General features: G+C 46.9%; 1 protein-coding gene across 1 annotated transcript; it reads right to left on the reverse strand.

The window, feature by feature from the left end:
• Positions 1-241,695: 241,695 nt before the first annotated feature.
• Positions 241,696-245,454, reverse strand: LOC140389084 (probable G-protein coupled receptor 139). Its single transcript, XM_072473243.1, has 2 exons — positions 245,391-245,454; positions 241,696-242,606 (listed from the first exon to the last, which is right to left on the reverse strand). Exons 1-2 carry the CDS (start codon positions 245,452-245,454, stop codon positions 241,696-241,698), a joined length of 975 nt encoding a protein of 324 aa, XP_072329344.1.
• Between the last annotated feature and the right edge of the window lie 42,904 nt (positions 245,455-288,358).

Here is a 288,358-nt window from a genome sequence, read left to right on the forward strand (position 1 = left end):
GACGAGGATGCAGAAACATTTCTTCACTCAGGGGGTGGTATACCTATGGAAAATGCTACCACAGAAGGCTGTGGGGGCCATGTTGGGTGGAACAGTGGTACTGCTGCCTCACGACGCTGAGGACCCAGGTGTGATCACGACCCCGGGGACTGTCTGTGTGGTGTTTCCACATTCTCCATGTGTCTGTATGGGACTCACCTCCACAACCCAACGAGGTTCTGGATTGACTGGATTGGCCACGCAAAATTGCCTCTTAATTGGAATTGTTTGGGGGGCAGGAACTACTCAGTTAAAGGCAGGGAGTTGGGGACAGTTATATAACAAAGAGATCTGGGAATGCAGGTTCATAGCACCTTGAAGGTGGAATCGCAGGTGGCAGGGTGGTGAAAAAGGCATTCGGCATGCTCGGTTTCATTGGTCAGAACATTGAATACAGAAGTTGGAGTGTCTTGTTGAAGTTGTACAAGACATTGGTAAGACAACATTTGGAATACTGTGGACATTTCTAATCACCCTATTATAGAAAGGATATTATGAAACTAGAAAGAGTGCAGGAAATATTTACTAGAATGCTATCGGGACTTGATGGTTTGTGTTATAAGGAGAGGCTGGATAGTCTGGGGCTTTTCCCCCTGGAGATTAGGAAGCTTAGATATCATGTTATGGAATTCTATAATATATTGAGGAGCATAGATTTTCTTTTTAATTCACAGTACCTAATTATATTTTTTCCAATTAAGGGGCAATTTAGCATGGCCAATCGACCTAGCAGGGACATCTTTGGGTTGTGGAGCTGAAACCCACGCAGAGATGGGGAGAATGTACAAACTCTATACGGACAGTGACCCAGGGCTGGGTTCGAACCTGTGACCTCGGTGCCGTGAGGCAGTAGTGCAAACCACAGCACCACCGTGCTGCCCTAGAGGTAACAGGTTTAAGGTGAGAGGAGAGATACAAACGGTCTAGAGGATCAATTCTTTTGCACACAGAGGTGAGTGTCTGCAACGTGCTGCCAGAGACCGTAGTAGAGGCGGGTATAATTATGTCTCTTAAAAAGCATTTCGGCAGTTCTATGGATAAGGTGGGTAAAGAGGCATATGGGCCAAATGTGGGAACTTAGGACCAGCTTAGTGGTAAAAACTGGACAGAATGGACAGGTTGGGCCAAAGGGCCTGTTTACATGCTGTAAACATCTATGACTATGTCTCTAAGTCGCAAAATGCATTCAACAAAGAGAGAGAAATTTTGTTTGAATTTTAATTACGACAATGAGTATGGGGAGAATGTGGGATTATAGAACTGGGATCGAGTATATGCCACGGTCATATTGAATGGCAGAGTAGGCTCGAATGGCCTGCTGCTGCTCATAATTTCTACGTGTCGTTTGGTGGAATGGTAACATAGTGGTTAGCACAGTTGCTTCACAGCGCCAGGGTCCCAGGTTCGATTCCCCGCTTGGTCACTTTCTGTACGGAGTCTGCACATTCTACCCGTGTCTGCCTAGATTTCCTCGGGGTGCTCCTGATTCCTACCACAAGTCCCGAAAGACATGCTGTGATGTAATTTGGACATTCTGAATTCTCCCTCTGTGTACCCGAACAGGTGCCTGAATGTGGCGACTAGGGACTTTACACTGTAACTACATTGCTGTGTTAATGTAAGCCTACTTGTGACAATAAAGATTATTATTATCAATGCCTATTTTTGGCACCCGAGTGATCGGTGACACTCCTTTCAATTGCTCGGCTGGTGATCAATGAATTGACCAAAAGGTATGTTCTATCCAGTAACAGGGGCTAATTATGTTCCTCTCGAGTGGGGTGATTTTCAGAGAACCAAGGGATGGGCAGTTGGGTCCCAGACGAACAGAGGAACGACACTGCTCTCACTCTCGTGTGCCTTCTGTAGAAAATCTGCATAGTTGTGCAGAGAATCTGAATGAATCTGGAGGTGTAGATGGAGTCAATGGATGGGAGGCAGGTTCGTGTGATGGACTGGGCTGTGTTCACGACACACTGAAGTTTCTTGCAGTCTTGGGCTGAGCACTTCCCATACCAGGCTGTGATGAAACCAGATAAGATGCTATGGTGCATCTGTAAAAGTTGGTAAGAGTTCATGTGGACATGCCAAATTTCTTTCGTTTCCTGAGCAAGCGGAGTGCCGAGAGTAAATCAAGAGTGAATCTAGTGTAAACACCGTTACAGATTCCCAGGTATTGCAGTCACAAGAAAAGAATTTGAAACATTGGAAGGTGAGCACTCATTCCGGTAGTATGTGTGCGAATGACCTTTCCAGGCTTTCTGAGGCTTGAACTTTGAAACTGACTCATTGAAATCCCACCTGAGGGAGAAAGAGCTTCAACAAGATTTTATGACGTATCGTGGTCACTGACGTCTGGATGGATTGTTGAGGAACCGTCGCATTTTCCTCATTGCAACAGCCTTTGATTCTGCAATGTGATGTCTTCGACCACAGTTTCACAGTTTGCCAGTTAATTCCTAATGTTTTAGTTCAGAATGTTTATGTATAAGGTACATATTGCAAATTGCTTTATGTTTCAGGCTATCTTGTTGCTCTGTTGTCTTGTTAGGTTACCACATTTGTTAGGTTACCAGGGACGTGATAGATTGATTGATTGATTGATATTTATTGTCACATGCACGTGTCTGATGCCTCCTTCATCGTCTATTCTCTTCCATATTTTTTGTAATCAACCTCGAGAACCCCTCTATCCCTATTTATCTCTGGTGTTTCATCCGCCTCCCTAAGTTAATCAATTTCTCCAACTACCATGCCCCTTCCTATCTATGTAACGTCCTCCAGGACCTGCACACCGTTGCACACCTATGGGCCTCTTTCAGTTTTTTTTTAGTTAATTGAATAATCGTTGCAGCCGGATATTTCACTGTGTTCTTGAGCTGCTCCCTGAAATTGGACTGAGTCACCCCATAAATAAATGCATTTGTGCAGCAATTTAAACTCACCAGCATACGTGCAACTTCGGAAAATATATAAAAAGCACCATTGTAATTTTCGGGGTGAATTCCTATTATATTGTAAAAGGTGAACTCTATAACATATGCAAGCCACAAAACAATGAATGTTCCCGAGATGGTGAAGAGCAAAAGCATAGACTTCCTTCTGCTGTCCATCTCTGGGTCAGTGCGATTGCCCCCCTTGCTCTGACCCCTCAGCCCCTTCCTGACTTGACTGGTCACTAAAATATATCTGACTGTCAAAGTGTTGAGCAACAGAACTAGTGCATATGGCAGCAGTGGGGTTAAAACTTTATCAAACCAGTCAAATCCCACCCATGCAGGATCAGTATAATAGATCGGTCTTTCATTACAGAACCAAGGGACATTGTTTCTTACCTCTGCAGGTTCAAATGTAAAGTAGAAGGGTATGTTCTTGAAACAAATCAAAATACCTGTTGTTACCAGAACCACAGCCGCAGTGGTTTCGGTGCAATATTTAATTCTAAGCTTCTGCCAACAAATGGCCACAAATCGATCAAAGGAGAAAATGACGGTGAACCAAACAGACCAGTCCGTTGCTGCATAACACAGAACAATGATAATACTACAAACAGGGGTGATATCCAAGAAAGAGACTGGGAAATAATATGAATTGATGGGCCACAATATTACCCCAAAGATAATGAGCATTAGATCTGCTGTTGCCATTGCCAACAGGTAAAGCGTGGTGCATTTGGAGAGGCCGCATTTTCCTTGTGAAAGGATCACAATCGCCACGAGATTGACTGTTAGGAGAAAATGGAAAAAATGGCTTGACATTTTTGTTCAAGCATGTCATCTGTCAAGACACAGGATAAACTTCAAAGCTCACATCACCAAATAAAACAATCCAAAATGTGACCACTTTCTTGGTTCAACCATTGATAGTGTGTAATTCTTTAAAACTTCATTATGAGAGCCAGGAAGAATAGCTTATTTCCTCTGAGCGTCCAGCGCCTATTTGTTTGTTCATTTACGGTGTTTGGGCGGCGCTAGTTAGGCCAACAAATATTTCCCATCCCTTGATTGTCTTCTGAAGCGGTGGTGAGTTGCCTTCTTGAAGTGCTGCAGTCCCTGAGGTGTAAGTACACCCAGTGGTGTTAGGCAGGGAGTTTCAGAATTTTGACCCAGAGACAGTGAAGGAGCTGCAATATATTTCCAAGTCAGGGTGGTGAGTGACTTGGAGGGGAACCTCCAGGTGGTGAGGTTCTCAGGTATCTGCTGCTCTTGCCCTTCCAAATGGGAGTGGTTGTGGGATTGGAGAGTGGAAGATGCCCAAGGATCCTTGACGAGTTCTCACGGTGCATTTTGTAATAGCACACATGGCTGCCAATCTTCTTCGGTGGTGGAGAGATTAAGGGCGGGATTGTCCCATCCCGGGCAGAGAGTCCACGCCGTCGTAAACACCATCGCATTTTATGACGGCATGAATGCGCAGCAGCCAGGAGTAATTCTGGCCACCACAGGGGGCGAGTGGGATCCTTGCATGCGCAGTGGCACCGACGCAAACTTGCGCATGCGCAGTGCGCGCATTCAACGCGCCGGCCCCGAAGCACATGGCGCTGGGCTACAGGGGCCGGCATGTAGGAAAGGTGGCCCCCAGCCAGACAGGGCAGCCCGTTGATCGGTGGGCCGCAATGGCGGGCCAGGCCACATTGGAGGTCCCCCCTGGGGTCAGACCCCCCTTTCCCCCACAGGCCGTCACCCGACCCTTCAACGTCGAGGTCCCGCCAGCTCAGAGCAGGTTAGAAAGACGCCGGCGGGACTCAATTTTTTCTAATGGCCGCTCGGCCAATTCGGACCGGAGAATCAGCGGGTGGCGGCATAGAGCGGTCCGAGACCAGTGCCGTGTCAACCACAACGGCGCCAATTGCGCCGATTCTCCACTCTGCAGAGAATCGCCTGCCGCGGGGCAGTGTGGCATGGTCGCGGGGATTCTCCGGCCTGACCCAGGGCTGGGAGAATCCCGCCCTAAATGTTTGTGGCGGGGGTAGCAATGCACCTCGCTGCTTTATCCTTGATGGTGTCGAGCTTGTTGAGTTTTGTTGGAGCTGCACTCATCCAGGAAAGCGGAGAGCATTCCATTAAATCCTGATTTGTTTGTTGTAGATAGTGGACAGGGTTTGGGGTTCAGTCAGTGAGTTACTCGCCATCGGACTCCAAGCATTTGACTTGCTCTGATAGCCACAGTATCAATATGGCTAGTCCAGTTCAGTTTTTTAACAATGGTAGAGATGTTGATTGTGGGACTTTCAGCGATGGTAATTGAACGTCGAGGGGGCAATGGTTGGATGCTCCCTTATCGGAGATGTTCATTTCCTGTCACTTGTGTGGTGCAAATGAAATACTGACTTTATAAACAAAAGCCTAAAAGTTGTGGGACACCTGGTGGAGCGTGAGGCAATGGAAAGTAATTTAGAGCTGAAAAAGTAAGATACGAAAGGGAGCAGAAAGGGTTCTCAGAGAGAAGATAGAGCTGGTGACATACTGAAGAGAAGGAGCAGAGAAAGCAAATAGACAAAGATAGAGACAAGTGATCAGAATGGATGGCAGAAGAAACTGAAACAGAGGAAGAAAGCAGAAACATGAGAAGTAGTGTGCACATTACGACACAGACAAGAGATCAGGTAAAACATAAAAATCCAGTGAGAGATGAAAGGAGCAAGTGGGAGGGAGGAAAGTAGTGAGAGATAAAGGGAGTGATAGAGAAAGAGAGAGGGGGACAGAGATAGAGAAGAGAGAGAGACAGAGAGGGAGAGAGAGATAAAGAGAGAGAGAGAATACATTAATCAAACATTCCAGGAAATCGAATGTGGGTGATACTTGGGAAAGTACTGGAACTTGCACCAGGGTTCCAGGTACACAGATTGAAAAACAATATAAAGTCACAATGTAATTTAACAAGGTAATAAAAATTCAAGCAAGAAACAGGTTCAATTCAAAATGAAAGCATTAGAAAATCAGAGGAGTTTATTAAACATATGTAGAAAGATAATTGCAATGTGCGGCTTATTATTCCCATGTTAGAAAGCACAGATTTCCACAAATATAAAACGATGTGGAACCTTTTACTGGGACCAGAGAATTCTGTCGGCAGATATATTAGAGGCCTTTTAAATTGTGAATGACTTTTAAATGTTATATTAAACGGATATAGTAATCAGTTTTCTCTTAATTAATGCATTGTGCACATTTCTGGTTCCGATGTTACACATAATATTTTACCTGGATCAATTTCAGGGCAGAAAAATTCTAACCAAATGGATAGAGAAACTGGTTGAGATCTTTTCATGAGAAAAGGGATGGCTGAGGGCAGAACTACGGAAGGCTGTAGAGTAATGAGCGGGATTGATAGGATCGACATAGAGAAGATATTTCCAGCTGGTTCAGACTCCAACATTAGGGATTATCAGTAGAGAATCGTCATTAATAAATCCAAGAAGGCATTCAGGATAAATTTCTTCAATCAGAAAATTCGAAAGGACAACTTCAAGGAAATGGCACATACTTCATGAAGAGGAAGGTCGGTAAAGACATGAAGCAGAAAGTATAAGAACTTTGTTGTGATCAGATTTCATTAAAAACGATGGAAGCCGGCTTGTGTGTAGAAGAATTGCAGGCACAAACCGAATAGATTGTTTCTGTCGTTCAGATTCACTGCTGTTCTTTGGGTGTTGAATATTCATAATTCACCAATTAACAATAAATTATTTTTTAGAAAACTGCATATATTCATGTGTATTATTAGATTGAAGGAGTGCAGTCTTCGCTTCATTGATGAACAGTTTGATAAGGTTAGTAGACTGATCTCTGTTTTATGAAAACAGATATCTATGTTCTTCATTAATAAGTGTCTTCCATCAATGTGATTCACCTCACCGAGCTAACAGAGATTAATGTTAGTTGCAGAACTCGAGACTCTGAATCCTATATATTTCCTAATCTGTCAAATATTGATCACTTCTGGAAGTAGGGGTGGCGGCACGGTGGCTCAGTGCTGTTGGGGCACACGGTTGTCAGCACTACTTCCTCACAGCGCCACAGACCCGAGTTAAAATTTTGGGTGATTGTCCGCGTGGAGTTTGCACATTCTCCCGGTATTTTGCTTTTATCCGGGTGCTCCGGTTTCCTTTCACAGTCCAAAGATGTGCATGTGAGATGGACTGTCCGTACTAAATTGCCCCTTCGTATCCAAAAGATTAGATGAGTTTACTGGATTACCGGTGCAGACTAAGTGGGCCGAAGGGCTTCCACTGTTGCGATACTATGATTCCGTGATTGTTTAACATTGGTTCAACATCCAGCCCCAATAACAGATAGATCGGAAAAAAGACAAATTTCACCAAAAGCTTGTCAGGATGGTGCTGAGGGAAGGGAGAATTGGTGGTTAAAATGTTTACAAAAACTACACTAAGAGTAAGGCAGTAGCCAAAGAATTTGAATACAGTAAGAGTGCTGTTCAGCTGTTCATCTGTCAGGAGATAACGTTGTCGCTGTTTAATGGGAAAAGGAGCAATATTAATCATTTATTGCCTCGGCCACGAACGCAAATTGCACCAGTGCGATGCGCTATCCACAAGATGCACCGCAGCAACTCAACAATGCTCTTTCAATAGCATCATCAAAACCCCTGACCTCAGGTTGACACATATTTAATGGCCACAGTCACTTACCAGGAACACCGATGACTGCAAGAACTGTGTAATATATTTTCTGGACATTCAGAAAAGATTCCATACTTTTCTGCGCAAAGTGTTCTGTCTCTTTGTGCTGCAGATAACCGCTCCCAATTAAACGCTGAGGTGACACAGAACCTTTAATTTATACACTGTGGGATGTCAATGGGGACATTGAGGTTACAACATCGTTCAACTCTGTTTCTTTAGTTTAAGTATAGAATAAACATACAGATGACGTCATCAGAATTAACTCCCTGTTGTGACGTTTAGTCCCGAGATTACATTGGAAAGGAATTAACACTGAACAATTTTGCTCATATGAACGAACTAATGAAAATTGGGAGTTGCGTGTGTTGACCATTTAATCAACATGGGGTCCACCTCTATATCTCACGCTGTTTTAGTGAGTTCACTTTGCTGTGTCCATTCAGCAATTACATTCCAGTTTTGATCAGTTTCCTTAGGGCTGCTCCATTGCACTTTGGGATGTGTCTGCCCTCTTAAACTCTGGGAGTTCAGTTAAATAATTCAAGTGGTGATCACGGGAGGACTCCCTCAGCCGCCGGACTCCGTTGCTCATCGAGAGCGAGCAGGCTGGGTTAAGCAATGGTTGCAATTAGGGTAACAGTGTCAGGAGGCGATTTAATGTTATTCGGGTCTTTCAAAAATCGGCGATGGATAGGTTCGCGATCTCCTTGTCGGCAGAGAAAGATTTTGGCCCGGTGGAATCCTTTATCGAAATACTTTGAAGAGGATTGGTTTGGCATGGGGATGATGCAAATGGTTACAGCTGCGTCATCAACGTTCGCTGCCGGCAATGGATGTGAGTGGCTGTAGGTCTGAGCATTATGATTTGTATTGAGGGATTAGACATGGTGCCTGTTATCCGCATTATTATTTGCAATAGCCATTGAATCCCTGGCAGAGACAATCAGACCCTTTGGCTTTGGGCTTCCAGAGTTGAGGGAAGCAGCATACGGCCCTGCTGTACCCGGACGATGCGTTGCAGTCGTGTTTGACCCAGATGTTTCTGTCCCCACTTTTATTGACTTGGTGTATTGATTCAGCCTTTTCTCGGGCTACAAAACGTATTTTACAAAGCAACTGGGTGGACTCAAAGGGACACTTCATTGCTTACCTAATTTTCCATTCAAGGAGTCCCTTTCAGCTTTTACATATATGGGTAAAGTGGTGGCAGCCTCCTTTGAACATATGTGTAGGGGGGGCTTATTTTCGTTAACTGCACATATTAGGTGCGACCTGCTCCTTCGGTCACCCTGACCGACTTTGTGGCGAAGCAACGTCGCATTGATTCAGATGAATGTGTTGTCTAATGTATTGTATCATTTCCAGATGCGGCCCATCTTGTTTTCTGCGATGGTCCTGAAGGAAATTATCTTAGTTCTTTTATATGGAAAAAGAGAAAACCTCGTTTAAAGCGAGCCAAACTGAAGCTTCCCACTTCAAATGTGGGATTAGGGCTTCCGAATATTAAAATCTGTTCATTCGCCTCGAGTTTTAGATTCATCAGGGATGTGATCAGAGAGGGCCTCTCTTTCATTTGACTCGAAATTGAAGCAGGCCAGTCTCTCTACTCCTTGCAATCTGTTGTTTTACAGGGATTTCAAAGGTGCGTCTGTCACATGTGAGAATCCTACAATTATTAGCACTCTTCGAGTGTGGAGGATGGCCCGCCAGCTGGAAAGGGGATCAAAATTAACTTCTGCTCGCTGTCCTACTCAGGACAACCTGGATTCCCCGTCAGGTCTTATGGGCCATGGATTCGATATCTGGAGAGATAGAGAAAGCTGTAGACTTGGAGAATCGAAGAGGGCTCCTTCCTTCTCATCTTATGAGCAGCTAAGCCAACAGATTGAAATCCGAGGCACTCCTTTATTGAAAAACATCTGCAGCTTAGAGACTTTATTCTGGATAAGACAACTATGCATCTTGATGCGTTACTCTCCACAGTGGAAATTGACATCTTGATGTGTGCGGAACCGAAGCTGTTGAGCATCATGTTTTATGCGACATTGTTTTCTCGTGCCTGTGTGAGTATAACTGAAACATTGCAGTTTTGGGGAGAAAGAACGTTGCAGTCGCTGTTGATGAGGAGACCGGGGGTAATATACGGATAGATACCAATACATTTAATTCTGTAATAAAACGAAGGAGACTCAGTTCACAATATTACACCGTCTGCACATCACACCGGGTCTGAGACACATGTATGTTCCTGCTATGTCCTGGATGTGCCTCATGTGCCAAGGAGTAGAGGGTGGCTGCATAGACTGAATATGTGGTCCTGGATCAACATTGGATCCTGCTCGTCCGATGTACGTAAAGAACATGAGACGAGATTCTGTATGGTCTTAGAATTTGATTATTTATTCATAATTTTGGAGCTTCCAGGTAGAATTACTGACATGAATGAAAAAAGGCTGTTTGTTATCCTAACCTTTACGGAACGGAATGCCCTTTGCTCCTGTATTGGCGATAAGTAGCAAATAATTCAAATTCAGTATAAAATTGTTATGCAATGTATCCCTATGGGTTTCCTAACTTGCATAATCCGTTCTACATGTCACGAATTCCGAAAAATAAGCGACCCCCCTTCTGAAATTTGCATGTTCCGCTTCGTCTGACTTGCTTCGGCAATGTTGCCATAAGTTGTGCAGCACCATTTTTTTTCCAATTAAGGGACAAGTTAGCGAGGCCAAACCGCCCACCGTACACATTGTGTTGTGGGGGTGAGAGCCACGCAGAGAATGTACAAACTCCACGTGGACAGTGACGCAGGGCCGGGATGGAACCCGGGTCGTCTGCACGGCGAGGCAGCGGTGCGAACCACTACGCCACCGTGCCGTCCTACGTAGTATCGTTTTGACTTAGCTGGTGCGCATCACATTACCATGTTTACACGACCTTATCCTCTTCTCCTGTCTTCTCCAGTTTATTTGTTATTTTATAATATGGTTAGAGGTACTAAGTTTAAGTACAAACTGTGTTGGTGTTGGACTATCTTTTACCGTATCCATGTATGCAGAAGATTTATACTGCGCCAGTTTTGAAGGTTTGTTGCGTTACTTCCAAAAATGAAAAAAAAACCTCTCATGAAGAAAAATGCAAACAAAAACACGTGAGTGTCGCAGTTGTTGATAAAGAAATGATTATAGCTATGTAATGTTAGAGAGCGCATCAAGCAACATCTTGTGGCTTGAACTGAAGAATAGGAAATGTGAGACTCACACTGCTAGGAGAGAACGTTCAGAGTCCCTGAGGCAGATAGAAGCGCAAATCTGTCCGTAATTGTGAGAATTGCAAAAGCAAAGGGACATTCACTGTGATGGGTTCTGGGACCCTAATACTAGCTGGGATGGAGCTACAGTGCACATCGTATAATTGACACAATCGTTGAAATGTACGGAGGAGAATAATTTTCAGCTTGTACCGAACAAGCGCAACAGGAGATGGAAACTGTTCTCAGCTCAGTCTTCGTGAACAAAGCTGGGCATTTGCTGGGCTGACATTGGTGAGCGGATGGAATCCACGGCAAGTGGTCTCAAAATATGCGGAGGGGCAGAATGTAAAGTTTGATTGTCTTGGGTTGTTTATTGGACAGGAAACTGTTTCTCGTGGTTTTTCCACGGGGCTCAGTACTGCATCCATTGCTTTTGGTGATAATTTTTATTATTTCCTGGGATATGGAAGTCGGTGACCAGTTGAGCATTTATTTCCCATCCTTAATTCCCCTTCTGAGGTTCGTATTGAGCTGGTTTCCTGACCCGCTGCAGCCTGTGTGATGTACATACACCCACAATGCTGTTGTGCGGAGTGGGGGGGGGGGGGGGTGGGGGGAAGGGGAGAGGGGGTGTTCCAGGATTTTGACCCAGATGCAGCGAAGGAACCATGATATATGTCCAAGTCAGGATGGCGAGTGACTTGGTAGGGAACTTGCAGGTGGTAGTGTTCGCATTCGACTGCAGTCCTGCTTCCAGCTATGATGTGGAGATGCCGGTGTTGGTCTGGGGAGAGCACAGTAAGACGTCTTACAACACCAGGTTAAAGTCCACCAGGTTTATTTCAAATCACTAGCTTACGGAGCACTGGTCCTTCCTCAGGTGAAACTGCTTCACCCGAGGAAGGAGCAGTGCTCCGACCGCTAGTAATTTGAATCAAACCTGTTGGAGTTTAATCTGGCGTTGTAAGACTACTTACACTGCTTCTCGCTGTTAGAGGTCACGGGTTTGGAATATGCTGTCGGAGGAACCTTGGTGAGTTGCTAAAATGCATTTTGTGGATGTTGTTGAGCTTCAGTGGTGTGGGAGCGATATTCATCCAGACTGGTGGTGAGTATTCCATCACAATCGTGATATATGCCTTTTCGATAGGTTATGTCGAGTGAGGAGGGGAGTTAGTCTCTGCAGAATTCCTTGATTCGAACCTGGTCTTGTAGCCACAGCAATTTTGTGATTGCTCCTGTTCAGGTTTTGATCAATGCCAATCCCTAGAATTTTAATAATGAGGGTTTCAGCCATAGTAATCTAATTGAATGTCAAGGAACGATGATTAGAATCTTTCTTGTTGGAGATGGTCATTGCCTGGCACTTGTGTGATGTACATATTAATTGCCACTTAGCAGCACAAATCGGAATGTTGACTAAGTCTTGCCTCACACGGGGGCAGACTGTTCCAATCATATATCAGTGAAAAGGCCATGAGTTTGAGGTTTGTGGTCACAAAATGTGAAGATGATTCTCAAATTGGGCGGGTGAGTGACAGAGAAAAAGAGATATTTAGACTGCAGGTAGATAGCAATAGACTTGTCATGTGGATGGGACAGTGGTAAAGGGACTTAAATAGGCTTGTTCTTGTGCTGTACTTCTTTGTTCTTTGTAATATGTAAATTGATGAGGTGATCAATTTGGGGAGAGCTAAAACAAGCAATACAAGGTTAGATGATGTGTGCAATTTTGCTCATCCAAATATAGGACGGATATACCTGCCACGTGACGGTCGAAGAGAGATTGAAGAAGCTCTCCCTGGAGTGGATGGTTTTAGTTCGGAGGAACGATTAAATAGGCTAGTCTTGTTTTTTTTGTCAACACAGTAGAATGAGTTAAGACACAATTGAAGTACACAAAATTAGTAGTTGAAAGTGCCTCAAAATTAGCGAGCATAGTTGTCGGGTAAAACGAGAGTTGTGGGCTAAATATATTTGCAGCGAGTGCGGGATATTTGGACCCCACTGCCGGAAAACGTTGTCGAGGCAGAGACCCTCGTCACATTTCAAAATGTACTTGAATATGCACTTGAAGTCCCATAGGCTAAAAGGATATGGACGATGATCTGGGAAATGGGATTAGGTTGGATAGCTTTTCGAGAGATAGACCACAAGACATCAAGAACAGAAGAAATAGGAATGGGAGTAATCCGTTCGGCCCCTGAAGCCTGCTCTGCCATGGAATCATGGCTGAATCGACATTCCTCATGTCCAATTTCCTGTCCTTTCCCCCTCACGCTTAATTCCCTTGACTGATCAAAAATCAATATCAGCTTTAGATATACACCAGAGTTCTGCCCCCACTGTTCTCTGTGTCAAGGAGTACCAAAGGCTCACAGCCCTCTCAGAGAAGAAAATCCTCCTCATCTCATTCTTACATTGGCACCCCTTTATTCTGCGACTATGCCATCTGGTCCCAGTCACTCCCAAAGGGGCAACATCCTCTCAGTATTTATCCTGTCAAGCCGCTTAAGAATCCTGTAATTTTCAATGAGATCACCTCTCATTCTTCTAAATGCGATTAAGTCCAGTCCCAACATGTTTAACGATTGCTTCTAAAATAATGCCGCCACACCGGGGATCATCCTTGTGAACCTTCTCTGAACGGCCTCTTGTGAAATGATATCTTTCCTTAAACAAGGGGATCGATACTTCTCACAATACTCCAGATAGTGTTCTCACCAGTACCTTGCACAGTTGCAGCAAAACCTCCAGACGATTATACCCTCTTGAAATAACAGCCGACATTCCATTAGATTTCCTGATTAGATGCTGCACTTGTGTGCTAACTTTCTGTGTTTCGCACAGAAATATCCTCCCAATCCCTTTCTGTTGCAGATTTCTACATTTTTCTCTGTTTAAATATCGCCTGTTCTTTTGTTCTCCCATCCAAATTAACAACATCGCATTTTTTCACATTCATTCCATTTGCCAACGTTTATCCCACTTACAAAAACTATCAATATATTTTTGGAAACTATTTGTATCCCTGTCCCAACTTGCCTTTCCACCCATCGTTGTGTAATCTACATGTTTGCCAGCAGTACATTCGCTTCCTTCCTTCAAGGCAGTAATATTGTAAGTAGTTGTGGTCCCAACTCTGATCCCTGTGGAACTCCACTTGTTACGCAAAGAACAGAGTACAGTACACAGAAACAGGCTCTTCCGCTCGGAAAGTCTGCGCCGACCATGATGCCCGTCTAAGCTAAAACCTTCTGCACTTCCAGGGTCTGTATCCCTGTATTCCCCTTCTATTCATGTATTTGACAAGATGCCTCTTAAATGTGGCTCTCGTGTCTGCTTCCACCACCTCCCCTGGCAGCGCATTCCAGGCACTCACCAACCATAGTGTAAATAACATACATCGCATATCCCCTCTAAACTTGCTCCCGCACCTTAAACCAAGTCCCCTCGTAATTGTATTTTCCACTCTGGGAAAACGCATCTGACCTTCCACTATGACCCTGCCACTCATAATGTTGTAAAACTCTCTCAGGTCGCTCCTCAACCCCTGTCGTTCCTGTGCAAACAATCCGGGTTTATCTAACCTCTCCTCACAGCTAAAACGTAGCCAATGGCGGGGGGGGGGGGGGGGGGGGGAGGTTAAAGGCCTTTTCCCCAGAATTCTGAAAATTAATATTTCGCTTCTTTAATCACTCAAAGGTCTATTCGTGAATATTTTAACCTACAATATGGCGCTGTGAGCAGGGTGTCATGGAACTGAGCAGTCGTTCGAGCCAGTGATCAAACTTTGACCACCCAGAAATTAGAGACACTCGGCAAGATGAATTATCAGGGACGTGGCACCGGAAGAATCACAATAATAGACAGACTGCGTGAGCAAGATAAGTGATCTAACTGATTTACCTTTAATGTGATACTGCCGCGTTAAGAATTAACGAATGCGATTGTTTACAGGTGCGAGAGGTGATTGATGGAGGTATGTTAAAGAACGATGTTATGAGGCCCTGATCAGGGAAACAGGCATCGGAGCGAAAAGGGGCATTTGTAGAACCCGTCCGCGGAGGCAAGAGTTACACGTCCCGACCTTCTCGGGAACGGAGGAGGGCGCTGCCGGAACTCTGAGAAACTGGCCCTGAGTACGTGAGTACTGTAAGAAGTCCGTGTATTCTCGGTGGGAAAGAATAGGGGGACTGTCCAGATATAAACATTCTCCAATCACACAGGAACGGTAGGTAAATTAATGGCGGCGAAAGAAGTTAAAAGGGCTCCCCGATAAACGCTTGTATGACAGACCGACAGTCGTTAATTAAAAAGATGCAGGAGGACGGCTGGGACGTATCACATACTTTGCAACTCCAGAGAGATTGGCTGAAAAAACAAATTAAAGACAAGATCAAGAAAACAGGGGTACTTTGGGTACGTCAATTGGCGGGACTAATAGAACAAGTAAATGGAGTAACACAAAAGAAGACAGAACTAGAAACGAGAGTGAAATATCAAACAAACATACTCATGGAATTAGAGTATAAATTGCATGAGGGGGGAAGAATGGGGCCGTGTCCGGACACGACCTCCCTGCCCCATTATGATAGGATAGAAACAACTGCCCCTCTTAGTGAGGAGACTGAGGAGACGGTCCATGTGGCACCCGTCAGCCGAGGGGGTACCTTGGCAAACTCGACCGCCAGTGACAAACCATTCACCCCGGGGGAAAGACAACAGATAAGACCGGCCTGGGAAACCTTCAGCCCCGAAGCCATGATGTAAGCTTTTAGACGGAACTCAATGCCGTCTGGGTGGCCACCAACTGCACTTAAGAGTCATTCACCAACTAGTCAGGGCAGCAAGGTGGAGAAACCATGTAGCTATGTAATAAAAGGGGCCATCTGGAAGCTGCCTGTTTCAGCAAACATGGCACGCCGCCTAGTGGCCAAAATACTTTATCCGCTGCAGAGTATAAGGAATGGACAGAATGGAAGGAAAGCCAGAGCTGATGCCCTGTGGCTCCCATTAAAAACAAAAGAAAAGGGTGGATTTATGTGTCCGCACTAATGGGGGGGTGGGGGGGGGGCGACATTGTGAAATGCTGGTGGACACAGGAGCATCGGTCTCCGTTACAAACCTCGCCCTCCCTATCACCAATAAATCAGTATTTTTACAGGGAATTGAAGGCACCAGCATGGCCACTTACTTGAGTACCACGCAGGTTGGAGAAATTGACAACATTTGCAAACCTATGACATTTTATGTGTGTAGAAATAACGAAGGCACGATTTTGGGGGGCATCGATATCATGAGGGAGGATGAAACTATAATTGATTGTAAGAGAGGAAAATTGACCTGGCCAAAGCCGGATGGTAGTAATGGAAGGTATTGACAGACGGCCAATAACAGTGGCACTGTCGGATTGTCCACCATCTCCACCAGGGAATGGAGCAAAGAACTGGGCGGATACGAGGCCGTTTGCGGGTCAGTAAGCAATGTTTGGGCAAAAAAACAAATTAGACACCGGAAAAGCCAGCATTGACCTTATTAAGATTCCCGGGCCAGAACATAAACCACACCGCCAATACCCGATCAAGACAGAAGCTAAAAAGGCGGTTGTGGATAGAGTAGAAGGATTAGTAGAAAGGGTTATCCTGAGGGAAACCACCAGCACTACTAGATAAGGCTGCTCTAGAACCAGTGGAGTGGGGCCCAGAACAGGAGGAAGCGTAAACCCAATTAAAGTGTGAGTTAATGTCGGCCCCAGGATTGGGTTTACCAGACATGAGTAAAGACTTCCACATACACTGCAACAATGAGGATTGGTTCTATACAGCAGTGGTCACACAGGACCATGGAGATAGGAGAAGGCCCGTCGCCTATTACCCACTGGTAGTCACTGGACTCCACGCGGTGCATCACTGCACTGGATTGTACTGCCAGGGCTGTGAGAGTTAGTGAACCAATAGTTATGACAGGAAACATTATACTACACACGAAACATACCCTGGTAGAAATGTTGAACACCGGAAAGCTGAGATCCGTCTTGAATATGAGGCGGGCCAAGTGGGAGGCAGTCCTCATCCCTCCAAGTAAGTCAGTAACCAGTGTTAGGGACACGGGGCAGAACCCAGCCGAGGGAATATTAGGAACAGGGGAACCCCACAATTGTGGGGATGTAGACATGAGTTTAAAGGAAGACAGAATTAAGGATACTTCTCTGGACACAGCGGAAGAAACGTTCTATGTAGATGGGTCACGTAAGTATGTCAATGGGCGGCCCCGAACGGGGTGGGCGATAGTGAATGGAGCATTGGAGACAGTGGAATCAGGACGAATTGATGGAGGCCTGTCGGCCCAAGTGGCAGAACTAGTGGCGCTCACCAAAGCGCTAGAGTTATCAGAGACCAAGACAGTGAACATTTATACAGACAGTAGGTACGCTTTTGGAGTCGTACATGGCTATATGACTGCTTGGGGTAGGAGGGGATTTATTACAACAGGAGGTAATCCTTTAAAACATCTGTTGAGAATAGAAACCCTCTTAGATGCTAGTAACAAACCCCAACAGGTAGCAGTGATTAGAATTAAGGCATATCAGAGGGAACCGGACCAGAACTGCTTGGACTGGATAAATCACCAGGGGAATCAAGCCGCAGACCTAGCGGCGCAAAAGGTGTTAGAAAGAATGAGGTTGAGGAAGCACCGATAGCCCGTGTGGACCACATGGCGAAAGAGATCAGTACTAAAGAACACCATGAGGGCACCCCAATGGAGAAAGAGGTATGTGGGAAAAGCAAGGCGCGAAGAAGGGTAGTGGTGGAGTTTGGCGAAAGGGTAATCGGGTAATGGCCCCCAAATGTATTCAACATACATTATTGGAGCTCCACCACGGGCTTGTCACTCAGGCAGGGAAGCCATGATAAGGAGCCTGGGAAAGGTGTGGTGGTGGAAAGGAATGGGGCGAGATGTTGCACAATACTGTCATCGGTGCGTCACCTGTGCCCAACATAATCCGGGAAGACCCATAAAAGTCAGAATGGGACACCAACCCAGACCACGCGGACCGTGGGAACACTTGCAGATAGATTTTACAGGTTCCATGCCACCATCACACGGCAAAGCACACTGCCTAGTGATTATCGCTCAATTCACCCGATGGGTGGAGGCTTTCCCTCCGCAGAATTGTACCAACTTGAGAGTCTCCAGAGTCTTAGCTGAATAAGTAATTCCCCGATGGGGAGTGCCTTTTCAAATAGACTCAGACCAGGGTACCCATTTTACTGGAAGTGTTATACGAATGGTGTGTCGATTAATGGGAATAAAGCAGAAATTCTACATTCCCTTCCATACCCAAAGCTCGGGAATGGTGGAGCGGATGACTCGAACTCTTAAAAATGCGCTATCAATGGCACTACAGACGTCAGGAAAAACGTGGACCGAAGTATTGCCTATTATCTTAATGAAACTACGGGCCACAGGAAAGCGAACCACAGGCTTAACCCCTTATGAACTAATGACAGGAAGAGCAATGCAATTAACAGAAGACATCATAACAGCGGGGCCGATATGGGCCCCCTAAAATGGGCAACACGGTAGCATTGTGGATAGCACAATTGCTTCACAGCTCCAGGGTCCCAGGTTCGATTCCGGCTTGGGTCGCTGTCTGTGCGGAGTTTCCACATCCTCCCCGTGTGTGCGTGGGTTTCCTCCGGGTGCTCCGGTTTCCTCCCACAGTCCAAAGATGTGCAGGTTAGGTGGGTTGGCCATGATAAATTGCCCTTAATATCCAAAATTACCTTTAGTGTTGGGGTTACTGGGTTATGGGGACAGGGTGGAGGTGTTGGCCTTGGGTAGGGTGCTCTTTCCAAGAGCCGGTGCAGACTCGATGGGCCGAATGGCCATTTTCTGCACTGTAAATTCTATGAAAAGACAGGTTAAAACGGGACTGGGGGCATTCTGGCTATGTTTGCCGATGATACAAAGATAGGTGGAGGGGCAGGTAGTATGGAGGAGGTGGGGAGGCTGCAGAAAGATTTAGACAGTTTAGGAGAGTGGTCCAAGAAATTGCTGATGAAATTCAACGTGGGCAAGTGCGAGGTCTTGCACTTTGGAAAAAAGAATAGAGGCATGGACTATTTTCTAAACGGTGACAAAATTCATAATGCTGAAGTGCAAAGGGACTTGGGAGTCCTAGTCCAGGATTCTCTAAAGGTAAACTTGCAGGTTGAGTCTGTAACTAAGAAAGCAAATGCAATGTTGTCATTCATCTCAAGAGGCTTGGAATATAAAAGCAGGGATGTACTTCTGAAGCTTTATAAAGCATTAGTTTGGCCCCATTTAGAATACTGTTAGGCCCCACACCTCAGGAAGGACATACTGGCACTGGAGCGGGTCCAGCGGAGATTCACACGGATGATCCCAGGAATGGTAGGCCTAACATACGATGAACGACTGAGGATCCTGGGATTATATTCATTGGAGTTTAGGAGGTTGATGGGAGATCTAATAGAAACTTACAAGATAATGAATGGCTTAGATAGGGTGGATGTAGGGAAGTTGTGTCCATTAGCAGGGGAGACTAGTACCCGGGGCACAGCCTTAGAATAAAAGGGAGTCACTTTAGAACAGAGATGAGGAGAAATTTCTTCAGCCAGAGAGTGGTGGGTCTGTGGAATTCATTGCCACAGAGGGCGGTGGAGGCCAGGACGTTGAGTGTCTTTAAGACAGAAGTTGATAAATTCTTGATTTATCGAGGAATTAAGGGCTATGGAGAGAGAGCGGGTAAATGGAGTTGAAATCAGCCATGATTGAATGGTGGAGTGGACTCGATGGGCCGAATGGCCTTACTTCCGGTCCCATGTCTCATGGTCTTGTGGTACGTTCTGGACATGAGTACACAACTCAAAACGATGCGACAGAACGTTGGTGACAATCAGGAAAATGAGGACTGGGCCCAAGAGCTTGCAATGGCGGCTTATTCGCGTTAATATGTATTGTCACGGGTGCAAGGGTGATGGGATTGGAAGACAATCTTTTTGATAAAACTAATATATGATTTTAAGGAAAGCAGTCTGTGTGTTACTCGTTGGCCAAGTCTGTACAGGCCTTGTTTGTGGCCACCCCGAGTTGGATCCCCCTCCAACTAAACACTGCAGTCACGAGAGATAGACTCTGCGTGGGACAGACAGGCAGCTATAGTAGGAGCATACAAGGAAGATGTGTGGAACTAATAAATTCAACGCATCCCACTTGCCGGGGAATACAGGGCATTGGAGGGACAAGATGTTCAGAGAAGACGGAGTATCCCCTATGTTTTACGGGGCAGGGATGGGGAACATGGATAATGCATCACTAATAATATTTGCTGTTATGCGTTTGGTTTTTGCTGTCTTATAATAATAGTAAAGCTATGTTGTGCTAAGCTAATGGGAGAGACTCTACCCGTCACACCCGAGCAGAACAGAACAGAACAGAACGGAGCGGAACGCAGTGACGCAACTAAGTAGGCACCGGAGAAAAGCACTGGGAAGGCTGATGTGGTAAAACAGGACAAGACAGTGGGGTTTATTAAAGTCGTAAAGGAAAGCCCAAGGGAAGCGAAGGAGGTGCTAACGATTGAACAACCTGTTCAAGAAGTAATTGCTAAGAAGGTGCCAGATGTCTTTAAAGAATTTACTTGTGTGGTAAAGTTTACTCATGTGCATCAGGAGGAGCAGGTAAAGAAGTCACAATTTTAGGAGATACATGGGCTAGTCAATCTTTAATGGTAAGAGATGAGGAATTATGTAGTTTGGGAAGAATGGTGCCAGAAAAGCTGGTGATATGTGGATTTCAGGATGAGAGGAGTAGCGTTCCATTATATAAGGTAAGGTTGGAAAATCCAGCGAAGAGTGGTGAAGTGGTAGTAGGAGTAATAGATAAACTGTATTCTTGGACAAGATAGTTTATCTTGGGTAATGATACAGCAGGTGGGTGTGATGCCTATTGTGGTTGATAAGCGAGTGGAAAATCAGTCAACTGAATTGTTGAAGGACGAATATCCTGGGATGTTTCCGGATTGTGTAGTCACAAGATCGCAAAGTCACAGGTTAAGGCAAGACGAGAACTCAAAGAATGAAGATGAAGTTGAAGTGCAATTATCAGAATCGATTTTTAATCAGATGGTTGAAAAAGTACACGAACAGGTGGAGGATGAGGCAGATATTTTTAGTTCAGGAAAATTGGCGGAGTTACAGTAGAAAAATGTAGAAATAAAATGGATGTATCAGAAAGCATATACGGAAGAGCAATCTGAGAGTATACCAGAGTGTTATTACTGTAAAAGCGATGTCTTGATGAGAAAATGGAGACCTGTACATATGCAGGCGGATGAAAAGTGGTCAGAAGTTCATCAAGTCGTATTGCCGGTAGGGTACAGAAAGGAGGTGTTGCGAGTTGCACATGAGGTACCAGTGGGAGGTCATTTGGGAATAAGGAAAACTAAAATCCAAATACATTTTTATTGGCCTGGACCTAAATAAAGATGTAGTTAAATTTTGTCAAGCTTGTCACACATGCCAAGTGATAGGGAAACCTCAAGCAGTGATAAATCCAGCGCCTTTAATTCCCATTCCAGCATTTTTAAAACAATATATATATTTTATTCAAATTTTTTGGCCAAACAAAACAATACAAAGGTTTTTCTTTTTACAACAGTAAAACAGTATCAATAACAGTGGCCGTTTTTAACAAATAAATAAATAATATATAAACTAAATGGCAACTGCCATATCAAAAATAATAACTCTCCAAAAATAAAATTCAACAATCCAATATGCATAGCCTATTACAAATATCTATAGAAAAACACCCCTGAGGACCCACCCGGACCCTCCCCCCTCCCCCCCCCCCTGGGTTGCTGCTATTACCTTCCCATTTCATTTATCGTTCTGCGATGTCGTCAATGAACGGTTGCCACCACCTGGTGAACCCTTGAGCCGAACCCCTTAGTGCGAACTTTAACCGTTCTAGTTTTATAAATCCTGCCATGTCATTTATCCAGGTCTCCACGCACGGGGGTTTGGCTTCCTTCCACATAAGCAATATCCTTCGCCGGGCTACTAGGGACGCAAAGGCCAAGACATCAGCCTCTTTCGCCTCCTGCACTCCTGGCTCTTCTGCAACCCCGAATATGGCCAACCCCCAGCCTGGCTCGACCCGGACCCCCACCACCTTCGAAAGCACATTTGCCACCCCCACCCTGAACCCCTGCAGTGCCGGGCATGACCAAAACATGTGGGTGTGGTTCGCTGGGCTTCTCTAGCATCTCCCACACCTATTCTCTACCCTGAAAAATTTACTGAGCCGTGCTCCGGTCATATGCGCCCTGTGTAAAACCTTGAATTGTATCAGGCTTAGCCTGGCGCACGAGGACGATGGGTTTACCCTATGTAGGGCATCAGCCCACAGCCCCTCCTCAATCTCTTCCCCCAGCTCTTCTTCCCATTTCCCCTTCAGCTCATCCACCATGATATCCCCCTCGTCTCTCATTTCCCTGGAGAGATCCGACACCCTACCATCCCCCACCCATGTCCCTGAGATCACTCTATCCTGAACCTCCTGCGTCGGGAGCTGCGGGAATTCCCTCACCTGTTGCCTCGCAAAAGCCCTCAGTTGCATGTACCGAAATGCATTCCCTTGGGGCAACCCATATTTTTCCGTCAGTGCTCCCAGACTCGCAAACGTCCCGTCTACGAACAGATCTCTCAGTTGCACAATCCCAGCTCTCTGCCATGCTCCAAATCCCCCATCTATTTTCCCCGGGACAAACCTATGGTTATTTCTTCTCGGGGACCGCACCGAGGCTCCCGTCCTTCCCCTATGTCGCCTCCACTGCCCCCAAATTTTTAGTGTTGCCACCACCACTGGACTTGTGGTGTATTTCTTCGGGGAGAACGGCAACGGCGCCGTCACCATTGCTTGTAGGCTGGTTCCCTTGCAGGACGCCATCTCCAATCTCTTCCACGCCGCTCCCACCCCTTCTCCCATCCACTTACACACCATTGAGATATTGGCGGCCCAGTCGTATTCACTTCGGCTCGGTAGTGCCAGCCCTCCCTATCCCTGCTACGCTGCAAGAACCCCCTCCTCACTCTCGGGGTCTTCCCGGCCCACACAAAACTCATGACACTTTTCTCAATTCTCTTGACAAAAGCCTTCGTAACCATCACTAGAAGGCACTGAAACACAAAGAGGAATCTCGGGAGGACTACCATTTTGACCGCCTGCACCCTACCCACCAGTGACAGGGGCACCATGTCCCATCTCTTAAAATCCTCCTCCATCTGTTCCACCAATCTTGTTAAATTAAGCCGGTGTAAAGTTCCCCAACTCCTGGCTATCTGAATCCCTAAGTACCGGAAATCTCTTGTTACCTTCCTCAGTGGTAAATCATCTACTCCCCTGCTCTTCTTACCCGGATGCACCACAAACAACTCACTCTTACCCATATTCAATTTGAACCCCGAAAATTCCCCAAACCCCCTGAGTGTCTGCATTATCTCAGGCATCCCCTCCACTGGGTCCGCAACATACAGCAATAAATCATCTGCATACAAGGATACCCGTTGTTCTTCTCCTCCCCTGAGCTCTCCCCTCCACTTCCTGGGGCCCCTCAGTGCTATGGCCAGGGGCTCAATCGCCAATGCAAACAGTAACGGAGACAGGGGCCAATCCTGCCTCGTCCCTCTATGAAGACGGATGTAATCAGACCTCTGTCTGTTCGTGACCACGCTCGCCACCGGGACCCAATACAGCCCCTGTACCCATCCGATATACCCTTCTCCAAAATCAAATCTCCTCAGCACCTCCCACAGATAATCCCACTCCACTCTGTCGAATGCTTTCTCGGCGTCCATCACCACCTCTATCTCCGCTTCCCCCTCTGGTGGGGGCATCATCATTACCCCTAGCAACCTACGTATGTTCGTGTTCAGCTGTCTCCCCTGAACAAAACCAGTTTGATCCTTGTGGACCACCCCCGGGACACAGTCCTCTATCCTCGTCGCCATCACCTTGGCCAGGAGCTTAGCATCTACATTTAAAAGGGAAATGGGCCTGGAGGACCCACACTGCAGCGGGTCTTTTTCCTTCTTCAAAAGGAGCGATATCGTTGCCTCCAACATAGTCGGGGACAGCTGCCCCCTTTCCTTAGCCTCATTAAAGGTTCTCGTCAAAAGCGGTGCTAGTAAGTCCATATATATCCTATAAAATTCCACCGGGAATCTGTCCGGTCCCGGGGCCTTCCCTGCCTGCATGCTCCGAATCCCTTTTACCAACTCCTCCATCTCAATCTGTGCTCCCAGTCCCGCCCTCTCCTGCTCCTCCACCTGAGGGAATTCCAGCTGATCCAGGAAACACATCATTCCCTCCTTCCCTTCCGGGGGCTGAGCCTTATATAACCTCTCATAAAATGCCTTGAACACCCCGTTCACTCTCTCCGCTCCCTGTTCCATCTCTCCCTCCTCATCTATCACCCCACCTATCTCCCTCGCCGCTCCCCTCTTCCTCAATTGGTGGGCCAGTAGCCGACTCGCCTTCTCTCCATACTCATACTGTACACCCTGTGCCCTCCTCCACTGTGCCGCTGCCTTACCCGTGGTCAGTAGGTCAAATTCTACATGTAGCCTTTGTCTTTCCCTGTACATTCCCTCCTCCGGTGCCTCCGCATATTGCCTGTCCACCCTCAAAAGTTCTTTCAGCAATCGCTCCCTTTCTTTACCCTCTTGCTTCCCTTTATGTGCCCTTATGGATATCAGTTCCCCTCTAAGCACCGCCTTCAACCCCTCCCAGACCACTCCCACCTGAACCTCTCCATTGTCATTGAGCTCCAAGTACCTTTCGATGCACCCCCTCACCCTTAAACATACCCCCTCATCCGCCAATAGGCCCATATCCATTCTCCAGAGTGGGTGCTGTTCTTTTTCCTCTCCAGCCTCCAGGTCTACCCAATGTGGAGCGTGGTCCGAAATAGCTATGGCCGTATATTCCGTCCCTGTCACCTTCGGGATCAGCGCCCTTCCCAAGACAAAAAAGTCCATCCGTGAGTATACTTTGTGGACATGGGAGAAAAATGAGAACTCCTTACTCCTAGGCCTACTAAATCTCCAGGGATCTACCCCTCCCATCTGCTCCATGAAGTCCTTGAGCACCCTGACCGCTGCCGGCCTCCTCCCGGTCCTGGACCTCGATCTGTCCAGCCCTGGATCAAGCACCGTATTGAATTCTCCCCCCATTACCAACTTTCCTGCCTCCAGGTCCGGGATACGTCCCAACATACGCCTCATAAAACTTGCATCATCCCAGTTCGGGGTATATACGTCCACCAGAACCATCGCCTCCCCTTGCAATCTGCCACTCACCATCACATATCTACCCCCACTATCCGCCACTATGGTCTTTGCCTCAAACAGTACCCGTTTCCCCACTAAGATAGCCACCCCCCTGTTTTTCGCATCCAAACCCGAATGAAACACCTGCCCCACCCATCCTTTACGTAGTCTGACCTGGTCTATCAGTTTCAGATGCGTCTCCTGCAACATAACCACATCTACCTTTACTTTCTTTAGGTCTGCGAGTACCCGTGCCCTTTTAATCAGCCCGTTCAGCCCTCTCACGTTCCACGTGATCAGCTGGGTTGGGGGTGCACTTTACCCCCCGCTTGTCGACTAGCCATCCCTTTTTTTAACCCAGCTCCTCACCCCGTTCCCATGTACCCGTGTATCTCCCCGACGGCGCCCTACCGCCTCGACCACCCCACCCCGTAACAGCTCCCCCTTCTCCTTAGCAGCAGCAACCCAGTTAACCCCCCCTCCCCCTCCTCCGCTAGATCCCTTTCTAGCGTAGGTGCACCCATGTTGCTCCCAGAAGTCAGCGAACTCTGGCTGACCTCGGCTTCCCCCTTGTCCTCGGCCCCCACTGTGCGAGACCCCCTCCTTCCTGCGTCCCTGTTCCCACCAGAATTACCATAGCGCGGGAACAAAGCCCGCGTTTCCCACTCCGCCCCACCCCTAATGACCTGCGCCCACAGTTCCTCATACTCCCCCCCCCCCCCAACATGGGGAAGAGAGAAAAGTTACACGATCGCAGGATTAACAAATTGAAAAATCATCCCCCCCCCCCCCTTTTTTTCCTCACCCCACATAATCACCCCACCACTTTGTCCCAAAAGTTCTTTCTCTCGCCAGACTATTCCAGCTTCTCGTCCACAATGAATGCCCACGCCTCTTCTGCCGTCTCAAAGTAGTGGCGCTTCCCTTGGTGTGTGACCCACAATCCCGCCGGTTGTAACATTCCAAACTGGATCTTCTTTTTGTGAAGCACCGCCTTCGCCCGATTAAAACTTGCCCTCCTTCTCGCCACCTCCGCACTCCAATCCTGGTATACGCGGATCACCGCGTTCTCCCACCTACAGCTCTGAGTTTTCTTCGCCCATCTGAGGACCGTCTCTCTGTCATTATAGCGGAGAAACATCACCACTATAGCTCGAGGTATTTCTCCAGCCCTCGGTCTTCGCGCCAAAACTCGATAAGCTCCCTCCACCTCCAAAGGGCCCGTCGGGGCCTCCGATCCCATTAGCGAGTGAAGCATCGTGCTCACATATGTCCCGACGCCTGCCCCTTCTGCGCCTTCAGGAAGACCCAGAACCCTTAAATTCTTCCTCCTCGAATTATTAGAACATAGAACAATACAGCACAGTACAGGCCCTTCGGCCCACGATGTTGCACCGAAACAAAAGCCATCTAACCTACACTATACCATTATCATCCATATGTTTATCCAATAAACTTTTAAATGCCCTCAATATTCTCCAGTACTTCCAGCCTTTCCACACACCTTTTGTGCTGTGCCTCGTGCATCTGTCTTCAACACCAGGCCCTGTATTTCGTCTTCATTTTCAGCAGCCTTTGCCTTCGCGACCCGAAGCGCCTGCTCTTGGATCTTCTGCTCCTCCTTTAGCCCTTCAATCGCCTGTGCTATCGGGGCCAATAGCTCCCTCTTCAACTCCTTTTTCAGTTCTTCCACACAGCGCCGCAGGAAACCTTGTTGGTCCGGGCCCCATAACAAACGGCCACCTTCCGACGCCATCTTCCTTTGAGCTTGCCTTCCTTGCCGCTGCTCCAGAGGATCCTCTGCAATCCGGCCGCTCTCCTCTCCCTTCTCCATGCGTGTCCGGGGGGGATTCCCTTCTGGATTACCTAGTAGGACCGCTTCCTAAAACCAAAAGTCGTAATCAATATCTTTTGACTATAATGGATGTGTCCACTAGGTTTCCAGAGGCCATTCCAGTGTGTAATATTACAGCTAAAAAGTGCTGTTCCGGTGGGTTTAAAGTAGAATGGCGGGGGTGAGAATGTAATCAGGGCGACAGAGAAAGGTGAAGAAAAGAGTAGAAACGAAAGATAGAAAGGTAAGAAACAAAAGTGGAAGGCAGAACAAACAAGGGTGACAAACAATTGGGGACTCCATGCAAAATAAATCTAAGATGACCAACAAGGTTAGAAAGTCAAGTCTTTGCGTCTTAATGTGCCGAGAATAAACAGTAAAGTCGAGGAATTAACCGCACAAATAGATGGAAAGGACTATAATATAATTGCGATTACACAGACATGGCTGGAAGATTCTCAATGATAGGAACTGAACATTCTTCATTTAGGAAAGGCAGACAACTAGGGTAAGGAAGTGGAGTAGCATTATTAATTAAGGTGCAATATCAATGCAATGGTGAGGAAGGATTTCAGCTCGGAAAGTTGTGATGAGAAATCTGTATGGGTTTAGATAAGTAAGATCAATTGGCGGAAAACATTGCTGTGTGTCAATAGACCCCGCACAGGTGGAGATATAAGGGGGACTGTTACACATGACAGCAGAGATGCATGCAATAACGGTGCATCTGTAATCATGGGTGACTTTAATTTCCATATAGGTAGGATAGACCAAACTAATGATGCGATGGTGGCGGTGGTCTTTTTGAAACGAGCATGTGATTTCTTTTCGACCAATATGTGGATGCACCAACCCAGCAGCAGAGTATTCTAGACTGGGTACTGTGCAATAAGACATTGCTAATTAACATTCTTGTTACGCGGGGTCCCGTGGGAAAGAGCAACCTTACATCATAGAAATCTTCATTACGATGGTGTTACGATACCTGGGGCTAGTACACGGTTAATTCCAGCCCCCCTCGTCCTGGAGTGACAATAAAAGTGAATTAAACAATAATTCTTAAAAAGTACTCGAAGTCTTTGGCCCTTGCCTGCCCAATAATTGCAGTCACCAGGTTTGTAAGTTTAAAACAGAATGGCTGTTTATTTACAGGAATATGATGAAATACACAGCAGATACAATTGGTTAAATATTAGTAAGCACCTCACTCCTACTTGCCTCCCCAACCTCCACACACATAGACTCACACACCAGACAACACATCACAGTGGGGTGATAAGGTCGGGGAGGAAGAGAAGTAGAGAAGAGTCTATGCTTCAGATGATTATTCCTAGCTTGCATTCTTCACAGTAAGATTGTAAATTGCAGTCATTGTGTTGCAGCCCATACTAATTTTCAAGCAGTTTATTTTTTAACGCACTGTACTGACAACTTTCCTGCAGAGGCAGGGACTTTGTTTCATCAGACTTTACTTTCAGTTCCTGATTTGACTTTAGGCCTCAGTAGAGTAGAAAGGATAGTACTCCCAGGCAGCAGCCTTCTGGAGAAAAATAGTCCATTCACATCAGCTATTCTGAGCTGAGTTAGCAGATTCTGCACTTTGCCTGCATATGTTTCTTCTGTAAACAGATTCATCCAGGCTTTCTGCCACCTCAGAACCACAGACCTTCTGGAGAAAAACTGAGAGATGATCGTGTGGATTTTCTCTCTAAGCCCCTAGGAGTCAAACTGAAACCAGATTGAAAATCTATGACTGTAAAAACATTCCAGTGGGATCAGATCCAATCACCACATGCTACAGGGCAGAGCACAGCCTTTTGGGCCAATTCATTGGGTATCAGTCAATTAAATGAATCCGAAACCCAGCAGTCTCTGCATTTGGTGCCAGTCTGTCTACAAAACTAATCCAAAGTAGCACAGGTTTCTGCTTGAATTAAAGCACAGACCACTGTTTTCTGCTGCTTGAACTAAAGATACAAGATGAAAGATACTAGCTGCGTTAAAGACACATGTGCATAAATTATTCATGGATCAAAAATGTACCGGCAAACATGAAAGGAAGAAGAAATAAGGGAATAAACAAAGAATAAAAAGGAAGGACCCTTACATTGGAGAACGAAGTAGCTGCATCCGAAACTCGGGTCGTGAATCTGAATCAAGGGAACTAGGAAGGTAGAAGGTGTGAATTGGCAAGGATAGACTGGGCATCCTTAGTAACGGGACGGACGTGGGTAGGTATTGGTTCATATTTAAAGAAAGTGTGCATGAAGCCTTCAGGTTTTATAGATTGCACAGAATCTCTACACTGCACAAAGAGGCCATTTGTCCCTTCGTGTCTGCAGCAACCCTCTGAAAGTCCAACTTGTCTAGGCTTACTACTCCACGCTATCTCTGCAGCCCCTATCCCCACCTATCCTGCACATCTTTAGGCTCCAAGGAGCAATTGAGTATGACCAATCCACCTAACGTGCACATATTTGGACCACGGGAGGGAACCGGAGCACCTGGAGGTAACCGATGCAGACACAGGGAACACACACCGAACAGACTATCAGTGAAAGCATGAATCGAACTAGGTTCCCTGGTGCTGTGAGGCAGAAGTGGTAACCACATGTGCCACTTTTACACAAGTTAAGGGAGCAAGAAAACGTATCGAATATGCAGTCCAATGTGACTAAATGTGAAGTTATCCACTTCGGAGTGAAAAACTGGAGGTAAAATTATTATTTAAACGATTATTTAAATGAAAGATGTGCAGGTTAGGTGGATTGGCCATGATAAATTGCCCTTTGTGTCCAAAATTGCCCTTAGTGTTGGGTGGGGTTACTGGGTTATGGGGATAGGGTGGAGGTGGTAACCTTGGGTGGGGTGCTCTTTCCAAGAGCCGGTACAGACTCGATGGGCCGACTGGCCTCTTTCTGCACTGAAAAGTCTATGATCTATGATATGTTGAATGTGGACGTACAAAGGCATCTGGCAGTCCTTGTATATCTGCCAATGAAAGTGTAGATGCAGGTGCAGCACCAAATTAGGAAAGTTAATAGCATGTTGGCCTTCATTGCAAGAGGATTTGAGTTCAGAATTAGGATGACTTACCAAAGATATGTAGGGCCTTGGTGTGAAACACCTGGAGTATTGCATCCAATTTTGATTTCCTTCCTAAGAAAGGATATACTTGCAATAGAGGGAGTACAGCGAAGGATCTCTCGGCTCCTACCGGGACTATTCTAAGAGAAACGATTGGAACAACTGGACCTGTATTTATTAGAATTTAGATGGGTGAAATGAGATCTGATTCAAATGTATCATTTTTTAAATCAGTCCCAGACAGACTAAATGCAAGGAGAATGTTTTGTCTGGTTGGGAAATCGAGAACCAGGAGACAAAGTCTCAGGTTACAGGGTAGACCATTCAGAACGAGGATGCTGAAACATTTCTTCACTCAGGGGGTGGTATACCTATGGAAAATGCTACCACAGAAGGCTGTGGGGGCAATGTTGGGTTTAACAGTGGCACTGCTGCCTCACGACGCTGAGGACCCAGGTATGATCACGACCCCCGGGTCTGTCTGTGTGGAGTTTCCACATTCTCCATGTGTCTGCATGGGACTCGCCTCCACAACCCAACGATGTTCTGGATTGACTGGATTGGCCACGCAAAAATGTCTGTTAATTGGAATTTTGGGGGGCAGAACCTACTCAGTTAAAGGTAGGGAGTTGGGGAGAGTTATATAACAAAGGGATCTGGGAATGCAGGTTCATAGCACCTTGAAGGTGGAATCGCAGGTGGCAGGCTGGTGAAAAAGGCATTCGGCATGCTAGGTTTCATTGGTCAGAACATTGAATACAGAAGTTGGAGTGTCTTGTTGAAGTTGTACAAGACATTGGTAAGACAACATTTGGAATTCTGTGTACATTTCTAATCACCCTATTATAGAAAGGATATTATTAAACTAGAAAGAGTGCAGGAAATATTTACTAGGATGCTATCGGGACTTGATGGTTTGTGTTATAAGGAGAGGCTGGATAGACTGGGGCTTTTCCCCTGGAGCTTAGGAAGCATAGAATTCTATAATATATTGAGGAGCATAGATTTTCTTTTTAATTCACAGTACCTAATTATATTTTTTCCAATTAAGGAGCAATTTAGCATGGGCAATCCACCTAACCTGCCCATCTTTGGATTGTGGAGCTGAAACCCACGCAGACATAGGGAGAATGTACAAACTCCACACGGACAGTGACCCAGGGCTGGGTTTGAACCTGTGAACTCAGTGCCGTGAGGCAGTAGTGCAAACCACAGCGCCACCGTACTGCCCTAGAGGTAATAGATTTAAGGTGAGAGGAGAGATACAAAAGGGTCTAGAGGATCAATTATTTTGCACACAGAGGTGAGTGTCTGCAACGAGCTGCCAGAGACTGTAGTAGAGGCGGGTATAATTCTGTCTCTTAAAAAGCATTTCGGCAGTTCTATGGATAAGGTGGGTAAAGGGGCATATGGGCCAAATGTGGAAAATTGAGACCAGCTTAGTGGTAAAAACTGGGCAGAATGGACAGGTTGGGTCAAAGGGCCTGTTTACATGCTGTAAACCGCTATGACTATGACTCTAAGTCGCTAAATGCATTCAATAAAGAGAGAGAAATTTTGTTTACATTTTAATTACGACAATGAGTATGGGGAGAATGAGGGATTATAGAACCGAGATCGATGATCCGCCACGGTCATATTGAATGGCGGAGGTGGCTCGAATGGCCTGCTCCTGCTCCTAATTGCTACATCTCATTTGGCGGATAGTAACATAGTGGTTAGCACAGTTGCTTCACAGCGCCAGGGTCCCAGGTTCGATTCCCAGCTTGGTCACTTTCTGTACGGAGTCTGCACATTCTCCCCGTGAATGCCTGGATTTCCTCCGGGTGCTCCTGATTCCTACCACAAGTCCCGAAAGACATGCTGTGATGTAATTTGGACATTCTCAATTCTCCCTCTGTGTACCCGAACAGACGCCGGAATGTGGCGACTAGGGACTTTACACAGTAACTACATTGCTGTGTTAATGTAAGCCTACTTGTGACAATAAACATTATTATTATCAATGCCAATTTTTGGCACCCGAGTGATCGGTGGCACTCCTTTCAATTGCTCGGCTGGTGATCAATGAATTGGCCAAAAGGTATGTTCTACCCAGTAACAGGGGCTAATTATGTTCTTCTCGAGTGGGGTGATTTTCAGAGAATCAAGGGATGGGCAGTTGGCTCCCAGACGAACAGAGGAAAGAAACTGCTCTCACTCTCGTGTGCCTTCTGTAGAAAATCTGCATAGTTGTGCAGAGAATCTGAATGAATCTGGAGGTGGAGATGGAGTCAATGGATGGGAGGCAGGTTCGTGTGATCAACTGGGCTGTGTTCACGACTCACTGAAGTTTCTTGCAGTCTTGGGCTGAGCACTTCCCATACCAGGCTGTGATGAAACCAGATAAGATGCTATGGTGCATCTGTAAAAGTTGGTAAGAGTTAATGTGGACATGCCAAATTTAGTTTCCTGAGCAAGTGGAGTGCCTAGAGTGAATCGAGAGTGAACAATGTAACAGAAACCCAGGTATTGCAGTCACAAGAAAAGAAGTTGAAACATTGGAAGGTGAGCACTCATTCAGGTAGTCTGTGTGCGAATGCCCTTTCCAGACTTTGGGAGACTTGAACTTTGAAACTGACTCATTGAAATCCCACCTGAGGGAGAAAGAGCTTCAACAAGATTTTATGACGTGCCGTAACCACTGACGTCTGGATGGATTGTTGAGGAACCGTCGCATTTTCTTCACCGCAACAGCCTTTGATTCTGCAACGTGATGTCTTCGAACACAGTTTCACAGTTTGCCAGTTAATTCCAAATGTTTTAGTTCAGAATGTTTATGTTTCAGGTACATATTGCAAATTGCTTTATGTTTCAGACTATGTGTGGTCAAGTTTATTTTGTTTCTTTTAAGCACAGTATCTTGTTGCTCTGTTGTCTTGTTAGGTTACCACATTTGTTAGGTTACCAGGGACGTGATAGATTGATTGATTGATATTTATTGTCACATGCACGTGTCTGATGCCTCCTCCATCGTCTATTCTCTTCCATATTTGTTGTAATCAACCTCGAGAACCCATCTATCCCTTTTTATCTCTGGTGTTTCATCCGCCTCCCTAAGTTAATCAATTTATCCAACTACCATGCCCCTTCTTATCTATGTAACGTCCTCCAGGACCTGCACACCGTTGCCCACATCTGGGCCTCTTTCAGTTTTTTTTTTAGTTAATTGAATAATGGTTGCATCGGATATTTCACTGCGTTCTTGAGCTGCTCCCTGAAATTGGACTGAGTCACCCCATAAATAAATGCATTTGTGCAGCAATTTAAACTCACCAGCATAAGTGCAACTTCGGAAAATATATAAAGAGCATCATTGTAATGTTCGGGGTGAATTCCTATTACATTGTAAAATATGAAGTTTATAACATATGCAAGCCACAAAACAATGAATGTTCCCGAGATGGCGAAGAGCAAAATCATAGACTTCCTTCTGCTGTCCATCTCTGGGTCAATGCGATTGCTCCTCTTGCTCTGACCCCTCAGTCCCTTCCTGACTTGACTGGTCACTAAAATATATCTCACTGTCAAAGTGTTGAGCAACAGAATGAGTGCATATGGCAGCAGTGGGGTTAAAACTTTATCAAACCAGTCAAATCCCACCCATGCAGGATCAGTATAATAGGTCGGTCTTTCATTACAGAACCAAGGGACATTGTTTCTTACCTCTGCAGGTTCAAATGTAAAGTAGAAGGGTATGTCCTTTAAACAAATCAAAATACCTGTTGTTACCAGAGCCACAGCCGCAGTGGTTTCGGTGCAATATTTAATTTTAAACTTCTGCCAACAAATGGCCACAAATCGATCAAAGGAGAAAATGACGGTGAACCAAACAGACCATTCCGTTGTTGCATAACACAGAATATTGATAACACTACAAACAGGGGTGATATCCAAGAAAGAGCCTTGGAAATAATATGATTTGATGCGCCACAATATTACCCCAAAGATAATGAACATTAGATCTGCTGTTGCCATTGCCAACAGGTAAAGCGTGGTGCATTTGGAGAGGCCGCATTTTCCTTGTGAAAGGATCACAATCGCCACGAGATTGACTGTTAGGAGAAAATGGAAAAAATGGCTTGAAATTTTTGTTCAAGCATGTCATCTGTCATCTGACAAGACACAGGATAAACTTCAAATCTCACATCACCAAATAAAACAATCCCAAAGGTGACCACATTCTTGGTTCCACCATTGATAGTGTGTAATTCTTTAAAACTTTATTATGAGAGACAGGAAGAGTAACTTATTTCCTCTGAGCGTCCAGCGCCTATTTGTTTGTTCATTTACGGGATATGGGCGGTGCTAGTTAGGCCAACAAATATTTCCCATCCCTTGATTCACTCCTGAAGCGGTGGTGAGTTGCCTCTTTGAAGTGCTGCAGTCCCTGAGGTGTAAGTACACCCTGTGGTGTTAAGCAGGGAGTTTCAGAATTTTGACCCAGTGACAGTGAAGGAGCTGCAATTATTTCCAAGTCAGGGTGGTGAATGACTTGGAGGGGAACCTCCAGGTGGTGAGGTTCTCAGGTATCTGCTGCTCTTGCCCTTCCAAATGGGAGTGGTCGTGGGATTGGAGAGTGGAAGGTGCCCAAGGCTCCTTGACGAGTTAAACGGTGCATTTTGTAACAGCACACATGGCTGCCAATCTTCTTCGGCGGTGGAGAGATTAAGCGCTGGATTGTCCCATCCTGGGCAGAGTGTCCACGCCGTCGTAAACGCCATCGCATTTTCCGACAGCATGAATGCGCAGCAGCCAGGAGTAATTCTGGCCACTACAGGAAGCTAGTGGGATCCTCGCATGTACAGTGGCACCGACGCAAACATGCGCATGCGCAGTGCCCGCATTCAACGCGCCGGCCCCGAAGCAACATGGCGCTGGGCTACAGTGGCCAGCACGTAGGAAAGGTGGCCCCCAGCCAGACAGGGTGGCCCGTTGATCGGTGGGCCCCAATGGCGGGCCAGGCCACATCAGAGGTCCCCCCTGGGGTCAGACCCCCCTTTCCCCCACAGGCAGCCACCCGACCCTTCAACGCCGAGGTCCCGCCAGCTCAGAGCAGGTTAGAAAGACGCCGGTGGGACTCAATTTTTTCTAATGGCCGCTCGGCCAATACGGACCGGAGAATCAGCGGGTGGCGGCATAGAGCGGTCCGAGACCGGCGCCGTGTCAACCACATCGGCGCCAATTGCGCCGATTCTCCACTCTGCAGAGAATCACCTGCCGGCATCGGGGCGGCGTGGCATGGTCGCGGGGATTCTCCGGACTGACCCAGGGCTGGGAGAATTCCGCCCTAAATGTTTCTGGCGGGGGTAGCAATGCACCTCGCTGCTTTATCCTGGACGGTGTCGAGCTTGTTGAGTGCTGTTGGAGCTGCACTCATCCAGGAAAGCGGAGAGCATTCCATTAAATCCTGATTTGTTTGTTGTAGATAGTGGACAGGGTTTGGGGTTCATTCAGTGAGTTACTCGCCGTCGGACTCCAAGCATTTGACTTCCTCTGATAGCCACAGTATTAATATGGCTAGTCCAGTTCAGTTTTTTAACAATGGTAGAGATGTTGATTGTGGGACTTTCAGCGATGGTAATGCCGTTGAACGTCGAGGGGGCAATGGTTGGATGCTCCCTTATCGGAGATGTTCATTTCCTGTCACTTGTGTGGTGCAAATGAAATACTGACTTTATAAACAAAAGCCTAAAAGATGTGGGACACCTGGTGGAGCGTGAGGCAATGGAAAGTAATTTAGAGCTGAAAAAGTAAGATACGAAAGGGAGCAGAAAGGGTTCTCAGAGAGAAGATAGAGCTGGTGACATACTGAAGAGAAGGAGCAGAGAAAGCAAATAGACAAAGGTAGAGACAAGTGATCAGAATGGACGGCAGAAGAAACTGAAACAGAGGAAGAAAGCAGAAACATGAGAAGTAGTGTGGACATTACGGCACAGACAAGACATCAAGGTAAAACATAAAAAACCAGTGAGAAATGAAAGGAGCAGATGAAAGGAGCAAGTGGGAGGGAGGAAAGTAGTGAGAGATAAAGGGAGTGTTAGAGAAAGAGAGAGGGGGGGGGGGGGCAGAGATAGAGAAGAGAGGGAGACAGAGAGAGAGATAAAGAGAGAGAGAGAATACATTAATCAAACATTCCAGGAAATCGAATGTGGGTGATACTTGGGAAAGTACTGGAACTTGCACCAGGGTTCCAGGTACTCAGATTGACAAACAATATAAAGTCACAATGTAATTTAACAAGGTAATAAAAATTCAAGCAAGAAACAGATTCAATTCAAAATGAAAGCATTAGAAAATCAGAGGAGTTTATTAAACATATGTAGAAAGATAATTGCAATGTGCGGCTTATTATTCTCATGTTAGAAAGCACAGATTTCCACAAATATAAGATGATGTGGAACTTTTTACAGGGACCAGAGAATTCTCTGGGCAGATATAATAGAGGCCTTTCAAATTGTGAATGAGTTTTAAATGTTATATTAAACGGATATAGTAATCAGTTTTATCTTAATTAATGCATTGTGCACATTTCTGGTCCCGATGTTACACATAATATTTTACCTGGATCAATTTCAGGGCAGAAAAATTCTAACCAAATGGATAGAGAAACTGGTTGAGATCTTTTCATGAGAAAAGGGATGGCTGAGGGCAGAACTACAGAAGGCTGTAGAGAAATGAGCGGGATTGATAGGATCGACATAGAGAAGATATTTCCAGCTGGTTCAGACTCCAACATTAGGGATTATCAGTTGAGAATCGTCATTAATAAATCCAAGAAGGCATTCAGGATAAATGCCTTCAATCAGAAAATTCGAAAGGACAACTTCAAGGAAATGGCACATACTTCATGAAGAGGAAGTTCGGTAAAGACATGAAGCAGAAAGTATAATAACGTTATTGTGATCAGATTTCATTAAAAACGATGGAAGCCGGCTTGTGTGTAGCAGAATTGCAGGCACAAACCGAATAGATTGTTTCTGTCCTTCAGATTCACTGCTGTTCTTTGGGTGTTGAATATTAATAATTCACCAATTAACAACAAATTATTTTTTAGAAAACTGCATATACTCATGTGCATTATTAGATTGAAGGAATGCAGTCTTCACTTCATTGATGAACAGTTTGATAAGGTTAGTAGACTGATCTCTGTTTTATGAAAACAGATATCTATGTTCTTCATTAATATGTGTCTTCCCTCAATGTGATTCACCTCACCGAGCTAACAGAGATTAATGTTAGTTGCAGAACTCGAGACTCTGAATCCGATATAATTCCGAATCTGTCAAATATTGATCACTTCTGGAAGCTGGGGTGGCGTCACGGTGGCTCAGTGTTGTTGCGGCACACGGTTGTCAGCACTACTGCCTCACAGCGCCACAGACCCGAGTTAAAATCCGGCCTTGGGTGATTGTCCGCGTGGAGTTTGCACATTCTCCCGGTATTTTGCTTTTATCCGGGTGCTCCGGTTTCCTTTCACAGTCCAAAGATGTGCATGTGAGATGGACTGTCCGTACTAAATTGCCCCTTTGTATCCAAAAGATTAGATGAGGTTACTGGATTACCGGTGCAGACTAAGTGGGCCGAAGGGCTTCCACTGTTGCGATACTATGGTTCCGTGATTGTATAACATTGGTTCAACATCCAGCCCCAATAACAGATAGATCGCAAAAAAGACAAATTTCACCAAAAGCTTGTCAGGATGGTGCTGAGGGAAGGGAGAATTGGTGGTTAAAATGTTTACAAAAACTACACTAAGAGTAAGGCAGTAGCCAAAGAATTTGAATACAGTAAGAGTGCTGTTCAGCTGTTCATCTATCAGGAGATAACGTTGTCGCTGTTCAATGGGAAAAGGAGCAATATTAATCATTTCTTGCCTCGGCCACGAACGCAAATTGCAGCAGTGCGATGCGCTATCCACAAGATGCACCGCAGCAACTCAACAATGCTCTTTCAATAGCATCATCAAAACCCCTGACCTCAGGTTGACACATATTTAATGGCCACAGTCACTTACCAGGAATACCGATGACTGCAAGAACTGTGTAATATATTTTCTGGACACTCCGAAAAGATTCCATACTTTTCTGCGCAAAGTGTTCTGTCTCTTTGTGCTGCAGATAACCGCTCCCAATTAAACGCTTAGGTGACACAGAACCTTTAATTTATACACTGTGGGATGTCAATGGGGACATTGAGGTTACAACATCGTTCAACTCTGTTTCTTTAGTTTAAGTATAGAATAAACATACAGATGACGTCATCAGAATTAACTCCCTGTTGTGACGTTTAGTCCCGAGATTACATTGGAAAGGAATTAACACTGAACAATTTTGCTCATATGATCGAACTAATGAAAATTGGGAGTTGCGTGTGTTGATCATTTAATCACCATGGGGTCCACCTCTATATCTCACGCTGTTTTAGTGAGTTCACTTTGCTGTGTCCATTCAGCAATTACATTCCAGTTTTGATCAGTTTCCTTAGGGCTGCTCCATTGCACTTTGGGATGTGTCTGCCCTCTTAAACTCTGGGAGTTCAGTTAAATAATTCAAGTGGTGATCACGGGAGGACTCCCTCAGCCGCCGGACTCCGTTGCTCATCGAGAGCGAGCAGGCTGGGTTAAACAAGGGTTGCAATTAGGGTAACAGTGTCAGGAGGCGAATTAATGTTATTCGAGTCTTTCAAAAATCGGCGATGGATAGGTTCGTGATCTCCTTGTATGCAGAGAAAGATTTTGGCCCGGTGGAATTCTTTATCGAAATACTTTGAAGAGGATTGGTTTGGCATGGGGATGATGCAAATGGTTACAGCTGCGTCATCAACGTTCGCTGCCGGCAATGGTTGTGAGTGGCTGTAGGTCTGAGCATTATGATTTGTATTCAGGGATTAGACATGGTGCCTGTTATCCGCATTATTATTTGCAATAGCCATTGAATCCCTGGCAGAGGCAATCAGACCCTTTGGCTTTTGGCTTCCAGAGTTGAGGGAAGCCGCATACGGCCCTGCTGTACCCGGACGATGCGTTGCAGTCGTGTTTGACCCAGATGTTTCTGTCCCCACTGTTATTGACTTGGTGTATTGATTCAGCCTTTTCTCGGGCTACAAAACGTATTTTACAAAGCCACTGGGTGGACTCAAAGGGACACTTCATTGCTTACCTAATTTTCCATTCAAGGAGTCCCTTTCAGCTTTTACATATATGGGTAAAGTGGTGGCAGCCTCCATTGAACATATGTGTAGGGGGGCCTTATTTTCGTTAATTGCACATATTAGGTGCGACCTGCTCCTTCGGTCACCCTGACCGACTTTGTGGCGAAGCAACGTCGCATTGATTCAGATGAATGTGTTGTCTAATGTATTGTATCATTTACAGATGCGGCCCATCTTGTTTTCTGCGATGGTCCTGAAGGAAATTATCTTAGTTCTTTTATATGGAAAAAGAGAAAACCTCGTTTAAAGCTAGCCAAACTGCAGCTTCCCACTTCAAATGTGGGATTAGGGCTTCCGAATATTAAAATCTATTCATTCGCCTCGAGTTTTAGATTTATCAGGGATGTGATCAGAGAGGGCCTCTCTTTCATTTGACTCGAAATTGAAGCAGAGCAGTCTCTCTACTCCTTGCAATCTGTTGTTTTGCAGGGATTTCAAAGGTGCGTCTGTCACATGTGAGAATCCTACAATTATTAACACTCTTCGAGTGTGGAGGATGGCCCGCCAGCTAGAAAGGGGATCAAAATTAACTTCTGCTCGCTGTCCTACTCAGGACAACCTGGATTCCCCGTCAGGTCTTATGGGTCATGGATTCGATATCTGGAGAGATAGAGAAAGCTGTAGACTTGGAGAATCGAAGAGGGCTCCTTCCTTCTCATCTTATGAGCAGCTAAGCCAACAGATTGAAATCCGAGGCACTCCTTTCTTGAAAAACATCTGTAGCTTAGAGACTTTATTCTGGATAAGACAACTATGCATCTTGATGCGTTACTCTCCACAGTGGAAATTGACATCTTGATGTGTGCGGAACCGAAGCTGTTGAGCATCATGTTTTATGCGACATTGTTTTCTCGTGCCTGTGTGAGTATAACTGAAACATTGCAGTTTTGGGGAGAAAGAACGTTGCAGTCGCTGTTGATGAGGAGACCCGGGGTAATATACGGATAGATACCAATACATTTCATTCTGTAATAAAACGAAGGAGACTCAGTTCACAATATTACACCGTCTGCACATCACACCGGGTCTGAGACACATGTATGTTCCTGCTATGTCCTGGATGTGCCTAATGTGCCAAGGAGTAGAGGGTGGCTGCATAGACTGTATATGTGGTCCTGGGTCAACATTGGATCCTGCTCGTCGGATGTACGTAAAGAACATGAGACGAGATTCTGTATGGTCTTAGAATTTGATTATTTATTCCTAATTTTGGAGCTTCCAGGTAGAATTACTGACATGAATGAAAAAAGGCTGTTCGTTATCCTAACCTTTACGGAACGGAATGCCCTTTGCTCCTGTATTGGCGATAAGTAGCAAATAATTCAAATTCAGTATAAAATTGTTATGCAATGTATCCCTATGGGTTTCCTAACTTGCATAATCCGTTCTAAATGTCACGAATTCCGAAAAATAAGCGACCCCCCTTCTGAAATTTGCATGTTCCGCTTCGTCTGACTTGCTTCGGCAAGGTTGCCATAAGTTGTGCAGCATCGCTTTTTTTCCAATTAAGGGACAAGTTAGCGAGGCCAAACCGCCCACCGTACACATTGTGTTGTGGGGGTGAGAGCCACGCAGAGAATGTACAAACTCCACGTAGACAGTGACGCAGGGCCGGGATGGAACCCGGGTCGTCAGCACGGCGAGGCAGCGGTGCTAACCACTACGCCACCGTGCCGTCCTACGTAGTATCGTTTTGACTTAGCTGGTGCGCATCACATTACCATGTTTACACGACCTTATCCTCTTTTCGTGTCTTCTCCAGTTTATTTGTTATTTTATAATATGGTTAGAGGTACTAAGTTTCAGTACAAACTGTGTTGGTGTTGGACTATCTTTTACTGTATCCATGTATGCAGAAGATTTATACTGTGCCAGTTTTGAAGGTTTGTTGCGTTACTTCCAAAAATGAATAAAAAACCTCTCATAAAAAAAAAGTGCAAACAAAAACACGTGAGTGTCGCAGTTGTTGATAAAGAAATGATCATAGCTATGTAATGTTAGAGAGCGCATCAAGCAACATCTTGTGGCTTGAACTGAAGAATAGGAAATGTGAGACTCACACTGCTAGGAGAGAACGTTCAGAGTCCCTGAGGCAGATAGAAGCGCAAATGTGTACGTAATTGTGAGAATTGCAAAAGCAAAGGGACACTCACTGTGGTGGGTTCTGGGACCCTAATACTAGCTGGGATGGAGCTGCAGTGCACATCGTATAATTGACACAATCGTTGAAATGTACGGAGGATAATAATTTTCAGCTTGTACCGAACAAGCGCAACAGGAGATGGAAACTGTTCTGAGCTCAGTTTTCGTGAACAAAGCTGGGCATTTGCTGGGCTGACATTGGTGAGCGGATGGAATCCACGGCAAGTGGTCTCAAAATATGCGGAGGGGCAGAATGTAAAGTTTGATTGTCTTGGGTTGTTTATTGGACAGGAAACTGTTTCTCGTGGTTTGTCCACGGGGCTCAGTACTGCATCCATTGCTTTTGGTGATAATTTTTATTATTTCATGGGATATGGTAGTCGGTGACCAGTTGAGCATTCATTTCCCATCCTTAATTCCCCTTCTGAGGTTCGTATTGAGCTGATTTCCTGACCCGCTGCAGCCTGTGTGATGTACATACACCCACAATGCTGTTGTGCGGAGTGGGTGGGGGGGGGGGAAGAGGGTGTTCCAGGATTTTGACCCAGATGCAGCGGAGGAACCATGATATATGTCCAAGTCAGGATGGCGAGTGACTTGGAAGGGAACTTGCAGGTGGTAGTGTTCGCATTCGACTGCAGTCCTGCTACCAGCTATGATGTGGAGATGCGTGCGTTGGTCTGGGGAGAGCACAGTAAGAAGTCTTACAACACCAGGTTAAAGTCCACCAGGTTTATTTCAAATCACTAGCTTTCGGAGCACTGGCCCTTCCTCAGGTGAAACTGCTTCACCCGAGGAAGGAGCAGTGCTCCGAACGCCAGTAATTTGAATCAAACCTTTTGGTCTTTAGTCTGGTGTTGTAAGACTACTTACACTGCTTCTCGCTGTTAGAGGTCACGGGTTTGGAATATGCTGTCGGAGGAACCTTGGTGAGTTGCTAAAATGCATTTTGTGGATGTTGTTGAGCTTCAGTGGTGTGGGAGCGATATTCATCCAGACTGGTGGTGAGTATTCCATCAGAATCATGATTTATGCATTGTCGATAGGTTATGTCGAATCAGGAGGGGAGTTAGTCTCTGCAGAATTCCCAGATTCGAACCTGCTCTTGTAGCCACAGCAATTTTGTGATTGCTCCTGTTCAGTTTTTGATCAATGCCAATCCCTAGAGTTTTAATAATGAGGGTTTCAGCCATAGTAATCTAATTGAATGTCAAGGAACGATGATTAGAACCTTTCTTGTTGGAGATGGTCATTGCCTGGCACTTGTGTGATGTACATATTAATTGCCACTTAGCAGCACAAATCGGAATGTTGACTAAGTCTTGCCTCACACGGGGGCAGACTGTTCCAATCATATATCAATGAAAAGGACATGAGTTTGAGGTTTGTGGTCACAAAATGTGAAGATGATTCTCAAATTGGGCGGGTGAGTGACAGAGAAAAAGAGATATTTAGACTGCAGGTAGATAGCAGTAGACTTGTCATGTGGATGGGACAGTGGTAAAGGGACTTAAATAGGCTTGTTCTTGTGCTGTACTTCTTTGTTCTTTGTAATATGTAAATTGATGAGGTGATCAATTTGGGGAGAGCTAAAACAAGCAATACATGGTATTGCTCGGAAGGTCTGCGCCGACCATGATGCCCGTCTAAGCTAAAACCTTCTGCACTTCCAGGGACTGTATCCCTGTATTCCCCTATTCCCCTTCTATTCATGTATTTGACAAGATGCCTCTTAAATGTGGCTCTCGTGTCTGCTTCCACCACCTTCCCTGGCAGCGCATTCCAGGCACTCACCAACCATAGTGTAAAAAACATACATCGCATATCCCCTCTAAACTTGCTCCCGCACCTTAAACCAGGTCCCCTCGTAATTGTATTTTCCACTCTGGGAAAACGCATCTGACCTTCCACTATGACCCTGCCACTCATAATGTTGTAAAACTCTCTCAGGTCGCTCCTCAACCTCTGCCGTTCCTGTGCAAACTATCCGGGTTTATCTAACCTCTCATCACAGCTAAAACGGAGCCAATGGGGGGGGGGGGGGGGGGGGGGTTAAAGGCCTTTTCCCCAGAATTCTGAAAATTAATATTTCGCTTCTTTACTCACTCAAAGGTCTATTCGTGAATATTTTAACCTACAATATGGCGCTGTGAGAAGGGTGTCAGGGAACTGAGCAGTCGTTCGAGCCAGTGAACGGGGTGAGTTGTCAAACTTTGACCACCCAGAAATTAGAGACACTCGGCACGATGAATTATCAGGGACGTGGCACCGGAAGAATCACAATAATAGACAGACTGCGTGAGCAAGATAAGTGATCTAACTGGTTTACCTTTAATGTGATACTGCCGCGTTAAGAATTAACGAATGAGATTGTTCACAGGTGCGAGAGGTGATTGACCGACAGTCGTTAATTAAAAAGATGCAGGAGGACGGCTGGGACGTATCACATACTTTGCAACTCCAGAGAGATTGGCTGACAAAACAAATTAAAGACAAGATCAAGAAAACAGGGGTACTTTGGGTACGTCAATTGGCGGGACTAATAGAACAAGTAAATGGAGTAACAAAAGAAGAGTGAAATATCAAACAAAAATCATCAAGGAATTAGAGTATAAATTGCAGGAGTAGGGAAGAATGGGGCCGTGTCCGGACACGACCTCCCTGCCCCATTCTGATAGGATAGAAACAACTGCCCCTCTTAGTGAGGAGACTGAGGAGACGGTCCATGTGGCACCCGTGAGCCGAGGGGGTACCTTGGCAAACCCGACCGCCAGTGACAAACCATTCACCCCTGGGAAACCTTCATCCCCGAAGCCATGATGTAAGCTTTTGGACGGAACTCAATGCTGTCTGGGTGGCCACCAACTGCACTTAAGAGACATTCACCAACTAGTCAGGGCAACAAGGTGGAGAAACCATGCAGCTATGTAATAAAAGGGGCCATCTGGAAGCTGCCTGTTTCAGCAAACATGGCACGCCGCCTAGTGGCAAAAATACCTTATCCGCTGCAGAGTAAAAGGAATGGACAGAATGGAAGGAAAGCCAGAGCTGATGCCCTGTGGCTCCCATTAAAAACAAAAGAAAAAGGAGGATTTATGTGTCTGCAATAATGGGGGGGCCAACAATGTGAAATGCTGGTGGACACAGGAGCACCGGTCTCCGTTACAAACCTCGCCCTCCCTATCACCAATAAATCAATATTTTTACAGGGAATTGAAGGCACAAGCATGGCCACTTACTTGAGTACCACGCAGGTTGTAGAAATTGACAACATTTGCATAACTATGACATTTTATGTGTGTAGAAATAACGAAGGCACGATTTTGGGGGGCATCGATATCATGAGGGAGGATGAAACTGTAATTGATTGTAAGAGAGGAAAATTGACCTGGCCAAAGCCGGATGGTAGTAAGGGAATGTATTGACAGACGGCCAATAACACTGGCACTGTCGGGTAGTCCACCATCACCACCAGGGAATGGAGCAAAGAACTGGGCGGATACGGGGCCGTTTGCGGGTCAGTTAGCAATGTTTGGGCAAAAAAACAAATTAGACACCGGAAAAGCCAGCATTGACCCTATTAAGATTACCGGGCCAGAACATAAACCACACCGCCAATACCCGATCAAGACAGAAGCTAAAAAGGCGTTTGTGGATAGAGTAGAAGGATTAGTGGAAAGGGTTATCCTGAGGGAAACCACCAGTACTACTAGATAAGGCTGCTCTAGAACCAGTGGAGTGGGGCCCAGAACAGGAGGAAGCGTAAACCCAATTAAAGTGTGAGTTAATGTCGGCCCCAGGATTGGGTTTACCAGACATGAGTAAAGACTTCCACATACACTGCAACAATGAGGATTGGTCCTATACAGCAGTGGTCAGACAGGACCATGGAGATAGGAGAAGGCCCGTCGCCTATTACCCACTGGTAGTCACTGGACTCCATGCGGTGCATTGCTGCACTGGATTGCACGGCCTGGGCTGTGAGAGTTAGTGAACCAATAGTTATGACAGGAAACATTATACTACACACGAAACATACCCTGGTAGAAATGTTGAACACCGGAAAGCTGAGATCCGTCTCGAATATGAGGCGGGCCAAGTGGGAGGCGGTCCTCACCCCTCCAAGTAAGTCAGTAACCAGTGTTAGGGACACGGGGGAGAACCCAGCCGAGGGAATATTAGGAACAGGGGAACCCCACAATTGTGGGGATGTAGACATGAGTTTAGAGGAAGACAGAATTAAGGATACTTCTCTGGCAACAGCGGAAGAAACGTTCTATGTAGATGGGTCACGTAAGTCTGTCAATGGGCGGCCCCGAACGGGGTGGGCGATAGTGAATGGAGCATTGGAGACAGTGGAATCAGGACGAATTGATGGAGGCCTGTCGGCCCAAGTGGCAGAACTAGTGGCGCTCACCAAAGTGCTAGAGTTATCAGAGACCAAGACAGTGAACATTTATACAGACAGTAGGTACGCTTTTGGAGTCGTACATGGCTACATGCCTGCTTGGGGTAGGAGGGGATTTATTACAACAGGAGGTAATCCTTTAAAACATCTGTTGAGAATAGAATGCCTCTTAGATGCTAGTAACAAACCCCAACAGGTAGCAGTGATTAGAATTAAGGCATATCAGAGGGAACCGGACCAGAACTGCTTGGACTGGATAAATCACCAGGGGAATCAAGCCGCAGACCTAGCGGCGCAAAAGGTGTTAGAAAGAATGAGGTTGAGGAAGCACCGATAGCCCGTGTGGACCACACTGAGAAAAAGATCAGTACTAAAGAACACCATGAGGGCACCCCAACGGAGAAAGAGGTTTGTGGGAAAAGCAAGGCGCGAAGAAGGGTAATGATGGAGTTTGGCGAAAGGGTAATCGGGTAATGGCCCCCAAATGTATTCAACATACATTATTGGAGCTCCACCACGGGCTTGGACACTCAGGCAGGGAAGCCATGATAAGGAGCCTGGGAACGGTGTGGTGGTGGAAAGGAATGGGGCGAGATGTTGCACAATACTGTCATCGGTGCGTCACTTGTGCCCAACATAATCCGGGAAGACCCATTAAAGTCAGAATGGGACACCAACCCAGACCACGCGGACCGTGGGAACATTGCAGATAGATTTTACAGGTCCCATGCCACCATCACACGGCAAAGCGCACTGCCTCGTGATTATCGCTCAATTCACCCGATGGGCGGAGGCTTTCCCTCCGCAGAATTGTACTGCCTTGAGAGTCTCCAGAGTCTTAGCTGAATAAGTAATTCCCCGATGGGGAGTGCCTATTCAAATAGACTCAGACCAGGGTACCCATTTTACTGGAAGTGTTATACGAATGGTGTGTCGATTAATGGGAAAAAGAATAGAGGCATGGACTATTTTCTAAACGGTGACAAAATTCAAAATGCTGAAGTGCAAAGGGACTTGGGAGTCCGAGTCCAGGATTCCCTAAAGGTAAACTTGCAGGTTGAGTCTGTAATTAAGAAAGCAAATGCAATGTTGTCATTCATCTCAAGAGGCTTGGAATATAAAAGCAGGGATGTACTTCTGAAGCTTTATAAAGCATTAGTGAGGCCCCATTTAGAATACTGTGAGCAATTTTGGGCCCCACACCTCAGGAAGGACCTACTGGCACTGGAGCGGGTCCAGCGGAGATTCACACGGATGATCCCAGGAATGGTAGGACTAACATACGATGAACGTTTGAGGATCCTGGGATTATATTCATTGGTGTTTAGGAGGTTGAGGGGAGATCTAATAGAAACTTACAAGATAATGAATGGCTCGATAGGGTGGATGAAGGGAAGTTGTTTCCATTAGCAGGGGAGACTAGGACCCGGGGGCACAGCCTTAGAATAAAAGGGAGTCACTTTAGAACAGAGATGAGGAGAAATTTCTTCAGCCAGAGAGTGGTGGGTCTGTGGAATTCATTGCCACAGAGGGCGGTGGAGGCCAGGACGTTGAGTGTCTTTAAGACAGAAGTTGATAAATTCTTGATTTCTCGAGGAATTAAGGGCTATGGAGAGAGAGCGGGTAAATGGAGTTTAAATCAGCCATGATTGAATGGTGGAGTGGACTCGATGGGCCGAATGGCCTTACTTCCTCTCCTATGTCTTGTGGTCTTATGGTACGTTCTGGACATGAATACACAACTCAAAACGATGCGACAGAACGTTCGTGACAATCAGGAAAATGAGGACTGGGCCCAAGAGCTTGCAATGGCGGCTTATTCACGTTAATATGTATTGTCACGGGTGCAAGGGTGATGGGATTGGAAGACAATCTTTTTGATAAAACTCATATTTGATTGTAAGGAAAGCAGTCTGTGTGTTACCCGTTGGCCAAGTCTGTACAGGCCTTGTTTGTGGCCACCCCGAGTTGGATATAGAGGCAGCTATAGTAGGAGCATACAAGGAAGATGTGTGGAACTAATAAATTCAACGCATCCCACTTGCCGGGGAATACAGGGCATTGGAGGGACAAGATGTTCAGAGAAGACGGAGTATCCCCTATGTTTTACGGGGCAGGGATGGAGAACATGGATCATGCATCACTAATAATAGTTGTTGTTATGCGTTTGGTTTTTGCTGTCTTATAATAATAGTAAAACTATGTTGTGCTAAGCTAATGGGAGAGACTCTACCCGTCACACCCGAGCAGAACAAGGACTTTGACGATGAATTACCACAGCAAAGAGACCCCTCCGAAGTGCCTGACCCCCGTATCAACGACCATGATGTGCCAGACCGGGAAATATCGAGATGGATGTGAAGAGCCCAACTGGAGATATGGTCAGCTTGGGACATCGGGATGTCCAAGGGCGAGCAGGGGGGTCAGAAGAGGTAGAATTTCGAATGGACTACAGAAGATACAACATGGATGCCGCCTGAACTCTGTCAATGTTCTTGACCCTATGTTATTATCAGTGTCTGCTGCTGAAGTAAAGCTTTGTGCAAAACAAGTGATCCACAAGCTGCACCCGGAGAGACAATTAGCCGTTGGTAACCTTGCCCAATGTCGGTATCAAATAGCGACTGCTAACTGACAAAGGGCCCCAAATTAAGGAACTAGCAAGGAATGAGGAAGGACTTGTTCAAAGTGGCTGTATGTAACCGTTATCTATGTAATGAATCCATTGGGTAAGGCAAACTGCCAATTAGAGGGAAATAACTTGTAGCCATTTATGGCATTGAAGATCCATGTTATGAATTTGTGACGAGAACAGAATTGATTGAGTATATGTAAATGTGAATTTGAACGAATTCCGCTCTCCTTCTGTATATTAACATAGTGCGACCTCAGCTCAGGCGAGAAAGGGTGCTGCAGACCATGGGGGTCAAAGGCCATTCTCCCAGAATCCTGGAAACGTAATAAATCGCTTCCATACTCACTCAAAGGTCTATCGTGAATATTTTCACCTACAGTGGCCCCGTTTAGTACTGCGGACCCTGCCTCCACATGTCCCCTCCCCACTCCCCCATATCAGCTCCCTGGCCCCATCGGTGCCCTGGCGCCTGTCCCTGCTGCCAAGGATACCATCAGCTGGCACTGCCCATGCAGCAGTATGCTCCAAAAACCCCGTTTGGCATCCCACTGTGGGGGCTGCTGTGTGCGATTGGGTGGGCCACGTGCCGGCACGTGGCACTGGTTGGGATGGGAGAGGTTATGGTGGAGGCTGGGTTGCGGGGGTGGTGAGGTGTGGGCACCCATATGACCAGTGGCACTCTGCATAATCAGGGGCCAGGGGTCAGTAGGGTGCGCAGCAAGATATCTGCATTGCAGGCCGTGACAATGGCGATCTGTGCTTGGACACCATTGCAAGTCCCCTGGGGGAGTCACTCCGACCACATGGCTTGTCTCCCCGTCACTCCTCCCCCCCCCCCCCCCCCCCCCCGCCGGCGCTCACAGAGGGCCACTCCCCCACCAGCCAGCCCGGCCAATGTCGGGACCGGCAACCCCTGGTCGCACCTCTGCATGTCCTACCTCCTCTCTCTTCCTCATCCGCCAAGGCATCAATGTATCGATTTTTAATAGCGCAAGTGAACATTACCGTTGGGAATTCCTCCCAGGGGAGGTGAGAAATCGAAGAGGCTCCGGAGAGTACCGGGTCAGGTTCGCTGGTGATATTCTAACGGCGTTTACAGTATGTGCGGAGCGGTACGCAGTGACGCAACTAACTAGGCACCGGAGAAAAGCACTGGGAAGGCTGATGTGGGAAAACAGGACAAGACAGTGGGGTTTATTAAAGTCGTAAAGGAAATCCCAAGGGAAGCGAAGGAGGTGCTAACGATTGAACAGCCTGTTCAAGAAGTAATTGCTAAGAAGGTGCCAGATGTCTTTAAAGAATTTACTTGTGTGGTAAAGTTTACTCATGTGTATCAGGAGGAGCAGGTAAAGAAGTCACAATTTTAAGAGATACATGGGCTAGTCAATCTTTAATGGTAAGAGATGAGGAATTATGTAGTTTGGGAAGAATGGTGCCAGAAAAGCTGGTGATATGTGGATTTCAGGATGAGAGGAGTAGCGTTCCATTATATAAGGTAAGGTTGGAAAATCCACTGAAGAGTGGTGAAGTGGTAGTAGGAGTAATAGATAAACTGTATTCTTGGACAAGATAGTTTATCTTGGATAATGATACAGCTGGATCGCAGGTGGGTGTGATGCCTATTGTGGTTGATAAGCGAGTGGAAAATCAGTCAACTGAATTGTTGAAGGACGAATATCCTGGGATGTTTCCGGATTGTGTAGTCACAAGATCGGAAAGTCACAGGTTAAGGCAAGACGAGAACTCAAAGAGTGAAGATGAAGTTGAAGTGCAATTATCAGAAACGATTTTTGATCAGATGGTTGAAAAAGAACACGAACAGATGGAGGATGAGGCAGATATTTTTAGTTCAGGAAAATTGGCGGAGTTACAATAGAAAAATGTAGAAATAAAATGGATATATCAGAAAGCATATACGGAAGAGCAATCTGAGAGTATACCAGACTGTTATTACTGTAAAAGTGATGCCTTGATGAGATAATGGAGACCTGTACATATGCAGGCGGATGAAAAGTGGTCAGAAGTTCAGCAAGTCGTATTGCCGGTAGGGTACAGAAAGGAGGTGTTGCGAGTTCCACATGAGGTACCAGTGGGAGGTCATTTGGGAATAAGGAAAACTCATGCTAAAATCCAGAAACATTTTTATTGGCCTGGACTTAAATAAAGATGTAGTCAAATTTTGTCAATCATGTCACACATGCCAAGTGATAGGGAAACCTCAAGCAGTGATAAATCCAGCGCCTTTAATACCCATTCCAGCATTTAAAAAAATATATATATATATTATTCAAATTTTTTGGCCAAACAAAACAATACAAAGGTTTTTCTTTTTACAACAGTAAAACAGTATAAATAACAGTGGCCGTTTTTAACAAATAAATAAATAAAATATAAACTAAATGGCAACTGCCATATCAAAAATAATAACTCTCCAAAAGTAAAATTCAACAATCCAATATGCATAGCCTATTACAAATATCTATACAAAAACACCCCTGAGGACCCACCCGGACCCTCCCCCCCCTCCCCCCTGGGTTGCTGCTGTTACCTTCCCATTTCCTTTATCGTTCTGCGAGGTAGTCAATGAACGGTTGCCACCACCTGGTGAACCCTTGAGCCGAACCCCTTAGTGCGAACTTTAACCGTTCTACTTTTATAAACCCTGCCATGTCATTTATCCAGGTCTCCACGCCCGGGGGTTGGGCTTCCTTCCACATAAGCAATATCCTTCGCCGGGCTACTAGGGACGCAAAGGCCAAGACATCAGCCTCTTTCGCCTCCTGCACTCCCGGCTCTTCTGCAACCCCGAATATAGCCAACCCCCAGCCTGGCTCGACCCAGACCCCCACCACCTTCAAAAGCACCTTTGCCACCCCCACCCAGAACCCCTGCAGTGCTGGGCATGACCAAAACATGTGGGTGCGGTTCGCTGGGCTTCTCGAGCATCTCCCACACCTATCCTCTACCCTGAAAAATTTACTGAGCCGTGCTCCGGTCATATGCGCCCTGTGTCAAACCTTGAATTGTATCAGCCTTAGCCTGGCGCACGAGGATGACGGGTTTACCCTATGTAGGGCATCAGCCCACAGTCCCTGCTCAATCTCTTCCCCCAGCTCTTCTTCCCATTTCCCCTTCAGCTCATCCACCATGATCTCCCCCTCGTCCCTCATTTCCCTGTATATATCCGACACCCTACCATCCCCCACCCATGTCCCTGAGATCACTCTATCCTGAACCTCCTGCGTCGGGAGCTGCGGGAATTCCCTCACCTGTTGCCTCGCAAAAGCCCTCAGTTGCATGTACCGAAATGCATTCCCTTGGGGCAACCCATATTTTTCCGTCAGCGCTCCCAGACTCGCAAACGTCCCGTCTACGAACAGATCTCTCAGTTGCACAATCCCAGCTCTCTGCCATGCTCCAAATCCCCCATCTATTTTCCCCGGGACAAACCTATGGTTATTTCTTATTGGGGACCGCACCGAGGCTCCCGTCCTTCCCCTATGTCGTCTCCACTGCCCCCAAATTTTTAGTGTTGCCACCACCACTGGACTTGTGGTGTATTTCTTCGGTGAGAACGGCAACGGCGCCGTCACCATTGCTTGTAGGCTGGTTCCCTTGCAGGACGCCATCTCCAATCTCTTCCACGCCGCTCCCACCCCTTCTCCCATCCACTTACACACCATTGAAATATTGGCGGCCCAGTAGTATTCACTTAGGCTCGGTAGTGCCAGCCCTCCCTATCCCTGCTACGCTGCAAGAACCACCTCCTCACTCTCGGGGTCTTCCCGGCCCACACAAAACTCATGACACTTTTCTCAATTCTCTTGACAAAAGCCTTCGTAACCATCACCGGAAGGCACTGAAACACAAAGAGGAATCTCGGGAGGACTACCATTTTGACCGCCTGCACCCTATCCACCAGTGACAGGGGCACCATGTCCCATCTCTTAAAATCCTCCTCCATCTGTTCCACCAATCTTGTTAAATTACGCCGGTGTAAAGTTCCCCAACTCCTGGCTATCTGAATCCCTAAGTACCGGAAATCTCTTGTTACCTTCCTCAGTGGTAAATCATCTACTCCCCTGCTCTGCTCACCCGGATGCACCACAAACAACTCACTCTTACCCATATTCAATTTGTACTCCGAAAATTCCCCAAACCCCCTGAGAATCTGCATTATCTCAGGCATCCCCTCCACTGGGTCCGCAACATACAGCAATAAATCATCTGCATACAAGGATACCCGGTGTTCTTCTCCTCCCCTGAGCTCTCCCCTCCACTTCCTGGAGCCCCTCAGTGCTATGGCCAGGGGCTCAATCGCCAATGCAAACAGTAACGGGGACAGGGGACACCCCTGCCTCGTCCCTCTATGAAGACGGAAGTAATCAGTCCTCTGTCTGTTCGTGACCACGCTCGCCACCGGGGCCCAATACAGCAGCTGTACCCATCCGATATACCCTTCTCCAAAACCAAATCTCCTCAGCACCTCACACAGATAATCCCACTCCACTCTGTCGAATGCTTTCTCGGCGTCCATCACCACCACTATCTCTGCCTCCCCCTCTGGTGGGGGCATCATCATTACCCCTAGTAACTTCCGTATGTTCGTGTTCAGCTGTCTCCCCTTAACAAACCCAGCTTGATCCTCGTGGACCACCCCCGGGACACAGTCCTCTATCCTCGTCGCCATCACCTTGGCCAGGAGCTTAACATCTACATTTAAAAGGGAAATGGGCATGTAGGACCCACACTGCAGCGGGTCTTTTTCCTTCTTCAAAAGGAGCGATATCGTTGCCTCCGACATAGTCGGGGGCAGCTGCCCCCTTTCCCTAGCCTCATTAAAGGTTCTCGTCAAAAGCGGGGCCAGTAAGTCCATATACTTCCTATAGAATTCCACCGGGAATCCGTCCGGTACCGGGGCCTTCCCTGCCTGCATGCTCCCAATCCCTTTTACCAACTCCTCCATCTCAATCTATGCTCCCAGTCCCGCCCTCTGCTGCTCCTCCACCTTAGGGAATTCCAGCTGATCCAGGAAACACATCATTCCCTCCTTCCCTTCCGGGTGCTGAGCCTTATATAACCTCTCATAAAATGCCTTGAACACCCCATTCACTCTCTCCGCTCCCCGTTCCATCTCTCCCTCCTCATCTATCACCCCACCTATCTCCCTCGCCGCTCCCCTCTTCCTCAATTGGTGGGCCAGTAGCCGACTCTCCTTCTCTCCATACTCATACTGTACACCCTGTGCCCTCCTCCACTGTGCCGCTGCCTTACCCATGGTCAGTAGGTCAAATTCTACATGTAGCCTTTGTCTTTCCCTGTACAGTCCCTCCTCCGGTGCCTCCGCATATTGCCTGTCCACCCTCAAAAGTTCTTTAAGCAATCGCTCCCTTTCTTTACCCTCTTGCTTCCCTTTATGTGCCCTTATGGATATCAGTTCCCCTCTAAGCACCGCCTTCAACCCCTCCCAGACCACTCCCACCTGAACCTCTCCATTGTCATTGAGCTCCAAGTACCTTTCGATGCACCCCCTCACTCTTCGACATACCCCCTCATCCGCCAATAGGCCCATATCCATTCTCCAGAGTGGGGGCTGTTCTTTTTCCTCTCCTGCCTCCAGGTCTACCCAATGTGGAGCATGGTCCGAAATACCTATGGCCGTATATTCCGTCCCTGTCACCTTCGGGATCAGCGCCCTTCCCAAGACAAAAAAGTCCATCCTGAGTATACTTTGTGGACATGGGAGAAAAATGAGAACTCCTTACTCCTAGGTCTACTAAATCTCCAGGGATCTACCCCTCCCATCTGCTCCATGAAGTCCTTGAGCACCCTGGCCGCTGCCGGCCTCCTCCCGGTCCTGGACCTCGATCTGTCCAGCCCTGGATCAAGCACCGTATTGAATTCTCCCCCCATTACCAACTTTCCTGCCTCCAGGTCCGGGATACGTCCCAACATACGCCTCATAAAATTTGCATCATCCCAGTTCGGGGTATATACGTTCACCAGAACCACCGCCTCCCCTTGCAATCTGCCACTCACCATCACATGTCTACCCCCACTATCCGCCACTATGGTCTTTGTCTCAAACCGTACCCGTTTCCCCACTAAGATAGCCACCCCCTGTTTTCGCATCCAAACCCGAATGAAACACCTGCCCCACCCATCCTTTACGTAGTCTGACCTGGTCCATCAGTTTCAGATGCGTCTCCTGCAACATAACCACATCTGCCTTTAGTTTCTTTAGGTGTGCGAGTACCCATGCCCTTTTAATCAGCCCGTTCAGCCCTCTCACGTTCCACGTGATCAGCTGGGTTGGGGGCTATTTACCCTCCCCCCCCTTGTCGACTAGCCATCCCCTTTTTTAACCCAGCTCCTCACCCAGTTCCCACGTACCCGTGTATCTCCCCGACGGCGCCCTCCCGCCTCGACCACCCCACCCCGTAACAGATCCCCCTTCTCCTTAGCAGCAGCAACCCAGTTAACCCCCCCTCCCCCTCCTCCGCTAGATCCCTTTCTAGCGTAGGTGCACCCCCCATGTTGCTCCCAGAAGTCAGCGAACTCTGGCTGACCTCGGCTTCCCCCTTGTCCTCGGCCCCCCACTGTCCGAGACCCCCTCCTTCTTACGTCCCTGTTCCCGCCAGAATTACCATAGCGCGGGAACAAAGCCCGCGTTTCCCACTCGGCCCCACCCCTAATGACCGGCGCCCACAGTTCCTCATACTCCCCCCCGCAACATGGGGAAGAGAGAAAAGTTACAAGATCGCAAGATTAACAAATTGAAAAATCATACCCCCCCCCCTTTTTCCTCACCCCACCACTTTGTCCCAAAAGTTATTTCTCTCGCCAGACTATTCCAGCTTCTCGTCCACAATGAATGTCCATGCCTCTTCTGCCGTCTCATAGTAGTGGTGCTTCCCTTGGTGTGTGACCCACAATCTCTTGTAACATTCCAAACTGTATCTTCTTTTTGTGAAGCACCGCCTTAGCCCGATTAAAACTTGCCCTCCTTCTCGCCACCTCCGCACTCCAATCCTGGTATACGCGGATCACCGCGTTCTCCCACCTACAGCTCCGAGTTTTCTTCGCCCATCTGAGGACCGTCTCTCTGTCATTATAGCGGAGAAACCTCACCACTATAGCTCGAGGTATTTCTCCAGCCCTCGGTCTTCGCGGCAAAACTCGATCAGCTCCCTCCACCTCCAAAGGGCCCATCGGGGCCTCCGATCCCATTAGCGAGTGACACATCGTGCTCACATATGCCCCGACGCCTGCCCTTTCTGCGCCTTCGGGAAGACCCAGAACCATTAAATTCTTCCTCCTCGAATTATTCTCCAGTACTTCCAGCCTTTCCACACACCTTTTGTGCTGTGCCTCGTGCATCTCTGTCTTCACCACCAGGCCCTGTATTTCGTCTTCATTTTCAGCAGCCTTTGCCTTCACGACCCGAAGCTCCTGCTCTTGGGTCTTCTGCTCCTCCTTTAGCCCTTCAATCGCCTGTAATATCGGGGCCAATAGCTCCCTCTTCAACTCCTTTTTCAGTTCTTACACACAGCGCCGCAGGAAACCTTGTTGGTCCAGGCCCCATAACAACCGGCCACCTTCCGACGCCATCTTGCTTTGAGCTTGCCTTCCTTGCCGCTGCTCCAGAGGATCCTCTGCAATCCGGCCGCTCTCCTCTCCCTTCTCCATGCGTGTCCGGGGGGGGGGGGGCGGGGATTACCTTCTGGATTACTGCACAGTGTTTTTGGCCGTTTAAATTGCCGTTGGGGCTCCTATTAAGAGCCCAAAAGTCAGTTCCACTGGGAGCTGCTGAAACGTGCGACTTAGCTGGTCATCGCCGCACCCGGATGTCCCCCATTCCAGCATTTGAGGAAACTTTTACTCGGGTCCTAATTGGACCGAGTAGGACCGCTTCCTAAAACCAAAAGTGGTAATCAATATCTTTTGACTATAATGGATGTGTCCACTAGGTTTCCAGAGGCCATTCCAGTGTGTGATATTACAGCTAAAAAGTGCTGTTCCGGTGGGTTTAAAGTAGAATGGCGGGGGTGAGAATGTAATCAGGGCGACAGAGAAGGGTGAAGAAAAGAGTAGAAACGAAAGATAGAAAGGTAAGAAACAAAAGTGGAAGGCAGAACAAACAAGGGTGACAAACAATTGGGCACTCAATGCAAAATAAATCTAAGATGACCAACAAGGTTAGAAAGTCAAGTCTTTGCGTCTGAATGTGCCGAGAATAAACAGTAAAGTCGAGGAATTAACAGCACAAATAGATGGAAACGACTATAATATAATTGCGATTACACAGACATGGCTGGAAGGTTCTCAATGATAGGAACTGAACATTCTTCATTTAGGAAAGGCAGACAACTAGGGTAAGGAAGTGGAGTAGCATTATTAATTAAGGTGCAATATCAATGCAATGGTGAGGAAGGATTTCAGCTCGGAAAGTTGTGATGAGAAATCCGTATGGGTGTAGATAAGTAAGATCAATTGGTGGAAAACATTGCTGTGTGTCAATAGGCCCCGCACAGGTGGAGATATAAGGGGGACTGTTACACATGACAGCAGAGATGCATGCAATAACGGTGCATCTGTAATCATGGGTGACTTTAATTTCCATATAGGTTGGATAGACCAAACTAGTGATGCGATGGTGGCGGTGGTCTTTTTGAAACGAGCATGTGATTTCTTTCGGACCAATATGTGGATGCACCAACCCAGCAGCAGAGTATTCTAGACTGGGTACTGTGCAATAAGACATTGCTAATTAACATTCTTGTTACGCGGGGTCCCGTGGGAAAGAGCAACCATTACATCATAGAAATCTTCATTAAGATGGTGTTACGATACCTGGGGCTAGTACACGGTTAATTCCAGCCCCCCTCGTCCTGGAGTGACAATAAAAGTGAATTAAACAATAATTCTTTAAAAAGTACTCGAAGTCTTTGGCCCTTGCCTGCCCAATAATTGCAGTCACCAGGTTTGTAAGTTTAAAACAGAATGGCTGTTTATTTACAGGAATATGATGAAATACACAGCAGATACACTTGGTTAAATATTAGTAAGCACCTCACTCCTACTTGCCTCCCCAACCTCCACACACATAGACTCACACACCAGACAACACATCACATTGGGGTGATAAGGTCGGTGGAGGAAGAGAAGTAGAGAAGTCTATGCTTCAGATGATTATTCCTAGCTTGCATTCTTCACAGTAAGATTTTAAATTGCAGTCAGTGTGTTGCAGCCCATACTAATTTTCAAGCAGTTTATTTTTTAACGCACTGTACTGACAACTTTCCTGCAGAGGCAGGGACTTTGTTTCATCAGACCTTACTTTCAGTTCCTGATTTGACTTTAGGCCTCAGTAGAGTAGAAAGGATAGTACTCCCAGGCAGCAGCCTTCTGGAGAAAAATAGTCCATTCACATCAGCTATTCTGAGCAGAGTTAGCAGATTCTGCACTTTGCCTGCACATGTTTCTTCTGTAAACAGATTCATCCAGGCTTTCTGCCACCTCAGAACCACAGACCTTCTGGAGAAAAACTGAGAGATGATAGTGTGCATTTTCTCTCTAAGCTCCTAGGAGTCAAAGTGAAACCAGATTGAAAATCGATGACTGTAAAAACATTCCAGTGGGATCAGATCCAATCACCACAAGCTACTGGGCAGAGCACAGCCCTTTGGGCCAATTCATTGGGCATCAGTCAAATAAATGAAACCGAGACCCACCAGTCTCTGTAATTGGTGCCAGTCTGTCTGCAAAACGAATCTAAAGTAGCACAGGTTTCTGCTTGAATTAAAGCACAGACCACTGTTTTCTGCTGCTTGAACTAAAGATACAAGCTGCGTTAAAGACACATGTGCAGAAATTATTCATGGCTCAAAAATGTACCGGCAAAGATGAAAGGAAGAAGAAATAAGGGAATAAACAGGGAATAAAGATGAAGGACCCTTACATTGGAGAACGAAGTAGCTGCATCCGAAACTCGGGTCGTGAATCTGAATCAAGGGAACTAGAACGGTAAAAGGTGTGAATTGGCAAGGATAGACTGGGGATCCTTACTAACGGGACGGACGGGGTAGGTATTGCTTCATATTTAAAGAAAATGTGCATAAAGCCTTCAGGTTTTATCGATTGCAAAGAATCCCTACACTGCACAAAGAGGCCATTTGGCCCTTCGTGTCTGGAGCAACCCTCTGAAAGTCCACCTTATCTATGCTTTCTACTCCACGCTATCTCTGCAGCCCATATCGCCACCTATCCTACACATCTTTAGGCTCCAAGGAGCAATTGAGTATGACCAATCCACCTAACCTGCACATATTTGGACTGCGGGAGGAAACTGGAGCACCTGGGGGTAACCCACGCAGACACAGGGAACACACACCGAACAGACTATCAGTGAAAGCATGAATCGAACTCGGTTCCCTGGTGCTGTGAGGCAGAAGTGGTAACCACTGTGCCACTTTTAGACAAGTTAAGGGAGCAAGAAAACGTATCGAATATGCAGTCCAATGTGACTAAATGTGAAGTTATCCACTTCGGAGTGAAAAACTGGAAGTAAGATTATTATTTAAACGATGATATGTTGAATGTTGATGTACAAAGGCATCTGGCAGTCCTTGTACACCTGCCAATGAAAGTGTAGATGCAGGTGCAGCACCCAATTAGGAAGGTTAATAGTATGTTGGCCTTCATTGCAAGAGGATTTGAGTTCAGAATTAGGATGACTTCCCAAAGATATGTAGGGCCTTGGTGTGAAACACCTGGAGTATTGCATGCAATTTTGATTTCCTTCCTAAGAAAGGATATACTTGCCATAGAGGGAGTACAGCGAAGGATCTCTAGGCTGATACCGGGACTACTCTAAGAGGAGCGATTGGAACAACTGGACCTGTATTTATTAGAGTTTAGTTGGGTAAAATGAGATCTGATTGAAACGTATAAATTTTTTATCAGTGTTAGACAGACTAAATGCAAGGAGGATGTTTTGTCTGGTTGGGGAATCTAGAACCAGGAGACAAAGTCTCAGGTTACAGGGTAGGCCATTCAGGACGAGGATGCAGAAACATTTCTTCACTCAGGGGGTGGTATACCTATGGAAAATGCTACCACAGAAGGCTGTGGGGGCCATGTTGGATAGAACAGTGGTACTGCTGCCTCACGTCGCTGAGGACCCAGGTGTGATCATGACCCCGGGGACTGCCTGTGTGGTGTTTCCACATTCTCCATGTGTCTGTATGGGACTCACCTCCACAACCCAACGAGGTTCTGGATTGACTGGATTGGCCACGCAAAATTGCCTCTTAATTGGAATTGTTTGGGGGGCAGGAACTACTCAGTTAAAGGTAGGGAGTTGGGGACAGTTATATAACAAAGAGATCTGGGAATGCAGGTTCAAAGCCCCTTGAAGGTGGAATCGCAGGTGGCAGGGTGGTGAAAAAGGCATTCGGCATGCTCGGTTTCATTGGTCAGAACATTGAATACAGAAGTTGGAGTGTCTTGTTGAAGTTGGAGAAGACATTGGTAAGACAACATTTGGAATACTGTGGACATTTCTAATCACCCTATTATAGAAAGGATATTATGAAACTAGAAAGAGTGCTGGAAATATTTACTAGAATGCAATCGGGACTTGATGGTTTGTGTTATAAGGAGAGGCTGGATAGTCTGGGGCTTTCCCCCCTGGAGATTAGGAAGCTTAGATATCATGTTATGGAATTCTATAATATATTGAGGAGCATAGATTTTCTTTTTAATTCACAGTATCTAAATATATTTTTTCCAATTAAGGGGCAATTTAGCATGGCCAATCCACCTAGCAGGCACATCTTTGGGTTGTGGAGCTGAAACCCACGCAGACATGGGGAGAATGTACAAACGCTATACGGACAGTGACCCAGGGCTGGGTTCGAACCTGTGACCTCGGTGCCGTGAGGCAGTAGTGCACACCACAGCACCACCGTGCTGCCCTAGAGGTAATAGGTTTAAGGTGAGAGGAGAGATACAAACGGTCTAGAGGATCAATTCTTTTGCACACAGAGGTGAGTGTCTGCAACGTGCTGCCAGAGACCGTAGTAGAGGCGGGTATAATTATGTCTCTTAAAAAGCATTTCGGCAGTTCTATGGATAAGGTGGGTAAATGGATGGGAGGCAGGTTCGTGTGATGGACTGGGCTGTGTTCACGACACACTGAAGTTTCTTGCAGTCTTGGACTGAGCACTTCCCATACCAGGCTGTGATGAAACCAGATAAGACGCTATGGTGCATCTGTAAAAGTTGGTAAGAGTTCATGTGGACATGCCAAATTTCTTTAGTTTCCTGTGCAAGCGGAGTGCCGAGAGTGAATCAAGAGTGAATCTAGTGTAAACACCGTTACAGATTCCCAGGTATTGCAGTCACAAGGAAAGAATTTGAAACATTGGAAGGTGAGCACTCATTCCGGTAGTATGTGTGCGAATGACCTTTCCAGGCTTTCTGAGGCTTGAACTTTGAAACTGACTCATTGAAATCCCACCTGAGGGAGAAAGAGCTTCAACAAGATTTTATGATGTGTCGTGGTCACTGACGTCTGGAATGGATTGTTGAGGAACCGTCGCATTTTCTTCATCGCAACAGCCTTTGATTCTGCAATGTGATGTCTTCGCCCACAGTTTCACAGATTGCCAGTTAATTCCTAATGTTTCAGTTCAGAATGTTTATGCATAAGGTACATATTGCAAATTGCTTTATGTTTCAGACTATCTTGTTGTTCTGTTGTCTTGTTAGGTTACCACATTTGTTTGGTTACCAGGGACGTGATAGATTGATTGATTGATTGATATTTATTGTCACATGCACGTGTCTGATGCCTCCTTCATCGTCTATTCTCTTCCATATTTTTTGTAATCAACCTCGAGAACCCCTCTATCCCTTTTTATCTCTGGTGTTTCAACCGCCTCCCTAAGTTAATCAATTTCTCCAACTACCATGCCCCTTCCTATCTATGTAACGTCCTCCAGGACCTGCACACCATTGCCCACCTATGGGCCTCTTTCAGTTTTTTTTTAGTTAATTGAATAATCGTTGCAGCCGGAAATTTCACTGTGTTCTTGAGCTGCTCCCTGAAATTGGACTGAGTCACCCCATAAATAAATGCATTTGTGCAGCAATTTAAACTCACCAGCATACGTGCAACTTCGGAAAATATATAAAAAGCATCATTATAATGTTCGGGGTGAATTCCTATTATATTGTAAAAGGTGAACTCTATAACATATGCAAGCCACAAAACAATGAATGTTCCCGAGATGGTGAAGAGCAAAATCATAGACTTCCTTCTGCTGTCCATCTCTGGGTCAGTGCGATTGCCCCCCTTGCTCTGACCCCTCAGTCCCTTCCTGACTTGACTGGTCACTAAAATATATCTGACTGTCAAAGTGTTGAGCAACAGAACTAGTGCATATGGCAGCAGTGGGGTTAAAACTTTATCAAACCAGTCAAATCCCACCCATGCAGGATTAGTATAATAGATCGGTCTTTCATTACAGAACCAAGGGACATTGTTTCTTACCTCTGCAGGTTCAAATGTAAAGTAGAAGGGTATGTTCTTTAAACAAATCAAAATACCTGTTGTTACCAGAACCACAGCCGCAGTGGTTTCGGTGCAATATTTAATTCTAAGCTTCTGCCAACAAATGGCCACAAATCGATCAAAGGAGAAAATGACGGTGAACCAAACAGACCAGTCCGTTGCTGCATAACACAGAAAAATGATAACACTACAAACAGGGGTGATATCCAAGAAAGAGCCTGGGAAATAATATGAATTGATGGGCCACAATATTACCCCAAAGATAATGAGCATTAGATCTGCTGTTGCCATTGCCAACAGGTAAAGCGTGGTGCATTTGGAGAGGCCGCATTTTCCTTGTGAAAGGATCACAATCGCCACGAGATTGACTGCTAGGAGAAAATGGAAAAAATGGCTTGACATTTTTGTTCAAGCATGTCATCTGTCAAGACACAGGATAAGCTTCAAATCTCACATCACCAAATAAAACAATCCCAAATGTGACCACTTTCTTGGTTCAACCATTGATAGTGTGTAATTCTTTAAAACTTCATTATGAGAGACAGGAAGAGTAGCTTATTTCCTCTGAGCGTCCAGCGCCTATTTGTTTGTTCATTTACGGATATGGGCGGCGCTAGTCAGGCCGACAAATATTTCCCATCCCTTGATTCTCTTCTGAAGCGGTGGTGAGTTGCCTTCTTGAAGTGCTGCAGTCCCTGAGGTGTAAGTACACCCAGTGGTGTTAGCAGGGAGTTTCAGAATTTTGACCCAGTGACAGTGAAGGAGCTGCAATATATTTCCAAGTCAGAGTGGTGAGTGACTTGGAGGGGAACCTCCAGGTGGTGAGGTTCTCAGGTATCTGCTGCTCTTGCCCTTCCAAATGGGAGTGGTTGTGGGATTGGAGAGTGGAAGATGCCCAAGGATCCTTGACGAGTTCCCACGGTGCATTTTGTAACAGCACACATGGCTGCCAATCTTCTTCGGTGGTGGAGAGATTAAGGGCGGGATTGTCCCACCCCGGGCAGAGTGTCCACGCCGTCGTAAACACCATCGCATTTTATGACGGCATGAATGCGCAGCAGCCAGGAGTAATTCTGGCCACCACAGGGGGCGAGTGGGATCCTCGCATGCGCAGTGGCACCGACGCAAACATGCGCATGCGCAGTGCCCGCATTCAACGCGCCGGCCCCGAAGCACATGGCGCTGGGCTACAGGGGCCGGCATGTAGGAAAGGTGGCCCCCAGCCAGACAGGGCAGCCCGTTGATCGGTGGGCCCCAATGCGGGCCAGGCCACATTGGAGGTCCCCCCTGGGGTCAGACCCCCCTTTCCCCCACAGGCCGTCACCCGACCCTTCAACGCCGAGGTCCCGCCAGCTCAGAGCAGGTTAGAAAGACGCCGGTGGGACTCAATTTTTTCTAATGGCCGCTCGGCCAATTCGGACCGGAGAATCAGCAGATGGCGGCATAGAGCGCTCCGAGACCGGCGCCGTGTCAATCACATTGGCGCTAATTGCGCCGATTCTCCACTCTGCAGAGAATCGCCGGCCGGCATCGGGGCGGCGTGGCATGGTCGCGGGGATTCTCCGGCCTGACCCAGGGCTGGGAGAATCCCGCCATAAATGTTTGCGGCGGGGGTAGCAATGCACCTTGTTGCTTTATCCTGGAGTGTGTCGAGCTTGTTGAGTTTTGTTGGAGCTGCACTCATCCAGGAAAGCGGAGAGCATTCCATTAAATCCTGATTTGTTTGTTGTAGATAGTGGACAGGGTTTGGGGTTCAGTCAGTGAGTTACTCGCCGTCGGACTCCAAGCATTTGACTTGCTCTGATAGCCACAGTATCAATATGGCTAGTGCAGTTCAGTTTTTTAACAATGGTAGAGATGTTGATTGTGGGACTTTCAGCGATGGTAATGCCATTGAACGTCGAGGGGGCAATGGTTGGATGCTCGCTTATCAGAGATGTTCATTTCCTGTCACTTGTGTGGTGCAAATGAAATACTGACTTTATAAACAAAAGCCTAAAAGTTGTGGGACACCTGGTGGAGCGTGAGGCAATCGAAAGTAATTTAGAGCTGAAAAAGTAAGATACGAAAGGGAGCAGAAAGGGTTCTCAGAGAGAAGGTAGAGCTGGTGCACACTGAAGAGAAGGAGCAGAGAAAGCAAATAGACAAAGATAGAGACAAGTGATCAGAATGGATGGCAGAAGAAACTGAAACAGAGGAAGAAAGCAGAAACATGAGAAGTAGTGTGGACATTACGACACAGACAAGAGATCAGGTAAAACATAAAAATCCAGTGAGAGATGAATGGAGCAAGAGGGAGAGAGGAAAGTAGTGAGAGATAAAGGGAGTGATAGAGAAAGAGAGAGGGGGACAGTGATAGAGAAGAGAGAGAGACAGAGAGGGAGAGAGAGATAAAGAGACAGAGAGAATACATTAATCAAACATTCCAGGAAATCGAATGTGGGTGATACTTGGGAAAGTACTAGAACTTGCACCAGGGTTCCAGGTACACAGATTGAAAAACAATATAAAGTCACAATGTAATTTAACAAGGTAATAAAAATTCAAGCAAGAAACAGGTTCAATTCAAAATGAAAGCATTAGAAAATCAGAGGAGTTTATTAAACATATGTAGAAAGATAATTGCAATGTGCGGCTTATTCTTCCCATGTTAGAAAGCACAGATTTCCACAAATATAAAACGATGTGGAACCTTTTACAGGGACCAGAGAATTCTGTGGGCAGATATAATAGAGGCCTTTCAAATTGTGAATGAGTTTTAAATGTTATATTAAACGGATATAGTAATCAGTTTTATCTTAATTAATGCATTGTGCACATTTCTGGTTCCGATGTTACACATAATATTTTACCTGGATCAATTTCAGGGCAGAAAAATTCTAACCAAATGGATAGAAGAAACTGGTTGAGATCTATTCATGAGAAAAGGGATGGCTGAGGGCAGAACTACGGAAGGCTGTAGAGTAATGAGCGGGATTGATAGGATCGACATAGAGAAGATATTTCCAGCTGGTTCAGACTCCAACATTAGGGATCATCAGTAGAGAATCGTCATTAATAAATCCAAGAAGGCATTCAGGATAAATGTCTTCAATCAGAAAATTCGAAAGGACAACTTCAAGGAAATGGCACATACTTCATGAAGAGGAAGGTCGGTAAAGACATGAAGCAGAAAGTATAATTACTTTATTGTGATCAGATTTCATTAAAAAGAATGGAAGCCGGCTTGTGTGTAGCAGAATTGCAGGCACAAACCGAATAGATTGTTTCTGTCGTTCAGATTCACTGCTGTTCTTTGGGTGTTGAATATTAATAATTCACCAATTAAGAATAAATTATTTTTTAGAAAACTGCATATATTCATGTGTATTATTAGATTGAAGGAGTGCAGTCATCGCTTCATTGATGAACAGTTTGATAAGGTTAGTAGACTGATCTCTGTTTAATGAAAACAGACATCTATGTTCTTCATTAGTATGTGTCTTCCCTCAGTGTGATTCTCCTCATCGAGCTAACAGAGATTAATGTTAGTTGCAGAATTCGAGACTCTGAATCCGATATAATTCCAAATCTGTCAAATATTTATCACTTCTGGAAGGAGGGGTGGCGGCACGGTGGCTCAGTGCTGTTGGGGCACACGGTTGTCAGCACTACTTCCTCACAGCGCCACAGACCCGAGTAAAAATCCGGCCTTGGGTGATTGTCCGCGTGGAGTTTGCACATTCTCACGCTATTTTGCTTTTATCCGGGTGCTCCGGTATCCTTTCACAGTCCAAAGATGTGCATGTGAGATGGACTGTCCATACTAAATTGCCCCTTCGTATCCAAAAGATTAGATGAGGTTACTGGATTACCGGTGCAGACTAAGTGGGCCGAAGGGCTTCCAATGTTGCGATACTATGATTCCGTGATTGTATAACATTGGTTCAACATCCAGCCCCAATAACAGATAGATCGCAAAAAAGACAAATTTCACCAAAAGCTTGTCAGGATGGTGCTGAGGGAAGGGAGAATTGGTGGTTAAAATGTTTACAAAAACTACACTAAGAGTAAGGCAGTAGCCAAAGAATTTGAATACAGTAAGAGTGCTGTTCAGCTGTTCATCTATGAGGAGATAACGTTGTCGCTGTTCAATGGGAAAAGGAGCAATATTCATCATTTATTGCCTCGGCCACGAACGCAAATTGCACCAGTGCGATGCGCTATCCACAAGATGCACCGCAGCAACTCAACAATGCTCTTTCAATAGCATCATCAAAACCCCTGACCTCAGGTTGACACATATTTAATGGCCACAGTCACTTACCAGGAACACCGATGACTGCAAGAACTGTGTAATATATTTTCTGGACACTCCGAAACGATTCCATACTTTTCTGCGCAAAGTGTTCTGTCTCTTTATGCTGCAGATAACCGCTCCCAATTAAACGCTGAGGTGACACAGAACCTTTAATTTATACACTGTGGGATGTCAATGGGGACATTGAGGTTACAACATCGTTCAACTCTGTTTCTTTAGTTTAAGTATAGAATAAACATACAGATAACGTCATCAGAATTAACTGCCTGTTGTGACGTTTTGTCCCGAGATTACATTGGAAAGGAATTAACACTGAACAATTCTGCTCATATGAAAGAACGAATGAAAATTGGGAGTTGCGTGTGTTGATCATTTAATCACCATGGGGTCCACCTCTATATCTCACGCTGTTTTAGTGAGTTCACTTTGCTGTGTCCATTCAGCAATTACATTCCAGTTTTGATCAGTTTCCTTAGGGCTGCTCCATTGCACTTTGGGATGTGTCTGCCCTCTTGAACTCTGGGAGTTCAGTTAAATAATTCAAGTGGTGATCACGGGAGGACTCCCTCAGCCGCCGGACTCCGTTGCTCATCGAGAGCGAGCAGGCTGGGTTAAGCAAGGGTTGCAATTGGGGTAACAGTGTCAGGAGGCGATTGAATGTTATTCGGGTCTTTCAAAAATCGGCGATGGAGAGGTTCGTGATCTCCTTGTATGCAGAGAAAGATTTTGGCCCGGTGGAATTCTTTATCGAAATACTTTGAAGAGGATTGGTTTGGCATGGGGATGATGCAAATGGTTACAGCTGCGTCATCAACGTTCGCTGCCGGCAATGGTTGTGAGTGGCTGTAGGTCTGAGCATTATGATTTTTATTGAGGGATTAGACATGGTGCCTGTTATCCGCATTATTATTTGCAATAGCCATTGAATCCCTGGCAGAGGCAATCAGACCCTTTGGCTTTGGGCTTCCAGAGTTGAGGGAAGCAGCATACGGCCCTGCTGTACCCGGACGATGCGTTGCAGTCGTGTTTGACCCAGATGTTTCTGTCCCCACTGTTATTGACTTGGTGTATTGATTCAGCCTTTTCTCGGGCTACAAAACGTATTTTACAAAGCCACTGGGTGGACTCAAAGGGACACTTCATTGCTTACCTAATTTTCCATTCAAGGAGTCCCTTTCAGCTTTTACATTTATGGGTAAAGTGGTGGTCGCCTCCTTTGAACATTTGTGTAGGGGGGCCTTATTTTCGTTAATTGCACATATTAGGTGCGACCTGCTCCTTCGGTCACCCTGACCGACTTTGTGGCGAAGCAACGTCGCATTGATTCAGACGAATGTGTCGTCTAATGTATTGTATCATTTACAGATGCGGCCCATCTTGTTTTCTGCGATGGTCCTGAAGGAAATTATCTTAGTTCTTTTATATGGAAAAAGAGAAAACCTCGTTTAAAGCTAGCCAAACTGCAGCTTCCCACTTCAAATGTGGGATTAGGGCTTCCGAATATTAAAATCTATTCATTCGCCTCGAGTTTTAGATTCATCAGGGATGTGATCAGAGAGGGCCTCTCTTTCATTTGACTCGAAATTGAAGCAGACCAGTCTCTCTACTCCTTGCAATCTGTTGTTTTACAGGGATTTCAAAGGTGCGTCTGTCACATGTGAGAATCCTCCAATTATTAACACTCTTCGAGTGTGGAGGATGGCCCGCCAGCTGGAAAGGGGATCAAAATTAACTTCTTCTCGCTGTCCTACTCAGGACAACCTGGATTCCCCGTCAGGTCTTATGGGTCATGGATTCGATATCTGGAGAGATAGTGAAAGCTGTAGACTTGGAGAATCGAAGAGGGCTCCTTCCTTCTCATCTTATGAGCAGCTGAGCCAACAGATTGAAATCCGAGGCACTCCTTTATTGAAAAACATCTGCAGCTTAGAGACTTTATTCTGGATAAGACAACTATGCATCTTGATGCGTTACTCTCCACAGTGGAAATTGACATCTTGATGTGTGTGGAACCGAAGCTGTTGAGCATCATGTTTTATGCGACATTGTTTTCTCGTGCCTGTGTGAGTATAACTGAAACATTGCAGTTTTGGGGAGAAAGAACGTTGCAGTCGCTGTTGATGAGGAGACCGGGGGTAATATACGGATAGATACCAATACATTTCATTCTGTAATAAAACGAAGGAGACTCAGTTCACAATATTACACCGTCTGCACATCACACCGGGTCTGAGACACATGTATGTTCCTGCTATGTCCTGGATGTGCCTAATGTGCCAAGGAGTAGAGGGTGGCTGCATAGACTGTATATGTGGTCCTGGGTCAACATTGGATCCTGCTCGTCGGATGTACGTAAAGAACATGAGACGAGATTCTGCATGGTCTTAGAATTTGATTATTTATTCCTAATTTTGGAGCTTCCAGGTAGAATTACTGACATGAATGAAAAAAGGCTGTTCGTTATCCTAACCTTTACGGAACGGAATGCCCTTTGCTCCTGTATTGGCGATAAGTAGCAAATAATTCAAATTCAGTAAAAAATTATTCTGCAATGTATCCCTATGGAGTTCCTAACTTGCATAATCCGTTCTACATGTCACGAATTCCGAAAAATAAGCGACCCCCCTTCTGAAATTTGCATGTTCCGCTTCGTCTGACTTGCTTCGGCAAGGTTGCCATAAGTTGTGCAGCACCGTTTTTTTTTCCTATTAAGGGACAAGTTAGCGAGGCCAAACCGCCCACCGTACACATTGTGTTGTGGGGGTGAGAGCCACGCAGAGAATGTACAAACTCCACGTGGACAGTGACGCAGGGCCGGGATGGAACCCGGGTCGTCAGCACGGCGAGGCAGCGGTGCTAACCACTACGCCACCGTGCCGTCCTACGTAGTATCGTTTTGACTTAGCTGGTGCGCATCACATTACCATGTTTACACGACCTTATCCTCTTCTCCTGTCTTCTCCAGTTTATTTGTTATTTTATAATATGGTTAGAGGTACTAAGTTTAAGTACAAACTGTGTTGGTGTTGGACTATCTTTTACTGTATCCATGTATGCAGAAGATTTATACTGCGCCAGTTTTGAAGGTTTGTTGCGTTACTTCCAACAATGAAAAAAATCCTCTCATAAAAAAAAATGCAAACAAAAACACGTGAGTGTCGCAGTTGTTGATAAAGAAATGATTATAGCTATGTAATGTTAGAGAGCGCATCAAGCAACATTTTGTGGCTTGAACTGAAGAATAGGAAATGTGAGACTCATACTGCTAGGAGAGAATGTTCAGAGTCCCTGAGGCAGATAGAAGCGCAAATCTGTACGTAATTGTGAGAATTGCAAAAGCAAAGGGACATTCACTGTGGTGGGTTCTGGGACACTAATACTAGCTGGGATGGAGCTACAGTGCACATCGTATAATTGACACAATCGTTGAAATGTACGGAGGAGAATAATTTTCAGCTTGTACCGAACAAGCGCAACAGGAGATGGAAACTGTTCTGAGCTCAGTTTTCGTGAACAAAGCTGGGCATTTGCTGGGCTGACATTGGTGAGCGGATGGAATCCACGGCAAGTGGTCTCAAAATATGCGGAGGGGCAGAATGTAAAGTTTGATTTTCTTGGGTTGTTTATTGGACAGGAAACTGTTTCTCGTGGTTTTTCCACGGGGCTCAGTACTGCATCCATTGCTTTTGGTGATAATTTTTATTATTTCCTGGGATATGGAAGTCGGTGACCAGTTGAGCATTTATTTCCCATCCTTAATTCCCCTTCTGAGGTTCGTATTGAGCTGATTTCCTGACCCGCTGCAGCCTGTGTGATGTAGATACACCCACAATGCTGTTGTGCGGTGTGGGGGTGGGGGGGGGGGGGGAGGGGAGGGTGTTCCAGGATTTTGACCCAGATGCAGCGAAGGAACCATGATATATGTCCAAGTCAGGAAGGCGAGTGACTTGGAAGGGAACTTGCAGGTGGTAGTGTTCGCATTCGACTGCAGTCCTGCTACCAGCTATGATGTGGAGATGCCTGCGTTGGTCTGGGGAGAGTACAGTAAGAAGTCTTACAACACCAGGTTAAAGTCCACCAGGTTTGTTTCAAATCACTAGCTTTCGGAGCACTGGTCCTTCCTCAGGTGAAACTGCTTCACCCGAGGAAGGAGCAGTGCTCCGAACGCCAGTAATTTGAATCAAACCTGTTGGACTTTAATCTGGTGTTGTAAGACTACTTACACTGCTTCTCGCTGTTAGAGGTCACGGGTTTGGAATATGCTGTCGGAGGAACCTTGGTGAGTTGCTAAAATGCATTTTGTGGATGTTGTTGAGCTTCAGTGGTGTGGGAGCGATATTCATCCAGACTGGTGGTGAGTATTCCATCAGAATCATGATTTATGCATTGTCGATAGGTTATGTCGAATCAGGAGGGGAGTTAGTCTCTGCAGAATTCCCAGATTCGAACCTGCTCTTGTAGCCACAGCAATTGTGTGATTGCTCCTGTTCAGTTTTTGATCAATGCCAATCCCTAGAATTTTAATAATGAGGGTTTCAGCCATAGTAATCTAATTGAATGTCAAGGAACGATGATTAGAACCTTTCTTGTTGGAGATGGTCATTGCCTGGCACTTGTCTGATGTACATATTAATTGCCACTTAGCAGCACAAATCGGAATGTTGACTAAGTCTTGCCTCACACGGGGGCAGACTGTTCCAATCATATATCAATGAAAAGGACATGAGTTTGAGGTTTGTGGTCACAAAATGTGAAGATGATTCTCAAATTGGGCGGGTGAGTGACAGAGAAAAAGAGATATTTAGACTGCAGGTAGATAGCAATAGACTTGTCATGTGGATGGGACAGTGGTAAAGGGACTTAAATAGGCTTGTTCTTGTGCTATACTTCTTTGTTCTTTGTAATATGTAAATTGATGAGGTGATCAATTTGGGGAGAGCTAAAACAAGCAATACATGGTTAGATGCTGTGTGCAATTTTGCTCATCCAAATATAGGACGGATATACCTGCCCCGTGACGGTCGAAGAGAGATTGAAGAAGCTCTCCCTGGAGTGGATGGTTTTAGTTCGGAGGAAAGATTAAATAGGCTAGTGATATTTTTTTTGTCAACACAGTAGAATGAATTGAGACACAATTGAAGTACACAAAATTAGTAGTTGAAAGGTCCTCAAAATTAGCGAGCATAGTTGTCGGGTAAAACGAGAGCTGTGGGCTAAATATATTCACAGAGCGTGGGGGATATTTGCACCCCACTGCCGGAAAGCGTCGTAGAGGCAGAGACCCTCGTCACATTTCAAAATGTACTTGAATATGCACTTGAAGTCCCATAGGCTAAAAGGATATGGACGATGATCTGGAAAATGGGATTAGGTTGGATAGCTTTTAGAGAGATAGACCATAAGACATCAAGAACAGAAGAAATAGGAAAGGGAGTAATCCGTTCGGCCCCTTAAGCCTGCTCTGCCATGGAATCATGGCTGAATGGACATTCCTCATGTCCAATTTCCTGTCCTTTCCCCCTCACGCTTAATTCCCTTTACTGATCAATAATCAATATCAGCTTTATATATAGCAGAGTTCTGCCCCCACTATTCTCTGTGTCAAGGAGTACCAAAGGCTCACAACCCTCTCAGAGAAGAAACTCCTCCTCATCTCAATCTTACATTGGCACCCTTTATTCTGCGACTATGCCATCTGGTCCCAGTCACTGCCATAGGGGTAACATCCTCTCAGTATTTATCCTGTCAAGCCGCTTAAGAATCCTGTAATTTTCAATGAGATCACCTCTCATTCTTCTAAATGCGATTAAGTCAAGTCCCAACATGTTTTACGTTTGCTTCTAAAATAATGCCGCCACACCGGGGATCATCCTTGTGAACCTTCTCTGAACGGCCTCTTGTGAAATGATATCTTTCCTTAAACAAGGGGATCGATACTACTCACAATACTCCAGATAGTGTTCTCACCAATACCTTGCACAGTTGCAGCAAAACCTCCAGACGATTATACCCTCTTGAAATAAAGGCCGACATTCCATTAGATTTCCTGATTAGATGCTGCACTTGTGTGCTAACTTTCTGTGTTTCGCACAGAAATATCCTCCCAATCCCTTTCTGTTGCAGATTTCTACATTTTTTCTGTTTAAATATCGCCCGTTCTTTTGTTCTCCCATTCAAATTAACAACATCGCATTTTTTCACATTCATTCCATTTGCCAACGTTTTTCCCACTTACAAAAACTATCAATATATTTTTGGAAACTATTTGTATCCCTGTCCCAACTTGCCTTTCCACCCATCGTTGTGTAATCTACATGTTTGCCAGCAGTACATTCGCTTCCTTCCTCCAAGGCAGTAATATTGTAAGTAGTTGTGGTCCCAACTCTGAACCCTGTGGAACTCCACTTGTTACGCAAAGAACAGAGTACAGTACACAGAAACAGGCACTTCCGCTCGGAAGGTCTGCGCCGACCATGATGCCCGTCTAAGCTAAAACCTTCTGCAATTCCAGGGTCTGTATCCCTGTATTCCCCTTCTATTCATGTATTTGACAAGATGCCTCTTAAATGTGGCTCTCGTGTCTGCTTCCACCACCTCCCCTGGCAGCGCATTCCAGGCACTCACCAACCATAGTGTAAATAACATACATCGCATATCCCCTCTAAACTTGCTCCCGCACCTTAAACCAAGTCCCCTCGTAATTGTATTTTCCACTCTGGGAAAACTCATCTGACCTTCCACTATGACCCTGCCACTCATAATGTTGTAAAACTCTCTCAGGTCGCTCCTCAACCTCTGCCGTTCCTGTGCAAACAATCCGGGTTTATCTAACCTCTCCTCACAGCTAAAACGTAGCCAATGGGGGGTTAAAGGCCTTTTCCCCAGAATTCTGAAAATTAATATTTCGCTTCATTACTCGCTCAAAGGTCTATTCGTGAATATTTTAACCTACAGTATGGCGCTGTGAGCAGGGTGTCAGGGAACTGAGCAGTCGTTCGAGCCAGTGAACGGGGTGAGTTGTCAAACTTTGACCACCCAGAAATTAGAGACACTCGGCAAGATGAATTACCAGGGACGTGGCACCGCAAGAATCACAATAATAGACAAACTGCGTGAGCAAGATAAGTGATCTAACTGGTTTACCTTTAATGTGATACTGCCGCGTTAAGAATTAACGAATGAGATTGTTTACAGGTGCGAGAGGGGATTGATGGAGGTATGTTAAAGAACGATGTTATGAGGCCCTGATCAGGTAAACAGGCATCGGAGCGAAAAGGGGCATTTGTGGAACCCGTCCGCGGAGGCAAGAGCGACACGTCTCGACCTTCTCGGGAACGGAGGAGGGCGCTGCCGGACCTCTGAGAAACTGGCCCTGAGTACGTGACTACCGTAAGAAGTCCGTGTATTCTCGGTGGGAAAGAATAGGGGGACTGTCCAGATATAAACATTCTCCAATCACACAGGGACGGTAGGTAAATTAATGGCACCGAAAGAAGTTATTAGGGGGTCCCCGTGCTCCCCGATAAACTCTTGTATGACAGACCGACAGTCGTTAATTAAAAAGATGCAGGAGGACGGCTGGGACGTATCACATACTTTGCAACTCCAGAGAGATTGGCTGACAAAACAAATTAAAGACAAGATCAAGAAAACAGGGGTACTTTGGGTACGTCAATTGGCGGGACTAATAGAACAAGTAAATGGAGTAACACAAAATTAGACAGAACTAGAAACAAGAGTGAAATATCAAACAAAAATCATCAAGGAATTAGAGTATAAATTGCATGAGTAGGGAAGAATGGAGCCGTGTCCGGACACGACCTCCCTGCCCCATTATGATAGGATAGAAACAACTGCCCCTCTTAGTGAGGAGACTGAGGAGACGGTCCATGTGGCACCCGTGAGCCGAGGGGGTACCTTGGCAAACCCGACCGCCAGTGACAAACCATTCACCCCGGGGGAAAGACAACAGATCAGACCTTCAGCCCCGAAGCCATGATGTAAGCTTTTGGACGGAACTCAATGCCGTCTGGGTGGCCACCAACTGCACTTAAGAGACATTCACCAACTAGTCAGGGCAACAAGGTGGAGAAAACATGTAGCTATGTAATAAAAGGGGCCATCTGGAAGCTGCCTGTTTCAGCAAACATGGCACGCCGCCTAGTGGCCAAAATACTTTATCCGCTGCAGAGTAAAAGGAATGGACAGAATGGAAGAAAAGCCAGAGCTGATGCCCTGTGGCTCCCATTAAAAACAAAAGAAAAGGGAGGATTTATGTGTCTGCAATAATGGGGGGGCCGACAATGTGAAATGATGGTGGACACAGGAGCACCGGTCTCCGTTACAAACCTCGCCCTCCCTATCACCAATAAATCAATATTTTTACAGGGAATTGAAGGCACCAGCATGGCCACTTACTTGAGTACCACGCAGGTTGTTGAAATTGACAACATTTGCATACCTATGACATTTTATGTGTGTAGAAATAACAAAGGCACGATTTTGGGGGTCATCGATATCATGAGGGAGGATGAAACTGTAATTGATTGTAAGAGAGGAAAATTGACCTGGCCAAAGCCGGATGGTAGTAAGGGAAGGTATTGACAGACGGCCAATAACACTGGCACTGTCGGGTAGTCCACCATCACCACCAGGGAATGGAGCAAAGAACTGGGCGGATACGGGGCCGTTTGCGGGTCAGTAAGCAATGTTTGGTCAAAAAAACAAATTAGACACCGGAAAAGCCAGCATTGACCCTATTAAGATTCCCGGGCCAGAACATAAACCACACCGCCAATACCCGATCAAGACAGAAGCTAAAAAGGCGGTTGTGGATAGAGTAGAAGGATTAGTAGAAAGGGTTATCCTGAGGGAAACCTCCAGCACTACTAGATAAGGCTGCTCTAGAACCAGTGGAGTGGGGCCCAGAACAGGAGGAAGCGTAAACCCAATTAAAGTGTGAGTTAATGTCGGCCCCAGGATTGGGTTTACCAGACATGAGTAAAGACTTCCACATACACTGCAACAATGAGGATTGGTCCTATACAGCAGTGGTCACACAGGGCCATGGAGATAGGAGAAGGCCCGTCGCCTATTACCCACTGGTAGTTACTGGACTCCACGCGGTGCATTGCTGCACTGGATTGCACGGCCTGGGCTGTGAGAGTTAGTGAACCAATAGTTATGACAGGAAACATTATACTACACACGAAACATACCCTGGTAGAAATGTTGAACACCGGAAAGCTGAGATCCGTCTCGAATATGAGGCGGGCCAAGTGGGAGGCGGTCCTCATCCCTCCAAGTAAGTCAGTAACCAGTGTTTGGGACACGGGGGAGAACCCAGCCGAGGGAATATTAGGAACAGGGGAACCCCACAATTGTGGGGATGTAGACATGAGTTTAGAGGAAGACAGAATTAAGGATACTTCTCTGGCAACAGCGGAAGAAACGTTCTATGTAGATGGGTCACGTAAGTATGTCAATGGGCGGCCCCGAACGGGGTGGGCGATAGTGAATGGAGCATTGGAGACAGTGGAATCAGGACGAATTGATGGAGGCCTGTCGGCCCAAGTGGCAGAACTAGTGGCGCTCACTAAAGTGCTAGAGTTATCAGAGACCAAGACAGTGAACATTTATACAGACAGTAGGTACGCTTTTGGAGTCGTACATGGCTACATGACTGCTTGGGGTAGGAGGGGATTTATTACAACAGGAGGTAATCCTTTAAAACACCTGTTGAGAATAGAATCCCTCTTAGATGCTAGTAACAAACCCCAACAGGTAGCAGTGATTAGAATTAAGGCATATCAGAGGGAACCGGACCAGAACTGCTTGGACTGGATAAATCACCAGGGGAATCAAGCCGCAGACCTAGCGGCGCAAAAGGTGTTAGAACGAATGATGTTGAGGAAGCACCGATAGCCCGTGTGGACCACACTGAGAAAGAGATCAGTACTAAAGAACACCATGAGGGCACCCCAACGGAGAAAGATGAATGTGGGAAAAGCAAGGCACGAAGAAGGATAATGATGGAGTTTGGCGAAAGGGTAATCGGGTAATGGCCCCCAAATGTATTCAACATACATTATTTGGGCTCCACCACGGGCTTGGACACTCAGGCAGGGAAGCCATAATAAGGAGCCTGGGAACGGTGTGGTGGTGGAAAGGAATGGGGCGAGATGTTGCACAATACTGTCATCGGTGCGTCACCTGTGCCCAACATAATCCGGGAAGACCCATTAAAGTCAGAATGGGACACCAACCCAGACCACGTGGACCGTGGGAACACTTGCAGATAGATTTTACAGGTCCCATGCCACCATCACACGGCAAAGCACACTGCCTAGTGATTATCGCTCAATTCACCCGATGGGTGGAGGCTTTCCCTCCGCAGAATTGTACTGCCTTGAGAGTCTCCAGAGTCTTAGCTGAATAAGTAATTCCCCGATGGGAGTGCCTATTCAAATAGACTCAGACCAGGGTACCCATTTTACTGGAAGTGTTACACGAATGGTGTGTCGATTAATGGGAATAAAGCAGACATTCTACATTCCCTTCCATACCCAAAGCTCGGGAATGGTGGAGGGGATGAATTGAACTCTTAAAAATGCGCTATCAAAGGCACTACAGACGTCAGGAAAAACGTGGACCGAAGTATTGCCTATTATCTTAATGAAACTACGGGCCACAGGAAACCGAACCACAGGCTTAACCCCTTATGAACTAATGACAGGAAGAGCAATGCAATTAACAGAAGACATCATAACAGCGGGGCCTGTATGGGCCCCCTAAAATGGGCAACACGGTAGCATTGTGGCTAGCACAATTGTTCCACAGCTCCAGGGTCCCAGATTCGATTCTGGCTTGGGTCACTGTCTATGCGGAGTTTCCACATCCTCCCCGTGTGTGCGTGGTTTTCCTCCGGGTGCTCCGGTTTCCTCCCACAGTCCAAAGATGTGCAGGTTAGGTGGGTTGGCCATGATAAATTGCCCTTAATGTCCAAAATTGCCCTTAGTGTTGGGTTATGGGGACAGGGTGGAGGTGTTGACCTTGGGTAGGGTGCTCTTTCCAAGAGCCGGTGCCATTTTCTGCACTGTAAATTCTATGATTCTATGAAAAGACAGGTTAAAACGGGACTGGGGGCATTCTGGCTAAGTATGCCGATGATACAAAGATAGGTGGAGGGGCAGGTAGTATGGAGGAGGTGGGGAGGCTGCAGAAAGATTTAGACAGTTTAGAAGAGTGGTCCAAGGAATGGCTGATGAAATTCAACGTGGGCAAGTGCGAGGTCTTGCATTTTGGAAAAAAGAATAGAGGCATGGACTATTTTCTAAACGGTGACAAAATTCATAATGCTGAAGTGCAAAGGGACTTGGAAGTCCTAGTCCAGGATTCTCTACAGGTAAATTTGCAGGTTGAGTCCGTAATTAAGAAAGCAAATGCAATGTTGTCATTCATCTCAAGAGGCTTGCAATATAAAAGCAGGGATGTACTTCTGAAGCTTTATAAAGCATTAATTAGGCCCCATTTAGAATACTGTGAGCAATTCTGGGCCCCACACCTCAGGAAGGACATACTGGCACTGGAGCGGGTCCAGCGGAGATTCACACGGATGATCCCAGGAATAGTAGACCTAACATACGATGAACCTCTGAGGATCCTGGGATTATATTCATTGGAGTTTAGGAGGTTGAGGGGAGATCTAATAGAAACTTACAAGATAATGAATGGCTTAGGTAGGGTGGATGTAGGGAAGTTGTTTCCATTAGCTGGGGAGACTAGGACCCGGGGGCACAGCCTTAGAATAAAAGGGAGTCACTTTAGAACAGAGATGAGGAGAAATTTCTTCAGCCAGAGAGTGGTGGGTCTGTGGAATTCATTGCCACAGAGGGCGGTGGAGGCCAGGACGTTGAGTGTCTTTAAGACAGAAGTTGATAAATTCTTGATTTCTCGAGGAATTAAGGGCTATGGAGAGAGAGCGGGTAAATGGAGTTGAAATCAGCCATGATTGAATGGTGGAGTGGACTCGATGGGCCGAATGGCCTTACTTCCGCTCCTATGTCTTATGGTCTTATGGTCTTATGGTACGTTCTGGAAATGAGTACACAACTCAAAACGATGCGACACAACGTTCGTGACAATCAGGAAAATGAGGACTGGGCACAAGAGCTTGCAATGGCGGCTTATTCGCGTTAATATGTATTGTCACGGGTGCAAGGGTGATGGGATTGGAAGACAATCTTTTTGATAAAACTCAGATATGATTGTAAGGAAAGCAGTCTGTGTGTTACCCGTTGGCCAAGTCTGTACAGGCCTTGTTTGTGGCCACCCCGAGTTGGATCCCCCTCCAACTAAACACTGCAGTCACGAGAGATAGACTCTGCGTGGGACAGGCAGGCAGCTATAGTAGGAGCATACAAGGAAGATGTGCGGAACTAATAAACTCAACGCATCCCACTTGCCGGGGAATGCAGGACATTGGAGGGACAAGATGTTCAGAGAAGACGGAGTATCCCCTATGTTTTACGGGGCAGGGATGGAGAACATGGATCATGCATTCACTGATAATATTTACTGTTATGTATTTGCTTTTTGCTGTCTTATAAGCAGAGTAAAGCTATGTTGTGCTGAGCTAATGGGACAGGCACGACCCGTCGAGCACGTGCAGAACAACGACTTCTCCGTCAAAGAGACCCCTCCGACGTGACTGTCCTCCGTATCAACGACCATGATTTGCCGGACGGGGAAATATCGAGATGGATGTGAAGAGCCCAACTATGGTCAGCTTGGGACTTCGGGATGTCCAATGGCGAGCAGGGGGGTCAGAAGAGGTAGAATTTCGAATGGACTACAGAAGCTGCCGCCTGATATAAAATGGACTCTGTCAATGTTCTTGACCCTATGTTACTATCTGTGTCTGCTGCTGAAGTAACGTTTTGTGCAAAACAAGTGATCCACAAGCTGCATCCGGAGAGACAATTAGCTGTTGGTAACGTTTCCCAATGTCGGTATCCATAGCTACTTCTAACTGACAAAGGGCCCCAAATTAAGGAACTATCAAGGAATAAGGATGGACTTGTTCAACGTGGCTGTATGTAACCGTTATCTATGTAATGAATCCATTGGGTAATTCAAACTGCCAATTAGAGGCTATAGGAGTTAACTGGTAGCCATTTATGGCATTGCAGATGTATCATAGAATCATAGAATTTACAGTGCAGAAGGAGGCCATTCGGCCCATCGAGTCTGCACCGGCTCTTGGAAAGAGCACCCTACCCAAGGTCCACACCTCCACCCTATCCCCATAATCCAGTAACCCCACCTTACACTAAGGGCAATTTTGGACACTATGGGCAATTTAGCATAGCCAATCCACCTAACCCGCACATCTTTGGACTGTGGGAGGAAACCGGAGCACCCGGAGGAAACCCACGCACACACGGGGAGGATGTGCAGACTCCGCACAGACAGTGACCCAAGCCGGAATTGAACCTGGGACCCTGGAGCTGTGAAGCATTTGTGCTATCCACAACGCTACCGTGCTGCCCCTATGTATGTTATGAATTTGTGACGAGAACAGAATTGATTGAGTATATGTAAATGTGAATGCAAACTAATTCCGCTCTCCTTCTGTATATTAACATAGTGCGACCTCAGCTCAGGCGAGAAAGGGTGCTGCAGACCATGGGGGTCAAAGGCCATTCTCCCAGAATTCTGGAAAATTAATAAATTGCTTCCTTACTCACTCAAAGGCCTATCGTGAATATTTTCACCTACAGTGGCCCCGTTTGGTACTGCGGACCCTGCCTCCACATGTCCCCTCCCCCTCCCCCCCCCCATATCAGCTCCCCTGGCCCCATCGGTGCCCTGGCGCCTGTCCCTGCTGCAAGGATACCATCAACTGGCACTGCCCATGCAGCAGTATGCTCCTCAGCTCCGTTTGGCATCCCACTGTGGGGGCTGCTGTGGGAGATTGGGTGGGCCAAGTGCCGGCACGTGGCACCGGTTGGGATGGGAGGGGTTATGGGGGAGGGTGGGTTGCGGGGGTGGTGAGGTGTGGGCATCCATATGACCAGTGGCACTCTTCATAACCAGGGGCCACGGGTCAGTAGGGTGGCAGCAAGATATCTGCATTGCAGGCCGTGACAATGGCGATCTGTGCTTGGACCCCATACCAGTTCCCTGGGGGAGTCACTCCGACCCTATGGCCTGTCTCCCCGTCACCCCTCCCCCCGGCCCTCACAGATGGTCCGTCTCCCACCCACCAGCCCGGGCAAAGTCGGGACCGGCAGCCCCTGGTCACACCTTTGCATGTCCTACCTCCTCTCTCTCCTTCATCCGCCAAGGCATCAATGTATCGATTTTTAATAGCACAGGCGAACCTTGCCGTTAGGAATTCCTCCCAGGGGAGGTGGGAAATCGTGGAGGCCTCGGAGACTACCGGGTCAGGTTCGCTAGTGATATACTCACGTCGTTTACGGTATGTACGGAGTGGAACGCAGTGACGCAACTACCGAGGCACAGGAGAATTGTGATTTGGCGTGGACTTGACGTCTGCCATGATTTTGGCGTCAAAACCGATTCTCCACCCACTCATCTTTCCTGATTTCGGTATCGGCTGACGGAGAATTTTTCCAAGGGGTTTGCCTTTTGAACAGAGTTTGAGCAATCCAGGCCAATACTCTCGTGCGTAGAAGAATTAAAGGACATCAAATTGAGGGATATGGTGAATGGCATATTGACAAAGTAGGCGTAGAAATAAATGAAATGAAAGGAAAATCGCTTATTGTCACAAGTAGGCTTCAAATGAAGCTACTGTGAAAAGCCACTAGTCGCTACATTCCGGCGCCTGTTCGGGGAGTCTGGTACGGGAATTGAACTGTGCTGCTGACCTGCCTTGGTCTACGTAGAGTGGATGTTTCCCCTTGTTCCCCTTGGACATTCCATAACAAGAGGTCATAGTTTCAGGATAAGGGCTCGCAGATTTGCAGACCAAGGCAGGCCAGTAGCACGGTTCGATTCCTGTACCAGCCTCCCTGAACAGGTGCCGGAATGGGGCGATTAGGGGCTTTTCACAGTAACTTCATTTGAAGCCTACTTGTGACAATAAGCGATTTTCATTTTCATTGCATTTAAGACAGTATTGAGAAGAAATTACTTCTCTCAGCGGGCCATGAATGTGTGGAATTCTCTGCTGCACAGTGGATGCCAGGACTCTAAGTAAATTTCAGGAATTTAAGAAACAGAGCAACATATTTTTTATTAATAATGGGTTGGAGTTTCATGGAGAAAGGGCAGGAAAGTGGAATTGAAGCCGGGGGAGAACCAGCATGATCATATTGAATGGTGCAGCAGGCTCGAGGGGCGGAATTTTCTACTATTGCTCCTTGTTCTTATACTATTGTGGACACAGCCATCTTTCTGCATCGCCCTGTTTTATGTTCTGGCAGTGCCAGGGCCTGAAGGGCTGCGGAGTGTTGTGGGGTGCTGCAGTGTGGTAGCTTCCATGGTGTGCGAGTGTGTGGCTGGAATAATCAGGGAAGAGAGGGTGTCAGATGGCGTGAGCACTCCCAGAGCCACCAGGGTGAGAAACTTGGGCCATACACCAGCCTCTACCCCTTCCTCTGGGTGATCCAGGGCTCCTGGCTTACTCCGTGGGATAGAGGGGCAGCTGGAGTGAGGTGCAGAGACCCTGCCGTTCTCTGGGCCTGGCACTTATTTTCCAGTGCCTGCACCATGGAGTTCACACTCTCCAACAAGGAGCTCATCCGTGCCCAAGCCAGGCCAGACATCCTGCACCAACGTCTCCACTACTGCCGCCACCCTCGCAGTGTTGACCTGACTGCTTTAGAGTTTCATCACAATCGCCTCAGACAGAAGTTGGAATTCGTCCAGATAGCCTTACAATCATTGGAGTGATGCAGAAGTCCTTTCTGATGTTCCCTAATCTACATTTGGACCTTGGTGGCACGGTAGCACAGTGGTTAGCACAGTTGCTTCACAGCACCAGGGAACCGGGTTCGATTCTCGGCTTGGCTCACTGTCGGTGCGGAGTCTGCACGTTCTCCTCATGTCTTGCTGCATTTCCTCTGGATGCACCAGTTTCCTCCCACAAGTCCCGAAAGACTTGCTGTTAGGTAATTGGGACATTCTGAATTCTCCCTCAGCGTACCCGAACAGGTGCCGGAATGTGGCGAATGGGAGCTTTTCACTGTAGCTTCATTGCAGTGTTAATGTAAGCCTACTTATGACAATAATAACAATTATTATTGTTATTATTATCTCCAACACCATTGGGATGGTGGAGCCGAGAGGCAGGTTAGCTACTGGGGTTCATCATAATCCGAGCGTCCGGCAATCATCCGAGTGGCAGATCCATGGGCGATCCCTGCCTCCTCTTGTGGATCAGAAAAAGTGGCGTGCTCACCAGTTTCTGGTCCGAAAGCCTCTCTATCGCTACATGCCACTATTGTACACGTCTGTGTGGGTAGAGGGTGCAGCCAAAAGATGTGACGAACCATCCAGATGCACATCTAAGAATTCCTCTGAGCTGCTATCTGGACAGATCTCTCACACCCCGCCTGAAGGTCATCGGGTTTCTCCCTTGCTGTGCCTGCAAGAGACAAGAGATGGCATTAGTGTTTGCAAGCAGCACAAGGCTATAAGAAATAGGTCCTTCCGTTAGGCGACGTGTACGATGGAGTTGGGCATCTTCACTTTAATGTTTACCATCCACATGCCCCTCAGCTCAGAAGTGGTCCTGTCCCTCCCCAGTAACAGGACAGCTCAAGTTCTGTTAGCAGTTTTGTTCTGTCTCAGCCATTCGTCCACCCGTCAGTACTCCCTCCCAGGCAGTTGTGAGGCAGTTTTTCCTGCAAGGGAATAGATCGGGATAGTGCCAGCAGGCCTTGGGGCAGGAGTTGGCTGCCACCGCCGCCCAAGCTGTGTGGTGACTTTGTTAGAGGCCCCCCCCCTCCACCCGAGGGTAAGGGATCCAGACTCTCATTTCGACCGCATCCAGCGTTCTGGTCAGGGTCCCGGTCTCATGGCCTTCCTGACAGCCATCCTCTGCTTTTGGAGGTGGAATGTGAGCTGGGGAGTTGTTTAAGTGGAGCTCCCGATAATTGTGGAATTTTGCCTCATGGAAGGCTTGGCGAATCAGAAGTCGAGATGGGGTTAAACCCAAGAAAATCTTTTTCCAGTCTAAGTGGCTCATGATTCAACGGGAAAAATGCCTCTGCCGCCTGTCTCGACCCTTGGCCAAAATATCCGAAGGTTCTGCCCAAGATTTCACCCTGCTCTGGAATTAATTAATCAGCCACCTCATATGGCAGAAGGCAGTACCCAAAAAGGGTAGAAGAGGAATTGGCTAAAGTGTCATGTGAGGGTACCTTTAAGAAATGGATGTTTAAGCAATGTACCTTTAAGAAATGCAGTGATGTCAGGGTGTGGTTGGAGCTGGACTTTAGATCAGCCATTTTGCAGTTTTTTAGTTTCAGTTTGAAAAGAGCTTGGTGTGTCTGTGTTTGCAGTGAGCTGGATCTGCTGTGATCTCTGCCATGAAAGACTATCTCTGGATCATTTGGGTGATGTAAACTCATAAAAGTAAAGCCCTTAACCTAATGTGTTTCGGTTCAAAGATGTTAAGTCTCTGGGATGTTGAAAGGAATAACTGAAGGATTATTTAGTGCTGTAATATTTTCGGGGTTATCTTTGAAGTAAGGGGTGTTAAGAGATCCAATGTTTATTTAAGAGGTTAAGTTGAGTTCATGGAATACACATTGATTTGTATTTAAAAACCCACGTGTCCACAATTATAATCCCACACCTAGGGAACAGGCTGTGTGCTCGGAAAAGCATTAAAGGGAGAGGTTGGTTGAACTCCATGATACATTTTGATTTTCTGAAAACACCTCTCCCATAACAATTGGGGGCTCGTCCGGGATAAAAATCTATCTATTGGATTGGCATTTGTGAACTTAAAGACAGTGAAGGAGTTCCTTTTCCGGTGTGGTATTTTAGTTTACGTGGGGAGAGTATTGTGAACAATGGCTCTTTCAGAGGCTCAGAAGTTTTTGGGCGTGAAGAATGTCACACGCATTACCTTACGAACAGAGATTAAACGCAGACTGTTGGGTCTGGCAAACACATTGCAGTTAACATAACCTGACAAAATGCGAAAAGATGAGGTAACTATGGCAGTGTTAAGCATTTAAAGTTGCCTGAGATAGAGGTTGACTCATTGGAAATGGCAAAAATTCAGTTGCAAATTAAACAAATGGAACATGAAAAAGAATTAAAGCGGCTTGAATACGGGAGTGAGAGAGAGGAAAAAGAGAGAGAGAGGAAAAAGAAAAGGAGAGAGAAGAAAGGAGAAATGAAAGAATAGCCCGAGCAGAACAAAAAGAAAACGAAAGGGAGATACAGATCAGGGAAAAAAATAAGGAGAGGGAGTTTGAACTTCAGAAAATGGCCATGAAACTTGAAAGTCAGTTAAAATTGGCAGACGTAAAGGGAAACGTACAGTTGGATGAGATTGCTGAGGATAGTGAGAAAGAGCGTCATAGTTGAAGACGTGGTGAGGATCTATTTAAATATGTCCAAGCATTGCCAAGGTTTGACGAGAAGGAAGTGGAAGCCTTTTTCATTTCATTTGAGAAGGTAGCTAAACAAATGAAATGGCCACAGGACATGTGGTTATTACTGATTCAAACAAAGCTGGTAGGTAGGGCTAGTGAAGTGTTTGCAAAACTACCGGAGGAGGTATCTCGGACATACGAGGAGGTGAAAAATCTATCTTAGGTGCTTATGAACTAGTGCCTGAAGCCTACAGACAAAGGTTTAGAAATTTAAGGAAAGGATTTCGTCAAACATACATGGAATTTGAACGGATCACACAGAGTAATTTTGATAGGTGGATAAGGACTTTGAAAATAGACCAAACGTATGGAGCTTTGAGAGAAATTATACTTTTGGAGGAGTTTAAAAATTCAATTCCTGATGCAGTGAGAAGTCATATGGAAGAACAGAGGGTTAATACTGCGAGATTAGCAGCAGAAATGGCAGGTGATTATGAATTAGTTCATAAATCAAAGATTGGTTTCCGACATCAGTTTCAGCCGGTGAGGGATAGAAACTGGAGACATGAGAAATACTCAAGTGGTAAAGGTAAAGGTGATCTGATGGGGGACAATTACGAGAGTGTACCTCAGATAAAAAAAGAAATCCAGGAGGGTGGAAAAGAAATGAAAAGTTTCAAATGTTTTCACTGTAATAAACTAGGCCATGTAAAGTCACAGTGTTGGTGGTTGAAGAAAAGCACTGGGAAGGCTGACGTGGTAAAACAGGATAAAACAGTGGGGTTTATTCAGTCGTAAAGGAAAACCCAAGGGAAGCGAAGGAGGTGCTAACGATTGAACAGCCTGTTCAAGAAGTAATTGTTCAGAAGGTGCCAGATGTCTTTAAAGAATTTACTTGTGTGGTAAAGTTTACTCATGTGTATCAGGAGGAGCAGGTAAGGAAGTCACAATTTTAAGAGATGCATGGGCTAGTAAATCTTTAATGGTAAGAGATGAGGAATTATGTAGTTTGGGAAGAATGTTGCCAGAAAAGCTGGTGATATGTGGATTTCAGGGTGAGAGGAGTAGCGTTCCTTTATATAAGGTAAGGTTGGAAAATCCATTGAAGAGTGGTGAAGTGGTAGTAGGAGTAATAGATAAACTATCTTGTCCAAGAATACAGTTTATCTTGAGTAATGATATAGCTGAATCGCAGGTGGGAGTGATGCCTACTCTGGTTGATAAGCCAGTGGAAAATCAGTCAACTGAATTGTTGAAGGCCGAATATCCTGGGATGTTTCCGGATTGTGTAGTCACAAGATCGCAAAGTCACAGATAAAGACAAAAGGAGAACTCAAAGAGTGAAGAAGAAGTTGAAGTGCAATTATCAGAAACGAATTGTTATCAGATGGTTGAAAAAGAACAAGAACAGGTGGAGGATGAGGCGTATATTTCTAGTTCAGGAAAATTAGCGGAGTTACAACAGAAAGATGTAGAAATAAAACGGATATATCAGAAAGCATATACGGAAGAGGAATCTGAGAGTATACCAGAGTGTTATTACTGTAAAAGTGATGTCTTGTACGTATGCAGGCGGATGAAAAGTGGTCAGAAGTTCATCAAGTAGTATTGCCGGTAGGGTATAGAAAGGAGGTGTTGCGAGTTTCACATGAGGTACCAGAGGGAGGTCATTTGTGAATAATGAAAACGCAAGCTAAAATCCAGAAACATTTTTATTGGCCTGGACTACATAAAGATGCAGTTACATTTTGTCAATCATGTCACACATGTCAAGTGATACGGAAACCTCAAGCAGTGATAAAACCAGCGCCCTTAATACCCATTCCAGCATTTGAGGAACCTTTTATGAGGGTCCTAATTGATTGCGGAGAACCGCTTCCTAAAACCAAAAGTGGGAATCAATATCTTTTGACTATAATGGATGTGTCTACTAGGTTTCCAGAGGCCATTCCAGTACGAAATATTACAGCTAAAACGATTGTGGAGGAGTTACTTAAATTCTTTACTAGATATGGACTACCCACAGAAATTCAATCGGATCAAGGATCAAATTTTACTTCAAAGTTATTCAAATAGGTTATGGATAGCTTAGGAATAAAGCAATTTAAATCAACTGCATACCATCCAGAATCGCAGGGAGCGTTAGAAAGGTGGCATCAGGCATTAGAGACAATGTTGAGGGCGTATTGTCAAGATTATCCAGAGGATTGGGATAAAGGAATTCCATTCGTATTGTTTGCAATTAGGGATGCACCTAATGAGTCTACCAAATCTAGTTATTTTGAACTAATTTTTGGTCATGAGGTAAGAGGACCACTTAAATTGATTAAGGAAAAATTGGGGGATGTGAAATCGGAAATTACACTATTGGATTACGTGTCACATTTTAGCGAACGATTAAATAGAGCAGGTGAATTGGCTAGACAACGTTTGAAAGTTGCACAAAATGTGATAAAACGGGTAGCGGACAACAAATCCAAAGTTCGTAGTTTTACCAGTGGGGATGAAGTTTTCGTGTTGTTACCAGTGGTAGGGGAGCCTTTAAAACTAGGTTTTGTGGATCGTATCAGATTGAAAGGAAGTTAAGTGAGTGAAATTATGTGGTTAAAAACACCAGATAGAAGGAAGCCTCACCGAGTGTGTCATGTGAATATGCTTAAAAGGTACTTTGAAATGGAAGGAGAGAAAAAGGGGGTTTTAATGATTCTAACTCAAAGTGACGAACCAAATCCAGATGACTGTGAATTTGACATACCTCAAATTAAATTGGAAAATGAGGATGTTCTTAAAAATTGGGAAGAATTGTTAAGTTGCCTTCCAGAGGAAAAACGAACTGACCTGAAAGACTTATTGATATCACATGGGCAAGTTTGTACATATAAATTGTGAAGTACTAAAATGGCTGTACATTATGTAGATATGGGAAATGCTGTTCCTATCAAACAACTTCCAAATAGACTTAATCCTTTTAAATTGGCACAGGTTAGCAGGGAGATTGAGAGCATGCTGAAGAATGGCATGATTGAAGAGGGTTGCAGCCACTGGAGCTCAGCCATAGTGATGGTATCTAAACCAGACGGTACCCAACTGTTGTGTGTGGACTATCAAAATGTGAATGCAGTTACGAGAACGGACTCTTAGCCTATCCCACGTTTGCAGGATTGCAATGAGAAAGTGGGACAATCTGCTTTTATTTCCAACTTCCAGACATGGAAAGACCATTTAAAACATCGTATGGAGGTCTTCGATCGAGCTCATGCGGCGCGTTTGGTGATGAACCTAGCCGAAAGTGAATTTGGAGAAGCCCGAATCACTTTCCTTGCGGAGTTTCTGATACCCTCAAGACGAAGGGAGACAATGCGATCTCTTAACATGAATGAATTTGATCGAACCTTTGTGCAAAAGGTTTGTGGCGTGATTACTCCACTGATGGACTTGCTAAAGTAACGTAAACAATTTCAATGGACAGCGGATTTTCAACAGCCATTTGACTGCCTGAAAGCTTGTGGTAACCAATGTTCCTGTATCGGAGAATTGAAAGGGACTCTGTGGTCAGATTGAACTAAAGTATTTGATTCTAAAGAGAAATGCCGAGGAGTAGAGGAATGGACGGATCGTGCAGAGACTTTGTTCAAAGAGACTGTCAATCGAGAGGGATTTTGGTTGGAGGAAGAAGAACAAATAAAAATGGACTATATTATTATACCTGTTTGAGTGTGTGGTTTTCTTTAAATGAAAGTGTACATTTACTGTGTGCATTTCTTAGTGGATGGTGCAAAAGTGAAAAATGAAACCATCTTGAAGTTGATGGTTTACTTTTTTTTTCTTGGGGGGAGGTGTCCTGTGAGGGTACCTTTAAGAAATGGATGTTTAAGCAATATACCTTTAAGACATGCAGTGATGTCAGTGTGGGTGGAGCTGGGCTTTAGATTAGCCATTTTGCAGTTTTTTAGTTTCAGTTTGAAAAGAGCTTTGTGTGTCTCTGTTTGCAGTGAGCTGGATCTGCTGTGATCTCTACCATGAAAGAGTATCTCCTGACCATTTGGGTGATTTAAACTCATAAAAGTAAGGCCATTAACCTGATGTGTTTCTGTTTAAAGGTGTTAAGTCTCTGGGATGTTGAAAGGAATAACTGAAGGATTATTTAGTGTTGTAATATTTTCGGGGTTATCTTTGAAGTAAGGGGTGTTAAGAAATCCAATGTTTATTTAAGAGGTTATGTTGAGTTATGGAATAAACATTGTTTAGTGTTTAAAAACCCACGTGTCCATAATTGTAATCCCACAGTTAGGGAACAAGCCGTGTGCTCGGCAAAGCAACAATAGCATTAAAGGGAGAGGTTGGTTGAACTCCATGATAATTTTTGGGTTCTGAAAACACCTCTCCCATAACAAAAGATACTTAGTTTGCACTCCATCAATCAGAAGACAAAACGTTATTCAGCGCTACGGAAACAGGGCTTCTGTGGTCCGGTGATCAAGATCTGAACAAGCACCTCGTATTACTTGGATTTGGATTTTATTTATTGTCACGTGTACCAAGGTACAGTGAAAAGTATTTTTTTGTGAGCAGTTCAAAGATCATTAAGTACATGAAAATAAAATAAACTAAAATTCATATAATTTACAGTGCAGAAGGAGGCCATTCGGCCCATCGAGTCTGCACCGGCTCTTTGAAAGAGCACCCTACCCAAGGTCAACACCTCCACCCTATCGCCATAACCCAGTAACTCCACCCAACACTAAAGGCAATTTTGGACACTAAGGGCAATTTAGCATAGCCAATCCACCTAACTGGCACATCTTTGGACTGTGGGAGGAATCCGGAGCACCCGGAGGAAACCCACGCACACACGGGGAGAACGTGCATACTCCTCACAGACAGTGACCCAAGCCGGAATCGAACCTGGGACCCTGGAGCTGTGAAGCAATTGTGCTATCCACAATGCCACCGAGTCTGGCTTGGCTTTGTTTACCTTAAAATGTTTCGATTGTTCCCGGGGATCGCTTATTACTATGTAGATGGCTGCTACATTACAATGCAGATGGCTGCTTGGATCAATGCTGTCTGGAAGGTTTATTGCGATTTCTTCTAGGGCGCGTCACTGCGCGTCCTCAACATAAATGCCGCATCCTGTTATGCGCTTCCCTTCTAACATTGTGGAAGGTCCATCCACATATATTCTTCTGGGTTCGCACGTGTCTGTGTGCTTGGGGCTCTGGGTCGGACTACCTATCTTTCTGGGGGGTGTTTTTACAATAAAGGGGCCTGTGTTGTGGTGCGCTGAGATGATTTCACATTCGTGGGGGTGCCTGGGTACTGTCGGTTATCTGCTAAGAAAGTGTGGGTCTTGGCCCTTTTAACAGTGATGTCCCGTCCCTGCAAAAGAAGGGTCCATCTGGCTGCTCTTATTTGACTGACTGTACCGTCCTTAAGTCGTCCGTCCAGTAAAAGTTGGCTGGGGGTGTGTTCCGTCAGGATTGTGACGGGGTTTAGTTCAGTTATGTATGAAAAATACTGAACTGCCCAAAAAACTGCGAGCAGATGCCTTTCACAAGCTGAAAATCCCTGCTCCACAGCATCTAAGACTCTGGAGGCGTAAGCCACGGGCCTTAACTGTTCCTGCCGTTCCTGGAGTAGCACGGCTGAAAGGGTGCGGTCTGTGCTTGACATCTCTATCACATAGGGGGAAAGCAGGTCTGGAACATATAGTTCCAGACCTGCTATGATTGCTCATTTCAAAGAGTCCACAGCATCCGTCTGCTGCGGAAGCCATTCCCAGGGGGCTCCTTTCTTTAGGAGTTCCGAGAGGGGCGCTGTCTTGCTGGCGAAACTATCAATGTGGTTTCGGCAATAACCAACCAGTCCTAAAAACGACCGGAGGGCTGAAACGTTCTGGGGAAGGGGCAATTTGGCAATCGAGTCAATGCTTTTATGCTCGATCTCGCGTTTACCATGTTGAGTTATTGATCATTACTTGAACTTGAACCTCGTCGCGCTATCATAAATATACCTGGCGACTCTAGAGCAAAGGTTATAAACAGAGCCAATTGAACCAACCAAAAGTTAGCAACATCTGCCACCTCAGAAACACAGTCCTTCTGGAGAAAAACTGAGAGATGATAGTGTGGATTTTCTCTCTCAGCTCCTCGGAGTCAAACGGAAACCAGATTGAAAATCTATGACTGTGAAAACATTCCAGTGGAATCAGGTCCAATCACCACATGTTACTGGGCAGAACACACAACCTTTTGGGCCAATTGATTGGGCATCAGTCAAATAAATGAAACCGAGACCCACCAGTCTCTGTAATTGGTGCCAGTCAGTTGACAAAACGAATCCAAAGTAGTACAGGTATCTGCTTGAATTAAAGGACAGGCCACTGTTTTCTGCTGCTTGAACTAAAGATACAAGCTGCCTGAAAGGCACATGGCCATAAATTATTCATGGATCAAAAATGTACCGGCAAAGATGAATGGAAGAAGAAACAAGGGAATAAACAGGGAATAAAGAGGAAGGACCCTTACATTGGAGAACGAAGTAGCTGCATCCGAAACGCGGGTCGTGAATCTGAGTCAAGGGAACTAGGAAGATAGAAGATGTGAACTGGCAAGGACAGATCGTAGATCCTTACTAACGGGATGGACAGGGGATAAGTATTGGTTCATACTTAAAGAAAGTGTGCATGAATCCTTAAGGTTTTATACATTGCATAGAATCCCTACACTGCACAAAGAGGCCATTTGGCCCTTCGCATCTGCAGCAACCCTCGGAAGAGCACCTTATCTAGGCTTACTACTCCACGCTATCTCTGTAGCCCCATATCCCCATTTTTCCTGCACATCTTTCGGCTCCAAGGGGCAATTGAGTATGACCAATCCACCTAACCTGCACATATTTGGACCGCGGGAGGAAACCGGAGCACCTGGGGGCAACCCACGCAGACACAGGGAACACACACCGAACAGACTATCAGTGAAAGCTGTTAAGTATTGGGTTAACAGACATTGCATTTAGTTGTCTCATTTATGTTAAGTATCCATTAATTGACACTGATATGTAAAGGGGCTTCACGTGGACTCTGCCGGGTGATGGATGGTTAGAGTTTTGAGCAAAGACTGTTGGAATGAAATAAATATGTGTTTGTGAAAAAGGAACAGAACTTTAGACTCTTCATATCACAGCAACTAAAACGTCTAACACAAGCATGAATCGAACTCGGTTCCCTGGTGCTGTAAGGCAGAAGTGGTAACCATTGTGCCACTTTTAGACAAGTTAAGGGAGCACGAAAACGTATCGAATATGCAGTACAATGTGACTAAATGTGAAGTTATCCACTTCGGATTGAAAAACTGGAAGTAAGATTATTATTTAAACGATGATATGTTGAATGTGGATGTACAAAGGCATCTGGCAGTACCTGTACACCAGCCAATGAAAGTGTAGATGCAGGTGCAGCACCGAATTAGGAAGGCTAATAGCATGTTGGCCTTCATTGCAAGAGGGTTTGAGTTCAGAATTAAGATGACTTACCAAAGATATGTAGGGCCTTGGTGTGAAACACCTGGAGTATTGCATGCAATTTTGATTTCCTTCCCAAGAAAGGATATACATGCCATAGGGGAGGGGAGGAGGGTGGGGGGGGGGGGTGGTGGTGGTACAGCGCAGGATCTCTAGGCTGATACCGGAGCTGATGGGACTACCCTAAGAGCAGCGATTGGAACATCTGGACCTGTATTCACTAGAGTTTAGATGGGTGAAATGCGATCTGATTGAAACGTATAAATGTTTTATCAGTGCCAGACAGACTAAATGCAAGGAGAGTGTTTTGTCTGGTTGGGGAATCTAGAACCAGGAGACAAAGTCTCAGGTTACAGGGTAGACCATTCAGGACGAGGTTGCAGAAACATTTCTTCACTCAGTGGGTGGTATGCCGATGGAACCTGCTACCATAGAAGGCTGTGGGGGCTAAGTTGGGCAGCACAGTGGCACTGCTGCCTCACAAAGCTGAGGATCCAGGTATGATCACGACCGCGGGGGACTGTCCGTGTGGAGTTTCCGCATTCTGCCCGTGTCTGCATGGGTCTCACCTCCACAACCCAAAGAGATTCTGGATAGACTGGATTGGCCATGCAAAATTGCCTCTTAATTGGACTTTTTTGAGGGCAGGAATTAATTAGTTAAAGGTAGCGAGTTCGGGATGGTTATATAACAAAGAGATCTGGGAATGCAGATTCATAGCTTCTTGAATGTGGAATTGCAGGTGGCAGGGTGGTGAAAAAGGCATTCGACATGCTAGGTTTCATTAGGTCAGAACATTGAATACAGAAGTTGGAGCGTCTTGTTGAAGTTGTACAAGACACTGGTAAGACACCATTTGGAATACTGTGTACAGTTCTGATCACCCTATTAGAGAAAGGATATTATTAAACTAGAAAGAGTGCAGGAAATATTTACTGGGGTGCTATCGGGACTTGATGGTTTGAATTTTAAGGAGAGGCTGGATAGACTGGGGCTTTTTTCCCTGGAGCTTCGGCAGCTTAGATATGATGATTTAGAAGTCTATAAAATCTGGAGGAGCATAGATTTTCTTCTTAATTTACAGTACCCAATTTTTTTTTCCAATTAAGGGGCAATTTAGCGTGGCTAATCCACCTAACCTGCTCATCTTTGGGTTTTGGGGATGAAACCCACGCAGACATGGGGAAAACGTGCAAACTCCACACGGAGGGCTGGGTTCGAACCTGTGACCTCGGTGCCGTGAGGCAGTTGTGCTAACCACAGCACCACCATGCTGCCCTACAGGGAATAGGATTAAGGTGAGAAGAGAGATACAAAAGGATCTAGAGGATCAATTCTTTTTCACACAGAGGGTGTTGAGTGTCTGCAACGAACTGCCAGAGACAGTAGTATAGGCGGGTATAATTTTGTCTTTTAAAAAGCATTTAGACAGTTATATGGATAAGGTGGGTCTAGAGGGATATGGGCCAAATGTGGGAAATTGGGACCAGCTTAGTGATAAAAACTGGGCAGAATGGACAAGTTGGGTCAAAGGGCCTGTTTACATGCTGTAAACCTCTATGACTCTCAGTCGCAAAATGCATTCAATACTGAGAGAGAAAGTTTGCTTAAATTTTAATTACAGCAATGAGTATGGGGAGAATGTGGGATTATAGAACTGAGATTGCGGATCCGCCACGGGCATACTGAATGGCGGAGCAGGCTCTAATGCCCTGCTCCTGCTCCTAATTTCTACGTCTCATTTAGCGGAATGGTAACATCGTGGTTAGCACAGTTGCTTCACAGCGCTAGGGTCCCAGGTTCGATTCCCAGCTTGGTCACTTTCTATACGGAGCCTGCACATACTCCCGTTTCTGCCTGGGTTTCCTCCGGGTGCTCCTGATTCCTACCACAAGTCCCGAAAGACATGCTGTGATGTAATTTGGACATTCTGAATTCTCCCTCTGTGTACCCGAACAGGCGCTGGAATGTGGCGACTATGGACTTTACACAGTAACTACATTGCTGTGTTAATGTAAGCCTACTTGTGACAATAAAGATTAATATTATATTATTACCAATGCCTATTTTTGGCACCCGAGTGATCGGTCGCACCCCTTTCAATTGCTTGGCTGGTGATCAATAAATTGGCCAAAAGGCATGTTCTGCCTAGTAACAGGGTCTAATTATGTTCTTCTCGAGTGCGATGATTTTCAGAGAACCAAGGGATGGGCAGTTGGGTCCTAGACGAACAGAGCATAGAAGCTCCTCTCTCTCGTGTGCCTTCTTCAGAAAATCTGCATGGCTGTGCAGAGAATCTGAATGAATCTGGATTGGATTGGGTTTCGTTTATTGTCACGTGTACCAAGGTACAGTAAAAGTATTTTTCTGCGAGCAACTCAACAGATCATTAAGTACATGAAAAGAAAAGGACATAAATGAAAATATATAATAGGGCAACTATATAACACTGGCATCAGGTGAAGCAGACAGGTGTGTTGTGTTAATGAGGTCAGTCCATAAGAGGGTCGTTTATGAATCTGGTAACAGCGGAAAAGAACCTGTTTTTGATGCTGTTCGTGCGTGTTCTCAGACTTTTGTATCTCCTGCCCGATGGAAGAAGTTGGAGGAGTGAGTAAGGCGGGTGGGAGGGTTCTTTGATTATGCTGCCGCTTTCCCCAGGCAGCGGGAGGTGTAGATGGAGTCAATGGATGGTAGACAGGTTCATGTGATGGACTGGGCTGTGTTCAGGACTCACTGAAATTTCTTGCAGTCTTGGGCCGAGCAGTTGCCATGCCAGGCTGTGATGCAGTCAGATATAATGCTTTCTATGGTGCATCTGTAAAAGTTGATAAGAGTTAATGTGGTAATGCCAAATTTCTTTAGTTTCCTGAGCAAGTAGAGTGCCTAATGTGAACCTAGAGTGAATCTAGAGTAAACACTGTTGCCGAATCCCAGATATTGCAGTCACAAGAAGTTGAACCATTGGGAAGTGAGCACTCATTGAGGTAGCCTGTGTGCGAATGACCTTTCTCGGCTTTCTGAGGCTTGATCTTTGAAACTGACTCACGGAAATCCCACCTGAGGGAGAAAGAGCTTCAACAAGATTTTGTGACTCGTCGTGATCACTGAGGTCTGGATGGATTGTTGAGGATTCATCGCATTTTCTTCATCACAACAGCCTTTGATTATGCAATGTGATGTCCTCGACCACAGTTTGCCATAATATTTTAGTTCTGAATGTTTATGGACAAGGTACATATTGCAAATTGCTTTAAGTTTCAGACTTTGTGTGGTCAAGTTTATTTTGTTTGTTTTAAGCCCAGTATCTTGTTGCTCTGTTGTCTTGTTTGGTTACCAGGGACTTGATTGATTGATATTTATTGGCACATGTACCGATGTACAGTTAAAAGTATTTTTCTGCAGCCGAAGGAACACACACAGTACGTACATAGTAGACAAAAGAATTATCGACAGAGTACAGTGACAAATATTACATCAACAAATAAAGATTGGTGACAGTGCGGAACAAGGGTCAAACAAAGCAATACATGAGCAAGACCAGCATCGGGCGCCATGTACTTCAAACAAACAAAATGCCAATGGTTCAGAACCAGATCATAACATAAACAGGTGGGAGTGCAGAATTTCAAATTCAGGCAAATAACATTGCTGGTACTTGCTGAGGTTAAGGCTGAGAGGATTTTCATAGTGGAAATTACCACACTTATTGAAAATCAGATTTGCTTTCCAGTTACCATTACTTTGCCAGGTAGTAAAGATTAATTGATGATTGGGAGTAACAATTAAGCAAGTTTAGGTTGATTGCAGTATCTGAAAACTTGTAGTTAGAGTTAAAAGCAGTCCAAAAGAGCAGGCATATTTTACACAGCATTCTGAGTTGGTAGGATATAAATTTGAATCTCTTATAACATAGTTTGAGTTTGCTAGAATTCAGCTGCAGTTGAAGCTGCTGGAGATAGAAACATACAGAACAAAACTAACAATTGAACGTGAAAAAGAAAATAAGGATAAATGTGAAAGCTGGAACCTGGACTTCAGGGATAAAAAGAAGTCAGCAAGAGAAAGCAGCAATAAGCTTCAAAGGGAAGGTTGAATAAGGCAGCATGAACTGGTAAAAATGGGTAGCGGGAATGTGACTTAAGACTGCAGATTATTGCTGTATCCAAGTTTCCAACGGAGCACTTTGTCGTGACCTGCCGCTTCAGACGGGAAGGTGACAATAAGGGCTGGTTTAGCACACTGGGCTAATCAGCTGGCTTGTAATACAGAACAAGGCAGCAGCGGGAGTTCAATTCCCGTTCCAGCCTCCCTGAACAGGCGCCGGAAGGTGGCGACGAGGGGCTTTTCACAGAAACTTCATTGAAGCCTACTTGTGACAATAAGCGATTATTATATTATTTGGGTGGTGTTTATTAACCGTTTCTAATTTCCCTTGACATGCAGCAGTCGGTGTGACAGAATTACACCCACACTGCTGTTTTCGTGGGGAGTAACTGTGAATAAGTCTCAACGGTGAACTAATGGTCGAAACAGACGACAGATATTTGCTAAGGATTGTCCACAGACACTGGTGAGTCATGATTGTCTCTCTCCATTAACATGTTCCGAAAGCCCTCATATCTCTGTTGCCTCCTCCATCGTCTATTCTCTTTCTTATTTTTAAAAATAAACTTCGAGAACGCCTCTATCCCTTTTTATCTCTGTTGTTTAATGCAGCTCCTATCCGCCTTCCTAAGTTAATCAATTCCTCCAACTACCATACCCCTTCTTATCTATGTAACGTCCTCCAGGATCTCCAAATCGTTGCCACCCTCTGGGCTTCTATCCGTCGTTTTTTTTTTAGTTAATTGAATAATCGTTGCAGCCGGATATTTCACTGCGGTCTTGAGCTGCTCCCTGAACTTGGACTGAGTCACCCCATAAATAAATGCATTTGTGCAGCAATTTAAACTCAGCAGCATAAGTGCAACTTCGGAAAATATATAAAAAGCATCATTGTATTGTTCAGGGTGAATTCCTATTATATTGTAAAAGATGAAGTCTATAACATATGCAAGCCACAAAACAATGAATGTTCCCGAGATGGTGAAGAGCAAAATCTTAGACTTCCTTCTGCTGTCCACCTCTGGGTCAGTGCGATTGTCCCCTTTGCTCTGACCCCTCAGTCCCTTCCGCACTTTACTGGTCACTAAAATATATCTCACTGTCAAAGTGTTGAGCAACAGAATTAGTGCATATGGCAGCAGTGGGGTTAAAACTTTATCAAACCAGTCAAATCCCACCCATGCAGGATCAGTATAATAGATCGGTCTTTCATTACAGAACCACGGGACTTTGTTTCTTATCTCTGCAGGTTCAAATGTAAAGTAGAAGGGAATGTCCTTTAAACAAATCAAAATACCTGTTGTTACCAGAACCACAGCCGCAGTGGTTTCGGTGCAATATTTACTTCTAAGCTTCTGCCAACAAATGGCCACAAATCGATCAAAGGAGAAAATGACGGTGAACCAAACAGACCATTCCGTTGCTGCATAAAACAGAACAATGATAACACTACAAACAGGGGTGATACTCAAGAAAGATCCTGGGAAATAATATGAATTGATGCGCCACAATATTACCCCAGAGATAATGACCATTAGATCTGCTGTTGCCATTGCCACCAGGTAAAGCGTGGTGCATTTGGAGAGGCCGCATTTTCCTTGTGAAATGATCACAATCGCCACTAGATTGACTGTTAGGAGAAAATGGAAAAAATGGTTTAAAAGTTTTGTTCACACATGTCATCTGTCAAGACACAGGATAAACTACGAATCGCGCATCACGAAATAATACAATCCCAAAGGTGACCACATTCTTGGTTCAAACATTGTGTGTAACATAGAGTGTAAGCTTTTTAAAATTCATTATGAGAGGGAGAGCAGCTTATTTCCTCTGAGCGTCCAGCGCCTATTTGGTTGTTCAGTTCCGAGAAATGGGCGGCGCTCGTTAGGCAAACAAATTTTGCCCATCCCTTGATTCTCTTCTGAAGCGGTGGTGAGTTGCCTTCTTGAAGTGCTGCAGTCCCTGAGGTGTAAGTACACCCAGTGGTGTTAGACAGGGAGTTTCAGAATTTTGACCCAGTGACAGAGAAGGAACTGCAATATATTTCCAAGTTAGGGCGGTGAGTGACTTGGAGGGGAACCTCCAGGTGGTGAGGTTTTCAGGTATCTGCTGCTCTTGTCCTTCTAGATGGGAGTGGTCGGGGGTTTGGAGAGTTGAAGGTGCCCAAAGATCCTTGACGAGTACCTACAGTGAATTTTGTAACAGCACAGATGGCTGCCACCCTTCTTCGGCGGTGGAGAGATTAAGGGCGGGTTTCTCCCATTCTGCCGCAGTGTCCACGCCGTCGCAAATGTTGTTGTGTTTTACGAATGGGCCCCTGCAAGGAGTAATTGTGGCCGCTACAGGGGACCAGCACGGCACTGGGGCCGTTCACGCCGCTGCAGCTGCCGATCGCGGCGTGAACTGTGCACCCCGGGATCATCGCATGTGCAGCGGCGTCGACGCCAACGCGCGCATGCGCAGTGGCCTCCTTCAACGCGCCGACCTCGACGCAACAAGGCGCAGTGCTACAGGGGCCGGCAGGCAGAAAAAGAGGCCCCTAGCCAGAGAGGCCGACCCGCCGATCGGCGGGCCCCGACCGCTGGCCTGGTCACATCGGAGGTCTTCCCCAGGGTCTGACCCCCCTCGCACCCCCCACTCCCGCAGAGGCCGCCAGCCGACCCTTCAGCGCCGAGGTCCCGTCGACTCAGAGCAGGTTAGAACGGCGCCAGCGGAACTCGGCTTTTTTCTTACGGCCCATTTGGACAGGAGATTCGGCGGGGGGGATGGGGGGGGGGGGGGGTGGTGTTGTGGGGTGCAAAGAGCGGCCCGCGACCGACGCCGCGCTAACCACATCGGCGCCAATTGCGGTGATTCTGCACTCTGCAGAGAATCGCCTGCCAGTGTCGGGGTGGCATGGCCTGGTTGCGGGGATTCTCTGGCCCGGTCCAAGGCTGGGAGAATCCCGCCCTAAATGTTTGAGGAAGGGGTAGCAAAGCACCTTGCTGCTTTGTCCTGGATGGTGTCGAGCTTCTTGAGAGTTGTTGGAGTTGCACTCATCCAGGAATGCGGAGAGCATTCCATTAAATCCTGACTTGTTCGTTGTAGATAGTGGACAGGCTTCGGGGCTCAGTAGGTGAGTTACGCGCCGTCGGACTCCAAGCATTTGACTTGCTCTGGTAGCCACAGTATCAATATGGCTAATCCAGTTCAGTTTCTTAACAATGGTAAACCACCAGGATGTTGACTGTGGGACTTTCAGCGATGGTAATACCATTGAACGTCGAGGAGGTGATGGTTGGATGCTCCCTTATCGGAGATGCTCATTTCTTGTCACTTGTGTGGCGCGAATGAAATACTGACTTCATAAACAAAACCCTAAACATTGTGGGACACCTGGTGGACCCTGGCGCAATGGAAAGTAATTTAGAGCTGAAAAAGTAAGAAACGAAAGGGAGCAGAAAGGGTTCTCAGATAGAAGACCGAGGAGGCGACATACTGAAGAGAAGGAGCAGAGAAATCAAGTAGATAAAGGTAGAGACAAGTGATCAGGATGGATGGCAGAAGAAACTGAAACAGAGGAAGAAAGCAGAAACATGAGAAGTAGTGTGGACATTACGACACAGGCAAGAGATTAAGGTAAAACATAAAAATCCAGTGAGAGCTGAAAGGAGCAAGTGGGAGTGAGGAAAGTAGTGAGAGATAAAGGGAGTGATAGAGAAAGAGAGAGAGGGACAGAGATAGAGAAGAGAGGGAGACAGAGAGGGAGAGAGAGATAAAGAGAGGGCGAGAGAGTGAATACATTAATCAAATATTCCAGGAAATCGAATGTGGGTGATACTTGGGAACGTACTGGAACTTGCTCAGGGTTCCAGGCACACAGATTGACAAACAATATAAAGTCACAATGTAATTTAACAAGGTCATAAAAATTCAAGCAAAAAAAAGGTTCAATTTAAAATGAAAGCATGAGCAAATCAGAGGTGTTTATTAACCATATGTAGAAAGATAATTGCAATGTGCGGCTTATCATTCCCATGTTAGAAAAAAAAGATTTCCACAAATATAAGATGTGGAACATTTTGCAGGGACGAGAGAATGCTGCAGCAGATATAATAGAGGCCTTTCAAATTGCGAATGAGTATTAAATGTTATATTGAACGAATATAGTAATCAGTTTTATCTTAATTAATGCATTGTGCACGTTTCTGGTCCGATGTTACACATAATATTTTACCTGGATCAACTTCAGGGCAGAAAAATTCTAACCAAATGGATAGAGGAAACTGGTTGAGATCGTTCCATGAGAAAAGGGATGGCTGAGGGCAGGTCTACTGAAGGCTGTAGAGTAATGAGCGGGATTGATAGGATCGACATCGAGAAGATATTTCCAGCTGGTTCAGACTCCAACATTAGGGATTATCAGTAGAGAATCGTCGTTAATAAATCCAGTAAGGCATTCCGGATAAATGTCTTCAATCAGAAAATTCGAAAGGACAACTTCAAGAAAATGGCGCATATTTCATGACGAGGAAGGTCGATAAAGACATGAAGCAGAAAGTATAATAACTTTATTGTGATCAGATTTCATTCAAAAGGATGGAAGCCGGCTTGTGTGTAGCAGAATTGCAGGCACAAACCGAATAGATTGTTTCTGTCGTTCAGATTCACTGCTGTTCTTTGGGTGTTGAATATTAATAATTCATCAACAAAAAAATTATTTTTTAAAACACTGCATATGTTCATGTGTATTATTAGATTGGAGGAGCGCAGCCTTCACTTCATTGATGAACAGTTTGATAAGGTTAGTAGACTGATCTCTGTTTTATGAAAACAGATATCTCTGTTCTTCATTAAAATGTGTCTTCCCTCAATGTGATTCACCTCACCGAGCTAACAAAGATCAGTGTTAGTTGCAGAACTCGAGACTCTGAATCCTATATAATTCCTAATCTGTCAAATATTGATCCCTTCTGGAAGTAGGGGTGGCGGCATGGTGGCTCAGTGCTGTTGGGGCACACGGTTGTCAGCACGACTGCCTTACAGCGCCACAGACCCGAGTTAAAATCCGACCTTGGGTGATTGTCCGCGTGGAGCTTGCTTTTATCTGGGTGCTCCAGTTTCCTTTCACAGTCCAAAGATGTGCATGTGAGATGGACTGTCCGTGTTAAATTGCCCATTTGTATCCAAATGATTAGATGATGTTACTGGATTACCGGTGCAGACTAAGTGGGCCGAAGGACTGCCACTGTTGCGATACTATGATTCTATGATTGAATAACAATGGTTCAACATCCAGCCCCAATAACAGATAGATCACAAAAAAGACACATTTCGAGACTTCCGGTTGCGGCGATGCACTGCTAAGCCGCACATTTCGGCCCCTCCCATTCCAACGGACATTTGGACTCTTATCGGGAGCCCCAACAGAATTTTTTTTCGACCCAACCCAGTGTGAGGTGACGAAGGAAGGAGTCCCCCCCCCCCCCCCCCACCCCCCCGGGTGTGGATGGAAAGGAGCAGCGGTAGTGGCCAGATTACGGAGGATCCTTTGGAGCAGCGGCAGAGAAGAGAAGGGAGAAGCAAGATGGTGGCCGACGGAGCCCAGATGGTATGGGGCCCGGATCAGCAGGAGTTTCTCCGACGATGTGTGGAGGAGCTCAAGAAGGAGGTGCTGGCGCCGATGTTACTGGCAATCGAGGGACTGAAGGAAACACAAAAGGTCCAGGCGATGGAGCTCCGTGGAGTGAAGGCAAAGGCAGCCGAGAATGAAGATGAGATACAGGGCCTGGTGGTAAAAACGGAGACGCACGAGGCACTAAATAAGAGGTGCATAGAAAGGCTGGAAGCCCTGGAGAACAGCTGGAGGAGGAAAAACCTACGGATTTTAGGTCTCCCCGAAGGAACGGAGAGAGCGGATGCTCGTGCGCATGTGAGCACCATGCTCCATACACGAACGGGAGCTGAGGCCCCAACGGGCCGCCTGGAAGTGGAGGGAGCATACCGGGTCCTCGTGAGAAGACCAAAGGCAGGGGAAACACCAAGAGCAATAGTGAAGTTCCATCGCTATAGGGACAGAGAGATGGTCCTGAGCTGGGCCAAGAAGGCACGGAGTAGCAAATGGGAGAATGCGGTGATACGTGTGTATCAAGACTGGAGAGCGGAGGTGGCGACAAGGAGGGCGAGTTTCAACCGGGCCAAGGCGGTGCCCCATAGGAAGAAGGTTAAATTTGGGATGCTGCAGCTGGCGCGACTGTGGGTCACGCATCAGGGCAAACACCACTACTTCGAGACGGCGGAGGAGGCATGGACATTCATCCAAGAAGAGAAACTGGACTAGATTTGAGAATTTGATGTTCGGAGTGAAGCAGCGAGGTGGTGGTACAGAAATGTAAAGTGGGGAAAGGGGAGGGCTACTGTATAACAATGTTGGACGGGGAATCTTTCTGCCCCCGATGGGGGGGACACAAAGAAATGTGGGCGCCGGTGGTAAAAAGGGACAGGGAAGGGGAATGAGGGAGCTGCGCCATAAGGGGCGGGGCCGAGGGGAAAGCGCGGGCATTTTCCCACGCTATGGAAATTATAGCGGAAAAGGGGTTCAGGAAGGAAGGGAACCTCACACGTGGGGGTGGGGGGGTGGGGGGGGATCAAACAGTGAACGGGGGAAGCCGAGGTCAGCCAGAGTTAGCTGACTTCCGGAAGCAATATGGGGGGAGTAATCAAGCTAGAGGGGGTCGAGCGGGGAAGGTGGGATGGGAGGGGGTGATTAACTGGGTTGCTGCTGCTGAGTGCAAGGGGGAGCTGGTACGAGACGAGGTGGTCGCGGCGGGAGGGCGCTGCCTGGGGGACAGACAGGTGTGTGCGACCTGGATGAGGAGATGGCCTGAAAAAGGGGATGGCTGGTCGACGAGGGGGGGGGGGGTGAATGGCCCCCCAATCCGTCTGATCACGTGGAATGTGAGAGGTTTAAATGGGCCGCCTAAGAGGTCACGGGTGTTTACGCACTTAAAGAGACTGAAGGCGGACGTAGTCATGCTCCAGAAGACGCACCTGAAGTTGGCGGATCAGGTTAGACTCAGGAAAGGATGGGTGGGACAGGTATTCCACTCAGGGTTGGACGTGAAAAACAGAGGGGTGGCAATATTGGTGGGGAAACGTGTATCATTCGAGGCTAAGAACATAGTGGTGGATAGTGGGGGCAGATATGTGATGGAGAGTGGCAGACTGCAGGGCGAGGCGGTTGTGCTGGTGAATGTACATGCCCCGAATTGGGATGATGCGGGATTCATGAAACGAATGCTGGGGCGTATCCCGGACCTGGAGGTGGGAAAGTTGATAATGGGGTGGTGGGGGTGGGGGGGGGGGGGGGCGGTGGGGGGGGGGGGGGGTGGTGGGGGTGGTGGTGGACTTTAACACAGTGCTGGATCCAGGGCTAGACTGGTCCAGATCCAGGACCGGGAGAAGGCCGGCAGCGGCGAAGGTGCTTAAGGGATTTATGGAACAAATGGGGGGAGTGGATCCGTGGAGATTTGCCAGACCGATGGGTAAAGAGTTCTCCTTTTTCTCCCACGTCCACAAGGTATACTCCCGGATAGACTTTTCCGTTTTGGGAAGGGCGCTGATCCCAAAGGTGGCAGGAACGGAGTACTCGGCCATAGCCGTTTCAGATCATGCCCTGCATTGGGTGCATCTGGAACTAGGAGAGGAAAGGGAGCAGCGCCCACTCTGGCGATTAGATATGGGACTACTGGCAGACGAGGGGGTATGCGGAAGGGTGAGGGGATGTATCGCGCGATACCTGGAGGTCAATGACGATGGGGAGGTTCAGGTGGGGGTAGTATGGGAAGCCCTGAAGGCGGTGGTTAGAGGAGAGCTGACCTCCATCAGAGCCCACAAGGGGAAACAAGACGGCAAAGAAAGAGAGATTAGTGGGGCAAATTTTGAGGGTGGATAAGAAATATGCGGAGGCCCCACACGAAGGGCTATACAGGGAAAGACAAAGACTACAGACGGAGTTTGACCTGCTGACCACGGGAAAGGCAGAGGCACAGTGGAGGAAGGCACAGGGGATACAATACGAGTGTGGGGAAAAGGCGAACCGACTGCTGGCCCATCAACTTCGGAAGAGGGGGGCGGCGAGAGAGATCGGGGGAGTTAGGGACGAAATGGGAAATATGGAGCAGAGAGCAGGGAAAGTAAACGAGGTGTTCAAGACCTTCTAGGATAGGCTGTACAAGTCCCAACCCCTGGGGGGGGGGGGAAGAAGGAATGCTGCACGTTCTGGACCAGCTCAGGTTCCCGAGGGTAGAGGGGCAGGAGGTGGCAGGTCTGGGGCGCAAATCGAGGTGGATGAAGTGATTAAAGGACTAGGGAACATGCAGGCAGGGAAGGCCCCGGGACCAGATGGGTTTCCGGTGGAATTTTACAGGAAATATATGGGCTTGTTGGCCCCGCTTTTGGCGAGAACCTTTAATGAAGCTAAGGAAAGGGGGATGTTACCCCAGACAATGTTGGAGGCGATGATATCGCTAATCCTGAAATGAGATAAAGACCCGCTGCAGTGAGAGTCATACAGGCCCATCTCACTCCTAAATGTAGACGCCAAACTGCTGGCCAAAGTGATGGCAACAATGATAGAGGATAGTGTCCCAGGGGTGGTGCATGACGATCAGACAGGGTTTGTAAAGGGGAGACAATTGGATGCTAATGTACGAAGGTTGCTGGGGGTAATGATGGCGCCCCCACCGGAGGGGGAGGCAGAGATAGTGGTGGCGACGGATGCAGAGAAGGCATTTGATAGGGTGGAGTGGGACTATCTGTGGGAGGTGCTGAAGAGCTTTGGCTTCGGTGAGGGGTTTATTAGATGGGTCAGACTCTTATATGGCAAGCGTCATTACAAACAGGCAAAGATCGGGGTACATTCTGAGTACATAGGGGTACAAGACAAGGGTGCCCCCTGTCCCCGTTACTGTTCGCATTGGCAATTGAACCATTGGCCATAGCGCTGAGGGATTCTAAGAAGTGGAGGGGGGTGCTTAGAGGGGGAGAGGAACACCGAGTGTTGCTATACGCAGATGATCTACTGCTATATGTAGCAGACCCAATAGAGGGGATGCCAGAGGCAATGCAGATACTTAGGGAGTTTGGAGAGTTCTCGGGATACAAACTAAATATGGGGAAGAGTGAGCTTTTTGTGATGCACCCCGGGGAACAGTGCAGGGGGATAGATGCTCTGCCGCTAAGGAGAGTGGTAAGGAATTTTCGATACCTAGGGATTCAGGTGGCCAGGAACTGGGGAACCCTGCATAGACTTAACCTGATGTGACTGGTAGAGCAGATGGAGGAGGACTTTAAGAGGTGGGATATGGCGCCGCTGTCATTGGCGGGCAGAGTGCAGGCGGTTAAAATGGTGGTCCTCCCGAGGTTTCTTTTCGTGTTTCAGTGCCTCCCCATCATGATCACAAAGGCCTTTTTCAAAAAAATAGACAGGAGTATTATGAGCTTTGTGTGGGCGGGAAAGACCCCGAGGGTATAGAGGGGGTTCCTGCAGCGCTGTAGGGACAGAGGAGGACTGGCACTGCCGAGTCTGAGCGACTACTATTGGGCTGCCAATGTGTCGATGGTCTGTAAGTGGATGAGGGATGAAGAGGGTGCAGCGTGGAAAAAGCTAGAGATGGCGTCCTGTAAGGGAACGAGCCTAAAAGCGCTGGTGACGGCGCCACTGCCATTCTCCCCGAAAAGGTACACCACAAACCCAGTGGTGGTGGCTACCTTGAAGACCTGGGGGCAGTGGAGGCGGCACAGGGGAGTGACGGGTGCCTCGGTGTGGTCCCCGATAAGGAATAACCACAGGTTCGTCCTGGGGAGGATAGATGGGGAATTCCAGAGTTGGCAGCGAGCAGGAATTAGGAAGCTGAGGGATCTGTTTATAGACGGGACGTTTGCAAGTCTGGGAGCACTAGAAGAAAAATATAAGTTGCCACCAGGGAATGCCTTCCGATACATGCAAGTGAGGGTATTTACGAGGCAACAGGTGAGGGAATTTCCACAGCTCCCGACACAAGGGATCCAAGATCGAGTGATTTCGGGGGCATGGGTTGGAGAAGGCAAAGTGTCCGAAATCTACCGGGAGATGAGGGACGAGGGGGAGGCGATGGTAGAGGAGCTGAAGGGAAAATGGGAAGAAGAGCTGGGGGAAGAGATCGAGGAGGGGCTATGGGCAGATGCCCTAAGTAGTGTAAATTCCTCGTCCTCATGTGCCAGGCTCAGCCTGATTCAATTTAAGGTTCTACATCGTGCGCATATGACGGGAGCAAGACTGAACAGGTTTTCAGGGCGGAGGATAGATGTGGGAGGTGCTCGGGAAGCTCGGCAAACCAGACACACATGTTCTGGTCGTGTCTGGCACTGCACGAGTTCTGGGAGGGTGTGGCAAGAGTGATTTCAAAGGTGGTGGCGGTCCGGGTCAACCTAGGCTGGGGGTTAGCTATATTTGGGGTTGCAGAAGAACCGGGAGTGCAGGAGGCGAAAGAGGCCGACATTTTGGCCTTTGCGTCCCCAGTAGCCCAGCAAAGGATTCTACTTATGTGGAAGGAAGTGAAGCCCCCGGGCGTGGAGGCCTGGATAAACGACATGGCAGGGTTCATAAGGTTGGAACGAATAAAATTTGCATTGAGAGGATCGGCTCAGGGGTTCACCAGGCGGTGGCAACCATTCCTTGACTATCTCGCGGAACGCTAATGAAAAGATACAAAGGACAGCAGCAGCAACCCAGGGGGGGGGGGAGGGGGGGAGCACTATTTCTGTTTTTGCTATTTGTTGATATTTTGCTTTCTGTTTTTTGTTTTCTAGTTTGTTGTTAGCTCACTATATTATTTAAATAATGTTTAATGTATATTCCTTTGTTGAGTTGTAAAAACGGAAAATTTTTTGTTTGAAAAATTTCAATAAAATATATATTTTTTAAAAAGACACATTTCACCAAAAGTATGTCAGGATGGTGCTAAGGGAAGGGAGAATCGGTGGTTAAAATGTTTACAAAACCTACACAAAGAGTAAGGCAGTAACCAAAGAATTTGAATACAGTAAGAGTGCTGTTCAGCTGTTCATCTGTCAGGAGATAACGTTGTCGCTGTTCAATGGGAAAAGGAGCAATATTAATCATTTATTGCCTCGGCCACGAACGCAAATTGCAGCAGTGCGGTGCGCTATCCACAAGATGCACCGCAGCAACTCAACAATGTTCTTTCAATAGCATCATCAAAACCCCTGACCTCAGGTTGACACATATTTAATGGCCACAGTCACTTACCAGGAACACCGATGACTGCAAGAACTGTGTAATATATTTTCTCGACACTCCGAAAAGATTCCATACTTTTCTGCGCAAAGTGTTCTGTCTCTTTGTGCTGCAGATAACCGCTCCCAATTAAACGCTGAGGTGACACAGAACCTTTAATTTATACACTGTGGGATGTCAATGGGGACATTGAGGTTACAACATCGTACAACTCTGTTTCTTTAGTTTAAACATAGAATAAGCATACAGATCACGTCATCAGAATTAACTCCCTGTTGTGACGTTTAGTCCCCAGATTACATTGGAAAGGAATTAACACTGAACAATTTTGCTCATATGAACGAATTAATGAAAACTGGGAGTTGTGTGTGTTGATGGTTTAATCACCATGGGATCCACCTCTTTATCTCACGCTGTTTTAGTGACCAGTTCACTTTGCTGTGTCCATTCAGCAATTACATTCGAGAGTGGTCCTCGGGTGAATGTGCTAAATTGGGGGAAGGCGAATTATAACACCATTAGGTGGGAACTGAAGAACCTAGATTGGGGGCGGATGTTTGAGGGCAAATCAACATCTGACATGTGGGAGGCTTTCAAGTGTCAGTTGAAAGGAATTCAGGACCGGCATGTCCCTGTGAGGAAGAAGGATAAATACGGCAATTTTCGGGAACCTTGGATAACGAGAGATATTGTAGGCCTCGTCAAAAAGAAAAAGGAGGCATTTGTCAGGGCTAAAAGGCTGGGAACAGACGTAGCTTGTGTGGAATACAAGGAATGTAGGAAGGAACTTAAGCAAGGAGTCAGGCGGGCTAGAAGGGGTCACGAAAAGTCATTGGCAAATAGGGTTAAGGAAAACCCCAAGGCTTTTTACACGTACATAAAAAGCAAGAGGGTAGTCAGGGAAAGGGTTGGCCCACTGAAGGATAGGCAAGGGAATCTATGTGTGGAGCCAGAGGAAATGGGCGAGGTACTAAATGAATACTTTGCATCAGTATTCACCAAAGAGAAGGAATTGTCGATGTTGAGTCTGGAGAAGGGTATGTGGATAGCTTGGGTCACATTGAGATCCAAAAAGACGAGGTGTCGGGCGTCTTAAAAAATATTAAGGTAGATAAGTCCCCAGGGCCTGATGGGATCTACCCCAGAATACTGAAGGAGGCTGAAGAAGAAATTGCTGAGGCCTTGACAGAAATCTTTGGATCCTCACTGTCTTCAGGTGATGTCCCGGAGGACTGGAGAATAGCCACTGTTGTTCCTCTGTTTAAGAAGGGTAGCAAGGATAATCCTGGGAACTACAGGCCGGTGAGCCTTCCTTCAGTGGTAGGGAAATTACTGGAGAGAATTCTTCGCGACAGGATCTACTCCCATTTGGAAGCAAATGGACGTATTAGTGAGAGGCAGCACGGTTTTGTGAAGGGGAGGTCGTGTCTCACTAACTTAATATAATTTTTCGAGGAGTTCACAAAGATGATTGATGCAGGTAGGGCAGTGGATGTTGTCTATATGGACTTCTGTAAGGCCTTTGACAAGGTCCCTCATGGTAGACTAGTACAAAAGGTGAAGTCACACGCGATCAGGGGTGAGCTGGCGAGGTGGATACAGAACTGGCTAGGTCATAGAAGGCAGAGAGTAGCAATGGAAGGATGAGTTTCTAATTGGAGGGCTGTGACCAGTGGTGCTCCACAGGGGTCAGTGCTGGGACCTTTGCTGTTTGTAGTATATATAAATGATTTGGAGGAAAATGTAACAGGTCTGATTATTAAGTTTGCAGACGGCACAAAGGTTAGTGGAATTGTGGGTAGCGATGAGGACTGTCATAGGATACAGCAGGATTTAGATTGTTTGGAGAATTGGGCGGAGAGATGGCAGGTGAATTGTAATCCGGACAACTGTGAGGTAATGCATTTTGGAAGGTCTAATGCAGGTAGGGAATATGCAGTGAATGGTAGAAGCCTCAAGAGTATTGAAAGTCAGAGAGATCTAGGTGTACAGATCCACAGGTCACTGAAAGGGGCAACACAGGTGGAGAAGGTAGTCAAGAAGGCATATGGCATGCTTGCCTTCATTGGCCGGGGCATTGAGTATAAGAATTGGCAAGTCATGTTGCAGCTGTATAGAACCTTAGTTAGGCCACACTTGGAGTATAGTGTTCAATTCTGGTCGCCACACTACCAGAAGGATGTGGAGGCTTGAGAGAGGGTGCAGAAGAGATTTACCAGAATGTTGCCTTCTATGGAGGGCAGTAGCTATGAGGAGCGGTTGAATAAATTCGGTTTGTTCTCACTGGAACGAGGGAGGTTGAGGGGCGACCTGATAGTGGTCTACAAAATTATGAGGGGCATAGACAGAGTGGATAGTCAGAGGCTTTCTCCCAGGGTAGAGGGGTCAATTACTAGGGGACATAGGTTTAAGGTCAGAGGGGCAAGGTTTAGAGTAGATGTACGAGGCATGTTTTTTACACAGAGGGTAGTGTGTGCCTGGAACTCGCTACCGGATGAGGTGATGGAAGCTGGGACGATAGTGACATTTAAGGGGCATCTTGACAAATACATGAATTGGATAGGAATAGAGGGATACGGACCCAGGAAGTGTAGAAGATTGTAGTTTAGTCGGGCAGCATGGTCGGCACGGGCTTGGAGTGCCGTAGTGCCTGTTCCTGTGCTGTACATTTCTTTATTCTTTGTTCTTTGTTCTTTTGATCAGTTTCCTTAGGGCTGCTCCATTGCACTGTGGGATTTGGTACCCTCTTGAACTCTGGGAGTTCAGTTAAATAATTCAAGTGGTGATCACGGGAGGACTCCCTCAGCCGCCGGACTCCCGTTGATCATCGAGAGCGAGCAGGCTGGGTTAAGCAAGGGTTGCAATTAGGGTAACAGAGTCAGGAGGCGATTTAATGTTATTCGGGTCTTTCACAAATGGGCGATGGATAGGTTAGTGATCTCCTTGTATGCAGAGAAAGATTTTGGCCCGGTGCAATTCTTTATCTAAATACTTTGAAGAGGATTGGTTTGGCATGGGGATGATGCAAACGGTTACAGCTGCGTCATCAACGTCCGCTGCCGGCAATGGTTGTGAGTGGCTGTAGGTCTGAGCATTATGATTTGTATTGAGGGATTAGACATGGTGCCTGTTATCCGCATTATTATTTGCAATAGCCATTTTATCCCTGGCAGAGGCAATCAGACCCTTTGGCTTTGGGCTTTCAGAGTTGAGGGAAGCAACATACGACCCTTCTGTACCCGGACGATGCGTTGCAGTTCGTGTCTGACCCAGATGTTTCTGTCCCCACTGTTATTGACTTGTTGCATTGATTCAGCCTTTTCTCGGGCTACAAAACGTATTTTACAAAGCCGGAGGCAATGCCACTAGGTGGACTCAAAGGAAGACTTCATTGCTTACCTAATTTTCCATTCAAGGAGTCCCGTTTAGCTTTTACATATCTGGGTAAAGTGGTGGCAGCCTCCTTTGAACATTTGTGTCGGGGGGCCTTATTTCCGTTAATTGCACATATTAGGTGCGCCCTGCTCCTTCGGTCACCCTGACCGACTTTGTGGCGAAGCAACGTCGCATTGATTCAGATGAATGTGTTGTCTAATTTATTGTATCTTTTACAGATGCGGCCCATCTTGTTTTCTGCGATGGTCCTGAAGGAAATTATCTTAGTTCTTTTATATGGAAAAAGAGAAAACCTCGTTTAAAGCTAGCCAAACTGCAGCTTCCCGCTTCAAATGTGGGATTAAGGCTTCCGAATATTAAAATCTATCCATTCGCCTCGAATTTTAGGTTTATTAGGGATGGGATCAGAGAGGGCCCCTCTTTCATTTGACTCGAAATTGAAGCAGGCCAGTCTCTCTACTCCTTGCAATCTGTTGTTTTACAGGGATTTCAAAGGTGCGTCTGTCACCTGTGAGAATCCTACAATTATTAACACTCTTAGAGTGTGGAGGATGGCCCGCCAGCTGGAAAGGGGATCAAAATTAACTTCTGCTCGCTGTCCTACTCAGGACAACCTAGATTTCCCGTCAGGTCTTATGCGACCTGGATTCCATCTGTAGACTTGGAGAAAGGAAGAGGGCTCCTTGCTTCTAATCTTTTGAGCAGCTAAACAAGCAGATTGATATCGCAGGCACGCCTTTATTTCAAACATCTGCAGCTTAGAGACTTTATTCTGGATAAGACAACTACGCATCTTGATGCGTTCGTCTCCCCAGTGGAATTGACATCTTGATTTGTGCGGAACCGAAGCTGTTGAGCATCATGTTTTATGCGACATTGTTTTCTCGTGCCTGTGTGAGTATAACTGAAACATTGCACTTTTGGGGAGAAATTACGTTGCAGTCGCTATTGATGAGGAGACCGTGGGTAATATACGGATAGATACCAATACATTTCATAGATACCAATACATTTCATTCTGTAATAAAACGAAGAGACTCAGTTCACAATATTACACCGTCTGCACATCACACTCCGTCTGAGACACATGTATGTTCCTGCTACATCCTGGATGTTCCTAATCTGCCAAGTAGTAGAGTGCGGCTGCATATACTGTATCTGTGGTCCTGGGTCAACATTGGATCCTGCTCGTCGGATGTACGTAAAGAACATGCGACGAGATTCTCTATGGCCTGAGAATTTGATTATTTACTCCTAATTTTGAAGCTTCCAGTTAGAATTACTGACATGAATGAAAAAATGCTGCACGTTATCCTAACCTTTACGGAACAGAATGTCATTTGCTCCTGTATTAGCGATAAGTATCAAACTTCAGTGTAACATTATTCTGCAATGTATCCCTATGGAGTTCCTAACTTGCATAATCCCTTCTACATGTCACAAATTCCGAAAAATACTTTTTGAAATTTTTAAGTTCCGCTTCGTCTGACTTGCTTCAACTTGGGACAATTTAGCGAGGCCAAACCACCTACCCTACACATTGGCTTGTAGGGATGAAAGCCACGCAGAGAATTTACAAACTCCGCATGGACAGTGACCCAGTGCCGGAATGGATCGGGTCGTCAGCACGGCGAGGCAGCGGTGCTAGCCACTACGCCACCGTGCCGTCCTATGTAGTATTGTTTTAACTTAGCTGGTGTGCATCACACTACCATGTTTACACGACCTTATCCTCTTCTCCTGTATTCTCCAGTTTATTTGTTATTTTATAATATGGTTAGAGGTACTAAGTTTAAGTACAAACTGTGTTGGTGTTGGACTATCTTTTACTGTATCCATGTATGCAGAAGATTTATACTGCGCCAGTTTTGAAGGTTTGTTGCGTTACTTCCAAAAATGAAAAAAAAACTCTCATAAAAAATATATGCAAACAAAAACACGTGAGTGTCGCAGTTGTTGAAAAAGAAATGATTATAACTATGTCATGTTAGAGGGTGCATCAAGCAACATCTTGTGGCTTGAACTGAAGAATAGAAAATGTGAGACTCACACTGCTAGGAAAGAATGTTCAGAGTCCCTGAGACAGATTGAAGCACACATCTGTACGTAATTGTGAAAATTGCAAAAGCAAAGGGACACTCACTGTGGTGGGTTCTGGAACCCTAATACTAATTGGGATGGAGCGACAGTGCACATCGTATAATTGCCACAATCGTTGAAATATACAGAGGAGAATAATTTTCAGCTTGTACCGATCAAGCGCAACAGGACATGGAAATTGTTCTGAGCTCAGTTTTCGTGAACAAAGCTGGGCATTTGCTGGGCTGACATTGGTGAGCGGATGGAATCCATGGCAAGTTGTCTCAAAATATGCGGAGGGGCAGAAAGTAAAGTTTGATTTTCTTGGGTTGTTTATTGGACAGGAAACGTTCTCGTGGATTTTCACGGGGCTCAGAACTGCACCCATTGATTTTGGTGATGATTTTTATTATTTCATGGGATATGGAAGTCGGTGACCAGTTGAGAATTTATTTCCCATCCTTAATTCCCCTTCTGAAGTTCGTATTGAGCTGGTTTCCTGATCCGCTGCAGCCTGCGTGATGTACATACACCCACAATGCTGTTGCGCGAGGGGAGGGGTGGGGTGTCCTAGGATTTTGACCCTGATACAGCGAAGGAACCATGATATATGTACAAGTCAGGATGGTGAGTGACTTGGAAGGGAACTTGCAGGTGGTAGTGTTCGCATTCGACTGCAGTCCTGCCTCCAGCTATGATGTGGAGATGCCTGCGTTGGACTGCAGTGAGCACAGTAAGAAGTCTTACAGCACCAGGTTGAAGTCCACCAGGTTTGTTTCAAATAACTAGCGTTCGGAGCACTGGTCCTTCTTCCGATGAAACTGCTTCACCCGAGGAAGGAGCAGTGCTCCGACCGCTAGTGATTTGAATCAAATCTGTTGGACGTTAAGCTGGGGTTGTAAGACTACTTACTCTGCTTCTGGTTGTTAGAGTTCACGGGTTTGGAATGTGCTGTCGGAGGAACCTTGGTGAGTTGCTACAATGCATTTTGTTGATGGTGTACACTGTTATCAAGGTGCATTGGCGGTGGGGAAAAGGGTGTTGTAGGTGGTGGACGATGAGTCAGTCAACCGCATTGCCTTGACCTGGATGTTGTTGAGCTTCAGTGGTGTGGGAGCGATATTCATCGAGACTGGTGCTGAATATTCCATCACAATCGTGATTTATGCCTTTTCGATAGGTTATGTCGAGTGAGGAGGGGAGTTAGTCTCTGCAGAATTCCCAAATTCGACCCTGCTCTTGTCGCCACAGCGATTTTGTGATTGCTCCTGTTCAGTTTTTGATCAATGCCAAACCCTAGAATTTTAATAATGAGGGTTTCAGCCACAGTAATCTAATTGAATGTCAAGGAACGATGATTAGAACCTTTCTTGTTGGAGATGGTCATTGCCTGGCACTTGTGTGATGTACATATTAATTGCCACCTAGCAGCACAAATCGGAATGTTGACTAACTCTTGCCTCAAATGGGGGCAGACTGTTCCAATCATATATCAATGAAAAGGACATGAGTTTGAGGTTTCTGGTCACAAAATGTGAAGATGATTCTCAAATTGGGCGGGTGATTGACAGAGAAATAGAGATATTTAGACTGCAGGTAGATAGCAATAGACTTGTCATGTGGATGGGACAGTGGTAAAGGGACTTCAATAGGCTTGTTCTTGTGCTTTACTTTTTTGTTCTTTGTTCTTTATAATACGTAAATTGATGAGGTGATCAATTTGGGGAGAGCTAAAACAAGCAATACATGGTTAGATGCTGTGTGCAATTTTGCTCATCCAAATTTAGGACGGATATACCTGCCCCCATGACAGTCGAAGAGAGATTAAATAAGATCTCCCTGAAGTGGATGGTTTTAGTTCGGAGGAAAGATTAAATAGGCTAGTGATATTTTTTTTTTGTCAACACAGTAGGATGAGTTGAGACACAATTGAAGTACACAAAACTAGTAGTTGAAAGTGCCTCAAAATTAGCGAGCATAGATGTCGGGTAAAATGAGAGCTGTGGGCTAATATATATTCACAAAGAGTGGGGGATGTTTGGACCCCACTCCCGGAAAGCGTCGGAGAGGTAGAGACCCTCGTCACATTTCTAAATGGACTTGAATATGCACTTGAAGTCCCATAGGCTAAAAGGATATGGACGATGATCTGGAAAATGGGATTAGGTTGGGTAGCTTTTAGGGAGCAAGACCACAAGACATCAAGACCAGAAGAAATAGGAAAGGGAGTAATCCGTTCGGCCCCTTAAGCCTGCTCTGCCGTTCAATGGAATCATGGCTGAATCGACATTCCTCATGTCGAATTTCCTGTCCTTTCCCCCTCACGCTTAATTCCCTTTACTGATCAATAATCAATATCAGCTTTAGATATACACCAGAGTTCTGCCCCCACTGTTCTCTGTGTCAAGGAGTTCCAACGGCTCACAGCCCTCTGAGAGAAGAAACTCTTCCTTAACTCAATCTTACATTGGCAACCCTTTATTCTGCGACTATGCCATCTGTTCCCAGTCACTCCCATAGGGGTAACATCCTCTCAGTATTTATCCTGTCAAGCCGCTTAAGAATCCTGTAATTTTCAATGAGATCACCTCTCATTCTTCTAAATGCGATTCAGTAGCGTCCCAACATGTTCAATGTTTGCTTCTAAAATAATCCCGCTACACCAGGGATCATCCTTGTGAACCTTCTCTAAACGGCATCTTGTGAAATGATATGTTTCTTTAAACAAGGGGATCGGAACTACTCATAACACTCCAGATATGGTCTCACCAGTACCTTGCACAGTTGCAGCAAAACCTCCAGACGATTATACCCTCTTGAAATAAAGGCCGACATTCCATTAGATCCCTGTTTAGAGGCTGCACTTGTGTGCTAACTTTCTGTGTTTCGCACAGAAATATCCTCCCAATCCCTTTCTGTTGCAGATTTCTACTTTTTTTCTCTGTTTTAATATCGCCTGTTCTTTTGTTCTCCCATCCAAATTAACAACATCGCATTTTTTCATATTCTATTCCATTTGCCAACTTTTTCCCCACTTTCAAAAACTATCAATATCTTTTTCGAAACTATTTGTATCCCTGACCCAGCTTGCCTTTTCACCCATTGTTGTGTAATCTACATGTTTGCCAACAGTACATTCGCTTCCTTCCTCCAAGGCAGTAATATTGTAAGTAGTTGTGGTCCCAACTCTGATCCCTGTGGAACCCCACTTGTTACGCAAAGAACAGAGAACAGTACACAGAAACAGGCACTTCCGCTCGGAAAGTCTGCGCCGACCACGATGCCCGTCTAAGCTAAAACCTTCTGCACTTCCAGGGTCTGTATCCCTGATGCCTCTTAAATGTGGCTCTCGTGTCTGCATCCACCACGTCCCCTGGCAGCACATTCCAGGCACTCACGAACCGTTGTGTAAATAGTATGCCTCGCTTCTCCCCTCTAAACTTGCTCCCGCATCTTCAACCAAGTCCCCTCGTAATTGTATTTTCCACCCTGGGAAAACGCATCTGACCTTCCACTATGCCCCTACTTCTCATAATGTTGTAAAACTATCTCAGGTCGCCGCTCAACCTCTGTCGTTCCTGTGAAAACAATCCGGGTTCATCAAACCTCTCCTCATGGCTAAAACTTAGCCAATAGAAAAATAACCCCTTATCCCCAGTCACATTTCCTTGCCCAATACCCAATCCTCTATCCATGCCAATACAATCTCCCACACCATGGCCTTTTACCTTATGATTTCACTTTTGTGAGCTATGTTGTTGAATAACTTCTGGAAATCGGAAATACAGCATATCTACCGCTTCCTCTCCATCCACTCTGATTGAGACATACTCGAAATGCTCTAACAAATTAGTCAGCCATGATTCTCTTCATTGAAAGGTATGCTGACTTTGTTTCATTAGATGATTATATTTCAAATGTGTTGCTGTTACATTCATAAGAATTGATTCCAGACAACCAAGGCCGAAAGTGAACCAGGGTCCCTCCCACTTTGAGGCAGCAGGTAATCAAGGGCGAGAGGCAAATAGGGCCAGAGTACGAAAAACATTTTGCCAACAATAGTTGGACACCGAATCTGCCTGTAGTTACCCACTTTTTGGCTGCCTCTGTTTTTGAATAGGAATGTCACATATTCAATTTTCCGTTTTTACTCCAGAATCTAAGGCTTTTTGGAAAATTACAACCAATGCTTCCATAACCCTGTAGCTACTTCTTTTAGAATTCTAGGATGGAAGCTATCAGGGCCAGGGGCTCATGTTCCCTGTGACCTCTCTCTTCGATTTTTGTGTATTTACAAGAGCTATTATCAACTTTGATGTTCCTCGCTGGTTTGCCCTCGCAGTTTATTTCTCGGTTTAATATGTTTTTAGTCATCCTTTGCTGCATTTTAAATTTATCCCAGTAATGCGAGTTGTCACTGATTTTTGCCTCATTATCTTTTTTTTCTTTTAGCTTAATACTCTCTTTAACTTTTTTCCGTTTGTCATGGTTGTCTTATCCCCCTCTTCGACTCCTTCCTCTTTACTGGGATTCCCCCCTCCCACTGAGAGTCATGAATTGCCTTCTTAAACTTCTGCCACTGCTTGTTTACTCTCTTTCATGCTAATCTATCCATCCAATCCATTTAGCTAACTTCGTCCTCATTTCATTGTAATTTATTTTATTCAAGTTAAAACAGTTGTTGCTGACCCAGATTTCTCACTCTCAAACTCAATATTAAGTGTTATTAAGTTATGATCACTACTTCCCAGGGGAACATTTACTCTGAGGTCAGCTATTACACTTACCAGATCCCCCATTATCAATTCAGGATCGTCTGTTCCCTGGTTTGAAACTTGTTACCATGTTTCCGTAATGGCTAGGGCAGCCTATCCATTGACCTCTATTTGCAATGTCAGTTCATCTACCTTATTCGTGGGTTCAGAAACAATGCCATTAGGGTTGAACCTTTGCCATTTTCAATCATCCTAACTGTATTTCATGCTGTGGCCCTATTTGCCGCTCGCCCTTGATTACTTGCTGCCTCACATTGGTGGGGCCCTGATTCGATTTCGCTGGGTGACTGTGTATGCATGGGTTTCCTACAGGTGCTCCTGTGTCCTCTCACAGTCCAATGATTTGCAGATTACTTTGGGTAATGGGGATATGGCAGGGGGACGGACCTAGGTAGGGTGCTTTTTTGGAGGGTCGGTGCAAATTCCTTCTGCACTGGAGGGATTCTATGGAAACATGGTCTACCGTTTTTTCATTTTACTATTCCTTCATTAATTACGGTCCTTGTTTCTTTTTCCATTTTCACCCTGATTAGCTTCTCAGCCCTTCCATTGTAGCTTGAATCCTCCCAAACCACGGTAGAAAATAGGAGCCTGGCGACATCTTTCCCGGTTCTGCGTAGGTGCAGCACATTCAGTTTATACTGCTCCCCCTCTCACACACAGGTCCTATTGCCTCATGCGTCTGAATCCCTCCCACTTGCAGGATCCTTCCTAGTACAGCCACAAGCACAAAGCGATGAAAACGATTATGATATAGTTGAATTACAGGGATATGGTTGCAGGGTTATCAAGAATGAGAACTCAACATCAGGAGTAGTCATCATTTACGGAGGGCAGATATCTAGGGAAATTAGTTGGGTAGCATTGTTAATAAAAGTGTAAATTAATGCAATAGTGGGGAAAGATGTCAGCTCGGAAAATTGTGATGAGCAATCTGTATGGGCGGAGAAAATAAAAATCCAGGGGCATAAGACGTTGCTGTGGGCGTCATACGCCCCACACTAGTGGAAATGGAAGGAGAGGTGTAACGGATGAAATCAGAGATACATGCAATAAAGGTGCAAATGTAATCATGGATGAGATTAGCTACTTACAGATTGGATAGTCCAAAATAGCGATGACATAGTGAAGGAGAACCTCTGAAATGTATACATGACTTGTTTTAGAACAATATATTGAGGAACAGGCTATTCTAGACTGGGCACGGTGCAAAAGACATCATAAATTAACAATCTTGGGAAAAAGCAATCCTTATTTGATAGAAATATTCATTAAGATGGTGTTACAACTCCCTGGGAAAGCACGGAACAATTCCAGCCCCACTCGTCCCGGAGTCACAACACACGTGAATTAACCAATAATCCTTCGAAAAATACCCTTTGCTACCAATAATTACAGTCACAAGGTTTGTAAGCTGAAACACAATTACTGTTCATGTCTAACAAGAATAGTGCTGAAATATGCAACACGTACAGATGATTAGCTATTTATAAGTGCGGAACTTCTACTTTAACTAGCCCCCTACCCTAAATAAACACAGCAGCGAAACAAACTCAGAGGGTTGGAAAAGGGGGAAACATGTAACTGTGGGAAAGATTAGTCTTTGCTTCAGATGATGGTTCCGAGCATGCTTTCTTCCCAGAAAGATTGTAGATTACAGTATTTGTGTTGTCGTCCGCACTGGTTTCCGTGCAATTTGTTTAAAGCACCGTACTCACTCCCTTCTTGGAGAGCGAGACCCCTTGTCTCCACAAACCTTGCTTTCCGTTCGTGGTTTATCTTCAGGCCTTTGTAGTTGAGAAAAATGTACAACTCCCGGGCAGCAACCTTCTGGAGAAAGATATCGATTCACACCGTCTTATCTGTGGAGAGTCAGTGGATTCTGAACTTTGCCTGCGCAGCCTGTGATGGTCCTCCTGTAAGCAGATTAATCTGGATTTCTGCCAGTTCATATAGCTGCCTATATGGAGAAAAATGGAGAGAAGCAGCAGTGGTGCATAATGTCAGGATATGGGATAGACCATTCAGAACTGATAAGTGGAAATATTCCATCACTCTAGAGGGCAGTGAATGTGTTGAATTTACTACCACAGAAGGCTTTGGAGGCCAAACCACGGAGTATGCCTATTTTCCAATGAAGACTGGGCTACTTCGATGAGGGAAGCGAGCAATAAATTGCCAGAGAAAAAATAGTAATGGCTCAGATCGTCCGGTTCTCCACAGCCTGCAAATTAAACTACAGTTTCCACGTTTTGAGATCTTGCAGCCCTGACTTCCAGTGTGGGAGTGATGAGCCAGGAATCTACACAGGGACTCATCTGGCGGAGTGAAGAGGAGACGGGACAGCGAGAAGGATCGCGAAAGGATGTTCTCTTGTTTCAATGTATTTATGGGTTTTTTTGAGCGCGTTTTAATAGTTCCAGTTTGGGATCGTGCGGCTTGAAGCACGACAAGATATCCTGGGATCTCTGAGCAGGCTGCAGGAAATCATGATTGAGGATGCGTCCAAGGGAGCTGAGGTGTTTTCAGAATGACCCTGGTCCCATGCTGGCGATGGTTGGAGCTCAGGTAAAGCCCTGGGAAGCATTATAGTTCGGTGCAGCCGGGGGACCGGAGTGAGGCCCAGAGTCCGGGCCAGTTTAGTGAATGCAATACTCTGCGACTGAGCTGGACATGCCGCGGTGATCACAGGCAGGTGTAAGGACCCTTCATGGTGCTTCCATTATTTCCTATTTTGTTTATTGTGTAGTTATCAATTTCAGCTATGCACGATTAATAGACACATCTCTTTAAGTCGAGCAGAGGAAATGAGGAACACAGATGTACCAAAGTGTACACTGTGCTCACCTTTTGAACAGCACAGCGCAGACATCTTGGCACCCGAGTGATCCGTGGGACTCGGTTCGATTGATTGGTTGGTGGCCAATGAACTGGCCAAATGGTACAGGCAGCGATTGGATCCGACCCGAATAGGATGCTTTTCAGAGAACCAAGTGCTGAATGCTCATTTCATATTCTGCCAGAGTCACTCAGCTTCTGACCTCCTCACAGCCTTGGGTTATGCCCAACAGAGCTGAATGTCAGCGGTGAGGAGAGAGTGACTGCTTTTTACATGAAGGCAGCATTCATCCAAGTACGGCATCAAGGAGCCCTAGCTAAACTGTAGTCAATGGGAATCAGTGGGAAAACTCTCTGCTGGTTGGAGTCACACCTGGCTCAAAAGAAGATATTTCTGGTAGCTGGAGGGCAATCATCTTAGCTGGGACATCACTGCAGGAGTTCCTTAGGGCAGTGTCGAATGCCCAATGATCTTCAGCTGCCTCACCAATGACCTTCCTTCCATTATTAGATTAAATGTGGGGATGTTTACAGGTAAGTGCACAATGAACAGCACTATTCGCGACTCCTCAGTTAATGAAGCAGTCCATGCCCAAATGCAGCAAGACCTGGACAATGTCCAGGCTTGGACTGACAAGTAGAAAGTTACATTCGTGCCATAAAAGTGCAGACAATGGCCATCTCCTACATGAGATGATCGAACCAATATTCTTGATATTCAATTGCATTACCATCGTTGAATTCTCCACAATCAACATCCTGGGGCCATCATTGATAAGAAATGAACTCGCCTCGCGATATGAATAATGTGGCTACCAGAACATTGCAAAAGCTTGGAGTCCTAAGGTGAGTGACTCACCTCCTGACCCCCAAAGCCTGTCCACCATGTACAACAAACAAGTCAGGAGTTAAATGGAATGCTCTCCTCTTGCCTAGATTTCTGCAGCTCGACCCATACTCAAGAAGCTCGACACCACCCAGCACAAAGCAACCGATGGATTTCTACCCCTTCCACAAACATTTAATCCCGCGACCGCCGTGTGTACCATCTACAAAATACACTGCAAGAACTCGTCAAAGTTCCTTCGGCAGCACCTTCCAAGCCCAAGACCACTGTCAGAAGAGCAAGATACCTGGGAACCCCACCACCTGGAGGTTCCCCTCCAAGTCACTCAGCGTCGTGACTTGGAAATATATCAGCTGTTCCTTCACCGTCGCTGGTCAAAATCCTGGGACTCCCTCCCTAGCAGTACAGTGCGTTGTCTTACAACTCAGTGCCTGAAGCAGTTCGAGAAGTAAATTCGCCACCACCAGGGATGGGCATTAATTGCTGGCCTGACCAGCAACTCCCATATCCCGTAAATTAATAAAAGAAAGTCGGGTGCTGGAAGCTCAGAGGAAAGAAGCTGCTCTCTCTCTCTCTCTCTCTCCCTCCCTCTCTCTCTCATGTCTTCTCCAGAAAAACTGCATAGCTGTGGAGAGAATCTGAATGAACCTAAAGTGAAAAGCGTTATCGACTGAAAGCAGACACCTCGAACTGAAAGGCTGGATTGAAGGAAGATGTGCTCGAAGACAACCACCTGAAACAAATAAAGTTATCCTTTTTACTATGTTATCCTTTTTACTGAAGGCAGCACGGTATCATAGTGGTTAGCACAGTTGCTTCTCAGCTCCAGGGTCCCAGGTTTGATTCCCGGCAGGGTCACTGTCTGCGCTGAGTCTGCACGCTCTCCCCGGGTCTGCGTGGGTTTCCTCCGAATGCTCTGGTTTCCTCCCACAGTCCAAAGATGTGCAGGTTAGGTTGATTGGTCATGCTAAATTGCCCTTAGTGTCGAAAAAATGTTAAGTGAAGGTTACTGGGTTACGGAGATAGGGTAGAAAAGTGGGTTTCAGTTGGAATAATCACTTAGAAGAATAATCACTTATTGTCGCAAGTAGGTTCAATGAAGTTACTGTGAAAAGCCCCTAGTCGCCACATTACGGCGCCTGTTCGGGGAGGTTGGAACAGGAATTGAACCCGCGCTGCTGGTCTTGTTCGGCATTACAAGCCAGCTGTCTTAGCCCACTGTGCAAAACCAGTTCAGTAGGGTGCTCTTTGTCAGGGCCGGTGCAGACTCGATGGGCTGAACGGCCTCCTTCTGCACTGTAAATTCTATGATAATATGATACTGTTGTTTTCCACCTGTCCTCCTCCCACCCCCCCTCTGTGATTGTTTGTCGTATTGTGTGTGTGTAGACGGCCGGCGGAAAGTTAAAGTGGGGTTTCTGAATTAGATAATAGTTAAACTGTTGTATTTGTGCATACATAATTATAGTTATTGTTCTTAATAACGTTTATTATGCTTAAATTTATTAACCTGGTGATTGTAGTTTGTGGCCGCCAAGGGCGGAATTCAAGTGTTTTTCTAAGAATTTCTTATTAATTTACATTGTGTTGCGGCTCCTGGTCGAGTGGCGCTGGAATTGACCACGCACCAGCCAGGGAGTGGCAACACAGGAGTGCAGCTTCTCGAATCCCGGGTATTGCAGTTACAATAAAAGAGAATGAACCATTGGACGGTGAGCATTCCTTCAGTTAGTCCATGTCTGAATTACCTTAAAGGACTTTCAGAGGCTCGAAACTGACTCATTGAAATCCCTCCTGAGGGAATAAGAGCTTCAATAATATTTTGTGACTCGCAGTGGGCTGACATCTGGATGGAATCATAGAATCATAGAATTTAAAGTGCAGTGGGAGGCCATTCAGCCAACCAAGTCTGCACCTACCCTTAGAAAGAGTACTCTACTTAAGCCCACGCCTCCACCCTATCCCGCAAACCCAGTAACCCCACCTAAACTTTTGGACACTAAAAGACAATTTAGCATAGCCAATCCGCCTAACCCGCACATCTTTGAACTGTTGGAAGAAACTGGAGCACCCGGAGGAAACCCACACAGACACAGGGAGAAAGTGCAAACTCCATACAGTCACCCGAGGCTGGAATTGAACCCGGGACCCTGGAGATATGAGGCAGCAGTGCTAACCACGGTGCCATGGTGCCACCCTTAATGTTGCAGTGGGGGCTGGTTCAGCACAGGGCTAAATAGCTGGCTTTTAAAGCAGACCAAGGCAGGCCAGCAGCGTGGGTTCAATTCCCGTACCAGCCTCCCCGAAAAGGTGCCGAAATGTGGCGACTAGGGGCTTTTCACAGTAACTTCATTTGAATTCTACTTGTGACAATAAGCGATTTTCATTTCATTTCAGAATCATGGTATCTTTTTCATCGTAACTGCCTTTTTTCTGCAATGTGGTGTCTTAGACCAGTTTCCCAGTTAATGCATAATGTTTTAGTTCAGAATGTTCCTGCATAAGATGTATACAGTAAATTGTTTTATGTTTTGAACTTTGTACGGTGGAGTTAATTTTATTTATTTTAAAGCATGCTATTTTATAGCTTTGTTGACCTGGTGGCTAAACACAAATTTCAAACTTTATTTACTTTATACAAAAAAATGCTACTGGTTCTGAGCCAGATGGTAAATAAACAGGTGGCACTTGCAGGATTTCAAATCCAGCCAAATACGTGTGCTGGTACTTGCTGAGGTTCAGGTTGATAAGATTTCGGGGGACTTACGGTGGCAGCATGTAAAGGGGAATAGCATGCTGGATGGCTCCTGTGTGGTTTTTTTTCGGAGTTTAAAGTCCGGTCCTGGGGGCAATTTGCGAATGATTGAATGAAGGAAAATATAAGGAAGGCAAATGATGTCAAAGGGGTTAAGGAAACCAGCCGTGAAGAAGGGAGGGAGTGAGTGTTCATCTTCGAGTGAGGGGGCCAGCCATGGAGCTAGCAATATGGCAGTGGCTGGTCTGCCGGGTAGTGCCGCACTGTTAACAGCAGAGAGGATGACTGAGGTGATGTCTTTGGAGCTGCAGACACAGTTTGCGAAGCACTTATAGGTGTTGAAGAAGGAGATGGTGGTGGCTTTGAAGACGTTGGTAGAGGAGGCAATTGCCCGGTGAGAGGAGCTGTGACGAAGTCATCAGCTGAGGTGAGGAAACGGGGCGAAAAGATGAAGGGAGTGGAGGAGGCCATGCTGTAGCGCAGTGATCGGGTGCGGAGGGTGGTTGAGGCCAATAAGGGGCTTCGAGTAAAGCTGGAGGACTTGGAGAACCGCTTGACGCAGCAGAATTTGAGGATTGTGGGCTGGCCTGAGGGGTGGATGGCTCGAGGCCAATGGAGTGCTTAGCCAAGATTTTGGTGGAACTGATGGTGAAGGTTGAGGAGCCCTCTCGCTATCAACTGGACCAAACCCACCTGTCTCTGAGGTCTAAGCCAAAGTTAAATGAGCCGCCAAGGGCAGTGATCATCTGATTCAACAAGTACCACATGAAGCAGAGGGTCTTGAACTGGGCGAAACAGAAGCGGGAGGTGCACTGGGCTGATGCTGGTGTGCACATATACCAGGACTTGACAGTTTAGCAGGCAAAGAGGCGTGCAGCTTTCGGCCAAGTGAAGATGGCATTATACAACAGTAAGATGCAATTTGGTGTGGTGTACCAGCGAATCTGAGGGTGATGCCAGAGCTTTCTACTTCAAGATGGTGGAGGCGGCGGAGGCGTTCGTGAAGGCAGAAGGCTTGGGACAGAAGTGAAGACTGGAACTGAAGAGGAGTTGGACTGTGAATGGGGAGTTGGGAACGTGTATCAATGTTGTTTTTTGACCTATATTGTTATTTATTTACTTCACGCTGTTAGAGAGCTTAAGATTTTTAAAAATTACTTCATCGGAATTACAAAGCCAGAGCTCAGAGTGTGGACAGGGGCAAACCCGTAATCCAGCTCCTTGCCTGCTCCAAAAACCAATTAAAATTGAATCCAATTCATGGTCCCCACAAGAGAGACATACCAGATCCAGGCATTACACTTGGCCTCACGCTCATCTTAGCCAAAGGCCGAGAAGGGATGAGGTTGTTTTTTGATTGTCATTCTTTGTTGCGACAGTTTAATTTTATTTTATTAAGGTGTTTGTGTTAAACTGTTTTCCTCGGACAGAGTGGCGGGGAGGGAAGGGAAAGCCTTGGGTGGGGGCTCCCGCGCTAGCTAACTTAAGTCAGCTAGTGAACGAAGGTGAGGTAGGCAGATGGGCTGCGGACATTGGAGCCTGGCGAACAGCTTTCGATGGACCTAAGAGGTGTGAAAAGGACGGGCGAGGGGATCGATAGTGGGTGAGGGTTTTTTGAAAGGAAGTGCAGGGCGAGATTCTGGGAGGGCGAGGGGGTTCGATGTTAATAATGGATAGGGGAGGGTCAGACTCATGGGTAGGGCCCGGTGGTATGCTGATGGTGGATAACAAGGGAGGTGGGGTGAGACACCCCGGGTAGGCTAGTTATGTGGAGGGGGTTGAGAGGCCCAGTAAGGAGATCAAGGGTGCTGGCGCATCTGAAAGGCTTGAAGGCCGATGTGGCGATGCTGCAGGAGACTCACTTGAGAGTGAAGGATAAGGTGAATCTTAGGAAGGGCTGGGTCAGCCATGTGTTTCAGTCAGGATTTGATGACAGGGCTCGAGGAGTAGCGGTATTGGTTAGCAAAAGAATATGGTTCCAGATGGAGAAAGTGGTTGCGGAGCAGGGAGGTAAGTATGTGATATTGGTAGGGGCATTGGAGGAGAGGCTTGTGGCACAGGTAAGCATGTAAGAGTGTATGGTCCCAACTGGGTTGATGTAGAATTTGTGAAGGCGTGTGGGGTCATCCCCGACTTGGATTCACACGAATTGATAGTGCGTGGAGACTGGAACTTGGTGCAGGAGCCGAGATTGGACAGGTCATGGCCGAGTTCGCTTGTCCCATCAGGGCGTGGGGGGAGGGGTTGGCTGCACTAATGTTGGAAATGGAAGGTGTGGACACTTGGAGGTTTCTGCTCCCAGGGGAGCGGGAATACTCTTTTTTTCTCCTTGGTCCAAAAGGTTTACTCAAGGATTGTGTTTTTTTGTATGGTGAAGGAGCAGTTGGCTGGGGTTAATGGGTCAGAATATTTAGCAATTGTGATATCGAATCACGCGCCGCATTGGGCGGATATGGTGTTGGAGAGGGAGGCAGTGCAGAGGCCACTTTAGAGAGTAGATGTGTGGCTGTTTGGGGATGGAGGGTGCTGTGATAAAATTGGGAAAGTAATTGAGGAATATATGGGGTTTAATTGTACGGGGGTGGATTCTCAGGCGGTGGTTTGGGGATCTCTAAAGGTGGTGGTGAGGGAGAAGGTGATCTTGTTTAAAGCAAAGGTGGATAAGGAGGAGAGGATGGAGCGTCAAAGGTTAATAGATGCGATGTTGGAGGTGGGCAAGAGGTATGTGGAAGGTGGGATCCAGCAATGTTGGAAAAGAGGGAGGTGTTGCAGGCGAGTTTGGACCAGCTGTCCACAAGGAAGTACGCCAACTGAGGCAGGCAAGGGGAGCGGCATGTTGGCAGGCCAGTTTTGGAGGGAGGCACCAGTGAGGGAAATTGTTCATGTGCAGGATAGGGCAGGGAAGTTGATGGTGGCCCCAGATCAGATTAATTGGGCGTCTGAGGGGTTTTACATAGAATTTTCATAGAATTTACAGTGCAGAAGGAGGCCATTCGGCCCATCGAGTCTGCACCGGCTCCTGGAAAGAGCACCATACCCAAGGTCAACACTTCCACCCTGTCCCCATAACCCAGTAACCCCACCCAACACTAAGGGCAATTTTGAACACTAAGGGCAATTTATCATGGCCAATCCACCTAACCTGCACATCTTTGGACTGTGGGAGGAAACCGGAGCACCCGGAGGAAACCCACGCACACACGGGGAGGATGTGCAGACTCCGCACAGACAGTGACCCAAGCCGGAATCGAACCTGGGACCCTGGAGCTGTGAAGCAATTGTGCTATCCACAAGGCTACCGTGCTGCCCTTACGAGAGATTACATAGATCGGAACCACCTGGGGGTGATCAGGAGATGCAGGAATTCCAGAATGGTTTGGAATACTCGAGTTTGGGGGAGGAGGACAGGGCATTATTGGAGGGGGCGATAGTGGAGCAGGCAATAAAATATGCGATTGGGAGGATGCAATCGGGTTAGGTAGCAGGGCCGGATGGGTTTCTGGTGGAATATTACAAGAAATGTAATGATAAGTTGGTGCCGCTGATGGTGGGGATGTTTGACGAGACGATAGGGAAGGGGGTGTTGTCACAGACTTTGGGGCAGGCATCTATCTCCCTATTGCTCAAGAAGGATAAGGATCCTACAGACTGTGGGTCCTATAGGCCCACATCACTTTTGAATGTGGAATTGAGAGTGTTGGCGAAGGTAGTGGCTGGTAGGTTGGAGGAGTGGCTCCCAAAGGTGATAGGGGAAGATCAAACGTGAAGGGGAGGCAGCTCTTTTTCGAATATTAAGAGAGTATTGAACGTGGTTATGGCACCGGCGGAGCGGAGGGAGACAGAGTTGGTTGTGGCTTTGTCGCCGAGAAGGCGTTTGACAGAATAGATTTGATGGTGGTTTTGGAGCACTTTGGGTTTGGGCCATGATATGTAGATTGGTATAAGGAGCTGAGGGCGAGTGTCCGCAAGAATAACATGAACTCGGGGTATTTTGCCCTGCACCGGGGGACCATAAGACATAGGAGCAGAATTAGGCCACTCGGCCCATCGAGCCTGCTCCGCCATTCGATCATGGCTGATATTTTCTCATCCCCATTCTCCTGCCGTCTCCCCATAACCCCTGATACTCTTATTAATCAAGAACCTATCTATCTCTGTCTTAAAGACGCTCAGTAATTTGGGCCCACAGCCTTCTGCGGCAAAGAGTTCGATTGATTCACCACCCTCCGGCTGAAAAAATTCCTCCTCATCTCTGTTTTAAAGGATCGTGCCTTTAGTCTGAGATGGTGTCCTCTAGTTCTAGTTTTTCCTACAAGTGGAAACATCCTCGCCACGTGCACTCTATCCAGGCCTCGCAGTATCTTGTAAGTTTCAATAAGATTCCCTCTGATCCTTCTAAACGCTAAGGAGTACAGACCCAGAGTCCTCAAACTCTCCTCATACGCCAAGTTCTTCATTCCATGGTTCATTCTTGTGAATCTCCTCTGGACCCTGTCCAAGGCCAGTACCTCCTTCCTTAGATACGGGGCCCAAAACTGCTCACAATACTCCAAATGTGGTCTGACCAGAGCCTTATACAGCCTCAGAAGTACATTCCTGGTCTTGTATTCTAGCCCTCTCAACATGAATGCTAACATTACATTTGCCTTCCTAACTGCCGTCTGAACCTTAAGGGAATCGTGAACAAGGACTCCCAAGTCCCTTTGTGCTTCTGATTTCGGAAGCATTTCCCCATTTAGAAAATAGTCTGTGCCTACATTCCTCGCCTTCAGTACCTTCTTCGATATCATTAATGTATATTGTAAAAGTTGTGGTCCCAGCACAGACCCCTGAGGCACACCACTAGTCACCGGCTGCCATCCTGAAAAATACCCCTTTATATCCACTCTCTGCCTTCTGCCAGTCAGCCAATCCTCTAACGATGCCAGGATCTTACCCTAAACACCAGGGGCTTTTAACTTATTGAATAGTCTCGTATCCGGCACCTTGTCAAAGGCCTTCTGGAAATCTAAATAAATCACGTCCACTGGTTCTCCATTGTCCAACTTCCTTGTTACCACCTCAAAGAACTCTAACAGATTTGTCAGACACGACCTCCCTTTGACAAAGCCGTGCTGACTCAGTCCTATTCTACCATGCACTTCCAAGTGATCTCATCTTTAGTAACAGACTCTAAAATCTTACCACTGCCGAAGTCAGGCTAATCAGCCTATAATTTCCCGTCTCCTGCCTCCCTCCCTTCTTAAACTGTGGTGTTACATGAGCCACTTTCCAGTCCTCTGGGACCCTTCCTGCCTCAAGTGATTCCTGAAAGATCATCACTAATGCCTCCTCAATTTACACAGCTATCTCTTTTAGGCCCCTGGGGTGTAGTCCATCTGGTCCAGGTGACGTATCCACCTTCAGACCTTTCAGTTCCCCCAGAACCTTCCCCTTAGTAATGGTCACTGCACTCACCTCTGCCCCCTGGTTCTCCTGGAGCTCTGGAAACCCACTGGTGTCTTCCACCGTGACGACTGATGCAAAGTAACTATTCAGTTCGTCTGCTATTTCTTTGTTTCCTATTATTACTTCTCCAGCCACAGTTTCCAGTGGTCCAATGTCTATGTTTTCCTCTCTCTTAACTCTTATATATTGTAAAATTTCTTCGTATCTTCCTTTATATTAATGTGGAGATGCCAGCATTGGACTGGGGTGAGCACAGTAAGAAGTCTTACAACACCAGGTTAAAGTCCAACAGGGTTGTTCCGAATCACTAGCTTTCGGAGCACTGCTCCGTCCTCAGGTGAATGGAAGGAGCAGTGCTCCGAAAGCTAGTGATTCGAAACCTGGTGTTGTGAGGCTCCTTTATATAATTAGCTAGCTTGCAGTCATACGTCATCTTCTCCCCCCTCATTGCTTTTTTACTTGTTCTCTGCTCGCTTTTGAAGGCTTCCCAATCCTCTGGTTCCCCACTAATCCTCACCACTTTGTATGCTATATCTTGAGCCTTTATGCTGTCCTTGACATCCCTCGTCAGCCGTGGATGCCTTGTCCTCCCCTCAGCATGTTTCCTCCTCGTTGGGATGAATTTCTGTTGTGCCTCCCGAATAACCCCCCAAAACTCCTGCCATTGCTGTTCCACTGTCTTCCCTTTTCCAATCAACTCTGGCCAGCTCCTCCCTCATGTCTTTGTTGTTGCCCTTATTTAATTGTAATACTGTTACATCTGATTGCAGCTTATCCCTTTCAAACTGCAGGGTAAATGCTCTCGTACTGTGGTCACTGCTCCCTAAGGGTTCCTTCACCTTAAGTTCCCTAATAAAGTCTGCCTCATTACATATCACGAAATCCAGAATTGCTGGTTCCCTAGTGGGCTCTGTCACAAGCTGCTCCAAAAAAATGTCTTAGACATTCCACAAATTCCTTTTCTTGGGATCCACTACCAACCTGAATTTCCCAGTCATCCTGCATATTGAAGTACCCCATGATTATTGTACTGTTGCCTTTTTTACATGCCTTTTCTATCTCCTGATTTATTTTCTGCCCACATCCTGATTACTGCTAGGGGGCCTGTACATACTCCCATCAGGGTCTTTTTACCTTTGCGATTCCTCAACTCTGCTCACAGAGATTCTATGCCTCTTTTGTCCATCTGCATATACCTTGGATATTTAGATCCCAGCTCTAATCCCCTTACAGCCACATCTCTGATGCCCACGACATCGTATGGGCCAATTTCAATGTGCGCAACAAGTTTATTTACCTTGTTCCGTATACTGCACGCATTTAGGTACAACACCCTCAATCCTGCATTGACCACCGCCCTTTTCGCACTCTCCTCAGTCACTGTACCCTGTACTGTGGGCCTATTTGATTTTTAACTGTGACTTCTCTGCCTTACACTTTCCCCCTTAACGTTTTTTGTTTGTGGCCCCGTTTTACTTCCCTCCAACTTCCTGCATCGGGACCAGGCAGGGATATCCTTTCCCCCCCTGTTGTACGTGCTTGTGATTGAGCCGTTGGCCATCACATTGAGGAGTTCAGAAGTGTGGAGAGGGACAGTGTGGTGCGGGTGTGTGGGGGTGGGAGTGTAGAGCATAGGGCGTCTTTGTCTGCGGACGACTTGTTGTTGGCGATTGGTGGCATATTGGAGCTGCTTTGGATCTTTTTCGGGATATAAATTAAACTTAGATGAAAGTGAATATATTGTCTCGGCCAGTGGTGGGGGCAGGGGTTAAGGGGGGGGGGGGCACCATTCCGTAGAGTGGAGACTTACTTTCGATATTTGAGGGTGCGGGTGGGACAGGATTTGTGGGGGTATTGTTAAGGGCCAGGGTTTAGAGAACCCCAAAGTGTATCATGGTGTTCACCTGACCCACAACTTTTAATAGATTGTGGTATGGGAAGCACACGGCCCACTCTACAGGTGTGGTACAGCAGAAATAGAAAAGTATTTTTAAAAGTGAACAATGTTTATTCCATGAACTCAAGTTAATCTTTTTAAAACATACAGTGGACATCTCAGCAACCATCAATTCAAATACAACCCCTAAAGAATACAACACTAAGTAATCCTTTAAGCTTCCGTTTAACATCCATACGACTTAAAACACCTTTTACGAGAAGCACATCAGGTTAAAGTCACTACTGTTATTAGTTTCAAAATAACCAGGATGGATTTACAGTCTTTAGATTACAGAGAGATTCATACACCTTCTGGCTGACTGCAGCTATCCAGCTCTGAAAACGAAACTAAAACACACCCTGCAGCTTGCTCAAAAAAGAAAGTAAGAAGCTGACAGACAGCCGAGCTCCACCCACACTCTGACATCACTGCAGCAGTAAACACCCATTTCTTAAAGGTACTCTCACTACAGATATTTATATTCACACCCATTTATAAACACCCATTTCTTAAAGGTACTCTCACATGACACCTGCCCCCAAGATACAAAAATAAACAATCAAATTCAAGATGGTTTCATCTTTCACCTTTTCACTATCCTTTAAGAAATGCACACAGTGAATGTACTTTCTGTTTCAAAAAAACAACAACACACGCAAACAGGTATAATGATATAGTCCATTTTGTTCTTCTTCCTCCACCTGAAATCCTTCTCGATTGACAGTCTCTTTGAACAAGAAGGTCTCTGCACGATCCATCCATTTCTTTCCGCCTCGGCATTTCTCTTTAAAGTCAGATACTTTTAGTTCAATCTGATCACAGAGTCCCTTGTAAATCTCCAACACAGGAGCATTGGTTATCACAACTTTCAGGCAGTCAAATGCCTGTTGACACTCCGCTGTCCAGTGGAATTTGTTATGTTTCTTCAGCAAGTCCATCAGTGGAGCAATCATGCTACAAAACGTTTGCACAAATATCCGATCAAATCCACTCATGCCAAGAACTCGCATTATTTCCCTTCGTCTTGAGGGTATCAGAACCTCCTCAATAACTGTTGGTTTCACATCCCGTGTGACCATTTGACCCTGTTCAATTATATGGCCAAGGAAAGTGACTTGGGCTTTTCCAAATTCACTTTTGGCTAGGTTTTTCACCAAACCCGCCTCCTAAAGTCGATCGAATAATTTCATCAGATGTTTCAAATGTTCTGTCGATGTCTGGCTGAATATTACCAGATCGTTGATATATACCGCACAATTGGGTAATCCTGAAACAACTTGGTTCGTTAACCGTTGAAATGTGGCTGGGGCGTTTTTCAAGCAAAATGGCATAACTTTGAATTGGTATACACCGTCTGGCGTCTCAAAAGCTGAAATCTCCTTCACCCTGTCTGATAAAGGTACCTGCCAGTAACCTTTAAGTAAATCCAGTTTGGAAATAGAAGCTGATTGGCCCACTTTCTCAATGCAATCCTCCAAACGTGGAATAGGATAAGAGTCCGTTTTTGTAACTGCATTAACCTTTCTATAGTCCACACACAACCGTTGGGTACTGTCTGGTTTTGGTATCATCACTATGGGTGAGCTCCATTGGCTGCAACCCACTTCAATTATGCCATTTTAAAGGACACTCTAAATCTCTTTGTTAACCGGTGCCAATTTCAAAGGGTTAAATTTGCATGGATGTTGTTTGATTGGAACAGCATTTCCCACATCTACATCATGTATAACCATTAATGCTCCCAATTTGTCTCCACAAATATGCCCATGAGATTCCGGCTTGGGTCACTGTCTGTGCGGAGTCTGCACATCCTCCCCGTGTGTGCGTGGGTTTCCTCCCACAGTCCAAAGATGTGCAGGTTAGGTGGATTGGCCATGATAAATTGCTCTTAGTGTCCAAAATTGCCCTTAGTGTTGGGTGGGGTTACTGGGTTATGGGGATAGGGGGGAGGGGTTAACCTTGGATAGGGTGCTCTTTCCAAGAGCCGGTGCAGACTCGATGGGCCGAATGGCCTCCTTCTGCACTGTAAATTCTATGATATCTATGATATCAATAACTCTTCCAGGTCAGTCCGTTTTTCTTCTCGAAGGTAACTCAACAATTTATCCCAATTATTAAGAACATCCTCGTTTTCCAATTTAATTTGAGGGATGTCTAATTCACAGTCATCTGGATTTGGTTCGTCACTTTGAGTTAGTATCATTAAAACTTCCTCTTTTTTCTCTCCTTCCCTTTCAAAGTGCCTTCTAAGCATATTCACATGACACACTCGGTGAGACTTCCTTCTATCTGGTGTTTTTACCACAGAATGCACCTCACTTAGTTTCCTTTCAATCTGATAAGGTCCACAAAACCTAACTTTTAAAGGTTCACCTATCACTGGTCACAACACTAAAACTTTATCTCCACTGGCGAAACTACGAAGTTTGGATTTCTTGTCTGCTACCCGTTTCATCCCATTTTGTGCAACTTTTAAATGTTATCTAGCCAATTCATCCGCTCTATTTAATCGCCCCCTAAGATTTGACACGGAGTGCAATAATGTAATTTCCGATTTCTCCCTCACCAATTTTTCCTGAATCAATTTATATGGTCCTCTTACCTCCTGACCAAAGATTTGTTCAGAAGGTCTAAATTTGGTTGACTCATTCGGTGCCTCCCTGATTGCAAACAGTACGAATGAAATTCCTTCATCCCAATCCTCTGGATAACCGTGACAATAAGTCCTCAACATTGTCCTTAATGTCTGATGCTACCTTTCTCATGCTCACTTTTATAACCTTGAGGTAAAATTTGATCCTTGATCCGATTGCATTTCTGTGTGTAATCCATATCTAGTAAAGAATTTAAGTAACTGCTCCAAAATCTTTTTAGCTGTAATATTATGTACTGGAATGACCTCTGGTAACCTAGTAGTCACATCCATTATTGTCAACAGATATTGATTCCCACATTCTGTTATAGGAAGCAGTCCTACGCAATCAATTAGGACCCTTGTAAAAGGTTCGTCAAATGCTGGAATGGGTATTAAGGGCACTGGTTTCATCACTGCTTGAGGTTTCCCTATCACTTGGCATGTGTGACATGATTGACAACATTTAACTACATCTTTATGTAGTCCAGTCCAATAAAATGCTTTTGGATTTTAGCTTGAGTTTTCCTTATTCCCAAATGACCTCCCACTGGTACCTGATGTGCAACTCGCAACACCTCCTTTCTATACCCTACCGGCAATACTACTTGATGAACTTCTGCCCACTTTCCATCCACCTGCATGTGTTAAGGTCTCCAATTTCTCATCAAGGCATCACTTTTACGGTAATAACACTGGTATAGACTCAGATACCTCTTCCATGTATGCTTTCTGATACATCTGTTATATTTCTATATCTTTTTGTTGTAACTCCGCCAATTTTCCTGAACTAAAAATATCCACCTCATCCTCCACCTGTTCTTGCCCTTTTTCAACTATCTGATCAAAAACCGTTTCTGATAATTACACTTCAACGTCATCTTCACTCTTTGATTTCTCCTCTTGTCTTATGCTGTGACTTTGCGACCTTGTTATTACACATTCCGGAATAATCCAAGGATATTCGCCCTTCAACACTTCAGTTGTGTGATTTCCCACTGGCTTATCAACCACAGTAGGCATCACTCCCACCTGCGATCCAGCTATATCATTACCCAAGATAAACCGTATTCCTGGACAAGATAGTTTCTCTATTACTCCTACTACCACTTCACCACTCTTCGCTGGACTTTCCAACCTTACTTTATATAATTGAACACTACTCCTCTCACCCTGAATTCCACATATTATCATCTTTTCTGGCAACATTCTTCCCAAACTACGTAAGACCTCAACTCTTACCATTAAAGATTGACTAGCTCCCGTATCTCTTAAAATTGTGACTTCTTTCCCTGCTCCTCCTGATAATCATGAGTAAACTTTACCCACTCAAGTAAATTCTTTAAAGACATCTGGCACCATCTTATCAATCACCTCTTGATCAGGCTGTACAATCTTTTGCACCTGCTTCCCTTCAAGAACAAAGAACAAAGAAATGTACAGCACAGGAACAGGCTCTTCGGCCCTCCAAGCCCGTGCCGACCATGCTGCCCGACTAAACTACAATCTTCTACACTTCCTGGGTCCGTATCCCTCTATTGCCATTCATGTATTTGTCAAGATGCCCCTTAAATGTCACTATCGTCCCTGCTTCGACCACCTCGTCCGGTAGCGAGTTCCTGGCACCCACTACCCTCTGCGTAAAAAACTTGCCTCGTACATCTACGCTAAACCTATCCCCTCTCACCTTAAACCTATGCCCCCTAGTAATTGACCCCTCTACCCCGGGGAAAAGCCTCTGACTATCCACTCTGTCTATCCCCCTCATAATTTTGTAGACCTCTATCAGGTCGCCCCTCAACCTCCTTCGTTCCAGTGAGAACAAACCGAGTTTATTCAACCGCTCCTCATAGCTAATGCCCTCCATACCAGGCAACATTCTGGTAAATCTCTTCTGCACTCTCTCTAAAGCCTCCACATCCTTCTGGTAGTGTGGCGACCAGAGTTGAACACAATAATCCAAGTGTGGCCTAACTAAGGTTCTATACAGCTGCAACATGACTTGCCAATCCTTATACCCAATGCCCCTGCCAATGAAGGCAAGCATGCCGTATGCCTCTTGACTACCTTCTCCACCTGTGTTGCCCCTTTCAGTGATTGGTGAACCTGTGCTCCTAGTTCTCTTTGACTTTCAACACTCTTGAGGGTTCTACCATTCGCTGCATATTCCGTACCTGCATTAGACCTTCCGAGATGCATTCCCTCACATTTGTCCGGATTAAATTCCATCTGCCATCTCTCCGCCCAAGTCTCCAAACAATCTAAATCCTGCTGTATCCTCTGACAGTGCTCATCGCTATCCGCAATTCCACCAAACCTTTGAGTCGTCTGCAAACTTACTAATCAGACCAGTTACATTTTCCTCCAAATCATTTATATATACTACAAACAGCAAAGGACCCAGCACTGATCCCTGTGGAACACCACTGGTCACAGCCCTCCAATTAGAAAAACATCCTTCCATTGCTACTCTCTGCCTTCCATGACATAGCCAGTTCTGTATCCACCTTGCCAGCTCACCCCTGATCCCGTGTGACTTCACCTTTTGTACTAGTCTACCATGAGGGACCTTGTCAGAGGCCTTACTCAAGTCCATATAGACAACATCCACTGCCCTACCTGCATCAATCATCTTTGTGACATCCTCGAAAAACTCTATCAAGTTAGTGAGACACGACCTCCCCTTCACAAAACCATGCTGCCTCTTACTAATACGTCCATTTGCTTCCAAATGGGAGTAGATCCTGTCTCGAAGAATTCTCTCCAGTAATTTCCCTACCACTGAAGTAAGGCTCACCGGCCTGTAGTTCCCTGGATTATCCTTGCTACCCTCCTTAAACAGAGGAACAACATTAGCTATTCTCCAGTCCTGCGAGACATCGCCTGAAGACAGTGAGGATCCAAATATTTCTGTCAAGGCCTCAGCAATCTCCTCTCCAGCCTCCTTCAGTATTCTGGGGTAGATCCCATCAGGCCCTGGGGACTTATCTACCTTAATATTTTTTAAGACACCTCGTCTTTTTGGATCTCAATGTGACGCAGGCTATCTACACATCCTTCTCCAGACTTAACATCTACCAATTTCTTCTCTTTGGTGAATACTGATGCAAAGTATTGATTTAGTACCTCGCCCATTTCCCCTGGCTCCACACATAGATTCCCTTGCCTATCCTTCAGTGGACCAACCCTTTCCCTGGCTACCCTCTTGCTTTTTATGTACGTGTAAAAAGCCTTGGGATTTTCCTTAACCCTATTTGCCAATGACTTTTCGTGACCCCCTTCTCGCCCTCCTGACTCATGGCTTAAGTTCCTTCCTACTTTCTTTATATTCCACACAGGCTTCGTCTGTTCCCAGCCTTTTAGCCCTGACAAATGCCTCCTTTTTCTTTTTGACGAGGCCTACAGTAGCTCTCGTTGTCCAAGGTTCCCGAAAATTGCCGTATTTATCCTTCTTCCTCACAGGAACATGCCGGTCCTGAATTCCTTTCAACTGACACTTGAAAGCCTCCCACATGTCAGATGTTGATTTGCCCTCAAACATCTGCCCCCAATCTATGTTCTTCAGTTCCCGCCTAATATTGTTATAATTAGCCCTCCCCCAATTTAGCACATTCATCCTAGGACCACTCTTATCCTTGTCCACCAGCACTTTAAAACTTACTGAATTGTGGTCACTGTTCCCGAAATACTCCCCTACTGAAACATCTACCACCTGGCCGGGCTCATTCCCCAATGCCAGGTCCAGTACCGCCCCTTCCCTCGTTGGAGTGTCTACATATTGTTTTAAGAAGCTCTCCTGGATGCTCCTGACATTCTCCGCCCTGTCTAAGCCCCTGGCACCAAGTGAGTCCCAGTCAATATTGGAGAAGTTGAAGTCTCCCATTACCACAACCCTGGTATTTTTACTCTTTTCTAAAATCTGTCTACCTATCTGCTCCTCTATCTCCCGCTGGCTGTTGGGAGGCCTGTAGTAAACCCCCAACATTGTGACTGCACCCTTCTTATTCCTGATCTCTACCCACATAGCCTCACTGCCCTCTGAGGTGTCCTCCCGCAGTCCAGCTGTGATATTCTCCCTAACCAGTAGCGCAACTCCTCGACCCCTTTTACACCCCCCTCTATCCCGCCTGAAACATCTAAATCCTGGAACGTTTAGCTGCCAATCTTGCCCTTCCCGCAACCAGGTCTCTGTAATGGCAACAACATCATAGTTCCAAGTACTAATCCAAGCTCTAAGTTCATCTGCCTTACCCGTAATACTTCTTGCATTAAAACATATGCACTTCAGGCCACCAGACCCGCTGTGTTCAGCAACTTCTCCCTGTCTGCTCTGCCTCAGAGCCCCACTGTCCCTATACCCTAGTTCTCCCTCAATGCTCTCACCTTCTGACCTATTGCTCCCGTGCCCACCCCCCTGCCATACTAGTTTAAACCCTCCTGTGTGACACTAGCAAACCTCGCGGCCAGGATATTTATGCCTCTCCAGTTTAGATGCAACCCGTCCTTCTTATATAGGTCACGTGGGCTTTCCTTTACCACTTTAACAAACCCCACTGTCTCATCCTGTTTTACCACATCAGCCATCTCAGTACTTTTCTTCAATCACCAACACTGTGACTTTACATGGCCTAGTTTATTGCAGTGAAAACATTTGATATTTTTAATTTCTTTTCCACCCTCCTGGATATATTTTTTAATCTGAATTACACTCTCCTTATTATCTTCCATCAGATCATCTTTACCTTTATCACTTGAGCATTTCTCAGTCCCCAGTTTCTATCATTCACAGGCTGAATCTGACGTCGGAAACCAAACTTTGATTTATGAACTAATTCATAATCATCTGCCATTTCTGCTGCTAACCTCGCAGTTTTAACCCTCTGCTCTTCCACATGAATTCTCACTACATCAGGATTTGAATATGTAAACTCCTCCAAAAGTATAATTTATCTGAGAGTTTCATACGTTTTGTCTATTTTCAAAGGCCTTATCCACCTATCAAAATTACTCTGTTTGATCCGTTCCAACTCCATGTATGTTTGACCAAATCCTTTCCTTAAATTTCTAAACCTTTGTCTGTAGGCTTCAGGCAGTAGTTCATATGCACCTAAGATAGATTTTTCACCTCCTCGTGTGTCGCAGATACCTCCTCCGGTAGTTTTGCAAACACTTCACTAGCCCTACCTACCAGCTTTGTTTGAATCAGTAATAACCACATGTCCTGTGGCCATTTCATTTGTCTAGCTACCTTCTCAAATGAAATGAAAAAGGCGTCCACCTCCTTCTCGTCAAACCTTGGCAATGCTTGGGCATATTTAAATAGATTCCCACCAAGCCTTCGACTTTGACGCTCTTTCTCACTATCCTCATCACTATCATCCAACTGTACGTTTCTCTTTCCGTCTGCCAATTTTAACTGACTGTCATGTTTCATGGCTATTTTCTGAAGTTTAAACTCTCTCTCTTTATCTTTTTCCCTGACTGGTATCTCCCTTTCTCTTTCTTTTTGTTCTGCTCGGGCTATTCTTTCTTTTCTCCTTTCTTCTCTCTCCTTTTCTTTTTCCTCTCTCTCTCTTTCTCTTTCCGCTCTATCTCTTTCTCTTTCTTTTTCCGTCAGTCTCTCTTTCTTTTACCTCTCTTTCGTATTCAAGCTGCTTTAATTCTTTCTCAAATACCATTTGTTTAATTTGCAACTGAATTTTTGCCATTTCCAATGAGTCAAACTGTATCTCAGGCAATTTCAAATGCTTAGCCACCGCCATAACTACCTCAGCTTTTCGCATTTTGTCAGGTAGTGTTAACTGCAATGTTTTTGCCAAATCAAAAGTCTGCTTTCACTCTCTGTCCGTAAGGCACTGTGTGTGACCGTCTGCACCCCGAAAAACTTCTGAGCATCTGAAAGAGCTATTGTCCACAACACACTCCCTACTTAAACTAAAATACCACAATATGCTCACCTCTCACTGTCTTTATGTTCACAACGCCAATCCAATAGATAGACTTTTATCCCGGACAAGCCCACAGTTTGTAATGAGCCAGGGTTTAGATAACCCCAAAGTGTATCATGGAGTTCACCTGACCCACAACTTTTCAGAGACTGTGGCATGGGGAGCACAAGGCCCACTCTACAGGAGTGGTTCAGCAGAAATGGAAAAGTATTTTTTAAAGCAAAACAATGTTTATTCTATGAACTCAAGTCAACCTATTTCAAACATACAGTGAACATCTCAGCAACCATCAATCCAAATACTCCCCGAAAGAATACAACACTAATTAATCCTTTAAGCTCTCATTTTTAACATCATATGGCTTATAACACCTATTACTAGAAGCACATCAGGTTAAAGTTACTACTGTTATTAGTTTTAAATCACCATGATCGATTTACAGTCTTTAGATTACAGAGAGAGATTCATACACCTTCTGGCTGTAACTGCAGCTATCCAGCTCTGAAAACGAAGCTAAAACATACCCTGAAGCCTGCTCAAAAATGAAAGTAAAAAGCTGACAGACATCCCAGCTCCACGCACACTCTGAGGGGGCATCACGGTAGCATAGTGGTTAGCACAACTGCCTTACAGCTCTAAGGTCCCAGGTTCGATTCTCCGCTGGGCCACTGTCTGTGCAGAGTCTGCAAGTTCTCCCTGTGCGTGCGTGGGTTTCGTCAGGATGCTCCGGTTTCCTACCACAGTCCAAAGATGTGCGGGTTAGGTGGATTGGCCATGCTAAATTGCCGTTAGTGTCCAAAAGGGTAATGTTGGGGTTGCGTGGACAGGGTAGATTCGTGGGCTTTAGTGGGTTGCTCTTTGTAAGGGCCACTGCAGACTCGATGGGCCGAATGGCCTCGTTCTTCACTGTAAATTCTATGATTCTATGATCACTGCAATAGTAAACACCCATTTCTTAAAGGTACTCTCACTACAGATATTTATATACACACCCATTTATAACCACCCATTTCTTAAAGCTACACTCACATGACAGTATAATATTCCTAGATTGGTGGGGAGGGTGAAAGTGGCTCTGACAAGGTGGGATGGTCTTCCCCTATCGCTGGCAGGTCGGGTACAAGCAATACAAATTAACGTGTTGCCTCGATTTCTGTTTATTTTTCAGTGCCTGCCGATCTTCCTGCCAAAGTCATTTTTCAAGGAGGTTGAAAAGATGATTACGTCTATTATATTACGGGGTGGGGGTGGGGGGTGGGAGAGGTGACTAGAATTAGGAAGGTGCTGTTGCAGAGAGGACGGCAGTCAGGGTGTTTCGGTCTTCCGAATTCACTATATTATTACTGGATGGCGAATGCTGAGAAGGTGAGGTGCTGGTTAGAGGTGGGGCTCCCAGCACGTTAGAATGGAGGACAGTCTGTGTAGGGGGAACGGGGCTGAGGGCGTCGGCAATAACGCCGCTCCGGCTGGCCCCGGTGAAATACTAAGGGAGTCCGGTGGCAGTTGAAAATCTAGAGGCACTTGCACCAGCACTTTAGTCTGGGAGTGGGGTCAAGGGAAATGCCAATTCGGGGGAATCATAGATTTAAGCCAGGGAAGTGGGATGGGAGTTTTCGTAGATGGGAGTTTAGGGCACGAATGGACATGGTTTTGGGTGCCGGTTTGCAAGACTGGAGGAGCTTGGGGCGAAATATCGGTTAGATCAGGGGGAAATATTTTGGTGTATATTGGTCGGAGATTTCACTAAAAACGAGATACAGAGCTTTCTTCTGACGCCGGCTCCCACACTGTTGGAGGAGCTCCTGACGACAGGGGGCATGGAGAAGCGGGTGGTGCCGGCGATTTATGGGGCGATTCTGGGAGAGGATAAGATATCTCTGGAAAGGATTAAAACAGAGTGGGAGGAAGAGTTCGGAGAGGGCATGGAGGAGGGGTTCTGGTGTGAGGTGCTCCGGAGGCTGAATACTTCAACTTTGCGTGCCAGGTTGGGCTGATACAGATGAAGGTGTTCTTTAGGGCGCAACTCACAAAGGCGAGAATGAGCCTCCTCTTGGTGGGGGTAGAGGATGTTTCCGAATGCTGTGTGTGTTTGTGTTTGTGGGGGGGGGGGGGGGCGTAGCCCACAAATCACCTTCATATGTTTTGGTCCTGTCCAAAGCTTGTAGGATATTGGCGGGAGATTTTCAGGGTAATTTTGAAGGTGGTACATATGAAGCTTTAGCCGGGTCCCCTCGAAGCCATATTCGGGGTATCGGAGCGCCAGAGGTTGGAAGCAGGTGAGCAGGCAGATGTTTTAGCCTTCGCCTTGCTGATCGCCCGAAGGTGGGTCCTGTTGTGGTGGAGGTCAGGGGCTAAACTCTCCGTTATCGGCGCAAAATCCGCCGATCGGCGCAAGAAACGGCGCAAATCCGACTTGCGTCACGTCGGAAAAATGGTTCGAAAGTCTCCCGCCCGAAATGGGCTAGCAGCGACGTGACGGGATCCGCGCTTGCGCACGTGGTTCACGCCGTGCAGCGACATACGCACCGCACGGCGTGACGGCTCATTAGGCCGCGCTGCTCCCCCCCACCCGACCAGAACACCCCTCCCCCCCCCCCATATCCCCCATAACCCCTATATCCCCACTCCCCATATCCCCCCTTCCCCCATATCCCCCCTCCCCATATCCCCATCTCCCATATCCCCCATATCCCCCCTCCCCATATCCCACCCTCCCCCGTATCCCCCCTCCACATATCCCGCCTCCACCATATCCCCCCTCCCCATATCCCCCCTCCCCATATCCCCACTCCCCATATCCCCCTCCCCCATATCCCCCCTCCCCCATATCCCCCCTCCCCATATCCCCCTCCGCCATATCCGCCCTCCCCAAATCACCCCTCCCCATATCCCCCCTCCCCCATATCGCCCCCCATATCCCCCTCCCCATATCCCCCCTCCCCATATCCCCCCTCCCCCATATCCCCCCCACATCTCCTCCCCCATATCCCCCCTCCACCATATCCCACCCTCCCCCATATCCCCCTCCCCATATCCCCCCTCCACGTATCCCCCTCCCCATATCCCCCATATCCCTCCTCCCCCATATCCACCCACCCGATATCACCCCTCCCCATATCCCCCCTCCCCCATATCTCCCCTCCCCCATATCCCCGCTCCCCCATATTCCCCTCCCCATATCCCCCCTCCCCAATAGCCCCCTTCCTCCATGTCCCCCTCCCCCATATCCCCCCTCCCCATATCCCCCCTCCCCATATCCCCATATCCCCCCTCCCCCATGTTCCCCCTCCCCGTAACCCCCATATCCGCCCTCCCCCATATCCCCCCTCCGCCATATCCCCCTCCCCCATATCCCCCCTTCCCCATATTCCCCCTCCCCATAACACCCTCCCATATCCCCCCTCCCCATATCCCCCCTCCCCCATATTCCCCTCCCCATATCCCCCCTCCCCATATCCCCCTCCCCCATAATCCCCCCTACCCCATACCCCCCTCCCCCATATCCCCCCTCCCCCATATCCCCCATATCCCCCTCCCCATATCCCCCCTCCCCCATATCCCCCATAATTACCCTCCCCCATATCCCCAAGTGAATCAAGCCCTAACCTTAAACTCTGCAATGCACGCGCAACCGATGGCGTGCATTCATATACCTGCCTAACACTGTTGCCTTTTACCCCTGCCACCACCCCCACCCTCCCTCCCGCCACAGGAGAAGCGCGCACACAGCAATAGGGAGCATGCGAGGACTGGAGGAGGCCCCGCTGATGAGATGCCACTGACCGAACACGAGGCAAGGGCCCTGGAACTGGCTGGCGGACCTGACGACCGGGAGGTTGCTGATGCTGAGGTCGGGGGCAAGTGAGCCATCGATAGCCCGTCCCCATATTCCACCCTCCCCTATATCCCCCCTCCCCATATCCCCCCTCCCCATATTCCCCCTCCCCCATATCCCTCCTCCCCCATATCCCCCTCCCCATATCCCCCCTCCCCATATTCCCCTCCCCCATATCCCCCCTCCCCCATATCCCCCTCCCCCATATCCACCCTCCCCATATCATCCCTCCCCATATACCCCCTCCCCCATATCCCCCCTCCCCCATATCCTCCATCCCCCATATCCCCCCTCCCATATCCCCCTTCCTCCATATCCCCCATATCCCCCCTCCCCCTTATCCCCCTCCCCCAAATACCCCCTCCCCCATATCACCCCTCCCCCATATCCCCCTCCCTATATCCCCCCTCCCCCATATACCCCATATCCCCCCTCCCCCATGTCCCCCGTCCCCCATAACCCCAATATCCCCCCTCCCCATATCCCCCCTCCCCCATATTCCCCTCCTCCATATCCCCCCTCCCCCATATTCCCCCTCCCCATAACACCCTCCCATATCCCCCTCCCCATATCACCCCTCCCCCATATCCCCCCTCCCCATATCCCTCCTCCCCATATCCCCCCTCCCCCATATCCACCTACCCCATATCCCCTACCCCATATCCCCCTCCCCCATATCCCCCCTTCCCCCATATCCCCCTCCCCCATATCCCCCCTCCCCCATATCCCCCATAACCACCCTCCCCCATATCCCCCATATCCCCAAGTGAATCAAGCCCTAACCTTAAACTCTGCAATGCACGCGCATCCGATGGCGTGCATTCATATACCTGCCTAACACTGTTGCCTTTTACACCTGCCACCACCCCCACCCACCCTCCCGCCACAGGAGAAGCGCGCACACAGCAATAGGGAGCATGTGAGGACTGGAGGAGGCCCCGCTGATGAGAGGTCACTGACCGAACACGAGGCAGGGGCCCTGGAACTGGTTGGCGGACATGACGACCGGGAGGTTGCTGATGCAGAGGTCGGGGGCAAGTGAGCCACCGACAGCCCGTCCCCATATCCCCCCTGCCCCATATCCCCCCTCCCCCATATCACCTGATCACTGCCTGCGTGTCTAACCATGCATGCTTCATTGTGTATCGCAGGAGCAAACGTCGAGGCACCCATCCCCGCAGATGCAGACCGCCCGCAGGATGCCCCTTGGAGGCCACGGGAGACGGAGAGACCCGGACCCTCCGGCATGCGACGCCCGCAGGATGCCCCTCGGAGGCCACGGGAGACGGAGAGACCCGGACCCTCCGGCATGCGATGCCCGCAGGATGCCCCTTGCACACCACGGGAGACGGAGAGACCTGGAGCAACAGGGAGACGACACCCCCGTCACGTGCGGGAGCGACGAGGCAGGCGTGTGCCACCCAGCGACGAGGGGGACAGCCACAGGCCCCCGCCACATCCGAGCCAGGACACCACTACCCAGGGCACCACTACCCAGGACACCACTACCCAGGACACCACTACCCAGGAAACCCCTACCCGGGACAGCACTGCCCAGGACACCCCTACCCGGGACAGCACTACCCAGGAAGACAAAATACCGGACAGTGACTCAGAGTGGGTGGGTGGAGAGGAACCCCCACCCCAAAGTTGCTTGGACTCAGAGTGGGACGAAGAGCACGACACAACGCCACTGCTGTCACCAACACCCTCCACCATCGCAGAAACACTCACCTCGGTTGGGCACTTTAGTGATGAAGCGTCTGGTACACTCACTGGTGCGCACAACACAGCCGTCCCGGTACAGCAGGTGGGGGTAGGAGCAGCAGAGGGGCCGGGCGGTCGGTGGGCAGCCCAGCCCAAGCGAAAATCTGCCGCCCAGATGGATCCCGGTTTCCTGGAGTTACCACACCCACCCATAGATCCGATGCAACGACTGACCCGGAGACGAGCGAAGAGGGTGACGGCCGGCTTGCGGCGGCTGCAGTCGCAGGTGGAGGAGTCCACCCACGTCCAGGAGCTGGAAGTGATGCCGGTCATGCGTGCCACCCAGGCCGACACCGCACGGGTGGCGTCCGCGGTGGAGGCAATGGGTGCGACGGTGTCAGACATGGGGAACGGTTTGCGAGGCCTGGGGCTTTCCATGCAGGCGGCGTCTGTGGCCCAGGGCATGGCTGCCCTCTCACAGGAGGCCATGAGCCAGTGCCAGCGCCAGATGGCAGAGGCACTCAACGCCATGGCCCAGTCTCAGCAGTCCATAGCCCAGTCTCTGCAGGCCATGGCCCAGTCTCAGCAGGCCATGGCCCAGTCTCTGCAGGCCATCACTGAGGGCATCGACGCCAGTGGCCATGTGCGAGCCGGCGTCGCACTGTCACAAACAGGGTTTGCCAACCCCCTGGACTCCATGGCTGCAAACCTGCAGACCCCTGTCGATACCAGCACGGGCCTCCAGGACTGGCAGCGCCAGATGTCGGGGGGGGCGTCGGATAGCCAGTCCGTTCGAATCCCGCACCCATGTAGAGGCCTGGGGGCCATCGGGCACCCCGAGGGAGGAGGAGGTGGTGTGGTCTGTCCCGGCTGGCCCTGTAAGGGAGGTCCCGGAACACCTCGACACCTCGGACTCCCCCCCTTCCGTCCCAGGTGCATCGGGTGGGCAACGGGCATGACAGGCTGGCAGCTCGCCAGGGCCGCACCCTGGCCCATCTAGGCCAGGACGCCCCAGGAAACGGCCTTCAAAGGGATCCAGTGTCAGAGGGCAGGAATCACAGGAGTCCACCTCCAGTTCTGCTGTACCGTCTGGGGAACCACGTAGACGTACTCAAAGGGCCCGTAAGGACAAACAATTAGACACTGAGTAAGTTGGCACGGGTGCAGGGCACAGATAAGTTTTAGGGGCTAGCGCACGTGCATGAACTCGTTTGGTTATTAAAGTCAATGTTACACCGACAGAAGCTGCCTTTGTGCTCTCTCCAAAGCGTGCGGGGGTGTCATGTACGTTGAGCGCAAGTGTGTGTGTGTGAGGGGTGGTCTTACCTCAGCCCCAGGTGAGTCTGTCCCCTTCCCCCTGGGCCGCCATCAACATCCCCCCGGGCAGAGGACGGGACCGTGCGCTGCAGTGTCACAGCCGCATGCAGGGATGGTCCGGGTGGATGGTGGTACTGTGGCCTTGGGTCAGACATAGTCCAACGATGTGGAGCCAGGAGCTCACCGCAGGGCAGGTTGTCATCATCCTCCATGGCCTGCAATAGACACGCGTCCACCCGCAACTGTGTGAGCCCGGCCGTTGTGCCGCAGGTGGATCGGCAATGGGGGGGGGGTGGTGTGCATGCGGGTGGGGAGGGTGGGGTTGGGGAGGGGGTGAGGGTGCTGGGTTGGTGGATGGGTGTGGGGTGTGGGTGGTCGGCTGTTGCCATGGTGTGCGGCCTGTGGCCATACTATCCGATTCCCACGCCCATCTAGTCAGTGAAGCGGGCGGCTATCAGTCTGTCCCGTGCCCGCTGGGCCAGCCGGTAGCAGTGGACAGCCACCCGCCTGTGTCTAGCCCGTCTGCCCTGACCATTGCCCCGCATTCCCCTCATCTGGGGAGGACTGCGCCTCTTCCTGCTGCTCCTCCACTCCGCCCTCCTCTGCCTGCGGCACATCGCCCCTCTGCTGGGCTATGTTGCGCAGGACGCAGCACACCACAATGATGCGGCCGACCCTATCTGACCGATACTGGAGGGCGCCCCCAGAGAGGTTCAGGCACCTGAAACGCATCTTCAGCACACCAAAGCACCTCTCTATCACTCCCCTTGTCGCTACATGGGCATCATTGTAGCGGTTCTCCGCCTCATTGCGTGGCCTCCTTACCGGCGTCATCAGCCACGATCGCAATGGGTAGCCCCTGTAGCCCAGCAACCAGCCCCTCAGCCGGGGATGGCGTCCCTCGTACATGCCGGGGATGGATGACTGCGACAACACGTATGAGTCGTATACACTGCCTGGGTAACGGGCGCAGACGTGCAGGATCATCATGCGGTGGTCGAAGGCCATCTGTATGTTCATCGAATAGGTCCCCTTCCTATTGGCGAACACGGCCCTGTTATCTGCAGGTGGCCGCACAGCGACGTGCATCCCATCGATCGCGCCCTGGACCATGGGGAACCCGGCCACGGCATAGAAGCCCACAGCCTGGGCATCTTTGCTGGCCCGGTCCACAGGGAAGCGGATGTAATGGTGCGCCATGGCATATAGGGCATCTGTCACTGCCCGGATGCACCGATGTCTGCGATATGCCGGACAGGTCCCCACTCGGTGCCTGGAATGACCCCGTTGCATAAAAGTTCAGGGCAACCGTAACCTTGATGGACAAGGGGAGAGGGTGTCACCCGCCAGTGCCACGCGGTGACAGGTGTGCCAGCAGGTGGCAGATGTGTGCCACGGTTTCCCGCCTCATCCGGAGTCTCCTCCTGCATTCCCGGTCCGTGAGGTCCTGGTATGACTGCCGGGGCCGGTACACACGGGGCACCCTCGGGTGCCTCCGTTGCCATGGGGCCGCGACGTCCTCCTCCCCCTCCTCGTCCTGCCGGTCAGGTGTCCCTCCAGCCTGGGCGGCTGCCGCCTGCCCCTCTGCGGCAGCCTGCACCGCCTCTCTGGCACACTCCTCCTCCTCCTCATCCAGGGCAACATGGACATTAGCGGCTGCCGCCACGGCGGCCAACATCGCTGGATGATCGGAAAACATGACGGCCTGGTGGGGGGGGGGTAGGGGCGGGGGGGGGGGGGGGAAACGACGACATGTCATTATTGTCCATATCCCCTCCTTCCCGCCAGCCAGGTGGCATGGACCGCATGGATCCAACTGTTGGAGGCTGGCACCTGGCCAGGTGGACCAACTCACTTGCCCACCCATCCTCCTCCCCGGCACGAACCCCAACCTCCTCCCCAGCACGGACCCCCCCATCCCCCTCCCCGGCACGGACCCCAACCTCCCATCCTCCTCCCCGGCACAGACCCCCCATACCCCTCCCAGGCACGGACCCCAACCTCCTTCCCAGCACGGACCCCCCATCCCCCTCCCCGGCACAAACCCCCCATCCTCCTCCCCGGCGCGGACCCCCACCTCCTCCCCGGCACGGACCCCCCCATCCCGCTCCCCGGCACGGACCCCAACCTCCTCCCCGGCACGGACCCCCCATCCTCCTCCCCGGCACGGACCCCAACCTCCTCCCCGGCACGGACCCCAACCTCCTCCCCGGCACGGACACCCCCCCCATCCCCCTCCCCGGCACGGACCCCCCATCCCCCTCCCCGGCACGGACCCCCCCGCCCCCCATCCCCCTCCCCGGCACGGAGAATGACGCCCCAGTTTCTTCATCCTGTGTCCTGTGCCCTGGCATGGCATGGGGATCTGTTGGAGTTTTTAACACTCGAGAAGGTGACGTTTGAGTTGAGGGGACGGATGGAAATGTTCTACAATTCATGGGCTTTGTTTATTATGCACTTTCAGGAGTTAGATGACATCTAACAAGAGGGGGGGGGGGGGAGGGTTGTGGTTGGGGAGGGGGGTAGTTCGACTGTTTATATTGTTGGTGACTATGTATGGTTGATGGTGGATTCCTGATTCCTTTTCTTTGAAGTTTACATTTAAAATATTGAGGGTTGTTTGGGAGTTGATGGGAGGGAGGAATTGCTGGCCAGAGGATTGACATTGTATTTGTTTGAGTTGATTGTTTGTTGCTGGGTGTACATTTGGCTGAAAATGTGAAAAAAGAGGAGAATAAAAATATTTATTAAAAGAAGGTTTATAAGATTTCCATCGTGAAAGTAACCACACTTATTGTAAAACAGAACTGCTTTCGAGTTCACATTAGTTTCCAGATGGGGAAGAGTTGTTGTGGAGTGGATGGAACAACTAACCAAGGTTAGTTGAATCACTTTATCAGAAAACTTGTAGTTAGAGTTAAAAGCAGGGTCGAGAACATGGAACATAGAACATTGCAGCGCAGTACAGGCCCTTCGGCCCTCGATGGTGAGCCGACCTGTGAAACCACTCGAAAGCCCATCTACACTATTCCCTTATGCTCCATATGTCTATCCAATGACCATTTGAATGCCCTTAGTGTTGGCGAGTCCACTACTGTTGCAGGCAGTGCATTCCACGCCCTTACTACTCTCTGAGTAAAGAACCTACCTCTGACATCTGTCTTATATCTATCTCCCCTCAATTTAAAGGTATGTCCCCTCGTGCTAGACATCACCATCCGAGGAAAAAGGCTCTCACTGTCCACCCTATCATATCCTCTGATCATCTTGTATGCCTCAATTACGTCACCACTTAACCTTCTTCTCTCTAACGAAAACAGCCTCAAGTACCTCAACCTTTCCTTATAAGATCTTCCCTCCATACCAGGCAACATTCTGGTAAATCTCCTCTGCACCTTTCCAATGCTTCCGCATCCTTCCGGTTAAATGGGAAGGGGGGATGTGACGTAAGGCTGGATGTCATTCCTCACTCCAAGTTTCCAGATGAGAATGTTGTCATGATCAGCTTCAGATGGGAAGGTAACTGACAGGCCACGTGTTTATCGCCATTGCTAATCTCCCTTGACATGCTGCAGTCTGTGCGACAGGCTTACACTCACTCTGCTGTTATGGATGGGAGTTCTTGTCAATAATCCCTACAGTGAACACATGGTCCAAACAGTCTATAAAATATGTATTAAGGGTCCTCCACAACCAATGGTGAGTCGAAATTTCATCTATCTATCTATCTATCTATCTATCTATCTATCTATCTATCTATCCATCTATCTATCCATCTATCTATCTATCTATCTATCCTCCTCCAAGATATAGACACAATTTTAAAAATAATCTTTATTGTCACAAGTACGCTTACATTAACACTGCAATGAAGTTACTGTGAAAAGCCCCGGGTCGCCACATTCCGGCACCTGTTCGGGTACGCAGAGGGAGAATTTAGACTGTCCAATTCACGGAACAGCACGTTGTCCGGGACTTGTGGGAGGAAACCGGGGCACCCTGAGGAAACCCACGCAGAACATGCAGACTCTGCACAGACAGTGACCCAAGCCGCAAATCGAACCTGGGACCCTGGCACTGTGCTAGCCACTGTGCCACTGTACCTCTGGGCTGCTCTCATTTGTTTTGTTTTTTAATTAATTGAATAATCGATGTAGCTGGATATTTCACTGCGGTCTTGAGCTGCTCCCTGAACTTGGACTGAGTCACCCCATAAATAAATGCATTTGTACAGCAATTTAAAATCAGCAGCAGAATTGCAACTTCGGCAAATATAGAAAAAGCATAGTTGTAATATTCAGGGTGAATTGCTATTATATTGTAAATGATGACGTCCATAACATATGCAATCCACAAAACAATGAATGTTCCCGAGATGGTGAAGAGCAAAATTATAGATTTCCTTCTGTTCTCTATCTCTGTGTCAGTTCGATTATCTCCCTTGCTCTGACACTTCAGTCCCTTACGGACTTGACTGGTCACGAAAATATATCTCACTGTCAAAGTGTTGAGCAACAGGATTAGTGCATATGGAAGCAGTGGGGTAAAAATCTTATCAAACCAGTCAAATGTAATCCATGCAGGATCAGTATAATAGATTGCTCTTTCAATACAGAACCAGGAAACGTCGTTTCTTACCTCTGCAGGTTCAAATACAAAGTAGAAGGGAATGTTCTTTAAACAAATAATAATACTCATTGTTACTAGAACCGCAGTGGCAGTTTTCTCGGTGCAATATTTAATTTTGAGTTTCTGCCAACAAATGGCCACAAATCGATCAAAGGAGAGCATGACCGTGAACCAGACAGAACATTCTGTTGCTACATAACCCAGAACAATGATAACACTACAAATAGGGGTGATATTTAGGAAAGATCCTGGGAAATAATAAGAATTAATCCGCCAAAGTGTCACCACAGAAATAATGACCATTAGATCCGCTGTAGTCATTGCCACCAGGTAACGTGTGGTGCAGTTGGAGAGGCCACATTTCCCCTGTGACAGCATCACAATCGTCACTAGATTAACTGGAAAGAGAAAATGAGAGAAAGGTGACTGGAAATTTCCGATCAAACATGTCAAGTTTGCGAACAGGGGGTAAAATTTTAAATGTCACATCGCCAATCAAAAACAGTCGCAAAGGTAAGCACATTTATGTTGAGCCAAAGTTATCATATTCATGACCTTCAGAACCAAAATCGTACAATTTATGTGAGAGAGCCTGGAGCATAAGGTAGTGGAAGAGGATTTAGAGCCTGAAAAAGTAAGTTAAGAAAGGGAGAGGAGAGGATTGTCTAAGAGAAGACAGACGAGGGGACTTATGGAGGTGAAACAGCTGAGAAATCAATTGGAAAAAGGTAGACTGATGACCAGCATGGAGGGGAGAAGGAACTGAAATGAAGGTAGAAAACAGAAACATGAGTAGTGGTGCAATGCATATCAACATCGGCCACAGATCAAGGTAAAACTTAATGATCCACTGTAGGATCAAGGGAGCAAGAAGGAGGATTGACGAGAGAGAGGTGGAGAGAGAGGGTGGCAGACAGAGAGGAAGAGAAAGTGATAAAAGCGAGGTAGATATATAGAGAGACCGCTCGAGACAGATAGCACGAACGAGAGGGAGATAAAGAGAGAGAGAGAGAGAGAGAGGTCCATATACAAGTACGTTAATCAAAGAATTCCAGAAAATCGAAATTGGCAGATAATTTGGAATGTAGATTCTCCGTGGTGCGGCACCCCCCCGCTCCGCCCCCCCCCCCCCCCCCCGCCCCCCGCCGGCAGCAGTTTTCTCCATCCGCCAGCCATACAATGGGGTGCTGGACTCGCCGATATTGAGGCTATGGCTCCACGGCGGCGTGGGAACTGCGGCGTTTAATGACAGAAAAAACGAGTCGCCCCCAATTTTTTCGGGAACTGTGATTCTCCGGCCGATCGCCGACGCAATTTCGGCGTCGGCGACCGGAGAACCCAGCCCGCAGTTTCCCATTGTGGGTGGGACGTGGGTGCCCTGCCGGCGCAACGGAGAATCCTACCAGAGGAGACTGCAGAACTTCCAAAAGGTCTAGATTGAAAAAGAAAATAAAGTCACAATGTATATTAGCAAGGTCATAAAATTCAAAGAAGATACAGATTCAATTCGAAAGGAATGTAATTGAAATTCAGAGCTATTTATTAAACATAGGCAGAACGATCATTGCAATGTGCACATTATCATCCCCCTTTTAGAAAACATATTTCACAATTATAAGAAGGTGTGGAACCTTTTACAGGGATCAGAGAACTCTGCAGCAGAGGCCGATGAATGTATGGATGAGTTTGAAATATTATATTAAATGTATATAGTAATCACCTCAATCTTAATTAACCTATTGTGTAAATTACTGATCATTATAATACAAATAATATTTTACGAGGATCAATATCAGGACTGAGATATTAGCCACCTAGATAGAAGAAGCTGGTTATGGTCTTTTCATGAGGAAACGGATGGCTGAGGGTAGATCTACTTGAGGCTCTGAAATTAAGAATTATCCGCCGAGGAACATCATTGCTGACTCCAAGAAGGCATTCAGGATAACTGTCTTCTATCAGAGAATGATTCGAAAGGGCAACTTGTCGCAGTCAAAGTGAATGACATACATTTATTGAAGAGAAAAGTCGGGAAGACATAAAGTGGAAAGCATTAGAACGGTATTGCGATCGGGTTTCATAAAAAATGGATGTCAAACGGTTCGTGTGGAGCATAACTACTTACGCAAATTGATGCTCTTCTATGTATTTTGAATAGTAATATAAAAATTTTTTTTTTAGAGCATTATTTTTCCCAATTAAGGGGCAATTTAGCGTGGCAAATCCACCTATCCTGCACATCTTTTGGGTTGTGGGAGCGACATCCACACAGACACGGGGTGGGGGGGGGGGGGGGTGCAAACTCCACATGACTGTGACCCAGGGCCGGGATTCGAACCCGGGTCCTCAGCGCCGTAGACAACAATGCTAACTACTGTGCCACCGTGCTGCCCTTGAGTATTAATAATGAACCAATTGACAATAAATTATTTTCTGGAGTCCGTATGTATGCATGTGTATTATTAAGTTGAAGTAGTTCAGTCTTTATTTCAATCATGAACAGTTTGATAATGTTAATATTTACTGTGGTCAGACTGATCAGTGTTTTGGGAAAAAAGGTATCTATGTTTTTCTTAATATATGTCTTTCCTCAATGGATCTCACCTCATGAGCTAAGAACAGAGGTCAGTGTACGTTACATAACTCAAGACTCTGAATCCTAGATAATTACTGACCTATCAAATATTATTCACATATAGAAGTGGACGATTGATGAACAGTAGTCCAATATTCAGCCCCGATAAAAGACAGATCACAAAAAAGACAACTCTCATTACGAACAGATTCTCAGGATGGCGACGAGGAAAGGGAGAATATGTAGTAAAACAACCAAACTGTTTACAAAGAATATACTCAGAGAATAGTAAGGCATTATCCAATGAGTTCGAATACAGTAAGTGCTGTTCAGCTCTTCACCTGTCAGTAAATAGTGCTATTGCTATTTGGAGATCAGTCAGAAATATGATTGTCTCCTCTCTATGTGCTTCGATAAGAGCAGCTTCAACAAAACTCAAGAATCGTGGTTCCAGCCAGAAAATAATCATCCGACATATTTAGCACCCCACCGACCATCTTAAAACTTTGCTCCCTCAATCACGAACGCACATTGGCAGCAGTTCGCAATCTACAAGGTGCACCACATCGACACACCAATGTTCTTTCAATAACATCATCAAAACCCATTACTTCTACCACTCCAAGAAGGACAAGGGCAGAGGAGCCATACGAAGACCAACAACTGTTTTATGTTACTTGTGGATAACGATACAAACAGTCCTCAGGTGAAAGTGCTAAATTGGGGGAAGGGTAATTATAACATGCCATGCAGGAACTGAATAATTTAGATTGGGAGCGGCTGTTTTAGGATATATCAACATCGAACATGTGGGAGTTTTTCCAAACGTCAGTTGATAAGATTTCAGGACCGCATGTTCCTGCGAGTATGAAGGATAACTATGGCAAGTTTTGGGAACCTTGGACAAGGAGGGATGTTGCAAGCCCCGTCAAAAAGAAAAATGGCGCATTTGTAAGAGCTAGGAGCCTGGGAGCAGCTGGAGCCCTTGAGAAGTATAAAGAAAGTAGGAAAGGCCGAAAACAAGGAGTCAGGACGGCTAGAACGGGTCATTAAATGTCATTGATATCAGTGAGGAGAATCCCAAGGAATTGTATGCTTAAATATTGAGCAGGGACAGGGTTGGCCCACTCAAGGACAGACGAGAGAATCTGTGCAGAGCCAGAAGAAATGGCTGAGGTACTAAATGAGTACTTTGCATCAGTATTCATCAAAGAGAAATACTTGATGGATGATGAGTCTAGGGAAGGGAGTGTATATAGTTTGGGCCATGTCGATATCAAAAATGAGGCGGTATTGGGTGTCTTGAAAACATTAAGGTGTATAAGTGTGGAAGGAAAGTTAATAAGTTGCCAATTTAGAAGCATGCTGGGAATATTGACTATATTTTAACACTGCTTTTGAGCGAAAATAAGTAGGTCAAGTAATGTGAACTAAATACTGCTTAGTATTTTGTACTCTGCATTATTATGATAATAAGTTGTTCTTCCGAAGGACAACAAAATACGTACTCGAATTGTTTTTAAACCAAGGGCAGAACATTCATATTTCCCCTTGCGTATGTTCCCAAGCTTTATCTCTTCAAAGTTGTTTATTTCAACACTATAAATGTAATGGTTTTTGACTGCATAACTCAGAGTGCAGTGCTTTGGCTTTGCAGCTGAAACACTCTCGCCACAAATATATCTGTGTAAATAAATTTCCTTAAATCGAACCTCGAGGAATTTGTCTTTATTATGATTTCCACGACAAAATGGTGTAGTCATTGCAGTATCTCTAATTTAACGGAAAGTGAACCCCGAAACGAATCTCTAAACATGACCCTCTCAGCTGAAAGGGAGAGAGCAACAGCGCGACCCCAGCTGAAAGGGGTGCTGCTAACAACCCGAACAGCCGTTAAAGTAAATGAAAAGCCAGATGGGATCCACGCAACTCGTGTAAACTACATCATACAGAACTTTGAGGTTACTAGCGAAATGCTAACCTGAAGAGAATGATGTCTCTGATGTTTTTATATTATCATATTAATCCAACATCATGGAGAGGGTAAACTGCACACTAACACCTCAATCTACATGTCTCACTCAGATGCAGAGAGGGTAAATAAATTCAGTTGTTGGGTTTGTACACAAATTCCCAGATGCTGGGGGGAGGGCTTCCCTATGCGACCTATCCCATTCGCCAGTAAAGAGATAGCAGAATGGGCTCTCAGACAAAATAGTACAGGACGCGGTGAAGATACACAGAATATGTTCAATTGGAAATTAGCTGGATACGATATGAAAAGGTTTGAGTAATGGTGAGGGCCTAGGTTTAATGTAACACGTTAAACGCCCTGTTTGATCCTTCCCAATTACACTGGAGTCACAAAGGTAGCGTATGCTTCAGGAAACATAAAACATGGGACATACCCAGTCGGCACAAGTCAGTGTGATCAGACCTCGAATTGGCAACCCCCTATGTTCCACCTTACAGCTAAAGGACTATTCGTCTTTGATTGGTCAGGAGTTGAAAATCAAACTAGTGGAGGCTCCTGGGAAGGGGATCGATTAGACTAATGATGACTGATAGTAAAGGACACCTGACCGCATATAACGGCATGTATTTTATCCGTGGCCACACCAGAAAATTGGTAAGGCTCCTGCTATTTGGATACGTAGCTCTTATGTGCGTCACATTCAGCAATTGCAGGAACATCCCCATCACAGGACGACACGAAATGTTATGGCATGGACACAAATGCTGTGAATAATGATACCACCATTAGGAATAGCCACTAATGCATACGAACTACGCAAACTACGAGACATCCTTGAGCAGGTAGCTAATGACGCCGCAGAAGCTGTAAACCAGATAGAAACAGAGATGGTTGCTAAAAGAGCGGTTGCCCTGCAGAATAGAATGGCTCTTGATTTCTTGTTAGCTGAAAAGGGAGGAACTTGTGCCCTGATTGGAAGTGACTGTTGCACATACATCCCTGATAACTCAGAGAAAATTGATAATCTGGTGGATCACATTCGTAGAGAGGTAACAAGATTACATAAAATGAAGGATGGGACTTTGGCTTTGGATGGTCGGATCGTCAGGACAGAGGATTGTGTTTTGGATTATATTCGCCATTGTAATCTTGATTGTTGTATCGTTACTGTTTTAATATTGCGCAAGATATTTTTATTGTACTAACACGGGAGAACAGCCCTAGCCGCCTTGTCTCCTTGCTACCAGCTCATAACAAGCAGGGAACTGTCATACGTCCGTTCCCCTTACATTATAAACCACCCTTCTCTACGGGGGACACGATAATTTACTAAAGATCCACAAGGAGGGAATTGTGGAAGGGAAGTTAATGAGTTACCAATTTAGAAGCATGCTGGGAATATTGACTATATTGACTATATTTTAACACTGCTTTTGAGCGAAAATACGTAGGTCAAGTAATGTAAACCAAATACTGCTTAGTATTTTGTACTCGGCCTTATTATGATAATAAGTTGTTCTTCCGAAGGACAACAAAATGCGTACTCGAATTGTTTTTCAACCAAGGGCAAAACATTCAGATTTCCTCTTGTGTGTGTTCCCAAGCTTTCTCTCTTCAAAGTTGTTTATTTCACACTATAAATGTAATGCTTTTTGACTGCATAACTCAGAGTGCAGTGCCTTGGCTTTGCAGCTGAAACACTCTCTCTCCACAAGTATATTTGTGTAAATAAATTTTCTTAAATCCAACCTCGAGGAATTTGTCTTTATTATGATTTCCACTACAATAAGTCCACAGCGCCTCATGGGATCTACCCCAGAATACTGAGGGATGCAAAGAAGGAAATTACTGGGGCCCCCAGAAGACTGGAGAATAGGCAGTATTTTTCTTTTGTTTAAGAACAGTAGCAAAGATAATCCAAGAAATTACAGGCCGATGTGCTTTACATCAGTGGGAGGGAAATTATTTGGAGCGTATTCTTTGGGACAGGATTTACTCCCATTTAGCGAGAGGCAGCATGGCTTTGTGAAGAGGAGTTCGTGCCTCATTAACTTGATCTAGCTTTTTGAGGAAGTGATGACGATGAGCTATGAAGGAAGAGCAGTGGATTTTGTCTACACGGACTTCAGTAAAATTCTGACAAGTTCCCTCGTGGCAAACAGGGGTAAAAGGTGAAGTCACACGGATCAGATGTGAGCTGGCAAGATGGATGCAGAGCTGGTTCGGTCACAAAAGACAGAGGGGAGCAGTGGAAAGGTTATTTTCGGAATGGAAGGCTGTGACTAGTGGTGTTCCACAGGCATCAGTGCTGGGACCTTTGCTGTTCGTAGAATATATAAATGATTTGTAAGAAATTGTCTCTGGCCTGAATAGTGCGTTTAAGGGCGACACAAAGGTTGGTGAAGTTGCAGGTAGTGAATAGGATTGCTAGAGAATTCAGCACAGTATCGATCGGTTGGAGACAGGGGTGGAGAAACAGTAGATGGAGTTTAATCCAGACAAATGGGAAGTAATGAATTTTGGAAGTTCTAATAGAGGTGGGAAGTATACCATAAATGGACGAACCCTAAGGAGTAAGCCAGACAGAACAATCAGGACGTACAGATCCACAGATCACTGAAAGTGGCAATGCAGGTGGATAGCATAGTCAAGAAGGCATATGGCATGCTTGCCTTCATCGGTCGGGGGACTGAGTATAAACTGAGTATCGGCAGCTCTTGCTGCAGCTGTACAGAACCTTAGTTAGGCAACACTTGGAATATTGCGTGCAACTCTGCTTGCCACACTGCCAGAAGAATGTGGAGGCCATGGAGAGAATACAGAAGAGGTTTGCCAGGATGTTGCCTGGTCTGGAGAGTATTCGCTATGAGGAGAGGTTTGATACATTCGGATTGTTTTCATCGGAACGACAAAGGTGGAGGGGCGATAAATGTTTGCAAAATTATGAGTGGCATGGACAGAGTGGACAGTCAGAAGCTTTTTCCCGTGTGGAAAAGCCAATTGCCAGAGGACATAGGTTTATGTGTGAGGGCAAAACCAAGAGGAGATGTGCCAGGCAAGCCTTGAACATAGACGGTGGTGAGTGCCTGGAACTCTCTGCAGGGGGAATTGGTGGAAACAGGTACAATGGTGACATTTACGAGACGTCTTGACAAATACATGGATAGGATGGGAAGAGAGGGTCACTGACCCCGGACTTGCAGAGGGTACTAAGTTAGACAGAATTAGCGGGCCGATGGACCTGTTTCTGTACGGTTCTTTGTTCTCGTTGTAAGTTCCCTTTCAAGTCACTCACCATACTGACTTGGAACTCTATCATTGTTTATTCACTGTCGCTGGGTGAAAACCTGAAACAACCTTGGTCATGTCTTTGTGCCTGTACCTACACCAAATATACCGCAGCCGCTCAAGAAGGCAGCTCACCCGCCACAGGGTTCAAATTAATGATGTCCTAGCCAGCGCCGCTCACATTCAGTGAACGAATAAACAAAACACAGCCAGTAATATATTCCCTTTGTGAGTTCGCTGCATGTCTGATTTGGCTGCACGCAATATTCCACTGAAAGAAATAACGTGATAAAACAGACGTTCATATGCTACAGATAAATTTATTGTCTTTTTAAGAAAGGGATTAAAACATAAGGTGTAATTCAGAACATTTGACTTACACCACGGCATCACACGCCAGGTGTTTGCATAACAGTGAGCATTAGATCAGCCAATCACGTTAACCGTCACAGTATGAAACCAGAGACCAGCTCGTGCACAGGTTGATACATATTCAATGGCCGTAGTCACTTACCTGGAACACCGATGACTGCAAGAACTGTGTAATATATATTCTCGACACTCCGAAAAGATTCCATACTTTTCTGCGCAAAGTGTTCTGTCTCTTTGTGCTGCAGATAACCGCTCCCAATTAAACGCTGAGGTGACATAGAACCTTTAATTCATACACTGTGGGATGTCAATGGGGACATTGAGGTTACAACACCGTTCAACTTTGTTTCTTTAGTTTAAATATAGAATAAGCATACAGATTACGACATTAGACTTAATTCCCTATTGTGACGTTTGGTCCCGAGATTACATTGGAAAGGGATTAACACTGAACAATTTTGATCACATTAACGAACTAATGAAAATTGGGAGTTGCCTTTCCCCAGCAATGGTGTTGATCATTTAATCACCAAATAGTCCATCTCTAGACGTCACACTGTTTTAATGATCAGTTCACTTTGCCGTGTCCATTCAGCAATTACATTCCAGTATTGATCAGTTTTCTTTGGGCTGCTCCATTGCATTTTGGGATGTGGCTGCCGTCTTAAACTCTGGGTGTTCAATTAAATAGTATAAGTAGTGATTAGGGCTCAGATCAAATATAGCATCTGCTCTGCCTTTTGGCTCAGATATGGTATGTCTCTCTTGTGGGGACCATGAATTGGATTCAATTTGAATTGTTTTTTGGAGAAGGCAAGGAGCTGGATTAATGGTTCGCCCCTGTCCACACTATGAGCCCTGGCTTTGTAGCTCAGAAAAGTAGTTACAGGAGGACTCCCTCAGCACCCGGGCTCCCACCGATCATCAAGTGCGATGAGACTGGGATAATAAAGAGTTGGAATTCATGTAACAGTGTCAGGGGATGATTGAATGTTATTCAGATCTTTCAAAAATGGTCGTTGGATGGATTAGTGATCTCCTCGGATGCAGATAATGGGCATCATTCTCGGACCCCCCGCCGGGTCGGAGAATGGCCGTTGGCCGCCGTGAATCCTGCCCCCGCCGACGTCTCCGAAGGGAGAAAAGTCGGCGGGGCGTTAATGGCGCCGCTGCCGCGGAGAATGTCACGGGTCTGCGCAAGGCAGCCGATTTTCGGCCTGCCGATATTCTCCCTTCCGGATGGGCCGAAGTCCCGTAGACGTGATGACTGTTCACGTCGACGTAAATCAAACCTCCTTTTCATCGGCGTGACCCGGTGCTCCAGGCTCACGCCGACCAGCGAGGAGGTGAGTGACGGCCTGGGGGGTTGGCTCTGGGCAGGAAATGGCTTGGCCGCAGACTGATTGCGTGAGGAGAGGTGTGTGTCGGCTTGTGTGTGTGTGTGTGTGTGCGGCGGGGGGGGGGGGGTGGTTAGAGTAGGCTGGGCTCCGGGGGAGTGCCGGGAGGGGGTCCGTGCTGGGTTGGAGGTTGGGGGGGGTCCGTGCCGGGGTGGAGGTTGGGGGTTGGGGGGGTGGTCCGTGCTGGGGTGGAGGTTGGGGAGGGGGTCCGTGCTGGGGTGGAGGTTGGGGGGGGGGGTCCGTGCCGGGGTGGAGGTTGGGGGTTGGGGGGGGGGTCCATGCCGGCGTGGAGGTTGGGGGGGGGCCGTGCTGGGGTGGTTGGGGTTGGGGGGGGGGGGTCCGTGCCGGGGTGGAGGTTGGGGGTTGGGGGGGTCCGTGCTGGGGTGGAGGTTGGAGAGGGGGTCCGTGCCGGGGTGGAGGTTGGGGGGGGGGTCCGTGCCGGGGTGGAGGTTGGGGGTTGGGGGGGGGGGTCCGTGCCGTGGTGGAGGTTGGGGGGGGGGGTCCGTGCTGGGGTGGAGGTTGTGGGTTGTGGAGGGGGTCCGTGCCGGGGTGGAAGTTGGGGGGGGGGTCCGTGCTGGGGTGGAGGTTGGGGGGGGTCCGTGCCGGGGTGGAGGTTGGGGGTTGGGGGGGGGTCCGTGCCGGGGTGGAGGTTGGGGGGGGGTCCGTGCTGGGGTGGAGGTTGGGGGTGGGGGGGGGGGGTCCGTGCCGGGTGGAGGTTGGGGGTTGGGGGGTGGGGTCCGTGCCGGTGTGGAGTTTGGGGGGGGGGTGTCCGTGCTGGGGTGGAGGTTGGGGGTTGGGGGGGGGGTCCGTGCCGGGGTGGAGGTTGGGGGTTGGGGGGGTCCGTGCTGGGGTGGAGGTTGGGGAGGGGGTCCGTGCCGGGGTGGTTGGGGGGTGGGTCAGTGCCTGGGTGGAGGTTGGGGGTTGGGGGGGGGGTCCGTGCCGGGGTGGAGGTTGGGGGGAGGGTCCGTGCTGGGGTGGAGGTTGGGGGTTGGGGAGGGGGTCCGTGCCGGGGTGGAGGTTGGGGGGGGTCCGTGCTGGGGTGGAGGTTGGGGAGGGGGTCCGTGCTGGGGTGGAGGTTGGGGAGGGGGTCCGTGCTGGGGTGGAGGTTGGGGGTTGGGGAGGGGGTCCGTGCCGGGGTGGAGGTTGGGGGGGGGGTCCGTGCTGGGGTGGAGGTTGGGGGTTGGGGCGGGGGTCCGTGCCGGGGTGGAGGTTGGGGGTTGGGGCGGGGGTCCGTGCCGGGGTGGAGGTTGGGGGTTGGGGGGGGGTCCGTGCTGGGGTGGAGGTTGGGGAGGGGGTCCGTGCCGGGGTGGAGGTTGGGGGTTGGGGGGGGGGTGGTCCGTGCTGGGGTGGAGGTTGTGGAGGGGGTCCGTGCGGGGGTGTGTGATGGGAGGGCAAATGAGTTGGTCCACCTGGCCAGGTGCCAGCCTCCAACAGTTGGACCCATGCGGTCCATGCCACCTGGCTGGGGGGAGGAGGGGATATGGGCAATGATGACATGTCGTCGTTCCCCTCCCCCCCACCAGGCCGTCATGTTTTCAGACCATTAAGCGATGTTGACCGCCGTGGTGGCAGCCCTCATGTCTATGTTGCCCTGGATGAGGAGGAGGAGGAGGAGGAGCGTGCCAGAGAGGCGGCGCAGGCTGCCGCAGAGGGGCAGGCGGCAGCCGCCCAGGCTGGAGGGACACCTGACTGACAGGATGAGGAGGGGGAGGAGGACGTCGCGGCCCCACGGCAATGGAGGCACCCGGGGGCGCCCCGTGTGTACCGGCCCCGGCGGTCATACCAGGACCTCACGGATCGGGAATGCAGGAGGAGACTCCGGATGAGCCGGGAAACCGTGGCACACATCTGCCACCTGCTGGCACACCTGTCACCGCGTGGCACTGGCGGCGGACACCCTCTCCCCGTGTCCGTCAAGGTTACGGTGGCCCTGAACCTTTATGCAACGGGGTCATTCCAGGCACCGAGTGGGTACCTGTCCGGCATATCGCAGACATCGGTGCATCCGGGCAGTGACAGATGCCCTTTATGCCATGGCGCTCCGGTACATCCGCTTCCCCGTGGACCGGGCCAGCCAAGATGCCCGGGCCGTGGGCTTCTCTGCCGTTGCCGGGTTCCCCATGGTCCAGGGCGCGATCGATGGGATGCACGTCGCCGTGCGGCCACCTGCAGAGAACAGGGCCGTGTTCATTAATAGGAAGGGGACCTATTCGATGAACGTACAGGTGGTCTGCGACCACCGCATGATGATCCTGCACGTCTGCGCCCGTCACCCAGGCAGTGTACATGACTCATTCGTGTTGTCGCGGTCATCCATCCCCGGCATGTACGAGGGACGCCATCCCCGGCTGAGGGGCTGGTTGCTGGGCGACAGGGGCTACCCATTGCGATCGTGGCTGATGACGCCTGTACGGAGGCCACGCAATGAGGTGGAGAACCGCTACAATGATGCCCATGTAGCGACAAGGGGAGTGATCGAGAGGTGCTTTGGCGTGCTGAAGATGCGTTTCAGGTGCCTGGACCTCTCTGGGGGCGCCCTCCAGTATCGGTCAGATAGGGTCGTCCGCATCATTGTGGTGTGCTGCGTCCTGCACAACATAGCCCAGCAGAGGGGCGATGTGCCGCAGGCAGAGGAGGGCGGAGTGGAGGAGCAGCAGGAAGAGGCCCAGTCCTCCCCAGATGAGGGGGATGGGGGCAATGGTCAGGGCAGACACAGGCGGGTGGCTGTCCACCGTTACCGGCTGGCCCAGCGGGCACGGGACAGACTGATAGACGCCCGCTTCACTGACTAGATGGGCGTGGGAATCGGGTAGTATGGCCACAGACCGCACACCATGGCAACAGCCGACCACCCACACCCCCCACCCATCCACCCACCCAGCACCCTCACCCCCCTCCCCAACCCCACACAACCCACCCGCATGCACACCACCCCCCCCCCAATTGCCGATCCACCGGCGGCACAACGGGCCGGGCTCACCCAGTTGCGGGTGGACGCGTGTCTATCGCAGGCCATGGAGGATGATGACAACCAGCCTCCGATGAGCTCCTGGCTCTACATCGTTGGACTATGTCTAACCCATGGCCACAGTACCACCATCCACCCGGACCATCCCTGCATGCGGCTGTGACACTGCAGCGCACGGTCCCGTCCTCTGCCCGGGGGATGTTGATGGCGGCCCAGGGGGAAGGGGGCAGACTCACCTGGGGCTGAGGTAAGACCACCCGTCACACACACACTTGCGCTCAACGTACATGACACGCCCGCACACTTTGGACAGAGCACAAAGGCAGCTTCGGTAGGTGTAACATCGACTTTAATAACCAAAGGAGTTCATGCACGTGCCCTAGCCCCTAAAACTCATCTGTGCCCTGCACCCGTGCCAACTTACTCAGTGTCTAATTGTTTGGCCTTACGGGCCCTTTGACTACGTCTACGTGGTTCCCCAGACGGTACAGCAGAACTGGAGGTGGACTCCTGTGATTCCTGCCCTCTGACACTGGATCCCTTTGGCGGCCGTTTCCTGGGGCGTCCTGGCCTAGATGGGCCAGGCTGCGGCCCGGGCGACTGGGATGGCGAGCTGCCAGCCTGTCCTGCCCGTTGCCCACCCGATGCACCTGGGAAGGAAGGGGGGGAGTCCGAGGTGTCGCGGTGTACCGGGACCTCCCCTACAGAGGGAGCCGGGACGGACCACACCACCTCCTCCTCCCTCGGGGTGCCCGATGGCCCCCAGGCCTCTACATGGGTGGGGGATGCGAACGGACTGGCTATCCGACGCGCCCCCGACATCTGGCGCTGCCAGTCCTGGAGGCCCGTGCTGGTATCGACAGGGGTCTGCAGGTTTGCAGCCATGGAGCCCAGGGGGTTGTCAAACCCTGTCTGAGACAGTGCGACGCCGGCTCGCACATGGTCACTGGCGCCGATGCCCTCAGCGATGGCCTGCTGAGACTGGGCCATGGCCTGTAGAGACTGGGCCATGGCCTGCAGAGACTGGGCCATGGCCTGCAGAGACTGGGCCATGGCCTGCTGAGACTGGGCTATGGCCTGCTGATACTGGGCCATGGCCTGCTGAGACTGGGTCATGGCCTGCTGAGACTGGGCTATGGCATTGAGCGCCTCTGCCATCTAGCGCTGGCACTGGCTCATGGCCTCCTGTGAGAGGGCAGCCATTTCCTGGGCCACAGACGCCGCCTGCACGGAAGGCCCCAGGCCTCGCAAACCGTTCCCCATGTCTGACACCGTCGCACCCATTGCCTCCACCGCGGACGCCACCCGTGCGGTGTCAGCCTGGGTGGCACGCATGACCGGGACCACTCCCAGATCCTGGACGCGGGTGGACTCCTCCACCTGCGACCGCAGCCGCCGCAAGCCACCCGTCACCCTATTCGCTCGGCTCCGTGTCGGTGGTTGCATCGGATCTATGTGTGGGTGTGGTAACTGCAGGAACCCGGGATCCATCTGGGCGGCAGATGTTCGCTTGGCCTGGGCTGCCCTCCGACCGCTCGGTCCCTCTGCTGCTCCTACCTGCACCTGCTGTACCGGGACGGCTGTGTTGTGCGCACCAGTGAGTGTACCAGACGCCTCATCACTAAAGTGCCCAACCGTGGTGAGTGTTTCTGCGATGGTGGAGGGTGTTGGTGACAGCAGTGGCGTTGTGTCGTGCTCTTCGTCCCACTCTGACTCCATGGCACTTTGGGGTGGGGGTTCGTCTCCACCCATCCACTCTGAGTCACTGTCCGGTATTTCGTCTTCCCGGGTAGGGGTGTCCTGGGTAGTGCTGTCCCGGGTAGTGCTGTCCCGGGTAGTGCTGTCCCGGGTAGTGCTGTCCCGGGCAGGGGTGTCCTGGGTAGCGGTGTCCCGGGTAGGGGTGTCCTGGGTAGTGGTGTCCCGGGTAGGGGTGCCCTGGATAGTGGTGTCCTGGGTAGTGGTGTCCTGGCTCGGATGTGACGGGGGCCTGTGGCTGCCCCCCTCATCGCTGGGTGGTCGCTCCCGCACGTGACGGGGGTGTCGTCTCCCTGTTGCTCCAGGTCCCTCCGTCTCCCCTGGTGTGCGAGGGGCATCCTGTGGGCGTCGCATGCTGGAGGGTCCGGGTCTCTCCGTCTCCCGTGGCCTCCGAGGGGCATCCTGCGGGCGTCACATGCTGGAGGGTCCGGGTCTCTCCGTCTCCCGTGGTGTGCGAGGGGCATCCTGCGGGCGTCGCATGCTGGAGGGTCCGGGTCTCTCCGTCTCCCGTGGTCTCTGAGGGGCATCCTGCGGGCGTCGCATGCTGGAGGGTCCGGGTCTCTCCGTCTCCCGTGGTCTCCGAGGGGCATCCTGCGGGCGTCGCATGCTGGAGGGTGCGGGTCTCTCCGTCTCCTGTGGTCTCCGAGGGGCATCCTGCGGGCGGTGTGCATCTGCGGGGATGGGTGCCTGGACGTTTGGGCCTGCGATACACAATGAAGCATGCATAGTTCGACATCAGGCAGTGATCAGGTGATACGGGGGAGGGGGATACAGGGGAGGGGGTGTATGGGGACGGGCTGTTGGTGGCTCACTTGCTCGTGGGCCCCCGACCTCTGCATCAGCAACCTCCCGGTCCTCAGGTCCGCCAGCCAGTTCCAGGGCCCTTTCCTCGTGTACGGTCAGTGGCCTCTCATCAGCGGGCCCTCCTCCAGTCCTCATATGCTCCCTATTGTTGTGTGCGCGCTTCTCCTGTGGGGGGGGGGGGTGGTGGCAGGGGTAAAAGGCAACAGTGTTAGGCAGGTATATGAATGCACGCCATCGGTTGCGCGTGCATTGCAGAGGTTAAGGTTAGGGCTGGATTCACTTGGGGATATGGGGGATATGGGGGAGGGGGCGATATGGGGGAGGGGGGATATGGGGGAGGGGGGTATATGGGGGATATGGGGGAGGGGGATATGGGGGAGGGGGGATATGGGGGATATGGGGGAGGGGGGATACGGGGGAGGGGGGGATATGGGGAGGGGGGATATGGGGAGGGGGATATGGGGGAGGGGGGATATGGGGGAGGGGGGATATGGGGGAGGGGGATATGGGGGAGGGGGGGATATGTGGGAGGGGGGATATGGGGGATATGTGGAGGGGGGATATGGGGGAGGGGGGATATGGCGAAAGGGGATATGGGGGAGGGGGGTTATGGGGAGGGGGGATATGCGGGAGGGGGGATATGGGGGAGGGGGGATATGGGGGAGGGGGGATATGGGGGAGGGGGATATGGGGGAGGGGGGATATGGGGAGGGGGGATATGGGGGAGGGGGGATATGGGGGAGGGGGGATATGGGGGAGGGGGGATATGGGAGAGGGGGGATATGGAGGAGGGGGGATATGGGGGAGGGGGGATATGGGGGAGGGGGGATATGGGGGAGGGGGGATATGGGGAGGGGGGATATAGGGGATATGGGGGAGGGGGTATATGGGGGAGGGGGGATATGGGGGAGGGATATGGGTGAGGGGGATATGGGGGAGGGGGGATATGGGGAGGGGGAAATGGGGGAGGGGGGATATGGGGATGGGGGGATATAGGGGAGGGGGGATATGGGGAGGGGGGATATGGGGGATATGGGGGAGGGGGGATATGGGGGAGGGGGATATGGGGAGGGGGGATATGGGGGAGGGGGGATATGGGGGATATGGGGGAGGGGGATATGGGGAGGGGGGATATGGGGGAGGGGGGATATGGGGGAGGGGGATATGGGGGAGTGGGGATATGGGGAGGCTCACCCTGCCTGCTCTGACGAGGTCGTTCACCTTCTTGTGGCACTGGGTGCCTGTCCGTGGTGTCAGGGCCACAGCGGTGACGGCATCTGCCACTTCCCTCCACAGACGCCGGCTGTGGCGTGGGGCAACTCTGCAGCCGTGCCCGGGATACAGGGCGGCCCTCCTCTGCTCCACCGCGTCCAGGAGCGCCTCCACATCGCGTGACTCGAACCTCGGGGCTGAACGGTCGGGTGTTGCGGTCGTGTGGGGGGGAGCTGCACGGCCTTATGAGCCGTCACGCCATGCAGCGCGTATGACGCTGCACGGCGTGAACCACTGCGCAAGCGCGGATCCCGTCACGTCGCTGCTACCCCATTTCGGGCCGGAGACTATCGGCCCATTTTTATGACGTGACGCAAGTGGGATTTGCGCCGTTTTTTGCGCCAATCGGCGGACTTTCCGCCGATAACGGAGAATTTCGCCCAATGTTTTTGGCCTGGTGGAATACTTTATTTTGTATTTAGTGGAGGTTTGGTTTGGCATGGGGATGATGTACACAGATACAGCTGCGTCATCAAAGTCCGCTGCTGGCAATGGTTATGAGTGGTTATAGATCTGAGAATTAATCCACGCCCCGCATTGGGTGGAGCTGGAGTTGGTGAAGGAGAGGGACCTGCGCCCGCTGTGGCGTCTGGATGTGGGACTGTTGGCGGATGAGGGGGGGGGTGCAGGCGCGTGCGGCGGTGTATTGAAAGATAGTTGGAGGCCAACGACAATGGGGAGGTGCAGTTGGGGGTAGTCTGGGAGGCGTTGAAGGTGGTGGTCAGGGGAGAGCTAATCTCCATTAGGGCGCACAAGGAGAAGAGAGAGGGGAGGGAGAGGTTGGTGGGGGAGATTTTACGCGTGGACAGGAGGTATGCAGAGGCCAACGAGGAGGGGCTACTTAGGGAGTGACGGAACCTCCAGACGGAATTCGACCTGTTGACCACGGGGAAAGCAGAGGCACAGTGGAAGAAAGGGAACAATGTATGAGTATTAGGAGAAAGCGAGTCGGATGCTGGCACATCAGCTTTGTAAGAGGGAGGCAGCGAGAGAGACTGGTGGAGTTAAGGGTAGAGGGGGGATTATGGTACGGAGTGCGGTGAGAATAAACAAGGTATTTAGGGACTTCTATGGGGATCTGTACAGGTCTGCGCCCCCAGCGGGGGAGGAGGGGATGCGACGATTCCTAGATCAGCTGAGGTTCCCGAGGGTGGAGGAGGGGGAGTTGGCTGGTTTGGGGGCGCCGATTGGGCTGGAGGAGCTGGTTAAAGGATTGTGGAGCATACAGGCAGGGAAGGCCCCGGGACCGGATGGGTTCCCGGTTGAATTCTACAGGAAATCCGTGGACCTGCTGGGCCCGTTGCTAGTGAGGACTTTTAATAAGGCGAGGGAAGGGGGGGTGGACCTTGCCCCAGGGGCGAGTTCTGGGGCAACTATGAAGGTCACAGTGGCGTGCGCAATTGCATGGCTGCCTTACCGGCTGAGGCAACAGTGCTCCATGCCCGTCCACCCCGACATCACAGCCCACCTCCTGGCCATCCCTGATTACTACCCCCCCCCCACAGCTCTGGCAGAAGCCTCGCGACCAGCGGCTCAACTTTCAGCGAATTATGGCGATGGTGGATACGTTCCGTACCCCCCTCTCTCCCTCAGCATCCACAACGCCAGTTTCACAAATTTAAAAAGCACAGGTGAACCACACCGTCGGGAATTTGTCTCATCGGAGGTGGAAAACCGTGAAGGACCCGGAGAATACCAGGTTGGGCGCGTTAATGACAGGCAAATGGGGCGGGATTCTCAGCCAAAATCGTGGTCGGCGCTGGGGCGGAGATGGGCATCAACCGCGAAATCTGTTTGGACGCTTCTCTCGTGACCCAGAGAATCGGCGCAGGTCGTGTGCATGCGGTGTACGCGGTGTGGGTAGGGGGCCATTGACAGAGGCCCCTGTGGTGATTCCATGATGAAACTGGCCGAGTTCCCGACGGTGTGTTTGTAACTAAGTTTTGCCTGTCGGGAATGGCCGCTGCAGAGTCAGTCCGCAGCTGCCCTGGAGGGGGTGGGGATCCTTTACTGGCGGGGGGGAGGGGGGGGGGGCGGGCGCTTATGGACCGTCAGGCTAGCGATCGGGGGCACCGATCCGCAGACGTGCAAGATCTCTGGGGGCCTATATTTCCGGTGCTGGTCCACGGTGAGTCCACCATGTCGCACCGGCGGCCGCCCCCCAGGACCCTGGAGCCCGCCCGCGCCGCCTTGTCCCGCCGGTAAGGTAGGTGGTTCAATCCACGCCAGTGGGGCAGGCATCCTAGCAGCGGGACATCGTCCCATCCGGGCCAGAGGATCGCGGGGCGGGGGGGGGCCGTCAACCGGCGCGGCATGATTCTCGCCCCTGCCGAATCTCCGCTGCCGGAGAATACGGCAACCGGCAGGGGCGGGATTCACGCCAGCCCCTGGCGATGCTCCGACCCGGCGGGGGGTCGTTGAATCTCCACAGTGGCATCAAATTGGCGCCCACCACGATTTTGGGGCGTCATTTTCCGACCCGCTGGCTGCCGTGAATCCCGCTGCCGCCGGTTGCCGAAGTCTCCAAAGGGAGAAAATTCGGCGGGGCGTTAATGGCGCCGCAGACGTCGGAGAATGGCACGGGTGGGTGCAAGGCAGCCGATTTTGGGCCTGCCGATATCCTCCCGTCCGGATGGGCCGAAGTCCCGTCAACGTGATGACGGGTCACGTCGACGTAAATCAAACCTTCTTTTAATCGGCGTCAACCTGTGCTCCAGGTTCACGCTAACCAGCGTGGAGGTGGGTGACGGCCTGGGGGATTTGCCGCTGGGCAGGCGATGGCGTGGCCGCAGTCTGAATGTGTGGGGAGAGTTGTGTGTAGGGTTGTGTGTGTGTGTGCGGCGGGGGGGTGAGGTTAGAGTGGGCTGGGCTCCGGGGGAGTACCGGGAGGGGGGATCAGTGCCGGGAGGAGGATTGGGGGGGCGTGCTGGGGAGGAGGATGGGGTTCGTGCTGGGGAGGGGGATGGGGGGGGTCCGTGCCGGAGAGGAGGATGGGGTCCGTGCCGGGGTGGGGGATGGGAGGGGGTACGTGCCGAGGAGGAGGATGGGAAGGGGCGGTGCCGGGGAGGAGGATGGGGGGGCCCCGTGCCGGGGAGCAAGATGGGGGGGTCCATGCCGGGGAGGAGGATGGGGGGGTCCGTGCCGGGGAGGAGGATGGGGTGTCCGTGCCGGGGAGTGGGATGGGGGTCGGGTCCGTGCTGGGGAGGAGGATGGGGGGTCCGAACCGGGGAGGAGGAAAGGGGTCCATGCCGGGGGGGGATGAGGGGGGTCCGTGCCGGGGAGGAGGATGGGGGGGGGCGGTGCCGGGGAGGAGGATGGGGGGGCCCCGTGCCGGGAAGCAAGATGTGGGGGTCCATGCTGGGGAGGAGGATGGGGGTCCGTGCCGGGGAGGAGGATGGGGTGTCCGTGCCGGGGAGGGGGATTGGGGGGGGGGCGGGTCCGTGCCGGGGAGGAGGATGGCGGGGGGTCCGTGGCGGGGAGGAGGATGGGGTCCGTGCCGGGGAGGAGGATGGGGGGGGGGGTTCCGTGCCGGGGAGGAGGATGGGGTCCGTGCCGGGGAGGGGGATGGGGGGGGGGGGGTCCGTGCCGGGGAGGAGGATGGGGTCCGTGCCATGGAGGGGGATGGGGGGGAGTCCGTGCCGGGGAGGAGGATGGGGTCCGTTCCGGGGAGGGAGATAGGGGGGTGGTCCGTGCCGGGGAGGAGGATGGGGGGGCCGTGCCGGGGAGGAGGATGAGGGGGTGCCCGTGCCGGGGAGGAGGATGGGGGGTCCGTGCCGGGGAGGAGGATGGGGGGTCCGTGCTGGGAGGAGGATGGGTGCGTCCATGCAGGAGAGGAGGATGGGGGGTCCGTGCTGGGGAAGAGGATGGGGGTTCCATGCCAGGGAGGAGGATGGGGGGGGGGGGGGGGTCTGTGCCGGGGAGGAGGATCGGGGGGGGGCCGTACCGGGGAGGGGGGGAGCAAGGGCAAGTGAGTTGGTCCACCTGGCCAGGTGCCAGCCTCCAACAGTTGGACACATGCGGTCCATGCCACCTGGCTAGGGGGAGGAGGGGGTATGGGCAATGATGACATGTCGTCGTTCCCCCCCCCCCCACCAGGCTGTAATGTTTTCCGATCATCCAGCGATGTTGGCCGACGTGGCGTCAGCCGCTAATGTCTATGTTGCCCTGGATGAGGAGGAGGAGGAGGAGCATGCCAGAGAGGCGGCGCAGGCTACCGCAGAGGGGCAGGCGGCAACTGCCCAGGCTGGAGGGACACCTGACCGACAGGACGAGGAGGGGGAGGAGGACGTCGCGGCCCCACGGCAACGGAGGCACCCGAGGGCGCCCCGTGGGTACCGGCCCCGGCAGTCATACCAGGACCTCACGGACCGGGAATGCAGGAGGAGACTCCGGTTGAGGCGGGAAACCGTGGCACACATCTGCCACCTGCTGGCACACCTGTCACCGCGTTGCACTGGCGGGGGAAACCCTCTCCCCGTGTCCGTCAAGGTTACGGTTGCCCTGAACTTTTATGCAACGGGGTCATTCCAGGCACCGAGTGGGGACCTGTCCGGCATATCGCAGACATCGGTGCATCGGTGCATCCGGGCAGTGACAGATGCCCTATATGCCATGGCGCACCACTACATCCGCTTCCCCGTGGACCGGGCCAGCCACAATGCCCGGGCCGTGGGCTTCTCTGCCGTGGCCGGTTTCCCCATGGTCCAGGGTGCGATTCATGGGATGCACGTCGCCGTGCGGCCACCTGCAGATAACAGGGGTGTGTTCACCAATAGGAAGGGGATCTATTCGATGAATATACAGGTGGTCTGCGACCACCGCATGATGATCCAGCACATCTGCGCCCGTTACCCGGGCAGTGTACACGACTCATACGTGTTGTCGCGGTCATCCACCCCCGGCATGTACGAGGGACGCCATCCCCGGCTGAGGGGTCGTTGCTGGGCGACAGGGGCTACCCATTGTGATCGTGGCTGATGACGCCTGTACGGAGGCCACGCAATGAGGCGGAGAACCGCTACAATGATGCCCATGTAGCGACAAGGGGAGTGATAGAGAGGTGCTTTGGTGTGCTGAAGATGCGTTTCAGGTGCCTGGGCCTCTCTGGGGGCACCCTCCAGTATCGGTCAGGTAGGGTCGGCCGCATCATTATGGTGTGCTGCGTCCTGCATAACATAGCCCAACAGAGGGGCGATGTGCCGCAGCCAGCGGAGGGCGGAGTCGACGAGCAGCAGGAAGAGGCGCAGTCCTCCCCAGATGAGGGGGATGGGGGCAATGGTCAGGGCAGACGGGCTAGACACAGGCGGGTGGCTGTCCACCGTTACCGGCTGGCCCAGCGGGCACGGGACAGACTGATAGCCGCCCGCTTCACTGACTAGATGGGCGTGGGAATCGGATAGTATGGCCACAGACCGCACACCATGGCAACAGCCGACCACCCACCCCCCCCCACCCATCCACCCACCCAGCACCCTCACCCGCCCTCCCCAACCCCACCCACCCCACCCGCATGCACCCGCCCCCCCCAATTGCCGATCCACCTGCGGCACAATGGCCGGGCTCACACATTTGCTGGTGGACACGTGTCCATGGAGGATGATGACAACCCGCCCTGCGGTGAGCTCCTGGCACCACATCGTTGGACTATGTCTGACCCATGGCCACAGTACCAACATCCACCTGGACCATCCCTGCATGCGGCTGTGACACTGCAGCGCACGGTCCCGTCCTCTGCCCGGGGGGATGTTGATGGCGGCCCAGGGGCAAGGAGCAGACTCACCTGGGGCTGAGGTAAGACCACCCCTCACACACACACTTGCGCTCAACGTACATGAGACGCCCGCACGCTTTGGACAGAGCACAAAGGCAGCTTCTGTAGGTGTAACGTTGGCTTTAATAACCAAAGGAGATCATGCACGTGCCCTAGCCCCTAAAACTCATCTGTACCCTGCACCCGTGCCAACTTACTCAGTGTCTAATTGTTTGGCCTTACGGGCCCTTTGACTACGTCGACGTGGTTCCCCAGACGGTGCAGCAGAACTGGAGGTGGACTCCTGTGATTCCTGCCCTCTGACACGGGATCCCTTCGGCGGCCGTATCCTGGGGCGTCCTGGCCTAGATGGGCCAGGCTGCGGCCCGGGCGACTGGGATGGCGAGCTGCCAGCCTGCCCTGCCCGTTGCCCACCCGATGCACCTGGGACGGAAGGGGGGGGGGAGTCTGAGGTGTTGCGGTGTTCCGGGACCTCCCCTACAGGGGGACCCGGGATGGACCACAGCACCTCCTACTCCCTCGAGGTGCCCGATGGCCCCCAGGCCTCTACATGGGTGGGGGATGCGAACGGACTGGCCATCCGACGCGCCCCCGACATCTGGCGCTGCCAGTCCTGGAGGCCTGTGCTGGTATCGACAGGGGTCTGCAGGTTTGCAGCCATGGAGCCCAGGGGGTTGGCATACCCTGTCTGTGACTGTGCGACGCCGGCTCGCACATGGCCAATGGCGCCGATGCCCTCAGCGATGGCCTGTAGAGACTGGGCTATGGCCTGCTGAGACTGGGCTATGGCCTGCTGAGACTGGGCCATGGCCTGCTGAGACTGTGCTATGGCCTGCTGAGACTGGGCCATGGCGTTGAGCGCCTCTGCCATCTGGCGCTGGCACTGGCTCATGGCCTCCTGTGAGAGGGCAGCCACGTCCTGGGCCACAGACGCCGCCTTGTCGGAAAGCCCGAGGCCTCGCAAACCATTCCCCATGTCTGACACCTTCGCACCCTTTGCCTCCACCGCGGACGCCACCCGTGCGGTGTCGGCCTGGGTGGCACGTATGACCGGCACCACTCCCAGCTCCTGGACACGGGTGGCCTCCTCCACCTGCGACTGCAGCCGCCGCAAGCCGGCCGTCACCCTCTTCGCTCGTCTCCGGTTCGGTGGTTGCATCGGATCTGTGGGTGGGTGTGGTAACTTCAGGAACCCGGGATCCACCTGGGCGGCAGATGTTCGCTTGGGCTGGGCTGCCCTCCGACCGCCCGGCCCCTCTGCTGCTCCTACCTCCACCTGCTGTACCGGGACGGCTGTGTTGTGAAGACCAGTGAGTGTACTAGACGCCTCATCACAAAAGTGCCCAACCGAGGTGAGTGTTTCTGCGATGGTGGAGGGTGTTGGTGACAGCAGTGGCGTTGTGTCGTGCTCTTCGTCCCACTCAGAGTCCATGGCACTTTGGGGTGGGGGTTCGTCTCCACCCATCCACTCTGTGTCACTGTCCGGTATTTCGTCTTCCTGGGTAGTGCTGACCCGGGTAGGGGTGTCCTGGGTAGTGGTGTCCTGGGTAGTGGTGTCCTGGGTAGTGGTGTCCTGGCTCGGCTGTGGCGGGCGCCTGTGGCTGCCCCTCTCGTCGCTGGGTGGCACACGCCTGTGTCCTCGCACCCGCACGTGACGGGGGCGTCGTCTCCCTGTTGCTCCAGGTCTCTCCCTCTCCCGTGGTCTCCAAGGGACATCCTGCGGGCGTCGCATGCCGGAGGGTCCGGGTCTCTCCGTCTCCGGTGGTGTGCGAGGGGCATCCTGCGGGCGTCGCATGCCAGAGGGTCCGGGTCTCTCCGTCTCCCGTGGCCTCCGAGGGGCATCCTGCGGGCGGTCTGCATCTGCGGGGATGGGTGCCTCGACGTTTGATCCTGCGATACACAATGAAGCATGCATGGTTAGACACGCAGGCAGTGATCAGGTGATATGGGGGAGGGGGATATAGGGGAGGGGGGATATGGGGACGGGCTGTCGGTGGCTCACTTGCTAGTACGCCCCCGAACTCTGCATCAGGAACCACCCCATCCTCAGGTCCGCCAACAAGTTCCAGGGCCCTTTCCTCGTGTTCGGTCAGTGGCCTCTCATCAGCGGGGCCTCCTCCAGTCCTCACATGCTCCCTGGTGTTGTGTGCGCGTTTCTCCTGTGCCGGGAGGGGGGGGGGCCTGGTGGCAGGGGTAAAAGGCAACAGTGTTAGACAGGTATATGAATGCACGCCATCGGTTGCGCGTGTATTGCAGAGGTTAAGGTTAGGGCTGGATTCACTTGGGGATATGGGGGAGTGGGGGATGTGGGGGACATGGGGAGGGGGGGTATGGGGAAGGGGGGTATGGGGAGTGGGGGATATGGGGGAGGGGGATATGGGGGAGGGGGGATATGGGGAGGGGGGATATGGGGGAGGGTGATATGGGGAGTGGGGATATGGGGGAGGGGGGATATGGGGGAGGGGGGATATGGGGGAGGGGGGATATGGGGGAATGGGGATATGGGGAGGGGAATATGGGGGATATGGGGAGGGGGATATGGGGGAGGGGGGATATGGGGGAGGGGGGATATGGGGATATGGGGAGGGGGATATGGGGGAGGGGGGATATGGGGAGGGGGATATGGGGGATATGGGGGAGGGGGGATATGGGGAGGGGGATATGGGGAGGGGGATATGGGGAGGGGGGATATGGTGGAGGGAGATATGGGGGATATGGGGGAGGGGCGATATAGGGGAGGGGGGATATGGGGGAGGGGGGATATGGGGGATAGGGGATATGAGGGAGGGGGGATATGTGGGATGGGGATATGTATATCGGGCAGGGGGGCGGGGAGGCTCACCCTGCCTGCTCTGACGAGGTCGTTCACCTTCTTGTGGAACTGGGTGCCTGTCTGTGGTGTCAGGGCCACAGCGGTGATGGACTCTGCCACCTCCCTCCACAGACGCCGGCTGTGGCGTGGGGCAACTCTGCGGCCGTGCCCGGGATACAGGGCCACCCTCCTCTGCTCCACTGCGTCCAGGAGCGCCTCCACATCCTGTGACTGGAACCTCGGGGCAGAGCGGCGGCCGACCATCCGGTCGGGTGTTCCGGTCGGGTGGGGCGGAGCAGCGCGTCCTTATGAGCCGTCACGCCGTGCAGCGTGTATGACGCTGCACGGCATGAACCACGTGAGCAAGCACGGATCCCGTCACGTCGCTGCTCGCTCATTTCGGGCCGGAGACTTCGCGACGATTTTTGCGGCGTGACGCAGGTCGGATTTGCGCCGTTTTTTGCGCTGATCGGCGGACTTTGCGCCGATAACTGAGAATTTTGCCCATGGTGTCAGACCCAATTCTCCGCTGTATCACGGTTCGCGATTTCAGCGTCGGCCAATGAATAATCCCTCCCAGGAAATATGAGACTCACTCGGAGTGTACTTTCAGAGTCCCTGAGGCAGATTGAAGTGCAAATCTGTCTGTAGCTGTGAGAATTGCAAAAATAATGGGACTCTAAATGTGGTGGTTTCCAGCAGCCTAATACTAACTGGGATGGAGATAGATTGAACATCGTGGGGAGGGTTCTACTTTTCAGGAACTAAAGTGCTGTGACTGAATCACTGGACTTCCACCAGAACTAAACTGGCATTGGGCACAGAGCAATTCAGGATCCATTGATGGGCTAACACCAGCGCCACTTGGATCACGATCAATTTCAATGAAAAACTATGTGGGATTCACCTGATCGAGATTGGCACTCGAGAGGCTGACAAGCTGCAGTCGTTTATTAGCGCTCCACTCTCCACGAACACACTTCTCCCAGTTGACAAGATGGCACTGGTTGCACTGGATCGCACCCATCCTGTTGATGGGTTGGCTAGGCCAGAGGCTATCAAGGGGGGTTGCCTGCAGGTACGCCCATATGACTCATGACCCTATGCCCACAGTGTGCTGTTAACAGCGTGTTCAGCTACATGGCTGCCTTGAAGCCTGCGGCAATGATGTTTCATACCCTTTCACCCTGATCCCACTGCGCACCTCGTGGCTGCCCTAGCCACCTTCCTTTGCCCTGGCAGCAACCTCCAGCCAGCGGCGCAACTGCCAGCACACTATAGCAATGTTGGATACTTTTCATACCCCCTCTCTCTCCCTCAGCCGCCATGGCGCCTTATACCCGATTTTTGATACTACAAGTGAAATTCGCCGTTGGTAATGCCTCCTGACGGAATGGGAGCATCGCGGGAGCGTCAGTGAATACCGGGTCACGATAGTTAATGATATGCCCACGTGGGGGTCGAATTCATTCAAGCAGCTGTTGAACATAGCAGCATGGCATTCTGTTGCGTGTTTCGCACCGGCCATGATTTCACCTCATGCGTGATCCTCTGCTCAATCACCTTTCCTGATTCTGGTGTCACTGGACTCGGATTCCACCCTGTATAATTGGGAACATCGTTTAAATGTATCGAGGAGAAGAGTTTTTAGCCAGTACTGAACAAGCCCAACAGGAGATGGAAGCCGTTCTGGGCTTAGTCTTCGCGGATGAAGCCGGCCAGCTACTGGGCTAAAGTTGGGCAGGACATGGAATTCAGGGCAAGTTGTCTGAAAATCTGCAAGAGGAAGAATGCAAAGTTTGATTTTCCTACAGTGGCTTTGGACAGGAAAGCTGTTTCAGGTGGATTTTCATAGGTCTCGGAAGAGCCTCCTCTGCTTTTGATGGTATGTTCTGTTATTTCATGGGCTATGGGCGTCGCTGACTGAGTCAGAATTTGTTGTCCGTCCTTAATTTCCCATGAGCAGTTGATAGTGAGCATTTGCTGGCTTCATGAACAGCTGCAGACATTGTGCGGTATGTACAGTAATGGTGCTTTTAGGGAGGGAGTTTCAGCATTTTGACCCAGTTGCAGCAAAGGAATATTTCCATGTCTGGATGGTGAGTGACTTGGAGGGGTATTTGCAGGTGCTGGTGCTCCCATGTGTCTGCTGTCCTCCTTTCAGGTGTTAGAGGTCACGGATTTAAGAGGTGTGGAAGGAACCTTGGTGAGTTGCTACAATGCATTTTGCAGATGTCACTGTGCATTGGCGGTGGGAGGCTGGGTGTTGAATTTGTTGTACGATGTGTCAGTCCAGTGCGCTGCTTTGAACTGGATGCTGTTTAACGTGAGTGCAGTGGCGCAGCATCCATCCATACCATTCATGAGTATTAAATCACAATCCTAATGTAGGCCTTGTCAACAGGCTACCGTGAATCAGGAAGTGGGTTAATCTCTGCAGAATTCCCAGCATCTAACCTGCTCTTGTAGCCACAGTAATGTTGTGGCGTTTCCTGTTCAGTTTTCGATCGATGCTCATGCCCAAAACTTTGACTACAGGGTTTTAGCCATCGTAATGTTATTGAATGTCAAGGAACCATGATTCGATCTTTTCTTGTTAGAGGTGGTCATTGCCCGCCACTTGGTCGATGCACACCTTGCTTGCTACTTCACAATGCACATCTGAATGTAATCTCAGTCTTGCCATTTATGGAGAAAGACTTTTTCTATCCTATATCAATGAAAAGGACTTTACTGTGAGCTGTGGTCGAGAAATTTGAAGGGGAATCAAATGTTGAGCGTGTGGTTGACAGAGAAAAAGAGAAATGTAGACTGCAGGGAGAGAATAATACACTCGGCAGGTGGGTGGGTGGTAAACGGAGTCCAATCCATCAAGTTATGCTGCAACGAATTTGATGAAATCTAAAACAGCAGTAGCTGGCTGGATGCTGAGAAGCGCAGAGGAACAGAGGCATACTTGGAATGTATGCTCACAAATCCCGAAGGTGACCAGGCAGGTATCTAAGGTAGTCCACAATTCACACTGGCTACTTACATTCTATAACTGAAGCACGACATATATAAAAGGGAAAGTTATGCATCAACTTTGTAAGATGCGAGCTGGACTTCAGCTACAGGAATGTGATTTTCAAAGCCAAATGTAAGATGGATGTATCTGTCCTCATGAGGTTCGAAGAGAGTTTGATGAGGCTGCCCCCGGACTGGATAGTAGTTATGGGGAAAGATTGAATTGGTCAGTGTTGTTTTTTATTCAACACACTCCACTGAGGTGAGATATAATTGAAGTATTTAAAATTATTAGTTAATAGAAGACATTTCTCCTCATCTCAGTCATACATTGATACCCGTTTATTCTAAGACTATAACACCGGGTCCAAGTCAATCCATAGGCGAAATACCCTGTCAGCATTTATCCTGTCAAGCCACTTAAAAATTCTAGGGGTGCGATTATCCATCCCGCCACATCAGTTTTCTGGTCTGGTGCACCCCACCGGCAGTGGTATTCTCTGTCCTGCCAGTCGGATTTCTCATTGGGTGAAGCCACACGCCATTGGGGATTTCCCGACAGCGGAGAATCCAGCCCTATACATTTCAATGGAATCCCCTCTCATTCTTCCAAATTCCAATAAGTAAACTCCCAATCTGTTTAATATTTGCTCAAAAGACGATTCCTCTACACCAGGAACATCCTACTGAAGCATCTCTGAATGGCCTCTTATGAAATCACGTATTTCCTTAAACAAGGGGGCCAAGATTGCTCACAGTCCTCCAAATGTGGTCCCACCAGCACCATTTTCAGAAAGATTTTCCTACTCTTATACACTTAGTGGAGGCGGTGGCGTTGTCGTTCTGTCACTGGACTAGTAACCAAAAATCCAGGGTAATGTCCTGGGAACCCGGGTTCGAATTCTGCCACTGCAGATGGTGAAATTTGAATTGAATAAAAATCTGGAATGAAATGTTTAATGAAACCATTATCGATACGCCAACCCGCTTGAAATAATGGCAAATTCCATTGCTTTCCTCATTGTATGCTGCACCTGTGTGCTTATACGTGTTTCGTACATAAATATCTCCAAATTCCTTTGTGTTTCTGTTTTTCTCTATATAATATTACTTTATTCTTTTGTACTTCTTTCCAAACGGGCGGCACGATGGCACAGTAGTTAGCACTGCTGCCTCAAAACGCCAGGGACCGGCATTCAATTACGGCCACGGGTGACTGTATGGAGTTTGTACTTTCTAACCATGTCTGCGTGGGTTTTGTCTGGGTGCACCGCTTTCCTCCCACAGTCCAAAGATGTGCAGATTAGGTGAATTGGCAATGCTAAAGTTATCCCTTGGTGTCTAGTTAGGTGTGATTACAACTTTATGGGGATAACTAGGTTGTGCTTTCCAAGGGTCGGCAAAGACTAGATGGGCCGAATGGCCTCTTTCCACACTGTAGGAACTCTAAATTCAGAAGTTCTCATCTTCTCACGCACACCATTTGCCAACTGTTTGCCCATTTCTATAACCTGCCAATATCTTTTGGAAAATGTTTGCATCCCTCTCGGAACTTGCCTTTCCACCCTTTTTATGTAATCTACAAAGATGGCTACTGTACATTCGCTTCCTTTCTCCAAGACATGAATATATTTTGTAAACAGTTGTGTTTCTAGCATTGGACCCTGTGGAACCGCATATGTTACATTTCACCAACCTGAAAAATAACACCTTATCCTCATTCTGTTTCCCGCCCATTTGCCAATCCTCCATCCGTGCCAACACATTGTCACCCAGACCGTGGGCTCTTATCTTGATATTTAACTTTTGAGGGTTACTTGTCGAACGCCTTCTGGAAATCAAAACACGACTCTTCTACTGCTTGAACTCTTCCCACTCTGGTTGGTAATTAGTCGTATAGCTCTAATAAATTAGACAGGCACGATTTCCCTTTCATGAAGCTATGCTGATTCTGCTTGATTAGATTGTGATATTACTTACTTAATAATTGATTCCACCACATTGTGCCCACAATAGTTTTTCAGCTAATTGGCGTTTAGTTAGCCACTTTTGCTTTCGCCTTTTTGAAAAGGAATGTCACATTTGTAGTTTTCTAAGCCTCCAATACATCTCCAGAATCGAAGGATTTTTGAAAGGTTACAACAATGCATCCACTATCTCTGTAGCTATTTCTTGTAGGATGCGAAAATGCAAGCTATCAGTGCCAGGGGACGTATTATCTTTAGCCCTATTAGTTTTCTAATAATACATTTTTAGTGACGGTGATGGTATTGAAATCTTCCTTCGATTCACTTAGTATTACTGACTTATTCCAAGTTTCTTCCTCCATAACGACTGTTTCAAAATAGCTATTTAAGTTATTAACAATTTCCTTGTTTCCCTTAACTATCTCCACAGATTCATTTTCTAATGAGCCTATGTTCACTTTGACCTCTCTATTTGTATATGTATATGAACTCGTATTGACTGTTTTTAATTCCTCACTGGTAATTGGGGATATCGCTCATTTTATACCTCCTTATATGCTTTTTATTTCAACTTTATACTTTCCTTTACTTCTTCGGTTAGCCATGGTTGTTCCATTCCTCCGCTAAACTCTTTCATCATTACTGAGATTTTCTCCCCAAGAGTCATGAACTGTTTTCTCAAATATCTGCCACCGTGTGTTTACTGTCTTTTCTGCTAATCTACTTAACCATTCTATTTGGGCTAATTCCATACTTATTTAATTCTAATTCCCTTTATTTAAATTAAACACCGTTGTTTCTGGCCTAGATTTCTCACTCTCAAACTGAATATTAAATTGTATTATGTTATGATCGTTACTTCCTTGGGACTCCTTTACTCTGAGGTCATTTATTATACCGGCCTCATCACCCATTACCAGATACATGAAAGCCTGTTCCCTGATTGATCACTTGTAACTATGTTTCCGTGATAGCTCTGACGTCATACCCATTTACCTCAATTTGCACCGTCAGTTCACCTACCTTATTTCAAAAGCTTCTTGCATTCAGGTCCAAAGCCGTTCGGGTTGCGTATTTGTCAATTTTAATGATCCTAACGTTTATTTGTGCTGGACCTTGCTTGTCTCTCGCGATTGATTCCAGAGACAGGGACCCTGGTTCGATTTCGGCTTTGGGTGACTGCCTGTGTGGAGCTTGTACATGCTCTCCCTGTCTGCGTGGGTTTCTTCAGGTCATCCGGTTTCCTTCCACAGTCGAATGATGTGCATGTTACATGGATACGGGGAGAGGGAAGGGTGCAGTAGGTGCTCTTTTGGAGGGTGCAGACTCCTTCTGCACTGGAGGGATTCTGTGGAAACCCTGTTTACCGTTTTTGCATGTCATGGTTGTTTATATTGTACTTTAAAGAGCTGGTCACTGTTAGTTGTTAGGAGTGGGGGTGGGAGGGGAGGGGGTGGGGGGTTACATGGCAGGTGAAGGTATTTGGTAACTACGTTTTAGTGTTCGAAGGGTAGAGGGGAGGAGGTGGGGGGATTCTTACTGTTTCATTGTTATTCTTTGTTTTTGTAGGTTTTGTATTGAAATGATTATTTTTTTAAATTAATAAATATATTTTTAAAAAGTGGAAATGAGTGCAATAGTGAGGAGGGATATCAGCTCACAAATTTCTGATCATGAATCCTTATGGTGTAAAAAAGAAATATCAAGGGGTAAAACATTGCTGTGGGTGTCACTAGGCCCTATAGGTTAGTGGAGATGTTAGGGGAGGTGTTATGCATGAAATCAGAGATGAATGTAACAAGGGCACGACTGTCATCATGGACGACTTTAATTTGTATATAGATTGGATGGACGAAACTATCAATGTTATAGTGGAGGAGGAATTCCTGTATTGTGTATTTGATTTATTTTAGAACAATATGTTGAGGAACAGGCTGTTCTAGACTGGGTATGGTGCAATAGGACATTATTAATGCACGATATTGGAAAAGAGCAACCACTATTTGATAGAAATCTTCATGAAGAAGGTTTTACGATACCCTGGGCAAGTGCGTGGTCAATTCCAGCCGAATTCTCTCGGAGTCACAACAAAAGTGAATCATCTAATAATTATTCTAAAAATACCCGACGTCAATGGCACGTGGCTGCCCAATAATTACAGTGACCAGGTTTGTAAGTTTAAACACAATTAATGTTTATTTGTAACAATAATAATGCTGAAATGCACAGCAGATACAGTTGGTTAAATGTCAATAAGCATCTGACTGCTACTTTGACCAGTCTCCCCACCCTCTACACACACACACGGGAGAGCCACCACAGAATGGTAAAAGGGAGAAGCATGTAAGTGACATAGAAAATAGACTTTGCTTCAGATGATTGTTCCTAGCGTACTTTTTCACAGTAAGGTTGTACATTACAATATTTGTGTTGCAGCCCATACTGGTTTTCCAGTAATTTTTTTCTAAGCACCGTACTCACACCTTTTCTGGAGAGTGAGGAACTTTATTTCCCCAAACCTTGCTTTCAATTCGTGGTTTATCTGCAGGCCTCTGTAGTGTTCAAAATATAGTACTCCCAGGCAGCAGGCCCTCTGGAAAAAATAGTCGATTCGTCCAGCTTTTCTGGGGAAAATTAACATATTCTGAACTTTGCCTGCACATCCTGTAAACAGATCCACGCGGGCTTTCTGCCAGTTCAGAACCACAGTCTGCCTGGAGAAAAAACGGACAGGAGAGAGAATGGATCTTCTCACTGAGCTGCCAGAAGTCCATCTGAAACCGAATCGAAAACATTCCTTTGGGATCAGATCTAATCATTGCCTGTTACCAGGCAGAGCTCAACCTTTCGGGCCAATTCATCAGCCATCAACCACGTCAATCAACCCGAGACCCAACCAATCTCTGCCATTAGTGCCAGTCAATTTACACTCCAGTCCAAAGCAGCAAAGGCTTCTGTTTCACTTCGAGGCACAGACCACTGCTTTCTTCTGCTCTGTATGAAGCTACAGTCTCCCTTAAAGATACATTTCCATAAATAATCCATGGTTCAAAATTGTAACATCATGAATTAAAAAAAAGGGGAAGTAAGGGAATAAACAATGAATGGAGAATGAAGTAGCTAAATCTGAAACTAGGGTCCTGGATCTGAATAAAGGGAACGATGAGGTACTAGTCATCAATTGACAAGGACAGATTGGGGAATCTTAATAAAAGGTGGTGGGTAGGCGATTGTTCGTATTTTAAGAATGTGTTCATGAATTGCATCAATTATGCATTCCTGTCTGGAGCACAAATAAAAGAGGAAAGGTGGACCATCCATGGCTTACAAAAGAAATTAGGGATAATATTCAATCCTAAGTGGGAATACATAGAATTTCCACAAAATGCAGCAAACCTCAGTCGTTTAGAATTGAACAATCAAGAACAAAAATTGATCAAGAGAGGGATAATAGAGCATGAGCATAAGATTGCAGAGAACATAGAAAGTGACCGCAAAAGCTTCTACAAATAACTGAAGAAATAAAGATAAGTAAGGACAGTCAGAAATGCGGGGAAATTATAATTTGGAACAAAGGTATGGAAGAAGAGAACACTTACTTTGTTTCTGTCTTCACAAAAAAGGGCACAAGTAATTTCGTAGAAATTTGCGAGAAATAAGGGACCAGTACGAAGATGCAATTGAAGAAAATCAGTATTGCTAAGAACATAGTGAAGGGAAATTAATGATGTTAAAAGCAGACAAACCACCAGGGTTTACAATTTACATCCCAGAGTATGAAAGGACGTAACCCTGGAAATATTCAATTCAGTGGTGGTCATATTTCAAAATGCTGCCGACTGTGGTGCAGTTACAAGAAATTGGAGGGTGGCAAATGTAGCCCCACTATTTAAAAAGCGAGCAGGAGAAAAATGAGACAACTACAGGTCAGTGAGACTAACATCAGTGGTGGGGAATATGTTGTACCTATTATAATAGATGCGATAACAGAACAACTGAAAGTCATAACGCGATTGGACAAAGCCAGCATATGTTGATCAAAGGCAAAACATAATTCACAAATCTACCGACGTTATTTTGATGATTTACCTGGCGGATTAGATAATGGATGACCAGTGTAGTGGTGTTGTGCAGTTGCCTTTCAGATGACTTTTGAAAAGGTCCCTCACAAGAACTGTGTAAGCAGGATTAAACACATGAGATTGGAGGGGGGGAGGGGGGGAGAGATTTATTGGCATGGAACTCGAATTGGTTGGTTGACTGGAAACAGAGAGGGGAAATAAATGGCTTTTTTGCTGACTGGCTGGCAGTGACTACTAGGGCACTGCATGGAGCAGTGCTCGTCCTCCAGCTGTTCAGGGTATATGCAAATGACCTGGATAACAGAACCAAATGAAACACTTCCGCATTTGCTGATGACGAAAAACTGGATGGAATTGTGAGTTCTGAGGCAGATGTAAGCAGGCTTCAATGTTTCCTCGATTTCATAGAATTACGACAATGCATTAAGAGGCAATTTAGCCCATGAATTTGCACTGACCGCCCCAAAGAGCACACTTCCTAGGCTCACTAGTCCACGCAATATCTGCAGCCCGATAACCCCACATAACCTACACATCTTTGGACACTAACGCTAATTGAGCATGACCAATCCACCTTACCTGCACATCTTTGGATTGTGGGAGGAAACTGGAGCACCGGGGTGAATACGACATAGATGCAGGAAGAACATGCAGACTTCATACAGCCAATCACCCAAGGCCGGAATTGAGCCCATCCCTGGTGCTGGAGGCAGACATGCTAACCACTGTGCCACCTATGGGCAATATAAATGTGTGGGAAAACACATGGCAGATGCAGTGCAGTGTAGCTGAATGTGAACTTATCCACTTCGGAGCAAAATTAAAAAAGAACAGTATTATTTAAATGGTGATATAATCATTGAATCAAATAATTTACAGTGCAGAAGGAGGGCATTTGGCCCATCGATTTTGCACCGGCCCATGGAAAGAGGACCCTCGCTGAGCCCACGCCTCTACCCCATTCACCTAACCCAGCACAACCACCTAACCTTGTGGACACTAAGGGGCAATTTAACAAGGCCAACCTCCTAACCTGCACATCTTGAGACTAGCAATTGCAGATATGCAAAGGGATCTAGCTGTCCGTGGACATCATTCAGTGAAAGTGGAGAGGCAAGTCCAGCTAGACATAAGGAAGACAAATAGTATGATGGCCTTCCTTGCAAGAGGATTTGAGATTATCATTAGGGACGTCTTACTGCAGATATGCAGTGCCTTGGTGAGAATGCACCTGGGGTATTGCGTGCCATTTTGGTTCCCTACCTAAGAAAGGGTATATTTGCCGCAGAGGGAGTGCAGCGGAGTTTCACTCGGCTGATACTGAGCAAAGATTGGTTCGACTGGTCCTATATTCTCTATAGTTCTGAAGGTTAAGAGTTGATCTGATTGTATCAGATTAAACTTTAACAGTTCTGGGCAGACTAGATGCAGGGAGGTTGGTTTCACTGGTTCCGGAATCTAGCTCCATGGTTGCGCTATCTCAGGATACAGGGTAGTCCATTCAGGACTGAGGTACGGAAACAATTCCCTGCTCAGAGGGTAATGCATATGTTGTATTTACAACCACAGAAGGCTGTGGAGGCTAAGTCACTGATTGTACTCAAGAAAGAGAGAGAAGATTGGTTCCAATTTTAGTTGCATGAAGCGGAATGGGGAGAAAGCAGGAATATGCCTTTGAGATCTAGGATTAACCACGATCATAATGAATGGCAGAGCATGCTCGAATGACCGAATTACCTACTTCTGCTCCTAGTTTATATGTTTCTATTCCTGTTTTGCAAATGAGGACTGGGTCACTTGAATGAGGTGAACAAGAAGGAAATTGTCAGAGATAAATAGTATTGGCTCAGATCTTGTTCTCCGCAGACTACAATTAAAACTACAGTTCAGGCTTTCAAAAAAAATCTTGCAGCCGTGACTTCCAGTGTGGGATTAAGGAGGCAGGAATCCACACAGGGATCCATGTCGACGACTGAGGAAGGGAAGGAGTAGCAAACTTGAGAGCGCTAAAGGATGTTCTCTGGTTTGAATTTAGTTGTGTGTTCCGAGAGAGTTTGAATAGTTTTATTGGACATTGTGTGGTTTGCAGTTGGGAGATTTACACTGTGATCTCTGAGCAGGCTGCACGAAATTAGAATTGGAAAGGCGCCCAAGGGAACTGAGGAGTTTGCAGAACTGGTCCCTTACTGGTGATGATTGGGCTCAACTAAAACCTTGGGAAGCATTATAGCCCAGTGCAGCCGGGCGAACAGAGTTCGGAGAAACCCAGATACCGGGCCAGTTTAGTGAATGCATTCCTTTGCAAAAGAGTTGTGCAGATCATGATAATTAGCGGCAGGTGTAAAGTACCTTCCTGTTCGTTCCTTATTTCCTGTTTTTTTAACTTTGTGGTTATCGTTTTAGTCATGGAAATTTATTGGACATCTATCTTTAATTAAAGCAGAGGAAATTAGGATCACACATTTACAAAATAGTACACCGTGTTTAGATTTTGAACAGTAGAAAGTAGACATTTTAGCACCAGAGTGATCGGTAGGGCTTGGTTCGATTGGTTGGCTGGTAGCCAACGAAATGGTCAAACGGTACGGCAGTGATTGCGTTCTAACCGAGTGGAATGTTTTTCAGAGAACCAAGGGATGGATGCACAGTTTGCGTTTCGCCAGTGTCACTCAGCTCCTGACCCTGTCACAGACTTGGTTAAAACATGGCCAAGTGAGCTTGAATGTCAGGGGTGAGGAGAGAGTGATTGCCCTTGATGAGAAGGCAGCGTTTAACCGAGTATGGCATCAAACAGCCCTAGCTAAACTGGAGTCAATGGGAATCTGGGGCAAAACTCTCCACCGACTCCAGCCATACATAGCACAAAGGAAAATGGTTGTAGTGTAGGGGTTGAGTCATCACAGCTCCAGAACATCACTGCAGGAGTTTCTCGGAGTCGTGTTCTGGATCCAAGCATCTTCAGCTGCTTCATCAATAACTTCGCTTCCATCATAAGTTAAAAAATAGGGATTTTTTTTCAGACGACTGCACAATGTTCCGCACCAAGGGGCTGGTTTAGCACAGGGCTAAAGAACTGGCTTTTAAGCAGACCAAGGCAGGCCAGCAGCATGGTTCAATTCCGTACCAGGCTTCTCGAAAAGGCGCCGGAATGTGGCGACTAGGGGATTTTCACAGTAACTTCATTTGAAGTCGACTTGTGAAATAAGCGATTTTCATTCATTTCATTCATTTGTGACTCCTCAAGTAATGAAGCAGCAAGACCAGGGCAATACGTAGGCTTGGGCTGACAGGTGGCAAGTTATACTCGCGCGACACAAAAGCGCCAAGGAATGACCATCTCCCACGAGAGAGAATGTAGCCATCACCCCTTGACATTCAATGGCATTAACTCGTTGAGTCACCCACAATCAACATCCTGGGCGTCACTATTGATGAGAAACTGAGCTGGAGTATCCATATCAATACTGTGGCTACCGAGGGCAGCATGGTGGAGCAGTAGTTAGCATTGCTGCTTGATGGCGCCGAGGTCCCAGGTTCAATCTCGGCTCTGGGTCACTGCCCGTGTGGAGTTGCACATTCTCCCCGTGTTTGCGTGGGTTTCACCCCGCAATCCAAAGATGTGCAAGATAGGTGATTGGCCACCCTAAATTGCCCCTTAATTGGAAAAAATGAATTGGGCACTCTAAATTGATAAAACAATTACTGTGGCTACCAGAGCAGGGCAACGTCTAGAAACCCTGCGGTGAGTAACTCACTTCCTGACCACTCCCCCCTCCCCCCCCCCCCCAAACGTGTTAACTATCTAAAAGGCACACATCATAGAATCATAGAATTTAAAGTGATGAAGGTGGCCATTCGGCTCATGAGTCGGCACCAACCTTTGGAAAGAGCAGCCTACTTAAGCCCACACCTCCACCTGTAACCCAGTAACCCACCTAACCTTTGGGACACTAAGGTCAATTTAGAACGGCCAATCCATCTAACCTGCACACCTTTGGACCATGGCAGGAAATCAGAGCACACGGAGGAAACCCACGCAGAAACGGGGAGAAAGTACAAACTCTGCACAAAGAGAGCACACAGACAATCACCCAAGCCGGGAATCAAATCCAGGTCCCTGGCACTGTGAAGCAACACTGCTAAGCACTGTGCTACCGTGCCGTCCGTCAGGAGTGTGATGGAATACTCTCCTGGATTAGTGCAACTACAAGAATATTCAAGAACGTCGACACCATCCAGGAGAAAGCAGCCCGCTTGATTGCCCCCCCTTCCTCAAACATTCAATCCCTCCACCACACGATCAGTGACAGCCGTGTGTACCATCTGCAACATGCACTGCCGAGAATCGCCCAGGTTCCTTAGGCATCACCTTCCAACCCCACGACCGCTACCATCGAGAAGGACAAGAGCAACAGACACCTGGGAACCCCACCAGCTGGAGTTTCCCCTCCAAGTCACTGACCATCCTGACATGGAAACGTAACGCCGTTCCATCACTGTCTCTGGGTCAAAATTCTGATAAACCCTCCCTAACAGCACTGTGGGCTTACCTATATCTCAGGGACTGCTGCGGTTGAAGAAGCAACTCGCCACCACATTCTGAAGGGCACCGAGGGATGGGCAATAAATGCTGGCGTAGCCAGCGACGAGCAGTCCGTAAATGAATTTTAACAAAATATAAGGTTCTGGACGCCCAGAGGAAAGAAGCTGCTATCTCACTCCCCTGGCTTCCCCAGAAAAAGTTGCATCGCCGTACAGAGAATTTGAATAAATCTACAGTGAAAAACGTGAGTGACTGAAAGGAGGCTCGTCAAATCCAAAGCTAGATTCAAGGAAGGTATGCCAGAAGAGAACCACCTGAAACAAATAATTTTATTCTTTTTACTGAGTATTTTACGCTCCTGTTCTCCGATCTGTGTTTGTTTGTCGTCTCCTGTGTGTGTGTGTGTAGTGGGCTGGGGCAAGGTAAAGTGGATGTTGTGAATTAGATAGTAGTTACCCAGTTATATTTGCCGCAGATTTCATTCTAGCTATTATTATTGATAACATTATGTATGCTAACATTTACAAATCTGTTGATTGTAGTTTTTGGGCCACCAAGGGTCAAAGACTTTGGTTGTTTTTCTAATAATTATTATACATTAAAATTGTACGACTCCTGGTCAAGTGGGGCTGAAATGGACCACGCACAAGCCCACGGAGTCATAAGACTGGAGTGCAGCTTCTCGAACCCCGGGTGTTGCAGTTACTATAAAAGAGATTGAACCATTGGCAGGTGAGCATTCGTTCAGATAGTCGGTGCCCAAATAGCCTTAAAGGACATCCAGAGGCTTGATCCTCGAAATTGACTCATTAAAATCCTTCCTGAGGGAGAAAGCGCTTCAACAAGATTTTTCTGATTGTTCGTGGTCACTGACATCTGGATGGAATGTTGCATAATCATGGGAAATTCTTCATCGCAACTGCCTTTTTTCTACAATGTAGTGTCTTCGATGATTGTTTGCCAGTCAATTCATGATTTTTTATTTCAGAATATTCAGGTATAAGATCTAAATTGTTTTACGGTTTGGATTGTGTCTGGTTGAGTTGATTTTGTTTGCTTTAAACCACAGTATCTTGTAGATTTGTTGTCCTGGTGGGTGAACGGGATTTACTTTAAACAAAAAAAAGCTACTTGTTCCGAAACAAATCGTAAATAAACAGGTGGCAAATCCAGATAAATACGAGTGTTGGTACTTGCTGAGGTTAAGGCTGATAAGCCTTGCATAGTGAACGTTTCCACACTTAATAAAACGCAGAATTGCTTTCCAGTTTCCATTAGTTTCCCGATAAGGAAGATTTATTGCTGGGGGTTTGGAACAATTAACCAACATTAGGTGAATCAAATTATCTGAAAACGTGTAGTTAGCATTAAAAGCAGCGTCTAAACGAGCAGACCTATTTTTCACAGCATTCTGAGTTGGGAGAAAATAAAACTGACACTGGTATTTCCATAGCTTGAGTGCGCTAGAATTCATCTGCTGTGGAGGCTGTTGGAGATAGAAAGAGATAGAACAAAGATAACAGTAGAGGTTGAAAACGGAAATAAAGAAAAATTGAAAGCTTGGACCTGACCTTCAAGGAGAGCAAGAAGTTGGCAAGAGAAGGAGATACAAAACAATGAAAACGACATTGATGCTTCAAAGAGAAGGTTAAATAAGAGAGCATGAACTGGTTAAAATAGCAAGGGTGAATGGGACTTAAAGCTGGATGTTATTGCTCAAAGGTTTCCAGATGAATGTTGTCATGACCAGCTTCATATGGGAAACTAACTGAGAAGGCTGTTATGTATTACCCTTTGCTAATCTCCCTTAACATGCTGCAGTCTGTGAGGCAGAGTTACACCATAGTGCTGTTATGGCGGGGTGTTCCGATGAATAAGTCACTACAGTGAATACATGGTCCAGTCAACAAATATTTATTCGGAGTCCTCTACAAATACCGGTGAGTTGTGATTTCCCCTCCCTACAATGCGCATAACTCTATCCCGTCCTCCATCTCCTATTCTCTTTTTTTAACTAACCTGCAGAATTCCTCTACGCCCTTCTTATCTCGGTTATTTACTCGAGCTCCGATATGCCTCCCTATTTTACTTAGGTCCTCCAACTGCCATATCCTTTCCTATTTATGTAACCTCGTCCACGATCTACACACCATTCTCCACCTCTCGGCTGCTCTGAGATGTTTTGTTTTTTAATTAATTTAATTACTGATGTAGCCGGTGTTGCTCTGTTTACTTGCTATAAATATGGCAGTTAATTAGGTCGTCTTTCTTAATCCTAATTATGAGTATACTTTCAGAGTCTCCAGGTATCTCTCAATACCGCAACAAGGTTCAACCCGAAGACTGATCAAAGAGCCAATACACCAGTTAATTAGTCCAAAGTCAATGGTATTTATTTACACACAGTATGATTTACTCATGCACAATAACACTCCAGGCTAAACTATATCTATCACTAACACCTATACTTAACTTCTGGTGCCCACTTAGGTCAGAAGAACAATGGCCCTTGTTCGGATCTGAGGCTGTTGGGTTCGATGGAGTAACAGGAGTACAGCTAAGGTCGTCCATCTGGTAGCGAGCGTTGAACTTGAACTTACTTGCCTCTGGTAGTGCTGGTAGAAGGGTCCCTTCGCTTGAGAGCCAAATCCAAGAGGCTGAACCTTTCACGGGGGTCCCGACTTATACTTGGAGGGGCTTCGCGCACTTTTTGGCGGGCCTTAAACTTGGTCCCAATTAATTGGACAGCTTCTTGATCATTTTCATCGATCTAAACCAATAAAGGGGTGGGTGCCTTGATGGCTGGGCGTGTCCTAACTGGCCGTTGGCCTTGCTTTGTTTGTGTCTTCTGGTTGGGGTAGTGGCGCTGGACTGTCTGGGACAGTATCGGCTACCTGCGCACTCGTTCTATGTTTCCTGGAGATGGGCCATCAATCGACCCAGAGTTTCTGTTCCGTCTGCTGACTGCCTTCCAAATATACATTCAGTCTCTGTTCATGCTTTTTGCTTTGTATTGTCCATTTTATACACTGAAAGTGGGCACTCCAGATGGACTACACCGGATATCTCACTGCACTCTTGAACTGCTTCCTGGACTTGGACTGAGTCACCCCATAAATAAATGCATTTGTGCAGCAATTTAAAATCAGCAGCATAAGTGCAACTAGGGGAAATATATAAAAAGCATAATTGTAATGTTCGGGGTGAATTCCTATTACATTGTAAAAGGTGAAGTACATAACATATGCAAGCCACAAAACAATGAATGTTCTCGAGATGGTGAAGAACAACATAAATTTCCTTCTGTTCTCTATCTCTGGGTCACTGCGATTCTCCCCCTTGCTCTGACCGCTCAGTCCCTTACGGGCGTGACTCGTCACTAAAATATATCTCACTGTCAAAGTGTTGAGCAACAGAATTACAGCATATGGAAGCAGCGGGGTTAAAACCTTATCAAAACAGTCAAATCCCACCCATGCAGGATCAGTAAAATAGGCTGCTCTTTGATTACAGAACCAAGGGACATTGTTTCTTTCCTCTGCAGGTTCAAATGTAAAGTAGAAGGGAATGTCCCTTAAACAAATCCAAATTCCTGTTGTTACCAGAACCACAGCCGCTGTTCTTTTAGTGCAATATAAATTTTCAGCTTCTGCCAACACATGGCCACAAGTCGATTAAAGGAGGAAATTACTGTGAACCAGACAGGACATTCTGTTGCGGCATAAATCATAACAATGATAACATGACAAATAGGGGTGATACCCAGAAAAGATCCTGGGAAATAATATGAATTGATGGGCCACAGTGTTACGCGAGATAATGACCATTAGATCTGCTATTGCCATTGCCTCCAGGTAAAGCGTGGTGCAGTTGGAGAGGCCGCATTTTCCTTGTGAAAGGATCACACTCGCTATTAGATTAAGTGCAAAGAGAAAATAAAGTAAAGTGACTGGAAATTTCTCATCAAACATGTTATGTGTCTGGACACAGGATAAACTTTTAAAAGTAACATCACCAATCAAAACCATTCGCAAAGGAAACCACATTTTTGGTCCTACTAGTGTGCAGTCAGCACTTCAGAAACAAAAAAAGTAGCTGCACGGTGACTCAGTGGTTAGCACTGCTGCCTTACTGCGCCGAGGACCCGGGATCGAACCCAGCCCCCGGTCACTGGCCGTTTGCACATTTTCCCTGTATCTGCGTGAGCCTGACCCCCACGACCCAAAGAAGTGCAGGGTAGAATTGCTAAATTGCCTCTTAATTTAAAAAAAGAATGAAGACTTTAAATTTTCAAAAACTGAGTGCACCATGTTGTGGGACTGTCGGTGGAGCATGAGGTCGTGGAAGAGGAAGAACGGGAGGGAAGAGGGTGTTCAAAAAGAAGACAGAGGAGTGGACAGATAGAGGCGTAGGAGCAGAGAAAGCAAGTAGGCAAAGGGAGAGCCTGGTGCCCATGAGGGGAGGAGAAGGCACTGAAGCGGAGGAAGAAAACAGAAATATGAGAAGTAGTGGAATACGTATCAACACAGACAAGGGATCAAGGTAAAGCATAAAAATGCATTGAGGGATGAAAGGAGCAAGAAGGAGGGAGGAAGGGAAAGGGGAAGTGAGACAAAGGGGCGGAGATGGAGACAGAGAGGGAGATGAGGGGGTGGTGGGTGATGGAGATATATATACATAATGCATTAATCAAGCAGAAATCGAAACTGGTCGATGGTTAGGAACGTCATTGAACTTCCAAAAGGTTCCTGGTGTTCAGATTGACAAATAAAAGTCACGATGTAAGTTAATAACGTCAGCAATATTTAAACCAGACACATTTTCAAGTCTAAACGAAAGCAGTTCAAAATCAGAGGTTCTTATTAAACATAGGAAGACAGATCCTTGCAATGGCGCATTATGGTCCCCGTACAGGAAAAAACAGTAATTGTGCATATATAAGAAGGCAGGGTCGCTTTTTCAGGAACCCTAGAAATCTGCAGGCAGAGGCAAATACATTTACTGATGAGTTTCAAATATTATATTCAATGTATATAGCAATCGGCTTAATCTTAGTTAACCAATTGTGTATACTCCTGATCCATGTATTACAAATACAATTTTACGAAGATCAACAACCACTCAGATAGGAGAAACAGGTTCATGAGAAAAGGGATGGCTGAGGGCAGATCAATTTGAGGCTTTAACATGAGGGCTATCAATAGAGCAACGTCATGATTAAACCTTGAAGTGAATGGCTCATATTTATGGAAGAGAGAAATCGTCAAAGACATAAAGTGGAAAGCATGAGAAGGGTATTGTGATCGGGTTTCATAAAAAAGCATAGAAGATGGCGCACATGGAATAGAACTACTGACAAAAATTCAATGTTTTTTGAATATTAATAATTGAGCAATTAACAATAAATTATTTTCTGAGCATAGCAGTAGTCGTGTGTATTATAAAGTTGAAGTAGTTCAGTCTTCATGTCATTTATGAACAGTTTGATGATGTTAATATTTACTCTGCTCAGACTGATCTTTGTTTTAGGAAAAAAGGTATCTATGTTTTTCTTATATGTGTCTTTCCTCAATGGGACTCATCTCACTGAGCTCAGAACAGAGATAGTGTAGGTTACATAACTCGAGACTCTGTATCACAGGTAATGACTGATCAGTGGAATATTAATCACAAACAGAAAAGGACCTTTGACCAATATTCAGTCCCCATAAAAGACAGAGCACAAAACAGACACTCACATTGCACACATATTCTGAGGATGGTGGTGCGGGAAGGGAGAATTAGCAGTAAAACAGCCAAATTCTTTGCATAAAATACAGTCAGAGTAAGAGTAAGGCATTACCCAACGAATTCGAAGACAGTACGAGTGCTGTTCAGTTGTTTATCTGTGAAGAAACAGCACGGTTGCTATTCTAGAGGAAACAGAGCAATATTAATATATTTCGTTTGATGCAGTAATTCACAGATATCAATCAACATCAAAAGTATTCCCCTTGCCCATCTATTAGTCTCGTTATGGGCGAAAGCAGTTCCATGGAAAGCATAGATCATACCGGGATCACAGAACAATAGAAGTAACTAATTATTCTTGCAAAAATACCCGATGTCTTCGGAATATGACTGCCCAATAATTACAGTCATCAGGTTTATAACTTGAACCACACTTAAGGTTTATTTCAACAAGAACAGTGACACAGTTTGCTAAATATTAATAAGTATATAGCTGCTACTTTATCCAGCTTTCCCCACCCTTCACACATGCCGAGAGACAAACACAGAGGGGGATAAAATTAAGTGAAAGAGAGAATCGTTGCTTCAGGTGATGATTCCTAGCATGCTTTCTTCACAGTGAGCTTGCAGATCCCGTAATGGTTTCCCTGCTGTTTTTAAAAAGCACCATACTCACATCGGGATAGACTGTATTTACTCTAAACCTTGCTTTCAGTTTCTCATTTGTCTTCAAGCCTCTGTAGTGTAGAACATATAGTACCGTCAGGCAGCACACTTCAGGAGAAAGTTCGTCAATTCACATTAGCTTTTCTGGGACAGGTAGCAGATTTCGCACTTCGCCTGCACAGCCTGTAATGCTTCTCCTGTGAAGAGAATCACGCAGGCTTTATGCAAGTTCAAAAACGCGTCCTGTTTGGAGCCAAGCGGATAGAAGAGACATTGGGTCGTCTTTCTAAGCTATCAAACTGAAGCCAAACTGCAAACATTCCAGTGTGATCAGTTAAAATCACCGCATGATACTGTACGGAGCACAGCCTTTTGGGATAATTCATTGGCTATTGGCCAAATGAATCAAACCGAGATCCAACCAAACTCTGCTATTAGTGCCAGTCAATCGACAACTCCCATCCAAAGCAGCACAGGCTTATGCTTGAGTTAGAGACAAAGACCACTGCTTTCTTCTGCATGTCTGGATCTAAATTATAACAGCAATAATAAAAGAAAGGGAAAATACGGGAGCAAACATGGAATAAACAGTAAAGACTCTTACAATGCAGAACGAATTAGCCGTAATCGAAATCCTAGTCCTGAATATTAATATTGGGAATTATGAGAGTATCAGGCGTGAATTGGCAAGGGTAGTTTGGGGAACATTACTAAAGGGATAGACGAGGGTTAGGTAATTGTTCCTTTTTAATGCCCGTATGCCGCAATTGCGACAATTATTAACTCACATCTGGAGAAAAAATAAAATGAAACCCGAATGGTGGATCAACCATAGATTACAAAATAAATTAGGGATAATATTGATCGTGTGGGAACATATAAAATTACAGGGAAAAGCAGCAAGCCGGAGGATTGGGAATATTTAGATGTCAACAACAGAGAACAAAAATGTGATCAAGAGATTTCTAATAGAGAATAAAATTGTCGGGAATACAGAATCTGACCGCAAAAATGTCTGTGATTAATGGAAGAAAAATATATTATAAAGTCAGTCAGAAATGCAGGAATTTAGAATGTGGAACAAAGATATGAATGAAGAAGAGAATACTTACTTTGGTTCTGTCTTCGCAGAATAGGGCATAAACAACGTCATAGAAATGTTCGGGAATAAGGGTCGAGTAAAAGGGTGCAATTGAAGAAAATCAGTATTTATATCAGATCATTTATATCCCAGAGTATGAAAGGCCATGTCTCTGGAAATATTGGATGCAATGGCAGTCATCTTTCAAATGCCCTCAACTGTGGAGCAGTTCTGACAGATTGGAGGATGGCAAATGCAGCCCCACTGTTTAAAAAGGGAGCAAGAGAAAATAAGACAACTACAGATCAGTTAGACTAACATCAGTGGTGGGGAATATGCCAGTGTATATTGTAAAACATGCGATGACAAAACATCTGGAAAGCATTAATGAGATTGGTCAAAGACAACATATGTTGTTGAATTGCAAAGCATGTTTCAAAAATCTACTGGGACTTTTCGGGGACTGAACCGGAAGAATAGATAAGGGATGCCCAGTGGAGGTTGTGCATTTGTCTATCAGAAGTCTTTTGATAAAATCCATCAAAAGAGCATCGTGGACAAGATTTAAGCACATGGGATTGGGGGGGGGGGGGGGGGGGGGTGGTAATTTCTTGGCATAGTACTAAAATTGGTTGGTAGACTGGAAACAGAGAGTGCGAGTAAATGGGTCTGAGAGTGGCTGGCAGTGACTTCTGAAGCTCCACGTGGATCAGCGCTTGGCCCCGACATGTCCACGGTATATATAAATGAGAGAACCAATGGTTGAGAGAACCAATTGGAACATTTCCACACTTGCTGACGACGAAAAACTGGGTGGAATTCATAGCTCTGCGGAGGATGTCTGAGGCTTCAAAGATTAATGGATAGGAATGATCATACAGTCTTTACTACTCGACGCAACCCCCGCAGCGGCGTAACATAGAATATACAGTGCAGAAGGAGACCATTCGGCCCATCGAGTCTGCACCGACCCACTTAAGCCCTCACTTCCACACTATCCCCGGAACCCAATAACCTCTCCTAACCATTATGGCCAATCCATCTAACCTGCACGTATTTGGACTGTGGGAGGAAACCGGAGCACCCGGCCGAAACCCACGCAGACACACGGAGAACGTGCACACTCCGCACAGACAGTGACCCAGCGGGGAATCGAACCTGGGACCCTGACGCTGTGAAGCCACAGTGCTATCCACTTGTGCTACCGTGCTGCCCGCAGTAAGCCGCATGATCTATGCATCATTGGACACTAAGGGACAATTGAGTTTGGCCAATTCTCCCAACTTGCACATCTTTGGACTGTGGAAGGAAACCGGAGAACCCGGAGGAAACCCACATAAACACGGGGAGAATATGCAAACGTCATACAGACAATCACCCAATGCAGGAATTGAACCCATGTCCTTGCCACCGAGAGGCAGACGTGCTAACCACTGTGCCACATGTAGGCAAGATACCTGAGTGGGCAGACACAATGCAGATGCAGTGTGGTGTGACTTACTGTGAAGTTGTCCACCTCGGAACAGCAGAACAGAAAGGAGAGCATTATTTAAATGGTGCTATATTGGGAAGTGCAGGTATACAAAATGGATCTGGGTGTCCTTATACACCAGTCATTTCAAGTGGAGAGGCAGGTGCAGCAAGACTTAAGGAAGGAACATGGTATGTTGGCCTTCCTGAACAGGATTTTTCAGACTAAGGGATATCTTGCTACATATATACAGAGCCTTGGTGAGTTTGCACCGAAAGTATTGCGTGCAATTTTGGTTTCATATCTTCGAAGTAAAATACCTGCAACAGCGGTTCATTGGCAGGTACTGGGGCCAGTGAGACTCAGACTATGAGGAGAGATTGTTTCGAATGGGCTGTATGCTCTGTAGTTTGGAAGGGTGAGGTGATCTCAATGCAAATTATAAATTTCGAACAGCGCCGGGAGACTAGATGCAAGGAGGATATTTACCTTGGGGAATCTAGAACCAGGGGATATCTCAGGATATGCAGTAGACCATTCAGGACTGAGTTGTGGAAACATTTTGTCACTCAGAGGGTAGAGGGTATGTTACATTCTAGACCAGATATGGCTGTTGAGGCCAAGTCACTGAATGTATTCAAGACAGAGAAAGACATTTTGTTTAGATTTTAGTTGCACCAAAGGGTATGGAGAGAAAGAAGCAATATGGAATTGAGATCAAGGATGAGCCACTATCATACGGAATGGTGGAGCATGCTCGATGGGCCGTATGACCTACACCTGCTCCCAATTTAAATGTTTCTTTGCATATTTTACTAATGAAGACTGCCGCTTGAAGGAGGTAATCGAGCAAGAAATTGCCAGAGATAAACAGTAATGGCTCAGATCGTCGGGTTCTCTACACACGACAATTAAAACGACAGCTCAGAGTTTTTGAGAACTTGCAGCTGTGACTTCTAGTCTGGGATTAAACAGCCAGGAATCAACAAGGAATCCATGTGGAGGACTAAGGAGGGGAAGGAACAACGCGATGGATTGCGTTGAAGTCTGTTCTCTGCTTTCAATTTATGTGTGTCTTTTCTGAAAGAGCTTTAATGGTTTCAGTTGGGACATCGTGTGGTTTGCGGCTCGGAGGAACAGCCTGAGATCTTTGAGCAGGCTGCAGGAAATTAGGATCGAAGTGGCATCCTAGGGAGCTGAGGGGTTTGCAGAAGGACCCTGGTTCCATGCTGGCGATGGTTGGGTGTCAGGTAAAGCCTTGTGAAGCATTAAGTCAGAGATGTAGGTTGTGACAAAGTAGGTTTAAAACTTAGATGAGGAGGCACTACTTATCGCAGAGGGTGGTGAACTCGCTGTCCCATTGCTTTTGTAGTGTCCGAATCATGAAATCGTTTCAAGAGGGAGATGCATATATTTCTGAGACAAAACGGGTAAAAGGGATCTGGGGAACAGGTAGGGATATCGCTTTGAGAGCAGGAAGAGATCAGCGCTGAGCTGATTCAATAGAGGAGCAGGGTCTAAGGGCTGAATACTTACTTCTGCTCCTAATTGCGACGTTCCTATGTTCCGATTATAGCTCGGTGCAGTCCCAGGTCCGGATTCCGGAGAAACCCAGAGGCTGTGCCAGCTTAGCGAATGCAGTTGCCTCCGAAAGAGTTGTACTTCTGGTGGCAATTAGGGGCCGAGTATGAGGGACATTCCCGTTGGTTCTCTGTTTCCCATTTTTTTCTTTTTGCTTTGTGGTTATGAATTTTCGCCAATGGTGCTTTATGGACAAATACCTTTAAGTAGAGCAGAAGAAAAGAGGAACTTAAATGTACCAAAGAGTACACTGTGCTAAACCTTTGAACAACAGATTGCAGACATTCTGGCACACATGTGGTCGGTGGGACTCAGTTGCGTTGATTGACTGGTCGCCAATGAATTGGCCAAATGGTACAAGCAGTGATTGGGTCCTCACCCAGTGGGATGATTTTCAGAGAACCCAGGGATGAAGGCTCATTTCGCATTCCACCAGGGTAATTCAGCTCCTGGCCTGACTACAGCCTTGGTTCAGACATGGACAAAAGAGTTTAATGATAGAGGTGAGGTGACAGTGACGGCCCTTGACGTGCAGGAAGCATAGGACAGAGTATGGCATCAAAGCGCCTTAGCAAAACTGGAGTCAATGGGAATCAGGGCAGCCTTTCAGTTGGTTGGAGACATACCTGGCTCAAAAGAAGATGGTTGTGGTGGTTGGAGGCCAATCATCTCAGGTCCAGAACAGCACTGCAGGAGTACCTCGGGGTAGAATCCCCGGCCCAACAATCTTCAGGGGCTCTAACAATTAGAAGTGGGGATGTCTGCACAACGTTCCACATCATTCACGACTCCTCAGATAATGAAGCAGTCCATGTCCAAATACAGCAAGACCTGGACAATATCAAGGCTTAGGCTGACGAGTGACACGTTACATTCGCGTCAACAAAAGTGCCAGGCAATGACAATCTCCTACAAGGGAGTATCTAAACATCGCCCTTTGACATTGAATGGCATTACCATCGTCGAAACAACCCCAGACAACATCCTGGCGGTCAGCATTGATAAGACAATGCACTGGACTCGCCATATTAATACCGTGGCTGCCAGTGAAGGGCAAAGGCTAAGACTCCTATGGCGAATAATTCACCTCCTGACCCCCAAAGCATGTCCACCATCCACAAGTCACAAGGCAGGTGTACAAATGAATGCTCTCCAATTGCCTGTGTTTGTGAATGTAGAGGTTGGAGTGGGTGTTGCTGGTGGGGACGTTGAAGTGGGGTTCTGAATTAGATAATAGTTAACCAGTTGTGTTTTCTGCATATTTTCTTATTACTAAAATTAATTGTGCTTAAAGCTACAGACATGTTTACTGTAGTTATTGGGTCGCAAAGGACCAGAGACCTGAAGTATTTTTCGAAGAATTATTTTTAAATTTAAAATGAGTTGCGACTCCAGGTCAAATGGGGATGGAATTGTACAGGTACTAGCCCAGGAGTCGAAACACAGCAGGGTAACTTTGGAATCCTGGGCGTTGCAGTTCCAGTAAAAGAGACTGACCCATTGGAAGTTAAACGTTGGTTCAGGTAGTATTGTCTGAATGACCTTCGAAGAATTCAGAGGCTTGACCCTCGAAACTGACTCATTGAAATCCCTCCTGATGGAGAAAGAGCTTCAACAAATATAAGACTCGTAGTGGCCCCTGACGTCTAGGTGGAATGTTCCAGCTTCGTGATATTTTCATCATCGCAACTGCCTTTCTTCTGCAATGCGCTGTTTTCGATGACAGTTTGTCAGTTAATTCATAATGTGTTAGATCAGAATGTTCGAATACCTTGGGCGCGATTCTCCACTCCCACGCCGGTTGGGAGAATCACCTGGGCCGCCGAAATTTCTGGGGACGCCGGTCCGACGCCCTCCCGCGATTCTCCCAAGCGGCGGGAACGGGCCAGTCGAGTTCCGCGGGCCGCAGGCCGGCCAACCCACGCATGCACGGATGATGTCTGTTATGCGGCGCCGGCCGTGTCATCTATTCAGCGCCGTTTTTACGCGGGTGACAAGGCCTGGCGCGGGTAGATGACGCGGACCCGATACTGGCCCATTGTTAGGGCCTGAATCGTCGGGACCGGGGCCGTTTCACGCCATCGTGAACCTCAACGGCGTTCACGACGGCGCGGCCACTTCGGCGTGGGGGTGGAGAATCGCGCCCCAGACCTTTGTAAATTGTTTTACTTTATCGAGTTTATACGGAGCAGTTGATTTGGTTTGGTTTAAACCACTGTGTTTGTATCTTTGTTGTCCTGCTGGGTAACTGTGGATTTCAAACGCTATTTGGTGTAAACAAAGAAAAAGCTAATTTCCGAAACAGATTGTAACATAAAGAAGTGGTGCTTGCAGGATTTCTAATCCAGAGTGAAAGGTGCGCTTGTCCTTGCTGAGGTTAAGGCAGATAAGATTTTCACAGTAAAAGTTGCAACACTTATTGAAAATTAGAATTGCTTTCCCGTTCCTATTACTTTGTCAGACAGGGAAGATTTTTTGCTGAGTGACTGTAAAAATTAACGAACGTTAGGTCAATCACAATATCTGAAATCCTGTAGTTAGAGTTTAAATCAGGGTCTAACAGAGAGTTGTGTGTCAGAAGAAAATGAAACTGACATTGGTACAACATAGCTTGAGTTGTCTCGAATTCAGGTGAAGCTGCTGGAGAAAGAAAGAGAAGAACAAAGCTAGCACTGGACGTGCAACTCAAAACAAAGATGAATGCGAAAGCTTGAACCTGACCTTCAGGGAGAGAAATGAGTTAGCAAGAGAAGAGTTAAAAATAAAAGAAAAGGGACAATGCTCTTCAAAAAAATTAAATAAGATGGCATGAACACGTTAAAGTGGGTAGGGGAACGTGGTTTAAGACTGGAAATTATTGCTCATTCAAAGTTTTCAAAGCAGACTGTTGGCATGACTGAGGTCAGATGGGAAGGTAACCGACAAGCGTCATGTTTATTACCATTGCTAACCTCTCTTGAAATGTTGTATTCTGTGCGACAGAGTCACACCCAGACTGCTGTTATGGTGGGGAGTAACTGTGCATAAGTCTGTGCAGTGAACACGTGGTTGAAACAGCCGACACATATTTATTTCGGCCTCTGATCTTCGGGTAAGCGTTCTCCAAGACAGCCTTCAGGACGTGCAAAATCGCCGAGCAGAAACAAATAGCCACCTTCTGCATTCATGAATATAGAACATACAGTGCAGAAGGAGGCCATTCGGCCCATCGAGTCTGCACGGACCCTCTTAAGCCCTCACTTCCACCCTATCCCCATAACCCAATAACCCCATCTAATCTTATTGGTGACTCAGGGCAATTTATCATGGCCAATCCACCTAACCTGCACGTCTTTCGACTGTGGGAGGAAACCGGAGCACCCGGAGCATCCTACGAACTGTACTGGCTTGAGATAAATCCCTCTTCTTTTTTTTACTTATAACTTTAGTGTATCCAATTCTTTTTTCCAATTAAGGGGCAATTTAGCGTTGCCAGTCCACCTACCCTGCACGTCTTTGGGCTGTGGGGGTGAAACCCACGCAAACACGGGGAGAATGTGCAAACTCCACATGGGCAGTGACCCGGCGCTGGGATGGAACCTGGGACCTCAGCGCCGTGAGGCAGCAGGGCTAACCCACTATTCACACCTCTTTAACCTGTGATTATACCTCTCTCCAGTCGCTCCGTCTGGACCTGTAAAGACTTAATTACCTGCAAAGACTTGCATTCAATGTATCGTCTTGCTTGCTTGCCTTTGTCTATATATGTGTTTCTGGAACCAATTCTTCATTCACCTGAGGAAAGAGCTGTGCTCCGAAATGTAGCGATTCGAAACAAACTTGTTGGACATTAACCTGATGTTGTAAGACTTCATACAATGAGAATCTGAGTCGAGTTCTTAACCTTTACAATAATTATCGTTTGATTTTTCTTATCCCCTCGGCAGTTCTGAGGATCTTCGTCCTAACATTTTTGCGCTGGGAAACGACACCTTTCTCCAAGACCCGTTCATTGGGGGCTAATTCATATTCTGCAGTGGGGGCGGGGGGGGGGGGGGGCACAGTCGAAGGATTTATGTGCTAGGATTCTGAGCGTCAGTGGTAGGGTCGGAGGAGTCGGAGGCTGAGTTTGATTTGTCGGTCATTGAGGTATCTGGTGGTGCCGATGGTCGGGTAGAAGCATGTGGTAGTCACGTCAGGGACCAGCTTGGTCTTTAATGTCGGGGAGAATGGGGAGGTTGAGGTTGAGAGAGTCAGTGATGATGTATCGTTACAAGGAGTTAGAACGATTTTCTTCCGTGTAACAGTTTCTTGGGAACAATCCAGGTAAGTAAGACAAACACTTCTGAAGTCTCCGACTTCAGCTCTAGATTTTTGGAGGGTTCTGGACACAGAAGAATTTCCAGTCACAAGTCCAATTTTACAGGGCATTTCCCAGGTGGTCGGTACATTGGACGTCCTAGGTGTATGTTCAAGTATGTGTGTTTGTGTGTCTGAGTGAGCGTGTCTGGGAACATGCGTATGTGTGCGATTGTGTATTCGTCTGCGCGTGCCTGTGTGAGTGTTTATGTGTGCGTATGTCTGTGTGTGCATGTCTGTGTGTATTTCTGTGAGTGAGTATTTCTGTGTGTGTTGCGTGTATGGGTGTGTGTTAGCGTGTTTGTAGTTGTGTTTGTTTGTGTGTGCGTGAGTTAATGCCTGTCTGCGAGTGTCTGCCTGCGTGACTATGCATGTGCGTTTGAATGTGTGTGTTTTAATGTGTGTTTGCTTGTATATGTGAGTGTGCGTGAATGTTTTGGTATGTGTTATTGTGTATGTGTGTTTGTGTATTGTGTTTGTATGTGTGTTTGGTTGTGTGAGTGTGCATGCTTCTGAAAGTGTAATTGTGTGTGTGTTTGAGAATGTGTGTTTATGTATATGTATTTGTGTATTGTGTCTGTATGTGTGTTCCTATATGCGTGTTTGTGTATTGTGTTTGTGTGTGAATGTGCCTGTTTATGTATGTGTGTTTGTGTATTTGTGTTTGTGTATTGAAATGAAATGAAATGAAAATCGCTTATTGTCACAAGTAGGCTTCAATGAAGTTACTGTGAAAAGCCCCTAGTCGCCACATTCCGGCGCCTGTTCGTGGAGGCTGTTACGGGAATTTAACCGTGCTGCTGGCCTGCCTTGGTCTGCTTTCAAAGCCAGCGATTTAGCCCTGTGCTAAACAGCCCCTATTTTGTTTGTATGTGTGTTTGTGTATGTGTATTTCTGTGTATGTGTGTCTGTATATTTCTGAGAGCCATTGTTTGCTACTGTGAGTATTTGTGTCTGTGCGTTTTTGAGGCCGTTGTAATTTAGCCCAAATTGACTCCCTCGCCATTCTGTTAACATGCGAAAGTCTCTCGTTGAATATTCCAAAATCTAAAATACATTATTTACAGCCAAAAGCTGGATGTCGTGACTCCTCTGTGAGTTCCCGACATGCTCTAGAGGCTGGGATATTTCCATCGTGCCTGCCGCGGCGCTTTAAATTCCTGGTCAACCGATGTTTAAATGGTCAACTGTATTTTCCGGCTGGACTGCGACGATTCTCGTGTTGGGATGGATTGGGAAAATACCCGTCTTCATAAAAGCAGCTTTTGTCCTGCACACATAATATACTAGTTGCTCCAAGTCAATGTTCTTTGCTTGGGAAAAGTGTAATTTTCAAAATAATAGGAAGCATACGTTTGTTCGGATGCTGCCAATGAAACAAGATATGTTCTGTTAATATTTGATATAACGCATCTTCCTAACAATACTGAGTAAAGAAAAGAAAGATTGCAAATATCGGAGACACTGGCCATAATTTTGCGATTTTCCTTTGAGTCAGGACTTGAGAATTGCAAATATTACATCCTTATTCAAAACGGGTGAGCCCACACACACAGTGTCGTCCTTTTAACCTTGGTCTGGACGTAATTTAAGAATCAGTTGTGGAAATGTGCAGCCAAAAAATAACGTAAGCATGGATTTTATTGTTTTTCAGTCAAATCACGTTTAATTAATTTCCTTGAGTTTTTAATTTTGTGAGATAACAACGAGTTAACATGAAGTTACTGCTGTCCATGTATTGTACATGACTTCAAAAAGAGATGGCCAGTAACATGGGTATTCCCCTGCTGAGTGTCAGGACACGAAACATTGGTGAATGGCTGATTTTTGGATTAAATGCGTCAGTATTTGGACACCATTTTCTCCTGATACGTATATTAATGATACAGACCTTGGTTTGTAGAGCTCCGTTTTAAAATTGTTTGATGCTATGGAATTTGAAAGTGCTTTCACCAATCAGAAGGATAATGTAGAGCTTCAAAAGAACACACGCCTATTAATTGTCAGATTAACTTTCATGGACAGAGGAATGAAATGTTGAGGTCATTGAGAGTATTGCCAGAGAGCTTCCGGGGAGACAGATTGAATATTGGGTTCAAGAGCGAATTAGATTATTATTGAAGAGGAAGATTTGTGCAACACTACAGGGAACTATGGTAACACGATGTGAATTAATCCTCCTGAAGGCCAACACTCGCATGATATGCCAGATTAATTCATTTCTATTGTGTCTGCTTGTGGAAATGATAATCATGCTTGTAAATGTTTGATGATGCTTAACTTTGGAGGAAATTAATTTTCCAGTTCACTCATAAATTCTAATGATGAGCACGTCGTTAATTTCTAACACATGTCGCAAAATCACTTAATCTAATTCAAACTTGCTTCCAATATTACAGAGGTCCACTTGATCATAAGGAGTTAAGTAAGTCTGCTTGCAGACATGTTCATCCCGTTGCACCAATGTTCTTGAAGGTAGGATCGCGCAGTGAGTAGCAGGCTGGGTTGATGTAGCTAATATCCAATCGTCCAGACTTTGTAGGGGATGCTTGAGATAACGGTGTCAAACAGCACCATGACATTGTATGGGGTAAGAATCACCAAGATGGTCCTACTCACCATCTTCTCTCGCGACCCACCTCCCGTCTTCTTAGCGTGGATGTCGGTTACTTTAATAATCATATTGTGTGCTCTGATCTCTCCGTCATTTCCACTCATACCCCCGATATCTAGCACCATTATTGTCGTGATACCACAATGGTGTTTGTTTTGTAATTTGCGACCCTGACGTTGTGCCAGTGAGTTTAGAGTTTATACTACAGATTTGTGTGGTGGAGAAGGCTGTGCTCTCTTTTATCCCCCTTTCCTCTTTCTGCTGTGATGACACTACACTGGGGAAAGTTGACTCGTTGGATAGCTCCTTGTCCTCTTGGCCACACTTACCAGTTATTATTTCTCCAGATATTTGTCACTTTGTCGTCTGTCGCGTGGCGAACTATGAGGAGCTTTTGTCAGGTTGTTTTCATTCGGCTCCATTTTGTTGTTCTCCACCACACAATGAGAAACGATACCCTTGCACGATTGAGACATTTTTATTTCCCTCTATTCAACTCTTGCTAACATGAGATATTTGCACAGGAGACATTTGTCATGATGATAACGCAGAGGTAAAAACAAGCTGCAGCAGTGCCTGGTGTGATAGCGGGATTTGAGAGCATTGCACATAAGACTGACCCTCACTGACTGTGCACTCCCCTGCAGTGAAGAGCCAGACGAGATTGGCAGGAGTCCACAAGGTAAAATAAAGCACCCACACAGCTACGATCATCATTCCTGCTGTCTTTGCTGCTCTCTTCAAGGTGTAGCTGAGAGACTTGGTCACGCAGGGGTAGCGTTTAACGCTGATGACCAGGAGGCTCATGGCAGAGTCGATACTTCCAACATAATCTACAGAAAGTCATGAATCACATACCATAGAGCTCAAAGGCCAGGACTCAACAACAGTGCAAATGATGATTTAGGACCGCATGGTGGCACTGTGGTTGACACGGCGGCCTCACAGAGCCAGAGACCCGGGTTCGATTCCGGGGTCCGGAGAGCCCATGCAAAGCCCCCAGAGATTGTCACCCAAGCCTGATATGGAAACTGGATCCCTGGCGCTGTGATATGGCAGTGCCACATTTCATGGTTCCCGTGCCCCCTCCTCGCTGCCCATCCCACACTCAATCCCAAATCCCCATTATTCCCAGTGGCTGAGCTGAATGCCTCCGTATGCCAGGGAACGGCAGACAGTGCAGCCTGGGTTGAACATGTTGGTGTATGGCGGAAAGCACACAATGAAACAGAGCAATGTGTGAAAGGTTGCCACCTAATATGACATGAAAGACGACACATGCAATATCAACATCGCCCTGTTGTTTATTTCCACCCTGCCGAGCCTGCCCTGCATTGCCTGCTCTTCTTGCTTATTTTTCTGCGGTTTCTAATCTTTGTGCGAAGGTGTTCACATAAATTACAATTGTCGTTTGTCCGGATTCAGTATTTTGTGAAGTCCTTTGAAAATTCTTTCAAATTAACGCTTCACCATCAGTTCACCAGCAGTCGGGTGCCCTTTCCAAGGGCAGGTTCAAACTCGATGGGTCGAAAGGCCTGCTTCTGCACTGTCAAATCTCACAGTAACTTCATTGAAGCCTACTTGTGACAATAAGCGATTATTATTATTATTATTAAATCTATGAGCTCTGAGCAACTCTCTGAAACAATTCGTGTGGGAATTACTTCCATTGAGCAATAAATCATTAATCCGTTCACAATTTAGTCTGAACATTTCACATTCTTAATTTTAGTTTTGACTTTTTTCAACTTCAGTTAACCAATGCACTCGTCCATTGTTCAATATTTATTGGATTCTTTAAAAATGTTCATTAATTACTTCCTGTAGCTGCCGTGTTTCCTTGCCACTCAGTGTTGTTAACTGTTTGGTCCCCTTACCTAAGGAAATGTATTGTGGCTTTGGAGGCTGTCCAGGGAAGGCTCACTCGGTTGATCTCAGTTACTGAAGGATTTTAATATAAAGAGAGGTTGAATAGATTGGGCCTGTACTTATTGACCTTTGGAAGAATGAGACGCGACCTTATTGAACCATCTAGATTCTCAAGCGGCTTGACAGGGTAGATGCTGAGAGGTTGTTTTCCCTGATGGGATAGTCTTAGGTCAGAGGGTATAATCCTCGAATGAGGGAATCACCATTTCAGACAGAGACGAGGATGAATTTCTTCTCCCAGAGGGCAGGGAATCTGTGAAATATTCTTTACTGCGGAGGGCTGTAGAGGCTGGGTCATTGAGTGTGTTCACGGCTGAGAAAGGTTTTTAGTCAGTAAGGATATCACAGGTATTGAGGATAAGGCAGGAAACCGTTGTTGAGACTTTCCATGTCAGATCAGTCATGAACCATTGAATGATAGAGCAGACTCGATATGCCGAATGTCCTACTGGCTCCTCCGTCTCACGGTCTTATGATCTTCTGCTCCTATCTCCCTCCCTTTTACAGACAGTGTTGCCTGACAGATCCGACCAGCACAGGATCACAAGCCGACCATTTTTATAATTTCAACAAGCAAGTTACCACAGTATCTCTAAAAAACTCGTGCACAATGCATTGTAGCAGTCTGTCTAGCCATGCTCACAGGTTTGACCACGTGCAACCAAACTTCGCCAGGGATGTTATGCATCCTGGACATGTAATTTCCAGATGAAATAGAGCAAATAGAGGAGCTTGTTCATGCATTTACGGCTTCACCACCCCCGCCCCTCCTTCAAAAAATAACGTTTATCTGCTTGAAATAACATCAACATTCAGCATTGCACTCGAAAGTGGCGTGTATTCTAAAAGCAATGGTCCAGATTTAGTGGTAATAAAATCGCTTGGAAAACATTCATTTTCTCAATGAGATAAATGAGGGTTCGTCTCGGCTCCCACCTTGAGAAATAATGCCAAAGAGTCCAACTGACCCTGAGAGCTTTTTTGGTGAATGATGCAGTTACCCATTGAACTTAAAATAAGGGCAACATTTTCTTTTCTGTCGAATGTTTTGCGGTGCATCCAATCAATAGCGATTATTTAATTTCTCGCTTGCAAAAACTAAATTCACCCTGAAGGAATTTGTGTTTTTTAATTTGCTCGTCTGCTTTCCGTGAGTGCACTTCAATGCGGTTGGTCACCTACCCTACTTGATCATACATGGGTACCCCCTTTGGTGCCCGATTCAAATGTGTGTGTGTGTGTGTGTGTGGGGGGGGGGGGGTGATCCACACCATAGTGTTTCTAGAATCTTTGTACCCGTTTTCTTCGATATCATTCCTTTCCGAGCGAGGACTTAAAACACACCAGCCCTGTAAATATAGAGCAATAATGTGTTTTTGGGCGTGGCTATTGTGGGTAATGTAAACATTGCGGAACATTCCTGTTTCTACTGGCTCCACAGGATTGCATTTTGAAATGATACAGTACATGCTTTTAGGTCACAGCAGCCGTCGATGTTTCCCTAACGAGACAAGACTCGTTCTTTGCACATTCTTACGAAATTTACTTAGCACCTATCTGGGAACATAAGACCATAAGACATAGGAGCGGAAGTAAGGCCATTCGGCCCATCGAGTCCACTCCACCATTCAATCATGGCTGATTTCAACTCCATTTACCCGCTCTCTCTCCATCGCCCTTAATTCCTTGAGAAATCAAGAATTTATCAACTTCTGTCTTAAAGGCACTCAGCGTCCCGGCCTCCACCGCCCTCTGTGGCAATGAATTCCACAGACCACCACTCTCTGGCCGAAGAAATGTCTCCTCATCTCTGTTCTAAAGCGACTCCCTTTTATTCTAAGGCTGTGCCCTCGGGTCCTAGTCTCCCCTGCTAATGGAAACAACTTCCCTACATCCACCCTACCTAAGCCATTCATTATCTTGTAAGTTTCTATTTGATCTCCCCTCAACCTCCTAAACTCCAATGAATATAATCCCAGGATCCTCAGACGTTCATCGTATGTTAGGCCTACCATTCCTGGGATCATCCGTGTGAATCTCCGCTGGACCTGCTCCAGTGTCAGTATGTCCTTCCAGAGGTCTGGGGCCCAAAATTGCTCACAATGTTCTAAATGGGGCCTAACTAGTGCTGTATAAAGCTTCAGAAGTACATCCCTGCTTTTATATTCCAAGCCTCTTGAGATAAATGACAACATTGCATTTGCTTTCTTAATTACGGACTCAACCTGCAAGTTTACCTTTAGAGAATCCTGGACAAGGACTCCCAAGTCCCTTTGCACTTCAGCATTATGAATTTCGTCACCGTTTAGAAAATAGTCCATGCCTCTATTCTTTTTTCCAAAGTGCAAGACCTCGCACTTGCCCACGTTGAATTTCATCAGCCATTTCTTGGACCACTCTCCTAAACTGTCTAAATCTTTCTGCAGCCTTCCCACCTCCTCAATACTACCTGCCCCTCCACCTATCTTTGTATTATCGGCAAACTTAGCCAAAATGCCCCCAGTCCCGTCATCTAGATCGTTAATATATAAAGAGAACAACTGTGGCCCCAACACTGAACCCTGCAGGACACCACTCGTCACCGGTTGCCATTCTGAAAAAAAACCTTTTATCCCAACTCTCTGCCTTCTGCCTGACAGCCAATCATCAATCCATGGTAGTACCTTGCCTCGAATACCATTTTACTCAGCAGTCTCCCGTGAGGCACCTTATCAAAGGCCTTTTGGAATTCAAGATAGATAACATCCATTGGCTCTCCTTGGTCTAACCTGTTTGTTATATCTTCAAAGAACTCTAACAGGTTTGTCAGGCACGACCTCCCCTTACTAAATCCATGCTGAATTGTCCTAATCCGACCCTGCACTTCTAAGAATTTAGAAACCTCATCCTTAACGATAGATTCTAGAATCTTGCCAACAACCGAGGTAAGGCTAATTGGCCTATAATTTTCCATCTTTTTTCTTGTTCCCTTCTTGAACAGGGGGTTACAACAGCGATTTTCCAATCCTCTGGGACTTTCCCTGACTCCAGTGACTTTTGAAATATCATAACTAACGCCTCCACTATTTCTTCAGCTATCTCCTTTAGAACTCTAGGATGTAGCCCATCTGGGCCCGGAGATTTATCAATTTTTAGACCTCTTAATTTATCTAGCACTTTCTCCTTTGTGATGGCTACGATATTCAACTCTGCCCCCTGACTCTCCTGAATTGTTGGGATATTACTCATGTCTTCTACTGTGAAGACTGACGCAAAGTACTTATTTAGTTCCTCAGCTATTTCCTTGTCTCCCATCACTAGATTACCGGCGTCATTTTGGAGCGGCCCAATGTCTACTTTTGCCTCCCGGTTGTTTTTAATGTATTTAAAGAAACTTTTACTATCATTCCTAATGTTACTGGCGAGCCTACCTTCATATTTGATCCTCTCTTTCCTTATTTCTCTCTTTGTTGTCCTCTGTATGATTTTGTAGCCTTCCCAATCTTCTGACTTCCCACTACTCTTTGCCACATTATAGGCTTTCTCCTTTGCTTTTATGCATTCCCTGACTTCCTTTGTCAGCCATGGCTGCCTAATCCCCCCCTCTGATAACCTTTCTTTTCTTTGGGATGAACCTCTGTACTGTGTCCTCAATTACTCCCAGAAACTCCTGCCATTGCTGTTCTACTGTCTTTCCCACTAGGCTCTGCTCCCAGGCGATTTTCGTCAGTTCCTCCCTCATGCCCCTGTAGTTACCTTTATTTAACTGTAACACCTTTACATCTGATTCTACCTTCTTTCTTTCAAATTGCAGACTGAATTCTACCATATTATGATCACGGCCTCCTAAGTGTTCCCTTACTTTAAGATCTTTTATCAAGTCTGGATCATTACATAACACCAAGTCCAGAATGGCCTGTTCCCTCGTGGGCTCCATCACAAGCTGTTCCAAAAAGCCCTCCTGTAAACATTCAATGAATTCCCTTTCTTTGGGTCCACTGGCAACATTATTTACCCAGTCCACCTGCATATTGAAGTCCCCCATGATCACTGTGACCTTGCCTTTCTGACATGCCCTATCTATTTGGTGCTGCATTTTGTGCCCCTGACCACTGCTTGGAGGCCTGTACATAACGCCCATTGTGGTTTTTTTTGCCTTTGTTGTTCCTCAACTCTACCCATACAGACTCCACATCATCTGACCCGATGTCGTTTAGTGCTATTGATTTAATTTCATTCCTAATTAACAAGGCAACCCCGCCCCCTCTGCCATCCTCCCTGTCTTTTCGATAGGTTGTGATTCCCTGGATGTTTAAATGCCAGTCCTGAACCCCCTGCAACCACGTCTCTGTGATGCATACCACATCATACCTGCCAGTCACAATCTGGGCCACAGGCTCATCTACCTTGTTCGTACACTGCGCGCATTTAAATATAGCACCTTTAATTCTCTATTGACCGTCCCTTTTTGTTTTCTTAGTGTGGTGGACCTTGGTTTACTGAGCCTTTCCATACACTGTGTCATATTTTGTGAGATGGGGACTACCGTAACCTCTTTTCGTGCTTTTTGTATTCCTAAGCAGCTACGCTTCCCACTGATTACTTCACCTCTTGGTTTCCTGACTTTCCCTCCCCCCACCCCACCCCCATCTCTAGTTTAAAGTCCTATTGACCACCCTATTTAAACATCCCCAACCTATTCCTGTTACCCAGTAACCCCAACTGAACGGGCCATTTAGCATAGCGAAACCACCTATCCCGCACACCTTCAGACCACGGGAGGAAATAGATCTATAGGAAACCCACGTAGACACGTGGAGAGCTTACAAATTTCACACCAACTGTGGAATTGAACCAGGGTCTCTAGGGCCGAGAAGCAGCAGTGCTAACTACTGCGCCACCGTGCCACTTACTACTGCTCAAGTGGTGTCAGAGTCGGTCCTATTCTGTAGGGACAATACAGTAGCACAGTGGTCACCACTGTCGCTTGACAGCGCCAGGGACCCGGGTCCTTTCCCTGTTTGGGTCACTGTCTGTGCAGAGTCTGCATGTTCTCCCCGTGTCTGCGTCGATTTACTCCGGATTCTCCGGTTTCCTCCCACAAGTCCTGAAGACGTGCTGTTAGATGAATTAGACATTCTGATTTCTCCCTCAGTGTACCGAAACAGGCGCCGGAATGTGGCGACTAGGGGCTTTTCATAGTATCTTCAGTGCATTGTTAATGTAAGCCTACTTTTGACACTAATAAATATGATTATCAGAATTATTTCTACCGTTTCTCGATATCATGTGTAGTAAATCAAAATGACAACAGTAGTGCTGGAGATCTGAAAACCCCATGAAGTCAAGATGGATTATCCACTTGGGACTTGTGGCTGCAGAAGCTTCAGCCTTCTTTCCATAGACGTACTGGTCTTCCCATGTTTAAAGTTGAGGAAGTCACTAGGACCCCATCCTTCCATTGGTTGTTTAACTGTCCAACACCTTGAAGAACGAATGTCATAATCCCCTCAACATCTGACAGGAAAACATAACTGTTCCTGAATTAGAGACAGGCAGGAGCAGCAATATGAAATATACAAATTGGCTGCTGTCCCTCTGGATAATCTGAGCTCCAAGTGTGAGATTAAAAGGTGCCCCATATTATTAGTGTTTGTGTGTCAACTACTTCCAACTATGAATGGATACTTACCACCTTTTCTCCGTAATTGGTGTTTGTCACAATAAGAAGGGGCCTGTGACGAAAACCACAGATTGGGGAGCTCAGCGCATAAACATATAATAAAGTCAGTCAGAAATGCGGGAAATTAGAATGTGGAACAAAGATATGGAAGAAGAAGAGAGTACTCACTTTGGTTCTGTCTTCACAAAATAGGGCATAGATAGCTTCATGGAAATTTTCTGGAAATAAGGGTCAAGTAAGAAGGTGTAATTGAATGAAATCAGTATTGGATAAGGCCATAGTGAAGAAAACCTAATGGGATTCAAGGCAGACAAATCACCAGGGCCTGATAATTTACATACCAGAGCATTAAAGAACGTGATCTTGGAAATACTGGATGCACTGGCAGACAGCTTTCAAAATTCCCTCGACTGTGGAGCAGTTCGAATAGAATGGAGGATGGTAAGTGCAGCCCCACTCTTCAAATTGAGAACAAGAAAAATTAGACAACTACAGATCAGTTAGACTAAGATCAGTGGTGGGAATATGCCAGTGTCTGTTATAAGACATGTGATAAAAGAACATCTGGAAAGCATTAACGCAATTGGTCAAAGCCAACATATGTTGGTGAAAGGCAAAGCATGGTTCACAAATCAACAGAGTTTTTTTTATAGGATTCAACTGGAAGAAAGATAAGTGATACGCAGTCGATGTTGTGCATTTGTCTTTCAGAAGTCGTTGGATAAAATCCCTCATATGACCTTCGTGGACAAGATTCAAGCATATGGGATAGGGGTTAGTTTATTGGCATGGAACGAGACTTGGTTGATAGATTGGAAACAGAGAGTGCAAGTAAATGGGTCTTTTGCCGAGTGTCTGGCAGTGACGACTGGAGTACCATGTGGATTAGTGCTTGGCGCCCACCTGTTCACGGTATGTATAAATGATCTGGATGAGAGAACCAATTGGAACATTTCCACACTTGCGGATGACGAAAAACGGAGTGTCATTCATAGTTCAGAGGAGCATGTCATGACGCTTCAAAGATTCAGTTATCAAGGACCCCGACAGTGAAATAGGAGGCCGTTTAGCCCATCGAGACTGTATCACGCCTCTGAAAGAGAACCCTACCTCGGCCCGCTATTCGATGCTACCCCGCATTATCTGGAATTCTTTGGACAATAAAGGACAATTGAACTTGGCCATATCTCCTAATCCACACATATTTGGACTGTGGGAGGAAACCGGAGCACCTGGAGGAAACTCAAGTAGACACAGAGCATGCAAACGTCATACAATCACCCAATGCCGGAATTGAACCCAGATCATTGCCGCTGAGAGTCAGACATGCTAACCATTGTGCCACCTGGAGATAAGATAAGTGAGTGGGAAGGCACTTGGCAGATCACTATAACGAACAGTGACGTTATCCTCATCGGAGCAAAAAGCAGAAAACAAGAGCATTATTTAAATGGTGATATATTGGGAAATGTAGCTCCACAAAGATATCTGGGTGTTCTAATAAAGCAGTCAATTAAAGTGGATAGGCAGGTGCAACAAGATGTCAGGAAGAAAAATAGTATGTAGTATGTTGGCCTTCGTTGAACAATTGTGGTTTCATACCTATGAACGGATATGGTAGCGCAGTGGTTAGCACGGTGGCTTCACAGTTCCAGGGTCCCAGATTCGATTCCTGGCTTGCGTCACTGTCTGTGCCGAGTCTGCACGTTCTCCCTGTCTCTGGGTGGGTTTACTTTGGGCGCTTCGGTTCCTCCCTCAAGTCCAGAGAGACATGCTGTTAGGCGAATTCGATATTTTGAAATCTCCCTCCATGTACCGATCAGGCGCCGGAATGTGACGCCGAGGACTTTTCAAGTTAACGTCTTTATGGTGTTAACGTAAGCCTTCCTGTGACAATAATGATTATTATTAAACTGCAGAGTTTCACTAGGCCGGTACAGGCGCCAGTGGGACTGCCCTATGGGAGAGGTTGTTACAAATGGGTTGTATTTTCCCCTAGTTTAGAAGGGTGAGAGGTGATCTCCATGAAGCTTATATAATTCGAACAGCGCCGAGCAGACTAGATGTAGGGAGGATATTTTTTACTTGTTGGGCAATTTAGAACCAGGGGTGAACAGTCTCAGGATATGGGGTAGACCATTCAGGACTGAACTGCGGACACATTTTTTCACTCAGAGGGTAGCGGATACGTTCCATTCTAGACACCACAAGGCTATGGAGGCGAAGTCACTGAACGTATTCACGAAAGAGAAATATATTTTGCTTAGATTTTAGTTGCTCCAAGGGGAATGGAGATACATCAGGAATATAGAATTAAGAGCGAAGATAGGCCACGATCATATTAAATGGTGGAACATACTCGATGGGCCGAATGACCTACGCTTGCTCCTAATTTTTATATTGCTATGCCTACTTTACAAATGAAGACTGCCACTTGACTGAGGTAGTCAAGCAAGAAATTGCCATGAATAAACAGTAATGGCTTAGATCTTCGGGTTCTGCTCAGACTACAATTAAAACGACCGCTTGGACTTTTTGAGAACTTGCAGCCCTGACTTCCAGTCTGGGATAAAGGAGTCAGGAATCTTCGCAGGGATCCATGTGGAGGGCTAAGGATGGGAAAGAACAGCGAGATGTATTGCGTTCTATGATTTCAGTTATGTGTGTGTATTCTGAAAGAGCTTTAATGGTTTCAGTTGGGACATCATCTGGTTTGCAGCTCGGAGAAATACCCTGGGATCTCTGAGCAGGCTGCAGGAAATTAGGATCGAAGGGAGCTGAGTGGTTTGCAGAATGACCTTGGCTCTATGCTGGCCATGATTGGAGCTCAGGTAAAGCCTTTTGAAGCATTAAGTCATCTTGGTTGAGAGACGGTAGATTTAAAATTGAGAAGAGGCGGCACTACTTTGTGTTGTGATTTTTTGGGGAACTCGCTGCCCCATTGTGTTTCTGGAGTCCGAATCGTTTCCACACGGAGATAGGTATATTTGTGATTTTAAAAAACGGGTGAATGGGATATGGGGAACAAGTAGAGAGATGGTTTTGAGAACAGGAAAAGATCAGCCATGGTCTGATTGAATGGCGGAGCAGGGTCTAAGGGACGAATTGTCGACTGGTGCTCCTAGTTACGATGTTCCAATGTTGGTATTACAGCTCGGTTAATTCGCAGGACCGGATTTCGGAGAAACCCAGAGAGAGTGTCAGGTTAGTGAATGCAGTTGTCTCCGAAAGGGTTGTACATCTGGTGGCAATAAGGGCCGGGTGTAAGGGGCAGTAGAAGTTCGTAGATGACTGCAGAACGTTCAGCGTCACTCGCACATAATGAAGAAGCCCATGCCCATGTGCAGCAAGACCTGGACAGTGTCCAGGTTTGGGCTGACGAGTGGTAAGTTACATTTGCGCCAACCAAGGTGCCAGGCAACGACCATCTCCTGCAAGAGAGGATCTAACCACCGCCCTTGACATTGAATGAGATTACCTTCGTTGAAACATTCACAGACAACATCCTGGCAGTCATCATTGATAAGCAACTGAGCTGGACTAGCCACATCAATGCTGTGGCTGCCAGTTCATGGGAAAGGTTAGGAGACCTAGGGCGAGTTAGGAGACCTAGGGCGAGTAACTCGCCTTTTGGCGCCCCCCCCCTCCCCCTCAAAGCGTGTCCACCATCTACAATGCACAAGCCGGGTGTGTAAAGGAATGCCTCGCCAATTATGTCTATGTAGACGGCTGGGAGAGGATGGGGCGTGTGGGAGGTGGGGGTAAGTTAAAATGGGGATTATGAATTAGATAATAGCTAACCAATTGTGATTTCTGCGAATTTAATTGTAGTTTTTGTTATTACTAAAATCAATTGTGCTTAAGTTTACAAAGATGTTGACTGTAGTTATTGTGCCGCAAAAGACCAGAGACGTCCAGTGTTTTTCTAGAAATTTTTTTAAAAGTTAAATTGTGTTGCAATTCCAGGTCAAATTGGGCTGGAATTGACCACGCACTAGGCCGGGAAGTCGAAATACAGGAATGTAGCTTTTTGAATCCTGGGCATTGCAGTTACAGTAAAAGAAACTAAATAATTGAAAGGTGAGAATTCGTTCAGGTAGTCCGTGTCTGAATGACCTGAAAGGACATTCAGAGGCTTGATCGTCGAAACTGACTCATTGAAATCCCTCCTGAGTGGCTATAGATGTCTGGATGGAATGTTGCAGCATCGTGCTATTTTCTTGATCACAACTGGCTATCTTCTGCAATACGGTGTCTTCGACCACAGTTTATAAACCAGTTCATCATGTTTTAGTTCAGAATGTTCGAATCTAAGACATATATTGTAAATTGTTTAACTTTTTTGGATTTTCTATGCTGCAGTTTATTTGGTTTGGCCTGAACCTTTGTTGTCCTGATGGGCAACTATGGATTTCAAACGCTATTTGCTGTAAACAAAAAAGAAGCTACTGGTTCCGAAACAGATTGTAACACAAACAAGTGGTGCTTGCAGGATTTCGAATCCAGACAGATACGTGTGCTGGTACTTGCTGAGGTTAAGGCTGATAAGATTTTCACATTACAAGTGACCACACTTATTGAAAATCAGATTGATTCCCGTTCCTACTACTTTGCCAAAGAGTAGTAGATTTATTGCTGAGTGAGTGGAAAATTTGTCGAAGGTTGGATGAATCACATTATCTGAAATCTTGTAGTTAGAGTTTAAATCAGTGTCTAACAGAGCAGATATATACAGCATTGCGAGTTAGAATAAAATGAAACCGACTCTGGCATAACAGAATTTGAGTTCTCTAGAATTCAGATGAGGCTTCTGGAGATAGAAAGAGAAGGACAAAGCTAACAGGCGTGTAAAAGAAAATAAAGATAAATGCGAAAGGTTGAACCTGACCTTGGGGGAGAGAAAGACGTTAGCAATAGAAGGAATAAAGAACAAAGAAAGCGACAATGAGCCTCAAAGAGAAGATTAAATAAGGCAACATGAACAGATTAAAATGGTTAGGGGGATGTGATTTAAGACTGGAAGTTATTGCTCATTCAGAGTTTCCAGATCAGAATGTTGTCAGTTGCAGTTCTCTCGGTGCAATAATTAGTTTTCAGCTTCTGCCAACAAATGGCCACAAATCGATCAAAGGGGAAAATGACAGTGAACCAGACAGAACATTCTGTTGCTACATAACTCAGAATCATGATAACACGACAAATGGGGGTGACAACCAGGAACGATTCTGGGAAATATTGAGATTTGATCCGCAACAGTATTATCAAAGATATAATGATCATTAGATCTGCTGCTGCTATTTCCACCAGACAAAGCGTGGTGCAGTTGGAGAGGCCACAGTTTCTCCTTGACAGCATCCCAATCGTCACTAGATTAACTCAAGAGAAAATGAGGGAAATGTGACAGAATATTCTTAATGAAGGATGCCATGTGTCGGAACTAAGTGTATACTTTTAGATGTCACATCGCCAATTAAAAACAGATGCAAATGTGACCAGATTGTTGCTTTAATCATGGGTATGTGTAGTACGGATTTCCCATGATTAAAGTCTTCCACGTTGTGGGATAGCTGGTGTAGCGTGAGGCAGCAGAAGAAGACTTCGAGCCTGACACTTTAAGGGTAGAATAGGAGAGGGGAGTGTGTTCAGAGAGAAGACAGAGGAGCGGACATATTGAGCGGAACGAGCAGAGATAGCAAATAGACAAAGCTAGGCACTAGTGAAGGGCATGGACGGGAGAATGAACTGGAGCAGAGGAAGAAAACAGAAACAAGTGGTGCAATACATCTCAACACAGGCGAGAGATCAAGGTAAAACATAAAGATCCACCGAGAGATGGAGGGAGCAAGGGGAAGGGAGGAAGATGCAGAGGTAGAGAATCGGAGGGAGGTGTGGGAGGAAAGAGGGAGGAAGAGACATAGATAGAGGGTAATGGGCAGAGGCAGAGATAGGGAAACCGAGAAATAGAGACATAGAGCGAGAGAGATAGTGTGGAAAAGAAATAGAGAGAGAGAAAGAGACAAACATAGATATAATACATTAATCAACAACTCCAGAAAATCGAAAGTGTGGGATGACTGGGAAAGTGTTGGAACTTGCAAAAGAGTTTCTGCCGGAGAGGTTGACAAAAAGTATGAAGTCATCATGTAATTGAAGAAGGTCATACATATTCAAACAAGACACAGGTTCAATTCTAAAGGAAAGCAAATGGAAATCAGAGTTATTTAAAAAAATAAATATAAGCAGTAAGATCATTGCAATGTGCGCATTATGGTCGCTCTGTTAGAAAAAATATACATTCACAAATATAAGCTTTGAAACATTTTACAGGAACAGAGAATCCTTCTGTCAGAGGCCTATAACTTTATGGATCAGTTTAAAATAGTTAATTAAATTATATAGTGATCAGCTAAATCTTAATTAATGTATTTAGCAGATTCCTGGTCCCTAAAACACAAACAATATATATACCTTTAAAATTATTTTTTTCCCCATATAAGGATTAATTGGGCGTGGTCTATATTCCTACCCTGCGCATCTTTTGGGTATGGGTGTGATGCCCAGGCTAACATAGGAAGAATGTACAAACAACACATTGACAGAGACCCAAGGCTGGGATCGAACCCAGGTCCTCGGTGCCGTGAGGCAGCAGTGCGAACAACTGCGCCATCGTGCTGCCCTTACAAATAATATTTATCAGGCTTAGTATCAGGACCGAGATTCTAACCACCTAGATAGAAGAAACGGGTTGGGGTCTTTTCATGAGAAAAGGGATGGCCGAAGGCAGATCTACCTGAGGCTGTAAAGTGATGAGTGGGGTTGATAGGGTCGACATAAAGATGGTATTTCCATCTGGTGCAGGCTCTACCATTAGTGATTATCAGCATTGCCGTACTGAAAATCAAAATGAATCATTAGTGAATCGACGGACTGAACGCAGGCACCGAGAACTAAAAGACTTGATTGAAGGAGAACATGCCAGGAGAGAACTATTGGAAACAATTTTATTAATTATGTTTAAATTATTATTTTATACCCCTCTTCTTCTCTCTGTGTTTGTTTGTCGTCTTGTGTGCGTGTGTGTGCATGCCTGTGCCTGTTGACGTCGGGGGATGAGTTAAGGTGCGGTTATGATTTAGATAATAGTTGTAGAGTTGTATTTGCTGCATATTTAATTCTGGGTGTTGGTATTAATAAAATTTATTGAATTTATATTTACAAACATGTTGCCTGTAGTTAGTGGGCAATCAAGGGCCAGAGACTTTGGGTGATGTTCTCAGAAATAATGACGTTTAAATTCTGTTTCGACTCCTAGTCATGTACTTTGCCACGCACTCGTCAAGGGAGTCATAACAGAGGAAATCAGCTTTTTGAACCCCGGGTATTGCAGTTACAGTGATGAGACGGAACCATTAGAAGATGGGCATAGTAAGAAGTCTTCCAACATCAGGTTAAAGTCCTACAGGTTTGTGTCGAATCACTAGCTTTTGGAGCGTAGCTCCTTCCTCACCTGAGAAAGGTAGAGAAAATATATCTGACACTGGTATAACATAGCTTGAATTCGCTAGAACTCAGCTACAGATGAAGCTGTTGGAAATAGAAAGAAACAGAACAAAGCTAACGGTAAAAAAGAAAATAAAGGTGAATGTGATAGCTTGTACCTGATGTTCAGGGAGAGAAAGAAGTTAGCAAGAGAAGGACTTTAAAAAAAAGAAACCGACAATTAGTTTCAAAGAGCAGGTTAAATAGAGAGGATGAACTGGTTAAAATATGTTGGGGAATATGATGTAATACTCGAAGGTATTGCTCACTCCACGTTTCCAGATGAGAAAGTTGGCATGAGCGGCGTCAGAATGGAAGGTAACCGACAAGTCTTGTGTTCATGACCATTTCTAATTGCTCCTGAAATGCTGGAGTCTGTACGACAGAGTAACAGCCACAGTGCTGTTATGGCGGTAGTTCTTGTGAAAAAGTCTCTCGAGTAAACACATGGTCTACACAGTCAACACGTATTTATTCAAGGTCCACCACATACATTGGTGAGTCGTGGTTGTTCCTCCCCATTAACGTCTTCTTACAGCCCTCATATCTGTGTCTCTTCCACTACCTCGTATTATTTCCCTTTGTTACTAATCTGTACAACACCTACTTATGTCTGTTGTTTATTCCGGCCACTAAATGCAACCCAATGTCAATCAACTCCTACAACTGCCATACCCCTTCCTATCTATGTACCATCATCCAGGATATACACACCGTTCCCCACCTCTAGACTTCTCTCAGCTGTTTCGGTTTTTAATGAATTGAATAATCGATCCAGCCGGACCTTTCACAGCACTCTTGAGCTGCTCCCTGAACTTGGACTGACTGACACCATAAATAAATGCATTTGTGCAGCAATTGAAACTCAGCAGCATAAGTGACAATTCGCCAAATATATTCATGGCATCATTGTAATGTTCGGGATTAATTCCTATTATATTGTAAAAGATGAAGTCTACAACATATGGAAGCCACAAAACAATAAATGTGCCCGAGATAGCGAAGAGCAAAATCATAGATTTCCTTCTGCTCTCCATCTCTGGGTCACTGTGATTATCTCCCTGGCTCTGACCCCTCAGTCCCTTACGCACTTGACTGGTCACGAAAATATATCTCACTGTCAAAGTGTTGAGCAATAGGATTAGTGCATATGGAAGGAGTGGGGTTAAAACCTTATCAAACCAGTCAAATCCCACCCATACAGGATCAGTATAATAGGCTGCTCTTTCATTACAGAACCAGGGGGCATCGGTTCTTACCTCTGCAGGTTCAAATGTAAAGTAGAAGGGAATGTCCTTTAAGCAAATCACAATACCTGTTGTTACTGAAACCACAGCCGCAGTTTTCTCGGTGCAATATTTAATTTTCAGCTCCTGGCAACAAATGGCCACAAATCGATCAAATGAGAAAATAACGGTGAACCAGACAGAACATTCTGTTGCTACATAACTCAGAACAATTATAACACTACAAATAGGGGTGATGTCCAGGAACGATACTGGGAAATAATAAGATTTGATCCGCAACAGTATTACGAAAGAGATAATGACCATTAGATCTGCTGCTGTCATTGCCACCAGATAACGCGTGGTGCAGTTGGAGAGGCCACATTTTCCCTTTGACAGCATCACCATCGTCACTAGATTAACTGTAAAGAAACGAATGAGGGAAAAATGACTGGAAAGTTCTGATGTTGTTGATTAACAGCTCTCCCATTATCAGCCCCAATAACAGGCAGATCACAAAAATCAACTCTCATTATCCATTGATTCTCAGGATGGTGGTGAGTAAAAGGAGAATTAGCGGTAAGATATCTAAAATGTTTACAGAAATTAGAGTCAGAGTAAGATTAAAACAGTATCCAAAGACTGTTCAGCTGTTTACCAGTCTGAAAATAGCTCTGTTGCTGTTCAAGAGGAAACAGAACTATACCAACATGTTTCACTTGGTCCAGTAAAGCGATGACACCAACAACATCAAAAGTATTCCCCCTACCCATCCATGAGTTCTGTCATGGAAGGATGCAGCTCCATTGAAAGCAGAGATAAGTCAGAAATATGATGGAATACCCTCCATGTGTCTCGATGAGAGCAGTTCAACAAAACCCAAGAAGATCGGCTCCGTCCAAGAAAATCAGCCGACATATTTAGCACCCCACCGAACATTATTTGGAAGACTCCCTCCAAATTACTCACCGTCCTGACTATCATCTTTCATTCACTGTCGCTGATCAAAACCTGAAAACACCTTACTAATATCTCTGTGCGTGTACCTACACCAAATTGACTGAAGACGATCAAGAAGGAAGCTTACCGCTCGTGGAAAATAAATGTGGTTCCAGCCAGCTCATATGGTGTGAACGAATGAACAAAAGACTCTCTTTGCGAGATTGCTGCACGTTTGATTTTGCTGTACGCAATATCCCACTGAAGGAAATAGCTTACTAATACAGAAAGGCATAAACTACAACTAAGTCTATTGTCTATTGAAGAAAAGGATTTCAACATGGGATGTTATTCAGAACATTTGACTTACAGCATGGATCACAAGCCAGGTGTCTGTATAATAGTGAACATTAGATCAGCCAGTCACATTATACGTCACAGTATCAAACCAGAGACCAGCTCATGTATAGATTGACACATATTCGATGGCCACAGTTACTTACCAGGAACACCGATGACTGCAAGAACTGTGTAATATATTTTCTCAACACTCTGAAACGATTCCATACTTTTCTGTGTGACGTGTTCTGTCTCTCTGTTCTGTATATAACCTCTCCTAATTAAGCACTGAGGTCACACAGAACCTTTAATTTATACACAGCAGATCTCACTGGGGACATTAAGGTTACAACATCGTTCAACTTTGTTTAATTCGTTTAAATAAAGAATAACCATACAGATTATGACATTATGGTTAACTCCCTGGTGTGACATTTAGTCCTGAGATTTGAAAAGCATCAATACTGGGCAATTTTGACCATATGTACAAATTTATGGAAATTTGGAGTTACGTTTTACCAGCAATGGTGTTGATCATTTAAACAACGTCACTGTGTGAGGTCCACCTCACACTGTTTTAGTGATCAGTTTACATTGCTGTGTCAATTCAGCAATCACATTCCAGATCTCATCTGTAATAATAATAATCTTTATTCGTGTCACAAGTAGGCTTACATTAACACTGCAAAGAAGTTGCTTTGAAAATCCCCCAGTCGCCACACTCCGGCGCCTGTTCGGGTACACTGAGGGAGAATTCAGAATGTCGAATTCGCCTAACAGCACATCTTTCAGGACCTGTGGGAGGAAACCGGAGCACCCGGAGGAAACCCACGCAGGCATGGAGAAAACGTACAAACTCCGCACAGACAGTGGCCCTAGCCGGGAATCGAACAGTGCATTCTGGTGCTGTAAGGCAGCAGTGCTACCCACTGTGCTACCGTGCCGCCTATATCTCAGGCCTGCTCCACTGTACTTTTGGATATGCCCGCTTTAACTGTTGTCGTTCAGTTAAATAGTTAAAGTGTTGATCAGGGAGGTCTCTCTAAGGCGCGAGCTGCCCATTGATTATCAAGGAGTAAATAATAACGATAATATTTTATTGTCAGAAGTATGAAGTTACTGTGAAAATCCCCAAGACGCAACATTCCGGCTTCTGTTCGGGTAAGCTTGGACGGGAATTTAAACGGCGCTGCTGGCCTTGTTCTGCGTTACAAACAGCTGTCAAGCTCACTGAGCTAAACCAGCTATCAGACCGGTCTAAGAAAGGGTCGGAATTCGTGTAACAAGATCAGGAAACGATTGTATATTATTTGGAGCTTTCAAACGTGGACCATGGATTCGCCAGTGATCATGTTCGATACAAACAATGCTATAACCTGGTGAAATTATTGATTTTAATCGTTGTAGAGCTTTGCATTGACTGGGGAATATTAAAGTGGATACAAGTGCTTTATGAAAGTCCTGTGGCGGCAATTGTTATGGGTGATTAGAGGCCTGATAATTGTAATCACAATTGAGGGATTAGACAGGAAAGCCTGCTATCGCAGTCTTTGTTTGCAATAGGCATATAAACCCTGACAGAAGCCTTCAGACAGGTATCTTCGGCTTTTCGTTTGCAGAGTTCAGGGAAGCAGCATTATAGCCCCCTTAACGCGCACAACACTTTGCTGTTTGTGTCTGAGCCGGATGCTTCTGTTCTTGCTGTTATTGTTGTGGTTGATAGACTTAGCTTTGTTCTTGCTGAAAAATTAATTTTGGAAAGCCAGAGGCAATGCCATTATGTGGGCTCAGAGGGACAACTCACCCCTTACTTCGTTTTCCATTCGTGGTCCCCTTCGGCGTTTGCATATCTTTAGGTATATACGGGATTGAGTCAGAGAGGACCCTCTTCCATTTAGCTCGACATTGTATCATGCTGTTCTGTATACTCCTGATAAGCCCTCTTGTTTTACACGGATGTCAAGGCTGGGCCTGCCAAATGTGGGAATCCTACAACTGTCAACACTCTTAGAGCTTGGAGAATGACTCGTGAGCTGAAAGGGGGAATTAACTTCTGCTCTCTCTCCCATTCAGGATAACCCGGATTTCCCACCAGGTCATAACGTAGCATTTACAGTGCAGAAGGAGGTCATTCGGCCCATCAAGCCTGCACCGGCTCTTGTAAAGAGCACCCCACTTAAGCCCAGGCCACCAACCCATCCCCTCGACCCCGCAACCCCACCCAACCTCTTTGGACGCTAAGGGGCAATTTACTATGGCCAATCAACCTAACCTGCATACCTTTGGACTGTGGGAGGAAACAGGAGCATCCAATTGTAACCCACGCAAACACGGGGAGAATGTGCAGACTCCGCACAGACATTGACATCCAGGAATCGAATGTGAGACCCTGGAGCTGTGAAGTATCTGTACTAACCACTGTGCTACCGTGCTGCCCCGCTGGACGATGAGTTCGATATCTGGAGAGATAGAGACAGTTGTCGGCCCGGAAATATATCCAGTGGTGCTTCCTTCTCGTCTTATGAACAACTCTGCCAACAATGTAAAATACTGGAAGCTCCTTTTTTTCAAATTACTGCAAGTTAGTGACTTTTTCTTGATAAGACAACTATGCATCTTGACGCGTAAATCTCCCAGGTAGAAGAAAAATCCTAATTTCTGCGGAACTGAAGCATTTTAAGAGCATATTTTATGACATATTATTTTCTCCAGCCGGTGTGAGTGTTGCTGAAAAATTGCAATTTAGGAGAAAAAGGCTTTGCAGTCAATATTGATGAGGGTGCCTGCGGTATATATGGAAATATGCAATACAATTTCAGTCTGTAATAAAACGAAAGAGGCTCAGTTCAAAATATTACACCGTCTACATCGAATTTGAGACACAGAGATCACCCTGCTATATCCTCGAAGGGCCTAAGGTGCCAGGTAGCCGAGGGTGACAACACCCAGGGTATGTATTGCTCATTGTCAAAATTGCATCCTACTGGTCTGAAATACCTAAAGAACTTGAGAAGATATTAGGTACGGCCTTGGAATTTGATCAGTCCTTCCTTATTCTGGGGCTCACAGTTTGAATTATTGAGGTTAATGAAATAATTTCATAAATAATTTCTAAATACTTACCTTTACGGTATAGAAGTTTACACTTTGCTCCTGGATTAGCGAATCATTTCCAGATAATTCAAATTCAACTTAAAATTATTATACCATGTCCCCATATGGAATTCCAAACTTGCACAACCCGTTTTGAATCACATGAATTCAGAAAAATCTGAGGACAATGTTCTCAAATTTAAAAGTTTTGCTTCATCTGGTTTGTTCATACAACGTTTTCCAGAAGTTATTTAGCACCGTTTTGTATTCGCTGTTCGTGATGGTGTGCATCATAATACCACGTTTACATAAAATGAACCTCTTCCCCCCTCTTCTCGAGCGTGAATGTGTTTTTCCCCTTATTATGGTTAGAGGAATTAAATTTAAGTGAAAACTGGGTCGTTGTCCTCTCATTTTCTCTGGTAAAAGGGCGGCATCGTGGCGCAGTGATTAGCACTGCTGCCTCAGGGAGCAGAGGGCCCCGGTTCCATTGGGGCCTCGGGCCACTGTCTGTGCGGCGTTTGCACATTCTTCCTGTGTCTGCGTGAGTGTCATCTCCAGAACCCAACGATGTGCTGGGTAGATTTTTGACCACGTTAAATTCCAGTTTAATTGAATAAAAGAATTAAAAATAATTTTCTGTATTCATTCATGCAGAAACAATTAGACTGGACCAGTCATCAGAGCTTGTTGCATTGCAATGAAAAACTCTTTAAAAAATAGCTAAAATCAGGCGAGTTTTCCAGTCCTGATTAAAGAAACGGTTGAAGCTATCAATGTTCGAGGGAGCAACAATCGACATATTGTGACTTGAACTGAATAATAGGTGTGAGATTCACACTGTTTCGTTTGACCTTTGAGGGTACTTGAGGCAGACGGAAGCGCAAATCTATATGTAACTGAGAATTGCAAAAGCAATGGGCTACCATTTAAGGTGATTTCTGGGACCCCAAGACTGACTGGGATGGATATAGAGTGAACATCGTATAATTGACTTAATCATTGAAAGTGCTGAAGAAAAGCAAATTTATCCTGCACCGAACAAGCCCAATCGAAGATGAAACTTTTCTGGGCTTATTCTTAGCTAATGAAGCTGGGCAGGTGCTGTGGTAAAGTTGAGGAGCGCATGGAATCCATGGCGAGTGTCGCAAAACCTGGGGAGGGGCAGAAAATAAAGTCTGATTTTCGTCTGTTGTTTTTGGGTAGGAAACTGTTTCTAGTGGATTTTCACAGGGCTCGGAACTGCGTCCCTTACTCATGGTATTCATTTTCGTTATTTCATGATACATGGGCATCTTTGGCTAGATCAACATTTATTGTCCATCCTGAATTTCCCCCAGTGTTCGAGTTGAGATGGCTACGTGACTTACTGCAACCCATGTGCTGAACGTACACCCACAGTGCTCTCAGGGAGCACGTTCCAGGATTTCTACGGGCGACAGCCAAGAAACACTGATATATTTCCAAGACAAGATGGGGAGTGACTTGGAGGGGAAGAGGAGTTTATGATCCCATGTGTCTGTCCTCCTTATAGGTGTTAGAGGTCATGGATTTGGAAGCCTTGGTGAGTTGCTACAATGCAATTTGCTGATTGTGCAGACTGTTGTGATGTGCATTGCCGGTGGCAACAATGGGTGTTGAAGCTGATGAATGATGAGTCAATCAATTGAATTACTTTGACATGGATGTTGTTGAGGTTGAGTGCCGTGGGACCGATGTTCATCCAGACGAGCGTTGAGAATTCCATCACAATCCTGATGCATGCCTTGACGACAGGCTTTGGCAAATCAGCAGGTGAGGTAATAACAGCAGAATTCACAGATTTTAACCTGTTATTTTGAACACAGTAATATTATAGTTTTTATGGTTCAGTTTTCGATCAATGCTAATCCCCAGGTTTTGATTAATGGGGTTCAGTCATCGTATTACAATTAAATGTCAAGGAACAATGGTTAAATTTGTTCTTGTTGGAGAAGGTCATTACCTGGTAATTGTGTGATGTACATATTACTTAACACTTAACAGTCCTAACCTGAATGTTGTCTGAGTCTTGCCTCATATGGGGGCAGACTGTTTCAATCAAAAATCAATGGCAAAGGATTTGCATGTGCGATGTCTTCAATAAATTTGAAGTTAATAAAAAATTGGGCCGGTGGTTGACAGAGAAATAGGGAGATTTAGATTGTAGGGGGATATCAACGGACAGTGGTTGGGACAGTGGCAAACGGGATACACTCCGTAAAACGATTGGATGATCAATTTGCGGAAATCCAACAGACCAATAAATGGATGGATACTAAAAGGTGCAGTGGAACGGAAGTATCCTTGGCGTGCATGGGCACAAATACCCTGGGTTACTGCACAATTATAAAGTGTGTTGAAAAATGCATACAGAATACTTGCTTTCTGTAACTGAAGCACAAAATATATGACTGGGAATTATGATTCAACTTTGGAAGACGCTATCTAGACCTCAGCTACAGGTATGCTATGTGTAATTTTGATCACCCAAATATAGGATGGATGCACCTGCGCTCGTGAGGGTCAACAGGAGATTGATAAGGCTCTCCCGGACCGGAGAATTTTAGTTATGAGGAAAGATTGAAGAGGCTGGTGTTTTTATTTCATGGGGTGGGACAACATCATTGGTGGATAGAACGTTGAGGGCTCATAATTAGTGGGCATAGATGAAGGGTAAAACTGTTGTGCAATAAATATTTTCACAGAGAGTGGTGAATATCTGGAACCCACTTCCAGAAAGCATGTTAGATGCAGAAACCCTGTTCACGTTTCAAAAGTACTTGGATATTCAATTTAAGTGCCATAGCCTAAAAGGATACGGACCGTGATCTGGAATGTATGGTTAGACTGGATAGGTTTTAAAGAAGAAGACGCTAAGGCAATAAGGCCATAAGAAATAGGAACTGGAGTAGGCCCTTTGGGTCCTTGAATCTTGTCCACTATTCAATCGGGTCGTGGCTGGTCCGATATTCCTTAATATCCAATTTCCTGTCCATTTCCAGTAACCCCTGATTCCCTTACTGATCGATAATCTACCTATCGCATCCTTAAATATACTAGAGGACTCTGACCCCAATAGTTTCAAAGTTTTGCAAACCTCTGAGAGAAGCAATTGCTCCTCGTCTCAGTCTTGCATTGGCAGCCTTTATTCTGAGGCTACGCCATCCGGACCCAGGCACTCCCATGCGACGAAACATCCTTTCAGTATTTACCCTGTCAAGCCCCTTAAGAATGATGCATGTTTTAATGGGACATTCTCTTATTCTTCTAAATTCCAATTAGTAGAGTTATACTCTGATTAATCTTTGCTCACAACACGTTCCCTCTACAGCAGACGTCACCCCCCTGAACCTTCTCGAAACCGCCTCATATGAAATAATCTATTTCCTTAATTAAGGGAGTAAAACGGCCCACAGCGCTCCAAATGTGTTCCCACCACACCTTTAATGACCTTTATTGTCACAAGAAGGCTTATCTTAACACTGCAATGAAGTTACTTTGAAATGCCCCTAGTCGCCACATTCCGGCGCCTGTTTAGGTACACAGAGGGAGAATTCAGAATGTCCAATATTTGTGACAATAAAGATTATTATTATCATTACACACCATTTGAAAACTTCTTGTCCAGTTGCTAACCTACCAATATCTCTTTCGTAATTTATTTGTATCTCTCTCGCAAATTTTCATTTTCATTTTCATTTTCATTTTACGGGCAGCACGGTAGCATTGTGGATAGCACAAATGCTTCACAGCTCCAGGGTCCCAGGTTCGATTCCGGCTTGGGTCACTGTCTGTGCGGAGTCTGCACATCCTCCCCGTGTGTGCGTGGGTTTCCTCCGGGTGCTCCGGTTTCCTCCCACAGTCCAAAGATGTGCGGGTTAGGTGGATTGGCCATGCTAAATTGCCCATAGTGTCCAAAATTGCCCTTAGTGTAGGGTGGGGTTACTGGGTTATGGGGATACGGTGGAGGTGTGTACCTTGGGTAGGGTGCTCTTTCCAAGAGCCGGTCCAGACTCGATGAGCCGAATGGCCTTCTTCTGCACTGTAAGTTCTATGAAACTCACCCTTCCATCTATTTATGTTTCATCTACAAATTTGGCTGCAGTGCAATCCCTTCCTTCCGCCAAGTCATTAAATATATTGTAAACAGGTGAGGTCCCATCACTGATCCCTGTGGAACCCCACGTTTTACACGTTGCCAACCTGAAAAATAACCCCTTGTCCCCACCCGCTCTTTCCTGTCCATTAACCAATTCTCTATTCATGCCATTGCATTATCTCCAACACCATAGGCTGTTACCTTATTACTTAACCTTTTGCGAGGCATTTTGTCGAAGGCCTTCTCGAAACCCAAATGCAATACAGCTAATGGTTCCCTTCTCTTCACTCTGGTTGAGGCTGCCCGCAGGAATGAATCAAGGAGAATCAGTCAATACTCGGATATGTTTCACCGTCAAATAGTTTATAATGCTAGTGGGATCTATCCGCTGGGAATACCAAGCACCTCTCCCCTGGATATGAGAAATCATCCGCATTGAATACAATTTCACAGCCTATGTTGGCTGGACAAGCTTTGGTGGCTAGGCTGCGCACGGCTGAGTAGTCTGCTCCACAACAGGTGGAGGACTCCTCAGCACCTCTCCTTGAGTTCTATGGTTAGCTGCAGCCCAGAACTAGCTTATTTGAAGCTCTGTGTTACAGGCTGCGTTCCGTGAGGGCAGCTACTGATAGTGATTATCTTGCAGAACATGTATTTTCAGTGTGAGTCTGTGATTATTATTGTTTATTATCGTATGTGTGTTAGAAAGTGTGTATAATTGCTGTGTATTTGTGATTAGCGTCTGCCTATCGACCATGCATGGATATGCATTCAACACACATACCTATATTGCAGTTGCCTCTGTCCCGGGCCAGAGATGTAGGAGCAGAAGTAGACCATTAGGTCAATCAAGTTTGCTGCACCACTCAATGAGAGCATTACTCATCTGATGGAATAATCTTAAACTCCACTTTGCCGCCTCAGCCCCATAACCCTTGATTTATGTACTGATAACAAAATGTCGATCTCAGCATTGAACATGCTTAATGAACCAGCCTCTACTGCCCTGTGTGATCAATAATTCCACAGTTCCATTGCCCTCTAAGAGAAGAAATTCGTCCTGATCTCTGGATGACCGCATACTCTCAGATGATGCCCCCTGGTTGTCGACCCTCCCAGACGGGAAACAACCTCTCAGCATCTACCCAGTCAATGCCTCTGAGAATTCTACAGGTCTCAATAAGGTGACCACTCACTTCTGGTGGTATTATGTCGGGAGCACGGTGGCTCCAGCTAGGGCACTGCTTTGTAGGCCCTTGGCTCTTAGTTTCCGAGGGTGTTTCCATTTATCCCCCAATTGGACGCGGCGATGGAGACTCGCTGTGGACAGTGTTTTCTACAATGTTGTAGACTCTATCACTCGAACATCGGACGATGCAAGGTGGTGGAGAAAATATCCCATCCACCAAGACCTCGGGACGCGCTGCACTCTGGGAAATGGAGTAACCCAACCCAAAGAAAGGCGTCGCCGTGGCCATGGGAATCCAACACCCCCTCCCCCCTCAATAGGTTAAACTCAACACCTTTAGAGTGTCTTAGTCAGTTAACCATCCTGCCTACTCTGTTGTGGTCAAACCTCAGCCTTTTTCATCCAAAACAAGCCTCACCTCGTATCACGGAGACGACTTGTACCGGAGACCCCCCTCCTATACTTTCAACGTTCCGACCTCGACAATTTTCTCAACAGGCCTCCAATGTCGCAGATTTTGCCTCTTTACTTGGACCTTAACAGATTGTTCATGCAGCACTGTTTTCTAAGTGTGCGTACACTCATCTATCATCACGCCATCCGTCCTTGGCCAAAGTGAAAAGTTGCCGTATTTCCATTGCGCCCTTTTTTTATATTCAGCCTCTGAATAGTGAATCCATCTTATTAGGACTTTCCCGTTCGCCTGGACTTTATCCTCTGGCATCTCCTCTGACGGTCTCAGCTCCTCTTCCGTGGCCGGCATAAAACGGAACAGCAACTTTAATCTCTGCCTCATGGTCTGGAACCTGATGATCAGCACAGATGTCTCTGAGGTCTGACATTGTTCTGCGTATTGTGCATCCAAATCGAACTTAAGCTCGGATCTCTGCCATTGTGGTATTTGGAGTTGCTTTAGACATGGACACATATGGCAATGAGAGGGCGTGTGCGTGCTGTGTGGATGTGTGCGTGTATGTGTGTGTGTGCGCGCGTGTGTGTGTGTGTGTGGGGGGGGGGGCAGTTGCTCCTCATATTTCTCCTCAGCCAAGTAACCCTCCTGCATTTCTCGGAGTATTGGTTGCTCGATCCACATTCCCATTGGCCTGTGGCCATTTCGGCGTTACTCTGCGACTTTCACTTAATCTGCAACGGCCTCTAAAATGAATAGTGGCCCCATGTCTGAATGTCCGAATTGGACACGGCTTTTTCCAATGTTGTCGGCTCCATCATGAAACGGCCGTCTCTCTGGATGCAGTGTTCTGTCGTCAATCGTATGGATTCCCTGATGGACGTGAAGTGCTGCATTTGCCCACCGTCCAACCGCTTTCAATGTCAAGTGCATATCTTTCTGAAGTATGTCTGATGACATGTTCACACCCAGAACATGTTTTGACAAAGAACTCCACCGCTTTCTCTATCTCTGATCAGCACATTTTGGATCGTGCACTGAGCATATCTAACAACCAAAAATGATTGACCTGAGCTAGCGATATCAGTCTCGGCCTTACTCGATGTGGCACTGCCAGTCTGGTGCCACTCAGAGCACGCCGTCGAACTGTGCACAGTTAATGTGGTGCTGCAATGTGCTCCTTGGACGGGCAACCCCCAGTCTCCAGCCTGGATTCTCTATCTCATCTCCTCCAATTCTGGATGGTATTCGGGCATTCTTTCAATCTCTCTAATTTAATTTGTTTTTCAGTGCAGCATGAGCTGCCTCCAGCCCGCACGCACGAACGATGCAACGTCATCCTATGCTCAGGTTCCGTGTTTCCTATCGTCTCTCTGTAGGAATACTGATGGGTGAACGAAGGTCTTCCTTCTATCAATTTGCACACCTTGTGCCTGGACTGCAGGAGCCAAACTTTTGCTTCTGGCACATGGTTTGGATCTGGCAGAATAACTGATCTGGACACACTTCACAATTTAAGCTAATGACGAGCAGGTAACGCGCAAAATATTCTACCTGGCCACACAAATCCGAGGACTCGACATTTGTCCGCAAATATTTCCTCTCCATATCTGCCAAAATTTCGCTTGCAATTGCCATAATTATGTGGCTATCAACAAACATTTGTATTATCATTGTTACTAATCTGATTGGTTTATCGTCTGCTACGACATTTCGTTGTGACTTTGCATTATGAGCAAGTGGACGTGGTGCATTTATATTTTCTAAAGGATCCTCACAAGAGTGAGGAAATAAAATTAGAAGAGTTACGTTTGGGGGCAACGGATGGCGTGGATTGAGAATTTTTGGATATTTACGTTTTTGGATATTGGGGATGGGCATGCTGATATGTGGAAGTGTTAGGTTCCTTGTTCATTTGCTTGCATTTTTCTGTTCTTGTTGGGTTGAATGTTTAACAGGTTGGGCTTAGGTATGGGCTTTATTTTTTATGTGTTCTTGCTCTAACTGTGGAGTACTGTGTCTTCAGGAGTTTTCATACTCCTTTTTCTGTAATTGTGTTTCTTCACTTTGGGTGGGAGCTGCTCGACCAACCGAATTGTTAGCTAATGGGAGCGGTGCTGAGGGAATGACTGTACCTCATTATAGTGGTTCTGTTTCGATAATGTGCTCAGTGTTTTTGTTCTGTTTAGGGTCAGGTTTATTCGAAGTACTTTTTGTTGATGTTCGTTGTGGTGTTTCCGCAGGCTGGTGTATCTGACACTTTCCATTTCAGAATAAGTAGCTTCCAAGAACAATGAAACTCTACTTGATTTAACGTGGACATGCATCTCAAGCACCCTTGGTTGCAGTGACTATTTCCAACGTCTGAGAAATACGACTCCTTGGATTTTGGTCTCGTGGCTACATGTCGTAAAGCTTTGTCAATTTGACACTTCTGTCAAAGATTGTGGAAGGGATGGATGGGGCACGTTCTCATTCGGGCTTTGATGTTAGGACCCTGGTACGGAAATACTAATAAATAAATGGGTTCTGCTTTTTGCCACTAAGATCTCTGATGACCCCAATGGTAGACATGTTATTGTCTGCGAATCTGTGGCGAGCATTTCGGTGGTTTTGGTAAATATCGATGCTGCAAACTGGAACAATCCGCTATTCTCGACGTGGATACGTCTTTCCTCCATGTGGAGGTGGCAGGATACTCGGCGATTGCGACTTCAGATTATGGCCCACATTTCGTTGATTCGGCACTAGAATCAAGTCCTTCCAAGCGTCCGCCACGGAGATTGGATAGGGCACCAGTAGCGGACAAGAGGTTTTGTGAACGCATGTCCACCGATATTGGGGAATAAACTAAATTTAATAAAATTCAGTCCATCGCACCTCCTACGCTGTGGGAAGACCTGAAATAGTTATCGGGGGCTGGCGAGATAATTTCCTACACAGTGCACGTTGAATGACGCGAGGGCGGAGCATCAGAGGCTGGTCGACTCCATTCTTAAGGTGGACAACCATGACTCACTTGCCCCAACCCCAGGATTGTTTGAAAGTAGGAAAAAGCTGCAGGCAAAATTTGAATTATGATTAACATATAAGGCGGCGAATCAACTGCAACGTCCGAGGGATATATTTTACGAACACCGGGAGAAAGCAAGTCACCTCTTACCTTGGCAGCTGAGACAGTCGGCGACTTGCTGGGAGATTGTACACATTCGTGACTCTCGTGGCAGCCTGGTTTCCGCACCGCCTCGGGTGAATGGTGCTTTTGAAACATTTTATCGTGATCTCTATATGCCAGATGCTCTGGCAGAGAATTCGGTCATGACTGAAGTTTTGAATGGATTATCCATCCCAGCTGTGGAATGGGAGAGGTGTGAAGAGTTGGAATCCCGTTGGGCCCAGAGGAAATTAGTAAATGCTCTGAGTTGAAGCAGCCGGGTAAAACGCCAGGCATTGATGGCTTCCCCATTGTGCTTGATAAGGGGTTAGTGGTCAACTTGATGATCAGCTCAGATGTCTCTGAGCTCTGGCATTTTTGTGCGTATTGTGCATCCAGATCGAAATTCAGCTTGGATCTTTCCCATTATAGTATTCCGAGTTGCTTTAGACATGGTATACATGGACACAGATGGCAATGGTAGTGTGTGTGTGTGCCTGTGTGGATGTGGATGTGCGTGTGTGGGGGGGGGGGGGGGGGGCGATCCCCATATTTCTCCTCAGCCCAAGTAACCCTCCTACATTTCTCGAAGTATTTGTCGCTCGGTCTACTTTCCCATTGGCCATTTCGGTGATGCTCTGCGACTTTCACTTCATCTGCAACGGCGTCTGAAATGAATAGTGCCCCCATGTCTGAATACAATGATTGGAAGATTGAACCTTGCAAATATTTTAGCCACTGTGGCACTGTTTTCTCAAATGTTGTAGGCTCCATCACTAAACGGTCGTCTCACTGGGTGCAGTATTCAGTCATCCATCGTATGGACTCCCTGATGGAAGTGAATTGTTGCATCTGTTCATCGTCCAGCCGGTATCAATGCCTAGTGCACTTCTCTCTAAATTGTCTCTGCTGGCATGTTCACACCCAGAACATGTTTTGACGAAGAACTCCACCTCTTTCTCTATCTCTGATCAGCGAATTTTGGATCGCACACTCAGCGTATGTAACAACCAAAAATGATCAGTCTGAGCTAGCAATATCAGTCTGGGCCTAAATGTATGTGGCACTGCCAGTCTGGTGCCACTGAGAGCACGCTATCCAACTGTGCACAGTTAATGTTTCGCTGTACACCTTGAACAGGACCCCCCCCCCCCCGCCCCCCTCCAGTCTCCAGCCTGGATTCCCAATCTGATCTCCTCCAATTCTGGATGGTTTTCTGGATTTCTTTCAATCTCTCTAATTTCCTTTGTTTTTCGGTGCAGCATGAGCTGCCTCCAGCCCGCACGAACGATGCAACTTTAGCCTCTGCTGAGGATCTGTGTTTTCTATCGTCTCTCAGTAGGAATGACAGTGGGTGAACAATGGTCTTCCTTCTATCAATTTGCCCACCTTGTGCCTGGACTGTTAGTGCCAAACTTTTGCTTCCCGCACATGGTTTGGGTCTGACATAATAAATGATCTGGAGACACTTCACAATCCAAACTCAATGACAAACAGGTACGTGCGAAATATTCTACATGGCCACACATCCGAGGACTCTACCTTTGTCCGCCATTATTTCCTCTCCATATCTGCCAAAAAATTCGCTCGCTTTAGCCATAATTCTGGGGCTATCTACACGCATTTGCACCATCATTGTTACTAATCTGACTGGTTTGTGACCCGTGACGACATTTGATCGTTACTTTGCATCGTAAGTAAGTGGATGTGGAGTATTTAGATTTCCAGAAGCATCCACACAAGAGTTAGAGTTAGAACACGTAGGGTTGGGGCCAATGGATGGCGTGGATTGAGAATTGGTAAACCCTGGTGCAGAACTTGCGTTCCCCAGGCGGCTGCATTCAAGGTGCTGGCTGCAAGACCTCCGGAAAGTATCACACTAGGAATGCACGGGAATTACCAGGAAGATTAAACATCCGAGGGGCATTTATCCTGCACCAGAAATGACCCAATATAATTAATTAAATCGTAGACTTTGGACGGTTCCAACCCTCTTGAAAGAATAGTTAACCAGACAAAAGTAAAATGATTCAAACTTCTAATTCCTGTATGACTGTCGTGCTGACTACATCCCCACTGCATCCCCCCTTATCCCCGCCGCACTAATGCCCTACCCGAACCTCCCTAGAAACCTGCCTGACCCCGATCAACATTCCTTTATCGTCATGTACCCCCTCCACCCCCGCCACAATATGCGGCGGAGTCTCTACTTCCCAACTACACCGCAACTAAACTTCCAGCCGAGTACACTGACATCACACTGACTACATCCCGAACCAACCACCTGCTCTCGACTACACCCCCAACATCAGGCTCCCTGACTACCCCAACTCTCTGACTATCCCTGTCTACACTCTTAACCCCATCCTCCATCCACAACCGAACAGACATCCCCTGTCTAGGCTGAAGCGTTTCTGACACTAGAAACCTTCTACCGACAGGACCCCAGGAACATCCGATCATATTACTCTCCCGATCCCCGTGTACCCTTCAGAATGCCTAATGATATTCATGAAGCCCGCACAACATTCCCACTCCGCGATTTCCCAACTAACCACCAATCTTTTCAGTACCCACCACACCTGATCCACGTCCAGTTCACTCTTTGACCATATGATTTACCATCCCAATCCCTTCCGATTTTCCCAGAACCCTGACTGTCTACCCAATCCCCTCACTATCCTTTCAAATCCCTGACTACTCTGATTACCCCGCCCCTACGATCCTGCGGAATCCACAACTACCCTGTTATCTTCTGGACTACATTTCCAACGCCTCAACGACACGCCGAACACCTGACCCTCCGACTTCCAACCACCCACCCTAATTCTTCAACCACTTACCATGCAAAGTAGCTTCTCGCTTGCTTATGAAAGTTGCTCGACCCTTTAAGATTACTTGCTTTATAACAGCCAGTGCCATAGAGGGAACGAAATAAATGCTCTCCGAACCGATAGCTGGGTGACAGGATTTCCCTACCAGGAGAGATTGAGACCGACGTATATTCACTTCAGTTTTGAAAAAATAAGAGGTGATCTCATTGATGTTGATACAATTCTTATAGGAGTCGACATGGTGAATGCAGGCTGGATGTGTTCCCTCGCTCAGTCGGCCGAAGGGGTGGGTGGCGGGGCGGGGCTGGGGGTTGCTGGTCTCGAGCCAAGGAATACAGTCGTGAGTAAGGGGCAGGTCATCTAAGACATGGATGAGCAGGAATTTCCTTACTCAGAGGGTTGTGACTCTTTGGAGATCTCTGCACCAGAACGCTTTTGACGCTCAGAGAATGAATATATTTAATACATAGATTAATACATTTCTTGATATTAACACTTATCAAGAGACCGTGGCATAATGCAACATGAATAGATAATAGATAGGAGATAGTGCCACGGCGGATTATGCTGGATATATTTCCTATCCCAAATTTTGTTTGAGCGTTTGCAGTCTCTCTGGCAGTGGTAGATCCACCGTACTGTTAGGTGGAGGAATTCCTGTGATTAAAACTCTACAGTAAACAACTGGTGTAAACAGTCTACAAATATTTATTCAGTATCCTCCAGAGACTTTGGAGTCTCGATTGCCCCTCTCTGATATCCAGTTTCTCCTCACTTCATAGCTCTGTTGTCTGCCCAGGGAAACCCACACATAAAATCCTCCGCATCCATCTATCCCTCTAACTCCTCTACCCCTTCCTATCTATATCACCTCCACTATCCCCTACACCCCTCCCTATCTCTGTAATCTCAATCAGCCCCTGTTATCCCTCTATACCTATATTATCTCCTCCAAAATCTATATCACTCCCTATCTGTGCAAACTTCTCCAGGATCTACACACCCTTCCCAGACTCTGCGCTGTTCTCAGTTGCACTGTTTATTGCTTAATTGAATCGCTGATGTGAATGGATATTTCATCACGTTCTTGAACTGCTCCCTGAATTTGGACTGAGTCACCCCATAAATAAATGCATTTGTGCAGCAATTTAAGCTGAGCAGCATAAGTGCAATTTCGGTTAATATGTAAAAAGCATTATTGTCATATTTGGGGTGATTTCCGATAATACTGTAAAAGCAGAATTCTATAACATATAAAAGCCACAACAGAATAAAGGTGCCTGATATGGTGAAGAGTAAAATCATAGACTTCCTTCTGCTTTCCATCTCCAGGTCACTATGATTCTCTCCCTTCCTCTGAGCCGTCAGTCCCTTACGGACGCGGCTAGTCACTAAAATGTATCTGACTGTCAGCGCATTGAGTAACAGAATTAAAACATAGGGCAGCAATGGGGTTATTACCTTATCAAACCAATCAAATTTCACCCATGCAGGATCAGTATAATAGATTGCTCTTTCATTACAGAACCAGGGGACATCGTTGATGACCTCTGCAGGCTCAAATATAAAGTAGAATGGAATGTCCTTTAAACAGATCAGAATGCCGGTTGTTGCTAGAACCACAGCTGTATTTTTTTCAGTGCAGAATTTAGATTTCAGCTTTTGCGAACAAATAGCTACACACCGATCAAAGGAGAAAACGACAGTAAACCAGACAGACCATTCTGTTGCTGCATAATACAGAACAATTACAGCACTACACACAGGGGTGATATTCAGGAAGGATCCTGGGAAATAATACGAACTAATCCGCCACAGTATTACCCCAGTGATAATGACCATTAGATCCGCTGTTGCCATGGCCACCAGGTAAATGGTGATGCATTTGCAGAGGCCACATTTTCCCCGCGATAGGATAACAATCGCCACCAAATTAACTGTAAAGGAGGAAACAGAAGCGTGATTACAACATTCTTATCAAACGTTTTCCGTGTCTGATCCGAAATGGGCGAGTCACTGGATATTTTTTTTGACATCACATTGACTACCCAAATGGCAATAAACATGGCCAAATTTTGATTGCAACAGAAGTAGGACTGGGTATGAGCACAAGACCGCAACAATATGTTTAGGAGAACGGATGAGACTCATTTCACCTGTTTGATGGTTCGTGTTACCAACATTTAGTTGCAGGGTTGAGGGACGCTAAGGACAGATAGTTCAATAGTTTGTACGATTGATTTCAATTGAAAGAAAGCTGTCCATATTCTCGCACAGTTCGAGGATCATGAGGCAGTGAAAGGTTAATCAGAGCCTGAACGTGCATGGAAGAGAGAATGCGATGTAGAGAGGTATAGAGATTGAGAGAGAGAAAGAGAGAGAGAGAGCGAGAGAGGGGGAGGGAGAGAGACGGAGAGATAGGTAGGGAGCTCTGTGAAGAACAGAAATAAACAGTCAAATTTGAATACATTCCTCGAACAGCTGCAGCAAATCAAAAGTGGGTGATAATTGGGATAACAGTGGAACTTGCGAAGGGTTCCAGATATACTGATTCACAAATCATTTAAAGCCACAATGTAAATTAAAAATGTCATAAAATTCAAACGATGTACTGAGTTCCATTAGTAAAGGAAAATGACAGAAAACCGAAGATGTTTAATCAAACATAAATAGAAGGATTGTAGCAATATATACATTCCACTCTACTTGTCAGAAAAAATGATGTTAAGGAATATAAATATTTGAGAAATATTTTGTCGCGTGCAGAGAATGCTGAGAACAGATTTAATATAGGCCTAAGACTGAGTGTGAGTTTGAAATGTTATTGTCAAATTACATAAAAACAGGCTATATCTTAATTAATGTATCGTGTTCAGTCCTCTCTCTTCTCTATTTCACAAAAATGCATTTGGATGAGCACAAGAAATTGCAAAATATTTTACCAGGATGCAAATAGGAATTGAGATATATAACAATTCGAATGGAGTAAACTGGGTGGGGTCTTCTCAGTAGAAAAGAGAACGCGGTGGTTAGATCTACTAGAGGTTGTGAATGCATGAATGGGTTTAATAGGGTCGACATAAGAAAGACATTTACAGCTGGTGGAGGCTTTAAAATGTGAGATTTTCAGCGTAATACCATCATTAATAAATCCAAGAGGGCATTCAGGAGAAATGCCTTTAATCTGAGCAGTTCAGGCGAATGGCACAGATTTACTTAAGAGGAAACTAGGGCGTTGGATTCCCTGGGTCTCTAGCCACCTGTTTCTCGGCAGTGCTCCATTCGCTGTCGGCTGGATTCGCTACTCCCGGCGCTTGTAAATGGGTTTTCAAGTTGAAGCCACCCACACTGCCGGGAAACCCAAGCGAATCACAAAACTGAGGTATAAAGGATATGAAGGTTATGCTGACTGAGTTCCATAAAGTCACAACCGAATAGGTGTTTGTCTTTTGTAAATTCAATGTAGTTTTGTGTTTCCAGAATAATAGTGAATAGTTAATTAATAATACATCTTTAATTTGTCCATCTCCGAATTTGGAGCGTTTTATTTATTGAAGCTGTGCAGTGCAGTAATTACTCATAACGATCACTTCAACAATGTTAGTTTTTATTGTGCTCGGACTAATTTCTGCTTCACTAAAGCAGCTATTTATGTGTTTTAGTTATATGTGTATTCCCTCCATGGGACACAACTCATTGAGTTCAGGCCAGATATGTCATATTTCACATGTTGACACTCTGAAACATAGATACATACTAATCTGTCAAATATTAATCAGTTATACAAGTGGAATATAACACTATAATATCCAGCCCCAATAACAGACAGAGCATAAGAAAATGCCAACCGTGACCCATACATTCTTCAAACACCGTTGAGAGAAAGAACAATTAGCTATAAAACAGTTCGAATATGTCCAGGAACTATACGCAGAGTAAGGTGAAGACATTATCCAGGTTGTTTTAATTCTGGAAGAGTGCTATATTGTTGTTTAGCTGCCAGTAAATGATGGACATTTGTTGCAGTCGCTGAAGTTTAAGGGGAAAATGAAGCAATTTTAATAGATTGCAATTGATGCAATAATGCAGACATGATGCAACAGAAGTAGCTTTTTTCTGTCCATCTCATAGATTCATGAAGGCGCACACAGCTCGAATGCAGAATAGGTGGGATGTGTAATGGAGAGCATTCCATTAACAGCTCGAACAAGACTCAAGAAGATTGACTCCATCCATGATAAGGCAGCCAATCGTTGGCACCCCGCTCACCATCAAATAATGTGCTGCCTTCACCACTGACGATCAGTGGGAACAGTGTGTGCTATCTCTAAGAGGTACTGCAGCAACTCGTTGCTCTAGACGCACCAATAAAACCAGTGACCTCTACCACCTGAAATAACGAGGGAAGCAGATGCATGGGTACAGCACCATCACCTAAAAGTTCCGCTCCAAGTCACATACCATGCTATCTTCATATAATCCCGACAGAGCAGAAGGAGCTCCTTCGGCCTCTCGAGTCTGCAGCAAACTCGAGAAAGAGCACCCTACCTAGGTCCACGCCACATCCCGTAACCCCACCTCACCTTTGGACAGGAAGGGGCAATTTAGGATGGCCAATCCACCTAACCCCACATATTTGGACTGTGGGAGGTAACCAGAGCACTTGGAGGAAATCCACGCAGACACGGGTTGACACGGCTTCAATGGTCATAGTCACTTACCAGGGACACCAATGACTGCAAGAACTGTGTAGTATATTTTCTCGATACGGCGAAACGTTTCCATTCTTTCCTGTGTGAAGTGAACTATCCCCTCGTGCTGCAGGAAACATCTCTGAAATAAATTCTGCAGTATACGGTCGCTTTCCTTTATACACTGTGGGATCTCCGTGGGGACATTAAGGTTACGACATCGTTCAGCTTTATTTCTCCAGTTTAAATAAATAATGTGCATACAGATTGTGACATCACAGTTAACTCTCTGTTGCAATATTTAATCGTGAGCTAGTAGGGGCTGCTTTAGCACAGTGGGCTAAATCGCTGGCTTGTAATGCAGAAAGCAGCCAGCAGCGCGAGTCCAATTCCCGTACCAGCCTCCCCGAACAGGCGCCGTAATGTGGCGACTGGGGAATTTCACTGTAACTTCATTGAAGTCTACTTGTGACAATAAGTGATTATTATCATTGAAAAGCCACAAATATTGATCAGTTTTGATCACAGTGAATGTAGAATGAATATTTGAATTGCGTTCCCCCAGCAACAGTGGTGATCATTCCAACACCATCAGGTCCATCACGAGAACACAGCTGGTTTCAGTGATCACTTCAATCTGCTGTGTCCATTCAACAAACACATTCCAAATGTGAACTGGACTCTATTGGCTGTTTTAGTGCACTTTGAAATTTGGCCACCCTCTTTTAGGGCTGGTATCTTGCGGAGTGATCATCCACTCCCGTCCGTCGTGGGAGTCATCGCGCAAGTGGGTGGGAAAATTTTACAGGCCAGCAAAAGGTTTGTTGGCGGTTATTTCCGGTCCCAGGAATTTCGGGTGATGTGCGCCTTCAGAGAAGAGGGGAGTGCTGCAGGTTTAATGGGAGATGTCTTCCTAGCTGTGAGGAGCTGTGGCATGCCCGAATCATCATCAAACTTGACCAGGTGGTTTCAACAGAAGACTGAAAAAGCGGGAATCCTACGACTACCAGAGTAGGCCCAGAGGCAGATGAAAGGACATATCTGCAGGTAAATCTGTACAAATAGAATGGGCACTTGTATTAGTGACTCTCAGTAAACCCAATACTAACTACGATAGGAATAGTGGGTGGAAGCTCCGGACATTTTAGCAAAGTATCAAGTTGCGCAAGCGAACCGAGGTGTTGCACATTTCCGGCATTTATCCCCGTATAACTAGTTATTTAGGCAGGAAGATTGTTTCGCGGGGTTCACGCCACGTGGGCGGAGGATGGGATGTTATTTCACGGCCCGTCTTCAGACCGAGTACTTTGACACTGGGAAACTCCACTTAAATGCACCCCTCGCCTCCATTTCCCCCACCAGAATATCTTCCATGCCCAAAGCAGGGGATGGCTGCCAGGAAGACTATGCCGCTTTTGTTCGACTAAGATCTGACCCGGAATGACGGATGCGTTGCACACGAGAGTCCGGATCCTTTATTCACGGATAGGGTGGGGGGGGGGGAGGGGGGGAGAGGAGAGACCCTCCAGCAAAGTCACCAACCCAGCATGGGCGGAGGTGGCAGCTCCGAAGAGCGCCATCTCCCTACAAAGGAGCTTGGGGTTGCAGTGCGCGAGGAGAATTAATGAACCCCTCTGCTCAGCCAGGGTAAGTCACTGTTCCCATTTAGGTGTTGGGTACTCTGATGCACAGATGAACCAACACAGTTGTATTTGGTAGAACTCTATTTTATTTCAACTGCTATATACAATTCGGTCTGGATACTTTGCACGTGGTGCCTCCCCGAGTGTGTAGTGTAACAGGTCCTGTCCTTGGCCTGGTCTCCAGCTCCACTGGCCACCAGGTGTCGTGTTTGTCCTTTTATACTGTCCCTTTCCTTGTCTGTGATTGGTTGTGGTGTTGTGTGTTCTGATTTGTCTGTTGGTGTGTCTATCATGATGAGTGTGTTTGAATATCATGACATCCCCCCCTTTTTACAAAGATATGTGCCTACTTGGTTATAAATATAATCGTGTCGTGTGTGCATCTAAGAGTGTGTGTGTGTGTTATTTACAGCATGTGCATACGACATAACTATATACATGGGGCGATGTCGGATGCGTCATGCTAACGAGGTTGTACCATAACAAAACATGAATGCAAAAAAAACTTTGAATAGTGGTCCAGTCAAACGATATCTGGAACGATAAAACAACAACAGGTTATGATACAGTAGTGTTTAACGTTTAAACTTATGAACAGTGTTATAAGTCCAGTCTAATAGGTGTGCGACAAATTCGGGTTGACCGCCTCAAGGGTGGGTCAAGAACCACCGGCTGATGTGCAAGCCTGGCCACAGGTGGCGATGGAAGGGGCATGATCCGTGGCAGCTCCACGAAGTCATCCTTGGGAACCAGTGGAGGATCCGGCATGTGTGCACGGTTCAGTTGCGAGCGTGGAAGGCGGAGCAAGGCTCGCCGATTGCGCCTATGCACCAATCCATCTGCCATACATACCAGGAACGAGGTGGAGTCTTTTTCTTTTTATGTTTGTGGTGGTGCTGTTGGATGGCATCTTGTAGCTGATGGGTCGTTGACATTGAAGAGGTACCATCACTAATATCATGCAAGGCGATGAATGTGCCAGATGTTGAAGTCGGCTGAGACTGTGCATGCTGGTTCTGGCCACATGCTGTGCTGGAAGGGTGATTCTGCTGAGAAGCGTCGAAGCATGTCGCCTTGGAGAGAGAATTGCTGCTCGCATCAATGTCTGGTGATGGTGTGAAACTAGAACCTTGCATCAGATAGGAAAACGCTATGTGGCTAGGCTATGGTGCAGCAAATCCCGGGCAGTAACTAAGGCATCCAGTCTGTAGTGCAGATGGCACTGGCGGTTGTCCTCCTTCAATCTTGATTTCATTAGTGGGCAATGTGCAGTGTTGGCCTGTTTGTGAATATGCTGCATAGACTGCAGGCTGCTGCAGGCTTGAATACTGGGTCTGTCCAGCATGAGCTGTCATTGGCCACACTGTCGGTGTGGACCAAATGTGTGGACATAGCTGTGGTGTAAATTGGTGTATCCGTCTTGGACTGTCGGTGCTGGTTGTTATTGCTGACCCAGTGTGATTGTCACGTGATCCATTCCCTGTCGCTGTGGCATCCGCTGTCACCCTGAACGTGCCACCACCAAGGCCATGACACTGCCCGTCTGGAGCAAAGTCTGGCGTACGTGAATCAGAGTCGGCGCCTGGCCACTCCCCATCTGGAGTCCGGTCAATCTTCCGCCGAAGCTCCCCATCCGGTGTCCCAGCGGGCTCACTGGAGGCAGCTGAGATTTCGTGAAGATGCACTTCTGGAGTCGGAACATGCAGGAATGCATTGACTAGTGGAGAGGTTCGAGCCATTGAGGGTGGAAGTTGTGCGGTGTCGCCGTAGTTGTCAGTGGTCCCACCGTGATCGTCGAGTGCCTCTGTACGCACTAGGCGAGGTCTGTCACTTTGCACCTTTTGTATGGGAAGTGGGATGCTGTCGTCACTCGTCTCACATCCCGTGGATAGATCCTCATTAGCAGCTTGCTGTTCACTAGGGTTGGGTAAATTGTCAGAGTTTTCATCTGGTGGTGCAAACCATGTCGGTGGACTGTCATTGTCTTGCCGTTGTCCTTCATTTGGGCTTTTCTTCTTTGGAATTTTAAATCTTCCCCCAGACATTGCAGAACCTTGTTTATTACCCTCAAGTTCTCCCATATGTATGGCCTCGAACGTAGGATCCAATGTTTCTTTCGACATTGTACTATTTTCCAAAGAACATTCCGTTTCAATTTTCTTCTCAGTTACTTCATATGTATATTTGTCTAATGTACATGCCTTCATAGTCTCTGGGTCTGATTTTGCTGGAACTGGCATAGTCACAGTCTCTCTTTTACTGTTCTCAATTGCCCACATTATACTCCCCAGACATAACTGTTAATCTCTGGGGTTAGTGTGGTACAACGGATAATCGGGTCGACCTTATCTGCATCTTCACCATCAGTGGAAAGCACAATTGGTTCACTTGAAACTGCTGCGGGTTTTAAGTTCTTTATCTGGCTACTCGATGTCGGTGTCCTCAGGATTCTTGCTCCAATGTTCTGCTCATTTATCAGTGGAGTGTGTATAGATTCAATGCAATTAATTTTCCCCTCAAGGTTTGAAGAGTCAGTACTGACTAACTGCTGGTCTCCGAAGTGGGGACTTGGCGGTGTTGTGTTGAAGGGAGACAATTATCCCTGCTGTAGGTATGATTCAGGTTGTGTTATTTCCATTAACTGAGGATCAATGTCTTGTCCATTTTTTCGATCCGTACTAAAACACTGACAATTCTCAGACTGCTCCTTGCAAGTTAAACATACAAGTAATTTCTTTAGCAAATCCTCAGCATCCTTCTGTGACCATGCAGCATTATTAATATCTCTTCAGCTATAATGATCCTGAAGGTCAGCGCATAATCCTTTTTTCTTCGGGCTTGGAAGAGGCGATTGCTTTGGCTTGTCTTCAGTTGGGCTTGAACAGTCATCAGCGCTGTGCCCTTCATTGTAGCATGAGAGACCGTCATGGTCATGCTGCGATGCAGTGGAGCATGGTAGGCTGTTATAGCCTTCTTGCTGTTCACATGAGCATGGCAGACTTGCATCGTCTGCCGCTGGTTGGTCAGGGGAGGTTGCCATGGCCTTGTTCCTGCAAGGACTGCGCATCGGAGTCAAGCGTTTCTTCTATCGTGGAGGCTGTCCACGAGCTCTCTGTGGAGGCTTGTGACACTGGAGTCACTTCTTGTTCGTGCAAGGACTGCGCTCTGTAGTCTTGCGTTCCTTCTATCGTGGAGTCTGTCCACGAGCTCACTGTGGAGGCTTGTGACTCTGGAGTCACTTCTTGTTCATGCGAGGACTGCGCTCTGGAGTCTTGCATGTCTTCTTTCATAGAGTCGGAAACACTGAGCGGGACGTGGACCATGCTCTGTGTGGCAGAAGGCCGCTCTCTGTGGGCTTGCACTGCTCCCTGTCTCCTAATTTCAGGCTGCAGCATCATCCTGCCCTGATGAGTTGGGACGCCATATCTGCTGGGTTGAAGATCTTCAAATCCGAAAAATGAATCCGCATCTGCGTCGGATTCAATGTGAGGGTCGCCAATGGTCAACACGAAAGGTTCATCCGAGTCATAGTCGTATAGGACCACTGGGCTGTAATTGGGCTCGCGAGGTCCAGAAAAAATGTAAAGATCGGTATCGAAGTATTCAAGGTCGGAATCATCGGCTTGTGCGTAGGTTACTGCTTGTTGCAGGGTTCTTCGGAGGTCAAATTGATCTCCTGGGTCAATTTGCGGCAATGTGCTGTCATTCCAGGTGAGGGAAGGTTGTTTTACAGCTTTCACAGTTTTTTGTTTTTTTGATTTGGGACGTTTCCCTTTTAAATTGGATTTGGGACGTTTCCCCTTTAAATTGGTGCGGTCTGGGGCCTCTGACATCCTGACGCTCGGGATGCAGCGCGTAGAAAGCGACTGCGCATGCGCAGATCGCTGATCCTGTACCGATGACCGTTTTCTTGACTGCGCATGCGCAATCGAAACTTCCGTTCTGCGCACTGCTCGCACAACTGTGCTAGGTGATACCTTTAGCAAGATGGCCGCCGACCTCGACCAAATCTCTCTCAGGCTCGGGATTTCGGCCTCTGGGAATTCGGTCTCCGGGACCCCGGCCACGAGGTGAGTACTGCCGCTTTTCTTCCCTTTACTTGCCGATTGGAGAGCGTTTTCCTCACAGTATTTGGCGAATTTGTTCAGGACTGCCTGGTAATCGTACCTTTGTTGCCTCCTGAAGAACTTGAATTTTGTGAAGATTTCTTTTGCCCTTGCACCGGCGATGGTGAGGAGAAATTCAATTATCTCATCATCAGCCAGGTCTTTGAGTTCAGCTGCCACCAGGAATAATTCAAACGCTTGCCGGAATCGCCACTAGTTTTCGCAGAGATCGCCATGGCACTGGAGCGGCTGCGGAACCGGGAGCTCGTACATCTTGCCTGGGTATTGCTGGTTGTCTCTGCACGCTGAGGTATGCCGGCAGGTATCGATCCACTCCTGTACCATGTGGTGTTGGGTGCTCTGGTGCACAGATGAACCAACACAGTTTTATTTGGTGCAACTCTATTTTACTTCAACTGCTATATACAATTCGGTCTGGATACTCTGCACGTGGTGTCTCCCTGAGTGTGTAGTGTAGCAGGTCCTGTCCTTGTCCTGGTCTCCAGCTCTACTGGCCACCAGGTGTCGTGTTTGTCCTTTTATACTGTCCCTGTCCTTGTCTGTGATTGGTTGTGGTGTTGTGTGTTCTGATTTGTCTGTTGGTGTGTCTATCATGATGTGTGTGTTTGAATATCATGACTCCCATCAAGCTCTGCTCACCCACTCTAACACACATAACACATATACCTGCCGAACAGATTAATTACGCTGTACCCATCCATTACCTTGCAAGGAAAACTGTCTCACAACTGTCTGGGAGACAGCATTTGTCAGCAGAAAAATGGCTGAATTGAAACTGCTAACGGGGCCTGAGGAGAGAGCTGTGCTAACTGACCGGGGATGGACAGAATCATTCCTGTGCTGACGGGAAGGTGGGCGAGAGATATAAAATTGAGGACCTCGATCACGAACATCCACCTCGCAAAATTCACCTGTTCTATCTCGTATAACTTTGTGCTACTTCCTAACACTCATGCTATCTCCCTTCCCTTGCAGGCATAGCGACGGGGAAGTCTGACCCACCACTGGGCAGGCTGGAAGAGTACATCCCAGATAGCAGCTCCGAGTGCTTCTCACGTATGCACCTGGAAGATGCTTCGTAGCTTTCAACCACACCGTCCACCAGTGCAGGTACACACCTCAGTGCGAATTAGCAGTGGAGCAGCTTTGGGATCACAAACTGCTGAGTACCTCACTAGTTATGATCCAGAGTAGGAGGCGGAAGATACATCCATGGATCCGGCACTTAGAGGATTGCTGGATGCCCGGAATCTCATGTGCTCCACTCAGATGGCGTGCCTGTGCTCTCGGCCATGCCATCGGTACGGGAGATCTAAAGTCAAAGTAGGACCATGAGGAAGGGATGTCCGCATCATTCCTGCAATTGTAAGTTCGGCTGGGCTTTGGCACTGTAGCCACCTGGGTTGGCCACTTCCTGACTTTAAAATGGAGGTAAGCAATGGCTGCAGGGAAATTCAGTCAAGCCAGGAAAAACTAGCAGGTGCAAAGTTTCCTGTGTATTAGACTTTGCAAAAACCCAGACAGCACTGAAACTACAGACCATCTGCATACTGATGAGCGATCCCCGGGAACAATTGGAAACATTTAGTAAAACAAGGTCAAGCCAGACTCCTCGGCGCCAGCAAAAGCCAAGACAAAGGAAGGCCAACGGACACCTAGGGACCGCCCAGCGATCAGGGAACAGCTCCAGTATTGGAGAAATCGATCCAAGTGATCGGAACACAGTCCAATCACTTGGAACCAGGTACAGGATCCGCCCATAGGGTCGGGAAGCCCCTCAGGACTATAAAATAGTGTTCCCAAGTTCAATTTGTCCTTCTTGGCAGGGCCACTCAGCAGCTCCAACCAACCCTTGACAGTGACCTGCCTCACGGCTACATCAACCAGGTAAGTCTCCAGTCAACGCACGCTACGAGATAGGCCCTCCTAGCTACTAGTCCGTACCAGCTTTGAAGCCTGCAGATTCAGAACCCGAACGAAAGGCCATTTGTTCCCCTGACCTGGTGGGCCATTTCTAAAGCTAAGTATAGGCCTATAGTATAGAGATAGTCTAGTAAGTAGAGTTTTATGCATGAGTAGTGATTGACTGTGGATAATAAATGTGTTTTGATTTGAAACTTACTAACTGGGATATTGAGTTATTGTCAGTACTTGAACTTGAACCTCGTGGTGATATCATAAAGATACCTGGCAACTCTAGAGCAAAGGTTTTAAAACAGAGAAAATTGAACCAGCCAAAAGTTAGCAACATATTACTGGCGACTCCGCCGGGACTCGACTTAGAAGTGGCGTAACCACTCCGAGAGAACACAAAATTTGAATTAGAATCCAATTGGGAACAGAAATATTCACACAAGTGTTCAAGCAGTTCTGATCAATCCTCGTAATTCGGAAGCGTGTTAATGCATGCGTAACTAACAGGGCTATAAGGTAAAACTGTTGGATTTTTGTTGCGAATAACTGTTGGGAGTTTGTATTCCGGAAAATAGCGAAAGCCATACCCGTGTACCCGTGTTTACAGCACCACCTTAGTACCCCGCCCCCCCCCCCCCCCCCCGTTCCAAAATTTAAAAGAGCATTCAGATAGAAAAAATGGCAATGAAGGCAATGGAACGCCTCATGACCCCTCAAGAATTCGTGGTCGCAGCGACCAGCAGCAGAGTAGGTCAGTGTCCCGTTTGGGAAGTTGAGATAAGAAGGTACCTCAAAGGGAAGGGATGGCCCCTTTTGTTTAAATGAGGAAACAGGTCCCGGGAGTATAGGACATACTTGGTGGGAGAACCTGAGCGAAATCCATAAGAAGAGCTGAGGCAAAGCTCGCAAGCCGATGGCAATTGTGTCCTGTCTGGCACAGAGAGGCCATTCGGACGCTCCGCAAAGAGATAGAAAAGAGACATCGAATGAGCAAGCTCGATGTTAGTGAGATCTAGAGAGAGAATATCGAGTTGAGAAGGAAGTTGGCAGCAAAGGACGGAGAGGTGGATGATGTCAAGTGGGCATACCAGTCTTGTCTAGCGCATCTGAGCAGCTTCCAACCCCAGTATGAAAAGGCCTATCAGGACACGCAACGTGCAGTCCTGGTAAGAGAAGAGACAGAGAAACAGGTAGAGGCATTGCAAAGGCAGTGCAGCGATTTAAAAGCAGCGTTAAGGGCATTCCATGCTGCCACCATGGAACACAGACAAAGTTCAGTGGATCATTCAAAATGCAGGAAGCAGATTGCGGTACTGCAGTCTTTGCTTTCCGTGCAAAATGGGCTTCAGAGCACCTTTGGATCCCAATTAGATGAAGAAGACGGCCCTGACTGGCAAGAATTAAACGAAACCGCGCATAGGCATGTTCAAGGAACATGTGCGCAAGAAAAGCCCCAAAAGACAAACGCACCCCCCCCCCCCCACAGAGCAATAAATCAGTCACCCCCATGAATCCAGTAGCCACCAACCGCACAGTCACATCGGAAGGAGACGCGGAATTCCTTTACACCACTCCCTTTACCGTGACCCAATTACGGGACACGTGCGAGAAGATCACACCGTTCCACCCACCTCAGACCCCCACCACCTCTTTGCTAGAGTGAAGCAGCAGGCGACCATGTACGGCCTGGATGAGCGTGAGCAAGTGAAGCTCACAGTTTTAAGCCTAGACCCTTCAGTTGTAGCAGCCCTCCCGACCCACAGAATGTAGGAGGAGGCACCCTTGCAGAGATGCACACGGCGATCCTAGACGCGATCGGCTATAACAGAGGTGACCCAGTAGAAGGCCTGAATAAGTGCAGGCAGAAGAAGACAGAACACCGCACACCGTTTGCTGGACGCCTGTGGATCCATTTTACAGCCGTTTCCGGCTAGACTGCGCCCATTTTTCCCAAGACGGTATGGCCAAATGGACCTGCACCCGTATCTCCCATGCCACAGAGGCAGGACACAAAGCTTGTACCAATTATGACCCCTCGGAAGAAGCGCACAACGAAAAGTGGGTTTTAAAAAGGTTGTCCCGCACCTGGGAGCAATGTGTCCACAACAAACCCGTAATTAGGAAACCCGAAGAACAGCAGGCAGAAGCAGATATCCACGCAGTTAAGACGCACCAGAACCCCTCATGGGTAAACAAAGGCAGGGACAGCCCCCCACAGAAACCACAGGAGTGTTACAACTGTGGACAATTAGGTCATTTTGCACGAGAGTGCAATGCACCACGAAAGCCACAGAGAGCCCAGCAGGCAGGCACTCTGAATAAGAACAGGGCAGAGCCCATACATAGTGTGAGCGCCCGTTCAAACCAGACAGACATGAACGGAGCTGACTGATGGTGTTCGGGCTTCCCCACCTGGGCCTGTGACACCCTTTGGGATAGGTCCGGCCGACCAGTAGTTGCAGCGAAAATACGGGGACAGCTGAATCGAATTTCTCTGGGACACAGGAGGGTCCCGCACCACAGGTAATTCCTCCACCATGTCCCAAAAAGACACGTGGCCCACTACAACCACAATCACCCCCAGCGGTTTCACAGGCCACTCACAACAGGGACACATCACAGCCCCTGTACCATTCAAATTGGCAATATTACAACAAGACGCCCCATAGATTTGGTTGATCGCCCCACACAGCAGGACACATTTTGGGCATTGGTTTCATGAACTCCCACAACCTGTCCTTTGATCCAGTAAATCAATGTGTCTGTAAAATGCCAAAGTCAGCAAGAGCCCCCACAACGCTCACAGTAGGTGAGTCTGCAAACAAAATTAGCGCAGTCGGCGAATTTTGGTTCGACCTGACCACGAATTTTGGTTCGACCTGACCACGATTATTGCAGACAAACAGGTTAGGGCAGTTCTCCAAAAGAACAGGAGAGCATTTGCCAGTCATAAACATGGCTGCGGCAGGATAGCTGGTTCGGTTCAAATAACAGGACCTGACCCTAGACCTCAGAAGCAGTATGGATTTCCCCAAGGGGCATAGGGAGAAATCTCAAAAGGCATTGATAACTTATTAGAACAAGGTGTACTTAGATCGGTAGCCTCTACTAATAATGCCCCGATTTGGCCAGTGAGAAAGCCCAATGGATCATGGCGACTTGCCATCGATTACCAGGAACTCAACAAAGTCACCCCCGCAGCAGCCCCCTCTGTAGCCACAAGTCCCGAGACCATGCTCAAACAGGGACTCAACTCCCGATAGTTTAAGGTTTTGGACATCAGTAACTGATTCTGGTCTGTTCCATTGGCAAAAGCGTGCCAATACAAATTTGCCTTCACTTTTAAAGGTCAGCAGTACACGTGGACATGCCTTCCACAAGGATTCCACAACTCCCCCTCCATTTTCCACCGACAGCTGGAAATGGTTTATCAAAATTATCTCGCCCCGAATGTCTGGTCCAGTACGTAGACGACCTATTACTGCAGACAGAGAGAAAGGCAGCGCACATCGAGCTTCTGTCCGAACTCCTGGAACTCCTACAGCAGATTGGATGCAAAGTAAACCCCCCAAAAGCCCAAATTTTAGAAACCAAAGTGGTATATTTGGGAACGATTATCACGCATGGTGATGGAGCATAAAAGAACTGACTCGATTGTCAAATTGCCTCTTCCCCAGAATGTTTCAGCCCTCCGGTCGTTTTTAGGACTGGTTGGCTACTGCCGAAACCATATTGATGGTTTCGCCACCAAAGCAGCACCCCTCTCGGAACTCCAAAAAAAAGGAGCCCTTTGGGAATGGCTTCCACAGCACACGGACGCTTTAGATATTTTAAAGCACGCACTCATTGCAGCCCCCGCACTAGAGGTTCCAGACCCGCTTTCCCCCTATGCTATAGCGATAGCAAGTAGGTTTGCACCCTTTCGGCCGTGCTCCCCCAGGAACGGTATGAACAGTTGAGACCCGTGGCTTACGCCTCCAGAGTTTTAGATCCTGTGGAGCAGGGGTTTTCGGCGTGTGAAAGGCACCTGCTCGCAGTTATCTGGGCAGTTCAGTACTTTTCATACATCACTGGACTAAACCCCGTCACAATGCTCACGGAACACACCCCCACCCAACTTTTACTAGACGGACGACTTAAGGACGGTACAGTAAGTCAGATCAGAGCAGCCAGATGGACCCTTCTTTTGCATGGACGGGACATCACTGTTAAAAGGACCAAGACCAACACTTTCCGAGCCGACAACGTTCAGTACCCAGGCACCCTCCCACGAATGTGAAATCATCTCACCACACCACAATACAGGCCACTTTATCGCAAAAACACCCCCAAAAAGATAGGTAGTTCACCCCAGAGCCCCCAGCACACAGACATGTGGGCACCCTTATGAATATATGTGGATGGTTCTTCCACTGTATTAAACGGGAAACGCATTACAGGACGCGGCATATATGTTGAGGAAGCGCAGGGACGCGCCCTAGAACAAATCTCATTAAAACTACCAGGACACTTAGGCACGCAGGCCGCAGAACTAGCAGCCGTGGCGTACATTATGGATCACCCAGATTCCTTCCCCAGCCCAGCAGACATATACTCGGACAGCCTCTATATCTGTAACAGCCTCACAGAATTCTTACGCCTGTGGAAAGCAAGAGGATATGTTACCGCAGACGTAAAACCCCTCCCTTCAGCCCCATTGCTCCGCCACATTTTAGACAAAGCACAGGACAGGACATTCGGCATCGTTAAAGTTCGAAGTCACCACCATTCCTCCTCCCCTGGAAATGTAAAAGCCGACGCACTGGCTAAAGCAGGTTCCAGACACGGATATTTTTGGACCCCGCCCCCCCCCCCCGCCCCCCCCCCCCGCCCCCCCCCCCCCCCCGAAAGCGCCCCAGTGAATGCACTTCAGGTCTCGCAGACTAATATCGAGGATTTAGTGCAGGTCCAGAGCAGTAATCTCAGGGAGATTCTAGAAGGAAAGTTTCCAGCCCCATACGATAGATTTAAAAATGCACTGAGCACACATGACAGTGTGATCCTAAAAGACACCTTTTATGTGGTTCCTGAACAGGGCAGGAATCAGCTTATTTGTTTGCTCCATGATAGTCATGGGCATCAGGGAATTGACCCCACTACAGCCCACCTCAGGCAGCTCTGTTGGTGGCCGAATTTAAAGGAAGACGTCACGCACTCGGTTGAAAATTGCCTTATCTGTGCCCAAAACAATCCGGACAGATACGCAAAGAAAGCTCAGCTTAGCCACATCCGTTAATGGCCCCTGGACTAACCACCAGATTGATTTCATAGGACCATTGGCCCCTTCCAGGAATGGTTACAAGTATGACTTAGTCGTTATAGACACATTCATAAAATGGGTAGAAGGATTCCCATCTAGAACGAACACGGCAAAGACTACCGCAAAGATTTTAACCCACCACATCTTTACGAGATGGGGACTCCCCCGCAGCATTGAATTCGACCAAGGTTCCCATTTTACGGGACGTGTCATGAAGAACGTCCTCACGATATTTGGCATTACCCAAAAATACCACATCGCATACCACCCCCAGTCAAGTGGTACCGTGGAGCAAATGAATCGAACCCTAAAAGCCACCCTTAGGAAAATGGTCCAACAAAACAGCACCATTTGGGATTCAGTCCTCCCTTTTTGCACTAATGTTTTTATGTAACACTGTTTCAACATCTACAGGATACACTCCACACACTCTCATGACCGGACGCCCCATGAAAGGCACAGAATATTTATTAGGACTTGACTTGACAAGCCCCGAAGTGACCGCCCTCACACACGAGAACGCAATCAAGAAATTAGTTGAAAATGTAAAAACGGCTCAGCTCACAGCCACAGTAAAATTAGGCACTAGGAAGAAACAGAGCAAGGCCTGTTGCGACAAGACAGCGCATGCGACTGAGTTTGAGGTAGGACAGCAGGTCATGCTCTCCATTTACAACCCCAGCACGTTCCTGTCACCGAAGTATTCGGGTCCGCACTCCATTGTGGACAAAGTGAGCCCCTCCGTTTACAAAATCAAGTACCCCAACGGGGAAACCGTGTGGTTCCATATTAAACAGCTCAAGGCATATGGCTCGCAGTCTAACCACTCACACCACGTCATGCTCGATGCAGCAGACCACACCCCGCCCACAGCCAACGTATCCCTACCCTCCCCCAACACGTCCACCCCATCCACGGACTCGCCATCGACTCCACCCCCCGAACTTTCGACTCCACCCCGGAACGCCCACACACAGCAGCAGCGACAGCGACAGTGACACAGACAATAGCGACAGTGACACAGACGATAGCCACAGCACGCCTCCCTACTATCCGCAAGCAACAGGCCCCGACCCAGCGAATCTGAACACGATTCGAGTGATCCCATCCTGATCAAATTCCTCAACAAGCCCCACCAAAGACCACCACCCTACGATGACGACCCCGACTCCATCCCCACAGAATTAGACATCATCTTTTGGCACCGTGACAATTCATACAGGCTCGTCCGAAACGACGAGATGGACCCTAAGTCACACCATGCAGCTTTGACAACCCTCATCCATTCACGAGTATGGCATCCGGGAGAAGATGATGACATTGAGCCTGACTCCCAAAACGAGAACCCCTTTGCGACCCTGTTCGCAACTGATAATTGAGGTGTCCAGATGATGTTTTAAAAAGGAACCGCTTGGGAGAAACAGTGTCCTTTCTGATGGAACCTGCACGATATTCGTTGCATGATTGTTTGTTTATGTTTGCCGAATGTACTTTGTTTCAGTTTAAACCGCTTCCACGGCCACACGCCATATTTGTCGGCAGAAACCTGTGAAAACTTGCCAGCACGTTTATCGGCAGAAAACGCTGAGAGCTTGCCAGACCCCCGTTCATAACTGCTTTTCTGGTTCGACGGTAGAACCTTTACAACAACCCCCCACGATGACTACATTTTTGCCCATTCTTGCCGGTTGCTCAGGTAGTGGAGAAACGACATTGATCCCCGCCCTCCGTGAGGACTCCCCCTCTGGTCAGCTACGCTCGGGTAGAGCACATACGGCATTGATCACCATCCTACCCGGGGGTTCCATCCAAATCTTACCCGCCGTGGCCCATACGCACCCCATTTCGGCTCGATTACTTTCAAAATTCTTTTGTTTGGTTTTTGGATCCCTATGCTATTTACATCCTCAAACACTGGGATGGTAAATCACACAGGCTGCGAGACGGCTCGCAGTACGGCAGTATTTTCTGAGATGTCTAGTCCAAATATTCGGTTTTTAAAAATAAGTTAGGGAGTCACACATGGTGACAAATTATAAAGGGAAATTGGCACTAAAGATAGACATGCTAACGTACAAGATATTAAGCAAGATAGTAACAGAAACTATGCTTGTTCCCCAGAATTCCAGAAGCTCCAGGAAGAGAGAAGAGACAAAAAAGAAGAGAAGAAAGGACAACAAGAGAACAATGAAGACGGCATATGTGTTTTTCGTTATAATGTGTATTCGGTTACGCATGGACGCGAACCCCATGACCCCAAACCCCACAGCCATCAATGATTCACTTTCCCATAGCACCCAGAGCCCAGTGACAAGTAGCAAGACACCATCATGGTGTGATTGGTTTATAACATGGCCCTTTCATACGTAATTGAATCCCTTTTAGTATTGGCGATATTCTGCAGCATCGTACAAACTATCCGCATGAGGAAATGGCGAAGGAGAGCCTACCGCTCTAGCACCCTGGTATACAGAATGAGATCCCCTACTTTCGGTTTTCACCAGGCCCCCGAACCTCTGGATCTACAATAAAGAACATTTGTGTTCCATCTTTTGTAAATAAGGAAATGTGTTTCGTTTACAACAGAAATATTGTACACCTCTGTGCTTGACTGCCAAGCCAGAGAAAAATGTGAATGCTGCTATTATTTTGTGTACTGTTAGGAAGTTAGTAAAATTGGGTGTTTAAGTAAGTGTAGTTTATGAGAGATTGTTAGAGGTACCTTTTTATGTTGTAATGCATGCCCATGTTGTGAATGTCAGTTAAAATCTTCTTACATAGATATGGTCAGTGTAAAGGCCATGAAAGAGTGCACGCTGGGTCAGGGAGTGAAGACAACACAGTTATGTGATCCAACACGCTTCGCCTTAGGGATCACAAGGAGGGAGTGTAGACATCTGGGTTGGCCACTTCCCGACTTTAAAACGGAGATCCCCAAAGGCTGCAGGGAAATTCAGTCAAGCCAGGAAAAACTAGCAGGTGCAAAGTTTCCTGTGTATTAGACTTTGCAGAAACCCAGACAGCACTGAAACTACCGGTCATCTGCATACCAATGAGCGATCCCGGAAACAATTGGAAACATTTAGTAAAACGAGGTCAAGCCAGACTCCTCGGCACCAGCAGAAGCCAAGACAAAGGAAGGCCAACGGACACCTAGGGACCGCCCAGCGATCAGGGAACAGTTCCAGTATTGGAGAAATCGATCCAAGTGTTCGGATCGCAGTCTAATTATTTTGAACCAGGTACGGGGTCCGCCCAAAGGGGCAGGAAGCCCCATGGGACTATAAAATAGTGTCCCCAAGTTCAATTCTTCCTTCTTGGCAGGGTCACTCAGCAGCTCGAACCAACCCTTGACAGTGACCTGCCTCACGGCTATATCAACCAAGTAAGTCTCCAGTCAACGCACGCTACGAGATAGGCGCTCCTAGCTACTAGTCCGTAGCAGCTTTGAAGCCTGCAGATTCAGAAGCCGAACGAAAGGCCATTTCTTCCCCTGACCTGGTGGGCCATTTCCAACGCTAAGTAAAGGCCTATAGTATAGAGATAGTTTAGTAAGTAGAGTTTTATGCATGAGTAGTGATTGACTGTGTATAATAAATATGTTTTGATTTGAAACTTACTAACTGGTGTATTGAGTTATTGATCAGTACTTGAACTTGAACCTCGTGGTGGTATCAAAAAGATACCTGGCGACTCCAGAGCAAAGGTTATAAAACAGAGCAAATTGAACCAACCAAAAGTTAGCAACAGCACCTCGTTCAGTCTAGGAGGTCGTGCCTCCCAGGCAGCCAGGTCAGCACGACGGCCGTAGTGGAGACTTTAGAACAGGGCGTCTGCTCTGCGTTGCTGCTCGGCATGAGTTCCGTGGTGGAGAGTGCAGACTGCATGTTGCCGGCACGGGCACACGAGGGTCAGTGCCATAAGCCAATCGGCCTTCCGCATCACACTGCAGATGCCCCCCTATCCAAAAGAGGACACCCAAGGATGACGAGTTCCGTTAGGGTTGAGGAGAGGCTGGTCCATATCGCGGGACCATCCAGTCGGGATGCTCGAGGAGTCCCGGACCCATCTGACTCCCTTCCTTCTCTGACCATTCCAACTCCAGATTGTCACACAGATGAGAGTGTCACTGCCACAGGAGCGCCTTGATAGCACACCTGGGGGCCTCTCGGCAAATGATGGCCCAGAGGACGCCCGCCAAAGTCATCACAAATAACATGGGGTGACAGGCAGAAGAACTGTCTCCACTCTGTTGTTGATGCTAGGCAGACTCCTAGATATAGAGGTGGATATAGTAAGGAGAAGAGAGTTTCATTGCACCAAGTGGGCAGTGCTGTTCGGCAATTTTGGATAGTCATCATTTATATAGGATTAAAACAACTTTTCCATTGCATCAATCCTACCCGCTCTAATTAGGGCAGAACATTCCCGCCATTGGGGTTATCTGTTCCCGGTGGCAACGCATCCTCACCCGCGGGATTCCTGGCGTGGGAAAGCTCCAATGGGAAATCCCATTGACAAGCGGTGGGAGTGGTGAAGCTCACTGCCGGCGAATGGCGCGAAACTGCCAAACATGCGGCTGGGCGAGCGGGGCATCCCATGCTAGATCTGCCCAGGGACCGGTTGCCTGAGCTCTCTGGCCGGTTACCTCTGAGCTCCGCATCGGAAGTCAAGACATCAGGTTATTGCAAAGTTTTTAAAAAACACGCCGGCTAAACGTCACGGCCTTAGTTGTAGTTGATCGAGTGTTGGGGGAGATTGTACGCCGGAACCATTGAGTTACAATTTTTCCGCCGGCAGTCCCCCCCGCCCCTCCACCCCCGCCCTGCCATTCTCCGGCGGATTTTAAAGCGGCTTTGGGTGGGTTGGTTTCATTGACAATTTTTTTTCATAGAATCTACAATGCAGAAGGAGGCCATTCGGCCCATCGAGTCTGCACCAGCTCTTGGAAAGAGCACCCTACCCAAGGTCAACACCGCCACCCTATCCCCATAACCCAGTAACCCCACCCAACACTAAGGGCAATTTTGGACACTAAGGGCAATTTATCATGGCCAATCCACCTAACCCGCACATCTTTGGACTGTGGGAGGAAACCGGAGAACCCGGAGGAAACCCACGCAGACACGGGGAGGATGTGCAGACTCCGCACAGACAGTGACCCAAGCCGGAATTGAACCTGGGACCCTGGAGCTGTGAAGCAATTGTGCTATCCACAAGGCTACCGTGCTGCCCCGGGGAGGATGTGCAGACTCCGCACAGACAGTGACCCAAGCCGGAATTGAACCTGGAACCCTGGAGCTGTGAAGCAATTGTGCTATCCACAAGGCTACCGTGCTGACAAGTGGCAAGAAGATAGCATCCTCTCGTCAGTGAAGAAACATGCTGCTGGTGCACCTGAAACTCCCGCCCAATAATTAATTCAAGAAACATCACGCAAATGCAAGGGACTGGGGACATTTGCTGCGGGAACTCTCGCTGTGGCAAATCTCCTTTTCGTGGCTCCAGTGGTATTTTGACTCCATTGTCACCCACCGTAAACTCCCGCCTAGACGTCGCAGATTTGGGCGAGTTGCTACAATATACACAAAACAAAGAAAAGTTCAGCACAGGAACAGGCTTTTCAGCACTCTCAGCCTGCGCCGACCATGCTGCCCGTCGAAACTAAAATGTTCTACTCTTCCGGGATCTGTATCCCTCTATTCCCACCACATTCATGTATTTCTCAAGACGCTGCTTACACGTCTCTATCGTCCCTCCTTCCACCACCCCTCCAGCAGCGAGTTCCAGGCACCCATTGCCCTCTGTGTAAAAAGCTTGCCTCGTACATCTCCTCTAAACCTTGCCCCTTGCACGTTAAACCTATGCCTCCTAGAAATTGACCCCTCTACCCTGGGAAAAGGCCTCTCACTATCGACTCTGTATGTTCCCCTCATAATTTTGTTGGCCTCTATCAAGTCGCCCCTCAATCTCTGACGTTCTAGTGAGAAGAAAGCGAATGTATTCAACCTCTCCTCATAGTTAATGCCCTCCATACCAGGCAACATTCTGGTAAATTTCTTCTGCACCCTCTCCAAAGCCTCCAAATCCTTTTGGTAGTGTGGTGACCAGACTGGAACACTATACTCCATGTCTGGCCTAACTAAGGCTTTATACAGCTGCAACATAGCTTGTCAATTTTTACACTCAATATAGGCAAGCATGCCATATGCCTTCTTTCCTTCTCCGCCTGTGCTACTACTTTCAGTGACCTGTACACCTAGATTTCTCGGACTGTCAATACTCTTGAGGGTTCCACCATTCACTGTATATTCCATACATACATCAGACTTTCCAAAATGCATTACCTCACATTTGTCCGGATTAAACTCCATCTGCCATGTCTCCGCCCTAGTCTTCAAATGATCTAAATCCTGCTGTATCCTCTCACAGTCCGCATTGCTAACCGCAATTCCACCAACCTTTGTGTCGTCCGCAAACTTACTAATCAGATCAGTTACGTTTTCGTCCAAATCATTTACATAAACTACGAACAGCAAATGTCCCAGGATTGATCTATATACAGGAGAAGGGTTTTTAGCAAGTGCCGAACAAGCTCAACAAGGGATGAATGCTGTTCTAGGTTAACTTTTTGCAATGCAATTGTTCATGTGGAAGGGCTGAAGCTGGGGAACATTTTAATGGAGATGGATAAATCAGATAAGTTTGTAATAGCTATGGAAAAGGTCGAAGATAAATCAGTCAGATGTGACAGCTGTTGCAGGAACATTACTGCGGAAGACCCAAAAATAATAAGGTCCTCCAATAATGAGAAAAGCGAGCAGGTGTTAGACATTCGGACCGATGAAGCTGCTCCACCACTCAAGTGAATCATTCCCGTAACTCAATTTTCCACCCATAACTCTTGACTTCTTGAATATTAAAAGTACCCTAATTCTCCTTTGACTGCTCACAGTGACCCTGTTCCTCCTACTCCCCGAGGACAAACTGTGCCGCCGTTGAAAGCATTAGACAAACGGAATTGGGAAAGAAAAGAACGTGCAGAAAAAAGCTGGCATCTAGGAAACACCAAATAAACTTTCACACTAAATTACCCCTTAATGTCCAAAGGTGAGATCAGGTGAAAAGTGTGGGGACTAGGCCTCGGTAAGGCGCTCATTTGGTGGGTCGTTACAGACTCGTAGGCTGAATGGCCTCATTCTCATTCTGCATCGTAGCGATTCTATGTTATGCTAAAAAGGGCCCTCACGGATTTATAAGAGTAATCTATTTCTGGAGGTGGACGAGTTTAGGATGGTTCTGAACCATACCTTGTTTCTCCTTTGACAAAATTGGAAACGGTGCAGAGTTTTCAGTCGGGAGGAGATGTGTGAGCTATTGCGTTCACTTAACATTGCAAGGTAAGAAGTATGAAAGGATTTAAGAATTCTAAAAGTGTATTGATTGAAGGCCTGGACAAAATGAATTCTCAGGTCTTAAAAGAAGGAACCGTAAAATTAGCAGAGATACTGCCGATAAGTTTTCAATTCTCTCTTGCCACAAGTGTCGTATAAGGGCGCTGGAAGAGAGCCAAAATGCACAGTTGAGGTTAAAAATAGGAGATATCATTGTTAGACGTTTAGCTGCTGTTGTATAAAGAGTCAAAGGTCCTGCTCCTTTTCACAAACACCATTATTTTACTTTAAGAGACCCTGCACAAAGCTCTATCATCACGTCACCTGATACAAAGACCACTTAAAACCCCTTTGCATGTCAGTGTCAATTATTGGATACTGAACATAAATGAGACAACTAATTCGAATGCCTCTTAACCAATTACTTCACAGTCTCCCCTTCCTTGGAGAAAAAAACAATTAGGTGAAAACAAAATTACAAGACACTCAAAAACACACACGCAATTTCCCACCTTCTTTTGTTTTCATTTCTGGAAGAAAGAAAACAGTCACAGAAACAGGCGCCCTTCATTAGCAATATCCCAAAGTTTCTGTGAACTAGCCCCCCTTTTTGTAAAACAGTCTGACAATTGATCGCTGCTGTCGACCCATTTATTTTTTGCTATTTCCCCTCTGTCCAACATCTGCTTCAAACTTGCGATGTCTATCCTTAACATTATTTCATTTGTGGGACACATTTTGTCGAGTGCACATTTTCCCACAGGGATTTATTGTCAATGTGACATTCAATAGGTATATTACCCAAATCCCCTAATCCCAAAATTTCTGTCAATATCTAAGATATATAAAAGGCCATATCCACCGCCTCTACAAGCCTTAATGTCTTAGCAGCCAAAGTGTTTTTACCACTCTCCTTATATTCTTTGTTTCCCAGGCAAGAGGGCAACATTTGCCATTGTTCCCCAAAAGAAAAATCATAAAACCTCTTGCGTTTGAAACCCCATCACATAAATTTGCATACGACGCATCGCTACAAACTACGAGTTTCAAGTGCCGAAGGTCACCTAAATCAGGAAACCTCAAAAGACACTCCTGCATTTTTAGTTTGACCAACGCTTTATTTGCTCTTATTATGTCCCCCACTTTGGGATCATTCAGTTTTATACTCAACTCTAAGACAGCAAAACTAACGTCCCGTCTATCTGCCACATGGCCCATTCAGTTCCTAATTAAACTTCGCAGTTGCTCTTTTTCTATCTTTGAAACCATTGCGTATTTTTGTGAAACCCGGCCACGACTAATTGTTATTGGGCTGATGCTTTCCAAATAAGATTGCTGAAGCAAAGTTGCCCCTAACTTGGGCTGTCCGATTTCCAGTCGAATATATTTAAATACACAGGAAGCCTGTCTTCCAACCGTGAATTCTTTCCTCAAACCAGAGATTACAATAGCTTCGTAATCACTAGTCCCATCCCACAGAAAATCATCGACAGGCATCATACAAATGCCGGAAAGATTTATTTTATAATGCCAGTAAAACATTGCCGGATCTGCTTTCAACTGGCAACAGCCTAACTTTACCAAAACTGACCTTTCCGACAAATACCAGTCTCTAGGTGCATCATTTAATCCATGTACACATTTGTTCAACTTCCAGAGTACCTGTTCTGTGTTAGCTGCCTCTTTAGGAGGACGGGGGAAAATGCCTCCCTGGAGCTGATGCCCCTGCAAAAAGGCAGATTTTATATCTATAGATTTGCATTCCCATGCCTTTGTGGCTAAAAGAGCCAAGAAGATGTTTAAAATAACATTTCCTGCCGTAGGTGAATCTACCCTTAAATACTGATCTTCTAAGTTTTCTTCAAATACCCTTGCCACAAGCCTGGCCTTTGCCTTATAAGTTCCACCTGGAAGAACCTTTTCCGTGCAAATCCATCTGTGGGATAGAGCTCTTTGTCCCCTATCCGGTAAATCCGTGTGTACCACAAATTCACTCCAACTATGCAGTTTCTGCTGATTGACATCTTTGAGAACTTTTTCATCTAATTTATTGGAAGCCACCAAAGTCTCACGTGCATGTGCGCTTCCACTCCTATTATTATTTGTAGTCTTACTCATGTTCCGAGACCTTGATAATCTACGCCCCCTCTCCTGCCTGGTATCTCGTTCTGTACAGCTAGATCTTTCACTTCTGCTGTGGGATGTCCTTTCAATAGTTCTCGACCTTTTCCTGCGGACCTGTTCACTATCCAATGTACTATCTGAACTGGCACTGCGTTTCTGTGCCCTCTATTTTTGAACTTCGTGTTCCCAATCCATTGTCTTGACTTCCTCCCCTGAATACTGTACATTCAACCAATGTTTATACTTTCCAGTGGCCTTCCATGCTCTACTAATAACAGTTGCTTCCTTCCATTGACGCAACCCTTCAGGCAAGTATGTCACTTTTGTACCAAATTTTGGCAGTTGTCCTTTCAGAAAAATGGCCTGTTCTAATTCATCAGAAGTGTTGTGTTGCTCCACAGAAACCCTCTCTATATCAGTTAACTGGTCCTCATAGTTCTGTAAAACGTACGTACCAGATCACCCTGGTTCGTCGTCATGTCTGTCTGCTCTGTCTAAATTTGAAAATGTGTAGTCTGTACCCATTATCCTTGATGAAGCTTCCCTAACAGTTTGATTGCCATGTTGTAAAATAATTGTTTTGCCATCTATGCCTATGATCTTTTCTGGGCCTTCCCATTCATTAAAATTGTCTCTCTTATAGTCTGCTATACTCCTTGCTGAAAAACGGTATTTGATTGCCGTACATTATGCCATAAACCTCTGCGAATTCTTTCAGAGACTTCTGCTTCCAAAAAAGCCTTTCTACTGCTGTGAAATGAATTTTAATTCTCAGCAAAGGCAGAGTTAATTGTAGTCCCGTCCCAAGCTGGACGCTGGTCAAAAATGGTCGGAATTTTAGGATCTCTACCAAACACTAATTTATAGGGACCATAGCCCTCAACCAGCTGCAATGAATTGTTTGAATGCACCGCCCATGATAAAGCTGAATTTAGCTTGCAATTCAGTCTATCTGCTAACATTTTCCGGAGCATATCATCGATTACAGCATGGTTTCTTTCACAGATACCACTACTAAATGGGCTTTCCGCAGCCGTATTCATAACTGTGATATTCACGCTTTCACACATATCCCTAAACTCATCATGAGCAAATTCTCCCGAATTGTCCGTAAGAAATTTTGCCGGTGGGCCCATTCCTGTCCCTATCCATTTTTCTACGATTTGATCCAGAATTACTCTCTTTTCTTTATTTCGTACAATCGTTGATAGACTAAATCTGGTTGCTGAATCTACAACATGCAAAATAAATATATTACTGGCTTTATCCCAGACCTTAAGGTCCATGGCCACAATGTCGTTAAAATTCCTGGCCAAAGGTAGGGTTACTATCGGACGTGCTGGTGTCCTTCTGTACTTCCTACACACTAACCTGTTCTATCAGTTTAGTATAGTCTTCATCCCTTACCCCTGCAACCTATAATTATTTTTACAACCTCCGATGAGGCGGATGCTTATAAGCCTATGCAGTTGTAATACAACAAGCTTTTTTATGAGCTAAAGTTCCATTTTTAACTGCCATTACCACATCCTTAACAAATCTATTTGAAACATTATTTGTCAGTAATGGAATACAATAGTGTCCCGACTCTGTAAATAGCAAGTCCATCGTCTTTCCAAAAACTGTTGCCTTGTCCTGTTCCATATCCAGTTTCATGTGTGCTTTCTTCATTTCATCGACGGTCTGCTCAGAAGCAAAGGTATCTCACTTGATACAACATCTGTGCTAAAGAAATGATTCACTCCGGCAATATTGCAAGGGATCACCACTCTTTTCAGCGACTTCTGAGTATTATCATCCCCAAAGCCGAAACTTGTGGAACTTTCAAATTCCTTAACCTTGTTACGATTTTCAGCATTCAAGGAGTCCAGGTAACATTTTGTTTCTTTCATAATTTTTTTAAAAATGAAAACTCAATTCATTTTTTTCCAATTAAATGGCCAATCCACCTACTCTGCACATCTTTTGGGTTGTGGGCGAAACCCACGTAAACACGGGGAGAATGTGCAAACTCCACATGGTCAGTGACCCAGAGCCGGGATCGAACCTGGGACCTCGGCGCCGTGAGGCCACAGTGCTAACCCACTGCACCACCGTGCTGCCCTGCCAGGTAACATTTTAACCAGTCAATTCCACGCACAGTAGATCTGCAGCCACTGTCCAATACAGCACAATTGAAGGATTCTGCAACCAACACCCTCATTACTAGCGTAAAACTGCTTGTTAATAGGACAATGCCTTCTTCATGGTCACTATCGTATTTCTCTTCTGACTCTTCCATGTCATGTGTTGCTTCAAACACTCTATTATAACGTGTTGGACAGTTGAAAGCATACTGGTATTGAGAGCCACATCGAAAACATCGATTTATCATGCCCCGTGCATTTCTGCCAACTTCCTTTGTAGTTTCTAACTGCGTTTCTGTCTTTATAATCTTCCGGGTCCAGATCTCCTTCTATATTCTTGCAACCTGTTCATAGCCGTACGGTTTCGCCATCCTGTTAGTATTGTATCTTCCATATTCTGCTTTATTGCAGGCTGACCTATTTGGGTCATCAGAGCCATCGGAGTCGAATGTTTCCCCAGAAATCTTTTTTAAAACTTCTGACATCTGACCGAATAAGGTATCCTTATCCGCAAACTGAACTCCTGTCAAAACCAGGAGCCTATCCATATTGCTCTCTCTAGCACAGTTAAGCAATTTAAAGGTCAACACAGACTGTGCAAATTCCAGTTTCCGTTTCTGCAGCCTTTTATTTAGTCTGTAAATTCCATTATGTAGTCTTCAATGGAGAAATCCTCTATTTTGCACAACCTATCAAAATCCGACCATGCTTCACACGCACTTAACAAGTCTTCCTTTTTATAAATCTTATCCATATAATGTAAAAGAGTCTGCAGACCTTCTTCTGAGTCTAACTCTTCCAAGTCCAGCTCAGAAAACACTTTGCTCCCGATTTTACTGTCATTAGGTAGAGAAAGGGCCAATGCCATACCTTGTTTTCTCTTTCCCAAGGCAGTTACCTTGGTCGACATAACTACTGCACTTCTCCGTTGGTCGTACGATACCCTTTTAGAAAATAAGGGGGGGGGGGGGTAATCATACGCGCCCATTTTTATCCTAGGTTCGGCCATGTATCTTTTTTTTCTTCTCACTCACTCCTTTGTTTGGTCTGGAAAAGTTGTATCTTTCAACCTTTCACATTTGCACAGCAACCATCCTCTGCTGCCATTTGTTAGACGTTTAGCTGCCGTTGTATAAATAGTCAAAGGTTCTGCTCCTTTTCACAAACACCTTTATTTTACTTTAACAGCCGCTGCACAGAGCTCTATCATCACATCACCTGACACAAAGGCCAGCTGAAGACCCTTGAGGTGTCAGTGTCAATTTTTGGATACTTAACATAAATGAGACAACTAATTGGAATGTCTCTTAACCCATTACTTAACATTCGTGAGCGTAGTGTTTGTGATGGAGTGTTTAGGGCATTTAGAAACGCCTTTCAGTCGGTCCACATGCGTCACGGCTGGCAGGGTGACTCAGTGGTTAGAACTGTTTCCTCACACCGACCTCGAACGACTGTCTTTGTGGAGTTTGTACATTCTCTCTGTGTTTGCGTGGATTGCCTCCGGGTGCTCCGGTTTTCCCCCACACATAGGTAGACTGGCCGTGATCAATTGCTCCTCGATGTCAAGGGATGTGCATTTTAGGTTCTATGGTTACAGGGATGGGAGGAGTAGGTTTGGATTGGCTGCTCATTCGAAGGAACGGTGCAGATTCCACGTGCCAAATGCTATGCACTGTAAGCGTTCTACTATTCGATGCCGGACTTGTTACCAAAGGAAAATACCATGGAATTTATGGCAAAGTGACATGACGGGTCACAAACTACGGAGAGGCAAACTATGATCACTGTGGGGCGTTGTTATGACAGGAAGACTGTTTCCAATGGTTTGTCACTGGGTTCAAACCGTGTCCCTTGCTTTCGGTGTTTCATTTTAATCTAATTTAATAGGTTTTGGACCAAATGATCACAGCACGAAATTACCAAAGTCGCTCACTGAATGATCAATACAGAAGTAACAGCGATCCTCCAAATGATCATTTTACATAATTAAGAGAGTCCGTCACTTAACGGTCACAGCACAGAATTACAGAGCTGCTCCAGAAATCATCGGAGCACAGAACAACGGAGCTCCTTATTTCATTCAAGTACAGAGTTAGAGTTCCCCTACCTAAATTAAAGCTTAAAGTGGTAAGAATTGTCTCAAGCCAGGACAATTGGTAGTATTTTGCAATCCCAAGCCAGATGGTGGGGCGTGAATGTAATGTGATACGAATCCAAAATTCCAGTTGAGGTCGTACTCATGTGTGCAGAACTCGGCTATCAGTTTCTGTTCGGCGATTCTGCATTGTGGCACATTCTCAAGGCCGCCTTGACGAATGCTTACGCGAAGATCAGAGGCTGAATGCACTTGACTGCTGAAGTGTTCCTAACTGGAAGGGAACATTCCTGTCTGTCGATTGTCTTGTGATGTCCGTTCATCCGTTGTCACAGTGTCTGCATGGTCTCGTCTCGGGACATCCTTTCCTGCAGCATATGAGGTAGACAATGTTGGCCGAGTCTCACCAGTATGTACCGCATACCTGGTTGATGGTGTTCTCACGTGTAATAGAGGTACCCAGGACAATGATCTGGCACGTCTTGCAGAGGTTGTCATCTCGGGGTTGTGTGGTATCATGCTCGCTGTTCTCCTGAAAGCTGGGTAGTATGCAGCAAAAAATGGTCTGTTGGAGGTTACGCCGTTGTTTGAAGGCAAGTAGTGGGGGTGTGGGGATGGCCTTGGCAAGATGTTCGTCTTCATCGATGACGTGTTGAAGGCTGCGAAGTAGATGCCGTAGATTCTCCGCTCCAGCCGAAGGCTTCTCTGTCGGTTGTGTCCCGTGTTTATCTTCTGAGGCGGTCGGTGCGGTTTTTTGCTGTGATGCGTTCGAACTGGCAATCGGTAAGTTGAGCATCATATCCCGTACTTTGATGGGCAATAAACATTGGATCTCTTAACACCCCTTACTTCAAAGATAACTCAGAAAATATTGCAACAGTAAATAATTCCTTAAAATGTTCCTTCAAACTTCCAAGAGACTTAACACCTTTAAACAGTATCACATCAGGTTAAAGGATATATATTTTTTCTGTAGAAGGGCCCAGATATATTATCTTGGGTGACTTCAGCTCCAGCACTTTGCTTTCTTCCTGCAAACTCTCTGGAAACACACAGACACACACAACCTGCTTTCTCCGAACCTGGCTTTCTCCCTTCAAGCACATCACAGCAAACCAGAAATTCTCAAGCTGCTGTCGTACACTGGCTTTCTACTTTTAAACTGCTCTCAGCAAAACCAGCCAGGCACTTTTTAGCTGCTCTCAGCAAACCAGCCAGGCACTTTTCAAACTGCAAAACCAAATTGCAAAATGGCTGAATTGAGCTGAGCTCCACCCTCTCTGTTACATCACTGTTTTCTTAAAGGTACATTGCTTAAACATCCAGTTCTTAAAGGCACTCTCGCATGACACCTCTCCCAAGAAAAAAAAATAAACCATCAACTTCAAGGTGCTTTAATTTTTCACCTTTGAACCATCGATTAAGAAATGCACACAGTAAATATACATTTTCATTTAAAGAAAACAACACACTCATACACGGATAATAATTTAGTCCATTTATCTGTGTTCTTTTTCCTCCAACCGGAATCCTTCTCGATTGACGGTCTCTTTGAACAAAGTCTCTGCACGATCCATCCATTCCTCTACTCCTCTGCAATTCTCATTAGAATCAGATACTTTAGTTCAATCTGACCATAGAGTCCCTTGTAATTCTCCAATACAGGAACATCGGTTACCACAGCTTTCGGGCAGTCAAATGCCTGTTGAAAGTCCGCTGTCCATTGAAATGTTTTACGTTTCTTCAGCAATTCCATTAGTGGAGTAATCACGCCACAAAGGTTTTGCACAAAGGTTCGATCAAATTCATTCATGCTAAGAGATCGCATTATTTACCTTCGTCTGGAGGGTATCGGAAACTCCTCAAGGAAAGTGATTCGGGCTTCTCCAAATTCACTTTCGGCTAGGTTCATCACCAAACTCGCCACCTGAAGTCGATCGAAGAACTCCATACGATGTTTTAAATGCTCTTTCCATGTCTGGAAGTTGGAAATAAAAGCACATTGTCCCACTTTATCCATGCAATTCTTCAATGGTGGGACAGGATAAGAGTCCGTTCTTGTAACTGTATTCACCTTTCCATAGTCCACCCACAGCCGTTGGGTACCGTCTGGTTAAGGTACCATCACTATTGGTGAGCTCCATTGGCTGCAACCCACTTCAATTATGCCATTCTTCAGCATACTCTCAATCTCTCTCTTAACCTGTGCCAATTTTAAGGGATTAAGTCTATATTGATGTTGCTTGATAGGAACAGCATTTCCCACATCTACATCATGTATAGCCATTTTAGTACTTGCCAATTTATCTCTACAAATTTGCCCATGTGATATCAAGAACTCTTTCAGGCCAGTTTGTTTTTTCTCTGGAAGGTAACTTAACAATTCAACCCAATTTTTAAGAACATCCTCATTTTCCAATTTAATTTGAGGTATGTCAAATTCACAGTCATCTGGATTTGGTTCCTCTCTTTGACTTCGAAACATTAAAATCTCCTTTTTGTCTCCTTCCCTTTCAAAGTACATTAGGAAACATTAGGGACCTTCAAGCAGCTATTGGATAGGTATATGGATTACAGTCAAATGATAGTGTAGATTTATTTGTTCTCAAGGGCAGCACGGTAGCATTGTGGATAGCACAATTGCTTCACAGCTCCAGGGTCCCAGGTTCGATTCCGGCTTGGGTCACTGTCTGTGCGGAGTCTGCCCGTCCTCCCCGTGTCTGCGTGGGTTTCCTCCGGGTGCTCCGGTTTCCTCCCACAGTCCAAAGATGTGCGGGTTAGGTGAATTGGCCAATGATAAATTGCCCTTAATGTCCAAATTGCCCTTGGTGTTGGGTGGAAGTGTTGAGTTTGGGTAGGGTGCTCTTTCCAAGAGCCGGTGCAGACTCAAAGGGCCGAATGGCCTCCTTCTGCACTGTAAATTCAATGTTAATCTATGATTAATCTAGGACAAAGGTTCGGCACAACATCGTGGGCCCAAGGGCCTGTTCTGTGCTGTATTTTTCTATGTTCTATGTTCTAAAGTACCTTTTAAGCATATACACATGACACACTCGGTGAGTCTTCCTTCTATCTGGTGTTTTTACCACATAATTCACCTCACTTAATTTCCTTTCCATCTGATACGGTCCACAAAACCTACCTTTTAAAGGCTCCCCTACCACTGGTAACAACACTAATACGTTATTCCCACTGGCAAAACTACGAACTTTGGATTTCTTATCCGCTACCGTTTAATCACGTTTTGTTCAACTTTCTAATGTTGTCTAGCCAATTCACCTGCTCCATTTAATCGTTCACTAAAATTTGACACGTATTCCAATAGTGTAATTTCCGATTTCTCACCCACCAATTTTTCGGAAATCAATTTAAGTGGTCCTGTTATCTCGTGACCAAAAATTAGTTCAAAAGGACTAAATCTGGTAGGCTCATTAGGTGCATCCCTAATTGCAAACAATACGAATGGGATTCCATTATCCCAATCCTCTGGATAATCTTGACAATACGCCCTCAACATTGCCTGTAATGTCTGATGCCACCTTTCTAACGCTCCCTGCGATTCTGGATGGTACGCAGTTGATTCAAATTGTTTTATTCCTAATCTATCCATAACTACTTCGAATAACTTTGAAGTAAAATTTGTTCCTTGATCCGATTGAATTTCTGTGGGTAGTCCATATCTAGTAAAGAATTCAAGTAACTCCTCCACAATCCTTTTAGCTGTAATATTACGTATTGGAATGGCCTCTGGAAACCTAGTAGACACATCCATTACAGTCAAAAGATATTGATTCCCACTTTTTGTTTTAGGAAGCGGTCCTACACAATCGATTAGGACACTTGTAAACCGTTCCTCAAATGCTGGAATGGGTATAAAGGGCGCTGGTTTTATCACTGCTTGAGGTTTCCTTATCACTTGACATGTGTGACATGATTGACAAAATTTAACTACATCTTTATGTAGACCAGGCCAATAAAAATGTCTGTGGATTTTAGCTTGAGTTTTCCTTATTCCCAAATGACCACCCACTGGTACCTGATGTGCAACACGCAAAACCTCCTTTCTATACCCTACCGGCAATACTACTTGATGAACTTCTGCCCACTCTTCATCCGAGTGCACATATACAGGTCTCGATTTTCTAATCAAGACATCATTTTTACGATAATAACACTCTGGTATACTCTCAGATTTCTCTTCCGTATATGCTTTCTGATACATCCGTTATATTTCTAAATCTTTCTGTTGTAACTCCGCCAATTTTGCTGAACTAAAAATAACTCCGCCAATTTTCCTGAACTAAAAATATCTGCCTCATCCTCCACCTGCTCATGTTCTTTTTCAACCATCTGATCAAAAATCGTTTCTGATAATTGCACTTCAACTTCAGCTTCACTCTTTGATTTCTCCTCTTGTCTTAACCTGCGACTTTGCGACCTTGTTACTACACAATCCAGAAAAATACCAGGATATTCATCCTTCAACCCTTCAGTTGTCTGATTTTCATAGAATCATAGAATTTACAGGGCAGAAGGAGGCCATTCGGCCCATCGAGTCTGCACCGGCTCTTGGAAAGAGCACCCCACCCAAGGTCAACACCGCCACCCTATCCCCATAACCCAGTAACCCCACCCAACACTAAGGGCAATTTTGGACACTAAGGGCAATTTATCATGGCCAGTCCACCTAACCTGCACATCTTTGGACTGTGGGAGGAAACCGGAGCACCCGGAGGAAACCCACGCACACACGGGGAGGATGTGCAGACTCCGCACAGCTTTTCCAGTGGCTTATCAACCACAGTAGTCATCACTCTCACCTGCGATCCAGCTATATCATTACACAAGATAAACTGTATTTCTGGACAAGATAGTTTATCTATTACTCCTACTACCACTTCACCACTCTTCACTGGACTTTCCAACCTTACCTTATATAATGGAACGCCACTCCTGTCATCCTGAATTCCACATATCACCACCTTTTCTGGCAACATTCTTCCCAAACTACATAATTCCTCATCTCTTACCATTAAACATTGACTAGCCCATGTATCTCTTAAAATTGTGACTTCTTTACCTGCTCCTCCTGATACACATGAGTAAACTTTACCCACACAAGTAAGTTCTTTAAATACATCTGGCACCTTCTTAACAATTACTTATTCAACAGGCTGTACAATCGTTTGCACCTCCTTCGCTTCCCTTGGGCTTTCCTTTGCCACTCTAACAAATCCCACTGTCTTATCCTGTTTTACCGCATCAGCCTTCCCAGTGCTTTTCTTCAACCACAAATACTGTAACTTTCCGTGGCCTACTTTATTACAGTCAAAACATCTGAAACTTTTCATTTCTTTTCCACCCTCCTGGATTTATTTTTTAATCTGAGGTACACTCTCTTTATTGTCTCCCATTAGATCACCTTTACCTTTTCCACTTGAGTATTTCTCATGTCCCCAGTTTCTATCCCTCACCGGCTGAAACTGATGTCGGAAACCATCTTTGATGTATGAACTAATTCATAATCATCTGCCATTTCCGCTGCTAATCTCGCAGTGTTAACCCTCTGTTCTTCCACATGAGCTCTCACTACATCAGGAATTGAATTTTTAAACTTCTCCAAAAGTATAATTTCTCTGAGATCTTCATACGTTTGGTCTATTTTCAAAGCCCTTATCCACCTATCAAAATTACTCTGTTTGCGCTTTTCAATCTCCATGTATGTTTTACCAAATTCTTTCCTTAAATTTCTAAACCTTTGTCTGTAAGCTTCAGGCACTAGCTCATATGCACTTAAAATGGATTTCTTCAGCTCCTCATACGTTCCAGATACCTCCTCCGGTAGTGATGCAAACACTTCACCAGCTCTCCCTCCCTGCTTTGTTTGGATCAGTAACACCCACATGTCCTGTGGCCATTTCATTTGTTTAGCTACCTTCTCAAATGAAATGAAAAAGGCTTCCACTTCCTTCTCGTCAAACATTGGCAATGCTTTGACATATTTAAATAGATCCTCACCACGTCTTCGACTATGACGCTCTGTCTCATTATCCTCATCCATCTCCTCCAACTGGACGTGTCCCTTTACGTATGCCAATTTTAACTGATTGTCATGTTTCATGGCCATTTTCTGAAGTTCAAACTCCCTCTCTTTATCTTTTTCCATGATCTGTATCTCCCTTTCTTTTTCTTTTTGTTCTGCTAGCGCTATTCTTTCTTTTTTTCCTTTCTTCTCTCTCCTTTTCTTTTTCCTCTCTCTCTTTCTCTTTCTATTTCCTATCTCGCACTCTCGTATTCCAGCCGCTTTAATTCCTTTGCACGTTCCATTTGTTTAATTTACAACTGGATTTTTGCCATTTCCAATTAGTCAACCTTCTATCTCAAGCAACTTTAAATGCTTAACCAGCGCCATAATTAACTCACCTTTTCGCATTTTTTCAGGTAATGTTAACTGCAATGTTCTTGCCAAATCTAACAGTCTGCTTTTCGTTTCTGTCCGTAAGGTACTACGTGTGACATTCTCCATCCCCCAAAATTTCTGCGCCTATGAAAGAGACATTGTTCACAACACTCTCCCCATTTAAACTAAAATACCGCACCGGAAAAGCAACAATCCCTCACTGTCTTTAAGTTCACAAAAGCCAATCATAGATAGACTTTTATCTCCCTCGAGCCCCCAATTGTTGTGGGCGACGCGTTTTCAGAACCCCGAAATGTATCATGGAGTTCAACCAACCTCTCCCTTTAATGGATTTGTTGCTTTTCCTTGCACATGGCTTTTCCCCGAGGTGTGCGATCACAATTATCGACACGTGGGGTTTTCAACACAAAAGACTGTTTATTCCATGAACTCAACTTAACATCTTAAATAAACATTGGATCTCTTAACACCCTTACTTCAAAGATAACTCATAAGATATTGCAACTGTACGTAATTCATTAAAATGTTCCTTCAAACTTCCAAGAGACTTAACACCTTTAAACAGTATCACATCAAGTTAAAGGCTATATACTTTTTCGGTAAATGGCAGAGATAGATTAGCTTGGATGACTTCAGCTCCAGCACCTTGCTTTCGTCCTGCAAACTCTCTGGAAACCCACAGACACACACAACCTGCTTTCTCCAACCTGGATTTCTCCATTCAAGCACATCACAGCAAACCAGAACTTCTCAAGCTGCTGTCTCAAACTGGCTTTCTAGTTTTAAACTGCTCACAGCAAAACCAGCCAGGCACTTTTTAGTTGCTCTCAGCAAAACCAGACAGGCACTTTTCAAACTGCAAAACCAAACTGCAAAATGGCTGAACTGAGCTGAGCTCCACCCACTCTATGACATCACTGTTTTCTTAAAGGTACATTGCTTAAACATCCAGTTCTGCAAGGCACCTTTGCATGACAGTGTCCAAGAATGCAACTGATACTGGAGAGTAGTCCATGATGAGTCTGATGGTGGAATGGAACTTCTTGATGTTATCGTGTCATCATTTCAGCGATTCTTCGCCGTGCATCCCAAGGAAAAAAATGTCTTCGATGAATCTGGTGTATAACGTTGTTGAAGGTCCTGTGCGGTGAGGAGGTCTTGTTCAAACTTGTGCGAAATGATCACAGCACAGAATAACGAGAGCCCTCACTAAATGATCACCGCACAGAAATACAGAGCTCCTGACTAAATTATCTGAGCACAGTTAGTCAAATCCTCCCTAATGGTCGACAGCAGAGAATTACAGAGCCACTCCCGACATGATCACAGCACAGTATTGCAGCGCCACTCCCTAAATTAACACAGCAGACGATAAACAAAGCCCTCACCAAATGATCAGACCACAGAAATATCGAGCTCCTGACTAAATGATCTTATGACTGAATGAGTGAACAGCCCACTAAATGTTCACAGCACAACATATCGTATTCCTGCCCTAAATGACCACAGCACATAATGAACAGAGTCCTCCCTGAATGATCACAGCACAGATTTACAGAGCTCGTACATTAATTACCTAGGCACTGAATTTCAGACCCCTCCCTCAATGATGACATCCTGGAAATACAGAGCAACTACATGATCACAGCACAGAATAACAACGTCTCTCTCTAAATGATCACAGCACACAATAAACAGAATCCTCACTAAATGATCACAGCAGAGAAATACAGAGCCCCTGACAAAATAATCTGAGCACAGAAATAGTGAACCACTCCCCAAAGGTTCACAGCACCGAATAACACAGCACCTCCCCAACTGTTCACAGTACAGAATTAAAAAGCCTCTCCCCAAATGTTCACAGCACGGAATTACAGAAGCACTCCCTAAATGAACATAGCACAGAATTGCAGAGATCCTCCCTAAATGATCAAAGCACACAATTCGAGAATTCCTCCATAAATGATCACAGCACAGAATTACAGAGCGCCTTACTAAATGAACAGCACCGAATTATAGAGCCCCTCCCTAAATGTTTTCAGCACAGAATAACAGAGCGCCTTCCAAAATGATCATAGCACAGAATTACAGAACCCCTCCCACATGATCACAGCACAGAATTCGAGTGTCCCTCCCTAAATGAACAGAGCACAGAATAACAGAGCGCCTCCCTAAATGTTCACAGCACAGATTTACAGAGCCCATCCCACATGATCACAACACAGAATTACAGAGCCCTACCGCTAGATGATGGCAGCACAGAATTACAGCGACCCTACCGAAATGATCATAGCACAAAATAAACAGAGACCTCTTTAAACGCTCACAGCACAGAATTACAGGCTCCTTCTTAAATTACCTAAGCGCATAATTACAGAACATCTCCCGAAATGATAGAAGCACGCAATAAACCGAGACAGACGTCCTCTCTGAAGGATTAGAGCGCGAAATGCATACCTCCAGCGTTAATGACCAGAGCACAGAATTAGAGCGCCTCTCCCTAAATGATCACAGCACAGACATGCAGAGCTCCTGACCAAATGATGTGAGCACAGAATTAATGAAAACACTCCCTAAATGTTCACAGCACACAATTACAGAGGCCCTCCCTATATGATCACTGCACAGTATTACAGTGTCAGTTCCTAAATCAACACAGCACGCAATAAACAGAGACAGACTTCTTATTTGAAGGATTAGAGAGCGAAATACATAGCTCCAGCGTGAATGATCAGAGCACAGAATTACAGAGCCCCTTCCTATATCACCACTGGACAGAATTACAGAGCGCCTCCCTAAATAATCACAGCACAGAGTTACAGAGCGCCTCCCGAAATGATCAAAGCACAGAATTACAGAGCGCCATTCTAAATGACCATAGCACAAAATTACAGAACCCCTCCCTAAACGATCACAGCACAGAATTACAGAGCCCATACCTTCATGATCACAGCACGGAATTATAGTGCCACTTCCTAAATCAACACACCACACAATAAGCAGTGCACTTTCTAAATGATCAGAGCACAAATATACGGAGCTCTTAACAAAATGATCTGAGCACAGAAATACTGAGCTCCTTCCGAAATGATCACGTCACAGAATGACAATGCCAAATTCGAAATGTTCGCAGCACAGAATTACAGAACAGTTCCCAACATATTCACAGTACATAATTACAGACCCGCTCCCTACATGATAACAGCACAGAATTACAGACCCCCTCCCTTCATGATCACAGCACAGAATTACAGCACCCCAGCCCAGATGATCACAGCACACAATAATCACGGCACAGAAATACTGAGCTCCAGACTAAATGATCAGAGCACAGAATTACAGAGAGCCACCCTAGATGATCACAACACAGATTACGGAGCTCGCCCTAAGTGATCACAGCACAACATTACAGTGCCCCTCCCTAAATAGAACACATTTTAAATAAAGCCACTCCCTGAATGATCATAGTACAGTATTTCAGAGTCTGCCCCTTCACCCGAATAATGAGAGAACAAATTTCATAACGCTTCTCCCTAAATGACCACATGACAGAATAAATAGATTGCCTCCCAAAATGATCACAGTGCTGAATTAACATTTGCCTCTCTAAACAACCACAGTATATAACAGAGCGCTTCCTAAAATGGTGAATACAGAATTTACAGAGCCCCTCCCACATGGACACTGCACAGAATTACAGAGTCCCTCCTTTCATGATCACAGCACAGAATTAGAGCCTCATTCCCAGATGTAACACAGATTTACAGCGCCCCTCCTCCATGATCTCAGCACAGAATTACAGCGCCCTCCCTAAATGATCACAGCACGTTATAAACAGGGCCCTCATTTAATGGTTCTAACACAGAAATATAGAGATCCTTATTAAATTATCTAAACAGTGAATAACAGTCCCCTCCCTAAATGATCACAGCATAGAATTACAGAGTCCCTTCCTACATGATCACAGCACAGAATTACAGCGCCACTACCTAAAGCATCACAGCGCACAATAAACAGTGGTCTTTCGAAATGATCAATGCACAAATATACAGAGCAACTCACAAAGTAATCTGAGCACATAATTACAGGGCGCTTCCCTCAAATATCACGGCACAGAATTATGAGCGCTTCCCTAAATGATCAGAGAACAGAATTACAGTGCTCCTTCCTAAATGATCACAGCACAGAATTAAAGAACAGCTCCCAACTTGTTCACAGCACAGAATTACAGCACCCCAGCCCAAATGATCACAGCACACAATAATCATGGCACAGAAATACTGAGCTCCAGACAAAATGATCAGAGCACAGAATTACAGAGAGTCACCCCAGATGATCATAACACATATTACGGAGATCGCCCTAAATGGTCACAGCACAAAATTACAGTGCCCCTCCCTAAATAGAACACATTTTAAGTAAAGCCACTCCCTGAATGATCATAGTACAGTATTACAGAGTCTGTCCCTTCCCCCAAATAATGAGAGAACATAACGCTTCTCCTTAAATGACCACATGACAGAATAAATAAATTGCCTCCCTAAATGACCACAGTGCTGAATTAACATTTGCCTCTCTAAACAACCACAGTGTATAACAGAGCGCTTCCTAAAATGATGAATACAGAATTTACAGAGCCCCTCCCACATGGACACTGCACAGAATTACAGAGTCCCTCCTTTCATGATCACAGCACAGAATTAGAGCCTCATTCCCAGATGTGAAACAGATTTACAGCGTCCCTCCTCCTTGATCTCAGCACAGAATTACAGCGCCCTCCCTAAATGATCACAGCACATTATAAACAGGGCCCTCATTTAATGATTCTAACACAGGAATATAGAGATCCTTATTAAATTATCTAAACAGTGAATAACAGTCCCCTCCCTAAATGATCACATCACAATAATACAGAGCAAGCCAAAATTATCTCAGCACAGAATCAGAGAGCACCTCCGACATTATCACAGCACATAATTACAGAGCCCCTCCATAAATGATCACAGCATAGAATTACAGAGCCCCTCCCTACATGATCACAGCGCAGAATTACAGCGCCACCACCTAAATCATCACAGCGCACAATAAACAGTGGCCTTTCGAAATGATCAATCTACAAATGTACAGAGCAACTCACAAAGTAATCTGAGAACAGAATTATGAGCGCTTCCCTAAATGATCAGAGAACAGAATTACAGAGCTCCTTCCTAAATGATCACAGCACAGAATTAAAGAACAGCTCCCAACTTGTTCACAGCACAGAATTACAGCGCCCGTCACTACATGATCACAGCATAGAATTACAACACCCCTCCCCAAATGATCACAGCACACAATAAACGGAGCCCACACTAAATGATCACAGCACAGAAATACAGAGCTCCTTACTAAATGATCAGAGCACAGATTACAGAGCGCTTCCCTACATGATCACAACACAGATTGCGGAGCTCACCCTAAATGATTACAGCACACATTACAGAGCCCCTCCCTAAATGGAACACATATTTAATAAAGCCAGTCCCTGAATGATCATAGTGCAGTATTACAGAGTTCCCACCCAAATTATTAGAAACATATTTCAGAACGCCTCTCCCTAAATGACCACAGGACAGATTTAATAGATTGCCTCCATAAATGATCACAATGCAGAATAAACATGTGCCTCTCTAACCAACTACAGTATATAACAGAGCTCCTCGCAAATTGATGAACACAGAATTTACAGAGCCACTCCCCACACGATCACAACACAGTAGGAAAGCGCCCTCCCTTAATGATCACAGCACAGAATTACAACGCCCCTCACTAAATGTTCACAGAACAGAATTAGAGCCTCATTTCCAGTTGATTATAACACAGAATTACAGCGCCCCTCCTCCATGATCACTGCACAGAATTACAGCGCCCCTCCCTAATGAATCACAGCACACAATAAACAGAACCCTCTGTAAATGTTCAGAGCATTGAATTATAGAGTCCTTCCCTGCATGATCACAGAACAGAATTATAGCGCCACTCCATAAATTAACATAGAACACAATAAAGAAAGCTCTCACTAAATGATCGATCAACAAAAATACAGACCAACTCCCTAAATGATCTGAGAATAGAATTACAGCCCTCTTCCCAACATGATCACAGCAGGAATTACACTACCCCTCCCTAAGTGATCACAGTAGACAATCACATTCTGAATTCTCCCTTCGTTTACCCGAACAGGCGACGGAATGTGGTGAATAGGGGCATTTCACGGAAACTTCAATGCAGTGCTAATTTAAGCCTATACGTGACGATAAAGATTATAAATATTATTATTAACAGAGTCCTCACTGATGGGGAACAGCACAGAAAAACGGAGCTCCTGACTATATTATCTGAGCACAGAATTAGTGAACCCCTTCCTAAATATTCACAGCACAGAATTGCGGAGTCCTCACTCATTCATCACAGGACAGATATACAGAGCCTCTGACTAAATTACCACAGCACAGAATTACAGTGCCCCTCCCACATGATCACAGCACAGAATTACAGCGCCACTTCCTAAATCAACACAGCACGCAATAAACAGAGCCCTCTCTGAATGATTCTCCGGTCCGCGATGGACCGAAGTCCCGCCGCTGTCAACCCACACCAGCCGGCGTGGATTGATGCAGCTTTCGAACGGCGGGACAAGGCACCGCGGGCGGGCTCCGGGGTCCTTGGGGGAGGGGCGCTGGGCGATCTGGCCCCGGGGGGCCCACCGATCCGCGGGCGGGTCTGTGCGTGGGGGCAGTCTTTTCCTTCCGCCTTCACCATGGCCTCCACTATGGCAGAGGTGGAAGAGACCAGCTCCACTGCGCATGCGCGGGGATGCCGTGAGCGGCCGCTGACGCTCCCGCGCATGCGCTGCACGGCAAAGTCATTTCCGCGCCAGCGGGTGGGGCACCAAAGGCCTTTCACGCCAGCTGACGGGGCGGAAATCAGTCCGGCGCGGGCCTAGCCCCTTAAGCTTGGGGCTTGGCCACCAAAGATGCGGAGCATTCCTCACCTTTGGGGCGGCGTGATGCCCAACTGATTTGCGCCAATTGGGGCACCAGTCCGCGGACATCACGCCCATACCAGAGAATTTCGCCCCATATTGCAGAAATACAGATCAACTCCCTAAATGATCTGAGCACAGAATTACAGCACTCCTCCCAACATGATCACAGCAGAGAATTACAGTGCCTCTGCCTAAAAGATCACAGCAGGCAATCACAGTCCGAAAGACATGCTGATAGGTAATTTGGACATTCTAGGCTGGATTCTCCCTTCTGACGGCAGAGTGTTGAGGCAGTGGTAAAAACTGGAGAGATTTATGATGACATCATCGGACCGCTTAGTGTAGCGGTCGTCTGCCAGACAGGGGGCGAGATTCTCCACTCCCGCGCCGGTTGGGTGAATCGCCTGGGCCATCAAAATTTTCCGGGACGCCGGTCCGACGCCTTCCCGCCGATTCTCCCAAGCGTCGGGAATGGCCTCGTCCAGTTCTGCGGGCCACAGGCCGGAGTATCGCCAGAGACACTCAAAATGGAGATTGCCGGCACCCCCGCTATTCTCAGGCCAGGATGTGCCGAGCGGCCAGGCCAAAACGGCGGGATCCCCCCGGCGCCGTCCACACCTGGGGCGAAATTCTCTGGAAACGGCGCGATGTCCGCCGACTGGCACCCAAAACGGTGCAAATCAGACGGGCATCGCGCCGCCCCAAAGGTGCGGAATGTTCCGCAACTTTGGTGGCCAAGCCCCAACATTGAGGGGCTAGGCCAGCGCCGGAGGAATTTCCGCCCCGCCAGCTGGCGGAAAAGGCCTTTGGTGCCCCACCAGCTGGCGCGGAAATGACATCTCCGGGCGGCGCATGTGCCAGAGCGTCAGCGGCCGCTGACAGCTTCCCACGCATGCGCAGTGGAGGGAGTCTCTTCTGCATCCGCCATGGTGTAGACCGTGGAGGAGGCGGAAGGGAAAGAGTGCCCCCACGGCACAGGCCGGCCCGCGGATTAGTGGGCCCCGATCGCGGGCCAGGCCAACGTGGGGGCCCACACGCAGGCCCAGATCACCCCACGCCACCCCAGGACCCCGGAGCCCACCCGCGCTGGCTTGTCCCACCAGTAAGGTAGGTGGTTTAATTTACGCCGGTGGGACAGGCATTTTAGCGGCGGGACTTCGGCCCATCCGGGCCGGAGAATCGAGCGGGGGGGGGGCGGCAACCGGCGGGGCGTGATTCCCGCCCGCCGAATCTCTGGTGGCGGAGACTTCGGCAACCGGCGGGGGCGGGATTCACACCAGCCCCCGGTGATTCTCCGACCCGGCGGGGGGGGTCGGAGAATCTCACCCCAGGTCACTGCGTCGTGAACAGTGCGTGAACGCTGGGGGGGGGGGGGGGGTGCGGCCTGTGGGGGGGAGGGAGGGGGGATCCTGTACCGGGGGGTACCTTAAATGTGGCATGTCCCGCGATTGGTGCCCACCAATCGACGGGCCGTCCTCTCTGAAGGAGGACCTCCTTCCTTCCTTGGCCCCACAAGATCCGTCCGCCACCTTCTTGCGGGGCGGACTTAGAGAGGACAGCAACCACGCATGCGCGGATGACACCAGTAATGTGGCGCCGGCCGTGTAATCTATGCGGCGCCGCCTTTACGCGGGCGACAAGGCCTGGCGCATGTATATGACGCGGCCCCGATCCTAGCACATTGTCAGGGCCTGAATCGGGCGGGATTGGGGCTGTTTCGCGCCGTCGTGAACCTCGACTTTGGCGCGGGAGTGGAAATTCCCACCCAGGGAGCCAGCATGGCACTGGAGCAACTCACGCCGGAATGTGGTGTCTGGGGGCATTTCACAGTCACATCAGTTCAGTGTTCATTTAAGCCTACTTGTGACAATAAAGATTATTGATATTCTTATTACTATTAAACAGAGCCCACACTGATGGGGAACAGTGCAGAAATACAGAGCTGCTGACTAAAATATCTGAGCTCAGAATTAGTAAACCCCTCCCTAAATGTTCATAGCACTGAATTACGGAGCCCTCACTTAATCATCACAGCACATTTATAAAGAGCTCCTGACTAAATGGTCACCGCACAGAATTACAGAGCCCCTCCCTACATCATCACTGCACAGAATTACAGCGCCACTTCTTCAATCAACACAGCACGCAATAAGCAGAGCTCTCTCTGATTGATCACAGGACAAATACAGCAAGCTGCTAACTAAATGAACTGAGCACATAATTACAGAACCTTTCCCAACAGGATCACGGCACACAATAAACAGAGCCAGCGCTAAATTATCACAGCACAGAAACACAGAGCTCTTAACCAGATGACCTGAGGACAGACTTAATGAACTGCTCCCGAAATGTTCGCAGCACAGAATTACAGAGACCCATCCCTACATGTTCAAAGCACAGCAATTCAGCGACCTTCCTGATAATCAAAGCACACAATAAACACAGCCCTCTCTGAATGAACACAGCACATAATTACAGAGCGCAGAAATCCGTAGTTCCACCGTGAATGATCAAAGGACAGAATAACAGCCCCTCTCCAAATAGTTTCAGAATATACTTCATAAAGCCACTATCTGAATAGTCACAGCACAGACTTACAGAGCCCCTCCCTAAACGATCACAGCATACAATTACAGCGCCCCTCACTATATGTTCACAGTACAGAATTGGAGCGTCATTCCTAGATGATCATTACACAGAATTACAGCGCCCCTCCCTACATGATCACAGCACACATTTGTACAGAGCCCTCTGTAAATGTTCACAGCACAGAACTACAGAGCCCCGCCCTGCATGATCAGAGCACAGATTTACAGCGCCACTCC

Source organism: Scyliorhinus torazame, chromosome 14 (genome assembly GCF_047496885.1).
Source record: "Scyliorhinus torazame isolate Kashiwa2021f chromosome 14, sScyTor2.1, whole genome shotgun sequence".
NCBI lineage: Eukaryota > Metazoa > Chordata > Chondrichthyes > Carcharhiniformes > Scyliorhinidae > Scyliorhinus > Scyliorhinus torazame.

Coding starts and splice junctions, on each gene's coding strand:
- LOC140389084 (XM_072473243.1), bottom strand. CDS start 245,454: ATGGAAACGTTTCGCCGTATCGAGAAAATATACTACACAGTTCTTGCA. Junction 242,607..245,390: donor TGCAGTCATTGGTGTCCCTG/GTAAGTGACTAT, acceptor CCTCCTTTACAG/TTAATTTGGTGGCGATTGTT.